This window comes from Dendrobates tinctorius, unplaced genomic scaffold (genome assembly GCF_039654945.1).
Source record: "Dendrobates tinctorius isolate UK_male_01 unplaced genomic scaffold, ASM3965494v1 ptg000060l, whole genome shotgun sequence".
NCBI classification, from domain to species: domain Eukaryota; kingdom Metazoa; phylum Chordata; class Amphibia; order Anura; family Dendrobatidae; genus Dendrobates; species Dendrobates tinctorius.
In genome coordinates this window covers 25,099,929-25,343,721 of record NW_027361728.1, presented here as the reverse complement: position 1 = coordinate 25,343,721, position 243,793 = coordinate 25,099,929, and the positions used below count along the sequence as shown (strand labels likewise).

General features: G+C 44.8%; 1 long non-coding RNA gene across 1 annotated transcript; it reads right to left on the bottom strand.

Annotated features, from left to right (window-relative positions):
* Nucleotides 1-18,598: 18,598 nt before the first annotated feature.
* On the bottom strand, nucleotides 18,599-220,387 carry LOC141092754 (uncharacterized). The gene is made up of 3 exons (XR_012232895.1): nucleotides 220,031-220,387; nucleotides 219,722-219,783; nucleotides 18,599-19,311 (listed from the first exon to the last, which is right to left on the bottom strand). It is a non-coding gene; the product is annotated as an uncharacterized lncRNA (long non-coding RNA).
* Nucleotides 220,388-243,793: the final 23,406 nt, after the last annotated feature.

Here is a 243,793-nt window from a genome sequence, read left to right as displayed (position 1 = left end):
TAAAGTCAGCATGGATTCGGGCACCACGGGTGGATTCCTCACTTCCTGTGCCCCTAGGACCCCTTCTGTTCACTTCTCTTTCTTCCCTAGTCCAGTCTAGGGACGAGCTCCTCACTGCTCTAGTCTACAGCACTAACTTCCTCACTCCTCTCACTGTCACTTCCTTCAGCTCTCCTGCTGCTTTCGCCACCCACACCCTCTACCCAGTCCCTCCCTGCACCTGAGCAATCTGGTGTTGGATGCAAGTGTCTGGGTTCTGGGTAGTGCTCCCTCCTTACCTGAGAGCGGAATACCACACCTCTGAATGAGGTGCAGTACCTCAGTGGCTTCTGAACCCTCAGGGGCGCCACATATTTCTCATACTGTTGAAGCATCATAGACTGGACTAAAGTCTTTTTGCATGTCCATGAGGGCCTCCATTCAATGTCTGGCAGTTATGACATGTTACATATTACCATACCTTGTAGTGTGATGGTCAGAACCTGGGCCATTGGAGATAAGTGGTTCATAGAAGAGCACAGCTTGTATTCCAGAGTCATTTTACATCTCCAGACTGGGTAAGTCTATCTCTACTTTAGAGTATAAGCTCTTATTGTTTTTAAGGTTCTCTCTCTCATCTGTAGAGTGTAAGCTCTTACAAACAGCAAGGTCCTCTCTCTTTTCTGTAGAGTGTACTGTGAACTCTTATAGTCAACTGGGTTTTCTTTATTTCATATATAACAAGTAAGCTCTTATGGTCAGCAAGGTCATCTCTTTATCTTTCTGTACTGTAAAGTGTAACCTTTTATGATCAGCAAGGACCTCATTCTCTCTCTTCCATAGATCTGTAAAGTGTAAGCTCTTATGGTCAATGGAGTCCTCTCTCTCTTGCCTGTACAGTGTAAGCTGATGGTCAGCAAGGTTCTCTTTCTCCTGTCCCCCTCATGTATTTTCCTAGTAATAACAAACTTGCTAGGATTGAAATTCGCCACAAATCAAATTTTGGGGGGGAATTTTGTAGAAGTCGGTGAAAATTGGAATTTCAAAAGATCCATCCATTTGATCTGAGTAATTTCTATTTTTTAGATTAGGTAAAAGGAGTATAATGGAAGAAAAATAATTCTGGAATTCTCATAATTTGTATTCCTAAATCAGATTCTAACACAAGTCTAAAAATTATAATTATTCGGCATATTAAACGGAGCACCTAAAAATCTTAAAAGGGTTTTTTCTTGTAGACATCTTATAGTCAGGATAGAAAACTCAAAGCAAAATGCCTGGAAAACAGGAAGTACACAATAAAATAAGTGAAAAGCAAATGGGGAAAAAACAGAAATAAATGTCTGCGACAGAACTTTTAGTGTATGTTTCCATGATCAGTGTTTGAGTTTTTGACGATGAAGGATCTCAGGAACCATTCCACACCTTAGTTTACTTATGTTTTTCCTTGAGTTTTTGTGTGCATTTTTTAAAAATTTAGACGTATGCATTTTTGTCTCAATAAAGTTGGTTAAAACACAGGCAGCAGAGCAAACAGGAAGATTCCCAAAGTGAAGAGTTCAACACAAACACATTGTAAGGTTTTACTCTCTTGGCTGCGGGTTAAGGTAAGCACAGGAAGCGATTTTCATAAAGATGTTCCGTCAGGTTTATTCGCTCCATAAACTTGCTTAAGTTTAAGTAATCAAATGATATCCTTCTGTGGCATAAAATGGAAACAAAAAGAAAAAGCAAACAGTTCATATAGCACTGCGGGTCAACTCCCTCAGGTCAGTGTCTTACAGTAGTATATACACAATGGAGACCTCCATGTATCCAGTCACAAACAACAGCCTCCATTATATAGGCTGTAACCACACCCAGATGTGAGGTATGTGGGTAGCCAGACCTTCCCATATCTCATAGCTACACGGAACCCGGACCCAGGTGCACCAAACGTCTCTTAGTGCTTATGTGCACTAAAGAAATACTCCGGGTTACATCACAGAGAGCAGCCATCTCTGTGACACATACCTCCCATCGACTATGTGGCCATTAACCTCCTTACATACCTCCCCTCTGCTTAAAGCAGTGGAACTTGGCACTTTCTATTACCAGACAAGGGATTCTTGAGAGAGCATTGGCATTACCATGTAGATTACCTGCTCTATGTTCTACTTGGAAGTTGAAATCTTGTAGGGCTAAGACCCAGTGGGTGACCCTTGCATTTTTACCCTTTGTTTCCCTCATCCACCTGAGTGGGGCATGGTCAGATACCAATCTAAAGTTACGTCCTACCAGATAGTACCTGTTATGAATGGGTCACCGAGGAGAAGAAAAGCAAAACAAGCTAAGTGACAGAAAACCAGAGAGGTTGGTAACTATGCAGATTGCAGATCCCTGATCCTGCCACACAACTAGCAGCAGCCGTGGAGCGTACCTGCGATGTTCCTAGACGCTTCGTCAAAGCCGGAGGACTAAATAAGCCTGAAGCATGAAAAGGGGAAAACTAACTGCCCCAGAGCAGACCGCAAAGGAATAGATAGCCCCCACACATGTATTGACGGTGAAACAAGATGAAGGCACAAACACAGGCAGGAAAATAGGCTGAGCAAATGATGGGGCCCACACTAACTAGAGAGGAAAGGAAAGACACTGTCTGCAACCTGCAAAAAACCCTACAAAAATAATGTCCAACACTTCTGATAGCAAAATTAACCCTGAAGTCACTAGACTTCTCCCACTATATCACCACTCTGAAATATTCTGAGACAGAGCAAAAAGAGACCAAACTAGTAAGGGACAAAAAGCAAATTGGCAAAATACTGATAAATAAGAGTGGAAATTCAGCACAGCCCCCAGCCAGGGCTGGCTGACCACACCAAAAAACTGAATAGACCAACAAAATCAAGTGTGAACATTAGCAGTAAAACTTAGCTTTAGATGACTGGAACAGAACTGAAAACCAAGAGCTGAACAGCCAGAAGGAATCACCAGCAACTGAATAGGGCGTCGGCTGTCTTAAATCCAATCTGAGACTCCTGAGATCCAATCGTCATCCTTATTCTCAGGTCGCAGATCTCCACCGATCAAATCAGCCTCACTACCTCCTGTTATCACCAGAGGGAGTCTGGAAGGAGAACTCACAACTGGTGAACCAGAGAATGAACTCACAACAAGTACCGTAATGTGTCCACCGCCCACTTGACAGCCAAGCACTCCTTTTCTATGACCGAATTATATGAGGAAAGCTTCCTACTCAAGTAGAGAACAGGGTGCTCCTCCCTGTGTATGCCCTGAGAAAGTACTGCTACTAAACTGACATTTGAGGCATCTGTTTGGAGTACAAACTCTTTCTTAACCCCTTCCTGACATCCGACGTACTATCCCGTCCAGGGGACCCGGGCCCCTATGCCCATGGACGGGATATTACGTCTACCGCGATCAGCGGCGCCCACGTGGTGAGCGCCGCTGATCGCGGCCGGGTGTCAGGTGATTATCACAGCTGACACCCTGCACAATGTGTCAGGGGCGGTCACGGACCGCCCCCGACACGTTAACCCCTTGCACACCGCGATCAAACATGATCGCGGTGTACCGGGAGTTAAAGGGAAGCATCGGCAGGGAGGGGGTTCGCTCCGTGCTTCCCTGAGCCCCCCACGGCAGCGCAATGTGCAGCGCTGCTGCGGGGGGCTCCTTTCCTCCAGGCCCCCGAATCCAAGATGGCGACGGGGGCCTTCGGGGGCCTGGAGGAAGCTGGCTTCCTCAGTGCCTGCAAAGCGCAGGCAAGAGGAAGTCTTCTTCAATGCCTGTGACAGATTGCTGATCTGTCACAGTGATCTGTGATGTGACAGATCAGCGATCTGTCACAGGACAGTGATGTCCCACCTGGGACTATGTAATAAAGTTAAAAAAAATAAAAAAAAAGTGTAAAAATAATTTTTAAAAAATCGCCAAATAAATTAATAAAAAAAAAAAAAATATTCCCCAATAAATTAATTTTTTGAAAATAAAAAAAAAACAAAACAATAAAAGTAAACATATTAGGTATCGCCGTGTCCGTAACGACCCGCCCTATAAAACTGTCCCATTAGTTAACCCCTTTAGCGAACCCCTTAAAAAATAAAAATAAAAAACTAAGCAAAAAATAATGATTTATTATCATACCGCCAAACAAAAAGTGTAATAACGCGCGATCAAAAAGACGCATATAAATATCCATGGTACCGCTGAAAACATCATCTTGTCCCGCAAAAAACGAGCCACCACACAGCATCATCAGCGAAAAAATAAAAAAGTTATAGCTCGCAGAATAAAGCGATGCAAAAATAATTATTTTTTATATAAAATAGTTTTCATTGCAAAAAACCGACAAAACATAAAAAAAGACCTAAATGAGGTATCGCTGTAACCGTACTGACCCGAAGAATAAAACCGCTTTATCAATTTTACCGCACGCCGAACGGTGTAAACGCACTCCCCCAAAAGAAATTCATGAAACGCTGGTTTTTGTTCATTCTGCGTCCCAAAAATCGGAATAAAAAGCGATCAAAAAATGTCACGTGCCCGAAAATGGTACCAATAAAAACGTCAACTCGACCCGCAAAAAATAAGACCTCACATGACTCGGTGGGTCAAAATACGGAAAAATTATAGCTCTTAATATGTGGTGATGCAAAAACTATTTTTACAATAAAAGCGTCTTTTAGCGTGCGACAGCTGCCAAAAATAAAAACCGCCATAAATAGTAAATCAAACCCCCCCGTTATCACCCCCCTAGTTAGGGAAAAATAATAAAATTAAAAAAATGTATTTATTTCCATTTTTCCGTTAGGGTTAGGGTTAGGGCTAGGGTTAGGGTTAGGGTTAGGGCTAGAGTTAGGGCTTGAGTTAGGGCTAGGGTTAGGGCTAGGGTTAGGGTTAGGGGTGTGTTGGGGTTCGGGTTGGAGTTAGAATTGGGGGTTTCCACTGTTTGGGCACATCAGGGGCTCTCCAAACGCAACATTGCGTCTGATCTCAATTCCAGCCAATTCTGAGTTGAAAAAGTCATATGGTGCTCCTTCTGTTGTGAGTTCATTTTCCCCTTCACTACTGAGGCCCGAGGAACTCCCTCTTCTGGTGAAGAAAGGTAGTGAGCCTGTTTGTCAAACACCTGGGGCTGATGATGATGACTGGCTGAGTGGAGTTAATGACTGGATATAAGGCTGCCGACGCCCTTCTGGCCTGCGGGTGATTTCTCTGTGGACTTCTAGGAAACCAGTCTGATTCCTGCTCATCTAAAGCTAAGATTTCTGCTTTGCCTTTTTGCATTAGTGTTTTGTTTTCCTTGCTTTTCTGGATTCTGCCATTCCCTACTGGGGTGAGCTGAATCTCCTTTTGCCTGTTGCTCTGTCTTCAGAATATTCCTGAGTACTGACATAGCTTTTTTGAAGCCTAGCGTCTTCAGGGCCTTTTTACTGTCAGTTTGTTGGCTCTTATTTTCATAGGGTTTTTCACGGATTGCAGACAGCAGCCTTCCTGTCCTTTCCTATCTAAGCTGGCGTGGGCCCCATCTTTGCTCAGTGTATCTTTCTGTCTGTGTTTTGTTCTTTCTTCTTGCTTCACCGTCATTATATGTGGGGGGCTGCCTTTTGCTTTGGGGTCTGCTCTGGGGCAGTTTAGATTTCCCTTTCTGTCTTTAGGCTATGTAGTCCTCCGGCTGTGATCGAGGGGCCTAGGGCATCGTAGGAGCCCCCTACGGCTACTGCTAGTTGTGTTGATAGGTTCAGGGGTCTGCAATCCGATAGCTGCCAACTTCTCTGGTTTTCTGGACTTAGCTAGCATTTCTATTTTTGCCTCGTACGGTGACTCAATCATAACAGAATCACCCGCCATACCGCAGATTCTAGGGTACTCAATAGCAGGAAAGAATTGTATAAAAAAAAAAAGGTGTGTATATTTTTTCCTCTATATCTCTGAGGCCGTAGGGGGAATTTTTTTTTCTCTCAATGGAGATAAAGCAATTGTCTGATCGTGTGGAGCAGCTCGCTGCGGAAGTGCGGGGAATTTCCGCCTACCTTGCTCATTCACATGCTGCTGAACCAAAGATTCCTACACCTGATGTATTTTTTGGGGTTCGGTCTAAATTTTTGAATTTCAAAAATAATTGTAAATTATTTTTTGCCTTGAAGCCTAACTCGTCAGGGAGCTCCACGCAGTAGGTTAAAATTGTCATCTCTTTGCTGCGTGGCGATCCCCAGGATTGGGCGTTTTCTTTGAAACTAGATGATCCTATTCTGACTAATGTGAACGCATTTTTTCAGGCCTTGGGGTTGTTGTATGACGAACCTAATGCCATTGATCAGGCTGAAAAGACCCTGCTGGCATTGAACCAGGGTCGTGATTCTGCAGAATTGTACTGTCAAAAATTCCGAAAGTGGGCAGTACTTACTACCTGGAATGATAATGCCTTGGCTGCTCTCTTTCGGAAGGGGTTGTCAGAAGCCATAAAAGATACTATGGTGGGATTTCCTGTTCCCTCTGGTCTTGACGATTCTATGTCTTTAGCCATTCAGGTTGATCGGCGTTTACGCGAACGCAGAGCTGCACGAGAGGTGTTGCCACCTGTTGAACAGATGCCTGAACCTATGCAATGTGATAGAGTTTTTTCCAGAGAGCAGCGTCAGGAGTTCAGAAGGCGTAATAAGTTGTGTTTTTTCTGTGGAGATGCCTCGCATATTATTTCTGTCTGTCCTAAACGCGAGAAACGCTTTGCACACACGTTTTCTGTTGTTGGTGTTCAACCTAAGTTTCTTCTGGCTATTACTCTGTTCTGCTCCCTGTCCACATTTTCCGCCAAGGCTTTTGTGGATTCGGGAGCAGCTCCAAACCTAATGGACTTGGATTTTGCTAAACGTTGTGGATTTCCGATGACACCTCTGCAGACACCTATCCCTTTGAGGGGGATTGATGCTACTCCTTTGGCTAAAAATAAACCTCAGTTTTGGACCCAGGTGGTAATGCGGTTCGCCCCAGACCATCAAGAAAATTGCAGGTTTTTGGTGTTACATAATCTGCATGATACTATTGTTCTGGGGTTTCCTGTTGTGAGTTCATTTTCCCCTTCATTACTGAGGCCCGAGGAACTCCCTCTTCTGGTAAAGAAAGGTAGTGAGCCTGATTATCAAACACCTGAGGCTGATGATGATGACTGGCTGAGTGGAGTTACGGACTGGATATAAGGCTGCCGATGCCCTTCTGCCCTGCGGGTGATTTCTCTGTGGGATCCTTGGAGACCAGTCTGAATTCCTGCTCCTCTAAAGCTAAGTTTGCTGCTCGGCCTTTTGCTTTTGTGCTTTGACTTTGTTTTTGCTTTGTTTTTCTGGATTTCTGCCATTCCCTGCTGGGGTGTGCTGAATTCATTTAGCTCTGTCTTCTGAAAATACCTGAGTGCTGATTTAGTTTTTGAAGCCTAGCTGCTTCAGGGCCTTTTTCATATCAGCTTGTTGGCTTATGTCTTTGATAGGGTTTTGGCAGATTGCAGACAGCAGCCTTCCTGTCCTTTCCTATCTAGATAGTTGCGGGCCCCGTCTTTGCTCAGTCTATCTTTCTGTCTGTGTTAGTATTTTCATCTTGCTTCACCGTCATTATATGTTGGGGGCTGCCTATTGCTTTGGGGTCTGCTCTGGGGCAGTTTAGATTTCCCCTTTCTTTCTTTAGGCCTATGTAAGTCTCCGGCTGTGATCGAGGGGTCTAGGGCTTCGTAGGAACCCCCCACGGCTACTGCTAGTTGTGTTGTTAGGTTCAGGGGTCTGCAATCTGATAGTTGCCAACTTCTCTGGTTTTCTGGACTTAGCTTGTATTTCTGCTTTTGCCTCCTACGGTGACTCATTCATAACAGTTTCCCTGGTTACAAATTCATAATCCAGTTTTGGATTGGAAATCTGTGTCTGTGGTGAGTTGGGGTTGTCGGTGTGCCTTTAGTGAGGCTCCGGTGTTTTCCACCTCTCCTCAGTCGCATGATGTTCCTGATTATTTGGCGGACTTTTATGATGTATTTAGTGAGAATGAGTCTGCGTCTCTGCCTCCTCATAGGAGTTATGACTGTGCAATTGAACTGAGCCCGGGGTGTAAATTTCCCAAGGGTCGGCTCTTCAATTTATCTGTACCCGAGCACGAGGCTATGCGATCCTATATTAAGGAGGCGTTGGAGAAGGGTCATATTAGACCATCCTTGTCACCCTTAGGTGCCGGTTTTTTTTTTGTGGCCAAAAAGGATGGATCATTAAGACCTTGTATTGATTATCGTGCCCTCAACAAAATTACTGTTAAATATCAGTATCCGTTACCCCTGATTTCTGATCTATTCTCCAGAGTTAAAGGTGCTTGCTGGTTTACCAAGCTTGACCTCAGAGGGGCGTATAATCTTATTCGCATTAAGCATGGAGATGAATGGAAGACGGTGTTTAATACTCCGGAGGGACATTTTGAGTACCTGGTGATGCCTTTTGGGCTCACTAATGTCCCTTCTGTCTTCCAGTGCTTCATGAACGATATTTTCCGAGATTTTGTCGATAAATTTTTGATTATCTATCTGGATGATATTTTGATCTTCTCCAAGGATTGGGATTCTCATGTGGAACATATTCGGACTGTGTTCCGGATCTTGAGGGAGAATTCCCTGTATGTCAAAGGATCTAAATGCCTTTTTGGAGTACAGAGGATTTCTTTTTTGGGATTTATTTTGTCCCCGTCAACTATTGAAATGGACCCGGCCAAGGTACAGGCCATTTACGATTGGGTTCAGCCCACTTCTTTGAAGGCCCTCCAGAAGTTTTTGGGTTTTGCTAATTTTTATCGGAAATTTATATCAAAATTTTCTAGTATTGCCAAGCCATTGACTGATTTGACTAAGAAGGGTGCTGATGTGTTAAATTGGTCTCCGGAGGCTGTTTCTTCCTTTCAGGAGCTGAAGCGAAGATTCACCTACGCCCCGGTTTTGCGGCAACCTGATGTCTCACTTCCATTCCAGGTAGAGGTGGATGCTTCTGAGATTGGTGCAGGAGCTGTTTTGTCCCAATAGGATCCTGTAACATCTAAAATGAATCCCTGTGCTTTCTTTTCCCGAAAGTTCTCTCCATCTGAACGTAACTATGATGTGGGGAATCGGGAACTGTTAGCCATGAAATGGGCATTTGAGGAGTGGAGACATTGGTTGGAGGGAGCTAAGCATCAAGTCGTGGTCCTTACTGACCACAAGAATTTGATTTACCTAGAGTCGGCTAAGCGCTTGAACCCTAGACAGGCTAGTTGGGCCTTGTTTTTACACGTTTTGATTTTGTGGTTTCTTTTCTTCCTGGAACTAAGAATGTCAAGGCTGACGCCCTCTCTAGGAGCTTCCGTGCTGATTCTCCTGTGGTGACCAAGCCTGCTACCATCTTAGGCGAAGGGGTAGTTCTTTCTGCCATCTCGCCCGATTTGAGACGTGCTCTGGAAGAGTTCCAGGAGGACAAACCTGAGCGTTGTCCCAGTGGAAAGTTGTATGTTCCTGACCAGTGGAAGAAGAGAGTGATGTCTGAAGTTCATTGCTCTGCTTTGGCTGGTCATCCAGGTATTTTTGGTACTAGAGATCTAGTGAGTCGGTCTTTTTGGTGGCCCTCCTGGTCTCGTGCTGTCAGGAATTTTGTGCAGTCCTGTGGGACGTGCTCCCGTTCTAAATCGTGTTCTCGCTCTAGTGGGTTGTTGACGCCTTTGCCTGTCCCCAAGAGGCCATGGACCCATATTTCAATGGATTTCATCTCTGATATGCCTGCCTCTCAAAGGATGACTGTTATTTGGGTGATTTGTGATAGGTTCTCTAAGATGGTTCATCTTGTACCACTCCCTAAGTTGCCGTCTTCCTCTGAATTGGTGCCCCTGTTTTTACAACAGGTGGTTCGCTTGCACGGGATTCCTGAGAACATTGTATCTGACAGAGGAGTCCAGTTTGTGTCTAGATTTTGGAGAACTTTCTGTTCCAAGCTGGGAATTCAGTTGTCCTTCTCCTCTGCTTTTCACCCTCAGACCAATGGGCAGACAGAGAGAACAAACCAGACCTTGGAGTCATATTTGAGATGTTTTATTTCTGCTGATCAGGATGATTGGGTTTCATTTTTGCCCTTGGCCGAATTTGCTTTAAATAATAGAGCTAGTTCTGCCACTTTGATGTCTCCTTTTTTTTGTAACTTTGGGTTTCATCCTCGATTTTCTTCAGGGCAGGTGGAGCCCTCTGCCTGCCCAGGGGTTGACACTGTGGTGGAGAGAATGCACCAGATCTGGGACCAAGTGGTGGATAAGTTATCTCTCTCCCAGGAAAAGGCCCAGCGGTTTTCCAACCGACATAGGACCATTGGTCCCCAATTTAAGGTTGGTGATATGGTGTGGTTATCATCAAAAAATATTGCTATGAAGGTGGCTTCTCCTAAGTTTAAGCCTAGATTTATTGGACCTTACAAGATTTTGGAGATTATTAATCCGGTCTCCTTTCGTCTGGCTCTTCCTGTCACATTTAAAATCCATAATGTGTTCCATAAATCTTTGTTGAAGAGGTTTGTTGAACCTGTTGTTCCAGGGGTTGCACCTCCAGACCCTGTATTGGTTGAAGGTAACATGGAATATGAGGTAGAGAAAGTACTGGATTCCCTTCTGGCTAGACGGAGACTCCAGTATTTGGTTAAGTGGAAGGGTTATGGTCAGGAGGATAATTCCTGGGTCTCTGCCTCTGATATTCATGCCAAAAGATTGGTGCGTGCCTTTCATCGGGCTCACCCTGATCGCCCTGGTGGCGTGGTTGAGGGTTCGGTGACCCCTCCTCAAGGGGGAGGTACTGTTGTGAGTTCATTTTCCCCTTCACTACTGAGGCCCGAGGAACTCCCTATTCTGGTGAAGAAAGGTAGTGAGCCTGATTGTCAAACACCTGGGGCTGATGATGATGACTGGCTGAGTGTAGTTAATGACTGGATAAAAGGCTGCCGACGCCCTTCTGGCCTGCGGGTGATTTCTCTGTGGACTTCTAGGAAACCAGTCTGATTCCTGCTCATCTAAAGCTAAGATTTCTGCTTTGCCTTTTTGCATTAGTGTTTTGTTTTCCTTGCTTTTCTGGATTCTGCCATTCCCTGCTGGGGTGAGCTGAATCTCCTTTTGCCTGTTGCTCTGTCTTCAGAATATTCCTGAGTACTGACATAGCTTTTTTGAAGCCTAGCGTCTTCAGGGCCTTTTTACTGTCAGTTTGTTGGCTCTTATTTTCATAGGGTTTTTCAGGATTGCAGACAGCAGCCTTCCTGTCCTTTCCTATCTAAGCTAGCGTGGGCCCCATCTTTGCTCAGTCTATCTTTCTGTCTGTGTTTTGTTCTTTCTTCTTGCTTCACCGTCATTATATGTGGGGGGCTGCCTTTTGCTTTGGGGTCTGCTCTGGGGCAGTTTAGATTTCCCTTTCTGTCTTTAGGCTATGTAGTCCTCCGGCTGTGATCGAGGGGCCTAGGGCATCGTAGGAGCCCCCCACGGCTACTGCTAGTTGTGTTGATAGGTTCAGGGGTCTGCAATCCGATAGCTGCGAACTTCTCTGGTTTTCTGGACTTAGCTAGCATTTCTATTTTTGCCTCCTACGGTGACTCAATCATAACATCCTTCCCTTCCAAGCTCTGCCATGCGCCCAAACAGTGTTTTACCCCCACATGTAGGGTATCAGCCTACTCAGGACAAATTGCAAAACAATTTTGGGGGTCCAATTTCTCCTGTTACCCTTAGGAAAATAAAAAATTGGGGGCAAAAATATCATTTTTGTGGAAAAAAATGATTTTTTTATTTTCACGTCCGAGCGTTATAAACTTCTGTGAAGCACTTGGGGGTTCAAAGTGCTCACCACACATCTAGATAAGTTCCGTGGGGGGGTCTAGAGTCCAAAATGGGGTCACTTGTGGGGAGTTTCAATAGTTTAGGTACATCAGGGGCTCTCCAAACGCACATGACACGCGCAGACCATGCCATCAAAGTCTGCATTCCAAAATGGCACTGCTTCCCTTCCGAGCCCCGACGTGTGTCCATACAGTAGTTTTCTCCCACATATGGGGTGTCAGCGTACTCATGACAAATTGGACAACAACTTTTGAGGTCCAATTTCTCCTGTTACCCTTGGGAAAATGAAAAAATTGGGGACTAATTGATCATGTTTGTGGAAAAAATACGATTTTTTTATTTTCATGCCCGGGCATTATAAACTTCTGTGAAGCCCTTGGGGGTTCAAAGTGCTCACCACACATCTAGATAAGTTCCTTAGGGGTTCTCGTTTCCAAAATGGGGTCATTTGTGGGTGTTTCCACTGTTTAGGTACATTAGGGGCTCTCCAAAGGCAACATGACACCCGCAGACCATTCCATCAAAGTCTGCATTCCAAAACGTCACTACTTCCCTTCCGAGCCCTGACGTGTGTCCATACAGTAGTTTTCTCCCACATATGGGTTGTCAGCGTACTCAGGACAAATTGGACAACAACTTTTGGGGTTCAATTTCTCCTGTTACCCTTGGGAAAATAAAAAAATTGGGGACTAATTGATCATGTTTGTGGAAAAAATACGATTTTTTTATTTTCATGCCCTGGCATTATAAACTTCTGTGAAGCCCTTGGGGGTTCAAAGTGCTCACCTCACATCTAGATAAGTTCCTTAGGGGGTCTAGTTTTCAAAATGGGGTCATTTGTGGGGGGTTTCCACTGTTTAGGTACTTTAGGGGCTCTCCAAAGGCAACATGACACCCGCAGACCATTCCATCAATGTCTGCATTCCAAAACGTCACTACTTCCCTTCCGAGCCCTGACGTGTGTCCATACAGTAGTTTTCTCCCACATATGGGGTGTCAGCTTACTCAGGACAAATTGGACAACAAATTTTGAGGTCCAATTTCTCCTGTTACCCTTGGGAAAATAAAAAAATTGGGGAATAATTGATCATGTTTGTGGAAAAAATACAATTTTTTTATTTTCATGCCCTGGCATTATAAACTTCTGTGAAGCCCTTGGGGGTTCAAAGTGCTCACCTCACATCTAGATAAGTTCCTTAGGGGGTCTAGTTTTCAAAATGGGGTCATTTGTGGGGGGTTTCCACTGTTTAGGTACATTAGGGGCTCTCCAAAGGCAACATGACACCCGCAGACCATTCCATCAATGTCTGCATTCCAAAACGTCACTACTTCCCTTCCGATCCCCGACGTGTGCCCATACAGTAGTTTTCTCCCACATATGGGGTATCAGCATACTCAGGACAAATTGGACAACAACTTTCGGGGTCCAATTTCTCCTGTTACCCTTGGGAAAATAAAAAAAATGGTGACTAAAAGATCATGTTTGTGGAAAAAATACGAATTTTTCATTTTCACGCCCGGGCGTTATAAACTTCTGTGAAGCACTGGGGGGTTCAAAGTGCTCACCACACATCTAGATAAGTTCCTTGGGGGGTCTAGTTTACAAAATGGTGTCATTTGTGGGGGGTTTCCACTGTTTAGGTACATCAGGGGTTTTCCAATCGCGACATGGTGTCCGATCTCAATTCCAGCCAAAAACGTCAAGTGGCGCTGCTTCCCTTCCGAGCTCTGCCATGCGCCCAAATAGTGGTTTACCCCCACATGTGGGGTATCAGCGTACTCAGGACAAATTGCACAATAACTTTTAGGGTGCTGTTACCCTTGGAAAAATAAGAATTGAGGGTGAAAAGATCATTTTTGTGGAAAAAATATGATTTTTTAATTTACGGCTTTATGTTATAAACTTCTGTGAAGCCCTTGGGGGTTCAAAGTTCTCACCACACATCTAGATAAGTTCGTTAGGGGGTCTTGTTTCCAAAATGGTGTCATTTGTGGGGGGATTCCACTGTTTTGGTACATCAGGGGTTTTCCAATCGCGACATGATGTCCGATCTCAATTCCAGCCAAAAAGTCAAATGGCGCTGCTTCCCTTCCGAGCTCTGCCATGCGCCCAAATAGTGGTTTACCCCCACATGTGGGGTATCAGCATACTCAGGACAAATTGCACAATAACTTTTAGGGTCCTGTTACCCTTGGGAAAATAAAAATTGGGGTGAAAAGATCATTTTTGTGGAAAAAATATGATTTTTTAATTGTACCGCTATACGTTATAAACTTCTGTAAAGCCCTTGTGGGTTCAAAGTTCTCACCACATATCTAGATAAGTTCCTTGGGGGGTCTAGTTTCCAAAATAGGGTCACTTGTAGGGGGTTTCCACTGTTTAGGTACATCATGGACCCTCCAAACGTGACATGGCGTCCGATCTGAATTCCAGCCAATTTTGCATTGAAAAAGTCAAACGGCGCTCCTTCCATTCTGAGCTCTGCCATGCACCGAAACAGTAGTTCAACCCACAAATCAGGTATCAGCGTACTCAGGACAAATTGCACAATAACTTTTGCGTCCAATTTCTCCTGTTACCCTTGGTAAAATAAAAAAAATTGAACCTGAAGTATTTTTTTTGTGAAAAAAAGTTAGATGTTCATTTTTTTTTAAATATTCAAAAAAATTCCTGTGACGCACCTAAAGGGTTAATAAACTTCTTGAATGTGGTTTTGAGCACCTTAAGGGGTGCAGTTTTTAGAATGGTGTCACTTTTGGGTATTTTCTATCATATAGACCCCTCAAAGTGGCTTCAAATGTGATGTGGTCCTAAAAATAAAATGGTGTTGTAAAAATGAGAAATTGCTGGTCAACTTTTAACCCTTATAACTTCCTAACAAAAAAAATTTTGGTTCCAAAATTGTGCTGATGTAAAGTAAACATGTGGGAAATGTTAGTTATCAAGTTTTTTGTGTGCCGTATCTCTGTGATTTAAGGGCATAAAAATTCAAAGTTGGAAAACTGCAAAATTTTCAAAATTTTTGCCAAATTTCCGTTTTTTTCACAAATAAACGCAAGTTATTTGAATGAAATTTTACCACTAACATGAAGTACAATATGTCACGAGAAAACAATGTCAGAATCACCGGGATCCATAGAAGCGTTCCAGAGTTATGACCTCATAAAGGTACAGTGGTCAGAATTGTAAAAATTGGCCCGGTCATGAACGTGCAAACCACCCTTGGGGGTGAAGGGGTTAAAGTTGGAGGCCACCAGAACAGCTGTTTACACAGAGCTTTTTTCATTTTTTGAAATGCCGTCTCTGCCTCTTCAGACCATTTGACCATAACTGATTTTGTCCCTTTAACTCCTTCCTTACATTGGACGTACTATTCCGTCCATGTTACCCGGGACTTATATCACATGGACGGAATAGTATGTCACACGCGATCAGCTGCGCTCACGGGGGGAGCGCAGCTGATCGCAGTTGGGTGTCAGCTGATTATCACAGCTGACACCTGGCACTATGAGCCAGGAGCAGTCACGGACCGCCACAGGCACATTATTCCTTGGCACACTGCGATCAAACATTATCGCATTGTACCGGGGGCATAGGGAAGCATCGCACAGGGAGGGGGCTCCCTGCCTGCTTCCCTGAGCCCCTCGGTACTCGCGTTGTTCCAAGGGCCTCATTCCTGCAGGTCCCCAGAACCAATATGGCCACGACGGCCTTCAGGTCCTGCAAGAAGGCGGCTGTCTCAGTGTCAAAGCAGGCGCTGAGAAAGCCTCCTGCAGTGCCTGTCAGATCGCTGATCTGACACAGTGCACTGCAAAGTGTCAGATCAGCGATCTGACACTATACAGTGATGACATCAACCTGGGACAAAGTAATAAAGTAAAAAAAAACAAGTGTAAAAATAATTTTTAAAACATTTCTAAATAAATTTTTAAAAAATCCCAATAAAATCTTTTATTTTTTAAATAAAAAAACAATAAAAGTACACATATTTAGTATTGCTGCTACCGTAATGACCCACCCTATAAAACTGTCCCACTAGCTAACCCCTTTAGTGAACCCTTTAAAAAAAACAAGACAAAAAACAATGCTTTATCATCATACTGCCGATAAAAAAAGTGCAATAACACGCGATCAAAAAGACGAATATAAATAAGCATTGTACTGCTGAAAACATCATCTTGTCCTGCAAAAAACGAGCTGCCATACAGCATCATCAGCAAAAAAAAATAAAAGTTGTAGCTCACAGAAAAAAGTGATACAATAATAATTATTTTTTATATAAAATTGATTTTATTGTATAAAAGCACCAAAACATAAAAAATATGATATAAATGAGGTATCGCTGTAATCATACTTACCCGAAGAATAAAACCGCTTTTTTTAGGGTTAGGGTTAGGGCTAGGATTAGGGCTAGAGCTAGGGTTAGGACTGAGATTAGAGTTAGGGGTGTGTTGGAGTTAGGGTTGGAGATAGAATTGGGGGGTTTCCACTGTTTAGGCAAAACAGGGGCTCTTCAAACGTAACATGGCATCTGATCTCGTAGAATGTAAGTCTGCAAGGACAGGGACCTCTCCCCTCTGTACCAATCTGTCATTGTAAATTTGTTGTGGAAACTTGTTTACTGTTAACAATATCTATTACTTTGTATGTAACCCCCCTTCTCATGTACAGCACCATGGAATTAATGGCGCTATATAAATAAATAATAATAATAATCTCAATTCTAGCCAATTCTGCGTTGAAAAAGTCAAACAATGCTCCTTCCCTTCCAAGCTCTGCCATGCGCCTAAACAGTGGTTTACCCCCACATATGGGGTATCAGTCTACTCAGGACAAATTGCACAACAACTTTTGCGGTCCAATTTCCCCTGTTACCCTTGGGAAAATAAAAAATTTGGGGCAAAAATATTATTTTTGGGGAAAAAAAATATTTTTTTATTCTTATGGCTCTACGTTATAAACTTCTGTGATGCACGTGGGGGTTCAAAGTGCTCACCACACATCTAGATAAGTTCCTTGGGGGGTCTAGTTTGCAAAATGGGGTCACTTGTAGGGGTTTCCACAGTTTAGGCACATCAGGGGCTCTCCAAACGCGATATGTCACCCGCAGACCATTCCATCAAAATCTGCATTCCAAAACATCACTACTACCCTTCAGAGCCCCGACGTGTCCTCATACAGTAGTTTTCTCACACATAGGGGGTATCAGCGTACTCAGGACAAATTGCACAATAACTTTTGGGGTCCTGTTTCCCTTGGGAAAATAAAAATTTGGCATGAAAAGATCATGTTTTTGGAAAAAATATGATTTTTTTTATTTTCACACCCCGGCGTTATAAACTTCTGTGAAGCACTTGGGGGTTCTAAATGGTCACCACATGTCTAGATAAGTTCCTTGGGAAGTCTAGTTTCCAAAATGGGGTCACTTGTAGGGAGTTTTCACTGTTTAGGCACATCAGGGGCTCTCCAAACGCAACATGGCGTCCGATCTCAATTCCAGCCAATTTTGCGTCAAACGGCACTCCTTCCCTTCCGAGCTCTGCCTTGCGCCCAAACAGTGGTTTACTCCCACATATGGGGTATTAGCGTACTCAGGACAAATTGCAAAATAACTTTTGGGGTCCGGTTTCCCTTGGTAAAATAAAAATTTGGGGTGAAAAGATCATTTTTGTGGAAAAAATATGATTTTTTAATTTTATGGCTGTACATTATACTTATGTGAAGCCCTTGGGGGTTCATAGTTCTCACCTCACATCTAGATAAGTTTCTTTGGGGGTCTAGTTTCCAAAATAGTGTCATTTGAGGGGGGTTCCACTGTTTAGGCACATCAGGTGCTCTCCAAACATGACATGGCGTTCGATCTCAATTCCAGCCAATTTTGCAGTGAAAAAGTCAAACGGCGCTCATTCCCTTCTGAGCTCTGCCATGCGCCTAAACAGTAGTTTACCCCCACATATGTGGTATCAGCGTACTTAGTATTGATTGCACAATAACTTTTGGGATCCTGTTTTCCTTGGGAAAATAAAAATTGGGGGTGAAATGATCATTTTTGTGGAAAAAATATGATTTTTTAATTTTAATTGTACGGCTGTACGTTAAACTTCTGTGAAGCCTTTGGGGGTTCAATGTTCTCACGACATATCTAGATAAGCTCCTTGGGAGGTCTAGTTTCCAAAATGGGGTCACTTGTGGGGGGTTTACACTGTTTAGGCACATCAGAGGCTCTCCAAACGTGACATGGCGTCCAATCTCAATTCCAGGCAATTTTGCAGTGAAAAAGTCAAACGGCACTCCTTCCCTTCTGAGCTCCGCCATGCGCCGAAACAGTGGATCCCCCCACATATCAGGTATCACTGTACTAGTCAGGACAAATTGCACAATAACTTTTGCAGTCTAATTTCTCCTGTTACCCTTAGTAAAATAAAAAAATTGGACCTGAAGTAATTTTTTTGTGAAAAAAAGTTAAATGTTAATTTTCTTTTAAACATTCAAAAAATTCCTGTGAAGTACCTGAAGCTTTAATAAACTTCTTGAATGTGGTTTTGAGTAGCGTCAGGGGTGCAGTTTTTAGAATGGTGTCACTTTTGGGTATTTTCTATCATATAGACCCCTCAAAGTGACTTCAAATGTGATGTGGTCCCTAAAAAAATGGCGTTGTAAAAATGAGAAATCGCTGGTCAATTTTTAACCCTTATAACTTCCTAAAAAAAAATGTTTCCAAAATTGTGCTGATGTAAAGTAGAAATATGGGAAATGTTATTTATTAAATATTTTGTGTCACATAACTCTCTGGTTTAACATAATAAAAATTCAAAACTTGAAAATTGCGAAATTTTCAAAATTTTCGCCAAATTTCCAATTTTTTCACAAATAAACACAAAAGTTATCGACCTATATTTACCACTATCATGAAGCCCAATATGTCATGAAAAAACAATCTCAGAATCGCAAGGATCCGTTGTAGCGTTACTGAGTTATTACCTCATAAATGGACACTGGTCAGAGTTGCAAAAAATGGCCAGGTCATTAAGGTCAAAATAGACTGGGTTGTGAAGGGGTTAAAAAAAAATGAAGTGGGGTCCTCTCTATTTTTGATAACCAGCAAAGGTAAAGCAGACAGCTGTGAGCTGATATTATCAGGCCGAGACCATCCATGTATATTATGTCCTTACTCAACTAAAAAACAAGCTCGCAGCTTCTCCAAATAGGTATATCTTCCCAATTGCCCTGTTGCAGTGGATTTTGGCATTCATAACAGCTGTGTAGTGTTAGCTGACATCAAGCCCCAGTGTTAGTAATGGAGCGGCATATATCAGACACTCCAATTTCTAGTCCAGTAAGTATAATGATAAAACACACACACAAATAGTTTATTTAAAAAAAACAACACTTGACTTTTTCCCTGGTTCACCATTTAAAAAAAAAAAGTCATGCAGGTCTGATGTAGTCCAAGGATTCTGACGTAGTCCACAAATAAAAACCTGAAAAACATAAAAATAGAGAAATAAAGAAATAAAAGGAAGCAAGGAGGGTTCCCTTAGCCAGGTAATACCAACATCCAGCACTTTTCCTACTTCAGACCAGAAGGGGGAGCTCTAAACCCAGTTTCAGAGGAGCTTTCCTATAAGTTCTGAGCTGGAGGTGGATTTGGTTAGTTGCAGTCTGTGAGAGTCTGTACAATGGACAGGAGCTGTGAGAAACTTGTCCCAAGAGCAGAGGAAAGAAGAAGTTTAGAGAACCCTGCGAATTGACCAAGCTCACCCCAGGGCATAGCACTTGAAACCGGATGCCAGAGTCCTTGGCTGCACAGGTGCAACAGTCCCAGCAGCCAAATCCGGAGGGCAGGAGACTGCAGGCCTCCGGTCCCCATCATACGCCTGAAGGCACAGCAGCAGATCAGAGCCTGGAGCCGCCATAGAGGAGCGACACCTGCAATAGGCTCAAACTGCCTGCCCAACAGGCAAGTACCACAGGACAGTAAGGAACAGAGGGCAAAGCATAGCTTTAGGCAGCAAGGACCTCATAGGACAGCGCAGAAAGGAGGCCTCCAACCCATCTGGCTTAGTGGATCCTAAGTTGCTTCCAGGCTACCGCATCTCTATTACCATCTGTACTCAGTGCCCTGGTTGGCAACTCAAACTGTGAGTAAAAGTGTGTAGACTGCACACCGATGTGTCCTCCTGTTTATTTGCTACATCACCTCAGCCCTGCACTACAACCATCATCACCATCATTTTACACGATTACTACCCTGGGGCTTAGGTCTACCTGTGGAGAGCTGTAACAACTCTGCTGTATCATCATCAGCCCCAGTGGTCTCTTCAAGCAGCGTTGGCTAACATCTATTTGCCGAATACCACAGGTGGCATCACAAACTATCTTTCATAAACTTTGTCATACCCTTATCATTTTCATTGGACGCCCAGGGCCACGGACCTGGTCACTGCTGCCGTGACACATCCCCTTAAGTAATGGCCCGGTACCGAGTATCCCCGCGGCGCTGGTGGGCACTCCACATAGTTTTGTATCATTTTATGTTTCGTGTATTTGCTATAAAATAAAAAGAAACTGGCTGAACAGGCTTTAATATTGGTGATTTTATCATTTGGCCAGGGGTTTTAAGCACCAAATTGTATAGACTGTAATCGCTAAGTGAATGTAAGCAAATGAGGAAACTGCAATGCAAAAGTCTTGTGCTGGTCAACCATGATCATAAAAATATCATAAAGTGTTAGCGTGGGTGGTCAGGAGCGGGAGCTCCGAGAGTGGACCCTCTGGACCGTGGCACCGAGGGACCCCGGGCGAGCTGCCAGGTGGAACCGACCCCTATACAGGGACCGTTAGGAGCAGGCCCAGGGGTTCGAGTACCACGGTAGCCGGTACCGAGAGGGGCGGCTCAGGATGGACCGGAGTAAGACTGAGACTGGAGTAGGACGGCAGGAGCACTGAAGACAGGACTGGAGTAGGACGGCAGGAACACTGAAGGCAGGACTGGAGTAGGACGGCAGGAACACAAGGCAGGACTGGAGTAGGACGGCAGGAACACTGAAGGCAGGACTGGAGTAGGACGGCAGGAACACAAGGCAGGACTGGAGTAGGACGACAGGAACACTGAAGGCAGGACTGGAGTAGGTAACCAGGAACACGGGTAGCAGGACTGAGAAGCTGCTGTGAGGAGCAGCCGAGACAGGAACTGCAGGAGCAGAGTGTGCACGATGGAGCGAGGCCAGAGTGTCAGGAAACACAACGATCAGGCGCCTCCCTCAGGGGGAAGCGGCCTGATATGGCCCCGTCTGGTCAGCCATTGGTCGAAAGGTGCTTCCGGGTCAGGGCACAGCCGGAGCATAAGAAGCAGGAAGGAGGCGCGGCCGCGGCCTATGGCGCATGCGCATAGCATGCAGGGAAGGCATCGGTCGCGGGCCTGTCTCAGGTGACCGCCGCGGCCGTCGGGTGGAGAGAGGCTGCGGCGTGGGAGCAGAGGGCGACTGCGACGTGGGAGCAGAGGCCGGGTGAGTATGGCGGAGCGGTGTAACAGTACCCCCTCCCCTAAGCCGCCCCCCCCGGAGATTAACAAGAAACCTCTTGAGGATACGGGGAGCATTAATATTCTCCCGAGGCTCCCAGGATCTCTCCTCAGGACCAAAGCCCTTCCAATCAACGAGAAAGAAAGTCCTACCTCTAACAGCGAGGATGTCCTGCACTTCAAAAACGTTGTCGGCACCCACCGACTGAGGACCAAGATCAAGCGAGGAATGGAAACGATTCAGCACCACAGGCTTCAGGAGAGAGACGTGAAAGGTGTTCGGGATCCGGAGCGAAGCAGGCAACCTCAATTTGTAAGCAACTTCGTTAATACGTCCCAGAATTTCAAACGGACCGATGTAGCGTGGACCCAACTTGTAGGAGGGCAGTTTTAGTCGGACGAATTTGGAGGAGAGCCAGACCTTGTCGCCAACACGATACGGAGGAGAATCCAACCTCTTTTTGTCTGCATAGTTCTTCATCTGATCAGCGGATCTCTTGAGTGATGTGTTGGTCTCAGCCCAAATCTTAGAAAATTCCGAGGACAAGGCATTGGCCGCGGGTACCTCAGAGGCAGGGGTTATCGGAAGAGGGACACCAGGATGTCTGCCAAAAACAATGAAAAACGGAGACTTGGCCGAAGACTCACCAGCATGGTTGTTATAAGCGAACTCTGCCCAGGGGAGTAAGTTGACCCAATCGTTCTGGTGGGCGTTAGAGAAGTGGCGTAAGTATCCCGTAAGCGTCTGGTTGGTACGCTCTACTTGTCCGTTGGACTGTGGATGGTAGGCCGAGGAGAAGTCGAGGGAAACGTTCATAAGCTTACAAAGCGAATGCCAGAACTTGGAGGTAAACTGAACCCCTCGGTCAGACACAATGCGTCGAGGTAGTCCATGAAGCCTGAAGACTTGATGAATGAAGATCTCGGCCAGCTCTGGCGCTGAGGGAAGACCGGGCAGAGGGATGAAGTGAGCCATCTTGGAAAAACGATCCACCACCACCAGAATGACTGAGCAGCCCGCAGAGCAGGGTAGGTCGGTGATGAAATCCATGGCGATGTTCTCCCAAGGAACCGTAGGGACAGGCAACGGAAGCAACAAGCCAGACGGAGATCTCCGTGGCACCTTGTTCTTTGCACAGGATGGACAAGAAGCCACAAAGTCGAGTACATCTTGGCGAAGTGAGGGCCACCAGTAGTGACGTTTGATAAGGTCAAGGGTCTTCTTAGTTCCGGCATGGCCGGCCAGTTTGGAGGAGTGCCCCCATAGAAGAACCTTTTGCTTGAGATTCTCTGGCACAAGCGTCTTGCCAGGCGGAGGAGTAAGCCAGTTCACTGGAGCCACGGTGATGATCCTAGTGGGATCAATGATATGTGACGGTTCCTCCGTGGATTCGTGTGGTTGGAAGACCCTGGACAGGGCGTCGGCTTTGGAATTCTTGTTGCCGGGACGGAATCGGAGCTCGAAATCAAATCGGGCAAAAAATAAAGACCATGTGGCCTGGCGAGGGTTTAGTCTCTGGGCAGACTGGAGATAGGCCAGATTCTTGTGGTCCGAGAAGATGACAAAAGGATGGACAGCTCCTTCCAGGATGTGGCGCCATTCCTCCAAGGCCAACTTGATGGCCAAAAGTTCCCGGTCACCGATCGAGTAGTTACACTCGGATGGAGAAAAGGCCTTCGAGAAGAAGCCACAAGGGTGCAGGCGACCGGAGGCGGTTCTCTGGGACAGCACCGCCCCGGCACCAGTCGAGGAAGCGTCCACCTCGAGTACAAAAGGTCGATCGCTCTCAGGGCGATGCAGGACCGGAGCCGTGGAGAATGCCCGTTTTAGGGACAGAAAGGCCTCCTCTGCCTCAGGAGACCAATCCTTGGAAGTAGACCCTTTATGGGTGAGCACAGAAATGGGTCTTGTGATCGCGGAGAAGTGGGAGACAAATTGCCGGTAATAGTTGGCGAACCCGAGGAATCGTTGTATCGCCTTTAATCCGACGGGGCGAGGCCATTTGAGGATGGCAGACAACTTCTCGGGATCCATCCTTAGACCAGCGTCGGAGATAATGTATCCCAGAAATGGCAGAGAGGTCTGTTCGAAGAGACATTTCTCGATCTTTGCATACAGACGGTTCTCCCGAAGACGCTGAAGCACCAGGCGGACACTCTTTCTGTGGGACGAGAGGTCCGGCGAGAAGACGAGGATGTCGTCTAAGTACACGACCACACAGGAGTACAAGAGATCCCGGAAGATCTCGTTGACGAACTCTTGAAAGACTGCAGGAGCATTGCAAAGACCGAAGGGCATGACCAGGTACTCGTAATGGCCATCTCGAGTGTTGAAAGCGGTCTTCCACTCGTCACCTGCACGGATACGGACCAGATTGTAGGCTCCTCTGAGGTCCAGCTTGGTGAAGACCCGAGCCCCTCTGAGACGGTCAAACAGTTCCGGAATGAGTGGAAGAGGGTACCTGTTCTTGATGGTAATCTCATTCAAGCCCCTATAGTCAATGCATGGTCGTAGAGTCCCGTCCTTCTTTTTGACGAAGAAGAACCCGGCTCCCGCGGGCGAAGAGGATTTCCGTATAAAGCCTTTGGCGAGGTTCTCTCGGACGTACTCGGACATGGCGGTGGTCTCCGCGGGAGACAGAGGGTAGATTCTGCCCCTTGGGGGGGTTGAACCAGAAACAAGTTCAATTGGGCCGGTGTGGAGGGAGGACCTCCGCTTCCTTCTTATCAAAAACATCGGCGTAGGAGCTGTAAGCTGGAGGAAGACCCGGGAGGTCTGGAGGTGACCGTGGAGCGGCCGCCAGGTGGACAGGAGTCAGACAGCGAGCTTGGCACGGGTGACCCCAGCGGAGTATCTCCCCAGAAGACCAGTCGAGAACAGGCTGATGAGTTCTTAACCATGGAAGACCGAGTAGAATGGCGTGAGAGAGCTTAGGTAAAACGTAAAAGGCTATCTTCTCTCGATGTAAGGCTCCGATTTGCAATTCCACCTCTTCAGTGACCAAGGTGACGGTCACCTGTAGCGGTTTGCCATCCACGGTGGCAATCTGAATTGGGTTAGATAGAGTGACTACAGGAATTTGGTATTTGTCTACCTCTTCCGGCCGAATGAAGTTACCCGCTGAGCCCGAATCCACGTAGGCCACCTCGGAACCACGCCTCCCTCCTGAAACCAAAAGCACAGAAATCGTAAGGGGTTGAGAGGAATCATCATCACCTAGGAAGGCCTCTCTTACCTGACCTAGGTGGAGTCGTTTCCCTGTCTCTTAGGACAGGTGCGGATATAGTGTGACGAATGACCGCAATAGAGGCAAAGACCTTGTGCCCGTCTCTCTCTCTGACGTAACTCGGCCAACCTGAGATGATCTATCTGCATGGGCTCACCCGAAGAGAGGGAAGAAGATCCGACTGAACGTGAGCTGGCCGACTGAGTGAAAGGAGAAACTGACCTGGAGGAGCGCCTGTCTCTCACTGACTCCCGAGCGCGCTCCAGGAAGCGCAGGTCAATGCGGGTAGCCAGCGAGATAAGGTCCTCTAAGGTGGACGGGGTATCTCGACCAGCGAGTTCATCCTTTATTTTACTAGAAAGACCGCGCCAGAATGCCCCCACCAAAGCTGCGTTATTCCAGCCGAGCTCAGAGGAAATAGTGCGAAAGCGAATAGCGTACTGTCCGACCGTGAGAGAGCCCTGGTGTAAGTTAAAGAGTGACTCAGTGAGAGAGGCTAACCGGCCCGGCTCATCGAAAACCTTACGAAAAGTATCCAGGAAAACCGGGAGACTCGAAACGACCGGGTCGTCACGTTCCCAGAGCGGGTTTACCCAAGAAAGGGCCTCTCCCTCCAGATGGGACATGATGAAGGCCACTTTGGCCTGGTCCGAGGGATATTGCTGCGGCAGCCATTCAAAGTGGAGACTACACTGATTTAAGAACCCCCTACAGAGCTTGGGATCCCCGGTGAAACGAGGCGGCTTGGCGAGGCGGGGCGTCGGAGGAGCAGCAGACGCAGGGGAAGGAGTCGGCACAGCAGCGGCAGCCTGGAGGGCCGACAAGCGACTATCAAAGGAGGCCATGTAGGACAAAATGTGGGTTTGAGTATCTTGCTGCTGACCCAGCTCCTGTTGGAGACTGGCCAGCTGAGTGGCATTTCCAGGATCGGCCACCTGTAAGGCCGACAAACGGGTGTCCATCGACTTCATGATTGACATAATGCGCCCCTGATTCTCCCGTAGGAATAGCAACTCTTTCTGGGTAGCAGCCGTAGTACCGGCGGAGTCCATGGCCTGATCGTACTGTTAGCGTGGGTGGTCAGGAGCGGGAGCTCCGAGAGTGGACCCTCTGGACCGTGGCACCGAGGGACCCCGGGCGAGCTGCCAGGTGGAACCGACCCCTATACAGGGACCGTTAGGAGCAGGCCCAGGGGTTCGAGTTCCACGGTAGCCGGTACCGAGAGGGGCGGCTCAGGATGGACCGGAGTAAGACTGAGACTGGAGTAGGACGGCAGGAGCACTGAAGACAGGACTGGAGTAGGACGGCAGGAACACTGAAGGCAGGACTGGAGTAGGATGGCAGGAACACAAGGCAGGACTGGAGTAGGACGGCAGGAACACTGAAGGCAGGACTGGAGTAGGACGGCAGGAACACAAGGCAGGACTGGAGTAGGATGACAGGAACACTGAAGGCAGGACTGGAGTAGGTAACCAGGAACACGGGTAGCAGGACTGAGAAGCTGCTGTGAGGAGCAGCCGAGACAGGAACTGCAGGAGCAGAGTGTGCACGATGGAGCGAGGCCAGAGTGTCAGGAAACACAACGATCAGGCGCCTCCCTCAGGGGGAAGCGGCCTGATATGGCCCCGTCTGGTCAGCCATTGGTCCAAAGGTGCTTCCGGGTCAGGGCACAGCCGGAGCATAAGAAGCAGGAAGGAGGCGCGGCCGCGGCCTATGGCGCATGCGCATAGCATGCAGGGAAGGCATCGGTCACGGGCCTGTCTCAGGTGACCGCCGCGGCCGTCGGGTGGAGAGAGGCTGCGGCGTGGGAGTGGAGGGCGACTGCGGCGTGGGAGCGGAGGCCGGGTGAGTATGGCGGAGCGGTGTAACATAAAGTAACTGGTCATTCAGATCTAAGTTATATCATCCAAAATTATTTAAAGTTAAAGAAATGGATTTGCTTTCATAGGTAACCAAATTTTGGACAGGTTGGATTTTTTGTTTCTCTTAGGCCACTGGAGTCGGCTATTTACAATTTATCCCCTCATCATATGTTAATAAATATGCCTGTGAGTCTGTAGATATACAAAGGAGTTGAAAAGAAAAGTCTTCAGTGAGGAAAAGAAGGGCTCAATTCTGGCTTTACTAGCAGAGGGATACAGTGAGTGTCATGTTGCCTCCATACTTAAAATTTCTAAGATGGCAGTCCATTGAGGACAACGAAGCTATAGACTGGCAGAGGGCGAAAACGACTCTCCACTGACCGGGATGACCATCATCTTATTCGAATGTCACTCAGCAACTGCAGGATGACATCAAGTGACCTACAAAAGAAATGGCAACTGGGGTGAAGTGCATGACAAGAACAGTTCGTAGCAGGCTTCTTGAGGCAGGGCTCAAGTTATGTAAAGCTAGAAAAAAGTCTTTCATCAATGAGAAGCATCGGCGAGCCAGGCTGAAGTTTGCCAAAGACCATAAGGATTGGACCATAGAGGACTAGAATAAGGTCATCTCTGATCAGTCTAATTCTCAGCTTTGCCCAACATCTGGTCATCTAATGGTTAGACAGAGACCTGTAGAGGGGTACAAGCCACAGTGTCTTGCACCCACTGTGAAATTTGGTGGAGGATTGGTAACGATCTGGAGATGCTTCAGTAAGGCTTGAATTGGGCAGGTTAATCTTTGCAAAGGACATATGAATCAAGCTGCATACAAGGTTATCCTGGAAAATCAGTTTATCACTTCTGCTCAGGCAATGTTCCGCAAATCTGAGGACTGTTTTTTCAAACAGGACAATGCGCCACAGCACACAGCTAGGTCAATCAATGTGTGGATGAAGGACCACCACATCTAATCCCTGTCATGGCCCGCCCAATCTTCAGACCTGAACCCCATTGAAAACCTCTGGAATGTAATCAAGAGGAAGATGGATAGTCACAAGCCATCAAAGAAGAACTGCTTAAATTTTCATACCAAGAGTGGCATAAGGTCACCCAAAAGCAGTGTGAAAGACTGGTGGAAAGCATGCCAAGAAGCATGAAAGCTGTGATTAAATGTTGATTTCTGAACTCTTCCTGAGTTAAAACATTAGTATTGTTGTTTCTAAATGATTGAGGTCTGCAAACCCTGCTTTTTTTTGTTATTTTGACCATTTCTCATTTTCTGAATATAAAAACAAACTTTAGTGCTTGTAAATTCGAGACATGTTGCCAGTAGTTTAAAGAATAAAAGAGCAATTTACTTTTTACTCAAAAATATACCTATAAAGAGAAAAATCATGCAAACTGAAAATTTTGCAGTGGTCTCTTAATTTTTGCCAGAGCTGGGTACTAGGTATACCTGGAGATATAGGTACACATCTACCATGGCTCTGTTCATAACAGTTTTGTGGTTTATGTTATAATGGAAACCGCAATGCAAATGACAGTTCTGTCACATGACAAATAGCGACCAGTATCTGCCATATGCTATTCATTTGCAGTAGGGTCTGCAGTAGAGTTGCATCAAGATATCCTTCATCTTGATAGGAAAAATTGGGTCTTCAAAGTACAGTAGTCTTTGATTTAAATTTGAAGAGAACCAAATGCTGGCAAATTTTATGCCACCGAGGAACAGGTAGTAAATGAGCTTAACACCTTAACAACCGGGGGAATTTTTTGTTTTGCATTTTCATTTTACCCTCCACTTCTTCCCAGAGCCATAACTTTTTTACGTTTCTGTCAATATGGCCATGTGGGGGCTTGTTTTTTGTGGGACGAGTTGTACTTTTGAACAACACCATTGGTTTTACCATGTCGTGTACTAGAAAACGGGAAAAAAAATTCCATGTGTCGTGAAATTGCAAAAAAAGTGCAATCCCACCCTTGTTTTTTGCTTGGCTTTTTTCCTAGGTTCACTAAATGCTAAAAGTGACCTCCGATTATGATTCTCCAAGTCATTACGAGTTCATAGACACCAAACATGTTTAGGTTCTCTTTTTTCTAAGTGGTGAAAAAAAATTCCAAAGTTTGTTAAAAAAAAAAATTGTGCCATCTTACGAGACCCGTAGCGTCTCCATTTTTCATGATCTTGGGTTGGGTGAGGACTTATTTTTTGCGCACCGAGCTGAAGTTTTTAATTATACCACTTTTGGGCAGATCTGTTCTTTTGATCGCCCGTTATTGCATTTTAATGCAATGTCACAGCGACCAAAAATACGTAATTTTGGCGTTTTGATTTTTTTTCTCGCTACGCCATTTAGTGATCGGGTTAATTCTTTTTTTATTGATAGATCGGACGATTCTTAATGCAGTGATACCTAATATGTATGTGTGATTTATTTTATTGTTTTATTTTGACTGGGGCGAGAGGGGGGTGATTTAAACTTTTAGGGTAAGTGCACACGTAGTTTTTAGGTTGTGCGGATTTTGTTGAAAAATCCACAGGTTTATCTGTGGATTAGCCTGCAGTTTCACACCTCATAATGGATAGGTGTAAAACCGCAGAGAAATCCACACAAAGAATTGACATGCTGCGGATTGTAACCCGCAGCAACACCGCGTGGAAAAATCCGCAGCATGTGCACTGCGTTTTTTTATTTCCATAGGAAATAAAGGTACTGTACAACGCAGCAGAATCTGCTGCGGACCCGCAGGGCCAAATCTGATGCGGATCCGCAGCAGAATCCGCAGCGTGTGCACATACCCTTAGTTTTTTTTATATTTTGTAAAACTTTTTTTTTTACTTTTGGCATACTTCAATAGCCTCCATGGGAGGCTAGAAGCTGCCATAGCATGATCAGCTATGCTACATATAGGCGATGCTCAGATCGCCTATATGTAGCAGAAATACAGCATTGAGCGCCGACCACCGGGTGGTGCTCATAGCAATCAGGCATCTACAACCATAGAGGTCTGCATGAGACTTCTGGTTGTTATGCCAATGCATCGCTGACCCCCGATCAAGTGATGGGGGTCCGCGATGCGCGTATTTCTGGCCACGCAGCCGGAAGCACTGGTTAAATGCCGCTGTCAGCGTTTGACAGCGGCGTTTAACTAGTTAATAGGTGCAGGTGGATCGCAAAACAGCTGACATGTTCAGGCTTTGAAGTGGGCTAACCGCCGGAGCCCTCATCTAAGCAGGGGACTGTTTCCGTCATTGGACATTAAGAGGTTAATGCCAAGTTTTTGAACTGTTGTTGATCAGTGGGATACCACGGGTTATAAACTGATCAAGTATCCTGTATATCATGATATAATACCTTAATTTTCTTTGTTCCTGCTTTTTATAATTTAGAGACTTTCCATAAAAACTTTTTAGCATAATATAGGCTGATAGCAAAGGCCTACTAGAGCATGGAAATGAGCAGAAAAAAAATAGGACACCTATATTTATAAAATATTTACTCATAGAAAAAATACCATTAACAATTCTTTTCATAAGAATTTAAAAATAAGTATTTTGAATTCCTATGACAATATAGATCTCTAGACAATAGGATTTACTAGCAAGAACATGACATTAGCAAACCTGGCAATATGATAGATTGGAATGGTATTTCTGAAAGACTTTATCCTGTTTAGATTTACCAGAAAGGTTATCATAAAATGACATTTGATTATGCCAACTGCAGACTTTGCATTGTGACCAAGAGTTTTAACAGTACTGTCCTGGATGAGTCATCAATATCAGATCAGTCAGATTGGTGGGAATCCAGCACCCAACACCCCAACCCATCAGCTGCTACAAGCTTGGGCAATGGCCAGATATAAACACATTAAATAGAAGTGCACTACGTAGCTCCATTCAATGTGTATCGACCACTGCCAGCGCCAGCAGCTCCTATTCAAGAAAGTAGGAGCTTTTCTGCACTAGCTGCAACTACCTGGCAAGAACACGCAGCAGTGCAGCTCTGTTCAATGTGTATACATTCGGCAGCCGGTGGAGCTTATAGCAGCTCATGGGTGAGGGTGGCAAGTGGTGGACCTACACCGATCTAAAATTGATGACGTATCCCTAGCATAGGTCACTAATATCTTCTGGCTGGATAACTACTTTAAGTAGTTGTCTGATGAAAACCAGCTATCACCTATCTTCAGGAAAAGGAACTTTTATCCTTAAGGGGCACATTTATGTTGCTTACAAAATAGACCTGATTGGGCAGCACAGTGACTCAGTGGTTAGGGCTGTTGTTTTGCAACAGTTGAGTCTTTTTCAACTTCTGCAAGGAGTTTGTATGTTCTCCCCGTGTTTGTGTGGGTTTCCTCCGGGTTCTCTGGTTTCCTCCCACACTCCAAAGACATAATATAGGGAACTTAGACATCATCATCTGAAAAGCACTGTGGAATAAATGGTGCTATATAAGTAATCATAATAAATAAGTTGCTTCTGCATTCATTATCTATGGGCCTGCCAGAAAGAGTGGCCTTTGAGCAAACTCGTTGCCGATTTATTCTAATGAAGATAAAAGTGCCCCATTCTGTGTGGGTACCAGTGTCTTGACTCCTATTGATCTATAAGTTAACACCTATTTTGTACGTAGGTGATTACTTGTTTTCACCTTGTAAAGTACAGGAAAAAAACATCGTAATTCCCTTAAGATAGTGTGACTGCTGAAGTATGCTACTTTAATACATTATCTATATGTGATGTTTCATGCAATTATTCACAGCATGATTATGTGCGGAGAATGTATGATCTTCTAGAAGGGAAACTAATGTTGCAGGCACACAAGCGGAGAGGGTTGATAATTAACCAGGCCCTGCAGCTGGGAGGAATTTATAGGTAAGAGAAATGGGAAGTAGTTAGTGAAGTGGGAGTAAGTAGAGAGTGGTGAGAGAAGAGTGAAGTTGTTACAGATAGAGTGACAGACTATACTGCCTTATGGGTGTGTGCAAGCTGGGAATGGAAGAAGTGGCAAGAGTGAGGATGAATGCAGAGTGAGAATGGAATCAAAAAGACTGGAGAGATCAGCTTCTGGAGTTCTGAAAGCCGGAGGTCCGAAGGTATAGTCAGGGGTTAGTAGGCCCCCTGATGTAGCACAGAGTTTGAAGGGTACAGAGGCTTTGTGTGGGCAATACCCGGGAATACTGACTTATCAGGCTGGTGCTTGAGTCCTGCACAGAAGAGAGCTGAGAAAGGAGCTAGGTGGAAATGAGGCGTGCTTTCTTATTGTAATGTTACCAACAAGATATGTCCTGCCACTTGCAACCACAAAGCACGAACCTATTGTTTACAGTATATGTTGTACTTGTTTCATCAGTTTATTTAGTATCCTGGAGTGTCCCTTTTCTTACTAAATTACTGGGACCTGGATCTGACAAAGGAATATTATCACACACATACACTCAGGGGCCCATCTTCAATGGTGTTAAGTGTTGGAAAAGAAGATGTTTGCCCGTTGTGAACCTTACAACCCTTGAGGTTGTTACTCAGCAACATTGGAGGATCTTAGTTAGTAAAGAATTAAAACATTATATGTATTTAATCTTAAAAAGAGGCATCTAAAGAGGATATGATCAACTTGTAGAAGTACATAAATGGTCTATACAAAGAATCTGGACTAAAGCTGTTTCATTTAAACCCTCTTAACCCCTTCACAACCTTCGCCATACTAGTACAGCTTTGCCGAAACTGCATTTCTGCCCCGAGCAGTATTAGTACGGCGGCACAATCGTGCAGCACTCACGCTGAGCGCTGCAGCTATCACGTGCGGGTGTCTGCTGCATCTGACAGGTGACAACCCGCCAGCAACACCCACAATTGGTGCCAACACAGATTGTGGGCATTTAGTCCCTCTGATGCTGCTGTCAGTAGTGACAACAGCATAGAGAAGCATCGCGCAGGGAGGCGGCTCCCTGCGCACTTCCATCACAACATCGTGATGTGATCGTGTTGTTCTGGTGGTCTCCATGATGGCCGTGGGGTCCTTTAAGGTCCTGCAGGGAGGGATGGCATGTCAGCGCTTGCTGAGAACATGCGCTGGCATGCCTCCTTACCTGCCTATCAGATCCTGATCTAATATTCTGAAGTGCAGTGTCAAATCAGCAATCTGATGTTATATAGTATTGTCCCATATCGGGACAATGTAAAAAGGTTAAAAAAAAAATTTGTGAAGTGTAAAAATATTTTTTTAAAAATCCATAAATAAAGAAAAAAAAAGAAATAAATATTTTTCCAATAAATGCATTTATTAACCCCTTACTGACCGCCGATACGCCTTTTAACGGCAGTAATTAAGGGAACTTAAACAACAGCGTCGTGAATTCACGGCGCTGTGGAGTAAGTAAATAGCGCCCCCCAGTTCGGATTTTCTCCGGGGTCTCGGCTGCATGGGGTAGCTGAGACCCCAGAGAATATGAATCAGGTCGGTTTTTGCCGACCCCGCTTTTGCGATCGCCATTATTAACCCTATAACGGCGACCGCAAAAAAGCCGCGATTTTGCATTTAATTTCTCTTTCCTCTGATGTGATCGCACATCAGAGGAGAGAGAAAGAGGGTCCCCAATCCCCCCCGATACCTCTCCATGTTCCAGGGTCCCCTCCCGGTGGTCCTGCGTCCCGCTGGCGTCCTCCGGTGAGCGCCGCCATCTTGGATCTGGAGAAAATGGCGGGCACATGCGCATCCGGGAATCTGCAGGCTCTGGCTGGCAGATTCCATTCATTCATTAATCTATCATAGTGATCAAAATAAAAAACAGTAAATAACCCCCGCATTTATCACCCCCTTAGTTAGGAAAACAATGAAATAAAGAACATTTTTTTCTTTTTCCATTAGGGTTAGGGCTAGGGTTAGGGCTAGGGTTAAGGCTAGGGTTAGAATTAGGGTTAGGGCGAATTAGGATTAGGAATTAGGGTTGGGATTAGCGTTAGGGTTGGAGCAAGAATTGAGGGGTTTCCACTATTTACCAACTTTGGGGGTCTAAAAATTGGGGGCTAAAAATCACTTTTGTGGAAATAAAAAAGACTTTTTATTTTCACGGCTCTGCGTTATAAACTTCTGTGAGCACTTGGGGGTTCAAAGTGCTCACCACACATCTAGATAAGTTCCTTAAGGGGTCTACTTTCCAAAATGGGGTCACTTGTGGGGGTTTCCACTGTTTAGGTACATCAGAGGCTCTGCAAATGCAACATGGCACCCGCAGACCATTCCATCAAAGTCTGCATTCCAAAATGGCACTTTTCCCTTCTGAGCTCTCCCATGCACCCAAACAGTGGTTCCCCCCACATATGGGGTATCAGCGTACTCAGGCCAAATTTCACAAAAACTTTTGTGGTCCAATTTCTCCTGTTACCCTTAGGAAAATAAAAAATAGCGGGCAAAAAAATCAATTTTAAGGAAAAAAAATGATTTTTCATTTTCACGGCTCTACGTTATAAACTTCTGTGAAGCGCTTGAAGGTTCAAAGTGCTCACCAAACATCTAGATAAGTTCCTTAAGGGGTCTAGTTTCCAAAATGGGGTCACTTGTTGGGGGTTTCCACTGTTTAGGAACATCAGGGGCTCTCCAAACGCAACATGGCAGCCGATCTGCGTTGAAAAAGTCAAACGGTGCTCCTTTCCTTGTGTGCTCTGCCGTGCCCTGAAAAAGTGGTCTACCCCCACATATGGGGTATCGGCGTATTCAGGGGAAATTGCCCAACAAATTTTGTGGTTCATTTTCTCTTTTAATACTTTTGAAAATAAAAAAAAATTGGTTCTGAAGTAAATTTTTTGCAAAAAAAAAGTTAAATGTTAATTTTTTCTTCCACATTGCTTTAGTTCCTATGAAGCACGTAAAGGGTTAATAAACTTCTTGAATGTGGTTTTGAGCACCTTGAGGGGTCTAGTTTTTAGAACGGTTCACTTTTGGGTATTTTCTGTCATGTACACCCCTCAAAATGACTTTAAATATGATGTGGTCCCTAAAAAAATGGTTTTGTAAATTTTGTTGTAAAAATGAGAAATCGCTGGTCAACTTTTAACCCTTATAACTTCCTAACAAAAAAAAAATTTTGCTTCCAAAATTGTGCTGATTTAAAGCAGACATGTGGGAAATGTTATTTATTAAGAAATTTGTGTGACACATCTCTCTGATTTAAGGGCATAAAAATTTAAAATTGCAACATTTTCAAAATTTTCACCATATTTCCGTTTTTTTCATAAATAAACACAAGACATATCGAAGAAATTTTACCACTAACATGAAGTACAATATGTCACGAAAAAACAGTCTCAGAATCAGCGGGATCCATTAAAGCGTTCCAGAGTTATAACCTCATAAAGTGACAGTGGTCAGAATTGTAAAAATTGGCCTGGTCATTAAGCTGCAAACTGGCTCTGTCACTAAGGGGTTAATGTAAATAAAAAAACAATAAAAGTACACATATTTGGTATCGCCACGTTCGTAAAGACAAGGTCTATAAAAACTGTCCCACTAGTTAACCCCTTCAGTGAACACCATAGACAAGATAAATAAAAAACTTGGTAAAAAAAACAATGCTTTATCATCCTACTGCCAAACAAAAAGTGCAATAAAGCGCGATAAAAAAGACAGATGTAAATAAAAATGGTACCTCTGAAAATGTCATCTTGTCCCACCCAAAAGAAGCCCTCACATGACTCTCTTGAACAAAATAAAAAAAAATTATAGCTCTCGAAATATGGTGATGCAAAAACTAGTTCTCAATAAAAAGTAAATTTAATATGTGACAGCAACCAAACATAAAAACCCTGAATAAATCTGTAATCGCACCAACCTGAAGAATAAAGTCACCTAATCACTTACAGTGGGGCAAAAAAGTATTTAGTCAGTCAGCAATAGTGCAAGTTCCACCACTTAAAAAGATGAGAGGCGTCTGTAATTTACATCATAGGTAGACCTCAACTATGGGAGACAAACTGAGAAAAAAAAATCCAGAAAATCACATTGTCTGTTTTTTTTTTCATTTTATTTGCATATTATGGTGGAAAATAAGTATTTGGTCAGAAACAAAATTTCATCTCAATACTTTGTGATATATCCTTTGTTGGCAATGACAGAGGTCAAACGTTTTCTGTAAGTCTTCACAAGGTTGCCACACACTGTTGTTGGTATGTTGGCTCATTCCTCCATGCAGATCTCCTCTAGAGCAGTGATGTTTTTGGCTTTTCGCTTGGCAACACGGACTTTCAACTCCCTCCAAAGGTTTTCTATAGGGTTGAGATCTGGAGACTGGCTAGGCCACTCCAGGACCTTGAAATGCTTCTTACGAAGCCACTCCTTCGTTGCCCTGGCGGTGTGCTTTGGATCATTGTCATGTTGAAAGTTTGTCTCCCATAGTTGAGGTCTACCTATGATGTAAATTACAGACGCCTCTCATCTTTTTAAGTGGTGGAACTTGCACTATTGCTGACTGACTAAATACTTTTTTGCCCCACTGTATACTGCACAAGGAAAGGCATAAAAAGTAAATAAAACCAATTCTTCACATGCTGTTGATTTTTTCATTCTGCTTCCCAAAGATCGCAGTAAGACTCGGTGCACATTTATCCTGCGCTCTGCACTGAGTGCTTACACAGGTTTCCGTGTAAATCTCTGAAATACGTGATTCAGACAGAACCTGTGGCTGAAGATTCCCTATAATGAGACAGATGGAGGCACTCCATCTTTTTAGGATTGCATAAAAGTGCCGTCAGCCACAGTTTTGTGCACTTCTGAAAAGGACACCGCTAAACCGAGGCCAGACGGCGTCCAGAGTAACTCTGCTGCCTCTCTATTGTGAATGGATCCATCGGTGGTTCCATCTGAATCACGTCACTCAGAGATTTAGATGAAAACCACAAAGTAAGTGGTCAGTGTAGAGCGCTGGATAACTGTGATCCCAAACATTATGTAAAATGTTCCTAATAAAAGCTTCCACTCAATCCACAAAAAGAGCAAGTCCCCACTCAGATCTGTCATCTGTTAATGGAAATATAGGGGGCTTCCACGTTACTGGTAGCACAAAGGCTCTAAAAAAGCTAAAAGGCTCATCGCCCCCCAAAAGAAATTCAGCAAATTCTCCACTCTCAAATCCAAATGCCCCCTCCTTTCTGAGCCCCAGTGTGCCTAAACCACATATAGCGCCCACATGTTTGGCATTTCTGTAGTAATGAGCGTATTGGTCACTATAGCGTACTGGTCACTACAATGGCAATTTTCAATTTTCACTCATCAGCATCCATTGCTGCTTGTTTCTGGAAAAAACTCATGGAGTCAAAACCATCACTACATTTGTAGATAAATTCCCAAAGGGTTATAATTTCCAAAATGGGGTCACTTGAGGGGGATTCTGCTTTTCTAGCACTTAGGGGCTCGCTATATGGAATCCACAAACTAATCTAGGAAAATCTGCACTCCAGGAGACAAATAGCAGTTCTTTTCCTCCATATATTGGGTATTGGCATACATAGGAGAAATTGTACAACAAATTGTATGGGCAATTTCTCCTTTTATTCTTATTTAAATGCAAAATTTAGAGCTAAAAAGATTTATTTGGGAAAAATGATTTTTTTTATTTCCTCGGCCCTTCGTTATAAAATTTTATGAAGCACCTGTGGGTTCAAGGTGCTCAATATACATCTAGATAAGTCCACTGAGGGGTCTAGTTTCCAAAATGGTGTCACTTGTTGGGGGTTTCCACTGTTTAGGCACGTCAGGGGCTCGCCAAACACAACATAGCAACCACTAATTTTTCCAGCATATTTTACATTAAAAAAGTCAAATGGCTCTCCTTCCCTTTCGAGCCCTGCCATGTGCCCAAACAGTAGATTTCCCCCACTTATGGGGAATCGGCATGTTCAGGAGAAATTGCAAAACAAAATGTATTGCCCATTTTCTCCTGTTACCCTTGCGAAAGTAAAAAAAATTGGTCTAAAGGAAAATTTTTGTGAAAGAAAAGTAAATGTTTATTTTTTCCATCCACATTCCAAAAATTCATGTGAAGCACCTGAAGGGTTAGTAAACTTTTGAATGTGGTTTTGAGTACCTTGAGGGGTGCAGTATAATGGTGTCACTTTTGGGTGTTTTCTTTGATATAGACCCCTTAAAGTGACTTCAAATGTGATGTGGTCCCTAAAAAAATGGTTTTGTAAAATTTGTTGAAAAAACGAAAAATCGCGGGTCAAATTTTAACCCTTATAGCTTCCTAACAAAAAAAAATTGGTTCCAAAATTGTGCTGATGTAAAGAAAACATGTGGTAAATCTTATTTATTAACTATTTTATGCAATATGACACTCTGATATAAGGGCATAACAATTAAAAGTTTGAAAATTGCAACATTTTCAAAATTTTCACCAAATTTCCATTTTTTCACAAATAAACACAAGTCATATTGAAGAAATGTTACCACTACCATAAAGTACAATATGTCATGAGATAACATTCTCAGAATCACCAGGATCAGTTGAAGCATTCCAAAGTTATTACCTCATAAAGTGACAGTGGTCAAAATTGTTAAAATTGGCCTGGTCATTAAGGAGAAAACAGGCTTCATCTCAAAGGGGTTAAAAGGCAAGAGAGCATTCCCTGTCTGAAGGGGAAAAGGTTCAATCTCCAGGGAACAATAAGAACTATTAACCTGTGCAGTAACCTACCTTAGTAGCTGATCACAACTAAAACCATCTGTGACGACTCTGGCTAATACGTCCAAGAGTGGACCCTCTGGGTCGTGGATCAGGAGCCCCTGGGCCGAGCGCACCTGGTGAAGACCGACCCCTGTACAGGGATCGTTAGGGGCAGGACCGCAGGGGGCAGAACCGCGACAGCAGGTGCCAGGAGGGACGACTCGATGGACAGGCAGGCAGAGCAAGGATAGCGGGATGGGATAGCGGAAAATACTGGCTAGGAGTCCACAGGGAAGGTTCAGAGGGGGAACAGGGCAGAGACAGACAGACGGGAGTGGAGCAGGCCACAGAGCACACAGGGAGAACAGCAAAGGATAGGCAGGGTACACTTAGAATAGGTATGGGCCGATGGGTGCAAGAAGTCACACACAATCACCAGGCGCCCTCAGAATAGAGCGGACGCCTGATATATCCAGAGGCCGGAAGTACGTCCTACAGACCCTCCCCTCAGCGACGCCCCCTACTAGCAGAAGAGAGCGGGGGAACGCGCGTGCGCGGCCTAAGGCCGGCGCGGTTACCCGCAGCAGAGCGGGGAGCAGAGCGGAAGTGCGCGTGGACAGGGGGACGCAGGTGAGGGGAAGCTGCGGCGGGCACCGCTGCTGAAGGGGCATCGGCGGGCACGGCCGCCGATGTCACAGTACCCCCCCCCATATGTCCTCCCCTTCTGAGGTTGGTCAGAAATCTTTTCATGATAAGGGGGGCATCGACATTCTCTCGGGGCTCCCAGGACCTCTCCTCTGGACCAAAACCCTTCCAGTCGATAAGAAAAAGAGTTTTACCCTTGACCCTTTTCATAGCCAAAATGTCCTTTACTTCAAAGACATCGTTAGAACAAATTGGCGAGGGAGGGGACATGGAGGTTGGTTGGAACCGATTCAAAACTACAGGTTTAAGGAGCGAGATATGGAAGGCGTTAGGGACCCGGAGCGATGCCGGCAACCTCAATTTGTAGGCTACTTCGTTAATGCGCCCAAGTACTTCAAAAGGCCCGATGTATCGAGGACTTAATTTGTAAGCAGGGACTTTCAGGCGGATATGTTTGGTAGAAAGCCAGACTTTGTCCCCGGGATGGTACGGGGGTAGATCCCTTCGTCTCTTGTCTGCGTGTTTCTTAATTCGGATGCTGGCTACCTCGAGCGCCTCCCTGGTCTCCTTCCAAATTTGCGAAAATTCCTTGGCGAGAGTATCTGCTGCAGGGACTCCAGACGATGCGGAAAAGGGCAACGGAACTCCAGGATTTAGCCCAGTTACCACAAAGAACGGCGTCTTGGACGTTGATTCGCTAGGATGATTATTATGAGCGAATTCCGCCCAAGGTAGGAGTGAGACCCAATTATCCTGATGGGCGTTAGAAAAGTGGCGTAAGTAGGTGGTCAGAATTTGGTTAATCCGTTCCACTTGGCCGTTGGTTTGAGGATGATACGCTGAGGAGAAGTCGAGAGACGTGCCCAGGAGCCGACAGAGGGCCCTCCAGAATCGGGAGGTAAACTGGACCCCTCGATCGGTCACGATTCGTAGAGGAAGACCATGCAGCCTGAAAACCTGGTGGATAAAGATCTCGGCCAACTTTGGAGCAGATGGCAGTCCGAACAAGGGAATAAAGTGGGCCATCTTGGAGAAGCGGTCTGCGACGACTAAGATGGTAGTACATCCAGCAGAGCGAGGCAGATCAGTCACGAAATCCATGGCGATTTGCTGCCAAGGGGCCTCTGGCACAGGCAACGGATGAAGGAGACCGGAGGGCAGAGTCCTTGGAACCTTGTTCTGAGCACAGGTCCTGCAGGAGGCTACAAAGTCCTTTGCATCCTGGTGGAGAGAGGGCCACCAGTAATACCAGGAGAGAAGCAAAAGGGTCTTCTTAATCCCAACGTGCCCAGCAACCTTGGAGGAATGTCCCCAGCGCAGCACTTCCAGACGTTTGTTTGAAGGAACGAAGGTCTTGCCAGGCGGAAGAGTAGAGAATCTCACAGGGGCCACGGAGATAACTTTAGCCGGCTCGATAATATATGATGGATCCTCCTCCTTTTCAGGTGGCTGCAAAGACCTGGAAAGCGCATCAGCTTTGATGTTCTTACTGCCGGGCCGGAAGTGGAGTTTAAACTCAAAACGGGAAAAATACAGGGCCCACCTGGCTTGTCTGGAGTTGAGTCTCTGGGCAGATTGCAGGTAGGCCAAGTTCTTGTGGTCCGTGAAGATAGTAAAGGGATGCACTGCCCCTTCGAGCAGATATCGCCATTCCTCCAGCGCCATCTTAATGGCCAGCAATTCCCGGTCCCCAATGGAGTAGTTGCACTCCGCAGGAGAAAAGGATTTGGAGAAGAACCCGCAGGGGACTAGACGTCCGGATGGAGCCTGTTGGGAAAGAACCGCCCCAGCTCCAGTGGAGGAGGCATCAACTTCCAGGATGAAGGGCCTACTAGCCACTGGACGGTGTAGTATCGGAGCAGAGGCAAACGAGCGTTTCAGGGCAAGAAAGGCGTCCTCGGCTTCGGAAGACCAGATGTTAGACTTCGTCCCCTTACGGGTCAAGACCGTGATGGGCTTGGTGACTGTAGAAAAGTGGGGTACAAACTGTCGGTAATAGTTAGCGAAGCCGAGGAAACGCTGGATGGCCTTTATGCCAACTGGACGAGGCCACTGGAGTACCGCGGACAGCTTCTCCGGATCCATCTTAAGGCCGGAATCCGTGATGATATATCCCAAGAAAGGTAACGCTGTTTGCTCGAAGAGGCACTTCTCAATCTTGGCGTAAAGACGATTTTCTCGAAGGCGCTGCAGGACCATGCGTACACTTCTCCGATGGGAGGAGAGATCGGCCGAGAAAACGAGGATATCATCCAAATACACCACCACGCAGGAATAGAGTAGGTCCCGGAACACCTCATTTACGAATTCCTGAAACACCGCCGGAGCATTGCAGAGACCGAACGGCATGACCAAGTATTCATAATGGCCGTCCCGAGTATTGAAGGCCGTCTTCCACTCGTCCCCCGCTCGGATTCGGATTAAGTTGTAAGCTCCCCGCAGATCCAACTTCGTGAAGATTCTGGCTCCCCTCAGCCGGTCGAAGAGTTCTGGAATCAGCGGGAGCGGGTACCGGTTTTTAACAGTGATGTTGTTCAGGCCCCGGTAATCAATACAGGGTCGCAGGGACCCATCTTTCTTCCGGACGAAGAAGAAACCTGCGCCCGCAGGGGACGAGGATTTCCGGATGAACCCCTTGGCCAGATTCTCCTGTATGTATTCCGTCATAGCCGTGGTCTCTGCTGGGGATAGAGGATAAGTTCTCCCTCTGGGAGGGGTGGCTCCGGGGACCAGGTCGATAGGGCAGTCATAGGAGCGATGAGGGGGTAAGGAGTCCGCCTCCTTTTTGCTGAACACATCAGCAAACATGTGATAGGGTGCGAGTAGGCCCGGAAGGTCGGCAGGCTTCGAGCATGGACGGGGACGAGTGAGAGCCCATAGGCAGTGCTCCTGGCAGGAGTGCCCCCAACGGAGAACTTCCCCAGAGCGCCAGTCAATCACCGGCTCGTGCCGTCTGAGCCAGGGTAGCCCTAGAAGAACAGCATGGGCTAGTTGTGGCAGGACATAAAAGGCTATCCTTTCGAGGTGGAGTGCTCCGATTTGAAGGTCTACTTCGACGGTAACCGTGGTGATGAGTCCGGGTAAAGGTTTACCATCAACGGAGGAAATAGCGCGAGGGTTCCTCAATACAATCACCGGAATCCGGAGTTTATCAACCTCCTCCTGGCGGATGAAATTACCGGCAGCACCCGAGTCCACATACGCCTCCACAGATCCACGCTCCCGACCGGTAATTATCAAAGCTGAAAGGGTAAGGGGGAGAGAGGAATTTTGATCACCTAGGGGGTCCTCTCTTACCTGACCTAGGTGGAGGCATTTCCCGACCTCTCTGGCTTCTCCGGACAAGAACGCACAAAATGGTTGGCACCTCCGCAGTACAGGCAGAGACCCTTGGTCATCCTCTCCCTGCGCCGTTGCTCGGACAGTCTGACACGATCAATCTGCATTGGCTCAGGAGCGGTACTAACAGGAGATGCAGGGAAACGAGGGACAGGAGCCTGGTACAGCCTAAAGGACCTTCTCTCTCCGACCGCCTCTCGAGCGCGCTCCTGAAAGCGTAGATCAATACGAGTGGCCAGCGAAATAAGGTCCTCCAGAGTGGTGGGGGTGTCTCGCCCGGCAAGCTCATCCTTGATCTTACTGGAGAGGCCTCTCCAAAAGGCTCCCACAAGAGCCTCATTGTTCCACCCCAACTCTGAAGAGAGGGTCCGGAAGCGGATGGCGTATTGCCCCACTGTGAGGGAAGCCTGGCGGAGGTTAAAAAGGGCCTCCGTGGAGGATGCTAAGCGACCCGGTTCATCGAATACCTTGCGAAAGGTTTCCAAGAAGGTCTGAATGCTTAACACTACGGGGTCATCCCTCTCCCACAAGGGGTTCACCCAGGACAGGGCCTCACCCTCGAGATGGGACACAATGAACGCCACCTTGGCGCGGTCAGTAGGATACTGAAGGGGGCAAGCTCAAAATGTAGCCTGCATTGATTCAGAAAACCCCGGCATAACTTAGGGTCTCCGCTGTACCTGGGGGGTTTACCCAGACGGGGAGCCGGGGCAGAGACTACGTCAGGGGGGAAGTTGCTGCGGCAGCAGAGGATTGCAGAGCAAGCAATCGATCATCCACGGATGCCATGTAACCTAAGATGTGGGATTGAGCGTCGCGCTGCTGCGCGAGCTCCTGCTGGAGGCTGACTAGGAGGGGAGCGTGCCCGGGGTTAGAGGTCTGCAGGGCGGATAGCCGGGTGTCCATAGACTTCATAAAGGACATTATCCGGGTCTGATTTTCACGAAGGAAAAGTAATTCCTTTTGTGTGGCGGCTGCGGCACCGGCGGGATCCATGGCCTGGTGATACTGTGACGACTCTGGCTAATACGTCCAAGAGTGGACCCTCTGGGTCGTGGATCAGGAGCCCCTGGGCCGAGCGCACCTGGTGAAGACCGACCCCTGTACAGGGATCGTTAGGGGCAGGACCGCAGGGGGCAGAACCGCGACAGCCGGTGCCAGGAGGGACGACTCGATGGACAGGCAGGCAGAGCAAGGATAGCGGGATGGGATAGCGGAAAATACTGGCTAGGAGTCCACAGGGAAGGTTCAGAGGGGGAACAGGGCAGAGACAGACAGACGGGAGTGGAGCAGGCCACAGAGCACACAGGGAGAACAGCAAAGGATAGGCAGGGTACACTTAGAATAGGTATGGGCCGATGGGTGCAAGAAGTCACACACAATCACCAGGCGCCCTCAGAATAGAGCGGACGCCTGATATATCCAGAGGCCGGAAGTACGTCCTACAGACCCTCCCCTCAGCGACGCCCCCTACTAGCAGAAGAGAGCGGGGGAACGCGCGTGCGCGGCCTAAGGCCGGCGCGGTTACCCGCAGCAGAGCGGGGAGCAGAGCGGAGGTGCGCGTGGACAGGGGGACGCAGGTGAGGGGAAGCTGCGGCGGGCACCGCCGCTGAAGGGGCATCGGCGGGCACGGCCGCCGATGTCACACCATCAATGATTTCGAAATCAGCTTAGATGCATTTTTTTATGTAACTAAGAGAGTGGCACCCTAAGGTGACCATTGACATGAAAATATTAACAATGTAATACAGTGCAATTAACAAATATTAAACGATGACTGTAGGTTACATGGAATGGTATTTTAATTTTGGGTTTAAGGTGTGATTTTGTTGCTTCTCCTGACTCCCTAAATAAATTTAGCATACTTATCAAAAAACTCAAGAGCAGAAAATATCACTGGGAAAGGTGATATTTTCTACAAGTGTAATCAGTAAGGTTGAATGAGTAATGAATTAATCATTAGGAGACTAAATGAAGTGTTGCACAGGTGACCAGGCTTCTCTCTAGAGGAAAATATAATGCTTACTGGAGTGGTTTAAGTAAGCCACTTCAAGTCTTTTTTTATCATTTGAAGGAAGGTAATAAAAACTTAACCTTACATGGTCTCCACAATTGAGAAATATTCCTAAATCTAATTGCATAGTTAGGTATAGTCCTAGGCAAAATAAGAACAAATTTATTTTACTTTAGGCAGCATTTGTAGAACTGAGCAGTAACGTTCAGTGTCCGTAATGAACAACTACAGTTCAGGCATGGACCCTGAATATGGATTTCTCCAGAAAGTCAGTGTTACTGTTCGGGTTCGGCCTGACAGTGCAAGAAACACCGGTCGCTCTAATTGGCAATAAGATTATTACCACCAGTCAGAGAGTCAGCAGCTATGACAAGGGGTAAAAAGTTTACCTCCAGTCTCAGAGACATCAGCTGATGAGAGAGTACTACTCCCATCAGCCTACATCTCCTGCCGCTAATAATATCGAGCGCAGTTTACAGTATATACGTCATGGCGATTGCCGACACGGCAATCACCGCTGGGTGTCCACTGATTCTGACAACAAACACCTGCGACTTACTGTCAGGAGCGGTGCCCACACTACTCCCAGCAGTTTATCCCCCTAAATGCTGCAATGATAGCATCTAGAAGGCAGGCAGAGGGAGAGAGAACCCTCGGCCCTCTGATCGGTGCCTCGATCGTTGCCATGGCCACCAGACTCTAGTGCATGATCTAACAAATTTGTGTGAGAGCAGACTGTCAATTCTAATGCATTGCAATGCTAGTGCATTGCAATGCATTACAACTGTGATCAGACTGCAGAAAGTGAAAGTCCCATACAGGGACTAAGTAAAAAAGTTAAAAAAAAAGTAAAACAGTAGTATGTAAGACTCGCAAAAAGCATTTAAAAACTTGTGTGTATTTAATTAGTCATCCATATAGTATTTGGTGCTTTCTGTGACATAAAAAAGCATTGAAAAATATGTCTGGATTCTATTAGTCATCCATGCAGTGTTAGGTGACTTCTGTTAATGTTTTCAGTATTCAGTTACTTGTCTGTAAAGTATTAAGTGTTTTGGGGTACAATTCAGTGGTATATAACATTCCAAAAAAACATTAAAAAATCTTTCAGTATTCAATTACTCATCCATAGAGTATTCCGTACTATGGAGTACATTACGGTGGTCTGTAAAGCTCAAAAAAAGGGATCAAAAATGTATCTGGATTTAATTTTCATCCTTTCATCAATATTACTTGCTTTCTGTTACATTTCAGTGATATATAACCCTCCAAAAATAGTTAAAACATTTTTCAGTATTTAATTACTCATCTTAAGTAAATTTCCATGGAATATAACACTCCTAAAAAAGGATTCAGTATTTTTTCTGGATTGAATTAGTAATCTATGCAGTGTAATGTGCTTAGTGAGTGACAAGGTGACAAAGATGACAGAATCCTGCGAGACACCCAAAGGAGTGACTGAAGAAATATCAAACCCAGACCAAGCTGGCATGACTGCCGAGGTAGCAATAGCCTGTGGTCCAGAACAGGCTGCTTTCTCAGAACTACCAAGGCCCGAACCCAGGCCACACCCTTCACAGTTTTGGTTCTTGTGGACTGCAGATGGGAGAGCCAGGATCCAGAAACTAGTGAGCGGATTGCAGGACCTAGGCTGTTTGGAAGAGAGATGGAGGCAAGCCCAGACAAGGACTAGATTAATGGTAGTGGGCCCGCTAGCCACAAGGTATCGACAGTTGGCATCCTAGAGGGAGGTTGTTACGTGCAACCAGCATTGGAGATGGGGGTTCAGAGAAGACTTTAGGACCCTTCATCACATCCCGTTCAACCAATGGGCAGTAGAGATGGATCACTTGCCTCAAAGGCTGCATAAGCTGATGGCTGGAACCAAGGTCACATTCCTCAAATTGGAGGGTCAACATCACTGGTATGCGGTGGGTGTGATCTGAGAAGGAAGGTAGCAGGATGAATCCTTCTTGAGAAATGAGCGGGCCTAGGAAAAGCTACTTGATGGTGGCTTGAAATGGGACTACCACCCCTGAGAGATCGTACTGTCTTTGTTAACCACCTCCTATGCAGGAGCAGGCAATGGTGCAGGTGACTGTCACCAATTTTTACATGTCAGGGTCTCCAGAACTTCAAGCATCTAAGTGCTCACTCATCTCTAGTAATAAGCAATAAAACATTTATTTCCTTTGTTAAAAAAGGTATTGTTGCCTTGTGCACAATACATGGACAATACAAGGCACTTGCTATAAGAAAGTACTCACTGCCCACATCCTACCAACTGTGTAAATATTTCTGAAGATTTCATGTGAAATAATTGTGTGTGCCAACAGCTCATCTGAGAAAAAATAAAGTTAAAATACAAGGACCATGACAATGATTTAAAGGCTCTGTTCGCAAGTAACTAAGGGATCATTAAACCTCAGTGATATGTGGGTGTTTTACTTATTTTACAAAAACCAGTCATGTGCGTACATTGTTATGTCATTATTCTTTTTATCTGGCCAGGAATTAACTAGTGTTTATGATGTGGTGTCAGCTAATGCAAAGGTTAGGTGGGCAAATTATATTGCCAGGGTGTTATTAAGCCTTGCTTTATACAATAATTGGACAGGGAAAGTATGTTTCATAGGAAGGTGTTAGACATAAAATCAACAACTGCTATTACAGAAGTGAAAATTACTGTTTCACAGAATTGGAAAGAAAATACCCTAAGGTAAAATATTTTATTAGTGTAGTCTATTGACGTTCAGATCCCATTTCTTGAAGCACAGTAGCATGGTTTCAGCATGGTAGGAGGTAGAGAAGTGTGCCAACAAGATCATATTCTGCATCATTAAAGACAATTGTGGCATTAGTGCAGATATGTGCAGATAGACAATATTTAATTTATAAAATAACACATTTCAGAAATGTTGGAAAACTTCCGATTGTAAGGTCAGGCACAGATGTTCCTATGAGAAGGATTGTCTTAAATTTAGCATTTTAATTCATCTCATGTTTGTTGAGACAGAGGTCAGGGCTCTGCACATGCCATACAAGTTGCAATACATTAAATTCCTTCAGCCATGTTTTTATGGATCCCACTATTTGTAGAATGGCACCCTCCACTCTCCCCCTATAAAAATACATACAATTGTCTAAATTTTTCTTTGTATACAGTAGGATAAACATTATTTTGTACTTGATAATAAAGATCGTGTCAAAGCCTTGTAAAGCCAGACCCTTATTTTCCAATCTCCTATAAATTTCACTTTACAATAGGCCCCATAGTCCAAAATTTTTGCGTTTTCACATCAGCTTCTCACAACTCCACCAAAATAGGCAGAACAGGGGCAGGATGAGTGGAAGCCAACAGCTCATCTAATTTATGACGAGTTATAATGTTCTCAACTCCAGAAATATTACTCCAGTTAATGACTGGAGTATGATTTCTGGCATGCAGCACAGAGGCACTCACAACTTGTAAGACCCTACTGAGTTATTGGAGGCATGTTCAACTTAATGAATTAGGAGCATCTGACTCATTCACACCTAAACCTTTGGTCTAAATTACTCATTGCCTATATATCCTAGATTTCTGCAAAGTCTAAATTTATCTAACAGATAGTAAAATGAGGTTGCTTTCTCAAGGGTACACCTACTTGTGAGAGCAGCAGGCAAAACACGCTTCGGAGTGCGGGCACCCGTCTTGCTTCTGGGCAACTGCACCTTATATATTATATAGGTTATCATGCCTTTACTATTTTTATTGCTATAGATAAAGAGGCACAGCATATGCACACTCTGATATTATGTATTAGCATTCCTCAATATTTACCTCATTTGTAATATTGGCACTTATCCATAGGTTTGCCATTTGATACCCATACCTACTCATTTCCGTTTATTTGTATTGTATTTCTTTGACTTTTTTTTAGGTTAGCATGTATGTTTTTATCCCCTTCAGCCCCAAGCCTGTTTGGCCATGGCCAGTGTAATTTTATGAGGTAAGAACTCTGGAATGCTTCAACGGATCCCACTGATTTGAAGACTGTTTTTTGTGACATATTGTACTTCATGATAATGGCAACATTTCTTTGCTATGACTTGCATTTATTTGTGAAGAAAAAGTGAAAATTTGGCAAAAAATTTAAAATTTTGCAATTTTAAAACTTTTAATTTTATGCCATTAAATTAGAGTCATGTCACACAAAATGGTTAATAAATAACATTTCCCACATGTCTACTTTACATCAGCACAATTTTTGAAACATAGCTTTTTTTGTTAGGAAGTTGTAAGAAATAAGAGTTGACCAGCGATTTCTCATTTTTTCAACGAAATTGAAAAATCAATTGGATTTATGGACCACATTACATTTCACAAGTGACTTTGAGGAGCCTATATGACAGAAAATACCCAAAAGTGACACCATTCTAAATACTGCACCCCTCAATGTGCTCAAAACCACATTCCAGAAGTTTATTAACCCTTCAGGAGCTTCACAGGAATTTTTAGAATGTGGAAGGAAAAAATTAACATTTTAACTTTTTTCACAGAAATTTAACTTTAGACCCCAATTTTTTTACTTTAACAAGGGTAACAGGAAAAACTGAACCCAAAAATCTGTTGTGCAATTTCTTTGGAGCATGGCGATTCCCTATATGTGAGGGAAAACCACTATTTGGACGCATGGCAGGACTTGGAAATGAAGGAGCGCCATTTGATTTTTTTAATGCAAACTTTGCTGGAATATCTAGCGAATGCCATGTCGCATTTTGAGAATATGTGCTTAAACAGTGGAAACACCCCACACGTTACCCCATTTTAGAAACTAGACCCCTCAGGGAACTTATCTAGATGTGTGTTGAGTACTTTAAACCCCCAGGTGCTTCACAGAAGTTCATAACATTGAGCTGTGAAAATAAAAAAAATCAATTTTTTCCCACAGAAATATTTTTTTTAGACCCAAATTTTTTATTTTCACAAGGTAACAGGAGAAAATGTAACTCAAAATTTTTCGTACAATTTCTCCTGAGTATGCAGATACTCCATATGTCATGAAATACCAGTGTTTGGGTGTACGATAGGGATCAGAATTGAAGGAGTGATCTTTTTGAATGCAGATTTTGATGGCATGGTCTGCAGGCATCATGTCTCATTTGGAGAGCCACTGATGTGCGTAAACAGTGGAAAACCCAACAATTGACCCCATTTTGTAAAGTAGACCCCTCATTGAATGTATCTAGGTATGTGGTGAGCACCTTGAACCCCCAGGTCCTTCACAGAGGTTTATAACGTAGAGCTGTAAAAATAAAAATCACATTTTTCCCACAAAAACTGCTGGTTGAAAACTACTTTTAAGGCACAGTGTAAATCTCAGAAGGGAAGAAGCGCCATATTGGAGTTCAGAATTTGCTGCACTAGTTTGATGGTGCCATGTCACATTGGCAGTGCCCCTGAGGTGCCAGAACAGCATAACCTCACATACGAGACACCATTTTACAAACTACACCTCTCAATAAATCCATCTAGTGGTGCAGTGATCATATTGAAACAGAATTTAATACCATTGGGCAGTAAAAAAAAATCATTTTATTTTTAGCTCTTTTAGCCCCAGATTTTAAATTTTCACTCTGGGAAATGGGTGAAAATTTCACTAAAATATGTCCCACAATTTCTGCTGAATGTAGAAATACCCTACATATGGCTGTACTGTACAGTACTGCCTAGCCACACAGCGAGACCCGGGAGCGACGGAGAGCTATTTGCCTCCTGGAGCACAGATTTTCCTACAATAGTTTGCGGACTTCATATACAGAGCCCCTAAGTGCTAGAAAAGCAGAATTGCCCCTCAAATGACCTCATTTGGGAATTTATCTACAGGTGTAGTGAAGATTTTGACTCCATGGCTATTTTCCAGAAACAAGTAGCAGTGGGTGTTGCTGAGTGAAAATTGCAAGCAGGCATTGTAGTGACCAGTACATTGTAGTAACCAGTATGTTATGTCCAGCTCATGCCTCTGGAAACATGCACCTGTAATTAGGCGGGCTCTCATCGCTACAGAAATGCCAAACATGTGGACGCTAAATATGGTTTAAGCACACTGTGCGGTTCAGAAGGGAGTGGACATTTAGATTTGGCAGTGCAGAATTTGCTGAATTTATTTTGGGGGGCCAGGAGCCATTTCACTTTCCAGAGCCTTTGAACAGTAATGTGGAAGCCCTCTATATTTCCATGGACAGATGACAGACCTGAGTGGGAACTGTTTTTGTGGACAGAGTTGAAGCTTTTTTTGGGAACATTTTACCAACAATTGAGATCATAATTGTCTGGTGCTCTACGCTGAGCACTTTGGGGTTTGCATCTAAATGTCGGAGTTACATGATTCAGATGAAGCCCTTGAAGGATTCATTCACTGTAATGAGGCAGCAGAGTTACTCCTTTTTTTCAGAAATGCACAAAACTGTGGCAGACCGCGCTTTTATTCATGTCTAAAAAGCCGGACACCGCTGGATCATAGGCCAGACTGAATCCACAATGTCTCCATCTGCCTCATTATAGGAAATCTTCTGCTAGGGGTTCTGTCTGAATCATGAATTTCAGAGACTTACACTGAAACCTCAGTGTAATCGCTCAGCATTGAGTGCAGGATAAATGTGAGCCGAGCCTTACTACTAAGTTTGAACAAAATACTAGCAAGTGAAGAATTGGTTTTATTTATTTTTAACACCGTTCCTCGTGCAGTATAAGTAATTAGACTTTTCAGGTAGGTGCGATTACAGCGATACCAGATTTATATTTTTTTTTATATCTGGCTGCTGTCACACACTAAAAGACACTTTTTTTTTTCAAAAACTTATTTTTACATCGCCACAGTTTGAGAGCTATAATTTTTCCATATTTCAGCCGACAAAGTCATGTGAGGTCTTGTTTTTTGAGTGACAAGTTGACATTTTTATTGGTACCATTTTCAGGCACATGACATTTTTTGATTGCTTTCTATTCTGATTTTTGGGAAGCAGAATGAACAAAAACCAGCAATTCAGGAATTGTTTTTTTTTGCTTTTTTTTAAATTGATTAGGCAGCTTTATTCTTTGGGTCAGTATGATTACACCAATATCACATTTATATAGTTTTTTTATGCTTTGGCTCCTTTACCCAATAAAACTATTTTAAAGAAAAAATAATTATTTTTAAATGGTTTATTCGGAGAGCTATAACTTTTATATTTTTCCGTTGATGGAGCTGTATTGTGGCTTTTTGTTTGCGGGGCAAGATGACATTTTTCAGCGATATCATTTTTATTTGCATTCATCTTTTTAATCGCATTTTTTCCACTTTTGTTTGGCAGTATAATGATAAAGCATAGTTTTTTGCCTTGTTTATTTATTTTTTTGCCGTGTTCACTAAAGGGGTTAACTAGTAGGACAGTTTTATAGGTCAGGTTGTTCCAGACACAACAATATCAGATATTTACTGGTTTACTTTGTCCCACTATGGGACTTTCAGTTTGATAGAGAGGAGAGATTGTGAGCTCACCATGCCATGTCATCCAATGTTGAGGGTTTTAATATATTCTATTAACATACAATTATTTTAATGTGTTTTATACCATTGCCTTGCTGATGTAGCTGTTACTTGTCCTGCCCCCTTTTTTTCTTTTTTTCTTTTTTTTCCACATTGGATTGTATATAAACTCCTGCATTTCATTTGCTTATATGATGCCCTGATGAAGTGAGCTGGGACAGCTCAGAAAACGCGTAGGCACCAATAAATTTCCTTGAATTATACCTACAGCAGCGCAGTGTATACTTGCACCTTAAAGCCATCTTCACTTACAATGTTGAGGGTTGAAATCTGTGTGTCGGGTGCCGGTCCTGCTGGTGAAGATCAGCCAAGGATTCAAGGATAAGAGGAAATGAGCTGCACATCTGTCCAACGATGGGTAAAAATTATTTGATGCTTTATTCAAAGCTCCAAAAAAGCATAAAATAATTGAATAAAGCATGAAATAATTTTTACCTGGGGCCCCCAATTTGAAAGCTCCCTCTGCTTGCTTGCTAAATACTGATATTGTAGTATTGAGGGGGTTAAAGTGCCGGTTGCTGTGACAAGTGCTGTGTGTCAGTTGTCAGAATCAGCTGATACCCAGCGGTGAACGCCTGCACACAGCCCCTTTACGCGGGAGATTGCCATGACATATCCATACGTCATAGGTCTGTACCAACCAACCATGATGTAAGGATATTTTCAATAAAGTTATTATATTTCATCTTACGATGGTGTTACTTAACTTTTCTGTATAGATATATAAAAAAGTAATACCCTTGGTATAGGGGATAGTTCTGCAGCACACAGCCTAGAGAGTATCCCACATAAAGTAAATTAAAACATAACCTTTAATGAACCAGTAAAAGGACATAACACACAAAAACATTACAAAAAAGTGCTCATGTGAACCAGTGCTCAATAAAAAATGGTTTGGTATCACCATTGGTATTAGATATAGCATTCCAGCATCAGGGTGTAGCCTGCTGTAGAGATGATCCACTCATGGGGAGCCGAGACATGGGAAAACCAGTGTTAGTGTAAGGTATTCCCCTACACTCCCTGTCGTGCCCCAGCATTACTCCTGTCCTAACAAGGACAGGCCCCAAGGGGATCCTGTAGTGGACACCCCCACTGATAAGGGGGAAGATAGACAAGCTCCCTACGTGTTTCTTCAAATAGATATAAAGCAGTAGGAAAGGATATATAGAATTAGTGTTATCCGTTAAGTCCACAGGCCCCGCAGTGGCGAGGTGCCTAACAAACTAGTGTAACTGTCCGTGTCACTACCAAGTGGAATGGTGGTCCCCGTGGGGAAGGTCCGGAGTGTGGAGGCTTCCCTGAATGCAGTTGCGGAGCCTCAATGGGTAGAGGAAATGAAGCAGGAGTTGAAGAACATCCAGGGTGAGTTGGCTGAAGTGAAAAGAAGGACTGAGTCTGGGACTGGACGGCCTAGTTTCAACCCTGGTCCCTGGCGACCCCGCCCCACCCAGGGCGGACAGACCTCACAGACCCGGTGCTATGAGTGCGGGGAGCCGGGCCACTTCGCCCGAGAGTGTCCGCGGCGTGGGAGATACCCACCCCGGCAGCCATTAAACTAGAGTGCTCCGGGCTGGGGGGATGCCACTCGGAGCCAGAAACCACAATTAGGGGTGGGGGAAGTCCCAAAGATTTGGTTGCAAAGTGTCCGGTGGTATGGGCAGAAGTCAAGGGCCGTGCCGTCCGGTGCCTGGTGGATACGGGGTCACAAGTAACAACTATGCCTGCAACTTATTTCTGGCAGAATTTCCCCGAGGCAGCGAGACCCCAGTGGGGGCCCATGATCAGACTGGTAGCCGCCAATCAACTACCAGTCCCTGTTGCCGGGGTGGTGTGGGTACAGGTGACGCTGTGCAGTAAATTCCTCGGCCGCAGGGAAGTGGTTCTGACCCACGGAGAAACTGATAAACAGCACCCAGTCATTCTGGGCATGAACATACTGTGGGAGTTCGGCAACCTACTCCTCAATGATCCCACGCATGAGACCTTGAAACAGTGGGGTTCCCGCACGGCCCAAGGACAGGTATTCCAGCAGTTGTGCGGGAAGCACGAGGCCTCCAGGATTGCCAGGAGGGTGAGGCCCTGGGCAAAGTCATCGCTCCAGCGGCTCCCCTGCTTGTACTACCCCATGGACAGACAGTGGTGGCCATGCCCATCCGAGCCCCGATACCATTGGAAGGCATGGAGATGCAGGTGGAGCCATGCTACTCGGAGTGCTTACCCCATGGCATACTGGTGGCTCACTCCCTGACCACAGTGCAGAAGGGGACTGTCCTGGTGTGCTGCGTCAACCTTGAAGACCAAGACATCACCCTGAAGCCCCAGACAGAATTGGCCAAGCTAGTAAGTCCTTTTGAAGAAGTACTACCGGCCCCTGCAGTTCAATTGAGAGTGCAATCCGAGGACCCCTGGGCAGTAACTATCCGTACTCTACAGGCTACCGAAATTTCAACTCAGGAAAAGGGTCAAATCATCCTGGAACAAATGCGGGCCGAACTTCTCTAACTAACTGCAGCCCAGCTCTCTCAGATAAAAACACTGCTCGGACAGTACCACGAGGTATTTGCTAGTCATGAGGAAGATTTTGGATGTACCACCGCCATCACCCATGGAATTCCCACGTCAGGAGCAGCCCCCATCCGTGAACGATATCAACAGATTCCTCCACAACTGTACCAAGAGGTGAAAACTTTGCTGGCACAAATGCTACGAAAGGGAGTGATTCGAAAAAGCCAAAGCCCCTGGGGAGCTCCTATTGTGTTGGTCCGCAAAATGGATGGCACCTTACGATTCTGCGTGAATTATCGAAAGCTGAATGCTTGCACTATCAAAGACTCATACCCACTACCCCGAATAGAAGAATCCTTGTCCGCCTTGGGGAAGGTGACGTAGTTTTCTACTTTGGACCTGGCCAGTGGGTACTGGCAGGTACCCATGTCAGAAGAAGACAGGGCAGAGATGGCGTTCATACTTCCTATGGGGCTATTTGAGTTTAATTGGATGCCGTTCGGACTGGCCAACACCACGGGGACCTTTCAGTTGTTGATGGAGCGGTGTCTGGGAGATCTCAATTTTGAGGCCACGTTGATATACCTGGATGATATCATCATCTATGCTGCCACTTTTGAGGACCACCTGAAGCGGTTGAGGCAGGTACTCGGATGGCTGCAAAAGTACGGGTTGAAAGTAAAACCCCAAAAATGCCATCTATTTCGCACCCAGATCGAATATCTGGGTCATGTCGTCTCAGCGGAGGGCGTAAGGCCGTCCCGGGAAAAGGATGCTGTCATTCAGGGATGGCCTACACACGAGACGATAAAAGACGTATGGGCCTTCCTGGGGTTGGCCAGATACTACCGTCGTTTCGTAAAGAATTTTGCATGCCGGGCTCGAGCCCTGCACGACCTGCTGAAGGGGGCTCCCGCTGGGGCAAATGGACGAAAAATCCAGTGGCGACAACCTCAAGAAGAGGCCTTCCAAGACCTTAAGGCTGTGCTCTCGGATACTCCGGTGTTAGCCTATGCGGATTTCTCGCAACCGTTCATCCTGCACACTGACAGGAGTCTTCACGGGCTGGGGGCTGTGTTGTCACAAGTTCAAGACGGCCGAGAGAGAGTGATCACGTATGGAAGCCGCTCACTCCATGATTCTGAGCGCAACCGTTGGCACCGTTGAAGCTCTAAAAAACTATAAGGAGAAAAATTCTTTATCTAAAAAAATAATTAAAGCTGCCTAAAAGGAAACAGAGAAGCACATTGCTAAGGAGAGTAAAACTAATCCCTAAAACTAATTCAACTATATCAATAGTAAAAGAATCAAAAGTGAAAGTGTAGGCCCATTAAAAAATTGTGAGGAAAGTATGGTTGTAGATGATGAGGAAAAAGCTAATATATTAAACACCTTCTTCTCCACGGTATTCACGGTGGAAAATGAAATGCTAGGTGAAATGCCGAGAGACAAAGAAAACCCTATATTAAGGGTCACCAACCTAACCCAAGCAGAGGTGCAAAACCGGCTAAATAAGATTAAAATAGATAAATCTCCGGGTCCAGATGGCATACACCCACGAGTAATAAGAGAACTAAGTAATGTAATAGACAAACCATTATTTCTTATATTTAGAAACTCTATAGCGACGGGGTCTGTTCCACAGGACTGGCACATAGCAAATGTGGTACCAATATTCATAAAGGGCTCTAAAAGTGAACCTGGAAATTATAGGCCAGTAAGTCTAACCTCTTTTGTTGGTAAAATATTTGAAGGGTTTCTGAGGGATGTTATTCTGGATTATCTCAATGAGAATAACTGTTTAACGCCATATCAGCATGGGTTTATGAGGAATCGCTCCTGTCAAACCAATCTAATCAGTTTTTATGAAGAGGTAAGCTATAGACTGGACCAAGGAGAGTCATTGGATGTGGTATATCTTGATCTTTCCAAAGCGTTTGATACCGTGCCACACAAGAGGTTGGTACACAAAATGAGAATGCTGGGTCTGGGGGAAAATGTATGTAAATTGGTAAGTAACTGGCTTAGTGATAGAAAGCAGAGGGTGGTTATAAATGGTATATTCTCTAACTGGGTGGCTGTGACCAGTGGGGTACCGCAGGGGTCGGTGTTGGGACCTATTCTCTTCAACATATTTATTAACGATCTGGTAGAAGGTTTGCACAGTAAAATATCGATATTTGCAGATGATACAAAACTATGTAAAGCAGTCAATACAAGAGAAGATAGTATTCTGCTACAGATGGATCTGGATAAGTTGAGAACTTGGACCGAAAGGTGGCAGATACAGTTTAACAATGATAAATGTAAGGTTATACACATTGTGAGAATCATGTGGGAATAGTGGATGAGAGCAGGTATATCTCGCCCAGATACCTTTCCTATGTGGCCTAGTCTGGTCAGTATCGCACCTGGTTACTAATGAATAATGGGAGGCGGATATAAAAGGATGCCAGGTGGTTGTGTGAGTGTCTCAGCCTGGGAACACAGAGAGCCTGTCTGTGTGAGAGACACACGTGAGTGAAAGCAGTGCCAACTGCAACTGTGGTTTGGCTGGACGGGAGAAGCCCGCCAGTTGGTAGTTAGGTTGTACCTTGTTTAGTTAGTGCCGGACAGGCAAGGATTTGTTTTATGTTTTATTTCCTTTATGCATTGCTTTCACCATTAATAAACCTGACCCAGCTGAATCCCAGCTCTGCGCCTGAGTTTCATGCTGAACGCACGTGACCTTTGACCCCAGCAAGGGCGATCCTGGAGTGTTTTATCACAACATGGAAAGAAGGAATCAATATCACCAGTACACACTGAATGGTAAACCACTGGGTAAATCTGACATGGAGAAGGACTTGGGGAATCCTAGTTAATGATAAACTTACCTGGAGCAGCCAGTGCCAGGTAGCGGCTGCCAAGGCAAACAGGATCATGGGGTTCATTAAAAGGGGTCTGGATACACATGATGAGAGCAGTATACTGCCTCTGTACAAATCTCTGGTTAGACCGCACATGGAGTACTGTGTACAGTGTTGGGCACCGGTGCTCAGGAAGGATATAATGGAACTAGAGCGGGTACAAAGGAGGGCAACAAAATTAATAAAGGCGATGGGGGAACTGCAATACCCAGAGAGATTAGCAAAATTAGGATTATTTAGTCTAGAAAAAAGACGACTGAGGGGCGATCTAATAGCCATGTATAAGTATATAAGGGGACAATACAAATATCTCTCCGAGGATCTGTTTATACCAAGGAAGGTGACGGTCACAAGGGGGCATTCTATGTGTCTGGAGGAGAAAAGGTTTTTCCACCAACATAGAAGAGGATTCTTTACTGTTAGGGCAGTCAGAATCTGGAATTCCCTGCCTGAGGAGGTGGTGATGGCGAACTCAGTCAAAGGGTTCAAGAGAGGCCTGGATGTCTTCCTGGAGCGTAACAATATTGTATCTTACAGTTATTGTTAGGTTCTTTAGAAGGACGTAGATCTGGGGATTTATTCTGACAGAATTTTATAGGCTGAACTGGATGGACTAATGTCTTTTTTCGGCCTTACTAACTAAGTTACTTACTAACTATGTAACCCTGACAATTACAGCTCCTTTAAGCTCGAGCTCCTCGCAGCAATGTGGGCTATGACGAGCGGTTCGCATTGTACCTGGTGGGCTCCGAAGTGGTGGAGTGGTCCGACAATAACCCGCTGGCCCATTTGGGAAACGCCAAACTGGGAGCTCTGGAACAAAGATGGGTGGCCCGGATGGCGAAATTCAACTATAAAATTATCTATAAAAGAGGGGCCGAGAATGTACATGCTGATGCTCTCTCCAGGATTCGACATACATCCCCAGGGAAGAGTCGAGACGACGAATTAGAAGGGGAAGAGATACCGTTCGTCCTCACCGCTGCCATGCTTACAGCTGCCACCCAGGTAGTACCTCCCACGGAGACCCTAAGGGTCATGCTGGAACAATCCCGGGATAAGTGCATCCAAAGGCAGCAAGAAGACGAAGAAATTGTGCTTCTCCGGAAATGGGTAACTGCTGGCAAACTGTCCACTGACTCACAAAGACAGACTTTGACTCAGGACATGTCGCTGATGTTACGACAATGGGAGAGACTGGTTATCCGAAAGGGACTATTGTATCGTAAAATGACATCACGAACAACATCTATGACTAGTTGGCAGGTAGCTGCGCCCGGAGCCCAACTTAACGAACTGGAGCGAGAAGCCCACGAAAAAGGAGCTCATTTCGGAGCTCAAAAGACCTTGCAATGGTTACAACAGAAAATTTACCATCCATGCTTGCATGCTGTTGTGGACGATATTTGCCAGACCTGTCGCCTATGCGAATTAGCTAAACCGCCCGCACAGCGAGCCCCAGTACAAACAATCGTGACCTCAGCGCCCCTCGAGCTTCTGACGGTGGATTACCTGACCATTGGTCCCGCATTCCAGGGGTATGAACACTGCCTCGTCATGGTAGACCATTTCACCAAGTTCGCTGTGGTCACCCCCACTCGAGACTGCAATTTGTAGAAACTTTATACAAGTTTACGGCTTCCCTCAACGGATAATTCTGATCAAGGAGCATGTTTTTTGGGAAAAATAATGAAGGAACTACACCGTCTCTACAGTATTGACAAATCCCGGACCACGCAATATCACCCACAGGGAAACAGGGGGGGAACGGGGCCTGCAATTGGCCCGAATATGTCCCTGAACTAGTATGGGTCTATAACAACCAAGTACTTACTCCCTGCTGTTCGGATGCGAGGGCAAGGGGATCACGGAGGTAGAGTTGGACCCAGAGGAACCTCAGCCCTGGACTGGGGTATCATCATGGGTCCGAAATCACCGGCACAGGCTGCAAACTCTTCATCGAGTCGTACATACCAAACTTCAAGACTTAGAACACCTAGGAAAGAGTTCATCTCTACCTCCTGACATCCTAAGTGGAGACCGAGTACTCGTACTCGTACTAGACCAAAGTCCCCAGAACAAATTAGAGCCACGCTGGGAAGAGGGTCCCTATCAGGTCCTACGCCGTATAAACCCTGAAGGACCTGTGTACGAAATACGACCCGAGAAAGATGAAGTGCTGCCTACCCGCATAGTGCATCGGAATATGCTACGCTCCTGTATTTCCACTGACCCGAAACAACCTGAACCTGCTCATTAGGTCTCTGAACCATTGCCCGTGTTCTGGGACTCGGACGATGAAGAAGACTTCCCCACAACAACCAGGGGCTCTCTACTCAATGACAAACCTACTGACACAATTAGCCCGCCCGAACCAGCTAGCCCACCACCAGCCACCACCCCAGAAGACTCCACTCTCGAACTAAGACGCTCCGAGCGGTCAACAGCCGGCAAACCCCCCGAACGATACGAACAGGACCAGTTCATATGGCAACGAAAACTGACACCTCCGCAGACCAGCCAAAGTACACTGAGGCCCTCGCCCAAGGACTGGCGAGCTTACAGGATGGAGGAGTGTAGGGAGGAGGACCCCACAGAGTGTCCGGGCCGGAACCAAGGGGACTGCCATCTGAGTTCCTAAGGAAACAGTACCCGAGGAACAGAGGAGGAGAGTGGATTGTTGAGAGTGACAGGACAGCAAGGGGAGGGGCGAGTATAAAAGGGACAGGGAGCGCGCAGAGGAGTCAGTTGGTGATACGTCAGACACGGAGCAGGAGACGGAGGGGGTGTGAGAGAACGAGAAGGACACTTACAGTTGAGATAAGAGACCAGCAGCAGAGGGTAGATACGCAGTGGCCCTCAGGAAAGAGGCACTGAGCTTACCAACAGGGGACTGCCTCTTCACCCCAATCCCGGGTTACGATCTGCCCCCGGTCATCCTCGGCCATTACCGCTGAGCTCAAGCCCTCCGCGGCCTGTCCGCTCCCTCTCCCGGCTGCTGCCATCCCCCTTCAGCCCACGGTTGCAGCCGGCCCGCTGCTACCCGCGGATGCTGCCGTTTCACTTCAGCCCGTGGTTTCCGTCTTGTCTATCACCGCTCACAGCCACCTTCACCCCGCTGCAGTCGGCAGTTGGGGCCTGTTCCTCATCAACAGAAACACTCTGCACACAGCCTCAGGCTGTGCGCGTGGCCACTCTTGAGCATTGCGACACAACCCTGCTTGGGGACAGGAGTCCCATTGAACTCCCTAACAAGCGCAACCCCGCTGTTAGAACAGGGGGTTACTTCATCTCAGGACTCCATCAGGGCCTGTTGTGCCCCAACTCCTCCTGGGCGCTGGAACGCCCGAAGACTACTCCAAATCTTCAGCAGCTGGACCCAGCGGCTGCGATGCCAAGGCAGCCTCATCAAAGATGTCAAAGTAGCTTCATCCGCAACGCAGCTCCAACAGAGACGCCGAGGGACGTCTGGACGGATAAGTGACATTATAGAGTATAAGGACCCGTAGCCGGCCATACCGTGGCCCCATAGTAACCGGCCTCGGCCGGGTTAGTCGTGGTCTTTTCAAATAGTGTTTGGTTGTACTGAGTCCCTGCGAGAACAACTGTTGTTACCCCTTTTTGGTTGCTTAGTATAGCCCTAGCGGCTTCAAATTATAAAAGTTTGCTTCTCAAAGTTCAACCAGTCTCATGTCTCGTCACTGCATCCTGCGAGCTTGCTGTTTCCTACACATTAAAGGTTATGTTTTAATTTACTTTATCTGGGATACTCTCTAGGCTGTGTACAACATTTAACCCCTGAGGGTTTTTTGGAATAGTGTTAAAAAGCTTACACTATAGCTGAGTGGATAATTATGCAACCCCATCCTTCATGGAGCGGTAGATTGCCATGACATATCCATACGTCATAGGTCTGTACCAGCCAACCATGATGTAAGGATATTTTCAATAAAGTTATTATATTTCATCTTATGGTGGTGTGACTTAACTTTTCTGTATAGCTATATAAAAAAGTAATACCCTTGGTATAGGGGATAATTCTGCAGACCATCCTTTATGGAGCAGAGGTGTGCATGATGAACCTCCACTCCATGCATTGTCTATAGGACTGCTAAATACAACACATTCCCCAGAAAAAGCAAAGATAGAGCATGTGCACCTCTGCGCCATCCAGGGTGGGGCTGCAGATTCCTGTTTTCACAATTAAAGTGCCCCGATTTTAAAATTGTTAGGTTTACCATCAGTTGGACCCACATCGATCAGCAAGTTATCCCCTATTTATGGATATGGGAAAGCTTGTGACTTTTTGTCATAATTTTTTGGCCTCTAGTTTAGCTTTGGTATTAACTCCAGCATTTTATGTGCATCATTGTTTATTATATTCACAAATGATGACATTTCATTTCTCTTTTATAAACTGGAGAATTCATCCTTGCTTGGTGGATTGCTGTGAATACACACAGACGATTCGAAACAAATCATAATGTACAGTTTTTTCATAGCTGAAACCTGCAATGAGAAAAGATTTGCACAAAAAAAAAAAATGATTTCACCTCACTGATGGTAACACTAATGACCGAAGAAATCCTGTGTCTTCCTTCCACAATTTAAGACTGACAAATGCTCCACCGCAATAATTGAGCCTAGTAATATTTTATTTGTGATTTGGTAACAAATCCATATAAAATATTCTGTAATTGTTGCTGTAGGTTTCCATTATGTCTCCTATATAGACAACTGACATGGAAACAGCTAAACCTCTGTCAGAAGTGTTTGAAATGACCTTATTCCTGTGTTATCCAGGGCTCCGGCGTTGCCTGGGATACATGTGGTGACCGCAGCGAGTTTGAAGAACCTGCTTCCTGACAATGTTCTGATACCGTGGGTGGAATAATTTGTGTAGCAGGCGCAGACATGGTGAAACAATTGGTTTAGTTCAAAAATAAAGAGAGATGGGCAATCAGAGACATGTTTATAACGGAAATAAGCAAGTGTGTTGCCTTTATAGAAACATTTTTCTAGTATCAGCCCTTCCATTCAGTGGAAACATGAAATGAGATCAACAATGAAAACATTTGCTTTGTACGGTAACTAGGTCCAGTATTATCATCTCAAACAAGAGAGGGCCAAAATTGTCAGTAGCTAAGCAAATGTACCGCTATGGTTTAAGAAGGGTTAATGGGGGCGTAGCTCAGCATTAGTCAGTAAGAGCAGGGCCATCTCTAGGTTTACGTGGGCCCCGGGTGAAAGAGTCTCAGTGGGCCCCTATAACACATAACATCAGCATCAGACTGAAGCACCTTGGGCGCACCAGAGAAAATCATTCTTCGGGCCCACTATGTAGCTGCACAGAAATAAATTCAAGACCGACAATTGTGCGGTAAAACATGCTAATATCAGGGTATGATATAATGTAGTACAAGCCTTAATGATATAGCAGGGGTTTGGGTAACTCCCCGACAGAAAAAAATGTAACACCTCATAGTATATAATGTAGCACACCACATAGAATATAATGTAGCCCCCTTCATAGAATATTATGTAGCCCCCCTCATAGAATATAATGCAGACCCTCATAGAGTATAATGCAGCCCCCTCATATAATATAATGCAGCCCCGTCATAGAATATAATGCAGTCATGCCATAGAGTATAATGCAGCCCCTTCATAGGGTATAATGCAGCCCCATCATAGGGCATAATGCAGTCCTCTAATAGGGTATAATGGAGCCCCCTCATAAAGTATAATGCAGCTTCCTCATAGGGTATAATACAGCGCCATCATAGGCTATAATGAAGCCCCCCATAGAAAATAATGCAGCCCCATCATAGCGTATAATGCAGCCCCCTCATATAATATAATGCATCCCCCTTAATATAGTATAAAGCAGCCCCCCCATAGAGTGTAATGCAGCCCCCTCATAGGGTGTAATGCAACCCCCTCCTCCATTTTTGCTTTCAACTGTTTCCACATCTATTGGCTGGGAGCCCCTGTTGGAGAGGGAGCCCTAGTCTGCCTACCCCTAACACCGACCCTGATAGTGGCAGCTGCTGCAGGAACCAGCGACTGCAGTTAACACTGCCCGCTATTAAAGTGAAATGAATATTCATTGCTCTCAACGCTCATGGGCATGGAATGCAGTGAATATTCATTTCTCTTTAGCAGTGGGCACAGGCTTTAGCCACAGCAGCTGGCTCCTGCCTCCTTTCACCCGCTACTCCACTGTTGCTGCTCTGCTGGGTAGGCTCCCATGACTCACGGGCCTCATAGCAGCTGTGAGGTGTGCCACTGGCTGGGGGCCCCAGAGGCAGCGGTGCCTTAGGCAGCTGTTGGCCCTGTATTCCAGCATATGTCAGTTCCTGGGCCCACCAGAGAATCCTCCAGTTCTCCAGTGGGCCAGTCCGACCCCACATACCATGATTAATGATGCACATAAATGGTGGAGAAATATAGGTATATAAAAACAGGGCCCAGCCTGCCCAATTATCTTTCATAAATGCAGACATGTGCACACACACAGTACACAGATATGCGCACACACACAGTGCACAGACATGCGCGCACACACAGTACGCAGACATGCGTGCACACAGTATGCAAACATGCACGCACACAGTACGCAGATATGCGCACACACAGTATGAAAACATGCTCACATACAGTACACAGACATGCACAAACACACAGTAAGCAAACATGCACACACTGTGGTGTAGTGACCACTGTGTCCGCTAGGGAGCGCTGTGTGGGTGTCCCAGGACTGGCATATAAGCATTTCCAGTGTCCTGATAGGAGTAGAATGCTGAATGATCGTAATGTATCTCAAGGTGGGTGGCCTCAGGATGAAGGCTTGATTATGTGCTGATCAGCAGAGCTGATCTTTCGTGTCAATGTGTTAGGGAGAGCTACCTACAAATCCACCCAGGGGTGTGTCTGAAAATGCTGGTAGTAAAAGACTATGTGAGTGTAATGGACCTGTGATTAGGTCATAGCCATGTGACCCAGTGGGCGTGACTACGGACCATATAAGGTGGCCAGGGTAGGTCACATGAGTGAATGCTTGGACCCGGTTGGTCCGTTGTGGAAGGTCCCGCTGGGAGATGGGGCTTCCTGCCTGACAGCACGTGAATGCTGTGAGTAATGGCTGCCAGTATCTGAGAGTTCCCAAGGGAGGGAATGAACGCCTGCAGTGAGCTGAAGCAGCTATGAGAAGGTAACCCTGACAGGGAATATAACTGTGAGGCTCAAGAGCCTGTGTGCTGGACATTGCACAACCTGTATGACTACAGGATAAACAGAGTAAAGCTCTGTCATGGACGCTATGCTGTTTATATGAACTTTATGTTGCTGGTCATGGTTTATGATGCCTGAATAAACCACATGGACTGTTATTGTTTTAAGGAAAACCCTTGCCAGATCTGATAATTTGGCTGCTGATATAGAAGGGTTAATGGTTTGCCTTTATATCCCTTTAACTCCCTTTAAATACTTCAATTGCCTTTTGCCTATTATTGCTAGAATTATTCTTATGACACTGCAGACTATTAGTCTCTGTTTCAAGGAGACTATACTTGTTATCATATATGTTCTCAATAGTCAGTAACAGCATGTTCTGGGTACATGGTAAGCAAGGTATGACCCTGAGGGGTGGGGGTTACATGAGCCACATAGTTACATTTGTTGTAAATGGTATAAAATATTGCCTTGTGTTTCATTACGTCAGATAAAGTGATTTGCCCACGGCCTGTGTGCAGTCTCTTTTGTCTCCAAGCGCTTGAAAATTAAGGGCATAAACTCCTAATTCGAACTCACCGGTGATCTGGCAGACCTGACTTTGGTCAGAACGAAAACAGCTGGGACACTGCCAAGCGAGTGTCCCCAAACTTGAATGACAGCGCTACCTTACAATACATACAGTATGCAGACTTGAATACATGGTATGCAGACGTGCACATACATACAGTATGCAGACATACACAATACGCACACATGTACACATGGTACCATGATTAATGATGCAGATACACAGTATGGTGGAGAAGTATAGGTATATAAAAACAGGGCCCAGCCTGCCATCTCATCCTTCACATATGCAGACATGTGCACACACACAGTACTCAGACACACACACATACAGTATGCAGACATACACACACATACAATATGCAGACGTACACACAATACAACGATATGTGCACATATACAGTACGCAGACATGTATACATTTTACGCAGACATGCACACACATGCAGACATGCATTCACAAGCAGTACGCAGATATGCATACACATACAGTATGAAGGCAGGTATACACAGTATGCAGACAGGTATACACAGTATGCAGACATACACACGCATAAAGTACGCAGATGTGTATACACAGTACTTAAACATGCTGTGGTGTAGTAACCACTATGTCCACTAGGGGGCACTGTGTGGAGGTTCCAAGAGAAAGGATGAGTGGCAGAATCCTGAAGGACGGTTGTGTATCTCAAAGTGGGTGGCTTTGAGATGGAGACTTAGTAATATGTATTGATCAGCAATGATATTGCTGAGGTGTTAGTTCAAGGTAAGGGAGAAGTCTCCAGGTAACTTGGGAGTTGGACAGGCTGGTTACCTACAAACCCACCCAGGGGTGCGTCTGAAAACACCCGTGTGCTAAAAGGCTATGTGAATGCCTGAAGGACCTGTGATGAGGTCAGAGTCATGTGACCCAGTGGGCGTGGCTATGAATGATATAATGTGGCCAGGGTGAGTCACAAGGGGTGAATGCTGGGACCTGGTTGGTCCAGTTTGGAAGGTCCCATGAAGAGAGTTGTTTCCTGGATCACAGCATGAGAGGTGGCTGTGAGCAATGGCGATGTGTGCCTGACAGTTCCCTGGAGGGAACTAACGTATGCGATGGTGAAGCCGCATGAGGAACCCTGACAGGTGAGATAACGCTGAGGCTGGCTAGCCTATACAATGGACGCTATGCTGATATGAACTGTATGTTGATTACGCTGGTTTATGCTGAACAATAAACCACATGGACTGTGATGATATATGGAAATCCTGGTGCCGGTTGTGTTTTTGTTCGCTGCAAGCGAGAATCCCCTAAGTAAATGACAGCACTACCTCACATTTGGTGGAGAATGCGGGCAATGTTGTAGCCTTGTTGCTGGGAGCAACGGAAGAGGACTGCAAAGTCGGTTGCTAAGGGCAACGGTTCCCAAAGGCGTATGTTGCAGTGCTGGCAACGCTGAGCCAGGAAGGCTGACGAGGAAGCCACTGCCCGGCTGTGGCTCTGGAACCGTAGGGCGGCCTAGTGAGTAAGGCACTGTCCGGATCGGTGAGCCCAGTGCGGCCGTTTCCTCAGGAGAAAGAGACTGGTGTTTACTAGGATACCTCTGCTGTAGAGGGGTCCAAGAACCTGCACTGCCAGCAGGTGACGGTCGTGAAAACCATGTTGTACTGACCGGGGTCAGTGAGCAAGAGACTGGTGATTGCAATAGGGTGCCTCTGCGGATAAGAGGTACCCGAGAACCTGTGTGGCTGACACAGGCAATGGACTGGTGTTCGTATGGTTCTGACCTGGGTCTGTGGGAAAGACTGTGTTCCTGGAGAGTTCAGTGAGCAAGGTCCTGGAGGGTCAGTGTTGGGAAGATCTCTGGAGCACGTGGTATGACCTTGGATCTGGTGAGGCGTAAGTGTTGGGCAGTCTCAGGCTGAGACGGATGTCCTGAATAGCACCCACTAAGCCCCTGGACCTGGTGAGGCCGGTGTGTTGGGAAACCCTGGAAAGAGGGTCAGCTCCCTGAATAGTACCCGGTGCGCCCTGTGTGTTGGACGGTCTCAGGCGGAGATGGTGCGTCCTGAATAGCACACAGACAGGACACGTGAGTTTGGTGTTGGTGAGGCCGGTGTTGGGAAACCCTGGGAGGAGGGTCGCTCCCTAAATAGCACCCGGTGCGCCCTGTGTGTTGGACGGTCTCAGGCGGAGACGGTACATCCTGAATAACACACAGAAAGGACACATGAGCTTGAGTTTTTTGTGTGGTGTTTTTCAAGAAGGTGACAAGCGGCTTCCGGTTACTCGGTGGGGTTACGAAGGTGACAAACGGCTTCCGGTGGATCGGCGGGTCCACGAAGATGGCGCAGCAGGAGCTGCAGTGACTCCAGCCGCTGTGTGTGTGAACAGCAGCCGGTGGTGTCGGTGATCGGTGACAGCAGGAGCTGTGGTGGTGCCAGCAAGGACTTGTGTGGTATCGTTAAGACATAAACTGTGTTTGTGAACTGTGGTCTGAGAAGACCGGTATAACGGACATGGGGAGATCCCGAAAGGGGGTGGAGTCCCAGAAGGGGGCGGTGACCCAAAGCGGGGTGGTAACCCAAAAAGGGGTGAAGTCCCGGGAGGGGGTGGCAACCCAAAGTGGGGTGGTGGTCCAGAAAGGGGCCGAGTTTGAAGAAATGACAGCACTGGGTGACTCAGTGGATATGTCTGGAGTACCGCAGTGTGTTTGCATATCATTTCCAGAATGTGGGATATTCTTTCCGAATGATGACGGGCCGCAAGTGTGTACTGTGATGCTACACTGGGAAGGGATAGCGGGACGGTTGGACTCAAAGAGTCGGGTGACTCTGGTAGGAACTCCTCTCACTCTTTGTCTGACCGAGAAAATGGTCCAGGTTCGCTGTGCACATGGGGTCGCAGTGAACTATGCAGTAGACAGAGTAATGTTTAAGGAGTTCGGAGGCAGTAAGTGCCAAGGTGGCAGTATACCACCAGACTTAGTTTATGCCTCGGAGTGGGGCCGGGACTTGGTCAGGTTTGATGACCTATGCCAGGAGGATAGAGACGTGTCTACTGTAGGGCTAGCAGACACTGAGACGCTGACGCCTCCTAACGTGGACAGGCCAGACGTAGGGGCGACCGGAGAAAGAATGACATCGGACAAACTTACAGACCGGACGTCACTTGAAGGGTACAACGGTGTGAGTGAGAAAGGTGTGAGAAACAAAAAGAGCGGAGCTGACACATGGACAGAGAGTGTCCTGGGGGCTTACCGTACGATGTGGTGTGACTGTGACGTGTTGTTGCCAGTAGCCACCACTAGGACAGAATCTAGTGCTGTGCTGATGGAAAATCGTGACAGGACTGATGGTAATCTGATCGAGAAGATAACGGAAGTAGAGACACGGTCAGAGGGTAACGGGGGCTCGACTGACAGGACTAACCCAGGGGTACCATTTGACGATATGATTAAAGAAGTAGTGGTGCAACACATACTGGTCAAAAGAGAACTAGAGCAGGAGATACAGTTAATAAAAGAGACAGTGAAGGAACATCTCGAACGAGAACGTGAGATGAAACAAACGGCCGAGCACAGAGTGAAGGAACTCGAGAAAGAAGTCTTGAACCTCAGGGGTCACCTGTCAACGTGGCACAGTGTGAACAACACCTTAAGAGAGGATGTGGTAGGGCTTGAGAAAGAAGTCTTGGAGCTCAGAAGTCACCTGTCAACATGGCAAAATGTGAACAAGACCCTTACAGAAGAAATGGAAGAACTCGGAGGAGTAGTTAAAAGTCTTCTGCGGGAGAAGTTGGATGAAGACTTACCACAGGTGAGCGCAAGTGATAACAGGACAGAACACCCAGTAGCCCTCGGGGCAAAGGGTCATGAAGGGACCAAGTCATGTGAAGTTAATGAGTTAAGATTGGAAGAAGAGAGTCACCCGGTCGGGTCAATGGCAGTGAGGGAAGTGTCCGTGGTAAAGCTAGAGCCTTCAGTCCAGGAAGAGAGCAAGACCACAACCTTCCAGTTTGTAATTGATGTACCAGAGGACATGCAAGAAACCTGTGCGGAGGAAGGCGTGCATGAGGCTTTCAAAGAAGCGGTCAAAGCGTGTAAGGTGTGCTGGGCACCTGAGACTCGGCAGTTGGTGATAGTATCGGACAGAGAAGATACATCAAGCCGAGTAGCTGTCCTGAAAGAGATGCATCTACAATGTCTCCACACCAAACAGCGGGTCAGGCAGATTAATGAGAAGGCTGCTCGACACCTAGAATTAGCAAGGGAGGCTATGGATCAGCTGGGTTTGCGGAAAGATGTGGTGCCGGTACCCAAAGCTCTGATTGGGAGAATCATTGGGAGATCCGGGAAGGTAATGCAAGACCTTGTGAATATCTCCGGTGTGGTGAGAGTGAGGATCCCTCCGGACGATGAAGACCAAGTATCTAGTGAAATGGGTAGGATTCCCATCCTGGTGGTTGGCTCCGTGGAGAGCCTGAGAGACTTTTGGATGCTCTTGGAGTATCGAGTGAGGTACCTGCAAGAGATCGAGCAGTTGAGGCAGGACCGCCGGCGAATTAATAAAGAAGTAAGGAATACTAGGTGGCGGCCGCCTGCAACCCAACCAGATGTATGAACTCGAAGAGTTCCGCCAAGAATGACAGGGCAGATGGCCGAAGAATGTCAGCAAGTGGTAGCTCGACTGGCAGCATGACGTTAAGAGACCGTAGTTCCGTTGAGATGCTGAATAGGTCAGACTCAGGCCAGACAGTAGATTCAAGTAAGACGGATGACCGTACCAACCGGGGGAGCTGGTCTGGGAACGGAACAAACAGAGAGAGGAAGGTGGTGACTGGACCGTGTCTGATGATGCAGACAGGCTGTAACTGGAGGGTCAAGGAGCAGGACTGATATTCTGACCTCTGGGGGCGGGGGAGGCCTAACGTAGAGAGGAGGCCGTATGATAGAGGGAGAAGGTTCTCTCGACCTGTGGGGCAAGGTGTGATGAGTGCCCGGTCTCGAGAGCCTGATGTAATGTTGTGTGTTCAACCCCACAAGTTTGAACAGAGGGGCGAGGTATGTGGTGTAGTAACCACTATGTCCACTAGGGGGAGCTGTGTGGAGGTTCCAAGAGAAAGGATGAGTGGCAGAATCCTGAAGGACGGTTGTGTATCTCATAGTGGGTGGCTTTGAGATGGAGACTTAGTAATATGTATTGATCAGCAATGATATTGCTGAGCTGTTAGTTCAAGGTAAGGGAGAAGTCTCCAGGCAACTTGGGAGTTGGGCGGGCCGGTTACCTACAAACCCACCCAGGGGTGCATCTGAAAACGCCTGTTGTAAAAGGCTATGTGAATGCCTGAAGGACCTGTGATGAGGTCAGAGTCATGTGACCCAGTGGGCGTGGCTACGAACGATATAATGTGGCCAGGGTGAGTCACAAGGGGTGAATGCTGGGACCTGGTTGGTCCAGTTTGGAAGGTCCCATGAAGAGAGTTGTTTCCTGGATCACAGCATGAGAGGTGGCTGTGAACAATGGCGATGTGTGCCTGACAGTTCCCTGGAGGGAACTAACGTATGCGATGGTGAAGCCGCATGAGGAACCCTGACAGGTGAGATAACGCTGAGGCTGGCTAGCCTATACAATGGACGCTATGCTGATATGAACTGTATGTTGATTACGCTGGTTTATGCTGAACAATAAACCACATGGACTGTGATGATATATGGAAATCCTGGTGCCGGATGTGTTTTTGTTCGCTGCAAGCTAGAATCCCCTAAGTAAATGACAGCGCTACCTCACAACGCATATACGGTATGCACACATGCGCAAATACACATGGTACTCAGATATGCACACATACAATATGCAGACATACACAAACATATACACAGATACATACACATACAGGCATATGTAGATATACATATTTGAAAACAAATTCACAAAAACACATGCAAACAGACATAAATATACTGTATATACTATGTAGTGCCATGGTAGTGGGTTGCCCCTCACACCCAGGGCAGCGGGGTACTCGGTACCGGGCCGTGTCAGGGGGGATGTGTCACAGCAGCGGTGACCCGGTCCGTGGCCCTGGGCGCCCAATATCAATGCCGGTGATGTCAATAGTGTTATAGCTTAGTTGAATAGTTTGTGACGCCACCCGAGGTGTTTGGCAAGTAAGATGTTGAGCCAACGCTGCATGCAGATCCACTGGGACTGATGGTGTGGTGCAGCAAAGATGGTGTAGCTCCCCACAGGTGGAGCTGTAGTCCCAGGGCAGTGTGGGTGCAATGGATGAGGAGAGGCGCAGAATGGAATAGATGCTGGTACCCAGATGTAGCGGTGCTGAAGGTGTTAGCGACGAATGAATGGAGGACACCAGGGCTTGTAGTTTCAAAGCTTTACTCACAGTTCGTGGTACCCACTGGTGCCCGCCTCCGTGCCGTGTCCTCCGGGGTAGAGACTCAATCAACCTCCCGGGCAAGTCAGGGTTCTCCTCTCCAACACTCCGCCAACATGTGCCTTTCCTGAACGACTCCTCTATTGCGCCTTTTAATGTGAAGAGCTCCAGTACCGTGGTTACTCTGAAGTTCCTCTTGTCAGATGTTCCAAACAACTCTACTTGTATGACAGACAGCTGTAGCCTCTATCGGGGACTCCTCTCAAAGTCCTGGCTCGCAAATCGGTTGCTGTTGTGTCCCAAGTCTTGGATGGAAGTAGTGCATTTACAGCCAACTACTCCACCAGTGTCTGCTGCAGAACCATAAGTGTCCATACAACCTCGGGGACCGGGCCCCGGCCTTGCGCTGAGAACCTATAGGCAGGGTTCCTCTTCCAACCCACAACTCCTCTCTGTTCTCCTAATCCTTCGTTCCGCGCTGTTCCTTCTCTCTCTTATGGAAGCTTAGGTTGCAGGTCTACGTCTTTCTCCTTCTCTTCTCTTTCCCGTGCCAGCTGGCTCAGATCACTGATGCAGCTGCAGCACTCCTTCTCTTCCTCTCCTAGGGAGCTCGTTCCACTAAGACCAGTCCTCAGCCTCTCCTGACTGACTGCCTTCCTCCGCCTTGAGCTCCCCTCAGGCTGACCTTCTGTCAGACTGACCTCCTTCTCTGGGACTCACCTACTATCCTCAACTTTCCCCTTCTTTTATACTAACTCCACCCACCTCCCAGCACATCTCGTGTTACGAAGCAGGGTTCCACGAAGGGTGCTCTGCTACCCCCAGCCTGAAGCTGCTAGGCGGACCTACTGAACTATCCTGTGTGTGGGATGCAGGTGTTAGAGTGTGGAAAGGAGTTCCCAACTTACCTAGGCTGGTGGGGCACTACACCTTAGGAGAAGGTGCAGTACCTCTGTGGCGACTGAGCCTCAGGGGCGCCACAGTAGCATGCTGTGCAGTAATGAGGCAGTGACCCACAAAATTCAAACACAAAACTCCTTTAATGTGTTTCTTCACAGCATTAAATGTCCAAATTCACACAAGTGCATATAATCTCAGTGCATAGTATTAGGGTCCATTTCACCGCACTACGTACTACACGACATCCTTCCCATTTACAGTCACTAAACACGCTGGGCTTCCCTTTGACCAGTAGCCGTGGGCGACTGCACAGCCGTGTCAATGTCTTTTACTCACAGCCATGCACAGTCCTTGATATCCTCTGGATTACAGCCGGGAACCATATCCACCTGTTTGCAGCCATTAAACATGCTAGTCCTCCTTTGGGCACAGGACAGTCTACCTCTTGTCCACCTCCGAGACCAGTCACTGTGGATGGCAGCACCACTGTGTACGCTGTGGGTACCAGGCCTATTGGCTCTGCTCTGTCCTGTGTCTCTTCACAAAGACAAAGCTCTGCAGAGCCTCTGCTCTGCACTCTCCCCTACACTAAACTGAAACTGGTCCTGACACACCCAAACTTTCCTGCAGGGCTTTTAACAAAGAATCCTGTGGCCTTCAGCCACGTGGAAAACCCTGGCCTGGAATGAAACGTACTGCACGACTACCATCCTGCAGTCTGTTTCACAACACAACATCCCAGAGCAGGTTTCCCTACATCTGCCTTGGACACTAGCATGTCCAAGACTACACTTATTTATATTATTTCTAGTCTGCATTTCAGTCATCGCTACTCCCTTGACTGCCATGCATTCCTATGGCAGTTATACGCCTCCATGCACATCCTGGGGAGAACACACAGTGACCCCTACCTGCGACATCGGTCACTGCTTCACCATTTCAATCACAGCTACATCTGCAGCTGCAATGCCCCCTCCCGACTTCAATACGCTTCTGTGTGCATCCTAGGGAACACAAATCATGACCCCTACCTGTGACACCAGTCACTGCCTCTCAACAGTCATACACAATGACATACATTGATATACACATCACACATGCATACACACAAACATACAGACACATTAGAAATAATTTTTAATATGGGGAAGCTGAAAATAAGCCTTGCTCACCTGCCTCCAGCTTGTCTCCCTTTTTTAGCTCCTCTGGCATGTGGTTGTGGAGGGCCAGCTGCTTGATTGTCGTCACTTAAATAGATATGGCCATGCACAGTGCACTGTGTGGCTGTGTTCTAATAATGACGTGTCCGGGACTGGCACTGCAACTTTAATTTTGCTTGTGGGTCACCCTGGCCAAGTCATTACCAGCAGACACAGCCGCACAGTGCACTGGCCGTCTCTGTTTAAGTGATGGCATTCAAGCAGCGCCAGAGGCCCTTCACAACTGCTGGGGGAGAGGTCCGGGCCCCGATGGTGAGTGGGCACCCCCCCTTTGTCCAGGTCCCCAGCACTTGCCCAGGTGCTGACGCCAGCCCTGAGTAGGAAAAGTAAAAAAAAAAAAGAGTAGAAAAGAATTGGAAGCCATCACAGGGATTAGCAAACAGCCTACTTTACTCATCTTATTTTTTGGATACAAGGATTCCCCTAAAGAGGAGTAATTGGTTATGAAGGAATTGTATTGCTCTCTACAAAGGTAGTCTTGGGGAACAAAACTGGGTAGTGAGATGGAGGTATACTACTTTTGACAAATCTGTTACTTCCAAGTTGGTGCAGTGCACTGAAGAATGGGTTGCAGGACAATGACTAGAAAACCATCATCAAGGCTTTGTTCTTGGGTTATTGAATACTGATTTGTTTATACGTTTTTGACAAATACTAACTAAATAGCACTGCATTATATGCAGCACAATTTTTCCTTAAAGGAAATCTGTCAGTAGGAACTACACTACTAAGCTGTGTATGTGGACTTTCAATTCATAGAAAGATGAATAAAATAATACCTTGACATCTGCCAGCCAATGTCTCACTCCAGAGAAATGTACATTTTTCTTAATATTAAAGCGAACCTGTCATCAGGTTTGGCAGATATAAGATACGGCCAATGTCTTTCAGAGCTGATATACAGCATTCTATAATTCTGTAGATAACCCCCGGTCTGACCTGAAAGATAAGAAAAATAAGTTTTCTTATACTCACCCAGGGGGGATCGGTCCGGTGCGGTCCGGTCTGATGGGTGTCCCAGGTCCGGGACCGGCGCCTCCCATCTTCTTATGATCGCCACCCTCCTGTTGCTTCATCGCTTCCCAGCATCGCACTCCTGAGCAGGCATACTTATCTGCCCTGTTGAGGGCAGAGTAAAGAACTGCATTGCGCAAGCGCTCGGCCTTTCTGACCTGCGCAGGTGCTGGGCCTCTATAACCTTTCCCGGCACCTGTGCACTGAAGTACTTTGGTCTGCTCTCAACAGGAGTGTGATGCCAGAGAGCAATGAAGCAACAGGAGGGCGGCTATCATAAGAAGCTGGGAGGCGCTGGACGCGGACCTGCAACACCAATTGGACCGGACTGCATTGGACCACTCCCCTGGGTGAGTATAATAAAACGTATTTTTCTTATCTTTCAGGTTGGATCGGGGGCTTATCTACAGCATTATATAATGCTGTAGATAAGCCCTGAAAGGCAGTGGCCATATCTTATATCGTAATCTCATATATATATATCCCCTAAAAATGATACTTTATTAGTTAAAAACCACAAGTGTGGTAAACACCAACGAAGTGACAAGAAATAAGGCGTTAACCATTTGATGGCTGGTGGCGATAAACACAGATGAGTATCGCTGTGGCAGCTCTGTGTTTATTTTGCTATTGGGATGTTAATTGATTTAATAATGGGACACTATCCTCTATCCTGTGCTACACTGGTTAAATTGCCAGCTTTGTATACACTTTTTCTCTCTATATGAAGAGATCGTATAGCTGTGAGATCGTGGCAACATGGAATGTATCTAAAGTGTCCGGTTTATGACTCCCATTAATGTGTATATGATACCTCACTGTTGATATTGGATGTGGGGCATCATTATGCAAATGAGTATCTAATTACACCACCTGATGCCATATGTGTTCTCTATTTTTAACCTCTTTCTTTGGGACACAGGGCCCTCTTTAGAGCAGATTGGTCTCTGTCTAGCAGTAGAGGCTCCCTTTATTATCGGGTAGAGGTGACCACTAGTGGCTGTAGGGTATACTAGGGCCCCTAGGGATAGTCATCGTTGAGCGGGGGCGCCACAACGTTCCCCCCTAGGGTGCCAACCTCCGCGGACAGGTAGACTCAAGCTCAGGATCACATCAGGGATTCCTAGGTGTCACCTTAGAGTGGTCTCTGCCTGAACACTTTTCTATTTTTGTTTATTTCTTGTCACTTCGTTGGTGTTTACCACACTTGTGGTTTTTAACTAATAAAGTATCATTTTTAGGGGATATATATATATGAGATTACATTTGACCCTTTCTATTATTGTATGAGAGATTGCATATCTTATATCGGCCAAAACTGCTGACAGGTTCCCTTTAAAATAAGCAGTTAAGTTCTATGGTCCAGATACAGGTTTCCTTGAGAATATGTCTACAGAGATAATTTTAGATTAGAGGGGCGCTACCAGTATGAATCATGTAATGACTGACAATTTGCTCTTATAATCACATCCAGCTCTGCAGTGAGATCAGAACTAACACAGTGCAGCAGAATTAAACTTTGTCTCATAGCAAACACATTTTCAGCTGTAGCTGTCTTCTCATAGTGCTTCAGGTTTCATCTCACAGGCAGCCAGTGTGGTGGGAAGGGCAGTACAGCAAATCTGACATTACGTTGGGTGTACACTGCAGAGATACAGTGGGGCAAAAAAGTATTTAGTAAGTCAGCAATAGTGCAAGTTCCACCACTTAAAAAGATGAGAGGCGTCTGTAATTTACATCATAGGTAGACCTCAACTATGGGAGACAAACTGAGAAAAAAAAATCCAGAAAATCACATTGTCTGTTTTTTTTTCATTTTATTTGCATATTATGGTGGAAAATAAGTATTTGGTCAGAAACAAAATTTCATCTCAATACTTTGTGATATATCCTTTGTTGGCAATGACAGAGGTCAAACGTTTTCTGTAAGTCTTCACAAGGTTGCCACACACTGTTGTTGGTATGTTGGCCCATTCCTCCATGCAGATCTCCTCTAGAGCAGTGATGTTTTTGGCTTTTCGCTTGGCAACACGGACTTTCAACTCCCTCCAAAGGTTTTCTATAGGGTTGAGATCTGGAGACTGGCTAGGCCACTCCAGGACCTTGAAATGCTTCTTACGAAGCCACTCCTTCGTTGCCCTGGCGGTGTGCTTTGGATCATTGTCATGTTGAAAGACCCAGCCACGTTTCATCTTCAATGCCCTTGCTGATGGAAGGAGGTTTGCACTCAAAATCTCACGATACATGGCCCCATTCATTCTTTCATGTACCCGGATCAGTCGTCCTGGCCCCTTTGCAGAGAAACAGCCCCAAAGCATGATGTTTCCACCACCATGCTTTACAGTAGGTATGGTGTTTGATGGATGCAACTCAGTATTCTTTTTCCTCCAAACACGACAAGTTGTGTTTCTACCAAACAGTTCCAGTTTGGTTTCAACAGACCATAGGACATTCTCCCAAAACTCCTCTGGATCATCCAAATGCTCTCTAGCAAACTTCAGACGGGCCCGGACATGTACAGGCTTAAGCAGTGGGACACGTCTGGCACTGCAGGATCTGAGTCCATGGTGGCGTAGTGTGTTACTTATGGTAGGCCTTGTTACATTGGTCCCAGCTCTCTGCAGTTCATTCACTAGGTCCCCCCGCATGGTTCTGGGATTTTTGCTCACCGTTCTTGTGATCATTCTGACCCCACGGGGTGGGATTTTGCGTGGAGCACCAGATTGAGGGAGATTATCAGTGGTCTTGTATGTCTTCCATTTTCTAATTATTGCTCCCACAGTTGATTTCTTCACTCCAAGCTGGTTGGCTATTGCAGATTCAGTCTTCCCAGCCTGGTGCAGGGCTACAATTTTGTTTCTGGTGTCCTTTGACAGCTCTTTGGTCTTCACCATAGTGGAGTTTGGAGTCAGACTGTTTGAGGGTGTGCACAGGTGTCTTTTTATACTGATAACAAGTTTAAACAGGTGCCATTACTACAGGTAATGAGTGGAGGAAAGAGGAGATTCTTAAAGAAGAAGTTACAGGTCTGTGAGAGCCAGAAATCTTGATTGCTTGTTTCTGACCAAATACTTATTTTCCACCATAATATGCAAATAAAATGAAAAAAAAACAGACAATGTGATTTTCTGGATTTTTTTTTCTCAGTTTGTCTCCCATAGTTGAGGTCTACCTATGATGTAAATTACAGACGCCTCTCATCTTTTTAAGTGGTGGAACTTGCACTATTGCTGACTGACTAAATACTTTTTTGCCCCACTGTAAGTGTGATTTTGAGAGCAAAGTATCTGTCATTACATGTCATTAAAATGGTAAAGCCCCCTTTCATTTAAAATAAGCTTTGGAGGCAGATTCTAAGGGAGATCTGTATATCTGGACCATTGATCTTAGCATGTTCATATTAAGAAATGTGAAATTTTAAGAAATATGAAAGATATTATCAAATATTTCCTCTCTGAAGAGACAATTTGCATATTTAAAAAAACATGGATTTTACTGGAATAAGACATCAAATTGCAGATATCAAGTTAAAGCTATATCATTTTGAAAAGAAGCCATATATCAACACAGTCCATAAACTCTTCTGTCTTCTCTGAGCCAAAGTTCATTTAAAACAAGCTGAAGCAAAATGGAAAACTGTTTTGAGGTCAGATGAAAAAAAATTTGAAATTCTTTGTGGAAACCGTGGCCCTGCAGACTTAAAAGGAGAGTGACCATCCAGCTTGTTAACAACACACAGTTCAAAAGCCTGCGTCTCTGATGGATGGTGGTTGGATTAGTGCCTTGGCCATAGGTAGTTTACACATATTGAAAGTCAGTTTCAATGCTGAGCATTATATAGATGTTTTAGAGCAACATATGCTAGCATCCACACAACAAGTCAGGGAAGGTTTTGCATATACGAGCAAGACAATGCTAACCCATTTTCTGCATCCATCACAACTGCATAACTTCACAAAAGAGGAGTTTGCATGATGAACTGGCTGCCTGTAGTGCAGTCCTTTTACCAATAGAAAACATTTGGCAAATTATGAAATTAAAAATCTGGCTAAGAAATCCCATGACTGTTGAGCAGCTAGGACCCTACATTGGACAAGCTCCAGCAATTGGTCTCCTCACTTCCCAGACGTTTACAGACTGCTCTAAGAAGAAGAGGGGATGCTAGACAATGGTAGACATGGCATTGTCCCAACTTTTTTGAGCTGTGCTGCTGCCATCAATTTCTAAAAAATGTGAATTTTTTTCAAATGAAATGGAAAAATATGTAAAATCTTCAACTTTTGATTTATGTTCTATGTTGTGATGTAAATAAAATATGGCTATAAGTAGAGATGAGCACATCACTTTGCGCAGCCCCAGTCCATAGTCCAAGTCAGTACCCTCTGGCCTTGGTCAGGAGCTGCACAAATTTAATTACCGTATATACTTGCATATAAGCCAAGATTTTCAGCCCATTTTTTAAGGCTGAAAGTCCCCCTATCAGCTTATACGTGAGTCATATACACCAGGGGGTCGGCGGGGGAGGGGGAGCGGGGGTGTCAGATCATACTTACCACCCTGGCGGTGTCTCTGCAGCCCCCATGCTTCTCCCATGGTATCAGGCACCTTACTTCAGCGGTCACGTGGTACCGCTCATTAAAGTCATGAATATATGCATATTCATGACTTTAATGAGCGGTGCCACGTGACCGCTGAAGGTAGAGCTGCCAGAGACCGTGGGAGAAGTGGGGCTGCAGGAGCGGGGGTAAATATATGCGATATTCACCTGTCCCCATTCCACCGCTGCGCGCCGCTCTGTCCTCCGCGTCCTCTGGCTGTATGTTCAGGTCAGAGGGCGTGATGACATAGTTAGTGTGCGCCGCGCCCTCTGCCTGAACAGTCACTGACAGAGGGACCCGGAAGACAGAGCGGTACACAGCGGTGGAATGGGGACAAGTGAATATCTCAGGTGCCGGGGCCCTGAGCCAACGGTGACACCAGCACCTGTCCCCCATAGCACGCCAGTGTCTCCGCCTGCTCAGGACACTGGCACCTGGCCCCCAGAGGCAAGAGGTGAGTATGTCATTTTTTTTATTTGCAGCAGCAGCATATGGGGCCTGTTCTATGGAGCATTTTATGGGGCAGCATATTGGGGATAATCTATCGAGCATCTTATGGGGGCATAATCTATGGGGTAGCATATGGGGCATAATCTATGGAGCATCATATGGAGCATAATCTATGCAGCATCATATGAGGAATAATCTATGGAGCATCTTATGGGGCATAACCTGTGAAGCATTTTATGGGGCATAATCTATGGAGCATCTTATGGGGCATATTCTATGGAACATCTTAAGGGACCATAACCTTTATGTAGCAGCATATGGGGCATATTATTCTATGGAGCATCTTATGGGGCCATTATTAACCTTTGTGCAGCATTATATGAGGTGTAATTTGTATGGAGCATCTTATGGGGCCATCATGCACTGTATGAAGCATTATATGGGGCTCCTGATTCAATATGGATATTCAAAAACATTTAACCTACTGATGTCTCAATTAATTTTACTTTTATTGTTATCTATTTTTATTTTTGAAATTTACCAGTAGCTGCTGCATTTTCCACCCTAGGCTTATACTCAAGTCAATAAGTTTTCCCAGTTTTTTGTGGCAAAATTAGGGGGGTCAGCTTATACTCGGGTCGGCTTATACACGAGTATATATGGTACTCTCCAGCATTCTAGACTTGGCTTATGATTAGCCAGACTGGCAAAATGTCACATATACGCCTCATGCCACACAGATGATGACATGCCACGCTGGTAAATCAATAGCTGCTCCAGGAATTCCAGAAGCTTAGGAAATTCACAAAGCTCCTGTCTAAGGTAAGTGAGCCCTGACTTGGGCCATGAACTGGGGTTGCGTGAAACAATTCACTCATTTCTAGCTATAAGAGATTTACTAATCATTGCAATCTTGTTTTCTTTACATTTGAAGCAGAGACCCAATTTTTGGGGAATTAGAGTGATATATTAGTAATTGCCATAAAATCATATCGTAAACATATTTGATAAAATAAAAATAAAGTGGACAACCACTTTAATTTCTACAAATGAGGTAAGTTCATATGCAAGAAAAATATGCTATAGATATCAGTGAGATTAATAATGAGCTCTAACCCCTAGGATTTTGCAGTCATACCAGAGGACACAACACTGCTGGTTATTTATTTATTCATATCACTCCGAATATGCTGGAGGAATTATCTATTCTTTATGTTTCAGAACATATATTCAGATTGTTCTCTAACCAACAGCGCATTCACATGAATACGGCACATATTGTTTAGGACTATGATAGTAGAACCACATCTTAATATTTTTATAATCCTATTCCTTCATTTCAGCATTCAGCTTTATACCAAAGCAAGGATAAGCACTTGGCTTGTAATAAAACTGTTTTCATATTTTCGATAGACTCTGCCAGTTCTCTTTTTATACAGTAGTTCATTCACATCATTGTGTATTCACTACTGAGATAATAAACCCATTTTATACATGAGAATCCATGCATTTACACTTATTGTCTGCATGTTGAGGCATACCCATGGGCAGGTATTTCTATTTTTTCATATATCAAAAGAATGGAAGTCTCAAGCTAGTGTGGGTTGTATGGTACGTAATAGTCACAGTTTTCGCAGTGGCAGATTTTCATACCACTTTGAATACAACATCTCATATTTAATATGCAAATACATTTGTTAACTTTGACTTATTTAATTTATCATTTCTTAATGTGTTCCACTTAAGTAGAATGCCACGATCCCTGAGAAAATTGTGATTAATTTTGTCCCATAATTAATTATGCCAATTATTACTGTTAACATTGCATAAGAATTACAAGGTTTTCCAGTGGGGCTAAAACATGCATCATAGTCATTCTATTTCCTTGATTGTCAAGGTAGTCAGTCTTTTAGTCAAATACTAATAGAGTTAGTGAAATGACTTAAATGAGCTTGGCAACAAAAGAAACATGCAAATTTTTGTTTTAGTACATTTTATGATAATAATCTTTATATAGCGCTAACATATTCCACAGCGCTTTACAATTATTTTATGTCATAAATATGCATTTTATGTTGTAGCATTACATCATTTTAGGTCTTAATCCAAATATTAAAAATAAGCATTTTATAGATCCATTGAGTCTTATAATTATGTACAAACATAGTTATTCTTTTGTGCCAATGTTGTTAAATCTGCAAAGTTTTGCACATATTGCTTCCTAAGGCTGCACCTCAAAGTTCTATTTATCCTCCAGTTACCATTGGATCTGTCCTGCTGTAGTTCCATTGTTTCTAGCATGTGCAGTGAGTATAGTCTTTCGCAGCTGCCTTCCAACATAGTTCTATTAGGGCATGTTTCCACATCCCTTAATCTCTGTGCTTTTGACGGAGCGTAAATCCAGCTCCGCCCAAAGCCCCACCCCCTTCTGTACACGCGGTAATTCCGGATGTGCTCATTGAACACATCTGGAATCGCCCCAGCGTATCCATAGAGTAGGCTGTTTACCTTGTGGAGACTCAGCGTCTCTGCAAGGTAAACAGACATGCTGTTGTCCAAAAAAAGTGCTGCATGTCCGGTTTATCGGGTGTGTCACCCGGGTATTAGGGCACATAGTGGAGATGGGATTTCGTAAAATCTCCTCCACTATGCTGGAACAGCTGGCCGCTGCGGATTAAACACTGCTGCAGGACACAGCGTTTAATCTGCAGCAAACACTGAATGTTTCCGCTACATGGAAACATGCCCTTATTCCTCCACTGCTCTAATGGAATGTATCCTTTGTTTTAACCCCTTAACCCCAAGGGTGGTTTGCACGTTCATGACGGGCCAATTTTTACAATTCTGACCACTGTCTCTTTATGAGGTAATAACTCTGAAACGCTTCCATGGATCCCGGTGATTTTGACATTGTTTTCTCAAGACATATTGTACTTCATGTTAGTGGTAAAATTTCATTAAAAAAACTTGCATTTATTTGTGAAAAAAATGGAAATTTGGCGAAAAGTTTGAAAATTTTGCAATTTTCCAACTTTGAATTTTTATGCCCTTAAATCACAGAGATATGGCACACAAAAAACTTAATAAATAGCAATTCACATATGTTTACTTTACATCAGCACAATTTTGGAGCCAAAATTTTTTTTTGTTAGGAAGTTATAAGGGTTAAAATTTGACCAGCCATTTCTCATTTTTGCAACACCATTTTATTTTTACGGACCACATCACATTTGAAGTCACTTTGAGGGGTCTATATGATAGAAAATACCCAAAAGTGACACGACTATTTGAGCGCATGGCAGAGCTCAGAAGGGAAGGAGCGCCATTTGACTTTTTTGGCTGGAATTCAGATCGGACGCCATGTCACGTTTGGAGAGCCCCTGATGTTTCTAAACAGTGGAAAACCCCCAAAGTAACCCCATTTTGGAAACTAGAACCCCCCAAGGAACTTATCTAGATATGTGGTGAGAACTTTGAACCCACAAGGGCTTCACAGAAGTTTATAACGTACAGCCGTACAATTAAAAAATCATATATTTTCCAAAAAAAGATCTTTCCACCCCCAATTTTTAACTTTCCAAGGGTAACAGGACCCTAAAAGTTATTATGCAATTTGTCCTGAGTATGCTGATACCCTATATGTGGGTGTAAACGACTATTTGAGCGCATGGCAGAACTCGGAAGGGAAGCAGCGCCATTTGACTTTTTTGGCTGGAATTGAGAACGGACACCATGTCGCGTTTGGAAAGCCCCTGATGTACCAAAACAGTGGAAAACCCCCACAAATGACACCATTTTGGAAACTAGACCCCCCCAAGGAACTTAACTAGATGTGTGGTGAGAACTTTGAACCCCCAAGGGCTTCACAGGAGTTTATAATGTACAGCCGTGCAATTAAAAAATCATATTTTTTCCCAAAAAAATTATCTTTTCACCTTCAATTTTTATTTTTCCAAGGATAACAGGACCCCAAAAGTTATTGTGCAATTTGTCCTGAGTACGCTGATACCCCATATGTGGAGGTAAACAACTATTTGGGCGCATGGCAGAGCTCGGAAGGGAAGCAGCGCCATTTGACTTTTTTGGCTGGAATTGTGATTGGACGCCATGACGCGTTTAGAAAGCCCCTGATGTGCCTAAACAGAGGAAACCCCCCACAAATTACACCATTTTGGAAACTAGACCCCCCAAGAAACTTATCTAGATGAGTGGTGAGCACTTTGAACCCCCAAGGGCTTCACAGAAGTTTATAATGCACGGGCGTGAAAATAAAAAAAATCATATTTTTTTCCACAAACATGATCTTTTAGTCCCCAAATTTTTTATTTTCCCAATGGTAACATGAGAAATTGGACCCCAAAAGTTGTCCTGAGTACGCTGATACCCCATATGTGGGAAAAAACTACTGTATGGGCACACGTCAGGGCTCGGAAGGGAAGTAGTGATGTTTTGGAATGCAGACTTTGATGGAATGGTCTGTGGGTGTCATATCGCGTTTGGAGAGTCTCTGATGTGCCTAAACTGTTGAAACTCCCCACAAGTGATCCCATTTTGGAAACTAGACCCCCCACAGAACTTATCTAGATGTGTGGTGAAGACTTTGAACTCCCCAGTGCTTCACAGAAGTTTATACCGCCCGGGGAATGAAAATAAAGAAATCATATTTTTTTCCGCAAAAATTATATTTTTGCCCCCAATTTTTTATTTTCCTAAGGGTAACAGGAGACATTGGACCCCAAAAGTTGTTTTGCAATTTTTCCTGAGTAGGCTGATACCCCATATGTGGGGGTAAAACACTGTTTGGGCGCATGGCAGAGCTTGGAAGGGAAGGAGCACCATTTGACTTTTTCAATGCAGAATGGGCTGGAATTGAGATCAGACGCCATGTTGCATTTAGAGAGCACCTGATGTGCCCAAACAGTGGAACCCCGCCAATTCTAACTCCAACCCTAACCCTAATCTCAGCCCTATCCTATCCCTAATGGGAAAATGGAAATAAATACATTTTTTTAATTTTATTATTTCTCCCTAACTAAGGGGGTGATAATGGGGGGTTTGATTTACTATTTGTGATGGGTTTTTATGTTTGGCAGCTGTCACACGCTAAATGACGCTTTTTATTGTAAAAATAGTTTTTGCATCACCACATTTTCAGAGCTATAATTTTTTCGTATTTTGACCCACTGAGACATGTGAGGTCTTATTTTTTGCGGGACGAGCTGCCGTTTTTATTGGTACCATTTTCGGGCATGTGACATTTTTTGGTCACTTTTTATTCCGATTTTTTTGGACGCAGAATGAACAAAAAACATCATTTCAAGAATTTATTTTGGGGGGTGCGTTTACACCGTCCCGCGTGTGGTTAAATTGATAAGGCGGTTTTATTCTTCGGGTGAGAACGGTTACAGCGATACCTCATTTATGTCTTTTTTTATGTTTTGGCGCTTTTATGCAATGAAAACAATTTTATATAAAAAATAATTATTTTTGCATCGCTTTATTCTGTGAGTAACTTTTTTATTTTTTTGCTGATGATGCTGTATGGCAGCTCGTTTTTTGCGGGACAAGATTACATTTTCAGCGGTACCATGGTTATTTATATTCGTCTTTTTGATCGCTCGTTATTGCACTTTTTGTTCGGCGGTATGATGATAAAGCATTATTTTTTGCTTCGTTTTTTATTTTTATTTTTTAAGGGATGCAATAAAGGGGTTAACTAATGGGACAGTTTTATAGGGCAGTCGTTACAGACGCGGCGATACTAAATATGTGTACTTTTATTGTTTTTTTATTTATTTCCAAAAAATGAATTTATTAGGGAATTTTTTTTTTTTTTTAATTTATTTAGCAATTTTTTATAAATTATTTTTACACTTTTTTTTAACTTTACTACAATGTGTCAGGGGGGACATAACTGTCATGTGACAGATCGCTGATCTGTCACATCACAGATCACTGTGACAGATCAGCGATCTGTCACAGGCAGTGCAGAAGGCTTCCTCATGCCTGCGCTTTGCAGGCACTGAGGAAGCCGACTCCCTGCAGGCCCCCGAAGGTCCCCGCTGCCATTTTGGATCTGGGGACCTGCAGGGAAGGAGACCCCCGCAGCAGCACTGCATATTGCGCTGCTGCGGGGGTCTCAGGGAAGCACGGAGGGAGCCCCCACCCTGCTGATGCTTCCCTAAACCCCCGGTACACTGCGATCGTGTTTGATCGCAGTGTGCCAGGGGTTAACGTGTAGGGGCGGTCCGTGACCGCCCCTGACACATAGTGCCGGGTGTCGTGTCAGCTGTGATAATCGCTATGACGTACTATCCCGTCCATGGGCATAGGGGCCCGGGTCCCATGGACGTTATAGTACGTCAGATGGCAGAAAGGGGTTAAAGTACATTCTATTTTTCAGTGCACTATATGGTCCAGGAAGATAGTCTGTCAGCCTGATATTATCTTTGGTTATATCCATCAACAGATCGACATTTGCAGTTTCACCTCACTGATTTGCCTGCAGTAGGCATCGCATACAGTTCAGCCTTGCTTTTGTTAGATCTACAGAGCTTTGTTGCAAAGACAAAGCAAAGTGCAGGAATGTTGATCTTTACTGAAAACCAGCAGTTGTACAAAAACACACACGAAACTGTGTTGATATAAATGGCAGAAGATAATATCAGGCTGACAGACTATCTTGATAGACTATATGCTTGACAGACTACTGGATATGCTTGACACCCTATGCCAGAAAACTGCCACCATTCCCATTTTATTTAGGTGTATCCATATAAATGGCCCACCCAAAAAAGTTTGTCTCATCACTGAACATAATGTTCTGTGTAATCTGAGGGTCCTGTTCCAATTTTTGTTTTGCCCATTCTGCAAATTCAGTGCGCCGATCTGGGTCACCAACCACTCCCATTTTATTTAGGCATATCCATATAAATGGCCCACCCTGTAGATTAGCTTGATGATGTGCCAGACATCTGAGGTGGAAGCAGCCAAGCTGAGCACAGTATTGCAGAGCTGTGTTGGATGTCTCTGCTATTTTACTCAGTCATTAGTCGGTCGGCTTCCAGCACAGCTGTGATTCATCAATTCATAGAGGTGGGGCTAATTAATAGCACACATGAGGTAAAGAAAGATGCTGCTGTGAAATATAGTTTCAGCAGTGTAAGAATAGGAACGCTCATTTAGATATGTGAAGCTGGAATTACAGAGAAGCAGATGGAGATTAAAAAAGACAAACTAACAAGAAATAATATTTTTGTTGGGCTTTGACTGTATATTAACAATAAGTATGCATTTACTGGGCTTTGTGAAAAACGTGGTTGTGGGAATAATACTTTAACCCCTTCACCCCCAAGGGTGGTTTGCACGTTCATGACCGGGCCAATTTTTACAATTCTGACCACTGTCCCTTTATGAGGTAATTGTCAGAGACACCGCACTACACTCGCTCATAGAGCCAGTGCGCGTGTCCTGAGTACAGAAGCAGTGCTAAAAGTTACCTGGGGAGCAGGGCCGCAGAGATGACCATGCGTGCTTCAAGCTAATAGTGTCAGGGTCCAGTCAGCGCTGGAAAGTAAAGAGCCACGGGACCTGCGGACACTGAAAATGAGCAAGCTTGCACAGGACCTATTTGTCATGTGACTGCAAGGGGGCGGGGCTTAGCGTCCTGCTTTCAGATATGACAGGACACCATACAACAACTCGGAGTCAGGCAAAACGGAGGTCACAACAGTACGGGCAAACGAGGTACAGGAGGGACAAACAGACGGGTAGTCAGACAAAGCCAAAGGTCATACACAAGAGGGCAACGTGGTACCAAGGGGACGAGCAGAGAGAAGTCGGGTCACAAGCAGAGAGTCATACACGAGAGGTAGCGCAGTACAAGAGGGTCAGGCAGAACTCGTAACAGGGACAGAACCAGATCACAACCAAGCAGGCAACAAGTTATCAGGCACAAGGCACACGTATACAAGAGGTCACTTAACTCAGCCGAGGGCAGGAGTATAACTGACACCGGACCCAGGTCCAGTGAGCAGTAAATAGCCTCCTTCTGCCAGAGAGAGGCAGCACAATTAACCCATAGTCTAACCAGGACGGGTCAAAGCGAAATCCCGTCCTGGATCATGACAGTACCCTCCTCTCAATGGGGGGGTCACGGGACCCCCTGGTCTCTCAGGGTACTTGGCGTGAAAGGCTCGGATCAACCGATCCGCATGAACTGATCGAGCAGGAACCCACAAGCGTTCCTCAGGACCGTAGCCCTTCCAATGTATCAGATACTGAAGGGCACGACGGACCAACCTGGAGTCAACAATTCGCTCCACCTCGTACTCAGCCTGCCCGTCTACCAAAACGGGTGGCGGGGAAGATGATGATCCCTCCCCACCGGACCTCACAGGTTTCAAAAGGGCCTTATGGAAAACATTAGGGATCCGTAGAGATGGCGGGAGACTCAACCGAAAAGCCACCGGGTTAACTGCTTCAGTAATTTCATAGGGACCAATAAACTTGGGTCCAAGCTTCGCAGAGGGGACCTTGAGCCTTATATTTTTGGTGGATATCCCCGACCTGAAACACTGGACCCACGGATCGTTTTTTGTCCGCAAAAAATTTAAATTTGTCCTGGGCCTTTGTAATGTTATTCTGGACCTCCCGCCATACCTCCCCCAACCGCTGGATCATCTCATCCGCCCCAGAACACCCAGAATTCAAACGGTAAAATTCTCCAAAATGAGGATGAAACCCATAATTGCAAAAAAATGGAGATGTACCCATAGACTGGTTAATACGGTTGTTAAATGCAAACTCAGCCAATGGTAACACAGAACACCAATCATCCTGTCGGGCTGAGGTCAAACAACGCAGAATTTGCTCCAGAGACTGATTGGTCCGCTCAGTCTGCCCATTTGTCTCTGGATGGTAGGTGGATGAAAAGGACAGACCAATACCCCACCTCCTACAAAAAGCTCTCCAAAATCTGGACACAAATTGCACTCCCCTATCAGACACCACATTCAAGGGTACCCCATGCAACCGCACCACATGCTCCACAAACAATCTGGACAATGTTTCCGCATTAGGTAGAGCTGCCAAAGGTACAAAATGTGCCTGCTTACTAAACCTGTCCACTACCACCCAGACCACGGCATTACCCTTGGAGGGGGGAAGGTTGGTGATGAAATCCATGGACAGATGAGTCCATGGTCTCTCAGGAATTGGCAGTGGTACCAATTCCCCGGCTGGCCGGTTATGGGGAGTTTTCGCACGGGCACAAACCTCACACGCAGACACATACTCCCCAACATCAGAGGCTAAAGAAGACCACCAGAATATTCTAGCAATGGCCTTCCGGGTGGCTGAGATCCCTGGGTGTCCACCCAGAACTGAGTCATGGAACTCCTGGAGCACCTTGAGATGAAACTGAGCTGGCATAAAAAGTTTATCCACCGGCTTAGCTGGAGGAGCAAGAGACTGGGCTTCTCGAATCTCCTGCTCCAACACATTAGAAACATCTGCCACCACCACCCCCCCCAGGCTGAAGAATGGAGTATGGAGGTTCCGGGGGGGGACACCGGATCTAGACTGCGTGACAATGCATCCGCTCTGATATTCTTGGATCCTGGCCGAAAAGTGATCGAGAAGTTGAATCGGGAAAAAAAAGTGACCATCTAGCCTCTCTGGGAGTCAACCTTTTAGCTGACTCAATGTAAGCTAGGTTTTTGTGGTCCATGATTACCGTTATAGGATGGACAGCCCCCTCCAAAAAAAATGCCTCCATTCTTCAAACGCCAATTTTACGGCCAGAAGTTCCCCATTTCCCACATCATACTTTCTCTCCGCAGGGGAGAACTTCTTTGAGAAAAAGGCGCAAGGTCTTAAATTGGTCAAAGTGGCGGGTCCCTGGGACAATACTGCCCCCACCCCCACCTCCGAGGCATCTTCCTCAACAATAAATGGTTCAGACCGGTCCGGTTGAATAAGAACCGGGGAAGACATGAAACATTTTTTCAAAAACTGAAATGCCGCTACCGCTGCGGTTGACCAATTCTTGATATCGGCCCCCTTTTGAGTCATGTCTGTGAGGGGTTTAACCACCTGTGAAAACCCCCTTATAAATTTACGATAATAATTAGCGAACCCTAGGAAACGCTGCAGAGCCTTCAAATCACAAGGTGGAAACCACTCGACAATGGCCTGCACCTTATTAGGATCCATGCGATACCCTTCAGCAGACACGATGAACCCCAGAAAGGACAGTTCCTGAACAAAAAATAAACATTTTTCAAGTTTAGCAAAAAGACAGTTCTCCCTGAGCCTTTGGAGAACTGCCCGAACATGACCAATGTGAGCCTGTTTATCAGGAGAGTAGATTAAAATGTCATCCAAATACACCACCATAAAACGTCCAATCAAATCAGAGAACACATGATTTATGAAATTTTGGAAGACCGCTGGAGCATTGGTCAGGCCGAAAGGCATGACCAAATTTTCAAACAACCCTTCAGTAGTGAGAAAAGCGGTTTTCCACTCATCTCCGTCCAGGACTCGGATAAGGTTATACGCTCCCCGTAGATCTAATTTCGAAAAACACTTAGCTCCGGACAACTGATTGTATAAATCAGGAATAAGTGGAAGGGGATACGTATTCCTCACAGTTATTTTATTTAACTCACGGAAATCGAGGCATGGGCGCAAACCACCGTCTTTTTTCTTTACAAAAAAGAAGCCCGCCGCCACAGGAGAAACAGAAGGACGAATATGTCCCTTGCGGAGACTCTCGGAAATATATTCCTTCATCGCAGCCCATTCCGGACCAGAGAGGTTATACAAGCGGGCTTTGGGCAATTTAGCACCTGGAACCAGGTCAATGGTACAATGAAATGGGCGGTGTGGTGGTAAAACCTCAGCCTCTTTTTCGGAGAAAACGTCCTTATACTCTATCAGGCACTCCGGAATACCTTCTAGACCCACGGACGACACAGACACAGAAACAAGACATTTCTCAGAGCAATAGGGACCCCATTTAACAATGTCCCAAGATTCCCAATTAATCACAGGATTATGCAGATGTAACCAGGGGAACCCCAACACCAGTCCCGCAGGCAGGTTGTTCATTACAAAACATGAAATACGTTCCTGGTGCAAGGAACTCACTTTAAGGAGAAACTCTTCAGTGTGAAACATAATGTCATTCTTAACCAGTGGTGTTTTGTCAATAGCAACAATGTGAATCGGAGTCTCCAACCTAACTGCCCCTAACTTACACCTGGCCACCAAGTCAGAGTCAATAAAGTTCAATGATGAACCGCAATCCACGAAGGCAGAAGTGGATGTGGAGACACTCCCACAACAAAGTTCCACTTGCAACAACATTTTAGAGAAGGCAGAAAAGGGTACCTGAGAGCCTGGGTGACCTCCACGATAATCACCCGGGCTCAGTCGCTTGTTGGTTAGTGGCCGGGAGGGGCAATCCTTTTTCCAATGTCCAGACTCGCCACTGTGAAAACAGCATTTTCTCACGTGCCGTTGTCTCCTTTCTTCCTCCTTAAGGTCGATGGTTTCATCTCCGTGATTTTCAATGTAGAATTGACTCCCCTTCCTTGGGAGAATAATGATGTCTCGGTTTGTATCACTCCCCTTGCCCGTAACCTGCGATCCATCCGGACGGCCTGTGTCATAGCTTCCTCCAGGGAATCAGGTGGGGGGTGGAGAGCCAAGGCGTCTTTCAGATGCTCAGACAGGCCTCTACGGAACAACCCCCGGAGGGCGGCGTCATTCCAGCAGACCTCAGCAGCCCAGCGTCTAAACTCTGAGCAAAACCACTCGGCTGAGTGCTTCCCCTGGCAAACATTCATCAACTTGTCCTCAGCCATACGCATCCGATCAGGCTCATCATAAATATGCCCCAGGGCCTCAAAAAATGCATCTACAGTCATACGCTCAGGGGCCGTGGTAGGAAGGGAGAAAGCCCAAGCTTGGGGGGCTCCCCTTAACAGGGATATAATGACCCCCACTCTCTGACTTTCATCCCCAGAAGAGTGTGGTCGTAAGGAAAAAAAAAGTTTACAGCCCTCCTTGAAAACTCTGAATTCATTTTTATCTCCAGAAAAGGTATCGGGTAATTTAACCGGAGATTCCGGGGAAATTAATGTAAAGTCCCGAGCCACCAATGAAAGAACTCCCTGCACAGTGTCAGCGATCAGCTGCTGAGACTGAGCCAGGACTCGTTCTCCAAGGAGTTTCTGAGACATCTGCGTCAGGTGCTTAACCTGTTCAGAAAGAGTGTGCATAGGATCCATCACATACACAGGAGAATGGGAGCAGAGAAAAAAAAATGGTATGGGTCAGTTATAATGTCAGAGACACCGCACTACACTCGCTCATAGAGCCAGTGCACCTGTCCTGAGTACAGAAACAGTGCTAAAAGTTACCTGGGGAGCAGGGCCGCAGAGGTGACCATGCGTGCTTCAAGCTAATAGTGTCAGAGTCCAGTCAGCGCTGGAAAGTAAAGAGGCACGGGATCTGCGGACACTGAAAATGAGCAAGCTGGCACAGGACCTATGGTCGTGTGACTGCAAGGGGCGGGGCTTAGCATCCTACTTTCAGATATGACAGGACACCATGCAACAACTCAGAGTCAGGCAAAACGGAGGTCACAACAGTACGGGCAAACGAGGTACAGGAGGGACAAACAGATGGGTAGTCAGACAAAGCCAAAGGTCATACACAGGAGGGCAACGTGGTACCAAGGGGACGAGCAAAGAGAAGTCGGGTCACAAGCAGAGAGTCATACACGAAGGTAGCGCAGTACAAGAGGGTCAGGCAGAACTCGTAACAGGGACAGAACCAGATCACAACCAAGCAGGCAACAAGTTATCAGGCACAAGGCACACGTATACAAGAGGTCACTCAACTCAGCCGAGGGCAGGAGTATAACTGACACCGGACCCAGGTCCAGTGAGCACTAAATAGCCTCCTTCTGCCAGAGAGAGGCAGCACAATTAACCCATAGTCTAACCAGGACGGGTCAAAGCGAAATCCCGTCCCGGATCATGACAGTAATAAGTCTGGAATGCTTCCATGAATCCCGGTGATTCTGACATTGTTTTCTCGTGACATATTGTACTTCATGTAAGTGGTAAAATTTCATTCATATAACTTGCTTTTATTTGTGAAAAAAACAGAAATTTGGCAATTTTCCAACTTTGAATTTTTATGCCCTTAAATCACAGAGATATGGCACACAAAAAACTTAATAAGTAACATTTCCCACATGTTTACTTTACATCAGCACAATTTTGGAACCAAAATTTTTTTTTGTTAGTAAGTTATAAGTGTTGAAAGTTGACCAGTGATTTCTCATTTTTACAACACCATTTTATTTTTGCGGACCACATCACATTTGAAGCCACTTTGAGGGGTCTATATGATAGAAAATACCCAAAAGTGACACCATTCTAAAAACTGCACCCCTTAAGGTGCTCAAAACCACATTCAAGAAGTTTATTAACCCTTCAAGTGCTTCACAGAAATTTTTTGAATATTTTAAAAAAAAATTAACATTTAATTTTTTTTCACAAAAAAAATATTTCAGGTTCAATTTTTTTTATTTTACCAAGGGTAACAGGAGAAATTGGACTGGGAAAGTTATTGTGCAATTTGTCCTGAGTATGCTGATACCTGAAATGTGGGGGGGAACCACTGTTTCAGCTCATTGCAGAGCTCAGAAAGGATGGAGCACCGTTTGACTTTTTCAATGCAAAATTGGCTGGAATTCTGATCGGACGCCATGTCACATTTGGAGAGCACCTGATGTACCTAAACAGTGGAAGCCCCCCACAAGTGACCCCATTTTGGAAACTAGACCCCCCAAGGAACTTATCTAGATATGTGGTGAGAACTTTGAACCAACAAGGGCTTCACAGACGTTTATAACGTACAGCGGTACAATTAAAAAATGATATTTTTTCCACATAAATGATCTTTTCACCCCTAATTTTTATTTTCCCAAGGGTAACAGGACCCTAAAAGTTATTGTGCAATTTGTCCTGAATACGCTGATACTCCATATGTGGGGGTAAACCACTATTTGGGCGCATGGCAGAGCTCGAAAGGGAAGCAGCGCCATTTCACTTTTTTGGCTGGAATTGAGATCGGACACCATGTCGCGTTTGGAAAGCCCCTGATGTACCAAAACAGTGGAAACCCCCCACAAATAGCACCATTTTGGAAACTAGACCCCCCCAAGGAACTTATCTAGATGTTTGGTGAGAATTTTGAACTCCCCCAGTGCTTCACAGAAGTTTATAACGCCCGGGCGTGAAAATAAAAAAATCATATTTTTTCCACAAACATGATCATTTAGTCCCCAATTTTTTTATTTTACCAAGGGTACCAGGAGAAAATGGACCCCAAAAGTTGTTGTCCAATTTGTCCTGAGTACACTGATACCCCATATCTGGGAGAAAACTACTGTATGGGCACAAGTCGGGGCTCGGAAGGAAGTAGTGACGTTTTGGAATGCAGACTTTGATGGAATGGTCTGCGGGTGTCATGTTGCCTTTGGAGAGCCCCTGATGTACCTAAACAGTGGAAACCCCCACAAATGGCACCATTTTGGAAACTAGACCCCCCCAAGGAACTTATGTAGGTGTGTGGTGAGCACTTTGAACCCCCAAGGGCTTCACAGAAGTTTATAATGCCCAGGCGTGAAAATAAAAAAATTGTATTTTTTCCACAAACATGATCATTTAGTTCCCAATTTTTTTATTTTCCCAAGGATACCAGGAGAAAATGGACCCCAAAAATTGTTGTCCAATTTGTCCTGAGTACACTGATACCCCATATGTGGGAGACAACTACTGTTTGGGCACACGTCAGGGCTCGGAAGGGAAGTAGTGATGTTTTGGAATGCAGACTTTGATGGAATGCTCTGCGGGTGTCATGTCAAGTTTATAATGCCCGGGCGTGAAAATAAAAAAAATCGTATTTTTTCCACAAACATGATCATTTAGTCCCCAATTTTTTTATTTTCCCAAGGATACCAGGAGAAAAAGGACCCCAAAAGTTGTTGTACAATTTGTCCTGAGTACATTGATACCCCATATGTGGGAGAAAACTACTGTATGGGCACACGTCGGGGCTCGGAAGGGAAGTAGTGACGTTTTGGAATGCAGACTTTGATGGAATGGTCTGCTGGTGTCATGTTGCCTTTGGAGAGCCCCTGATGTACCTAAATAGTGGAAACCCTCCACAAATGACACCATTTTGGAAACTAGACCCCCTAAGGAACTTATCTAGGTGTGTGGTGAGCACTTTGAACCCCCAAGGGCTTCACAGAAGTTTATAACGCCTGGGCGTGAAAATAAAAAAATCATATTTTTTTCCCACAAAAATGATATTTTTGCCCCCAATTTTTTACTTTACTAAGGGCAACAGGAGAAATAGGACCCAAAAATTTGTTTTACAATTTGTCCTGAGTAGGCTGATACCCCATATGTGGGGGTAAAACACTGTCTGGGCGCATGGCAGAGCTTGGAAGGGAAGGAGCACCATTTGACTTTTTCAACACAGAATTGGCTGGAATTGAGATCAGACGCCATGTTGCGTTTGGAGAGCACCTGATGTGCCCAAACAGTGGAAACCCCCCAATTCTAACTCCAACCCTAACCCCAACACACCCCTAATCCTAATCCTAGCCCTAACCCTAGCCCTAGCCCTAACCCTAGCCCTAGCCCTAATGGGAAAATGGAAATAAATACATTTTTTAAATTTTATTATTTTTCCCTAACTAAGGGGGTGATAACGGCGGGTTTGATTTACTATTCATGGCGGTTTTTATTTTTGGCAGCTGTCACACGCTAAAAGACGCTTTTTATTGTAAAAATAGTTTTTGCATCACCGCATACTGAGAGCTATAATTTTTCCGTATTTTGACCCACTGAGTCATGTGAGGTCTCATTTTTTGCGGGACGAGTTGACGTTTTTATTGGTATCATATTCGGGCACATGACATCTTTTGATCGCTTTTTATTACGATTTTTGGGACGTAGAATGAACAAAAACCAGCGTTTCATGAATTTCTTTTGGGGGGTGCGTTTACACCGTTCCGCATGTGGTAAAATTGATAAAGCGGTTTTATTCTTTGGGTCAGTACGGTTACAGCGATACCTCATTTATGTCTTTTTTTATGTTTTGGCGCTTTTATGCAATAAAAACAATTTTATATAAAAAATAATTATTTTTGCATCGCTTTATTCTGCGAGTTATGACTTTTTTATTTCTTCTCTGATGATGCTGTGTGGTGTCTCATTTTTTGTGGGACAAGATGACATTTTCAGTGGTACCATGGATATTTATATGCATCTTTTTGATCGCGCGTTATTGCACTTTTTGTTCGGCGGTATCATAATAAATCGTTATTTTTTGCTTAGTTTTTTATTTTTATTTTTTAAGGGGTTCGCTAAAGGGGTTAACTAATGGGACAGTTTTATAGGGCAGGTCGTTACGGACGCGGCGATACCAAATATGTGTACTTTTATTGTTTTGTTTTTTTTATTTCCAAAAAATGAATTTATTAGCGAATATTTTTTTTTTTAATTTATTTAGCGATTTTTTTTTTTTAAATTATTTTTACACTTTTTTTTATTTTTTTTTAACTTTATTAGGTTGTCCCAGGGGGGACATCACTTTCCTGTGACAGTTCGCTGATCTGTCACATCACAGATCACTGTGACAGATCAGCAATCTGTCACAGGCAGTGTGCAGGTTTCCTCTTGCCTGCGCTTTGCAGTCACTGAGGAAGCCAGCTCCCTGCAGGCCCCCGAAGGTCCCCGTCGCCATCTTGGATCCGGGGACCTGCAGAGAAAGAGACCCCCGCAACAGCGCTGCACATTGCGCTGCTGTGGGGGGCTCAGGGAAGCACGGAGGGAGCCCCCTCCCTGCCGATGCTTCCCTTTAACCCCCGGTACACCGCAATCGTGTTTGATCTCGGTGTGCAAGGGGTTAACGCGTCGGGGCGGTCCGTGACCACCCCTGACACATAGTGCCGGATGTCAGCTGTGATAATCAGCTGACACCCGGCCGCGATCAGCGGCGCTCACCATGTGGTCGCCGCTGATCACGCTAGACGTACTATCCCGTCCATGGGCATAGGGGCCCGGGTCCCATGGACGGGATAGTACATCTCATGGCAGAAAGGGGTTAAAGGGGGTAGTCCCACAATTACAACTGATCACATATCAACAGGATTGTAGAGATGACTGAATCAACTTGATATGAGTTAAATTCCAATGGAGTTTGCATCGACCTGCGAATTTCAGAAAATTCAAATAATTTGTTATTCAATTTGTATGAACTGGCCCAAAAATGACTGCTGCCATTGTACACATAACAGAAGATTGTGTCAGTCACATAAGACTGAAGGTGTGGTTTTCTCCATACTGGCTACGTATTCTCCATTGATTCTGAGCATACAAGACTTTTTCACAAAAGGGAATTCAATCCAGGTGGATCGGCACTGAAACATACACAGGTAGGTAGTTGAAACATGTCTTCCATCTCATCCAGCCCCATATCATCCAAGTACAAAGGCTGAATATCCATCTCTTCCAATAAATAAACTAGAGGAAGTTTCTCTGGTAAAGTATCTTCCTTAGACCCCAGGGGTCTGTGTGTTACGGACTAAGGGCCCCGTCACACACAGCGATCTCACTAGCGAGATCGCTGATTTTGTGACGCCACAGCGCCATGGTCGCTGTGTGTGACGGGGATCAGCGACCGCCCCCCCCGCCGGGTATCGCTGATCGTGCACTATCATCCTTGGCCATTTTTTGATTGCTGCTCTCCCGCTGGCCAGCGCACATCGCTGCGTGTGGCAGCGGGAGCCAACGATCAGCGAGGCTCCCAGCGCTCTAAGCAGGCGCTGGGAGCTGGTATCTAAGGTAAATATCGCAGGTTTCTAAGGTACACATCGGGTAACTAAGTGACGCGCGCCGCTTAGTAACCCGATATTTACCTTAGATACCAGCGTCCTCGCTGGTACTGATCGCTGGTGAAGCTTCCTGTTTGGCAGCTCACCAGCGATCATGTAGCGATGCAACAGCGATCCTGACAAGTGTTATGGTGCCCTAAGGGGCAAAATAAAAATAGATGTCATTAACAGAATTGAAATTCCAATATATAGAACATTTACTGTGCTGATTGGATTAACGTGGACTGACTCAACACTGACTCATGCTAATGGAGCCACATTCAGAGATAACATCATCCTGCTGTGACTGAGATAAGTGATAAGAGATATTTTATTGCACCCTCTGCTTGTCCTCACTAATATGCTTGCCAGAGGCAAAGGAAGGCTAGTGTGACAACGTTTAGTATGATTACTACTAGAGTTGAGCGAAACGGGTCGAAAAAATTCAAAAGTCGCCGACTTTTGGCAAAGTCGGGTTTCATGAAACGAAACCCGACCCTAGGATGAGGTCGGCCACGAGGTCGGCGACTTACGTGCCAAAGTCGCGTTTCAAAAGTTTGTTTTGCGCTCTTTTTCAGCCAATCAGGATCCACGGACACTGTGGGCAACGTGATGACATAGGCACGGGTCACCACCATCTTTCAGAAGGGCATGCAAGTGATTGGCTTGCTTTGGTGGGCGTCACAGGGGGTATAAAAGGGCGTGCACGCCGACCGCCATGTTACTTATGCTGATCTCAGAATAGAGAGAGCTGCTGCTGCTGCTGATTTTGTAGGGAGAGCGTTAGGCAGGGAAGAAGACACCAAAAACTGCTTCTGCTGCTAGCGATTTTGCCTGTACAACACACCAGTCACTGTGTGTGCAGTGCAAGGGGAGGCTATATTGTGGTGTATCAGTGGTGTTGGTTGTTGGGCTGCCTTCTAAGGCTTCCTGACATTCCTGCATTGCTGTTTACCCACTGCTCCGCAAACTGCTTTTTTAAAAGCAATCCCAATTTTTTTTTTTGTCCTGCTGAGAAGAAGAAAAAAAACTACTTCTGCTGCTAGCGATTTTGCCTGTACAACACACCAGTCACTGTGCAGTGCAAGGGGAGGCTATATAGTGGTGTATCAGTGGTGTTGGTTGTTGGGCTGCCTTCTAAGGCTTCCTGACATTCCTGCATTGCTGTTTACCCACTGCTCCGCAAACTGCTTTTTTAAAAGCAATCCCATTTTTTTTTTGTCCTGCTGAGAAGAAAAAAAAACTGCTTCTGCTGCTAGCGATTTTGCCTGTACAACACACCAGTCACTGTGCAGTGCAAGGGGAGGCTATATAGTGGTGTATCAGTGGTGTTGGTTGTTGGGCTGCCTTCTAAGGCTTCCTGACATTCCTGCATTGCTGTTTACCCACTGCTCCGCAAACTGCTTTTTTAAAAGCAATCCCAATTTTTTTTTTTGTCCTGCTGAGAAGAAAAAAAAACTGTTTCTGCTGCTAGCGATTTTGCCTGTACAACACACCAGTCACTGTGCAGTGCAAGGGGAGGCTATATAGTGGTGTATCAGTGGTGTTGGTTGTTGGGCTGCCTTCTAAGGCTTCCTGACATTCCTGCATTGCTGTTTACCCACTGCTCCGCAAACTGCTTTTTTAAAAGCAATCACAATTTTTTTTTTTTGTCCTGCTGAGGTACTGAGCGTGCATTTTTTCACACCATACAGCGGTGTACGCTCCTCACACAGTACCGTGTAACGGCTGTTATCACAGCCACAGTGAAGCTATCAGTGAGTCACTCTGTGAGAATAAGTTGAGGACATGTTCCGTTCTTACAGACCTGCACTCTAGGGAGATTCCAATTCTGCCCAATTCTACATACACCTTGTAGGTTGTGATACACTAGCCAATTTCTGCCTGTGACATAGCGCTCAGATATTCAGTGGGCCTCACACAATCCATAAGTGTCCAGTGTCCACAAGTGTGTGCAGAAATTAAAAATCTCCCTTATCCTCTAGTCACTTTGGTCACAGCTCTGCCATCGAGCCTGTGACAGAGCTCTCAGATACTCAGTGGGCCTCACACAATCCATAAGTGTCCAGTGTCCACAAGTGTGTGCAGAAATTAAAAATCTCCCTTATCCTCTAGTCACTTTGGTCACAGCTCTGCCATCGAGCCTGTGACAGAGCGCTCAGATACTCAGTGGGCCTCACACAATCCATAAGTGTCCAGTGTCCACAAGTGTGTGCAGAAATTAAAAATCTCCCTTATCCTCTAGTCACTTTGGTCACAGCTCTGCCATCGAGCCTGTGACAGAGCGCTCAGATACTCAGTGTGCCTCACACAATCCATAAGTGTCCAGTGTCCACAAGTGTGTGCAGAAATTAAAAATCTCCCTTATCCTCTAGTCACTTTGGTCACAGCTCTGCCATCGAGCCTGTGACAGAGCGCTCAGATACTCAGTGGGCCTCACACAATCCATAAGTGTCCAGTGTCCACAAGTGTGTGCAGAAATTAAAAATCTCCCTTATCCTCTAGTCACTTTGGTCACAGCTCTGCCATCGAGCCTGTGACAGAGCGCTCAGATACTCAGTGGGCCTCACACAATCCATAAGTGTCCAGTGTCCACAAGTGTGTGCAGAAATTAAAAATCTCCCTTATCCTCTAGTCACTTTGGTCACAGCTCTGCCATCGAGCCTGTGACAGAGCGCTCAGATACTCAGTGGGCCTCACACAATCCAAAAGTGTCCAGTGTCCACAAGTGTCTGCAGAAATTCAAAATCTCCCCTGTCCTATAGACACCTTGTACCTTGTTTTACATTACTATATAGTTTGTTGGATTTTGTCTACATTTCTACCAAAAATGAGGAAGGCTGGTGGAAGAGGCCGTGGAATTGGGCGGGGGTTGGCAGCTGGTAATGATGGTGTTGGTGGTGGATCTGATGGTAGTGGCAAGAGCAAAATAGGACCGAATGCAGGAGGTGTTGAGCCTGCGTCATCGTCTGGCTACATAAGGCCTCGAACGCTTAGTTTTCTAGGAGTTGGCAAACCGCTTTTAAAGCCAGAGCATCAGGAAAAAGTTTTGTCTTACATTGCTGACTCAGCCTCCAGCTCTATCGCCTCCTCTTCTTCAGTTGTAAAAAGTAAAAGCACTGAGTCGTCATTGGAGGCTCATGTTCATGAACCACACCTTTCCTTGTGTCCTTCACCCCAACCAAGATTGAAGGATGACGCAGGCCATACTACTGATTACTCCATGGAGCTGTTTTCACATACCATGCCTGGATTATCAAGTGAAATGGTGAATTACCCAGGCCAAGATGAATCTGACATGGAGTGCACTGATGCACAGCCGCTGATGGATGATTCTGCTGGTACATTCACTCAGAGCACTACATTGTCCTCGCAGTGTACAGAGCCAGATTCTGACCCTGATGAGACTCAGGTGCCCCTTCCCGCACACTATACCACCATACACGGTGACACAGAGGAAGGTGCACATGACATAGAAGAGGAGGTGATGGATGACCCAGTTGTTGACCCAGATTGGCATCCATTGGGGGAAGAGGGTGCTGCTTCCAATAGCTCAGATGAGGAGCATCCACAGCAGACATCGACATCGCAACAGCTGTTATCTGGCAGGCCCGGAGCACTCCAAAGACAGGTTCCAAACATCAAAAGAGTTGCTGGACAGCTTGTCCAGAGGGTCAAAAGATCACAGCGTGCTAGGCCGCAAAATGTCTGCCAAAGTAGGAAGAGTGCAGTGTGGCACTTTTTTGAACAAAATCCTCATGATCAGGCCAAGGTTATCTGTAAGAAGTGCGCAAAGACCTTTAGCCGAGGGAAAAATCTGAAAAATTTGAATACCAGTTGCATGCTTAGACATTTAACCAGCATGCACTTGCAAGCGTGGACACGACACCAAACCTCAAGTGCCACATGTGCAACTGATCACAACGAAGGTAGTCAGCAACGCTACATTGTTTCCCCCACTGTAAGCCCACCGGTTAGCACAGCAGCAAATGTTGAGGTGTCGTTGCAATGCCACAGCAGTCAGGGAATCCCACTGTTATATCAACGAAAGACTGATTCTAGGCCATCAGAAAGAACAACAACTCCATCACCATCATCAACCCTCTCTCAGTCCGCCCTGTCCACCGCTACTTCCACCATATGCAGCTCTCAAGTCCAGCTCACCCTCCCAGACATTATGAGTAGGTCAAGAAAGTACTCAGTCTCTCATCCGCGTACACTGGGTTTGAACGCCCACATTGCCAAACTAATCTCGTTTGAGATGATGCCCTTTCGGTTGGTGGAAAGCGCAGCTTTCCGCGAACTCATGGCCTATGCAGTACCACGCTATGACCTACCCAGTCGCCACTTCTTCTCTCGCAAAGCCATCCCAGCCCTCCACCATCATGTGAAAGACCGCATTGTCCATGCACTCAAGCAGTCAGTGAGCGGAAAGGTGCACCTCACAACTGATGCATGGTCCAGTCGGCATGGCCAGGGCCGTTACGTGTCCATCACTGCGCACTGAGTTAATGTGGTGGATGCAGGGTCCACAGGGGACAGCGGTGGTGGGACAGTGCTGCCTAGCCCACGGTATAGGAAACAGTTGGCTGTAGGCGTTCGACCCTCCTCCTCCTCCTCCAGAAGCGAAAGCTCGTCCACAGAGCGCAGTCGTACGAGCACTCCATCTGCAGCTGCCACTGTTGCACACGATGTGTCCCCCTATCGAGCAGCTAGTGGAAAGCGTCAGCAGGCTGTGTTGCAGATGATGTGTTTGGGCAACAGACACACCGCCGAGGTACTGGCCGAGTACTTGAAGCGACAAACTGAGTCATGGCTGGGCAGTGTACATCTTGAGGCAGGCAAGGTAGTTAGTGATAACGGCCGTAATTTTGTGGCAGCCATAGCCCTTTCAAAACTCAGCCACATACCTTGCTTGGCTCACACCTTGAACCTGGTGGTGCAGTGCTTCCTCAAAAATTATCCGGAGTTAACAGCCCTGCTCCAGAAGGTGCGAAGACTGTGCGCGCACATCCGCCGGTCGCCTGTACACTCCGTTCGTATGCAGAAGCTGCAGCGATTGCTCCACCTTCCCAACCACCACCTCATTATCGACATTGCAACAAGGTGGAACTCCACCCTGCACATGGTGGAGCGGCTGTGCGAGCAGAGGCAGGCCATAATGCATTTGTGGGAGGATACACGGCCAGGCACTTTGAGAGCAGACATGGAGTTGACAGGTGTGCTGTTGTCGAAGCTGAAAGACCTCTGTAAAGTCCTTCAGTGTTTTAAGGAATGCACACGGCTGGTAAGCGCAGACGACGCCATCCTAAGCATGAGCATCCCACTTATGCGTCTGCTCATGCAAACTTTGACGCACCTTAAGGAGCAGGCGTCTGCAGCCAATGTTGATGAGGAGGAAGAGGAGGAGGGAATCCTTGATGACATTCAGCCACTGTCTGCTCAGGGACCTCTCCTGGACAAGGTGGAGGAAGAAGAGGAGTAGGAGGATGATGATGGGGATGATTACTTAGGGGAGGAGGATGCATCTCGTGGGGCAAGTGAAAATGTTGGCGTGGCAAGGTCTGGTACAGGGTTTGTGCGTGACTGGAGGGATGTGGATTTGCCAGAAAGTGCTCCTCCAACCAGCACTCGCAGTGCATCATTGACATCGGGAACATTGGCCCACATGTCAGATTATGCCTTGCAGATCCTAAAAAGGGACCCCCGCATTGCCAAAATGATGAACGATGATGACTACTGGTTGGCCAGCATCCTGGATCCACGCTATAAAGGCAAATTACAAAACATCATGCCACAGGAGAACCTTGACCTAATAATGGCTAATAAACAAGCAACTCTGGTAAATCGGTTGCTTGAGGCATTCCCAGCACACAGCAGCGGTGATGGTTCTCACACGAGCCGTACGGGCCGGGGGCAGCTTGGCAGAGGTGTTCGTGGTGCACACAGCAGAAGTGGCGTTGGAGACAGGGGTTTCATGACAATGTTGTGGACTGATTTTTCAAATACCGCTCACACAACTGGTAATACTGCATCGATGGAAAGTGACAGGAGACAGCAGTTGTCAACTATGGTTACAAACTACTTTTCCTCCCATATCGATGTTCTCCCACACAGGTCATTCCCCTTTGACTATTGGGCCGCTAAACTGGACACCTGGCCTGAATTGGCCCAATATGCCTTACAGGAGCTCGCTTGCCCAGCTGCAAGTGTGCTATCGGAAAGAGTCTTCAGTGCAGCTGGATCAATCCTGACAGAAAAAAGGACCCGTCTGTCAACCCAAAATGTGGATGATCTAACCTTCATTAAAATGAACCATGCATGGGTTTCCAAGGATTTTGTCCCACCTTCCCCTGATGACACATAGGGTGACAGAAAAATGGCTTGCTTTGGTCCACCTCTTCCTGGGACTTCACCTATTTCGCCTTTTGCATCAGCTGAATGTCCAACATCAACATATGCCACTTTCTAAAACTCCCTAACTGTGCTGCCTCCCCCATGGCCGGGGTCACCACCTAGCGCATGACACTGTGCGAGTGCCGTTGCCCTGGACAGGTGGGTAGGCCGACTCTTGGGCGCGGGCACTGGCACAGGGTTCCTCATAGTGCAATCAAGTGTCTCTGACGGTGGTGGTGCACACCCGCCGTCAGACACACCGCTGTACTATGAGGGGCCCAGTGCCAGTACCGATGCCCACGAGTGGGCCCCCCTTGCTTGGGCAGGGCCCCAGCATTTGCAATCTTTACCTCTCCCTGCTCCACCGCTCTGTAATCTGGGCCGTCAAATCCATACTGTGCCTGACACCGTCTGAGCCTGCCTCCTGATGTATAGACATATATTTTGAATGTGTACGCTATCCATACATGTTATCTGGGGATACGGTACCCTTTCTAACCTTTGTGCAATCACGTGCAATCCATACTGGGCCTAACACCGTCTGAGCCTGCCTCCTGATGTATAGACATATATTTTGAATGTGTACGCTATCCATACATGTTATCTGGGGATACGGTACCCTTTCTAACCTTTGTGCAATCACGTGCAATCCATACTGGGCCTAACACCGTCTGAGCCTGCCTCCTGATGTATAGACATATATTTTGAATGTGTACACTATGCTATCCATACATGTTATCCGGGGATACGGTACCCTTTCTAACCTTTGTGCAATCACGTGCAATCCATACTGGGCCTAACACCGTCTGAGCCTGCCTCCTGATGTATAGACATATATTTTGAATGTGTACGCTATCCATACATGTTATCTGGGGATACGGTACCCTTTCTAACCTTTGTGCAATCACGTGCAATCCATACTGGGCCTAACACCGTCTGAGCCTGCCTCCTGATGTATAGACATATATTTTGAATGTGTATGCTATCCATACATGTTATCTGGGGATACGGTACCCTTTCTAACCTTTGTGCAATCACGTGCAATCCATACTGGGCCTAACACCGTCTGAGCCTGCCTCCTGATGTATAGACATATATTTTGAATGTGTACGCTATCCATACATGTTATCCGGGGATACGGTACCCTTTCTAACCTTTGTGCAATCACGTGCAATCCATACTGGGCCTAACACCGTCTGAGCCTGCCTCCTGATGTATAGACATATATTTTGAATGTGTACACTATGCTATCCATACATGTTATCCGGGGATACGGTACCCTTTCTAACCTTTGTGCAATCACGTGCAATCCATACTGGGCCTAACACCGTCTGAGCCTGCCTCCTGATGTATAGACATATATTTTGAATGTGTACGCTATCCATACATGTTATCTGGGGATACGGTACCCTTTCTCACCTTTGTGCAATCACGTGTAATCCATACTGGGCGTGAGAACGGCTGGCGAGCTGTTAAGCAAGCTACAGCACCTGTGGTTTGCACACGTAAGTTTTTCATTTTTTCAGGAATGACGGTTAGGCCTAATTCCGGAACTGCGGTTGACCTGCACTTACTGGGAAATCATCGTTCGCGGGTAACAATTGTAATCACAGATCCCCATCACTAACGTTGTTCAGCGGGTTATCTGCACCTGTAAGCGACAAACGCTGGCCTTTTCAGTGTAGCGCACATGCAGCCACGGACATGTAAGGGCATGACACACCAGTTATTGGCCAATCTCATGTGCCAGAGCCTCACGTGTCCCTCTAGTAAGCCGGACTCGGACCGCGGGGCATGACGGAGTCTCGTTCGTTAACAGAATTAAGCTTGCAATGTGTGCATCTGTTCTGTAGCTGGCATGGTTGAGGTTTCCCAGGTGGAGTCGAATTAAACCGTAGGCTCCACTCCTGGTGGTGCCCTTCTGGACATTCCTTTAAGGTTCAGCTTTGCAACCATACTGCCCACGTAAAACAAACACTTTGCCTTCATGGACGCTGTTTGGAGGGTCATGACTCGTGGGAATAACACCGCCCAATCAGTTAACCTGCTAGAGAGATCCTTCGTTGCTCCCAAGCATGACATCACACTCCCTAGGAGGAAGGTAATGCCACTGTGGCGACCGTACTCCTGGGGGCGACACAAGTGCACTGATGCCCAGCCACTGCTCGATGAATCTGCTGGTACATTGACCCAGACCACTACATTCCCCTCGCACGCTACACGGCCTGAATCTGACCCTGATGAAACTCAGGTTACCCTTCCCATATACAGTTCCATCTTACACGGTGACAAAGAGGAAGCTGCAGATGAAAGTGCAGGTTCGGCCCACCCGCCATCAGACACACCACCGTACTATCAGGGGCCCTGTGCCAGTGCCGTCGCCAACGAGTGAGCCCCCCTGCTTGCTCAGGATCACAGCACTTGCAAGGTTGAAATACTGTGCAGTGAGATGGAAGATGGGGACGACGAGGAGTCCAGACTAGTACAGGGATTCCCTAGCGAGGAGACTTATTTGATTGTTTTCAATGTTGGGACAGCAATTTTTGGGGAGCACTATACTCTGGAGAATGATAGATGGGGCCCACCATACACTGGAACATTCCAAAGGTGGACATCAGACACTGGAGCAGCATTTACAGGGCCTATTATACACTAGAGCATTAGAAATGGGGCCCATTATGTTTGGAGCATTATTTGGGCCCATAAGACAGTGGAGCTTCATCCATGGGGACCAACATATACTGTAGCATTATGTGAAGCTCATCATATACTGTTTCAAACATTATATGGGACCAATGATTCTGTATGGAGAAATAGATGGGCCTCGTCATGAGATGTAAAAAGTGAAGTATTTTTCATTGTACTATACCGCTATTTCTCTGCCGTATCGGAGCATGATGAGTTGTGGTATGTGCTCTTTCGCCCAGGGCACATGAAAACCTGGAGCCAGCCCTCCCCCCCACAACTGTAGCCAAATAACCCCCATTTTTCAGTGCGTAACTTGTATTATGAAGTTAATTAAGGTTGACAAGCTTAAGTAAGAAGAATTGATGCTTTTGGCATTCAAATGGGCACTGTTGGTGTGTTTCCTGTCCTCTTCTCACTGCCGACTTTTATTCCCCATTGACTTACATTGGGTTTCGTGTTTCGGGATGACCCCGACTTTTCCCTATAATCGGACGATCTTGCTCGACCCGACTTTTGGAAAAGTCGGGTTTCACGAAACGAAACTCGACCCTAAAAAACCAAAAGTCGCTCAACTCTAATTACTACTGACTTAATGTCTCATGCCAGCAGTACCAATAGTACATTACACCTCATCCATTGATAGTATCACTTTTCCATTTTTCTTACGTTTTGGACATGAGAATGTTTAAAACCTTTTTACCACACTTATTAAAGCTTGGAAAATATGAAATCAGATCGAAATGAAAAATAGGCTACACTTGATGGTCAAGAAAACTAATACAACACCAGTCTGCCCATAATATCGGTGTGGCGTGTTTATGTCTCTAATTTAACAATTTAAACAGATGTGCTAAAACAGTCCTGCACAGTTAAATGTCTCAATTTAGTGCAGGGGTGGGAACCCCTTTTTCTGCCAAGGGCCATTTGGATATTTATATCATCTTTCGGGGGCCATACAAAATTATCAACATGAAAATTACCCTGCCATGTGGTATCTATTAGGAAGCTGCATTAAAGCACCACTCCAGCGGGTTTTTTTATTTCAGTGCTGGAATGGTGCTACTAATATAAGATGGCTACTGTCTTAAGCTCTTCCCGGTGCGGCTCCAGTCCTGCATCAGCATCTTGTGACCATGTCTGACTGATCGTAAGTCAATGTAAGTCTATGAGAGCCTCGTTCTGGCCTTGTTCTGGCTCTCATAGACTTACATTGAGTTGTGACGTCCGACTTGCCCAGCAAAGACTGGAGTGATCTGACAGGTCACAAACTGCTGGAGACGGACCGTAACAGCTCTGATAACAGATGAAGACGGTGGCTGGTGGGAATAAGAGTACCATTACACCTAGCGATGCACCAGCGATCCCGACCAGCGATATGACGCGGTCAGGATTGCTGGTGCATCGCTAGGTGGTCGCTAGTGAGCTGCCACTCAGGCAGATCTCACCAGCGACATCGCTGTGGACGGGGGTCGCTACTTACCTGTCAGACGCGGCGATCCTGCGTCTTCCCGCCCAGCTCCACGCGTCGCTCGTCGGCGCCGCCACAGGAAGCGCCGCAGGAAGTGGCCGACGAGGAATGATCCAGGAGATCAGCGATAACCAGCGGGGGAGCCGGTCGCAGGTAAGTATCACATGCAGCGATATCGCTAGCAATATCGCTGTAACGTCACAAAATCGGTGACTTTACAGCGATATTGCTAGCGATATCGCAGTGTGTAACGGGGGCTTAAGACTAGGGTCGTTGATTTTAGATTTCTGTGATCACTCTAGTGGTAAAATAAAAAAAACAAAAACAACACTGAAGTGGTGCTTTAATTCCTTTTTTCCCTTGAGCTTTTGCATTTTCCTTTTTTGATCCCATTCTTCCCAGAGCCATAACTTTTTAATTTTTTCGCCAATTTGGCCATATGAGGGCTTGTCTCTTGTGGGACGAGTTGTTATACTTTTGAGCAACACCACTGGTTTTACCATTGTATTGTACTGGAAAACAGGAACAAAATTTCAGTGAAATTGTAAAAAAAAAAAAAAAAGTGCAATTCCGGAATTGTTTTTTTTTTTTTACCATATTCACTAAATACTAAAACCAGCAATTATGATCCTCTAAGTCAGTACGAGTTCACAGAAAGAAAACATGTATAGGTTCTATTTTGCATAAGTGCTGAAAAAAAAATCCAATGTTTGTAAAAAAAAAAATTGTCACCCATAGCGTCTCCGTTTTTCGTGATCTGGGGCTGGGGGAGGGCTTATGTTTTTGCACACCAAGATTACATTTTTATTGATACCATTTTGGTGTAAATTCAATTTTTTGATCATTATTGCATTTTAAGGCAGTGTTGCAGCAAGCAAAAAAAAGTAATTCTAGCGTTTAGATTTGTTTTCTTGTTACGATGTTTACCGATCAGATTAATTTTTTTTATACCTCGTATATTGATAGATCATGCAACTTTGAGCGTGGCAATATCAACTACGTGTATTTTTTATTGTTGTTTTATTTTGAAAGGGGTAAAGGGGTGATTTAAATTTTTATATCTTTTATATATTTAAAAACTTTTTTACTTTTTGCTGCCTTCAATAGTCTCCATGGGAGAGCAGAAGGTGCAGTCATCCAAATCGCTTATGCTACTCACAGCAAGGCTTCAACTGCTGTGTGTAGCAAAAATGCTTCTCTGTTATGAGCAACGTCCGCAGATCTCTTGCACACCCTGGGTTGTCATGTCAACCCATTGGCTACCCACAGTCATAGAATCATAGAATCGTAGAGTTGGAAGGGACCTCCTGGGCCATCTGGTCCAACCCCCTGCTCAAAGCAGGATTCGCTAAATCATCCCGGTCATGTGACAGAGGCACCGATGGGGGGGATTTATGATGCTCTTCCGGGGCCGGCACATTAAATTCCGCTGTTGGAACTTGACATGACAGCGGTATTTAACATGTTAACATGTGCTGGAATAGTCGCGGGCTCATCGCCGGAGCTGCATCAAAGGGAGGCCACCTTGGACGTACCTATACATCCAAGGTCATAAAAGGCTTAATTTTCATTGCATTAAACATCTGTAGTATAGGTCATCAATATTAGCTCAGTGGGTATCTGACTCTTTGCATCCCTGCCCATCAGCTACATGAAGAGACTGCAGCACTATGGAGAGCGCAGCATCCTCTTTATTATCTACAAGACCCAGCTCTGTATGTAAAATAGCGGCTTTGCCATCTTTTGCAACTAAGAGCAATAACTAGGACTGAGCACTAATAATGGACGCAGCTGTGACTATATGTCATATAGTCGCTCTACACTCACCTCACTTCTTGTAACATAAAAGTGTACAAAGATATTACACATTCACCACGTGACAAGTGGGCCTGTTAACCTGCAAATGCCAGGGCTAAATTTTCGTCCCTGTCAGTATGGCCCTGATTGCGACTACATTACGTCATGAGAGCATCTGTCAGATGTTAGTGGCATAAAGGTCAAAAATGTGACCCTTTAACACAATGTAAAATACATGAAAAAAAAAGAGATAAAGTAAAGAAAACAACTAATACAAAAATCATGGTTACAGTATATTGCCCTGTTTTCCTTATAGTGGCCTTAGAATTCCCTAGAAAGAGAACTTGACCTGTTTATTAAATCAGTATATATGACTCACATCACACTGTTTTAGGTTAAGTTTACACAATGAGTTTTCGGTGAGTTTTTGATGCTGCATATTTTCATTGCACACAACACGCAGCTTCTTATGGTTCCAGGAAATTGGATGTGATTTATAGAAATCTCATGCCCACTATGCATTTTTTTTTACATTTTACTAACCTGTTGTGTGTTTTTTAATCTGCATCATGTAATTTTCTCTTACGCTGAGTTTTATGTGTGGATTTTCCCCATAGAATTGCATTATATGGAGAAAATCCAGATGGTAAAAAATGCATAGAAGAAGAAATCCAAGAAATTATGTTTTTTAATACCATGAAGTATTAAAAACAGAGCAACATGAAAACATGACACACCAAAAAGAGACAAAATCCACAGCGTCAAAAAATGCAATAATAACACGTCAAAAAATACTAAAAATGCAAGAAAAAAAGCAATTAACCTAATTTAGCTAATAGGTGCAGATATGCTGCAGAAAATCTGCAACATTAAAAAGCACCATATACTCATGGTGAGAACTTAGCCTATAAAGCATCTCAGATATTGGTCTTTTCAACAGCACCCCATAATTGTCAATGATTTATTTCCACAAATAATACATTTTTATAAGTCATTTTCAAGCATGCCTTACAGTTCATAGATTCTCCAAGAAAAGGACATAAAAATGGTCATTTGAACTCTCGCAGCTGTTACAGAAGTGAATTATATTGAAATTCTCACAATTTTAAAAGTCAACCTGAGCACAGATTTGTAACTGTGACACACACCATGCAATTTACAATAATACATAGGAATCAGCAGGGTAATTTTCTCATAATTAACTGGGCAGCTGTGCCATCAATGTAATCAGAATAAAGACGATCAAGAATTATTGACTAGATTATGTGCATACATTATAGAACATTGTAAGCTTCAGCATCTAGCTGCTCATCTATATTCGGGAGAGAGGTTTGAGGTGTATGTCATCAACATTGCAAGGCTGAGACAAACCCATTTATGACCCTTCAATGAAAGTTTACTTTTTAATGAGAAGAATAAGGAAAATTCTAAGAGAGGTTGTCTGAAGTCAAATTAAATTTCATTCTAAATCCCTATTTATTTAGTACCTCAATCTAAACTATTTTCTAATATATGTGTATTAAAAATTCCCTACCGTTTCCTAACTACACTATCTAAGGCCGGTTTTACACGTCAGTGTCTCCCATACGTGTAGTGACAGTTTTCTCACGTACCGGAGACACTGACACACTAGACCCATTCAAATGAATGGGTCTATGCATATGTCAGCTTGTTTTCACAGACCGTGTGTCCATGTGCAAAACACGGAGACATGTCCGCTTTAATACGGACACACGGCCCGCAACATGTGCTGCACAAGTGCACACGGAGAACTGTTCACACAGTCCTCCGTGCTCACGGACAGCTGCTGGGAAGAAGCGCTACTGTAAGCGCTGTTCCCGGCGGCTGGTGCTGAATGCGGCTGCAATTCTGCTCTCCTACTCTGCCGGCAGGAGAGCAGAATGAATGAAAACCCGATGTGGGGTTTCCCTCATTTTCATAACCAATCAGACAAAACTTACAGCTGGGGGCTGCATCCCTCAGCTGTCAGCTTCAGCCAGGTTGGTTGTGAAGAATAGAGGGCTCCCCACACTGTTTTTTTAATTATTTAAATAAATAATTTTAAAAAAGCGGCGTGGAGTCCCCCTAATTTTGACAACCAACCTGACTAAAGCCGACAGCTGATGGCTGATATTCTCACGCTGGTAAGGAGCCATTGATCTTGCCCCACCAGCCTAAAAACAGCAGCCCCCAGCTGCCCAGAAAAGGCGCATCTATTAGATGTGCCTAATCTGGAGCTTTGCCCGGTTCTTCCCACTTGCCCTGTAGTGGTGGCAAGTGGGGTAATAAGGGGTTAATGGCACCTTTCTATTATAAGGTGACATTAAGCCCGGATTAGTAATGGAGAGGTGTCAATAAGACACCGATCCATTACTAATTCTACAGTAAATAAACAGAATCACACAATAAGAATAAATTATTTTAATGAAAAAATACACACATTTTTATTATCTTTATTAAAATGGTAATTTCTTAGCGAAGCCCTCGTTCTTCTGAAAAAAAGTTGTAAATAATAAAACAAATCTATACATTACCTGTCCGGCTCTCAGTCATGTCCCACGGCGTAAACCCATCTCGGGGATTAATATATTTACAGTGGGAGTGCTGCTAATACAGCCGCCCCTGACTGTAACTGACTGTAGAATGAATGGAGCAGAGTCAGACTCAGTGATGAGCGGTGACATCACCGCTAGTTACTGAGCAGGCGCCGGCTGCTTCATTCATTCCCTAGTCCGTTACAGTCGTGAGCGGATGTATTAGCAGCGTAGCACCATAGCTGTGTACAAATCTTAAATAAATGTACAACAAATCAATTTAATCAAATTCATTATATATAGAATAAATCATTTTTAAAAATCGTGGATATTTTGTATCAAGGGTTAATATCCAAAAGAAATCCAAATAGTTGAACCTAGTTAAATGGCACTTCTATGCAAAACAACATTCAACAAGACAGAGGAAGTTTAGCCATAAAATAAATAGCCTTTATTACTGCATAATAGTACAAATATAAAAACACTTTAAAAAGAGATACATGTCCAAAACAGACTTACAAGGTAAATATGTAAGTATACTGCCATAAGGCAGATAACTATCATAGAGAAGCATACAGTGTACAAATACAAACTAGTATAACAGTAAAGTAACCGTATATTCCTCAATGGAGTTATCTATGACTGCTCTGCATATATAACCTGCATAGCAAACATGTATGGTACAGACAAATATTCCCTCTTGGGGTAAAGGTAGCATATAATAGTCAATATAATAATCCAACTAACTAATACAGCCTAAGTAAACAATCATGTGATTAAATCAAAGCCACAACAATTGCCACTAATAGTAGAATGCACAGTGCATGTACTGTAGATGAAAAACATGCAGCCCATACTAATATGGAGCCAATGCCCATTCATATATAATACACATATTTACAATAGAAAATACATAATATGTAGAGACATACAGCCTGATAAAGTAAAGGTAAGTGTACAGTGACATTACAGGTATATATCTACATAAATCTATTGAAATATATACACTAATAATGTATGGTAAGGTGGCATGAGAGGCAGTGTACAGCTACAATGCGCTCCAGCTGAAGGGGTAAACAATGACCCTATAGAATAATCTCAACCACCGAGTTAAAAAGTGCAGAGTGCATATAAGAAACATACAACCTTGTAAGGCGCAGGTCCCCGACGCGCGTTTCGCTCTAGCTTCATCTCAGGGGGACAAAAAAATAGATCCTCATATTGTAGATTACAGGTTGGATGTACCGACCTCCCATATCATAACATAGCTTAGATTATGGCACTAAACAAAAAAATGAAGTCTAGTTTGACTTCGGACCACCCCTTTAAAGTCTTCTGCATCCAATATAATGTTTTAAGTAAGTAGAATAATGACTAAATGGAGCGATATCACGTAAAGAACCTAAGAGAATGCACTTGTGAATAATGGGATTCATGGATGAGACAACGGATATCACAACAACAGTACCGTAACCCAGATTCCATTTAATATCCTTTTCCAACACTGATCAGCCATTAGTTCTTTCTATTGGAACAAATGAGGATGAGAAAGACAGCAGAGGTCAAACAGATGTACTCTTAGGGTACCGTTACACCTAGCGATGCACCAGCGATCCCGACTAGCGATATGACGTGGTCAGGATCGCTGGTGCATCGCTAGGTGGTCTCTAGTGAGCTGCCACACAGGCAGATCTCACCAGCGACATCGCAGGGGTCGGGAGTCGCTACTTACCTGTCACACTAGGCGATCCTGCGTCCTCCCGCCCGCGTCCACGCGTCGCTCGTCGGCGCCACAGGAAGCCCAGCAGGAAGTGGCCGACGAGGAATGGTCCAGGAGCTTCTCGCGCGATCAGCGATAACCAGCGGGGGAGCCGGTCAGAGGTAAGTATCACATGCAGCGATATCGCTAGCAATATCGCTGCAACATCACAAAATCGGTGACTTTACAGCGATATTGCTAGCGATATCGTAGTGTGTAACGGGGGCTTTAGAGAGCGTTATCAATTCACATGAATAAACTGTACAAACCTTGTTCTGTCTATTCACTACACTGAAGTCACAGAGTTCAATGTGACCTTGAATCCGCTTGCCACTCTGCATAAAATGAGGCAAAATTGCTAACATTTTGTTATCATAAACAGTTCTTCATATTCTCAAGTGGAACTCAATATTTTCAGTCAAAAATGAACAGGGAATACTTCACTCAGTCTGCTGTACCTGCAAAATAAAATGCAGAACTATTATGGGATCTGGTTTATTATGTTATACCAACACTGTCTTTCAGTAGCCAGAAAATGTAACAACATTTAAGAGGCAGAATAACTAGCGTAAATAGGTTTCCAGGAACTTCTGGAAGCTCACTAAGAGCTATAAATCTCATGCCCCTCGATCATTATAGTCAGACTGGTTCTGCAATAATGACACCCCTTACATCATTCACATGACTTCACTGGTCATGTGCCATAGATGCAAACATCACCCCTGAAACCAGTAAGAAAAGCCCCTATAACCCTTTCATAAACTGGCAAATTTTCATTTTTTGTCTTAATTTTTGCCTCCACTTATTTTAAAGAAGCACAGACTCCCGTTAAAGTTTTTATCCTCTTAATATATTGTAGTCATCATATTGTATAGCACTGTGTACATACAATTGCTCCTATTGTCTTTCTACCCAGCTAAATCTTCTCTTATACTGTATCTGCTCTATGTAAAAACAGGAAGTCTCTTGTTCCTGCATTTATCATTCCCCTCTTCAACTTATGACCTAGATGCTCCCCCTCCCCCTTGCCAGAGACTTTTGCAGTGACACAAGAGTCATACATGGAAAATTGACCTCCTGTTTCTACAAAGAGCTTAGAAGGAATCAGCTAGTCAGTTTTTAATCATATGATACCATAGAGCTAAAGGAAAACTGAAGAATTAACAAAGTAGAAGAGCAAAATAAGCAATTGTAAGTACACAAAGGATAAAAACTTTGATGGGAGTGCTTCTTTACAAGCCATAAGGATTTTTTATTACCTGTATATACTCGAGTATAAGCCAACCCGAGTATAAGCCGAGGCACCTAATTTTGCCATGGAAAACTGGGTAAGCTTATTGGCTCGAGTATAAGCCATGTATGCATTGTCCCCTCATCCCTATCCTGGTATGCATGGCTCCCCCGTCCCTGTCCTGGTATGCATAGCTCCTCCGACTCTGTCCTGGTGTAGGGTCAGTGGGCCGGGCTGGGGAGTGGTCCCTCTCTTACCGCGCAGAGACGTAACAGAGACACGATGGAGGCAAGTGTCGGGTACAACAGGTCCAAGTTTATTCTCTTGCCGTCTGCCTGACAGCCTCCGAAGTACACCGCACTTCAATTCACTTCACTTCTCTTTACTTCACTTTACTTCACTTCACTTATCGGCCCTCCGTTTCCAGGGCCGCTTCACGCACACCATACTTTACACCGGGGACGTACATATACGCACCGTCCGCTCTTCACTCTTCGACGCTCCTGTCAGATCCATAACTGTGGCCGCCTTAGGCCCGTAAACCAACAGTACTTTTACTGATCAGTCGACTCTCCTAATACGGTATGCTTTACCTCGGTGCCTCGTCTATGCTGCGGTACTTTTGTGTCAGGACCACCCCCCTGACTTTCGCTCTCCTCAGTCCCCCTGGTTTAGTTTTCCTCACAGTGCACAAACTGTCATAGTCCTCCTGTCACTGGAGCTCCCCCTGGGGACTGGAACTTTCTGGAACCATCAGAGCACGGTAACCTACATGAGTTGATAATTTTACATAGTTATCTAATCTATTCTAGAGCTTTTGTTAAAGTAGTTTTTGAAACGTCAGAATATAATGCTCGGCATTTGCTTACAACTTGCAGGACATATTGCTTTTGTTCTTCATCTTTTGTCAGAAGGTCGTTAAAGTCGGCTACTTCCTACCTCTTTTAATTTTTCTTTCCTAACTTTTGGATTTACAACCCTAGCGTGCTCTGATGGTTCATCTGTGCTACTGAGCAATTTATTAGCCATTAACAACTTTTCATTGTGTGTAATGGTGGGATCAAAAAACGATAATCCCACCAACTCTGCATTCAAATACCACAAATGGTTCGAAAATTTGGTCAGGGCTATTTCTGCAATGTTGTTGTCACATTCTTTATAGTCTAACAGACTATGCAAAATACCTAAATCTTAAAATACCTCAATTTGGATTTTTTCAAACTTTGAGCGACGAGCGGCACGGGTTAACGTCATTTGATCGAGCTCAAATTTTGGCTATCTCAATATCTGGAAAGGGGAATCGTTTTGTGGGGTCCAGACGGACAAAATTCCGACATCGATTTTTTTGCGGTCACCCTACTGCGCACCCTCGTTGGATCTCGTTGTTTCTGGCGCCAGCAGCTCTTCCTGTGATCATGTAGCCCCACTCATTAACCCCTTCACGACCTTTGATGCCATATAGGCGTCATGAAAAGTCATGCCAAAACGACCCATGACGCCTATGAGGCGTCATGAAAAGATCTCCCCCCTACGGGTCGCGTGAGCGGGTTCAATGAAAGTTCACCTGACCCGCAGTTACAGGGGGACCTAGACTTGACCCCGGGGGGGTGGCTTCACCCCCCCATGGATACGATCACTCCCAGTGACCTTTTTGTCACCCCCTTGCATCTGATTGGAGCTAGCGTCCATGTGACGCTAGCCCTCCAATCAGATGTGGAGGGGCGGAGTAAAATCATGGCTGCCTCGTTCCTCAGCTTCATTCCATCCGTGGAAGCTGAGGAACGAGGTGCCTGACTTCCGCCCGGACTTGCGATCACCGCCGCCGCTTTTACCGCCGCCGCTGTCATTGCCGCTGCCGCTGTCACCACTGCCCTCCGGTAGTATATTTCTCTGCCCGCCACCTAATTCCAGCCTCTCCCACCTCCGCTCACTCTCCCCTGCCCCTGATCATCTCCTGCTCCCCTGATCCTCCCCCAGCACCCCCGATCTACCCCAGCACCCCCGATCATCCACCTGCTGTTTCCAGCTCTGCCAGCTTCTAAGCCGTCTCCTGTGCCTGAGAGCCCCCTCCTGTGCCCCCGTGATCACCACTCAGCCCCAGTGATCACCCTCATTAACCCCTGCCCCCCTTATTAACCCCTGCCCCCCTGATTAACCCCTGCTGCTGCAGGTTTTTATTTCCTTATTCATCTCACTGGCGTACCGTCAATAGTAGCAGACCAAGCAGCTGCTATGGGGCCCCGGAGAGGTGAGGGGGCCCGGATGGGTGAGGGGGCCCACGACAGCCGCTGCGGTTTGGCAGCTGTGCTGTGCTGACACAGTACTACCTCCTTTAATTAAATGTAAGCGACGGCTGCCGGCCACTGTATACCCCCTTGAAGCTTTCCTTGTTTCCTGGTCAGCAGTTGGCTGAAGTCTCTGGCTGGATTTGCATAAGAACTCCATGCCTCCTAGCAGCCAGAGAGGGAGCAGCACACGTGCATTGCAGGAAGCAGAAGGGTCTCTGGTGCTGATGGGCTACATGTACAAGGTGATGTGTTATAATGAAGGGTCCTGTCTACACGTGTAGGCTGTCTGTCAGTGGTGGGCTGTGCTTGGTCAGGATGTAGCAGAGCGCTGTTTGTTCCCCCTGCAGAACATGAGCTCTCAAGAAGGAGTTAAGATGTTGCTCCTTGTGAGGAGGGAGGAGACCCAGCCGTCTGTCAGGGGGTGGATGAGGTGTGTGAAGGACTTTGGCTTCCTCCCTGTGAATTGTGACATAACATTGCTTCTTCAGTAGTGATGTGTCGTTCATGAACGATCCTATTCAAAGAGCCGGCTCCCTGCTGTGAACGAAATGAGCCGGCTCTGCAGGGAGAACAGCCCAGTTTTCTGTTTTTTTTCTGGCGCCTGGCAGCTCCAGCTTAGGCCTGTTTCACACATCAGTTTTTTTCTTCAGTCAAAATCTGCTAAAATGGCGGATAGCGGATCCGTTCCTGTACTGATATCAATGTTTGTCACCGGACGGTTATTTTAACGGATCCGTCAAAGGAAGAATTTTAAAGGAACCGCTGCCTGGGGAAGAAGAAAGAGAGAAAGAAAGAGAGAGAGAGAAAGAGAAAGAGAGAGAGAGAAAGAGAGAGAGAGAGAATTTTTCAGCTGCCAGAACAGAGTTTAGGGTTAAATTTCCGGCTGAGTGAAGTCTTTCGGGCATGCGCAGTGAGTAGTGCGGATCCTGCCGCCCGAAAAAGCGTTGCATGCTCCGTTCGGGCATGTCGGCGGACGTCAAAACTTTGGCGGATCCGCAAAAAAACGGATCCAACGGATGGCCATCTGTCAAGATCCGCCGGTAAAGCAACTCAATGGGGAAAAAAACGGATCCGCCAAGAAAAATGGCGGATCCGTTTTTTTGGAGAATCGGCGGATCTTGACTGATTGTGAAAAACTGAAGTGTGAAACAGGCCTTAGTGAAGCCTGATTGTGACTCATCTGGGGGGAGGAGCGGTCAGGAGAGGAGGAGATGTGGAGTTGTGGGCTGTAAATAAATGCACGTGAGTTAACTCTTCAGTCCCAAATATATTCTGCCAGTTCCTCCATGGCATATATGGCATGTGACTATGTGTAGTAGGAGGAGGGACTCAGCACATTGTCATCATCATCATCTGCAATGACCTGTGCGTTATCTTTAGTCCCAAATAAAGATATACTTCACTGTCCCCTCATCCATGGCATATACATACAGTATATGGTATGTGTAGGAGGAGAGGCTCAGTACATTGTTTGGTATATCATCTTCTCATAGTATTAGGCCAGGTTCACATTGCGTTAATGGCCCTGCGTTCAACGGGATCGTTACATAGCGGCACTAATGCACCCATTGGCCGCAATGATACTAACGCATCCAAGCGCATGATGCGTTACTTCATGGCGCACCCCCAAAATGCTGCAGACCGCGTTCCAGGGTGCGTCATGAAGTAACGCATCATGCCGATTTTGGATGCGTTATAATCATTGCAGCCAAAGGGTGCGTTAGTGCTGCTATGTAATGGATCCCATTGAACACAGGGCCAGGAGGATTCAGGACAACACTACAGGGAGGATGATAGACAACGTCAGTTGTTGCTGCTAAGGGCTCATACTCACTTGCGAGAGAGCCGCGTGATTCTCGTGTGAGTCTCTCGCATGGAAACCTGGCACTGCCGCCAGCACTGGGACTGAAGCGTGCGGTTACATGTACTTCTATGCAGCCGCCCCCTCCGGTCCAAGTGCTGGCGGCAGTGCCAGGTTTCCATGCGAGAGACTCGCACGAGAATCACACGACTCTCTCGCAAGTGAGTATGAGCCCTTAGGGTAGGGGAAGTAATATAAAGTGATTTTAGGTAAAACCTGTGGAGAGATCAGGTCCAGCCCCAATCATTATATAGAGGTAAGCTGGTTTTACACTTGCAGATTTTGGCTGCACACGGATCCGTTTTCGTCACCACTGACTTTCAGTGGTGACGGATGGGACTTGCATGTACATCCAGTTGTCACCGTTTTCCCACAGATCCGTGTGTCTGCATATTTTTTCAGATGCACAAAAACGCAACTTGTTGCAGTTTTGTGTCATCTGAAAAACACGCAGGCACAGGGAGACGCACGGATCCGCGGCTACACGTCTGGAATTAACATGGAGCACGGATCCAGGAGAACACAGATCCGTGTGCTTCCGTGTGCAGGGATCCGTTTTGCGGCACTGAGCATGCTCGGAAGCGAGGGATGTGCTGTATGGGAAGGTGATGAAACTGTATGGGAACAGTATGCAGACATAATGTAGACTACGTCTGTATGCTGATCTGTCATACAGTGATCTTTCCCGCCTCACTAGAAGGGCTTGTAACCTGTGTTATAGTGTGGTAATGATAATAAAATGTATTGGGAGCATGTATATAACATGGGGGCACCTGGTTAGGGGCTGTACGAGTGGGGCTGCGTTCACACTAGTGTTTTGGTACGGTGCGTTGTGATGCGTAGCAATCCTGATGCATCCTGATCCAGATTACATGCTAACATAGATAAAGAATGCAATTAAGCATTAAATGATACAGTACGTCCAGCTGTACAAGAAATGGGACCAAATATGAAAAAATAAACATCAGGAAGGGAAAAAAAATGTGAAAATGAGCTGATTTTCCTGAGTAATGAGCGAAGAGCTGTAATCAGCAGACCGCAACGGCGATTAAACACTAATTGGATGGAGGACGAGCGATGCTGCCGGAGAGGAGATAGCACTGTGCTGCGCTATGATTCTGGGGCAGGATTACAGATGTTTGCAAGAAACTAAGGCATATAGAGGATTAATGTGTGGGCAAGAATGCTTTAACCCCTTCTCGCTGACAAAACGTATACTTGCATCCTATATATGATCATCATGCCTTTTGTCTGTTTAGAACACCCCTGGGAGGTGATGGGAAGACACAATGTGTAGTTCTTGCCATTCAAAATTCCTTTATGTATCACTCATCATAGTGACCTATTGTCATTCAATCTGATTCTGGGGGGGGGGAAACTTAAAGGGAGTCTGAACACAAAATGACTGAAAGTACAGGTGCTCAGTGCACCCTTGGTGAGGCCAGTCTAAGGCACCTTCTGTCTGCTTTCTATCTAGCTCTGCCAAGGGTGCACTGAGGACATATTTGGTATGAGCAGTCATTTTGTGCCGACAGATTCCATAATCGCTGGTCTTATTGTAGATAGCTTAACGAGGTTGTCCTGCTTAATCTTCCATTTTGACTTTTACAAGGAATATATCAAATTGGATGTAAGTGTTTTACTTTTTCTTTTACTCAAATGAGAAAAAAATCAAAGGCTAGCTATAAAATAATTGTTTGACCTATAACATGCATGCCTTGAGTTAAGAGCACCTGTTGATTTTTTCTTTTCTTCCTTTTTTTTTGGGGGGGGGCCCATTCAGACTTTTGCTATGGGGCCCCATGATCTCTATGTACGCCCCTGATTCATCTCCTCAGCCACCTCCTGCCCCCCCTGTGCCTGACAGCCCCCTTCTGCTCCTGGTGATCCCCCAGCACCCCTGATCATCCCCCAGCACCCCTGATCATCCCCCAACACCGCTGATCATTCCCCCTGCTGCTGGCTCCTCAGCTGCCTACTGTGCCTAACAGCCCCCTCCTGCCCCCGTGATCACCCCTCAGTCCTAGTGATCACCCCCATCAATCTCTGCCCCCCTGATCAACCCCTGCCCCCCTTATTAACCCCTGCTGCTGCTGTTTTTTATATCTACCTCCATCTCCACAGCCACCTCCTGCCCGCCCCGCACCTGACAGCCTCCTTCTGCCCCTTGTGATCATCCCTCATCACCCCCTGCCCCCTTGATCACCCCCTGATCACCCCCCCTGCTGCCGCTGGTTCCATCTCCACTTCCATCTCCTCAGTCCCCTCCTGCCCCCCGTGCGCCTGACAGTCCCCTCCTGCCCCCCGTGCGCCTGAGAGTCCCCTCCTGCCCCCCGCGCGCCTGACAGCCTCCTCCTAACAGCCCATTCCTCCAGTAAAAAGTTTCACCAAACACTCGCACATACACACGCACACTATAATAAAGGTTTTTTACACACGCACACACACCACACGAACATTGTCCCGCTCATCCCAGTCATCCCAGTCCCAAAGGGTCTACTCAGTTGAGGAGGCATATGAAATTATTGCCTCTGAAACTGATAGTGAGAGAGAAGACCCCACCTTTCTCTATTCCTCCCACTCTTCCTCTTCCAGCGACACAGACTTGCCATCACCGAGATGTCGCAGGATGAGAAATCGTCCGGAGCCCAGGAAGGAAGAGTCAGAGGCCTTAGAGGAAGAGTTGGAGACCTTGGAGGAAGTCCCACAGCCAAGTGTGAGTTTCCCCCAACCTAGTGCTAGTCACGTCCAACCTAGCACTAGGTCTCCCTCCTGGACCCCCGTCCCTGAAAATTTTGCTCCATGGATTCCTGATTTCGTTCCCCAATCAGGAATCCAGTTTGAGACTGCCAACTTCAGGGAAATAGACTTTTTCAAAGTCTTTTTCTCGGAGTCAATCGTCAGTCTCATGGTGGAGCAAACTAACTTGTACGCCCAGCAACTTTTGGCCGAACACCCAATTTCTACATTCTCTACTTGGAGTCCCATTAACTCTGTAGAAATTATTAAATATAGGGGACTGGTCCTTCACATGGGGATTGTGAAGAAACCAGAAATTCGCCAACATTGGAGTACCGATATTTTATATCAAACTCCAGTATTTGGCATGGTTATGACTCGGAAACATTTTGAGGCTATTCATAAATTTCTTCATTTCAGGGACAACACTGAAAGCCTTCCCCGTGATGACCCGAATTTTGATAGACTGTTCAAAATTCCGCCAGACGTCGAACACTTCAGCAACAAGTTTGCTGAAGTGTACATTTCCGAAAGGGAAATTTGTGTGGATGAATCCCTCATCCACTTCAAAGGGAGGCTTCAGTACCGTCAGTACCTGCCCAGCAAAAGGGCAAGGTACGGGATGAAACTCTACAAGCTGAGTGAGAGTACCTCAGGGTACACTCTCAGCTTTAGAGTTTACCAACGAAAGGACAGTAGGATCCAGCCCCCAGAATGTCATTCTGCTCTGGGGGTGAGTGGGAAAATAGTGTGGGATTTGGTCCACCCTCTGCTTGATAAAGGTTACCATCTGTACGTTGATAACTTTTATGCAAGCATCACACTATTTCAATCCCTCTCTGCCAGAGCTACTGTCGCTTGCGGTACCGTGTGCAGAAACCAGAGGGGTCTCCCTTTGCCGCTAATTGAGCAGCCTCTCCGAAAGGGTGAGACCCGAGCCCAATGTAGCGGCAACATGTTTGTGGTCAAGTTCAAAGACAAAGGAGACATCTTTGTCTTGACCACAATCCATGGTCCCGGCACCACGGCCACCACCGTCGAGGTACCCCAGCACCGGTCCACAAACCGGACTATGTCCTGGCGTACAACCATCACATGGGGGGAGTTGATCTTTCTGATCAAGTCCTCCAGCCCTATAGTGCCATGCGGAAGGCGAAGGTGTGGTACAAAAAACTGGCTGTGCACCTCATACAAATAGCACTGTATAACGCACGCGTGCTATCACGATGTGCAGGCCAGAACCACTCCTTCCTTGAGTTCCAGGAGGCGGTGATAAAGGCCATGATTTTTGGAGGGGAGGATGGAGCGCGCCCCAGCACCCCTGGAACTCAAGTTTCCCGTATGGTACCAGGGCAACATTTTCACCGTGAGGAGAGAAAAAAAAAGGTGCCGGGTATGCTATAAAAGGAGGACAAGAAGGGAAGCTCATTTCCAATGTGAAACGTGTCCAGACAAACCTGGACTGTGTTTGAATGAATGCTTCAGAATTCATCACACGTTCATGGACTAAGCACATCCTGACACTCCACTACAGAACTTACCCACACCAGCCTGACATACACAACACCACACACACCAACCTGACGTACACTACGCCACACACACACACACACACACACCAACCTGACGTTTACTATGCCACACATGCCAACCTGATACTACATCAGGTTGGTGTGTGTGGCGTAGTGTACGTCAGCGTGGTGTGTGGTGTAGTGTACGGCAGGTTGGTATGTGTGTGTGTGGCGCAGTGTACGTCAGGTTGGTGTGTGTGGTGTATACTACACCACACACACCAACCTGACGTACACTACACCACACACCAACCTGACGTACACTACGCCACACACACCAACCTGATGTAGTGTCAGGTTGGTATGTGTGGCGTAGTGTACGTCACATTGGTGTGTGTGTGTGGCGTAGTGTACGTCAGGTTGGTGTGTGTGTGGTGTATACTATACCACACACACCAACCTGACATACACTACACTACACCACACCACACACCAACCTGATGTACACTACACCACACACACCAACCTGATGTAGTGTCAGGTTGGTATGTGTGGCGTAGTGTACATCAGGTTGGTGTGTGGTTGGTGTGTGTGTGGTGTATACTACACCACACACACCAACCTGACGTACACTACACCTCACACCAACCTAACGTACACTACGCCACACACACCAACCTGATGTAGTGTCAGGTTGGTATGTGTGGCGTAGTGTACGTCACGTTGGTGTGTGTGTGTGGCGTAGTGTACGTCAGGTTGGTGTGTGTGTGGTGTATACTATACCACACACACCAACTTGAGGTACACTACACCACACCACACACCAACCTGACGCACACTATGCCACACACACCAACCTGATGTAGTGTCAGGTTGGTATGTGTGGCGTAGTGTACGTCACGTTGGTGTGTGTGTGTGGCATAGTGTACGTCAGGTTGGTGTGTGTGTGGTGTATACTATACCACACACACCAACCTGACGTACACTACACTACACCACACACACACCAACCTGTTGTGAGTTCATTTTCCCCTTCATTACTGAGGCCCGAGGAACTCCCTCTTCTGGTAAAGAAAGGTAGTGAGCCTGATTATCAAACACCTGAGGCTGATGATGATGACTGGCTGAGTGGAGTTACTGACTGGATATAAGGCTGCCGACGCCCTTCTGCCCTGCGGGTGATTTCTCTGTGGTATCCTTGGAGACCAGTCTGAATTCCTGCTCCTCTAAAGCTAAGTTTGCTGCTCGGCCTTTTGCATTTGTGCTTTGACTTTGTTTTGCTTTGTTTTTCTGGATTTCTGCCATTCCCTGCTGGGGTGTGCTGAATTCCTTTAGCTCTGGCTTCTGAAAATACCTGAGTGCTGATTTAGTTTTTGAAGCCTAGCTGCTTCAGGGCCTTTTTCATATCAGCTTGTTGGCTTATGTCTTTGATAGGGTTTTGGCAGATTGCAGACAGCAGCCTTCCTGTCCTTTCCTATCTAGGTAGTTTTGGGCCCCGTCTTTGCTCAGTCTATCTTTCTGTCTGTGTTAGTGTTTTCATCTTGCCTCACCGTCATTATATGTTGGGGGCTGCCTATTGCTTTGGGGTCTGCTCTGGGGCAGTTTAGATTTCCCCTTTCTTTCTTTAGGCCTATTTAATTCTCCGGCTGTGATCGAGGGGTCTAGGGCATCGTAGGAACCCCCCACGGCTACTGCTAGTTGTGTTGATAGGTTCAGGGGTCTGCAATCTGATAGTTGCCAACTTCTCTGGTTTTCTGGACTTAGCTTGTATTTCTGTTTTTGCCTCCTACGGTGACTCATTCATAACAGAATCACCCGCCATACCGCAGATCCTAGGGTACTCAATAGCAGGAAAGAATTGTAAAAAAAAAAAAAAAAAAAGTGTATATTTTTTCCTCTATATCTCTGAGGCCGTAGGGGGAATTTTTTTTTCTCTCAATGGAGATAAAGCAATTGTCTGATCGTGTGGAGCATCTCTCCGCGGAAGTGCGGGGAATTTCCGCCTACCTTGCTCATTCACATGCTGCTGAACCAAAGATTCTTACACCTGATGTATTTTTTGGGGATCGGTCTAAATTTTTGAATTTCAAAAATAATTGTAAATTATTTTTTGCCTTGAAGCCCAACTCGTCAGGGAGCTCCACGCAGCAGGTTAAAATTGTCATCTCTTTGCTGCGTGGCGATCCCCAGGATTGGGCGTTTTCTTTGAAACCAGATGATCCTATTCTGACTAATGTGAACGCATTTTTTCAGGCCTTGGGGTTGTTGTATGACGAACCTAATGCCATTGATCAGGCTGAAAAGACCCTGCTGGCATTGAACCAGGGTATTGATTCTGCAGAATTGTACTGTCAAAAATTCCGAAAGTGGGCAGTACTTACTACCTGGAATGATAATGCCTTGGCTGCTCTCTTTCGGAAGGGGTTGTCAGAAGCCGTAAAAGATACTATGGTGGGATTTCCTGTTCCCTCTGGTCTTGACGATTCTATGTCATTAGCCATTCAGGTTGATCGGCGTTTGCGCGAACGCAAAGCTGCACGAGAGGTGTTGCCACCTGTTGAACAAATGTCTGAACCTATGCAATGTGATAGAGTTTTTTCCAGAGAGCAGCGTCAGGAGTTCAGAAGGCGTAATAAGTTGTGTTTTTTCTGTGGAGATGCCTCGCATATTATTTCTGTCTGTCCTAAACGAGAGAAACGCTTTGCACACACGTTTTCTGTTGGGGGTGTTCAACCTAAGTTTCTTCTGGCTATTACTCTGATCTGCTCCCTGTCCACATTTTCCACCAAGGCTTTTGTGGATTCGGGAGCAGCCCTAAACCTAATGGACTTGGATTTTGCTAAACGTTGTGGATTTCCGATGACACCTCTGCAGACGCCTATCCCTTTTAGGGGGATTGATGCTACTCCTTTGGCTAAAAATAAACCTCAGTTTTGGACCCAGGTGGTAATGCGGGTCGCCCCAGACCATCAAGAAAATTGCAGATTTTTGGTGTTGCATAATCTGCATGATACTATTGTTCTGGGGTTTCCCTGGTTACAAATTCATAATCCAGTTTTGGATTGGAAATCTGTCTGTGGTGAGTTGGGGTTGTCGGTGTGCCTTTAGTGAGGCTTCAGTGTTTTCCACCTCTCCTCAGTCGCATGATGTTCCTGATTATTTGGCAGACTTTTATGATGTATTTAGTGAGAATGAGTCTGCGTCTCTGCCTCCTCATAGGAGTTATGACTGTGCAATTGAACTGAGCCCGGGGTGTAAATTTCCCAAGGGTCGGCTCTTCAATTTATCTGTACCCGAGCACGAGGCTATGCGATCCTATATTAAGGAGGCGTTGGAGAAGGGTCATATTAGACCATCCTCGTCATCCTTAGGTGCCGGTTTTTTTTTTGTAGCCAAAAAGGATGGATCATTAAGACCTTGTATTGATTATCGTGCCCTCAACAAAATTACTGTTAAATATCAGTATCCGTTACCCCTGATTTCTGATCTATTCTCCAGAGTTAAAGGTGCTTGCTGGTTTACCAAGCTTGACCTCAGGGGGGCTTATAATCTTATTCGCATTAAGCATGGGGATGAATGGAAGACGGCGTTTAATACTCCGGAGGGACATTTTGAGTACCTGGTGATGCCTTTTGGGCTCACTAATGCCCCTTCTGTCTTCCAGTGCTTCATAAACGATATTTTCCGAGATTTTGTCGATAAATTTTTGATTATCTATCTGGATGATATTTTGATCTTCTCCAAGGATTGGGATTCTCATGTGGAACATATTCGGACTGTGTTCCGGATCTTGAGGGAGAATTCCCTGTATGTCAAGGGATCTAAATGCCTTTTTGGAGTACAGAGGATTTCTTTTTTGGGATTTATTTTGTCCCCGTCAACTATTGAAATGGACCCGGCCAAGATACAGGCCATTTACGATTGGGTTCAGCCCACTTCTTTGAAGGCCCTCCAGAAGTTTTGGGGTTTTGCTAATTTTTATCGGAAATTTATAGCAAAATTTTCTAGTATTGCCAAGCCATTGACTGATCTGACTAAGAAGGGTGCTGATGTGTTAAATTGGTCTCCAGAGGCTGCTTCTTCCTTTCAGGAGCTGAAGCGAAGATTCACCTCCGCCCCGGTTTTGCGGCAACCTGATGTCTCACTTCCATTCCAGGTAGAGGTGGATGCTTCTGAGATTGGTGCAGAAGCTGTTTTGTCCCAAAAGGATCCTGTAACATCTAAAATGAATCCCTGTGCTTTCTTTTCCCGAAAGTTCTCTCCATCTGAACGTAACTATGATGTGGGGAATAGGGAACTGTTGGCCATGAAATGGGCATTTGAGGAGTGGAGACATTGGTTGGAGGTAGCTAAGCATCAAGTCGTGGTCCTCACTGACCACAAGAATTTGATTTACCTAGAGTCGGCTAAGCGCTTGAACCCTAGACAGGCTAGGTGGGCCTTGTTTTTTACACGTTTTGATTTTGTGGTTTCTTTTCTTCCTGGAACAAATAACGTCAAGGCAGACGCCCTCTCTAGGAGCTTCTTTGCTGATTCTCCTGTGGTGACCAAGCCTGCTACCATCTTAGGCGAAGGGGTAGTTCTTTCTGCCATCTCGCCCGATTTGAGACATGCTCTAGAAGAGTTCCAGGAGGACAAACCTGAGCGTTGTCCCAGTGGAAAGTTGTATGTTCCTGACCAGTGGAAGAAGAGAGTGATGTCTGAAGTTCATTGCTCTGCTTTGGCTGGTCATCCAGGTATTTTTGGTACTAGAGATCTGGTGAGTCGGTTTTTTTGGTGGCCCTCCTTGTCTCGTGATGTCAGGAATTTTGTGCAGTCCTGTGGGACGTGCTCCCGGTCTAAACCGTGTTCTCGCTCTAGTGGGTTGTTGATGCCTTTGCCTGTCCCCAGAGGCCATGGACCCATATTTCAATGGATTTCATCTCTGATATGCCTGTCTCTCAAAGGATGACTGTTGGGTGATTTGTGATAGGTTCTCTAAGATGGTTCATCTTGTACCACTCCCTAAGTTGCCGTCTTCCTCTGAGTTGGTGCCCCTGTTTTTACAACAGGTGGTTCGTTTGCACGGGATTCCTGAGAACATTGTATCTGACAGAGGAGTCCAGTTTGTGTCTAGATTTTGGAGAACTTTCTGTTCCAGGTTGGGAATTCAGTTGTCCTTTTCCTCTGCTTTTCACCCTCAGACCAATGGGCAGACAGAGAGAACAAACCAGACCTTGGAGTCATATTTGAGATGTTTTATTTCTGCTGATCAGGATGATTGGGTTTAATTTTTGCCCTTGGCCGAATTTGCTTTAAATAATAGAGCTAGTTCTGCCACTTTGATGTCACCTTTTTTTTGTAACTTTGGGTTTCATCCTCGATTTTCTTCAGGGCAGGTGGAGCCCTCTGCCTGCCCAGGTGTTGACACTGTGGTGGAGAGAATGCACCAGATCTGGGACCAAGTGGTGGATAAGTTATCTCTCTCCCAGGAAAAGGCCCAGCGGTTTTCCAACCGACATAGGACCATTGGTCCCCAGTTTAAGGTTGGTGATATGGTGTGGTTATTATCAAAAAATATTGCTATGAAGGTGGCTTCTCCTAAGTTTAAGCCTAGATTTATTGGACCTTACAAGATTGTGGAGATTATTAATCCGGTCTCTTTTCGTTTGGCTCTTCCTGCCACATTTAAAATCCATAATGTGTTCCATAAATCTTTGTTGAAGAGGTTTGTTGAACCTGTTGTTCCGGGGGTGGCACCTCCAGACCCTGTATTGGTTGAAGGTAACATGGAATATGAGGTAGAGAAAGTACTGGATTCCCGTCTGGCTAGACGGAGACTCCAGTATTTGGTTAAGTGGAAGGGTTATGGTCAGGAGGATAATTCCTGGGTCTCTGCCTCTGATATTCATGCCAAAAGATTGGTGCGTGCCTTTCATCGGGCTCACCCTGATCGCCCTGGTGGCGTAGTTGAGGGTTCGGTGACCCCTCCTCAAGGGGGAGGTACTGTTGTGAGTTCATTTTCCCCTTCATTACTGAGGCCCGAGGAACTCCCTCTTCTGGTAAAGAAAGGTAGTGAGCCTGATTATCAAACACCTGAGGCTGATGATGATGACTGGCTGAGTGGAGTTACTGACTGGATATAAGGCTGCCGACGCCCTTCTGCCCTGCGGGTGATTTCTCTGTGGTATCCTTGGAGACCAGTCTGAATTCCTGCTCCTCTAAAGCTAAGTTTGCTGCTCGGCCTTTTGCATTTGTGCTTTGACTTTGTTTTGCTTTGTTTTTCTGGATTTCTGCCATTCCCTGCTGGGGTGTGCTGAATTCCTTTAGCTCTGTCTTCTGAAAATACTTGAGTGCTGATTTAGTTTTTGAATCCTAGCTGCTTCAGGGCCTTTTTCATATCAGCTTGTTGGCTTATGTCTTTGATAGGGTTTTGGCAGATTGCAGACAGCAGCCTTCCTGTCCTTTCCTATCTAGGTAGTTTTGGGCCCCATCTTTGCTCAGTCTATCTTTCTGTCTGTGTTAGTGTTTTCATCTTGCCTCACCGTCATTATATGTTGGGGGCTGCCTATTGCTTTGGGGTCTGCTCTGGGGCAGTTTAGATTTCCCCTTTCTTTCTTTAGGCCTATTTAATTCTCCGGCTGTGATCGAGGGGTCTAGGGCATCGTAGGAACCCCCCATGGCTACTGCTAGTTGTGTTGATAGGTTCAGGGGTCTGCAATCTGATAGTTGCCAACTTCTCTGGTTTTCTGGACTTAGCTTGTATTTCTGTTTTTGCCTCCTATGGTGACTCATTCATAACACCAACCTGATGTAATGTCAGGTTGGTATTTGTGGCGTAGTGTACGTCAGGTTGGTGTTTGTGTGGCGTAGTGTACGTCAGGTTGGTGTGTGTGGTGTATACTACACCACACACAACAACCTGACGTACACTACACCACACACCAACCTGACGTACACTACGCTACACACACCAACCTGATGTAGTGTCAGGTTGGTATGTGTGGCGTAGTGTACGTCACATTGGTGTGTGTGTGGCGTAGTGTACGTCAGGTTGGTGTGTGTGTGGTGTATACTATACCACACACACCAACCTGACATACACTACACCACACCACACACCAACCTGGCATACACTACACCACACACACACACCAACCTGATGTAGTGTCAGGTTGGTATGTGTGGAGTGTACGTCAGGTTGGTGTGTGGTTGGTGTGTGTGTGGTGTATACTACACCACACACAACAACCTGACGTACACTACACCACACACCAACCTGACGTACACTACGCTACACACACCAACCTGATGTAGTGTCAGGTTGGTATGTGTGGCGTAGTGTACGTCACGTTGGTGTGTGTGTGTGTGTGGCGTAGTGTACGTCAGGTTGGTGTGTGTGTGGTGTATACTATACCACACACACCAACCCGACATACACTACACTACACCACACCACACACCAATCTGACGTACACCACACACACACCAACCTGATGTAGTGTCAGGTTGGTATGTGTGGCGTAGTGTACGTCACATTGGTGTGTGTGTGGCGTACTGTACATCAGGTTGGTGTGTGTGGTGTATACTATACCACACACGCCAACCTGACATACAATACACCACACCACACACCAACCTGGCGTACACTACACCACACACACCAACCTGATGTAGTGTCAGGTTGGTATGTGTGGAGTGTACGTCAGGTTGGTGTGTGGTTGGTGTGTGTGTGGTGTATACTACACCACACACACCAACCTGACGTACACTACACCACACACCAACCTGACGTACACTATACCACACACACCAACCTGATGTAGTGTCAGGTTGGTATGTGTGGAGTAGTGTACGTCACATTGGTGTGTGTGTGTGGCGTAGTGTACGTCAGGTTGGTGTGTGTGTGGTGTATACTATACCACACACACACCAACCTGACGTACAATACACTACACCACACCACACACCAATCTGATGTACACCACACACACACCAACCTGATGTAGTGTCAGGTTGGTATGTGTGGCGTAGTGTACATCACGTTGGTGTGTGTGGCGTAGTGTACGTCAGGTTGGTATGTGTGGTGTATACAATACCACACACACCAACCTGACAAACACTACACCACACACACCAACCTAATGTAGCGTGGCAGGTTGGTGTGTGTGGCGTAGTGTACGTCAGGTTGGTGTGTGTGTGGGTGTGTGGTGCATACTATACCACATACACCAACCTGACGTACACTACATACTTTCTATAAGCGACCTTGTGTCCGCTAATTATTCAAGCTAACTTTCCATTCAAAAAGTCAAACGGTGCTCCTTCCCTTCAGGGCCCTGCCGTGTGCCCAAACAGTGGTTTATGACCACATATGCAGTATTGTTGTACTCAGGAGAAATTGCCCAACAAATTTTAGGATCCATTTTATCCTGTTGACCATGTAAAAATGAAAAAATTTAGGCGAAAAAATTTTTTTGTGAAAAAAAAGTACTTTTTCATTTTTACAGTTCAATTTGTGAAGTACCTGGGAGTTCAAAGTGCTCACTATGCATCTAGATAAGTTCCTTGGGGTGTCTAGTTTCCAAAATGGGGGCACTTGTGGGGGAGCTCCAATGTTTCGGCACACAGGGGCTCTCCAAAAACGACAGGTGTCCGCTAACAATTGGAGCTAATTTTCCATTCAAAAAGTCAAATGGCGCTCCTTCCCTTCTGGGCCCTGCCGTGCGCGCAAACAGTGGTTTATGGCCACATATGAGGTATCGGTGTACTCAGGAGAAATTGTCCAATAAATTTTATGATCCATTTTATCCTGTTGCCCAGGGGAAAATGAAAAAATTGATGCTAAAATAAAAATTTTGTTGGAAAAATTAAAATGTCCATTTTTTCCTTCCACGTTGCTTTAGTTCCTGTGAAGTACCTGAAGGGTTAATAATCTTCTTGAATGTAGTTTTGAGTATCTTGAGGGGTGCAGTTTTCAGAATGGCATCACTTTTGGGTATTTACTCCCATATAGACCCCTCAAAGTGACTTCAAATGTGAGGTGGTCCCTAAAAAAAATGGTTTTGTAAATTTTGTTGTAAAAATGAGAAATCGCTGGTCAACTTTTAACCCTTATAACTTCCTAACAAAAAAATATTTTGCTTCCAAAATTGTGCTGATGTAAAGTAGACATGTGGGAAATGTTATTTAGTAACTATTTTGTGTCACATAACTCTCTAGTTTAACAGAATAAAAATTCAAAATTTGAAAATTGCGAAATTTTCAAAATTTTCGCCAAATTTCTATTTTTTTCACAAATAAACGCAAAAATTGTCGACCTAAATTTACCACTAACATGAAGCCCAATATGTCACAAAGAACAATCTCAGAATCTCTAGGATGCTTTGAACCGTTCCTGAGTTATTACCTCATAAAGGGACACTGGTCAGAAATGCAAAAAATGGCCAGGTCATTAAGGTCAAAATAGGCTGGGTCGTGAAGGGGTTAAGGTAATGAATATGCACTCCATGCCTGTGGGAGTGGAGAGGCGTGCATATTCATTACCTTAATGAGCAGGGCCACCTGATCACTTGCCCAGAAAAGATGCTGGCGCCAGAACGAACGAAATGCAGTGACGGGCGTGCATGAAGGTGAGTGTGATGTGTGCTGGAAGCCAGCGGCTGGCACTGTGTTTTATTACAGCAGCGCCACAAGCTTTAGCCACAGCCACCGGCTCCTGCCTCTGTGACCCGCTGTTCCACCGCTCCCCATCCCCTGCCATCTTTCTGGGACAATTGACTCATGTATAAGCTGAGAGGGGGCGTTTTCAGCACACAAAAATGTGCTGAAAATCTCGGCTTATACACAAGTATTTATGGTATTTTATTTTCCATCTACAGAGCTGTATCAGGATTTGTTTAATGTAGAACAAGCTTTGAATGACACCATTCATTTTAACATATATTGAATTAAAAAACTGGACAAAAATTCCAGATGGGGCAAAATGCAGATGGGGTGAAAAAAATGCAATTTTACCATTTTGGGGGGCGTTATGTTTTTACATGTCCGTTTGAGCCGGAAATATTACCTAGTTATATGATTCTCCAGGTCAGTACAATTGTGGCAACACTAAATGTATATGGTTTCTGTTCTATTTTGGTGGTTAAAAAAAAATTCAGAAGCTTAAGTAAAATTACTATTTTCTGAGACAGTTAAAGGGAATCTGTCACCCTTTTTTTTGGCTTGCAGCTGCCGGCATAGACATCGGGGGCTTATCTACAGCATTCTGTAATGCTGTAGATAAGCCTCTGATGTAACCTGAAAGATAAGAAAAGCACATTATACTCACCGGGGTGGGCGGTCCGGTCCAGTGGGCGTTGCGGTCCGGTCCGACGCTTCTCTTCTTCATGCGATGACGTCCTCTTCTCCCGTCCTGTAATGGCTGCGGCGCAAGCGCACTGCTCTACCCTGTTGAGGGCAGAACAGAGTCCAGCAGTGCGCAGGTGCTGGACCTCTCCTGACGCCTGTGCACTGCTGGACTCTGCTCTGCCCTCAACAGGGCAGAGCAGTGCGCTTGCGCCGCAGCCATTACAGGACGGGAGAAGAGGATGTCATCGCATGAAGAAGGGAGGTGTCGGACGGACCGCCCACCCCGGTAAGTATAATCTAACTCGCTTTTCTTATCTTTCAGGTTACATCGGAGGCTTATCTACAGCATTACAGAATGCTGTAGATAAGCCCCCGATGTCTATGCCGGCAGCTGCAAGCCAAAAAAAAGGGTGACAGATTCCCTTTAACCCCTTCATGACCCAGCCTATTTTGACCTTAATGACCTGGCCATTTTTTGCAATTCTGACCAGTGTCCCTTTATGAGGTAATAACTCTGGAACGCTTCAACGCATCCTAGCGATTCTGAGATTGTTTTTTCGTGACATATTGGGCTTCATGTTAGTGGTAAATTTAGGTCGATAATTTTTGCGTTTATTTGTGAAAAAATCAGAAATTTGGCGAAAATTTTGAAAATTTCGCAATTTTCAAATTTTGAATTTTTATTCTGTTAAACTAGAGAGTTATGTGACACAAAATAGTTACTAAATAACATTTCCCACATGTCTACTTTACATCAGCACAATTTTGGAAGCAAAATATTTTTTTGTTAGGAAGTTATAAGGGTTAAAAGTTGACCAGCGATTTCTCATTTTTACAACAAAATTTACAAAACCATTTTTTTAGGGACCACCTCACATTTGAAGTCACTTTGAGGGGTCTATATGGCAGAAAATACCCAAAAGTGACACCATTCTAAAAACTGCACCCCTCAAGCTACTCAAAACCACATTCAAGAAGATTATTAACCCTTCAGGTGTTTCACAACAGCTAAGGCAATGTGGAAGGAAAAAATGGACATTTTAATTTTTCCAACACAAATTTCCTTTCAGCATCAATTTTTTCATTTTCACATGGGCAACAGGATAAAATGGATCCTAAAATTTGTTGGGCAATTTCTCCTGAGTACACCGATACCTCATATGTGGTCATAAACCACTGTTTGGGCGTACGGCAGGGCTCAGAAGGGAAGGAGCACCATTTGACTTTTTGAATGGAAAATATGCTGGAATATTTAGCGGTTGCCATGTCGCGTTTGGAGAGTCGCTGTGTGCCTAAACACTGGAGCTCCCCCACAAGTGACCCCATTTTGGAAACTAGACCCCCCAAGGAACTTATCTAGATGCATAGTGATCACTTTGAACCCCCAGGTGCTTCTCAAATTGATCTGTAAAAAAAAAAAAGTACTTTTTTTTCACAAAAATTATCTTTTAGCCTCAGTTTTTTCATTTTCACATGGGCAACAGGATAAAATGGATCCTAAAATTTGTTGGGCAATTTCTCCTGAGCACACCAATACCTCATATGTGGTCATAAACCACTGTTTGGGTGCAGGGCAGGGCCCGGAAGGGAAGGAGCGCCATTTGACTTTTTGAATGGAAAATTAGCTCCAATCGTTATCGGACACCATGTCGCGTTTGGAGAGCCCCTGTGTGCCTAAACATTGGAGCTCCCCCACAAGTGACACCATTTTGGTAACTAGACCCCTTAAGGAACTTATCTAGATGTGTAGTGAGCACTTTGAACCCCCAAGTGCCTCACAAAAGTTTATAACATAGAGCAGTGAAAATAAAAAATCATTTTTTTTTCCTCAAAAATGATTTTTTAGCACGCTATTTTTTATTTTCACAAGGGTAACAGGAGAAATTGGACCACAAAAGTTGTTGTCCAGATTGTCCTGAGTACGCTGGTACCCCATATGTGGGGGGGGGCACTGTTTGGGTGCACGGCAGGGCGCAGAAGGGAATGAGCGCCATTTGACTTTTTGAAATGAAAATTGGCTCCAATCGTTAACGGACACCATGTCGTGTTTGGAGATCCCCTGTGTGCCTAAACTTTGGAGCTCCCCCACAAATGACCCCATTTTGGAAACTAGACCCCCTAAGGAACTTATCTAGATGCATAGTGAGCACTTTGAACCCCCAGGTGATTCACAGAAGTTTATAATGCAGAGCAGTGAAAATAAAAAATCTTTTTTTTTCCTAAAAAAAAATTTTTTAGTCTGCAATTTTTTATTTTCACAAGGGTACCAGGATAAATTGGACCCCAAAAGTTGTTTTCCAGTTTGTCCTGAGTACGCTGGTACCCCATATGTGGGGGGAGACCACTGTTTGGGCACACGTCGGGAATCGGAAGGGAAGTAGTGACATTTTGAAATGCTGACTTTGATGGAATAGTCTGCGGGCATCATGTTACATTTGCTGAGCCCCTGTGTGCCTAAACAGTAGAAACCCCCCACAAGGGACCCCATTTTGGAAACAAGACCCCCCAAGGAACTTATCTGATGCATAGTGAGCACTTTGAACCCCCAAGTGCTTCACAGAAGATTGTAACGCAGAGCCGTGAAAATAAAAAATCATTTTTTTCCCTAAAAAAAAATGATTTTTAGCCCGCAATTTTTTTTTTCACAAGGGTAACAGGAGAAATTGGACCCCAAAAGTTGTTGTCTAGTTTGTCCTGAGTACGCTGATACCCCATATGTGGGGGATGACCACTGTATGGGCACACGTCAGGGCTCGGAAGGGAAGTAGTGACGTTTTGGTATGCTGACTTTAATGGAATGGTCTGCGGGCATCATGTTACATTTGCAGAGCCCTTGATGTTCCTAAACTGTGGAAACCCCCCACAAGTGACCCCATTTTGGAAACTAGACCCCATAAGGAACTTGCCTAGATGTGTGGTGAGCACCTTGAACCCCGAAGTGCTTCACAGAAGATTGTAACGCAGAGCCATGAATATAAAAAATCTTTTTTTTTCCTCAAAAAATGAATTTTTAGCTCGCAATTTTTTATTTTCACAAGGGTCACAGGAGAAATTGGACCCCAAAAGTTGTTGTCCAGTTTGTCCTGAGTACGCTGGTACCCCATATGTGGGGGGAAACCACTGTTTGGGCACACGTTGGGTCTCAGCAGGGAAGTAGTGACATTTTGAAATGCTGACTTTGATGGAATGGTCTGCGGGCGTCATGTTACATTTGCTGAGCCCCTGTGTGCCTAAACAGTAGAAACCTCCCACAGTTGACCCCATTTTGGAAACTAGACCCCCAGGGAACTTATCTAGATGTATGGTGAGCACCTTGAACCCCCAAGTGCTTCACAGAAGTTTATAACGCAGAGTCGTGAAAATAAAAAATCATTTTTTTCCCTCAAAAAAAATGATTTTTAGCCCGCAATTTTTTTTTTCACAAGGGTAACAGGATAAATTGGACCCCAAAAGTTGTTGTCCAGTTTGTCCTGAGTACGCTGATACCCCATATGTGTGGGGGAACCATTGTTTGGGCACACGTCAGGGCTCGGAATGGAAGTAGTGACGTTTTGAAATGCAGACTTTGATGGAATAGTCTGCAGTCGTCATTACGTTTGCAGAGCCCCTGATGTGCCTAAACAGTGGAAACCCCCCACAAGTGACCCCATTTTGGAAACTAGACCTTCCAAGGAACTTATGTAGATGTATGGTGAGCACTTTCAACCCCCAAGTGCTGCACAGACGTTTATAATGCAGAGACATGAAAATGAAAAAAACATTTTTTTTCCACAAAAATAATTTTCTAGCCCCCAATTTTTTATTTTCCCAAGGGTAACAGGAGAAATTAGACCCCAAAAGTTGTTGTGCAATTTTTCCTGAGTACGCTGATACCCCATATGTGGGGGTAAACCACTGTTTGGGCACACGTCGGGGCTTGGAAGGGAGTGAGCACCATTTGACTTTTTGAACGCAAAATTGGCTGGAATCAAAGGTTGCACCATGTCGCGTTTGGAGACCCCCTGATGTGGCTAAACAGTGGAAACCCCTCAATTCTAACTCCAACCCTAACCCCAACACACCCCTAATCCCAACCCTAACCCTAACCCCAACACACCCCTAACCCCAACACTAACCATAACACTAACCACAAGCCTAACCCTAATTCTAACCCTAACCCTCTTTTCAACCCTATCCCTCTTTTCAACCCTAACCCTCTTTCCAACCCTAACCCTCTTTCCAACCCTAACCCTCTTTCCAACCCTAACCCTAATTCCAGCCCTAACCCTAATTCCAACCCTAACCCTCTTTCCAACCCTAACCCTCTTTCCAACCCTAACCCTCTTTCCAACCCTAACCCTAACCCTCTTTCCAACCCTAACCCTAACCCTCTTTCCAACCCTAACCCTAACCCTCTTTCCAACCCTAACCCTAACCCTCTTTCCAACCCTAACCCTAACCCTCTTTCCAACCCTAACCCTCTTTCCAACCCTAACCCTAACCCTCTTTCCAACCCTAACCCTAACCCTCTTTCCAACCCTAACCCTAACCCTGATAGAAAAATAAAAATAAAAATATTTTCTTTATTTTATTAGTTCTGCCTACCTATGGGGGTGATAATTGGGGGGTTCATTTACTTTTTATTTCATTTTGATCACTCTGAGAGTGATCAAAATGAAATAATGGAATCTGCAGCCGGCAGATTCGGGCGGGCGCACTGCGCATGCGCCCGCCATTTTCTAAGATGGCGGCGCCCATGAACCGGACCCGCCGGACACCGGGAGCGACGGGGGGACTTGGAAGGTGCCGGGGGCGGTGAGAGTGGGTGAGGGGGGGATCGGAAGCTGGCGGGGAGTGGAGGGAATGGGAGGGGGGGCAGATGATGACAGCGGCGGCAGATCGCCGCTGTCATTCAGTGGCAGGGGGGGCGATCGCCGGTGGGGGGGGTCAAATCGGTGTCTCCAGCCATGTCCGATGCTACTGCAGCATCGGCCATGGCTGGATTGTAATATTTCATCAATTTTCATTGATGAAATATTACTATCGCTCTGATTGGCTGTTTCACTTTTAACAGCCAATCAGAGCGATCGTAGCCACGTGGGGGCGAAGCCACGCCCCCAGTGGTGAATTACAAAGCCCCCTGTATCTGCGGGTCAGGTGACCTTTCATTGACCCCGGTCACCCGACCCGCAGGGGGGCTTTGAATTCATGACACAGGGTATGCGTCATAGGTCGGATTGGCACCGACTTTCATGACGCATACGCTGTGTCACAGGTCGGGAACCGGTTAAGTATTTTATTTTTCTTTCGAGGAAGCTATGTGACAGTTCGTTTATTGATTGATATGTACAGGGTGGGCCATTTATATGGATGCACCTAAATAAAATGGGAATGGATGGTGATATCAGCTTCCTGTTTGTGGCACATTAGTATATGGGAGGGGGGAAACATTTCAAGATGGGTGGTGACCATGGCGGCCACTTTGAAGTCGGCCATTTTGGATCCAACTTTATTTTTTTCAATGGGAAGAGGGTCATGTGACACATCAAACTTATTGAAAATTTACAAGAAAAACAATGGTGTGCTTGGTTTTAACAAATTTATTCTTTCATGAGTTATTTACAAGTTTATGACCACTTATAAAATGAGTTCAAAGTGCTGCCCATTGTGTTGGATTGTCAACATAATCCCCTTCTCCAACTCTTGAAACACTGATAGCAACACCGCAAAAGAAATGCTAGCACAGGCTTCCAGAAACCATTGTTTCAGATGCTGCACATTACCTTCAGATAACCCCCAAAAAAAAGTCTAAGGGGGTCAGATCGGAAAACCATGGTGGCCATTCAACTGGCCCACGACGACCAATCCACTTTCCAGGAAACTGTTCATGTAGGAATGCTCTCACCTGACACCGATAATTGATGTTATGGTGTGGTATATGGGTGCAAAGATAGTGGGGCCTTTCTTCATCAATTGAAACCTCAATGCCACTGGACATCTGAAATTGCAACATGATGAGGTGTTGCCCTCTTTATACACTGAAGATGGCATATTGTCTGAGTTTTTCCAGCAAGATGGTGCACTACTACATTATGGGTGTCAGGTCTGAGCATTCCTACAAGGAGTCTGACCCCCTTAGACTAGCATTTCTTCTGCGGTGCTGCTATCAGTGTGTCACAATCTAGACTCCCTATCCATATGTCTTTGGAGTGTGGGAGGAAACCTGAGAACCTGGAGGAAACCCAAGTATACACGGGGAGAACATACACGCCCTTTGCAGATGTTGTCCTTGGTGGGAATTCAACCCAGGACCCCAGCAGTGCAAGGCTTGCTGCTGTATCAGCATTCATCTGTGGGACAGGAGGATATTGCACACAAGCTCCGCCCACATACTTACTCCTGGCCCTGGGCAGCATCAGGATGTAATCCTTCAATGCATGCACCACAGCATTCAGTAGTTAAGAGCTCTATTAACCTGCAGATTAACCCAATACCAGCAAGTTAATAGCAGCCTTTCAAATGACAGGTTTCTTTTATAGTGAAAGGAGAAATTTAGCAAATCATGTAACTGCCATTATCCAAATAAACATATAACAAAATTGGCACCCTAATGTATGCATATTTTCCATAAACGTTAATGTTAAAAAGAAATACCTTTTGGCTTCCATTTTTGTAAAGGATAACAATGTTTGGCAGGATATGCCAAATTCTCACATTAATATAAATGTTGTTTCAGCAATGCCTGTTCAACAGTTACATTGTGTAACATCTTCAATCTTCCATAGAAACTGCTGCTAAAACAACAAGACATGAAGTAGAAAACAGGAACCATACATAATGTAGTGAAATTGAAAATATCTGGGAGTTTTGAAGTGCTACAGAAAGTGTTATTTCTATTAAGGCAATATGCATTTATCCAGAGGCAGGGTTTTGTAGTGTCCATGCATCACACTGACATGAATTGAATATGAGATGACCTTTGTGTTATTATATTGTCAAGAAAAATGATTTGGAGTGAATACAGTAAAGATGCATCTCTATTCCTTAATCATCTGCGGAAATTTCTGGTAAATCACCACAGGGTTCCACAAACAGATATGTTGATCTCACCTGTACTAATGGTACACAATATTAGGAACAAAAAAAGAAAAGTTGTATATATCGGATGAAAAAAATAGAGGGAACAGTAAAATACCACATCCTAGATATTATTGAATGAAATATTCCAGTTGCAAATCTTTCTTCATATTCATTATGTAGTAGAATGCGTTCAGAATAATAAAGCATAAAAATGATCAATGTAAATCAAAATTAATATCCCATGGAGGTCTGAATTTGAAATAATACTCAAAATCATACTGGAAAATCAAATTACAGGCTGATAAAACTTCAGAAGAAATGCCTCAAGACAAGGAAATGATGCTCAGTAGTGTATGTGGCCTCCATGTGCCTGTATGACCTTCAAACAATGACTGGGCATGCTCCTGATGAGGTGGCAGATGCTCTCCTGATGGATCACTTTCCAGACCTGGATTGAAGCATTAGTCAACTCCTGGACAGTCTGTGGTGCAATGTGCTGTTTGTGGATGGAACTAGATATGATGTCCCAGATGTGCATGAATGGATTCAGGTCTGGGGAACGGGCAGGCCAGGTCATAGCATCAAAACCTTCATCATGTAGGAACTGCTGACACAATTCAGCCACATGAGGCCCACCATTGTCATGCATCAGAAGGAAACCAAGGCCCAGTGCACCCGCATAAGGTCTCACAATAGGTCTGATGATGTCATCATGGCGCCTAAAGGCAGTCAGGGTACCTCTGGCTACCACATGGAGGGCTGTGCGGACCTCCAAAAGAAATGTCTCCCCACACAATTACTGACTCACTACCAAACCGATCATGCTGGAGTATGTTGCATGCAGCAGAATGTTCTCTAGACTCTATCACGTGTGTCACATGTGCTTAGTGTGAACCTGTTCTCATCCATGAAGAGCACAGGAAGCTAATGTTGAATCTGCTAATCTTGGTGTTCTCTAGCAACTGACAATCACCCTTCACAGTGTTGGGCTGTAAGCACAACACCCACTTGTGGATGTTGGGCCCTCATACCACCCTCATGGAGTCTGTTTCTGACTGTTTGAGCAGACACATGGATGTTAGAGCCCTGCTGGAGGTTATTTTGCAGGGCTATGGCACTGCTCCTCCTATTCCTACTTGCACAAAGGAGGAAGTAGGGGTTCTGCTGCTAGGTTGTTGCCCTCCTACAGCTCCCTCCACATCGCCTGGTTTATTGGCCTGTCCTGGTATCTGCTCCATCTGCTGACAGACACAGCTACCCTTCATGCCATAGCTCACATTGCTGTGCTAGCCTGGATGAGATGAGCAACGCCTTTGGGTTGTAGACAACTCCTCATGCTCATGTACCTAAAGGAGTGAAAGCAATGACAAAATGTAAATGTGACCAAAACAAAAGCTTAAAAGGATGAGAACAGAGAAATGGTCTGCGGTCACCTGTTGTGAACACTTTTGACCTGACTTTGGGTTTGGGATCCCTCTGGTGGTTGCTGCAGGTAATAGAGCTGGTCGAGTTGACAGAAGTCAATCACCTGAAAAGGATGAGTGGAAGTTAGGTGTTACAGACTGGGAAGATTTAAGTGAGCAGGCTTCCTTCAGTTGCTGCTGGTGATTTGGTTTTCTTCTTATGCATTTTGAAGTCTGCTTGCCCCTGCTTGGTCCTGCATCTTTCAGATAAGTTATTTGTTTGCCTGAATCTACACTCACTGGCCACTTTATTAGGTACACCTGTCCAACTGTGTGTTAAGACTTAATTTCTAATCAGCCAATCACATGGCGGCAACTCAGTGCATTTAGGCATGTAGACATGGTCAAGACAATCTCCTGCAGTTCAAACCGAGCATCAGTATGGGGAAGAAAGGTGATTTGAGTGCCTTTGAACGTGGCATGATTGTTGGTGCCAGAAGGGCTGGTCTGAGTATTTCAGAAACTGCTGATCTACTGGGATTTTCACGCACAACCATCTCTAGGGTTTACAGAGAATGGTCCGAAAAAGAAAAAAAATCCAGTGAGCGGCAGTTCTGTGGCCGGAAATGCCTTGTTGATGCCAGAGGTCAGAGGAGAATGGGCATACTGGTTCGAGCTGATAGAAAGGCAACAGTGACTCAAATTGCCACCCGTTACAACCAAGGTAGGCAGAAGAGCATCTCTGAACGCACAGTGCGTCGAACTTTGAGGCAGATGGGCTACAGCAGCAGAAGACCACACTGGGTACCACTCCTCTCAGCTAAGAACAGGCATCTGATGGCTACTTTCAGCAGGATAATGCGCCATGTCATAAAGCTCGAATCATCTCAGATTGGTTTCTTGAACATGACAATGAGTTCACTGTACTCAAATGGCCTTCTCAGTCACCAGATCTCAATCCAATAGAGCATCTTTGGGATGTGGTGGAACGGGAGATTCGCATCAGGGATGTGCAGCCGACAAATCTGCGCCAACTGTGTGATGCCATCATGTCAATATGGTCCAAAATCTCTGAGGAATGCTTCCAGCACCTTGTTGAATCTCTGCCACGAAGAATTGAGGCAGTTCTGAAGGCAAAAGGGGGTCCAACCCGTTACTAGCATGGTGTACCTAATAAAGTGGCCAGTGAGTGTATTTGCATTTGATCCAGTTTTGCTTTTCTCTGCTTTCTGCTTTGCTGTGTGAGTTCAGCATAGTTCCCTGCTGGGACCTTTGCTGAACCCCGTTCCATATGCCACAGCTTATGTCAGTCTGTTCAGTATTGCTAGTCCCCTGTTATATCAGTATCTTTTGTTTTGCTTTCAGTTCACACAGTAAGAGTTTTTGCAGAGTCGAACGTAAGAAAAGGTTGAATTCTAGAAATGTTTTTGAGGTGCAGATAACAAGAGCGAGCCAGTGAGCAGATGTGGGGGGTGTATGAACGCTCGGAGTCAAGTATGACCCCAAGACAGCGGCCATGTTGCTGGGGAGTGATAGTGGAACCACACACAGAAATGGCAATGTCGGGCATAGGTGCATTAGTGGAAGGAGGAAACACAAGGAGTTCAGTCTGACAGGTTCAGTTTCAGATATAGTGAGGACATGATGTTAGACACAGCGTTTAGACAATCGCTGGTGTTTTCTAAAAAGGCAGGCGTGATGTCAGGAGAAGAAGCATATAACTGGGTGTCATCAGCATAGAGATGGTAATGGAAACCAAATCTACTGATTGTTTGACCAATAGCGACAGTATACAAAGAGAAGAGGAGGGGTCTTAGAACAGATCCTTGAGGAAACCCAACAGTAAGTGGAAGATGTGGGGATGAGAAGTCAGCAAAAGATACAGTAAAGGAGCGGTCAGAAAGATAGGAGGAAAACCAGGAAAGAACGGTGTCCTTGATGCCGATGGAGCGGAGCATAGTGAGGAGGAGCTGGTGATCCACAGTGTCGAATGCTGCATAGAGATCCAAGAGAATTAGCATGGAGTAATGACCATTAGATTTAAGCCCCCGTTACACACTGCGATATCGCTAGCAATATCGCTGTAAAGTCACCGATTTTGTGACGTTGCAGCGATATTGCTAGTGATATCGCTGCATGTGATACTTACCTCCGACCGGCTCCCCCGCTGGTTATCGCTGATCGCGCGAGAAGCAGCTGGACCATTCCTCGTCGTCCACTTCCTGCGGCGCTTTCTGCTGTGACGACGAGCGACGCGTGGAGCTGGGCGGGAGGACGCAGGATCGCCTCGTCTGACAGGTAAGTATCGATCCCCATCCCCTGCGATGTCGCTGGTGAGATCTGCCTGAGTGGCAGCTCACTAGCGACCACCTAGCGATGCACCAGCGATCCTGACCGCGTCATATCGCTGGTCGGGATCGCTGGTGAGTCGCTAGGTGTAACGGTACCCTTAGCTGTTAGTAGATCATTAAAGACTTTAGTGAGGGCAGTTTCAGTAGAGTGTAAAGAGCGGAAGCCAGATTGGAGAGGGTCAAGAGGAGAATTATCTGAGAGATAGCGGATAAGACGGGAGTGGACCAGGCGTTCCAGGAGTTTAGAGATGAAGGGAAGATCTATAGTCTATAGTTAGCGGCAGTTTTGGTCGATGGATGGTTTTTTAAGTAATGGCTGTATGATGGCATGTTTAAATGAGGAAGGAAAGATACCAGAAGAGAGAGAGAGAGTTTAAATATTCTAGTTAGGTGAGTGGTGACAGCAGGGGAAAGGGACTGGAGTAGATGTGACGGAATTGGGTCACTGGTGCAAGTGGTTGGGCGAGAAGATGCAAGGAGCCTGCTTACTTCTTCTGTGACTGGTTCAAAATCAGAGAGTGAGCTAGATGTGCCGTCAAAAAAAAATTTTCAGCTGTTGAAAAAATGTAAAATGTTTTAAAAATATATATTTATTATCATTTGTTTTTAATGAAGTAAAATATGAAAAAAATATATTTTTTAAAGGTTTGGTATTTCCACTTTTAAACACAAGGGAAACAGCTGCTGAAATTTGCCATGAAAACCTAGTGAACAACCAGCTCATATTACGACTGTAGTAAATGTGGGCGGGATTTGCTCACATGTGTGACATCACATCTCTCCTCCTCTTCTGGGTGTTTTCATCAGGATAAGAAAAGATGAAGTTTCGGATCACATTGCAGAGCCGTTTTGTTGGTGACTGCAAAGTGATACTGACAATTAGACAGTGTCACCAAGGATGGCCGGCAGCACCGATTCTGTTAGTTTATGCTGCTCACTGTAACATAAGCTGGGTAATACAATGTGTATTCCATGCACCACTCTGTGTCCCATGCAGACTTGGCACAGACCCTCCACTAGGTTGTAAAAATTGTATGTACTCCAAGGCACCTTGTCTTTTCCTTCATTAAAAAATAATTTTATTGACACCAGTGTACACAAAAGAAAATTAGCAAGTTTCAACAACACAGGGCCTTTGTCAAGCCAAGAAAAAAAGTGCCTTATGGGTGCATAATCTATGGAGCATTTTATGGGAGCATAATCTATGGAGCATCTTATGGAGGCATAATGTATGGAGCATTTTATGGGGGCATAATCTATGGAGGATTTTATGGGGGCATAATGTATGGAGCATCTTATGGGGTCATAATGTATGGAGCATCTTATGGGGGCATAATGTATGGAGCATCTTATGGGGGCATAATGTATGGAGAATCTTATGGGGGCATAATGTATGGAGCATCTTGTGGGGGTGTAATGTACGGAGCATCTTATGGGGGCATAATGTATGGAGCATGTTATGGGGGCATAATGTATGGAGCATCTTATGGGGGCATAATCTATGAGGCAGCATATGGTGCATATTATTCTATGGAGCATCTTATGGGGCCATTATTAACCTTTGTGCAGCATTATATGGGGTGTATTTTGTATGGAGCATCTTAAGGGGCCCATCATGAACTATATGGAGCATTATATAGGGCCCCTGATTCAATATGGATATTTAACCTACTGATGTCTCAATTAATTTTACTTTTATTGATATCCATTTTTATTTTTGAAATTTACCAGTAGCTGCTGCATTTTCCAATGTAGGCTTATACGTGAGTCAATAAGTTTTCCCAGTTTTTTGTGGCAAAATTAGGGGGGTCTGCTTATACTCGAGTCGGCTTATACACGAGTATATATGGTATTTATATATTTTAAGGGGCTGCATGTGCTATCATCCTAATGATCTAATACCACCAAAATACAAATAATATGTCAGAGTTTCTATATTTTTTCCACTACTATACTCCTATGTTCACGGTATATGTATATTGCATGATAGTACAATAAAATCATATCTTATAGCACTGCCGGTTTCAGTAGTTGTGTCACAAGGAATCAACTTGTGCAATACATAGATCCACTCACACTGTATTTAAGGTAAGTGTCATCCAAAAGTTAACCACAAACATAAAATCATACTGGACACACATGCCAGCCAAACCATAAGTTCAGAAAAATACATACATATTACCCGTTAGTACAACTTTGGCTGGCAAAGGAAAGTGACTCATGCTGTCTCTCCTCAACCCGACGCATATTTCGCTTTGCTTCTTCCTGGGTATACACTGGTGTCATTAAAAATATTTTTTATGTAAGGAAGATATCTTGCATTAGGGAGAGCCTATTATACATCTACTCACAATAAAGCTTTCTGGCCCCAGTGTTGTTCAACATTTTTATAAATTATCTACATAAGGGAACTGAAAGTATATTTTCAGACGATGCAAAGCTATGAACACTAGAGAAGACATAAAGGATTCAGATGGATCTTGATAAGCTTGAACAATGGGCAGGGACTAATAGAATGGTATTTAACAGGGAGAAATGCAAGATTCTACATCTGGGCAAGAAAAACAAAAATTACATCTACAGAATGGGAGGAATAGAACTAAGCAACAACACATGTGAAAAATACTTGAGTATACTAATAGATCATATACTGCACATGAGTCAACAGTGTGATGTAGCAGCAAAAAAAGCAAACACAGTTCTAGGATGTATTATGAGAAGCATAGAGTTTTGATCATGTGAAGTAAATATCCCCCTCTACTCCTCATTGGTCAGGCCTCATCTGGAATACTGTGTCCAGTTCTGGGCATCACATTTAAAAAAAAACTTTGAAAAGCTGAAGCAAGTTCAGAGAAAAGTTACCAGGATAGTGAGTGGACTTCAAAGTATGTCCTACGAGGAATGATTAAAGGATCTGGGAATGTTTAGCTTTCAAAAAACAACTCTAAGAGGAGACTTAATAGCTATCTACAAATATCTGAAAGGATGTCACAGTGTAGAGGGATCATCCTTATTCTCATTTGCACATAGAAACATGAGAAGCAATGGAATGAAACTGAAAGGGAGATGATACAGATTAGATAGTAGAAAAAAACTTTGACAGTGAGGGTGATTAATGAGTGGAAAAGGCTACCAGGAGAGGTGGTGAGTTCTCCATCAATGGAAGTCTTTAAACAGAGGCTGGACAGACATCTGTCACAGATATTTTAGTGAATTCTGCACTGCATTGAGCAGTGGGTTGGATGCGATGACCCTGGAGGTCCCTTCCAACTCTAACATTCTATGATTTTTGGAGTATGTATCATAAGCTGGGGCTAGATATGGGAAGTGTATCATGTGGAGTGTATCACAACACAGGATGGGATAAAATACGCAGTTTCAAGAAGGAAACCCAGTAGTGTAAAAAAAAAAAAAAAAACAATACGGAAAGAAGAATAAATTTTATGTGAAAAAACACCCCCCACACTTTTCCTGGCTCACCAATTTATTTCTGAAAAAAAAAACATGCAGGTCTGCTGTGGTCCAGGGAATCCACTGTAGTTCAAAAATAGAAACCTGAAAAACATAAAAAGAAGTAAATAAAGAAAAGACACTGTCCCTAATTCACCAATTCATTAGAAATCAAAAAGTTCCCATGCAGGTCCACCACAGTCTAGTATTCCCACGACGATCCTCGAATCCAACTTCAAAAGGCTATGAAGCCTCATTCAGAGAACAAAGCTCCATAGGCTGTAGCAGCAGCCACTCTGGGTACTGCTGTGCTCCACGAGACCTGTCGGCTTTTAACAGAGGTGACATCAATAGCTAGACCACTTAGAGTATACGCTGCTCTTTGTATAGTGGGCACATAGTGCTCCACAATACAATGGCCCCATATAGTGCCCCACAGTATAATGGCTTCATATAGTGCTCCACAGTACAATGGCCTTATATAGTGCCTCACAGTACAATGGCCTCATATAGTGCCCCACAGTATACTGGCCCCATATAATTCACGACACTATAATATGCCCCACATAGTGCTCCATAGTATGGTCGCCCCATATAATTCTCCACAGTATAATAGCCCCATATAGTGCCCAACAGTATAATGGCCCGATATAGTGCCCCACAGTATAATGTGCCCCACAGTGTAATGGCCTCATATAGTGATCCACAGAATAATGCCCCCATAATGTGCCCCAAAGTATAATGGCCTCATATAGTGCCACACAGTATAATGCATCTCATAGTATATTGGCCTCATATAGTATCCCACAGTATAATGTACCCAGCAGTAGAATGGCCTCATATAGTATGCCACAGTATAATTGCCCCATATAGTGCCCCACAGTATAATGTGCTTCATAGTGCATCCTGGTATATGCCCTCCATCCTAGTATATGTCCCCATCCCTGTATATATTGAGTATGGAAAGTATTCAGACCCCTTTAAATTTTTCACTCTTTGTTTCATTGCAGCCATTTGGTAAATTCAAAATAGTTCATTCTTTTCTCATTAATGTACATTCTGCATCCCAAATTGACTGAAAAAAACAGAAATGTAGAAATGTTTGCAAATGTATTAGAAAGAAAAACTAAAATATCACATGGTCAACAAGTATTCAGACCCTTTGCTCAGACATTCATATTTGAGTCACATGCTGTCCATTTCCTTGTGATCCTCCATGAGATTATTCTACTCCTATATTGGAATCCAGCTGTGTTTAATTAAACTAATAGGACTTGATTTGTAAAGTCACACACCTGTCTATATAAGACCTCACAGCTCACAGTGCATTTCAGACCAAATTAGAATCATGAGGTCAAAGGAACTGGCCAAGGAGCTCAGAGACAGAGACAGAGCCTTGAAGACGATTTCCCGAGAAAAGTTGAAACAGCATCATCCAGCTCATCAATAGCGACCTCTTGGCCAAGAAAATTGCCAAACTGCATCATGTGAGTGCCATGACAATTGGAAGATTATGAAATTAAATCGTCCATCCATTCAGAAGCCAAAAGGTGGACATCCAAGCAAAATATAATAGTCAACAAGTGGGCTCATCCTAAGATCTATCAGTTCTGGCGCAACAAACATGACAGCGGAGGTGCCTCGTTTGCCTCATAATAGTGAGATCATAGACATCGATGCAGGCACCATACAACGCATGTTACACAAATCTGGAATGGTGACCCAAAAAAATGAACAAGCTTCAACTTCAATATTGTCATAAGAAGCGTTGTATCGAGTTTGCAATCAAATACAAAAAGTTTGAAGGTTTGAAATGGTTGATTTGGAGAGATGACACGAAAGTGAATAGACTAGGCTCTGATAGGTGCAAATGGGTCCTAAAGAAACAAGGGAAAAAAGGGCTAACGGATTGAGAAATTGAAGAAATGTCAAGTTCGGTGGAGGGAGCCTGGAAATTTGGGGTTGTTTCACTACAAAAGGCATTGCATATATGAGTATCCTACAAGATGAGTTACTTCGTACACTCAAGTACTATAAGTATGAAGAAGATGACAGTGTTCCAACAGTAAAGCAACATGAAGCATACATCGAAATTGTCGAAGAAATGGTTCAATGACAATGTTGAGGGCAGAGCAGAGTGCTGCAGTGCGCAGGAGCCATGACAGGAAGCAAAGAAGAGGACGTCACCATTAGAAGATGGACCACGACACCCATCGGACCGAAACCGGACCTGGACCGCCCCTGGATGAATATAATATAACTCATTTTTCTTATCTTTCAGGTTACATCGGGGGCTAATCAACAGCATTACAGAATGCTGTAGATAAGCCCCTGATGGCGGTGTTGGCAGCTGATACTCGAAAAAATAGATGATAGATTCCCTTTACGGGTCAAGGGATTTTTCATTTTTGTACTTCCCATCTTTTTATTTTTCCATTGACACAGCTGTATGAGGGCTTGCTTTTTGCAGGGTGAGATGTAGTTTTGAATGACATTTATTTTACCATATAAAAGTACTGTAAAACAGGAAAAAAAAATGGGGTGAAATCTTGAAAAAAATATATTTCACCTTTTTTTGGGGCTTTGTTCTTGATGTTCATGCTAGGGTCACAAGACTGTATGTTCTCCATCCAAGAACAATGGTCAGATTGCGCTAATCAGACTCTGATCAGAGTGGGATCCGTTTTTCTTGGATGTAGAAAATAAAAGAAAAATTTCTGCTGTGAGAATCATGGGGGAATAATGGATGAGGGCAGGTATATCTCGCCCAGATACCTTTCCTATGTAGCCTAGTCTGGTCAGTATCTCACCTGGTGACTAATGAGTAATGGGAAGCAGATATAAAAGGATGCCAGGTGGTGTGTTAGTTGCTCAGCCTGGGGAACACAGAGAGCATGTCTGTGTGAGCGACACTTGTGGGTGAAAGCTGTGCTAACGGTAACGCTGGTTTGGCTGGCTGGGAGAAGCCCTCCAGTTGGTAGTTAGTACGGACCCTGTTTAGTTAGCGCCGGACAGGCAAGGATTTGTTTTATGTTTTATTTCCTGTATGTTTTGCTTTCACCTGAAATAAACCTGACCCAGCGTCAGTTATAACCTAATCCCGGCTGTGCACCTAAGTTTCATGCTAAACCCATGTGGCCTTTGACCCCAGCAAAGGTGATCCCGGAGTGTTTTATCACAAATTGGTGGAGAACACGGGCATCACGTTGAGAGCATGAACATGGAGGATGTCGTGAAAGCACTGGTACAGTCCACCGCCGTCCAGCAAGAAGCTAATCGGGTGATGATGGCCCAGCTGAAGGAGTTGGTGGACATGACAGCTACAGATCGTTCACTTCTCCAGCAGGTGGCGCAGCATCTGGCGACCTTACCTGAGGTTAACCCGGAAGCCGAGTCGATAGTGATTCACGTGAGTCGGTACTGGCAGAAGAAGACGACCGAAGATGACATTGAGTTATCAGTCGGATAAACCACCGCGGTCACAGATGTTCGACCTGATTCACCTGACAAAAAAGTGGCTACAACCCGAGGTGCTGACAGCACCAGAGATCATCCAGAGAGTCCTCCTGGACAAGTACCTGAGAGCTCTACCGCCGGCCCTGAGGAAGTGGGTAAGCCATGGAAATCCTACGACGGCAGATCAACTGGTGGATATGGTTGAGCATTACTCTGTGGCGGAAGGACTCAGAGACGACGCTACCCCACCTCCATCTTCATCATCTTCACGTGGAACCGGTAAGACTGTTCCCGGGAGTAGGGGAGAAGGAAAAATCCCTAAGACAGTGGGGGAGGAAAACGGGACTGCTTGCACGGTGAGGCCAAGAATAACAAACTTTGGTCTAGGCAAGCGGCCCGTTAGGTGTTTTCGCTGCCAAGAGATGGGCACATCGCTGCGAACTGTCCAGTCACTACTGAACCCATGCAGTGCGACGTCACAGACTCTAAAAAACGCATGTCTATGGTTGCCCAGATAGTGAGTGTGAATGCCGGTCAAAGTAAGTTGGAAAAACACCTGTGTGATGTATCGGTGGATGGGGAAAAGGTGGTGGTATTGGTGGACTCGGGAAGTGTGGTGACTCTGGTGAAGGCCAGTCTGGTGTCAGCCCCGACTGGACCATTAGACAGATTTTCTGTAACATGTGTGCATGGAGACACCTGTTCGTACCTCACCACGGTCATATGCATTTCTACTTCCTACGGCGGGACGGTGCAACATAAAGTGGGACTCGTCCCCGCGTTGTTGCATGATGTGATCTTATGCCGGGATTTCCCCCACTTCTGGCAATTGTGGGAGAATCAATTGATGCCCAAGGGTAACAGTGTACGTGATTCCACTCCCATGGCGCAGGTGGGTCCCGAACCCCTGGAGGAGGTTCCCCAGGAAGACTCTAGTGACGAGTCTACTGGAAATGACCTTCAGTTCCCGTTTTTGGTCATGGCGGGGGATACGGAGGAGACCAGGGAGGAGGAGGGGGCAGGCAGCCGTCCACCTTCCAATTTGCCAGATTTGGAAGTCTAGAAAGATGACTTCCAAAGCGAGCAAATAAAGGATCCTACCCTTTCTCAGGCTAGGACAAATATAAAAGTGATAGATGGGGTACCCGTAGAACCTGGCACTAGGCTGGCATATCCTTACATGGTCCTGGAGAATGATTTGTTATATCAGATAGAGAAAAAGGGGAAGACACGGTGCAATGATTAGTCGTGCCAAAACCCTACCGGCAGAAAGTGCTGGACCTGGCACACGGACACGTGATGGGAGGTCACTTGGGAGTCCAGAAAACCACCGAAAGGATATTACACTGTTTTGTTTGGCCAGGCATGCATCATGATGTTCATGTATATTGTGAGTCTTGTCCTGACTGCCAAGTCTCTACGCCTAAACCCCGCTTCTGTAGCCCTATGGTATCCCTGCCTATTATTGAAGTCCCATTGGAGAGGATTGGGATGGATTTAATGGGGCCCCTTCCACGGTCTGCACGAGGACACCAACAAATCCTGGTAATCGTGGATTATGCCATTCGTTACCCGGAGGCTATCCCTTTGCGAAACACGGCCACCAAGACGATTGCCAAGGAACTGGTGCATGTGTTTAGTCGGGTCGGTATTCCAAAACAGGTACTTAGCAACCAGGGGACTCCCTTTATGTCAAGGGTAATGAGGGAGCTCTGCAGGTTGATACAAATTGAACTGTTACGCACGTCCGTATATCACCCTCAAACAGACGGTCTGGTAGAACCGTTCAATAAAACTTGGAAGCAGATGCTGAGAAAGGCGATAGACAAGGATGGAAAAACTGGGACTATTTACTTCCGTATTTGCTTTTTGCCATCAAGGAAGTGCCCCAGTCTTCCACCGGGTTCTCGCCTTTCGAGTTATTGTACGCCCGACGTCCCCGTGGACTGTTAGACGCCGCAAAAGAAACCTGGGAGGGTCAGGTCACTCCGTTTAAAACGGTGATAGATCATGTAACACAAATGCAGGACCGTATTGCGGCCATTATGCCTATTGTCAAAGAGGACATGATGCAGTCTCAAGAAGCCCAGAAAAGAATCTATGACGGGGGCGCCAAGATCCGTACGTTTGCACCCAGAGATAGGGTGTTAATCCTGGTCCCCACGGCCGACAGTAAGTTCCTGGCAAAGTGGCAGGGCCCCTTTGAGATTAAGGAAAGAGTTGGTGAAGTAAACTATAAAGTGTATCAGGCAGGTAAAAGGAAACCTGAACAGATTTATCATGTGAATCTGATAAAACCCTGGAAAGATTGGTCGGCCTTATCAGCGGATCTGGCCCGGCCCGTCTGCTCGCATACCCTACCGGCGGTACGGATTGCAGAGACTCTCTCGGAGCGGCAAAAGACTGAGGTCAGGCAGTTTTTACTTCACAACCAAAAGTTTTTCTCGGAAAAACCCAGGCAGACTATGCTAATGAAACATGACATCATAACGGAACCTGGTGTCACTGTCCATGTGAAACCCTACAGAATCCCGGAAGCGCATCGTGAGGCCGTCTCCCAAGAAGTCAAGACAATGTTAGAGTTAGGGGTCATTGAGGAGTCGCACAGTGCTTGGTCCAGCCCGATTGTGTTAATTCCTAAACTGGACGGCACCATCCGCTTCTGCAATGATCTCAGGAAACTGAATGCGGTCTCAAAATTTGATGCCTACCCTATGCCCCGGGTCGACGAGTTAATAGATCGGTTAGGGAAAGCCCGGTATATTACGACCCTAGATCTAACAAAGGGATATTGGCTGATCCCTCTGGCGGAGGCGGCCAGAGAGAAGACGGCATTTGCTATACCGGAAGGGTTATTTCAGTATGTGTATATGCCGTTTGGACTGCACGGCGCGCCGGCGACGTTACAGAGACTGATGGATGGAGTCCTGAGGCCACACAGGCAGTACGCTTCTGCCTATTTGGATAGCATTGTCATTTACAGCTTGGACTGGGAGACTCACCTTGGGAAAGTGCAAGCTGTAACTGAGGACCTGGGGAGGCAGGTCTAACTGCGAATCCCAAGAAATGTCACATCGGGCTAGAAGAAGCCCGGTATTTGGGTTATGTAATTGGGAGGGGTATGGTAAAACCCCAGGTCGATAAAGTTCAAGCGGTTCAGGACTGGCCGCAACCAGTTAACAAGAAGCAGGTGCAAGCCTTTCTGGGGATCGCCGGCTATTATCGTCGGTTCATTCCCAATTTTGCAGCCATTGCTACCCCCCGATGGATCTTACCAAAGGGAAAGATTCCGTCATGGTTATATGGAACTTAGAGGCTGAAGAAGCCTTCCATAGCCTAAAACGGGCACTTTGCTCTCAGCCCGTACTGGTGACTCTGGATTTCCGCAGCAAGTTTGAGGTACAAACTGAAGCCTCTGAGACCGGTATCGGGGCTGTACTGCACAAGAGAGGGACGGTGTGGAACACAAGGTCCTCTATCTCAGCAGGAAGCTGAATAAACATGAGCAAAAGTATGCGGTAGTAGAAAAAGAGTGCCTAGCCATTAAGGGGCTATAGAGTCCCTCAAATATTACCTGGTGGGCAGAAAGTTCAGGCTGATCACTGACCATGCCCCTCTCAAGTGGATGCACTTACACAAGGAACGGAATAGCCGAGTGACCCGGTGGTTCCTTGCCGTGCAGGCCTACACTTTTACGGTGGAGCACCGCCCAGGGGAACAGATGGGAAATGCGAATGCCCTGTCCCGAGTGCACTGTTTGGCGAATGTCATCGCTCGACCGGAGTGGTCTGAGCAGAGGGGGGGATATGTGAGAATCAAGGGGGAATAGTGGATGAGGGCAGGTATATCTCGCCCAGATACCTTTCCTATGTGGCCTAGTCTGGTCAGTATCTCAGTGACTAATGAGTAATGGGAAGCAGATATAAAAGGATGCCAGGTAGTGTGTTAGTTGCTCAGCCTGGGGAACACAGAGAGCATGTCTGTGTGAGCGACACTTGTGAGTGAAAGCTGTGCTTACGGTAACGCTGGTTTGGCTGGCTGGGAGAAGCCCTCTAGTTGGTAGTTAGTACGGACCCTGTTTAGTTAGTGCCAGACAGGCAAGGATTTGTTTTATGTTTTATTTCCTGTATGTTTTGCTTTCACCTGAAATAAACCTGACCCAGCGTCAGTTATGACCGAATCCCGACTGTGCACCTGAGTTTCATGCTAAACCCATGTGGCCTTTGACCCCAGCAAAGGTGATCCCGGAGTGTTTTATCACACTCCATTATGCCTGTCCGTGAAAACTGGACCACATTCTGATGTCATCTGATCGCAGTCCGACTTTTTTCACTGACCCATAGACTTGAATGGTCAAGTGGAGACCCAATTGGAGGCAAATCTTGGGATTCCTGTTTTCAGGATACAAAAGAAGTAGCAGGAGGTGAGCGGTGCTGGAGTTGTGATTTTCAGGGTAGGGCACACACTCGCTGCCTCCATTGCCCAACAACAGCCAGAGCACAGCTCAGACATCAGATTTGATACAGGAAGAAGAGCAAATAAGTATTTGATGGATCTCTGCAATATTCTTCACAGGACAGACAAGGAAGAAAAGCTGCTTGCCGGACTCTTCTGTATTTGGTTCCTTCTCACCTCTACTTCATGGGGTCCATAAAATGTAATAATGACTTTCCCACAAACCCTGTCCGACCATTCTTATCCACACTTAAAAAAGTAGCACCACATTGTCAGCATGATCTTAAATCTACTCCATCAGGGAATCTGACATCAGTAAATCAGCGATTAATCTCACATCATGTCCCAAAGGCTACTAAATGATAGTAACAATGGTGTTTATAGCAAAACTATGCGATTTGTCATTTTTTGCCATAGTTATAAATCAAAAAGGACCTGTCCGCTGCTATAGCCACCCTAAACTGCCTCCATGACTTTGTTGCATTCTATTTATACATTCCAACAAGCCTTTTTATGTAGCTTAATGATTGGTGAATAACTATAAAATCAACATTTTTAAAAAATAAAGTCTTGTTTCCTGAGGTTAGAACATATATACAAAAGGTAGCAGAAACAATGCTTGGCTTTTTCTTCTGTGTTACATGACACAGGTTTGCACATAACAGTTTTGAGACAACTGCACATCCAGTGGAGGAAAATACCGCATGCGCAGCCGGTGCTGCTGCCTCGGGGCACAGAGGCACCAAGAGGCCCCTGCAGGAAGCTAATAATGAGGGCAATCTAGCCTGTTTATCTAGCCCCGAGGCCCCGGGGGCCCCTGGCCAGATTTCCCTCATGTGCGGCGGGCAGAGAGAGATCCTTGCAGCTCCGCAATGATGGTGGTTGTGGGGGAGAAGGCAATGATGGTTGTGGTGGAAAGGACAATGATGTTGGTGGTCGAAAGGGCAATAATGGGGTGGTGGGGAGGAGGAAATGTTGGAGGTGGTGCAATGGCAATGATGGGGTGGTGGGGAGGAGGAAATGATGGAGGTGGTGGAATGGGAAAGGATGGGGTGGTGGGGAGAAATTAATGATCAAGGTTGTGGAAAGAACAATGATGGGGGTGCTGGGGGAGAAGGCAATGATGGGGTGGGGGAGAGGACAATGAGAGGTGTGGAGGGATTTGGAAATGAGGAAGGGGGATTTATAATGGATTTAGTAACAGGGGGAGATGGAGGAAAACGTTATTATCGCTTATTATGTTTAACACTAGCCTTTAGTATATAGCAGAGGTCTCAAACTGCATTCCTCAAGGGCCGCAAACAGGTCATGTTTTCAGGATTTCCTTAGCATTGCAGAAGAAGCTGGAATCATTATCTGTGCAGGTGATTCAATTATCATCTATGCATTACAAGGAAATCCTGAAAACATGACCTGTTTACGGCCCTTGAGGAATGCTGTTTGAGACCTCTGGTATATAGTATTCTCACTTATTATAAATAGCACAGCCCCTTAGTATATATTGTACTCACTTATTATGTATAGCGCCATCCCTCAGTATATAGTGTAGTCACTTTTTATGCATAGCACAGTCCCTTAGTATATACAGTCATATGTTAAAGTTTGGGCACCCCTATTAATGTTAACCTTTTTTCTTTATAACAATTTTGGTTTTTGCAACAGCTTTTTCAGTTTCATATATCTAATAACTGATGGACTCAGTTATATTTCTGGATTCAAATGAGGTTTATTGTACTAACAGAAAATGTGCAATCTGCATTTAAACAAAATTTGACCGGTGCAAAAGTATGGGCACCTCAACATTAATGTCAAAAGTGACATTAATATTTCGTAGATCCTCCTGAAACTGAAATAGCTGTTGCAAAAACCAAAATTGTTATAAAGAAAAAAGGTTAACATTAATAGAGGTGCCCAAACTTTAACATATGACTGTAGTGTACTCACTAATTATGTCTAACACAGTCCCTTAATATATAATGTGCTCACTTATTATGTTTAACACCATCCTTACTTACAGCAGGTATGATGTTCTCTGGATGCAACTCAGCATTCTGTCTCCTCCAAACGTGACAAGTTTTGTTTCTACCAAACAGATCTGCTTTGGCTTCATCAGACCATATGACATTCTCCCAATACTCTTCTTGATAATCCAAATTCTCTCTAACAAACATCAGAGGGGCCCCTACATGTACTGGCTTAAGCAGGGTAACATGTCAGGCACTGAAGGATCTGAGTCCCTGTCGGTGTAGTGTGTTACTGATGGTAGAATTTGTTACGGTGGTCCCAGCTCTATTCAGGTCATTCACTAGGTCCCCCACGTGTGGTTCTGGGATTTTTGCTCACCGTTGTTCTGATCATTTTGACCCCATGGGGTGAGGTCTTGCATGGAGCCCCAGATCAAGGGAGATTATCAGTGATCTTGTATGTCTTCCATTTTCTTATTATTGCTCCCACAGTTGATTTCATTACACCAAGTTGCTTGCCTATTGTAGATTCAGTCTTCCCAGCCTGGTACAGGACTACAATTTTGTTTCTGGTCTCCTTTGACAGCTCTTTGGTCTTCACCACAGTGGAGTTTGGAGTGTGACTGTTTGAGGTTCGACAAGTGTTTTTTAGACTGATAACGAGTTCAAACAGGTGCCATTACTACAGGTAATGAGTGGAGGACAGATGAGCCTCTTAAATAAGAAGTTATAGGCCTGCAAGAGCCAGAAATCTTGCATGTTTTTAGGTTTTCAAATACTTATTTTACACCATAATTTGCAATATAAATCTTGCCAAATCAGACAAGGTGATTTTCTGGATTTGTTTTCTCATTCTGACTCTCATAGTTGTGGTCTACCTGTGATGTCAATTACAGGCTTCACACATCTTTTTAAGTGGGAGAACTTGCACAATTGGTGACTGACTAAATGCTTTTTTTCCACTGTATATAGCCACACACTATTACATAGTCTCCTTTATTATGTGTATTGCCATCCCTTATACAGTACTCTCTCTTGCTATGTACAGCACCGTCCCTTACATATTGGATTATATAGAGCCCTGTGTTTTATTACATACCGTCCTCTCTTGTTAGATATATAATGCAATAATGGCTGATGGAGCATGGGAAAGCTTCTTTACTAATGGAGGAAATAATGGACTGGCAGTCAGCAGTCATTTTATATCTAACAAGAGAGTGGACTATGTAATAAAAGAGGGTGCTGTGAATAACAAAAATAACAAGAATACACTATGTAAGAGACAGCAATGTACATAGCAGCAAAGGAAGCTATATAATAAGGAACAGCACCATATATAACTAGAGAGGATGGTACGTAATAAGGGACCATGTTATACATAACAAAAGAGGAAACTATATAAGTAAGGATGGTGTTAAACATAATAAGTGAGCACATTATATATTAAGGGACTGTGTTAGACATAATTAGTGAGTACACTACTGTATATACCTTCATCGCCATAAAAGGAGGGGGGCCCAGACACATTTCTTGCACAGGGGGCCCAAGCTGTCAGTGTCTGCCCCCGGGCACATCACTTGTGAGGAACATTACATTTGCATAGCAGGTTATGCTGGAAGCCTCCATCTTCCCACTACAGGGAAACATGGGTTTATATGTTGCGTTTTGACCACTGTACCCTAGCTGCACTCTTGTGAGTAGTGTAAGGGAGCTCTCACTCTCTACCACCTTATGGACATGCTCCAGCCTGGCTGATCCGATATTCCTTCACTGTTGTTGTTCAGGTCTTGCTAACACTGAGACCTTCTTTACTTTTCCAATTTAAGTGCCAGTTTACCTGCCACCACTGTAGATTGCTTGCTGTATGGTTTGCTCTATTGCCTGTCTGACTCCCACGCACACTCCCAACTAACTATATAATCAGGAACTCACTCACCTGTCCCCATTACTCCTCCCCAACTATAGGCCAGCCCTACAGTTAATCCTGTCACCCCGAACTAACAGGAACTGCTGCCTCCAGTAGGATAAAACATGCAATAAAATGAAATTTGGCACAATAAAATAACTGGGGTCTTTCAGAGAGGGTTCTATGCTATTTTCACCTTTTTATCCCCTGTCGTCCAATTGCACATTTGTGGATGCGGTCAGTGGGACATTAAGAGGTAGAGAATAGCATGAACTCTAAATAGGCTGAGAATTGCCCTCACAGATGGCAAGCTAGAATTGTTGGCAAGTATTGTGTACAAACTCCAGCACACTCCAGAAAGACACAATAATGTAGACTGATTTATAATTGCCTTTTATCACAGGAGACAGGAAGCAGACAGAAATAAATTCATAACAACAGTTTGTAGAGGGCTTGTAAGATTTACAGTGCATGTAAAAAGTACAGTAGCCTTTTCGGGTGTACTTCAGACATACCCAACCTGGGATCATCAAAGGAAGTAATCGGAAGCCTTTAAACACATGTCAATAAAAATCTGTGCTACACCTTTGTGGAAGCATGCATACAAAGACATTATAAAGCCGCATATGTCCATTTATATGGGTTTTGTTTAGACATCTGTTTACAAAGGATCTGACAGGCTTTTGAAACAGCACATACGCAACAGATAGACAATTAGTAAAAGTTTTTTGTATACAATGCTCCAGGTGCAAGTATTAGTTAATCACTGAAGCCCTGGGCTTTCCTGAATGTCTAAAGATGAAATATGGATAGTTCAACATACTGAAAATGCTTCATTTGCATACACATCTGCTTCCCGGAGACTTTCTTAGCTGCATTTTTCATCTCATAAAATATACTTAACTGTCAAGAATAAATATTTCACTCTTTCAAAATATTATTAAAATCAGCAATAGGAAAAACACTGGAGGAAAAACAAAATATCTTGAATAGAGATGAACGACTTTGCCTTTTTTCGGGTCGAGTCGGGTTTCATGAAACCCGGCTATCGCAAAAGTTGGGTCGAACGAAATCGGCCGACTATAGCGAAAAGTCGGAGGCCGACTGAAACACGAAACCCAATGCAAGTCAATGGAGAAGCAAAGTCGGCAGGGAGTGGAGGACAGTAAACACACCTACAGTGCCCATTTCAATGCCAAAAACATCAATTCTTATTACTGAAGCTTGTCAACCTTAATTTACTTCATAATAATAGCTACGCATTGAAAACTGGGGGTTATTTGGCTAATGTTGTGGTGGTTAGGGCTGGCTCCAGGTTTTTGTGTGCCCTGGGCCAAAGAGTGTCAGTGCGCCCCTTTAACACATACCACAACTCATGATGCTCCGATACGGCACAGAAATATAGGTATAGTACAATGACAAATACTTCACTGCTTACATGACATGACTGATCTATTTTAAATTGTACAATAGCTCAAAAAAAGGACAGTATATTACTCCATTCAGTATGGCCACAACATTGTGCGCCATACAGAATAATGAGCCCCATATATTTCTCCATACAGAATAGTCACATATAATGTTCCTGTCACGTCTCCGTCAGACTCGGGGCCGGCTGTTCCGCCCTCAGCCACTAGGAGGCGACGGACTGTCACGCCGCCCTCGGGCTCGGGGCCTGCTGTCCAGGCCTCGGCCACCAGGAGACGCCGGACTGACATGTCGTCGATCTCGGCGCCTGCTGTTCCGCCCTCAACCACTAGGAGGCGCCGTGGCTTGCGCCCGAGTGAGGGCGGCAACAATGAAAGGGCTTCTGCGCAGGCGTCTACTGGACGCAGACTCCGCTCCTCTGTCAGTCATGAACGGGCTGGTGCATCATCATCAGGTCTGGTCCTGGGGGCGGTCCTGATGACATCACCAGCCCGGGAGCCTGTGAGGGATGACCTGATCCCTCAAATACCTTGGGACTGGGCTTGCAAGCCGCCGGATATATTCTTGGTTCCCCTACGTGTTACTTGTGATTGCCTATCGTTAACTCCGACCTCAGCCTGAACTTCTGACAACTCTGTTGCCTGCCGTTTTTGTACTTTGCATTTCTCCCGATTACTGACGCTGACCTTGGCCTGGATTCCTGACCCCCTCTACTGCCTGACGATTTTGTACCTCCGCTACTCTCCCGGTTTTTGACCTCTGCCTGGACTCTCGACTCTGCCTCTGCCTGCCGTTTCTGTACCTCTACTGCTCGCCTGGTTTCCGACTCCATTTTTGGCTCCCTTCCTGCCTTTCTATTGCGACCGTTCTGCTCTGGCACTCTGCTCCTGTTCAGACAGTGCTTCCTGGGCTCTGCAGTAAATCCAGATCCCTGTATAGGGGTAAAGGGTGTCGGTGCTACTCGGGGCGCTGTCTGTCTGCAGCCCAGACTTGCAGACGGACGCGACAGTTCCATACAGTATATGATGAGCTCCACATAATGCTCCAGTATATGATGGTCCCCATGGACGATGCTCCAGTGTGTTATGGGCCCAAATAATGCTCCATATATAATGGGCCCCATTTCTAATGCTCCAGTGTGTAATGTGCCCCATAGATGCTGCTCCAGTGTCTGATCTGACCCATTTACAATGATCCAGTATATGATGGGCCTCATGGATGATGCTCCAGTGTATGATGGGCCCAAATAATGCTCCATATATAATGGGCCCCATTTCTAATGCTCCAGTGTATAATGGGCCCCATAGATGCTGCTCCAGTGTCTGATCTGCCCATTTACAATGCTCCAGTATATGATGGGCTTCATGGATGATGCTCCAGTGTATGATGGGCCCAAATAATGCTCCATATATAATGGGCCCCATTTCTAATGCTCCAGTGTATAATGGGCCCCGTAAATGCTGCTCCAGTGTATGATGTCCATTTGGAATGCTCCAGTATATGATGGGCCCCATTTTTAATTAACCCAGGCATGGTATGTGAAAAGATCTCCATGGAGTAATCTAAAGTGTGTGCTGCTGCATCCTTCACTTTTGGTGTGGGTGAGGGACACAAGGAAAGGGGTTGCTCCTGACCAGAAGCCTGCACTTACGACTCCGTGGTTGCATTTTTTTTAAACTTCAGAAGAGGAGGCGATAGAGCTGGAGGCTGTTTGAGCAATGTAAGCCAAAAACAGTTACTGATGCTCAGGCTTTAAAAGCAGTCTACCTACTCACAGAAAACAGAGCCTTACAGGCCTTCCAGAGCTACACCATGATGCAGGCTCAACACCTCCTGAATTAGCTGCTATTGTGTTTTTGGCACTAACAGCAGATGCACCACCATCACCATCAGTACCAGGTGGCCCCCCACGCCCATGTCCGTGTCCTCTTCCACCATACTTCCTCATGTTTTGGAAAATGGACCCAAAATACCAGCAGATATATGGTGCTGTATCAGAAGCGCACAGCTCTATAAAGTCTAGGGATAACAGTAAATCTCCGTATATATTTCATGAGTCATACACAGACGCTCACAGGCTCATTATGGATTACCCAATAAAATAAAAAGTTGAAAAATGTTACAGTATCACCAGATACAAGGTATATATAGTATAGTGTAAACATTCTGAATCTCCGTATACATTTCAGGAGGCTTCAGGAGGCAGACACAAACGCTCTCAGGCCCAGTATGGATTACACAGGAATATGAAAAGCTGTAAATGGGTAATGTAACACAAGAGTACAGCTGTATACAGTGTTGGGGTAATCTTAAAGCTCCAAATATATTGCCGAAGTAACAGTCAGACGTTCACTGACTCATTATGGATTACACCAGAATCTAAATAGCTAAAAAGGTTACTGTATCAGAAGCGTACAGCTGTATACAGTGTTTGCCAAATTTGAAATCTCTGTATATATTTCCAGAGTCACCCTCAGACACTCACTCAGTCTGGGTTTGACCATAATAAAAAATGTTGTTAAAAAGGTACTGGATAACAAGATAGCAAGTATATATATTATAGGGTACAATTGAAATCTCCCTATACATAGTCCCGTAGTCACTCTCAGACGCTTACCCAGTATGGATTTGACCGTAATACTAAATGTCGAACAAAGGTACTGTATAACAAGATACAAGCTGTATCGAGTATAGGGTAAAAATTGGTATCTCCGATTCACCGTATATATAGAAGGCGTAAACCACACACGCTCACTCACTATGGATGATTACCGTAATACAAAATTTTGAACAAAGGTACTGTATCAGCACATAACAGGTGTATCCAGTCTAGTGAGGGAGAACATCGATATGGGAGGAGAAGTAGTTTGTAACCATAGTTGACAACTGCTGTCTCCTGTCACTTTTAATCGATGCAGTATTAGCAGTCGTGTGAGCGGTACTTGAGAAATCATTCCACAACATGGTCATTACACCCCAGTCTCCAACTCCACTTTGGCTGTGTGCACCACGAACACCTCTTCCATTGTGCCCACTACGGCTCGTGGGAGAACCAGCACCGCTGCTGTGTGCTGGGAAAGCCTCAAACAAACGGTTTACCAGAGTTGCTTGTTTGTTAGCCAATATTATCTCTAGGTTCTCCTGTGGCATGATGTTGTGTAATTTGCCTTTGTAGCATTGATCGAGGATGCTGGCCAGCCAGTAGTCGTCATCCCTCGCCATTTTGGCAATGCGGGGGTCCCTTTTTAGGATCCGCAAGGCATAATCGCACATGTGGGCCAATGTTCCAGGTGTCAATGATGCACTGCCCGTGGTGGGTGGGGGACCACTTTCTGGCAAATCCACATCTCTACAGTCACGCACAAACCCTGTACCTGACCTTGGAATGCCAACATTTTCTCTTGCCCCCTGAGAAGCATCCTCCTGCCCAAAATAATCATCACCCTCATCCTCCTCCTCCTCCTCTTCCTCTTCTTCCTCCACCTCGTCCAGTACAGTTCCCTGACCAGACAATGGCTGACTGTCATCAAGGCTTCCCTTCTCCTCCTCCTCCGCTGCAGACACCTGATCCTTAATGTGCGTCAAACTTTGCATGAGCAGACGCATAAGTGGGATGCTCATGCTTATGATGGCGTCATCTGTGCTTACCAGCCGTGTGCATTCCTCAAAACACTGAAGGACTTTACAGAGGTCTTTCAGCTTTGACCACTCCACACCCGATAATTCCATGTCTTCCCTCAAACTGCCTGCCCGTGTATCCTCCCACAAATGCATTACAGCCTGCCTCTATTCGCACAGCCTCTCAACCATGTGCAGGGTGGAGTTCCACCTTGTTGCAATGTCTATGATTAGGCGGTGCTTGGGGAGGTGGAGCAATCGCTGCAGCTTCTGCATATGAGTGGAGTGGACGTTTGAGCGACGGTTGTCAAGCACAGTCTTCGCACCTTATGGAGCAGGGATGTTAACTCTGGACAATTATTAAGGAAGCACTGCACCACCAGGTTCAAAGTGTGAGCCAGGCAAGGTATGTGTGTGAGTTTTGCACGGGCTATGGCTGCCACAAAATTACGGCTGTTATCACTGACTACCTTGCCTGGCTCAAGATGTAGACTGCCCAGCCATGACTCAGTTTGTCGCTGCAAGTAGTCGGCCAGTACCTCCACGGTGTGTCTGTTGTCGCTCAAAGACATCATCTTTAACACAGCCTGCTGACGCTTACCACTAGCTGTTTGATAGTGGGACACCTCATGTGCAACACTGCCAGCTTGCAGATGGAGTGCTCATTCGACTGCGCTCTGTGGATGAGATTTCGCTGATGGAGGAGGAGGAGGGTCGAAAGCCTACAGCCAACTGTTTCCTATACCGTGGGCTAGGCACCACCACTGTCCCCTGTGGAGCCTGCATCCACCACATTAACCCAGTGTGCAGTGATGGACACGTAATGGCCCTGGCCATGTCTACTGGTCCATGCATCTGTTGTGAGGTGCACCTTTCCACTCACTCACTGTTTTAGTGCATGGACAATGCGGTCTTTCACATGCCGGTGTAGGGCAGGGATGGCTTTTCGAGAAAAGAAGTGCTGACTGGGTAGGTCATAGCATGGGACAGCATAGGCCATGAGCTCGCGGAAAGCTTCGCTTTCAACCAAATGGGAGGGCATCATCTCTAATGAGATTAGTTTGGCAATGTAGGTGTTCAAACACAGTGTACGCGGATGAGAGTATGAGTACTTTCTTGTCCTACTCAGAGTGTCTGGTAGGGTGAGCTGGACTGGAGAGCTGCATATGGGGGAAGTAGCGGTGGACCGGATGGAGTGAGAGGGGGTTGGTGATGGTATTGGTGGTGATGGCCTAGATTCAGTGTTGTGTTGCAAAACCATTGTGATTCCCTGGGTGCTTTGGCCTTGCGACAACACCTCCACATTTAGTGCTGGTGGTGTGCTTAACGGTGGCAGTGGTCTTACAGTGGGGGAAGCGATGGATCGTTGCTGGCTACCTTCAGTCGGAGCAGGTGCACATGTGCTACCTGAGGTTTTGTAATCCGTCCACGCTTGCAAGTGCATGCTGATTAAATGTCTAAGCATGCAACTGGTATTAAAATTTCGGAGTTGTTTACCTCGGCTAAAGGTCCTTCCGCACTTCTTACAGGTAACCTTTGCCTCATCAGTAGGATTTTGGACAAAGAAGTGCCACACTGCACTCTTCCTACTATGGCACACATTTTCTGGCCTTGCACGCTGTGCTAAGTTGACGGTCTGGCCAAGCTGTCCTTCAACTCTTTTAGCTTTTGTTCCATGTTTTTGGACAGCTACAGGCCTGCCAGATAACCGCTGCTGCGATGTCAATGCCTGCTGCGGATCCTTCTCCTTATCTAAACTGTTGCCAGTGCCACCCTCCTCCCCCAATAGATGCCAATCCGGGTCAAGAACTGGGTCATCCATCACCTCCTCTTCAAAGTCATCTGCACCTTCCTCTTTACCTTCGTCTGTGTCACCGTGTAAGGTGGTATAGTATGCGGGAAGGGGCACCTGAGTTTCATCAGGGTCAATTCTGGCTCAGTAGACTGCGAGGGCAATGTAGTGCTCTGGGTGAATGTACTAGCAGAATCATCTAGCAGTGGCTGTGCATCAGTGCACTCCATGTCAGATTCATTTTGGACTGGGGAATTCAGAATTTGACTGGATAACCCAGGCATGGTATGTGAAAAGAGCTCCATAGAGTAATCTGAAGTGTGGACTGCCGCATCCTTAACTTTTGGTGTGGGTGAAGGACACAAGGAAAGGTGTTTTTCCTAACCAGAACCCTGCACTGACGACTCCATGCTTGCAGGTTTCGAACGTTCAGAAGAGGAGGCAATGGTGGCTGTTCCGGCATTGTACGCCAAAACCTGTTCCTGATGCTCCGGCTTTAAAAGCGGTTTTCCTACTCCAAGAAAAGGGAACCTTACAGGCCTTCTTGGGCCAGATGATGACGCAGGCTCCACACCTCCTGCCTTAGCTGCTATTGTGCTTTTGCCAGAACCAGCCGATGCACCACCACTATCAGTACCAGCTGCGCCCCCCTGCCCATGTCCGTGGCCTCTTCCACCATACTTCCTCATGTTTGGGAAAATGTACCAAAAATACTAGCAGAGAGATGGTACTGTATGAGGAGCGTCCAGCCGTTTAAGGTGTACTAAAAAAATAAAATCTACGTATATATTTTGTTAGTCACAGACGCTCTCACAGTATGTATTTGACCGTAATCCAACAAGCAGATATACGGAACTGTATCGGAAGTGTACAGCTGTATTCGCTATATGTATTTACGGAGTGTTACACACACGCTGACTCTGTATAGATGTGACTGTAATGCGAACGGCAGATATACAATACTGTTTGAGAATCGGACAGCTCTACGGTGTCTGTATGGAAAATTGTCAATCTCCGTCTATTTTTAAACGGACTGACACATGCTTTCTCTGTCTAGTTTTGACAGTGATCAAACAGCAGATATAGGAAACTGTTTGAAAAGCGGACAGCCCTCTAAGGTGTCGGTCTGGAAAAATGGAAAATCTCCTCGGCTTGTTTTTCCAGAGACACACACAGATAGCTTCTATTTGTCCATGATACAAGGCGATACACGGTAGTTTATGAGGAGCATACACCGCTATACGGTGTCTGTATGGAAAATTGTCAATCTCCGTCTATTTGTATACGGACTGACACACGCTGTCTCTGTCTAGTTTTGACCGTAATCAAACAGCAGGTATACGAAGCTGTTTGAAAAGTGGACAGCTCTCTAAGGTGTAGGTCTGGAAAAATGTAAAATCTTCTCGACTTGTTTTTCCAGAGTCACACACAGATAGCTTCTATTTGGCCGTGATACCAGCCGGTACATGGTAGTGTGTGAGGAGCGTACACCGCTATACGGAGTGTGAATAAATGAACGCTCGATAACTCACCAGAACAAACTAATAAAAGTTGGAGTGCTTTGAAAAAAGCAGTTTGAAAAGCAGTGTGCACACAGGAATGCAGCTAGCAGGTAGCCTTAAAAGGCAGCCTAATCATCACCAGCACTGCTGCACACAACAAAAATCCTCCCCTTTCACTGCACACTAACTGTACAGTGAAAAGCGCTATCAGCAGAAGCATTTTTTTTTCTTCTTCCCTGCCAGCGCTCTCCCTATTCAGCAGCAGCAGCACCTCTCCCTATTCTAAGATCGGCAGAAGTAAGTTGGCGGTCGGCAGTCACGGCCTTTTGTACCCACTGTGACGCCACACAAAGCCAGCCAATCACTTCAATGCATTTCTCTAAGATGGTGGTGGCCGCTGCCCATGTCATCGCGTTGCCCACAGTGTGCGTCTTCCATCATTGGCTGAGAAAAGGTGCTGGAAGCATTATTTGAAAAGCGACTTTGGCGCTCAGCTCGGCGACCTTATGGCCGACCTCACGCTATGGTTGGGATTCAATCGGCGAAACCCGACTTTAGCTAAAGTCGGTGTTTTTTTAATTTGACTGACCCGTTTCGCTCAACTCTAATCTTGAATAATAAAACCTGAACCAGGTACCTTGGGACAGATTATTTCCATCTTGGATGTGATACTGTTAAGAAGAATCAGAAATTACTGTATATGTCTTCTAGTCATGGTTTACAGGGAATGTTACCAGGCTTTTGATACCCCATCTGAGAGCAGCCTAAAGTAGAAAAAGAGACCCTGATTCCAGCGATGAGGCACTTAGTTTAATGGGTACAGCAGTAGTAACACAATCAGAGTTTTTAGATGTGGCATATAGCAGGGCTCACATAAAGCTAACCCAATGCACACCACAACTCTTATGTACATTATCTATGTTGGCATATGCAACAGAAATTGACTTATTGTTTATGTAAAGGAGGACTTTACACTAGCCTGACAGCAGATGGCGATAGTGTGAAGTTATATGTTTGCTGTATTATGGGGAGGGAAGCTCTCTTGTTGTTGTTTAGTTTTACTTTCACTTTTGACTGTATTATACCAGCAGCACGGGCTGTGTGCTTCTGAATTCTTATCTCATGTTTACCCATAAGAAGTAAATGCTGTTTACTCCAGATAACTTTCTCAGTGAAGTGCTCTTATGTGTACTGGTGGATTCTCAAAAGATACACTCTGCCACAGGTTATGGGCCCAGACACCCAGGACAGTAGATAGTCCCAGACACCCAGAACAGAGAGACCCAGAACACAGAATCCCAGAAGATAATTACAAGAAATAACCTCAGACACGGAGAAGCAGATAAGCTATGTTAAGAGGAGGAGATAAAACCCAGTGAACTGAGACTGAAAAGAAAAAATCCAGATACAGAGGGACAAAGGAATTTATGACCCAGGAATTGGATGATCGCATACTGGAGATAATTACAGAGAATCACCACACACAAGATATATAGGAACTCTCAAGAAAAAAGAAGAAAGAAGAATATCTTCATAAAACAAATAAGATTATATAAAAATGATGTGCAGCACTGAGCTGAAACTCACAGTAGCTAAGCTGAACAGTGAAAATTATCAGTTATGGAAATTCAAAGTAGAGATGTTGTTATCTGAAGACAATTTATGGGAAGTAATCATTACAGATAGACCTGATGAAGATAATCAGACATGGGATAGAAAGAATAGAAAATCTAGAGCCATCATTAGCTTATTAGTGGATGATGCTCAATTAATACACATAAGGAATGAAGAAACAGTGAAAGGAATGTGGGATGCATTGAAAAAGCTATATGAAAGATCTAGTTTAAATCACAAGTTATTTCTATTAAGAAAGCTTTACAGTATGAGATTGAGTGCAAATGACGATATGCAGAAGCACATATTCTCAATGATGGAAGTAATATCACAGCTAAGGTCTATTGGTGAAGACATTAAGGAAAGTCATGTAGCAGCAATATTATTGAGCAGTTTACCAGATTCATATATAGCCTTGCTAAATGCCCTAGAGACAAGACCAGAAAAAGACATCACATTAGATTTTGTGAAAACCAGACTCATAGATGAATATCAGAGAAGAAATGAACAAACAAATGATTCTTCTACTGAAAAGGACAGTGGAAACGCTCTTAAAGCTACAGAATTAGAAAAACCCTATTATAAAGAGACAAGAGAATGTTTCAGATGTAAGAAAAAAGGTCATTTAAAGAAAGAATGTACCATATGGAAAGCAGAACAACAAAAATTACAACATAGGGAGCATACACAGAAAGTTAAAAACACAATTTCTGATTCATGTGAGAATAATTGGAATGGCACATTTAACCCCTTCACCCCCAAGGGTGGTTTGCACGTTCATGACCGGGCCAATTTTTACAATTCTGACCACTGTACCTTTATGAGGTCATAACTCTGGAACGCTTCCATGGATCCCGGTGATTCTGACATTGTTTTCTCGTGACATATTGTACTTCATGTTAGTGGTAAAATTTCATTCAAATAACTTGCATTTATTTGTGAGAAAAACGGAAATTTGGCAAAAATTTTGAAAATTTCGCAATTTTCCAACTTTGAATTTTTATGCCCTTAAATCACAGAGATACGGCACACAAAAAACTTGATAACTAACATTTCCCACATGTTTACTTTACATCAGCACAATTTTGGAACCAACATTTTTTTTTGTTAGGAAGTTATAAGGGTTAAAAGTTGACCAGCGATTTCTCATTTTTACAACACCATTTTATTTTTAGGACCACATCACATTTGAAGCCACTTTGAGGGGTCTATATGATAGAAAATACCCAAAAGTGACACCATTCTAAAAACTGCACCCCTTAAGGTGCTCAAAACCACATTCAAGAAGTTTATTAACCCTTTAGGTGCGTCACAGGAATTTTTTTGAATATTTAAAAAAAAATGAACATCTAACTTTTTTTCATAAAAAAAATACTTCAGGTTCAATTTTTTTTATTTTACCAAGGGTAACAGGAGAAATTGAACTGCAAAAGTTATTGTGCAATTTGTCCTGAGTACGCAGATACCTGATATGTGGGGGGGGAACGACTGTTTCGGCGCATGGCAGAGCTCAGAATGGAAGGAGCGCCGTTTGACTTTTTCAATGCAAAATTGGCTAGAATTCAGATTGGACGCCATGTCACGTTTGGAGAGTCCCTGATGTACCTAAACAGTGGAAACCCCCTACAAGTGACCCCATTGTGGAAACTAGACCCCCCAAGGAACTTATCTAGATATGTGGTGAGAACTTTGAACCCACAAGGGCTTTACAGAAGTTTATAACGTACAGCGGTACAATTAAAAAATCATATTTTTTCCACAAAAATGATCTTTTCACCCCAATTTTTATTTTCCCAAGGGTAACAGGACCCTAAAAGTTATTGTGCAATTTGTCCTGAGTACGCTGATACCCCACATGTGGGGGTAAACCACTATTTGGGCGCATGGCAGAGCTCGGAAGGGAAGCAGCGCCATTTGACGTTTTTGGCTGGAATTGAGATCGGACACGATGTCGCGTTTGGAAAACCCCTGATGTACCAAAACAGTGGAAACCCCCCACAAATGACACCATTTTGGAAACTAGACCCCCTAAGGAACTTATCTAGATGTGTGGTGAGAACTTTGAACCCCCATGGGCTTCACAGAAGTTTATAACATAAAGCCATACAATTAAAAAATCATATTTTTTCCACAAAAATGATCTTTTCACCCTCAATTCTTATTTTTCCAAGGGTAACAGGACCCTAAAAGTTATTGTGCAATTTGTCCTGAGTACGCTGATACCCCACATGTGGGGGTAAACCACTATTTGGGCGCATGGCAGAGCTCGGAAGGGAAGCAGCGCCATTTGACGTTTTTGGCTGGAATTGAGATCGGACACGATGTCGCGTTTGGAAAACCCCTGATGTACCAAAACAGTGGAAACCCCCCACAAATGACACCATTTTGGAAACTAGACCCCCTAAGGAACTTATCTAGATGTGTGGTGAGAACTTTGAACCCCCATGGGCTTCACAGAAGTTTATAACATAAAGCCATACAATTAAAAAATCATATTTTTTCCACAAAAATGATCTTTTCACCCTCAATTCTTATTTTTCCAAGGGTAACAGGACCCTAAAAGTTATTGTGCAATTTGTCCTGAGTACGCTGATACCCCACATGTGGGGGTAAACCACTATTTGGGCGCATGGCAGAGCTCGGAAGGGAAGCAGCGCCATTTGACGTTTTTGGCTGGAATTGAGATCGGACACGATGTCGCGTTTGGAAAACCCCTGATGTACCAAAACAGTGGAAACCCCCCACAAATGACACCATTTTGGAAACTAGACCCCCTAAGGAACTTATCTAGATGTGTGGTGAGAACTTTGAACCCCCATGGGCTTCACAGAAGTTTATAACATAAAGCCATACAATTAAAAAATCATATTTTTTCCACAAAAATGATCTTTTCACCCTCAATTCTTATTTTTCCAAGGGTAACAGGACCCTAAAAGTTATTGTGCAATTTGTCTTGAGTACGCTGATACCCCACATGTGGGGGTTAACCACTATTTGGGTGCATGGCAGAGCTCGGAAGGGAAGCTGCGCCATTTGACGTTTTGGGCTGGAATTGAGATCGGACACCATGTCGCATTTGGAAAACTCCTGATGTACCAAAACAGTGGAACCCCCCCACAAATGACACCATTTTGGAAACTAGACCCCCTAAGGAACTTATCTAGATGTGTGGTGAGCACTTTGACCCCCCCCAGTGCTTCACAGAAGTTTATAACACCCGGGCGTGAAAATAAAAAATTCGTATTTTTTCCACAAACATGATCTTTTAATCACCATTTTTTTATTTTCCCAAGGGTACCAGGAGAAATTGGACCCCAAAAGTTGTTGTCCAATTTGTCCTTAGTATGCTGATACCCCATATGTGGGAGAAAACTACTGTATGGGCACACGTCGGGGTTCGGAAGGGAAGTAGTGACGTTTTGGAATGCAGACTTTGATGGAATGGTCTGCGGGTGTCATGTTGCCTTTGGAGAGCCCCTAATGTACCTAAACAGTGGAAACCCCCCACAAATGACCCCATTTTGAAAACTAGACCCACTAAGGAACGTATCTAGATGTGAGGTGAGCACTTTGAACCCCCAAGGGCTTCACAGAAGTTTATAATGCCAGGGCATGAAAATAAAAAAATCGTATTTTTTCCACAAACATGATCAATTAGTCCCCAATTTTTTCATTTTCCCAAGGGTAACAGGAGAAATTGGACCCCAAAAGTTGTTGTCCAATTTGTCCTGAGTACGCGGACACCCCATATGTGGGAGAAAACTACTGTATGGACACACGTCGGGGCTCGGAAGGGAAGCAGTGACGTTTTGGAATGCAGACTTTGATGGAATGGTCTGCGGGTGTCATGTGCGTTTGGAGAGCCCCTGATGTACCTAAACTATTGAAACTCCCCACAAGTGACCCCATTTTGGACACTAGACCCCCCACGGAACTTATCTAGATGTGTGGTGAGCACTTTGAACCCCCAAGTGCTTCACAGAAGTTTATAACACTCGGACGTGAAAATAAAAAAATCATTTTTTTCCACAAAAATGATATTTTTGCCCCCAATTTTTTATTTTCCTAAGGGTAACAGGAGAAATTGGACCCCAAAAATTGTTTTGCAATTTGTCCTGAGTAGGCTGATACCCTACATGTGGGGGTAAAACACTGTTTGGGCGCATAGCAGAGCTTGGAAGGGAAGGAGCACCATTTGACTTTTTCAACTCAGAATTGGCTGGAATTGAGATCAGACGCCATGTTGCATTTGGAGAGCCCCTGATGTGCCCAAACAGTGGAAACCCCCAATTCTAACTCCAACCCGAACCTCAACACGCCCCTAACCCTAACCCTAGCCCTAACCCTAGCCCTAACCCTAGCCCTAACCCTAACCCTAGCCCTAACCCTAGCCCTAGCCCTAACCCTAACCCTACCCTAACCCAACACACCCCTAGCCCTAACCCTAATGGAAAAATGGAAATAAATACATTTTTTTAATTTTATTATTTTTTCCTAACTAAGGGGGTGATAACGGGGGGTTTGATTTGCTATTTATGGCGGTTTTTATGTTTGGCGGCTGTCGCACGCTAAAAGACGCTTTTTATTGTAAAAATAGTTTTTGCATCACCACATATTGAGAGCTATAATTTTTCCGTATTTTGACCCACCGAGTCATGTGAGGTCTTATTTTTTGCGGGACAAGTTGACGTTTTTATTGGTACCATTTTCGGGCACGTGAAATTTTTTGATCGCTTTTTATTCCGATTTTTGGGACGCAGAATGAACAAAAACCAGCGTTTCATGAATTTCTTTTGGGGGGGGTGCGTTTACACCATTCCGCGTGCGGTAAAATTGATAAAGCGGTTTTATTCTTCGGGTCAGTACGGTTACAGCGATACCTCATTTAGGTCGTTTTTTATGTTTTTGTCGGTTTTATGCAATGAAAACTATTTTATATAAAAAATAATTATTTTTGCATCGCTTTATTCAGCGAGCTATAACTTTTTTATTTTTTCGCTGATGATGCTGTGTGGCGGCTCGTTTTTTGCGGGACAAGATGACGTTTTCAGCAGTACCATGGCTATTTATATGCGTCTTTTTGATCGCGCGTTATTACACTTTTTGTTTGGCGGTATGATAATAAATCATTATTTTTTGCTTCGTTTTTTATTTTTATTTTTTAAGGGGTTCGCTAAAGGCGTTAACTAATGGGACAGTTTTATAGGGCGGGTCGTTACGGATGCGGCGATACCTAATATGTGTACTTTTGTTTGTTCTTTTTATTATTTCCAAAAAATGGATTTATTGGGGGAATAATTTTTTTTTTTTTTTCTAATTTATTTGGCGATTTTTTTTAAATTATTTTTACACTTTTTTTTATTTTTTTTTTTACTTTATTAAATAGTCCCAGGTGGGACATCACTGTCCTGTGACAGATCGCTGATCTGTCACATCACAGATCACTGTGACAGATCAGCGATCTGACACAGGCACTGCAGAAGGCTTCCTCATGCCTGCGCTTTGCAGGCACTGAGGAAGCCAGCTTCCGCAGGCCCCCGAAGGCCCCCGTCGCCATCTTGGATTCGGGGGCCTGGAGGAAGGGAGTCCCCCCGCAGCAGCGCTGCACATTGCGCTGCCGTGGGGGGCTCAGGGAAGCACGGAGGGAGCCCCCTCCCTGCCGATGCTTCCCTTTAACCCCCGGTACACCGCGATCGTGTTTGATCGCGGTGTGCAAGGGGTTAACGTGTCGGGGGCGGTCCGTGACCACCCCTGACACATTGTGCCGGGTGTCAGCTGTGATAATCAGCTGACACCCGGCCGCGATCAGCGGCGCTCACCACGTGGGCGCCGCTGATCGCGCCGACGTACTATCCCGTCCCCGGTCATACGGGCCCGGGTACCGTGGATGGGATAGTACATCGGATGGCAGGAAGGGGTTAAAGTAACAGACAAGAAATCATCACTTGGTTGGTTTATTGATTCAGGAGCAATGAGTCATATGACAAGTGACAAGAATTTCTTCACTGATTTTGATTTAGATAAGAAAGAAGACATTTATCTTGCAGATGGAAGCAAAATAACCGCAGAAGGTATCGGACAAGGTATGCTAAACTGTTCAAACAAGTTCGGACAAGATTCAAAGATACTTGTACAGAATGTGTTGTATGTTCCAAAATTGGAAGGTGAATTGTTATCTGTGAAGCGTTTAACAGCCAATGGAATCACTGTAAAATTCAAAGACAATGAGTGTGCAATTCTAGCAGGAAACAAGGTGGTAACTAATGTCAAGGCAGATGAACAATTATATCATCTTGACACACCAAAGGAACAGATGAAGGTATGTACACATGATCACAAGTACTGTATTCACATGTGGCATAGACGTCTAGGACACAGACACCCTGACAGTATAAGAGAACTACAAAGAAAAGAATTGACAAAAGATCTAAAGATATCAGATTGCTCAATTACTGTAAGATGTGAATGTTGTATAAAATCTAAAGCCTCAAGAATATCTATTCCAAAAGAAAGTGAGATGAAAAGCAAAAGACCACTTGATTTGGTGCATACTGATGTATGTGGACCCATGAAAGTGACTACATCAGGAGGAAATAGATACACGGTGACTTTCATAGATGACTACCAAGATACACAGTCACATACTTAATTAAGAACAAAAGTGACGTTTTTGATAAACTTGTAGACTATGTAGCAAGGTCGAGTAACAAATTTCAAAGGAAGCCAATTGTCATCAGAAGTGATAATGGAGGTGAATTTACAGGTCACAAAATAGAAAACTACTTAAGACAAAATGGTATAGAACATCAAAAGACTGTTCCGTACACACCTGAACAAAATGGAGTAGCAGAAAGGAAAAACAGAACTCTGAGAGAAATGGTGAGATGTATGCTGACAGATTCCAAACTACCAGAGAAATATTGGGGTGAGGCAGCAATGACAGCTACATATCTACAGGACAGACTTTTTTCCAGAAAACTGAAGAAAACTCCATATGAACTGGGGCAAGGTATGAAACCAAGTGTCAATCATTTAAAAGTTTTTGGATGTAAAGTTTTTATATTCATTCCAACAGAAAAACGTTCCAAACTGCAAAACAGATCCATGGAGGGAATATTTGTTGGTTATAGTGAAAATTGCAAGGGATACAGAATCCTAGATCCCAAAACAGACAGAGTCACGGTGAGTAACAGTGTGACATTCATTGAGGAGCTAAATGAAGACACTATGATTTCAATTGACACAAAAAATGAGAAAACCAGCAGTGACATAACTGAAGAGTTATCTGATGAGAAAGTAGTTGAAATTGATGAAGAACAGAATGCTGAAAATGAAGAAATACTACTACAAGCAGACACAGAACCAAGATGTTTAATGATAGAGAGCAAAGGTAAACCACCAAAACGTCTCTCTTACAAGACAAGCACAAGTAAAATTTATGAACCTACTTCTTGGGAAGACATATCTTAACTCCCTAAAAAAGAAACTAATAAATGGATAGAAGCAACAGAAACAGAAATGAAATCCATGCATGGCTCAAATACATGGACACTGACAGATTTACCAGAAGGAAGAAAAGCCATAGGATGTAAATGGATTTTAAAGTAAAATACCAAACAGATGGCACACCTGAAAGATACCAAGCAAGACTCATAGCTAAAGGATATTCTCAAAAATATGGAGAAAACTATGAAGATACATTTGCTCCAGTTGTCAAACATACTACAATAAGAACTTTTCTTACAGTTGCAGCAATGAAACAGATGGAACTGATACATCTGGTTGTAAAGACAGCATTTTTGAATGGAGATTTAACAGAAGACATTTACATGGAACAACCTCCAGGATTCAAAGATGAAAGAAACCCAAACAAAGTTTGCAAACTACAGAAAAGATATATGGTTTAAAGCAAGCAGCAAAAGCATGGAATGACAAAATCACGGAAGTGCTTACAAATCAAAAATTTCAAAGAAGCAAAGCTGATCCTTGTTTGTACACAAAAAGGCTGATGAATAGATGGATTTATGTACTCATATACGTAGACGACATTTTGATTTGTTCTGAACAAGAAAGGGATAAAGAAAACATTCTAAAAGTCCTGAAGCTACATTTCGAAATCAAAGACTTGGGAAATGTGAAACAGTACCTAGGAATACAGATAGAAAGAGAAGAAGATGGAAGTTTCCTACTAAATCAAAATCACATGATTCAAGACATAACAGAAAAATTTGGATTGAAGGATACAAAAACAGTAAAGTCTCCAACGGAACTAATTATCTTAAAGAGATGAATAGTGAGAAAAATATGTTACCAAATAATGAAGAGTACAGAACAGCAATAGGAAAGCTACTGTATCTAGCGACTGTAACAAGGCCAGACGTCTCAGCAGCAGTAGGAATCCTGAGTAGAAAGGTGTCAAAACGAAATAAAGCTGACTGGAATGCTGTAAGGAGAGCAATGTGTTATTTGAAAGGAACCAGCAATGTTAAGCTCACACTACCCACAAGTGATAATTGCATTTTAACAGGATTCTTTGATGCAGATTGGGCTGGAGATCCAACTGACAGAACATCTACCAGTGGACATATTTTTTTCCTCTCAGGTGGACCAATAAGTTGGACAAGTAAGAAACAGTCAATTGTGACACTGTCTTCAACAGAAGCAGAGTATGTTGCCGCAGCACATGCAAGTCAAGAAGTTCTGTGGTTAAGACAATTGTTGACAGACTTAGGACAACCACAGTTGGAACCGACAAAATTGAAAGAGGACAATCAAGGATGTCTTGTTCTTGCTCAGATGGAAAGAGTCAATCCAAGAACCAAGCATACTGATGTGAAGTATCATTTTTTTGAGAGATCATCAGGAACAAGGAGTCTTGAAGTTAGAATATTGTCCTACTGAAGAAATGACAGCAAACATCTTCATGAAGGCGCTGAATGCTGATAAACACCAGAGACTAATAAAAAAGTTGGGTTTGATTGAATAAGTCCTTACTGTTGAGAAAGGATGTTGGCATATGCAACAGAAATGGACTTACTGTTTATGTAAAGGAGGTCTTTACACTAGCCTGACAGCAGATGGTGAGAGTGTGAAGTTATATGTTTGCTGTATTGTGGGGAGGGAAGCTCTCTTGTTGTTTAGTTTTACTTTTGATTTTGACTGTATTATACCAGGAGCACGGGCTGTGTGCTTCTGAATTCTTATTGTGACAACAGCGGCCGTGGACGCCCCCGTCCCACGGGCACCGGCTCCCCCACGGCTCTCACTTACCCGGCGGCGAGTGCGCTCCCTCCTGCTCATGCGCGTCTTCTCTTCCTGGCCTCCGGGCAGCTCCCCGCCTGCACATGCACGCTAGGGCACGGGCACGTCATGATGATTAACCCTACGGTGGGTGGCGGCCGATTAGCGGTTAGCCAATCGCCTGCCAGCAGGGGATATATCAGGCGTCTGCCTTAAGGGGAGGATGCCTGGTTATTGTGTGAAGTCCTTGCACTAATTTGGCCGCCTATAGGGTCCTATAGGTTCTCCCTCTGTTCTATACTTGTCCCAGCCTTTCTGTCTCTGCCTCTGCCTGTTCTCCCTGTCTGCCCTCCGTCCTGCCTGGTATGGGTTTCCTAATCTTCGGTTCTGATCCGCTCCATTTGTCTGGCACCTTCCCTGCCCAGTTCCCTTGCCTGCCATCTATCTGTCTCCCTCATATCCTCTGGTACTGGTTGCCTTGAATATCACCTCTTCCCGTACTTTGGTCCCGGTGCGGCCTCTCAGCCCTGCCTGTGGTCTCTCCGGTCCTTCGAGCCGCCCCTCTTGGTTCCAGCTGTCGCTGTGTCTGATCTCCCGCGGGCCTGCCCAAACGGTCCCTGTATAGGGGTCGGTTCCACCTGGGGCGCTCGTCCCGGGAGCCTCAGTTCCGCGACCCAGAGGGTCCACTCTCGGACACTGTTGAAACCCCTGAAGCGTCACAGTATAACCAGGCCATGGACCCCGCTGGAGCCACGGCCGCTACGCAAAAGGAGTTACTTTTCCTGCGGGAAAACCAGACCCGGATAATGTCCTTCATGAATTCCATGGACACCCGGCTATCCGCCCTTCAAACCACGGATCCAGGGCACGCTCCCATGTTAGCCGGCCTCCAGCAGGAGCTCGCGCAGCAGCGCGACGCCCAGTCCCACATCTTAAATTACATGGCGTCCGTCGATGACCGTCTACTTTCCTTACAGTCCTCGGCGGCCGCCTCTGTCCAACCCCGGGATCCAGCAACTCACCCGCCACCTCGCCTGGGAAAGCCCCCCAGGTATAGCAGGGATCCCAAGCTATGCCGGGGCTTCTTGAACCAGTGCAGACTGCACTTTGAGCTGTTACCCCAGCAATACCCCTCCGACTGTGCCAAGGTGGCGTTCATCGTGTCCCACCTTGAGGGAGAGGCTTTGGCCTGGGTGAATCCTTTGTGGGAGAGGGATGATCCTGTGGTCTCTAGTATTCATAATTTTCTTGACATGTTCCGCAAGGTATTTGACGAGCCCGGGCGGTTGGCTTCTACTACTGAGGCTTTGTTTAACCTCCGTCAGGGTTCGCTCACCGTGGGGCAGTATGCCATCCGCTTCCGGACACTGTCTTCGGAACTTGGGTGGAATAATGAGGCCCTGGTGGGAGCTTTTTGGAGGGGTCTTTCTGGCAAAATAAAAGACGAGCTTGCCGGACGGGATACTCCTACCACCCTGGAAGATCTCATATCCCTGGCAACTCGTATAGATCTCCGGTTTCTCGAACGTTATCGGGAGGCCGCCAGAGAGAGGAGACCCTTTAGGCTCTATCAAGCCCCCATTCCACATTCCTCCGCACCCTCTGCTAGTTCCGCCCCCGAGCCCATGCTAATAGACCGTGTTAGATTGTCTGAGCAATGGCGCAGGGAGAGAATGACGGAGGGCCTTTGTCTGTATTGCGGCGGTGCCAATCATTTTCTGCACACCTGTCCTGTGAGACCGGGAAACGCCTCCACCTTGGCCAGGAAAGAGAGGCCTCCCTAGGTGACTCTAATTCCTCTCTGCCCCTTACCATTTAATTATTCTAGGTCGGGAGCGTAGATCTGTGAAGGTGTATGTGGACTCGGGTGCGGCTGGTAATTTCATTCGGCTTGAGGAGGTTGACAAGTTCCAGATTCCAGTGGTTACCTTGGAAAACCCGCGTGCGATTGCCTCTGTGGATGGCAAACCACTTCCAGAGCTCATCACCATGGTTACTGCCGAAGTTGAGTTTCAAGTGGGAGCTCTTCATCTGGAAAATATAGCTTTCTACGTACTGCCCAATTTGTCCCACGCCGTCCTCCTTAGATTACCCTGGCTCAGATTGCATGAACCGGTTCTGGACTGGCGCTCTGGGGAGATTCTGCGCTGGGGCCATATTTGCCAGGAACGCTGTCTGTTGTCGGTGGTCTGTTCTCATCCGCCACAGGAACCAGCCGATCTTCCGGGACTCCCAGCATCATATCACGCGTATGCCGACGTCTTCAGTAAGAAGGAGGTGGATTCCTTGCCGCCACACCGGTTCTTTGACTGTCCCATTGAGTTGATTCCGGGAGCCACCCCCCCAGGGGGAGAACGCACCCTTTGTCTCCAGCAGAGACCTCGGCCATGACAGAGTATATACAAGAAAACTTGGCCAAGGGTTTCATTCGGAAATCTTCGTCCCCTGCAGGCACGGGTTTTTTCTTTGTACGGAAGAAAGACGGATCCCTCAGGCCATGCATTGACTATCAAGGCCTGAACAATATCACCGTTAAAAATCGGTATCCTCTTCCGCTGATCCCAGAGCTCTTCGACCGGCTGAGAGGGTCCCGGGTCTTTACCAAACTGGACCTACGAGGAGCCTATAATTTGATCCGAATCCGCGCTGGGGACGAGTGGAAGACGGCTTTCAATACTCGGGATGGCCATTATGAATATTTGGTCATGCCGTTCTGCAATGCCCCGGCAGTGTTCCAGGAATTCGTCATCGAGGTTTTTTGGGGTTTATTATACTCCTGCGTGTTGGTATACTTGGATGACATTCTCGTCTTTTCACCAGATCTTTCCTCGCATCGAAGAAGCGTTTGCCTGGTCCTGCAACGTCTTCGGGAGAATCGTCTCTATGCGAAATTGGAGAAATGCCTGTTTGAACAAACCTCGTTGCCTTTCCTGGGTTACATCATCACGGAATCTGGGCTGAAGATGGATCCCGAGAAACTCTCTGCTGTCCTCAAATGGCCTCGTCCTGTCGGTGTGAAGGCTATTCAGCGCTTCCTGGGATTTGCTAATTATTACCGACAGTTTGTTCCTCACTTTTCCTCAGTGACCAAGCCAATCACGCTCTTGACCCGAAAAGGAACTAAATTGAACACCTGGTCTCCGGAGGCTGAAGATGCCTTTCTTGCCCTGAAGCGCTCCTTTGCCTCAGCACCAATCTTGCATCGCCCTGTAGCCAGCAGGCCCTTCATCCTAGAGGTAGATGCCTCCTTCACTGGGGCTGGGGCAGTACTTTGCCAGCGGGCATCATCTGGACATCTGGTTCCTTGTGGGTTTTTTCCAAATCCTTTTCCTCTGCCGAGTGCAACTACTATATTGGAGACCGGGAGTTGCTCGCTATAAAGATTGCTCTGGAAGAATGGCGGTATCTGCTTGAGGGGGCAGTTCACCCCTTTAATATTTTCACAGACCACAAAAACTTAGCCTATCTTCAGTCCGCCCAAAGACTCAACGCCTGGCAAGCCCGATGGTCCTTATGCTTCTCGCGCTTTGATTTTAAGCTCCATTTTCGACCCGGGAATAAGAACACCAAGGCGGATGCGCTCTCTAGGTCGTTGCAGTCACCAGAAATGGAGGAGGTTCCATCTTATATCATCGAGCCTGCGAAAGTTATTACCGTGGTTCCCGTGAGCCTCTCTACCCTTCTGCCAGGCAGGACCTTCGTTCCACAGAGCAAAAGACTGGAGGTGCTACGCTGGGGGCACTCGTCAAAAATCGCAGGACACGTGGGGACCAAGAAGACCTGCTTGCTTCTCTCCCGCTCCTATTGATGGTCCTTTCTCCGCCAGGACGTGACAGAATTTGTAGCATCCTGTACTACCTGTGCACAGAACAAGGTGCCTAGGAATCTGCCCTCCAGTCTCCTTCATCAGTTACCTGTTCCAGAGGCCCCATGGCAGTAAATTGCCATGGATTTTGTGACAGACCTGCCTTTCTCTTCTGGGTCCACTACTATCCTTGTGGTAGTAGATCGCTTCTCAAAAATGGCCCATTTCATCCCATTACCCGGTTTGCCTTCGGCTCCTAAGTTGGCCGAGATCTTTATCCATCAGATCTTCAAGCTGCATGGACTCCCTCAACGGATCGTGTCGGGGAGTTCAATTTACCCCTCGTTTCTGGAGGGCCCTCTGTTGGCACATGGATATGTCTTTGGATTTCTTCTCCGCCTATCACCCTCAGACCGACGGACAAGTGGAACGGGTCAATCAAGTTCTGATGACCTTCCTGCGCCACTTTTCCAATGCCCACCAGGACAACTGGGTCTCACTTCTTCCTTGGGCGGAGTTTGCCCACAATAATCATCCTAATGAATCCACCTCCAAGTCACCGTTTTTTGTGGTCTCAGGCCAAAACCCTGGCATCCCGCTGCCCATGTCCACGTCTTTGGGGGTTCCCGCGGCAGATGCTCTCACCGCTGACTTCGCGCAAGTTTGGAAAGAAACCAGAGAAGCCCTCGTGAACTCCAGTGCCCGGATGAAAAAGCATGTGGACAAAAGATGAAGGGATCTTCCACCATACCATCCTGGTGACAAAGTCTGGCTTTCAACTAAACACATCTGTCTGAAAGTTCCCTCATACAAGTTGAGCCCCCGTTACATTGGGCCTTTTGAAGTACTTGGACGCATTAACAACGCTGCATACAAATTGAGGTTGCCGGCTTCACTTCGAGTTCCTAACGCCTTCCACGTCTTGCTCCTTAAACCTGTCATTCTTAACCGGTTCTGCCCTGCCCCTCTCTCTTCCCCTCAGTCAATTGGGGATGATAACGTCTTTGAAGTTAAAGACATTTGGGCCATGAAAATGGTCAGAGGAAGGACCTTCTTTCTTATTGATTGGAAGGGATTTGGTCCCGAGGAGAGAATGTGAATGCCCCGCATATTCTGAAAAAGTTTTTGGCCAATCTCAGAAGGGGGAGATGTAAGGACGGGGGTACTGTGACAACAGCGGCCGTGGCCGCCGCCGTCCCATGGGCACCGGCCCCCCCCGCGGCTCTCACTTCCCCGGCGGCGCGCGCGCTCCCTCCTCCATCCTGCTCACACGCGTCTCCTCTTCCTGGCCTCCGGGCAGCTCCCCGCCTGCACATGCACACTAGGGCGAGGGCGCGCGCCCGTATGATGTTTAACCCTGCGGTGGGTGGCGGCCGATTAGCGGTTAGCCAATCACCTGCCAGCAGGGGATATATCAGGTGTCTCCCTTAAGGGGAGGACGCCTGGTTATTGTGTGAAGTCCTTGCACAAATTTGGACGCCTAGAGGGTCCTATACAGTAGGTTCTCCCTCTGTTCTATACTTAATACAAAAAGGGTGGGGGAACAAGAGGCGCAATAGTGCCCTATCACTAGTGACACTACGATGTGAGTGGTGTAATGCAGTTCCACTCACCTATTCCGGTTGTGTGACCCACAACTGGCTTGAAGACATAACACAGTATCAGCTGCTGCAGGACCTCCACCGACCACTCCAAAGTGGAAAAACTGCCAGAGAATATGGGAAGCAAGATGTGCCACAGTCCGCGCTGCTGAATCCACAAAATCACCTGGGATGCAAGATGTAGTAACAAAGTACTGCTTTATTCCTTCCTACGCGTTTCGGCGCCCTTCCTGGCACCTTCCTCAGGGATATTACACCAGCCATAGGAGCAGGGAATTTATAGCCCCTTCCATTAGCAATTATGGATGTGTTCTGTTTACATATGATGTCATAATGGTCATCACTGGGGGAGGGGCCAGCATTTTTGGCACAATTTCACACAAATAACATAATAAAACAAGAAAATCCTTCAAAATACTTGCTAAAATGTACATAAAAATCCTACCAGTAAAATGATATAAAGACCTTCATAAAAATTGCAGCGGAAACATTGCCAAAGTATCCAGACTGTCAATGCAAAAACAAAAAAAATTTTTTTAAAAACATTATCTCCCGACTTTCAGGGTAGTAGAACCCATGTGTTTACTGGTTTCATTTTTTTTCTCTTGTGACTTATGTTGAGCGCCACCGTTCTGCTGATATCAGTGCCTTTGCAACATAGGTTCTATGAACTATTTTTTCACAAAACTATCCTGTTAAATATGTGGTACTATGGTTTGTTAAAAAATTATTATAAAAAATTGCAATGAACAATTTTCTTTATTTTTGTTTTGTAGGAGGGAATCAAGGAGCGATGCCACTATTAAATAAAATGGATTATTTCTAAAATTAACTGCTTTTAAAAAACTTTTATTTTTATTTTCATTTTTATTTTTATTATTTATTATCAATAAAGAATTATCTAAAAATTACTATTATATAATCGTATTATTAAAAATGGCCTGAAGAAAGTATCTATCATCTTCCGTATAGTTATGGTCACTATTTTATATATTAATTGTGGTGGTGTCACCCATGAAACGAGTGTCTTTTGGTCTAGCACACCTGGGTTCAAGTCACAGGTCTCCATGCAGGCATAAATGACATTGTCTTTTGTAATATCAGGAAAAATTATAAATTCTTATGAGCTTATGCATATTAAATTAGGGAATTGTGAAATTCTAGATAGGATACCAACTTTGATATATATTTAAACAAAATAAATGTGTCATTAGGTGTATGTGAGACATTAAGTGTTTAGATATACCCGTGCGATCAAAAAAGTAGTCAGATGAAAAAATAAATAAAATGAAAATTTTGTTTTCAGAGTAGGATCAGATGGTGCTTCACTTTTGTTATCTTTCGTGTCATCTGGCTTTAATAAGAAATGCCTTTTGAGAGTCAACCTCCTAATATACTGATGCACATCTATAAAAAGTTTAAAATCGGGCTAAACATAATTTCAGAACTAATATAAATTATAATCCCCCAACCACCCCCCCCCTCTCTTGGTCACATCCTGAGTGGGTAAGAAAGGCGCACCATAGTAGGAGGAATTCCTGCATCCTTATGTCACACACTTAAGCAAACCTCACTTTATTTTTTCATTCTATCTTTTTTCATTTTATTTATTTTTTCATCTGACTACTTTTTTGATCGCACGGGTATATCTAAACACTTAATGTCTCACATACACCTAATGACACATTTATTTTGTTTAAATATATATCAAAGTTGGTATCCTATCTAGAATTTCACAATTCCCTAATTTAATATGCATAAGCTCATAACAATTTATAATTTTTCCTGATATTACAAAAGACAATGTCATTTATGCCTGCATGGAGACCTGTGACTTGAACCCAGGTGTGCTAGACCAAAAGACACACGTTTCATGGGTGACACCACCACAATTAATATATAAAATAGTGACCATAACTATACGGAAGATGATAGATACTTTCTTCAGGCCATTTTTAATAATACGATTATATAATAGTAATTTTTAGATAATTCTTTATTGATAATAAATAATAAAAATAAAAATGAAAATAAAAATAAAAGTTTTTTAAAAGCAGTTAATTTTAGAAATAATCCATTTTATTTAATAGTGGCATCGCTCCTTGATTCCCTCCTACAAAACAAAAATAAAGAAAATTGTTCATTGCAATTTTTTATAATAATTTTTTAACAAACCATAGTACCACATATTTAACAGGATAGTTTTGTGAAAAAATAGTTCATAGAACCTATGTTGCAAAGGCACTGATACCAGCAGAATGGTGGCGCTCAACATAAGTCACAAGAGAAAAAAAATGAAACCAGTAAACACATGGTTTCTACTACCCTGAAAGTCGGGAGATAATGTTTTTAAAAAAAAATTTTTTGTTTTTGCATTGACAGTCTGGATACTTTGGCAATGTTTCCGCTGCAATTTTTATGAAGGTCTTTATATCATTTTACTGGTAGGATTTTTATGTACATTTTAGCAAGTATTTTGAAGGATTTTCTTGTTTTATTATGTTATTTGTGTGAAATTGTGCCAAAAATGCTGGCCCCTCCCCCAGTGATGACCATTATGACATCATATGTAAACAGAACACACCCATAATTGCTAATGGAAGGGGCTATAAATTCCCTGCTCCTATGGCTGGTGTAATATCCCTGAGGAAGGTGCCAGGAAGGGTGCCAAAACGCGTAGGAAGGAATAAAGCAGTACTTTGTTACTACATCTTGCATCCCAGGTGATTTTGTGGATTCAGCAGCGCGGACTGTGGCACATCTTGCTTCCCATATTCTCTGTTCTATACTTGTCCCAGCCTTTCTGTCTCTGCCTCTGCCTGTTCTCCCTGTCTGCCCTCCGTCCTGCCTAGTCCGTGTTTCCTAGTCTTCGGTTCTTATCTGCTCCTTGTGTCTGGCACCTTCCCTGCCCAGTTCCCTTGCCTGCCGTCTATCTGTCTCCCTCATATCCTCTGGTACTGGTTGCCATATATATCACCTCTTCCCATACTTTGGTCCCGGTGTGGCCTCTCAGCCCTGCCTGTGGTCTCTCCGGTCCTTCGAGCCGCCCCTCTTGGTTCCAGCTGTCGCGGTGTCTGATCTCCCGCGGGCCTGCCCCAAACAGTCCCTGTATAGGGGTCGGTTCCACCTGGTGCGCTCATCCCGGGGGCCTCAGTTCTGCAACCCAGAGGGTCCACTCTCGGACGCTGCCAAAACCCCTGAAGCGTCACACTTATCTCATGTTTACCCATAAGAAGTAAATGCTGTTTACTCAAGATAACTTGCTCAGTCAAGTTCTCTTATGTGTACCGGTGGATTCTCAAAAGATATACTCTGCTACAATCTGTTGACAGTGAGCTGATTATCACAGGAGGCGGCATGGTCAGACCAGGACTCACGGAAGTATAAGTCCTAGCACTGGTAATGTCAAGATGATAAAACCTTCACTGTTCTGACCAGTGTCACTTTATGTGGTAATAACTCTAGAAAACTTCAACAAATCCCACTGATTCTGAGACTGCTTTTTTCATAACATATTCTACGTCATGAACACTTGCATTTTTGTTGTGAAAAAAGTGGAATTTTGGGAAAAATGTAAAATTTTGCAATTTTCAAATTTAAATTTTTATGCTTTTAAATCAGATTGTTATATCACACAAACTAGTTAATAACTAAGATCTACCACACCTCTACTCTACATCAGCAGAATTTTTGAAGCATATTTTTTTTCTTAGAACGTTATTAGGGTTAAAAGTTGGCCAGCAATTTCACATTTTTCCAACAAAATTTACAAAGCATTTTTTAAGGACCACATTACATTTGAAGTGACTTTAAGACATTTTAAAAACTGCACCCGTCATCAAGGTGTTCAAAACCACATTCAAGAAGTTTATTAACCCTTCATGTGCTTCACAGAAATTTTTGGAATATAGAAGGAAAAAATGAACATTTAACTTTTTTCACAATAAGTTTCCTTTAGACCCAAATGTTTTTATTTTTGCAAGGGTAACAGGAAAAATGGACACCAAAAACTGTTGTGAAATTTGTCCTGAATATGCCGATATATAGAGTTTGGAGAGCCGTTGATGTGTCTAAACAGTGGAAACCACTCAAAAGGGAAACCATTTTGGAAACTATACCACTCAGGGAACTTATCTAGATGCGTGGTGAGCACCTTGAACCCCCAGGTGCTTCATAGAAGTCTATAACGTTAAGCCATGAAAATAAAGCAAATTACATTTTTTCCACAAAATATTTTTAGCCCCAAATTTTGCATTTTCTCAAGGGTTACAGGAGAATTTGCACCAACTAATTTCTTGAGCAATTTCTCCTGAGTACGCTGATACCCTATAAGTAGAGGAAAACTACTGTTTGGGCACACAACAGGGCTTGAAAGGAAAGGGGCGCCATTTGACTTTTTTAATGCATAATTTGATGGAATAATTAGTCGACCTCATGTAGCGATTGGAGTGCCCCTGATGTGCCTAAACTAAACCACTCAGGGAACTTATCTAGATGTGTGGTGAGCATCTTGAACCCCCAGGTGTTACACAGAAGTTTATAACATTGAGCCAAAAAAAAATTAAAAAAAAAAAAAAAAATCGCATTTTTCCCACAAAAATGTTTTTTAGCACCAAGTTTTGTATTTTCATTAGGGTAAAAGAAGTAATTGCACTATACAATTTGTTGTGCAATTTCTTCAGAGTATGCCGATAACCAATATGTGAAGGAAATCTACTATTGAGCCGTGAAAGAAAAAAATCTAATTTTTCCAAGAAAATGTTCTATTAGTCCCAGTTTTTTTATTTTCACCTGGTAACAGGAGAAAATGGACCCCAAAATGTATTTTCTCCTGAGTACGCAGATACCCCATATGTGGTGGAAAAATCCTGGTTGGGTGAACGGCAGGGTTCAGAAAAGAAGGAGTAACAATTTAGAAGGCAGATTTTGATGGAATGGTCTGCGGGTGTCATGTCACATATTGAGAGCCTTTGATGTGCCTAAAAAGTGGAACTCCCCACAAATGGTCCTATTTTCGAAACTAGACCCCTAAAAGAATGTATTTAGATGTGTTGTGAGCACTGTGAACCCCCAGGTGCTTCACAGAAGTTTAAAACGTAGAGCTGTAAAAAAAACTCATGGAGATCAACATCCAACACTGCGGAGACACCATCACATGTTTCTCAACGCAGTGATTCTAGGGCAATGCCCCCACCCTTATGGTATATATGTAAATATATGCAAAACACAAGCCGCAGAGACACCATCACGTTTCTCAACGCAAGCAATGGCTAGCCAGGTCTTTCCCCGGGAGGGAACAGCCACGGGAAGGGCAGTCTCCAATTAAGGAAACCACCTATGCCAAAACATGGTATCCATCCACAGACAGCTGTTTCAGAGTATTGCCCCTCATCAGTGTGGAGTAGGAAAGTGGCCAGTTGGAGCAATGCCTATTAGAAGACTGTGAAAAACGAGGATGAATGAACTCATGGAGATCAACATCCAACACTGCGGAGACACCATCACATGTTTCTCAATGCAGTGATTCAACGGAAGTGTATGGTTCTGTCAACTGATTTTGAGAAAGCGTTTGATAGGTTCTCGCATGTGATTTTGTTTAAAGTTCTGAAGAGAATGGGATTTCCTCAAAAATTTGTGAATGGGATAATGTCTTTGTATGATTGTGTGTCAAGTGAGTTTCTTGTTAATGGGTGGTTGAGTGAGAAAGTGAATATTAAGTCTGGTGTAAGGCAGGGGTGTCCCATGTCCCCTGTCTTGTTTGTATGTTTGTATGTATGATTGAACCTCTGTTGTGCTTGGTGAGACATGATAAAATGATGCGAGGTTTGTTGGTACCTGGGAGTGGTGGGAAGCATGTGAAAGTTCTTGGATATATGGATGATGTTGTGGCTGTGAGTGAAAGTGTTGTGTCTATGAGTAGGGTTAAGTTGCTTCTGGAGTTTTTCTGTGGTGCATCTGGCTTTAGAGTGAATTGGAATAAATGTAGTTTTAAATGTTTTGGGGATGACAGGGTTAAAATGGAGGGGGTAAAGTGTGAGGAGGGAGCTATGAAAGTGCTGGGAATATTATTTAATAAGGACTTGGAAGGTAAGGAGAGCTGGGAGGAGTGTGGATTGCACATAGAGCGCAAGTTAAATTTTTGGCGACTGAGAGACTTGACCTTGAGTGGTAAGATTTTGGTCATAAAAGCGGTGATTCTTCCGATTTTGCTTTTTATTGCAACAGTTTTTCCATCATCATGTAGGAAAATAAAGAGTGGAAAAGTTAGTTTTTACTTTTTTCTGGAGCAGTAAAATAGAGAAACTTCAGAGAGAGAGTCTTTTCAAGGCATGTCACCATAGTGGCATGGCCTTTCCAAACATTGAGATTTTTCCGGGGCTTCAGTATATCAAAACTGTTGTTATTTTGCTGAATAAAGGAAATAAGGGAGTGTATATGGCAAGTTATTCTGCTGGTTGGATGTTATATGGCTTATGTTGGAGAAAGAGGGATGCTAGAGTGCCTGTTGCTTTCAAGTGTCCGGTCTGGTATGAGGTGATTGAGAAGCTTGTGAGGAAGCATGATTTGCTGAGTGTACCGATGAATGGTTTTAGAATGGCTAAGAATGTGATGAAAATAATACGGAAGAATGATGTGGAATGTAATATTGTGGGGTTGAGAGGGAATGAAGTTTCGGTTGCATGGAAGAGTTTGGGAACGCACGGGGTGTCTAATAGACAAAGGGATATTGTATGGATGTCCTTGCACAATATTTTGCCTGTGCGACAGGTTCAGAAGAGATGAGGTCTGACCAGAACTGATGTGTGCCCAAGGGAAGGATGTGGTGGATGTGAGACTGTGTGGCATACTATGTGGGACTGTGATTACGCGTGCAGTGTGTGGAAGTGTGTAGGTGGGTTGTGTAAGGAGTTAGCAGGTGTGAGTTTTATTGACTGGCATGTTGCAATGTTTGGAATTGGTGCATGTGGTCGTGTGAAAAATAGAATCCTATGGTTAATTATGACTTGTGTGATGCAGAGTTTGTGGGATGTGAGGAATTTAGGAATTTTCAAAGAGAAGCATGTATCTGTGAATAAGTGTGTCGGGCTGATCCTTTCTAGATTATACTTGATTTATAAATTAGACAGCGAAGGCGGTGGTGGTTCTGATGCAGAGGGTGTCTGGAAATTTAAAAAATGGCAGCACCTGATCAAATATCAGTGAATTTTAGTGATGTTTATTGATGTTCAGGATGTCTTTTGTGTATACCCTTGGCTTGTTATACTAAAATAAATATGAACCATGATGATGAGAGTTGAAACAACGACGTTTAAGTTGATGAGCTTATATTGGGTTGTTTATAACTAACCTGAATGGTTTTTTAAAAAAAAAGAAACAGCTGTCTGTGGATGGATACCATGTTTTGGCATAGGTGGTTTCCTTCATTGGAGACTGCCCTTCCCGTGGTTGTTCCCTCCCAGGGAAAGACCTGGCTAGTCATTGCTTGCGTTGAGAAACATGTGATGGTGTCTCCGCGGCTTGTGTTTTGCATATATTTACATATTTCCCATAAGGGTGGGGGCATTGCCCTAGAATCACTGCATTGAGAAACATGTGTTGGATGTTGATCTCCATGAGTTCATTGATCCTCGTTTTTCACAGTCTTCTACTAGGCATTGTTCCTACTGGCCAGTTTCCTACTCCACACTGATGAGGGGCAATACCCCGAAACAGCTGTCTGTGGATGGATACCATGTTTTGGCATAGGTGGTTTTCCTTAATTGGAGACTGCCCTTCCCGTGGTTGTTCCCTCCCGGGGAAAGACCTGGCTAGTCATTGCTTGCGTTGAGAAACATGTGATGGTGTCTCTGCGGCTTGTGTTTTGTATATAATTGCACTATGTGAAAGACTGGGTAGTGCTGCCAAGCCTGTTAGAAGCATTATCTGCTATCCAACCGACCACCTGTATGCACTGTTCTTTCTACAGAAGTGGTGTATCTTGCCTCCCTGCAAAGTGGAACCCATGTGTCGTGGATGGGCATGTTTCTTGAGCTCCAGCTACAGGCGCACACCTGCCCCAAGTCCTCAGCATCTGCCTGCACCATCATCAGCACTTCCACTTCCAAGTCACTTACTGCACGCCTTACACATTTTGTAGTTGCTATGTCTCTGAAAATCAGGTTTAAGAATGGCTTGTAATGTAACAGAAAGAACAGAAAAAGTGCATGGATGACAATCAAATTTAATCCAGAAAAATGCTTCAAAACTTTCTGGGAGTGTTATATGCCACATAAATGTGCCACAAAACATGTAATACTGTATGGGTGAGAAGATTAACCCAGCAAAATTTTGTAATGCTTTTTTGGAGTGTTGTATATCACAGAAATATACCCCAGACCACATAAAACTGTATAGCTGAGAAATTTAAACCTGCAACATCTTTTAATACTTTTTTCCAGTTTTATAGATCACAGGAAATTTTCCCCATACCATGGAATAGTGTATGGATGAAAACTGTAATTCAGCCAATTATTTTAACACTTTTTTTATAGTCAAATCAACATATGTCCAAATATAGCTGGGGCACTTCACAAACTATACAACGATCAGTCCCATACATAATAATTAATAGGACAAAGAAGAGATCCCACCAAGTATGTTAAAACCAATAAATTTATATTAGGATGGAAAGAGAAGACCAAAGATGATATCCTTCATATAATCTCACACACATACATACAATTACATCACAAACACACAATCACTATAGTTAAAGAAGTTGTCCACTACTTGAACAACTTATTCTCATACCTCTCGCTTATCCCCAATAAAATAATAATGCTTATACTCACCTCCCGTGCAGGCATCATTCCTGCGGTGTTGGCACTCGCTTTTCCCGGTGCTGCCATGCTGCTATTGTGACATGTGACACTGGCGCACAATCACAAATTTTGTCAAATTGAGCATGAAGAGAAAGTCAGAGATGAGCTGTAGCCCAGAGTTCCTCTTCATGTTCGATTTTTCCGAAGGCAGGGACAGTGATACCCGAGCCGATTGGGCAACAGTGTCATGTGACACAACTACTGCACTGGAGCCTTGGGAGAGGGAGTGCCGACATCGCGGGAATAGTGCTGGCACGGGAGGTGAGTGTAAGCTTTATTATTTTATCAGTGCCAAACAATTTGATCAAGAAGGGGTTGTCCTACTAGTGGAAAAACCCTTTAAACACATGCAGTCGTTATACACACACCAGCACTGCACACACATTTATAGCGTTACCCTTCCTTAGATTGCCCAGAGAAAAGGCAGTATAGCGGCCATGTTTTCCCTACAGGTTTCCTCCACTGGGGTTTTTTTCCTGTCCTGAGTGTTGCTGTACGCTCCTCATGAGTGATGGGATCTAACAATCACTTACCTGTATATATAGCAAACACACATATAATAAACTTAATTTTATTTAACTCTACTTGCTTTGTCTTAATCATTTCTTGAATTTCTGTGTGTATGAGTAAAATGTCAATAGTACAATGATTGATTTAACAAGTAGAAAAATAAAGTAATATTGATGTGGAATGAAGATATATATAATACTGTGTTGAAGGTATAAAACAGCCAAGCATCTAAGCATTGGACAGCTCATCAATATCGCAGTCTTGACAACTTCTTTAAGAAATGTTACATGTAAATTTGGTAGCCGTGTGAAATATAAACATCTTAGAATGGCTTTCCTAGTATCAATATCAAATGGATGTCATCAAACGTCCACAATTTCCTTATTTTTGTGACCTGATAACAGGGATACCTGTATTTTCATATCCATTTACTACCAAAATAATAAAAAATAAAATATTTAGATTTGCTATTTATCTAATAAATAAATGGAAACTTTCTTTGTTAACACCTACCAACTGGGGACCAGAGGAAACATGTTTAGCAATTTCTTACTAATTTTTTTTATTGAAACTTAATTTACTATTTTAGGCTGTGTGCCCACGTAAGTGTTTTTTTTCGCGTTTTTGAAGCTTTTGTCCTGGTCAAAACACTTCAAAAATGCATACAAGAAGCATCCCATTCATTTTAAATAAATTCCGCACTTTTTGTGCACATCGATGCGTTTTTTTCCGCGAAAAAAACGCATTGCGGTAAAAAACGCAGCATGCTCATTAATTTTGCGGAAAAGACCACGTTTTAAGCTATTTTCTGAGTCAGAAGACGCTCGGAAAAAAACGCATCAAAAACGCGCATTTTTTGCACAAATAAAATGCGTGTTTTCTGGGAAGGAGTCCGGTTTTGAAGCAGAAATTTTCTGCATACGTGGGCACATAGCCTTAATGTTGTCTGAGTTTGTTTTTCTAATTCTAGGAGTTAAATCAGATAAATTATGAAATGATTAATGATTTTCTAAACTAAGTAAAATCTACAATTACTTTTATAAAGTAAGACAGTCACAATTTGCAACAGTCTCAGATCAATTGACTAAATAAACCTTTTAGGTGACCTTCCTAAATGTTACTCAATGAATAGGTATGTCTCAAGTTTTTGATATGCAGAACAAATTGATATAAGATTTTTTTCCACATATTAACTTGAAATTTTATATTTTCATAGTTGATTGTAATAACCAGAGAGTTATAGTTAAAAATTTCCATATGTAACTTGACTTATTTCACCCCCAGAGAACCTGGTTAGTTTTGACATTAAAAAAGTTGTATGCGATTATTAAGAATCTTGTCTTTTTTCTGCCATAAACAGCTAATGAATCTATGCGCTGGACAACCATGTGATAAGATGATAAATATCTCTTGCAACTATGGATCATACAATCTCATACAGAAAAAAATGTATAATATAATATGGATCACAAGGATAGAAACAAAAATGGGTCCAGCTCACCATAATAGACATCTTAGGATGTTCAGAGCACAGGAAACGCTGCGTCAAGGCGTGAAATGAGGATAGATCAGAATGATAACACTGGTCAACACAAAACAATTGTCAGCAAAGGTAATATGTCTATTTAATGGAGTTTGATGTGCTGATTCCAAAAATATGCTTAGATTTACTCTATCACATAAAGTTTCTGAAATAGAAGTATTTTTGTTATTATGTTATTTCTGCATTTTCAATTTTTGTGGCTTTATCTGTTATTCCCATTTCTTTGCTTGTCTGACTTAATTGCGAATTTTCTTACATGGACAACATCAGTAAAGGTTTTAGTGAGTTTTATGGGAAGGAGTATTGACAGTGCAGTCAACCAATGACTGCTTCTCGGAAAGTCACGTTATGGGAGGGAGCTAACTGTTATGAGGCGGTAAGATTCGAGTCAGTCAGAAGAGGATGGTGATAGCAGCAAGGACTGGTATTTGAGACGGTGACAGGAAACAGGCCTCTACAGGGATCTGAGCCCTGCCACAGAGAGGTAGAAGGGAAGGCAGCAGACAGCCACCATTGTGATAGAATTTTTGCTTCATTTCTGGTAGGGCAAGTCGCCTCAGAGGGAAGAAAACAGCTCAGCCACTGAGGTGTAACTGACTGAGGGTCTCCACAGAGAGAGAACCTGAAAGCAGCCAATATCACTCTGAGAAACTGCCTGTCTGTAAATGTTCAACTGTAAGGAATAGGCTGATCCGTTTACCTCACAACTGAATATAGTTATCTATCAGATTACCTCCAGGAAAATCAGCTCTAAATACAAGCTGCCTCTGTTATCTCTGGGCAAATATCTACATATAGTCAATCGGCTCATCACATTTCTTTTTGCGTTTGTCACCACCAATGAACTGAACTTACGCTACTGTTTGATCTGATTTATAGGAGAAAAATGCCCCGACAGTGTATCAATCATCCGAACAGATTCTGCTATGTGTGTGGTCCTTTTACACCAAAAGGCCAAGTATATTCAATCACTTATGATATTAAAAAGATGTACCAGATGTACTTTAAATGTCCACTTGGTGATCAAAACAAAAGCTGGGCCCCTCATGTGATATGCTCAAGTTGTTCAAATAGTCTTCATGACTGGTTAAATATGAGGAAAGTGGCTATGCCATTTGCTGTTCCCATGATTTGGAGAGAACCCAAAAATCATAGTGATGACTGCTACTTTTGTTTTGTCAAACTGAAGGATGTTTCTACAAAGAACAAACATAAGATTAATTACCCTGAACTTGAATCTGCTATTAGGCCACTTCCACATGATGGTACCTTGCCAGTTCCTGTACCACTGTTGTCTGGATTGAATGAAAATGAAGTAGAATATGAAGACTATGGAGCTGAAGCTACTGGTGAAGACATGAAGACCTCAAGTCAAGATGAGTATGTACCTGATGGAGCAGCCGAGCAGCCAGAATGCTTTACTCAACATGAATTAAATGATCTCATCAGAGACCTCTCATTGTCAAAAGATAAAGCTGAACTTCTTGCATCTAGGTTGAAACAGAAGAATCTTCTTTATGATGTCAAAGTGTGTTATTACCAAAACAGAAGTAACACTAACACAATTTATCACAGTTGATGGACAAATGGTGTACTGTAACAATGTGAATGGCCTCTTTGAAGAACTGAATCAAGAGTATTTTGTTGCAGATGGCTATTGTTTATTGACTCATCCCAGAGAAATTTGAAAGCAGTGTTGCTTCACAATGGAAATATGAAACCATCAATCCCTATTGCTCACTCATGTCATCTAAATAAAAGTTATGAAAATCTGTCAGCTGTTTAGATGCTATACAATATAAGCATCATCAATGGAATATCTGTGGAGATTTGAAAGTGATTGGCCTGCTAATGGAAATGCAAGGAGGTTTCACAAAATATCGTTGCTTCTTGTGTTTATGGGACAGTAGAAATACAGTAGAGCATTATGTTCGTCGTTATCCGGGACAAGGAAGCATCTTTGCTCAAGGTAGAGACAATTTTCAGCATAATCCTTTAGTTGCTCCAACAAAAATCTTTCTTTCTCCACTATATATAAAGTTGGGATTGAGTAAAAACTTTGTGAATGCCATGACAAAGACAAATTCACAAGGGTTCCAGTACATTTCACAGAAATTCTCCAGCATCTCACCAGCAAAACAGAAGGAAGTGGTATTTGTTGGTCCTCAGATCAGAGAGCATATGAGAGATGATGTGCTTGAAGGAGCTCTAAATGATAAGGAAATGAGATCTTGGAAAAGCTTCAAGTGGATATGTGAAAACTTCTTAGGAAAACAAAAATCTCCAGAATATGTTGAAGGTGTTGAGGAACTGCTAAATGCATACCAGTGTCTTGGATATCGTTTGTCTCTGAAAATGCAATTTTTGCATTCACATTTAGATGTCTCCCCTCAAAATCTTAGGGATGTAATCGATGAAAAAGGAGAGCGGTTTCACCAGGACATTAAAGTAATGGAACACCGCTACCAGGGTTTTTGGAATGACTCAATATGGGCAGATTACTGTTGGATGTTTTATAGGGACAACTGTTGTGAACACTTTTGACCTGGCTTCTGAGTTTGGGCTCCCTCTGGTGGTTGCTGCTGGTAATGGAGCTGGTCTGGCTGACATAAGTCAATCACCTGAGCAGGATGATTGGAGGTAAGGTGTTACAGAATGGAGTGATTTAAGTGAGCAACCTTCCCTCAGCTCTTGCCGGTGATTTGGTTTTCTTCCTGAGCATTTTGGAAGTCTGCTTGCCTCCTGCTTCGTCCTGCACCTTTCAGATAAGTTATTTGTCTGCTTGAATCTTTTTGCATTTGATCCATTTCTTGACTTTTCTCTGATTTGTGCCTTGCTGGTTCCCTGCTGGGACCTGTGCTGGACTCTGTTTCATTTGCCACAGCTTATGTCAGTCTTTGCAGTATTTGTAATCCCCTGTTATATCAGTATCTTTTGTTTGCGTCCAGTTACACAACAGTTCTGATTTAGTGGGGGAGAGGTCGTGTGGCCTCAGTATTTTTGCATATCAGACGTGTTGGAACCTTTCTTAGGGTTTTTTGCATGATTGCAGACAGTATCCTTTCCTGTCCTATTCTATCTAGACAGTTTGGGCCCCATGATTTTCTTACTCTATTTTCTGCCTGTTGTCACGCTTACCGCCTCCGCTGGCTCCACGCTCACCGCCCCCACCTCATGTTCGGCTCCTGCTGTCGCCTCCCTATCGGGCTCCGCATCGCCCGTGGCCTCCGGGAGCGCCCGCCACCTTCGACGCGCTCCTGCAGCAGGCGCGCGCTCGCCTGCACTCCTGCCCTCTGGCCTGCGCTCTGTCCCGGTGGTCTACCCGCGGCGCATGCGCGCCTTGCGCCTCAGATCCCAGTACAGGCCATGCCAGTCCTTCACTCCGCCTTCCTGACCCTGCTGACCTGACCCGGAACTCTTGTCCCCATAAGAGGCAGCCTCTTCCTCTGAATCACTGCCTGATCGTCACTTGTGTCTCTTACTGTGACTCTGGCTCTCAGTCTGCCTGTCGTTTCCCATGCTCCCTGTTTAACCTGGTCCTTGTGTTCCTCCCAGTGCCCGCCATCTCGTGTCCGCTTCCAGCCTGTGTCTTCGTCTGACCCGTGTTTCACCGTTCCTGCCTTGTCTGCCAGTATCCTCCAGCCTCCGTTCCTGAGTTCCAGTCCTACCGGTTCCGGTCCAGCTCTTCCATCTGCCTGCCTGTTACATCTCTTGTCGTGCCCTCCATCCTCTTTGGGTACCAGCTGCCGTGGTGAGTAGCTTCCCCTGGGCCTGTCCCTAACGCTCCCTGTAGCGTTACCGCGGTCCAGTGGGTTCACCCTTGGGAACCATCACACCTGTGTTTGTACCTCATCATGTTTCACTGGCAATATATGTTCGGGGGCTATCTATTCCTTTGGGGGTCTACTCCAGGGCAGTTTAGCTTTCCCCTTTCTCTCTTTAGGCTGTTAATTCTTTGGCTGTGCCGAGACGTCTAGGACATCGTAGGTATGTCCCACGGCTAATTCTAGTTGTGTTGTCAGTTTAGTGGTCTGCAATCCGCTAAGTTACCAACCTCTCTGGTTATCTGGTTGCCTCGCCTATTCCCCTGTTATCCTTCTCGGTTACCTAATCATAACAGACAACCCTGAAAAATCGTATAAATGACAGCACTTTTAATTTCTGATCATATTTTGGTTTCTATTTTGCATGTGAAATTATTTTGGTTCAATAAAAACTGTTTTGTAAGGTGAAACTTTTTTTCTGATATGTAGATTACTGTTTTCTTAATGTCGCCAGTATATTTCCTATACCTTATAATAATGATGCTGTTCCATGGAAACTATATGTGCTACAGAAAAACTATAGGTTTTTGAAATCAGGACAAAAAGATGATTCAGAAAAGTACAAAGTCACCTGCGATGATTACAAAAAATATTTTTTTTTGTAGACCTGTGTAATGGAAGCCAATTGTTTAAAAACACCAATGCCTAAAATTGGAAACTAAAAGTTATTGTTGCAGCGTGACCCAGAAGGGCATAGCAGTAGTAGAAGGCAATATGGATCCGATGATGATTGCAAATAAGTCAATCTAATTCAATGGAGCTACCAACCATGATCCTGCTTCTGAAAATGCCACACTCCAGACGGCAAAGTGGCTATCAAATACCATAGTAACAGAGTTTCCAACATGTGACATCACAGTCAATGCAGATAAAACAGAGATGCAACCATCATCGGATCCCTTCTTCTACTGTTCTCTCTCCCTGGGTTACGATCCTTAAAAAAAATGTGGCAACAGGAAGTTCTACTTTCCAATCTTAGACGTTGATTTATATTGTTTTTGATTAATGAGCTCCCATTATTATATGTCGGGGTAGCAACTAATTTAAAAGTGTATCAAAAAATGTTAAAGATGATTTTAAGTTCAGCTCTCATGCTGCACAGAAGTTGGCTGCACTAATGACCCAAATCACACAAGAAAATCAACTAAACAATGCTTGAGCAAGTAGGTGTTTTGAAATGGAGAAATACTGATGAGGGCTTTGCCTGTAAGGCAGGTCAGAATTATTGATGAATAGAAACACACTTAAATGAAGGAAATTTCCAAAATTCTTTCTCTATATTGTGAAAAACGTATTTGCAGCTACACAAAATGTTTGACGGAGATAAAAGAGAAAATCTACAATTTATTACACTTAAAGGGAAGGTGACATCCAAAAAAAAATTTTTCAGCATTTGAAAAAATGTAAAGAATTAATGTTTACATTTTCTTAAAAAATATTATCATTTGTTTTTAATTTTGTAAAATATGAAAAATAATTTTAAAAAGTTTGGCATTTCCACTTGTTAACACTAGGGGGAGCAGCTACTGAAGTTTGGCACAAAAACCTAGTGCAACTAGCTCACATTACTGCACTGGAGTAAATATGGGCGGAATCTGCTGACATGGGTGTGGTGTCACTCCTCTCCTCCCCTTCTGGGTGTTTGCTAAGGGAAAAGAGAGGATGACATCTAGGAACACAGTGAGCAGCCATTTTGATGGGGCCTGCAAAGTTACTGACTGTCTTTTCATGTAAAGTCTGGATCAGAACAGGTCACCAATCAGCAGAAATGTTTCCTGGATTTCTGTGGAGCAGACAAGCAGACGGTCCATCCATGTGTATAAAACACAGCGCTCTATGTACATTCTCTGGCACCGATCAGGGTGTCCCCCATAGACCAGCACACTGCTCTCCTGAAATACTCTGTGCTGCTGTCGCCCTGCTCCTTCCACCATACATCAGGCCCCTGTCGCCTCACTTTCACACATCGCCAGGACAGGATCTGAGGAGAGGAATGGGGTCTTCGGTCACTGAGGATGGCATGCAGCAAGGATTCTGGGAGCAGGGTGACAGCAGCACAGAGTATTTCAGGAGAGCAGTATCACACGGGATAGGATTAAGGGCCTGTCACACTAAGAGATATCGCTATAACTTGTGACATTATAGCGATATTGCTAGCGATATCGCTATGTCTGATACTTACCTACGACCCCCTCCCCCGCTGATTATCGCTGATCGCGCGAGAACGTTCAGGACTGTTTCTCGTCGTCAGCTTCCTGCGGCGCTTCCTGCTGTAATGACGAGCGAAGCGTGGAGCTGGGCGGGAGGACGCAGGATCGCCTGCTGTGACAGGTAAGTAGCGACCCCCGTCCCCAGCGATGTCGCTGGTGAGATCTGCCTGTGTGGCAGCTCACTAGCGACCACTTAGCGATGTACCAGCGATCCTGACTGGGTCATATCACTGGTCGGGATCGTTGGTACATCGCTAAGGCTAGTTTCACACTAGCGCTTTTGAGCGCAGCGACGGCCTGCGCACGGCCACCGCTAAGCCCCGCCCCTGCCACGCATCCGCCGGTAGCTCCGCCTACCGGCGCATGACGCTGCATTCGTCCTGCGTCCCCTATCTTTATCACTGGGGGCACAGGCCGTGCGCAGTATGCGTTTGGCGGCGCATGCGTCCTTTTGACGGTGCGCCGACCTGCGCCAAACGCAACCTGCTGCAGTTTGGTTGCGCCGGCGCACCGTCAAAAAGGCGCATGCGCCGCCAAACACATACTGCGCATGGCCTGCGCCCCCAGTGATAAAGATAGGAGATGCAGGACGCATACAGCGTCATGCACCTGTAGGCGGAGCTACCGACAGAGGCGTGGCAGGGGGCGGGGCTTAGCGGCGGCCGTGCACAGGCCGTCGCTGCGCTCAAAAGTGTGAAACTAGCTAGTGTGAAACTAGCCTAAGTGTGACAGTACCTTCAGATACACAGCTCAGCAGTCAGTATCACACAGGAGGATTAGATACACGGCTCAGCACACAGTATCACACAGGAGAGGATTAGATACACAGCTCAGCAGACAGTATCACACAGGAGAGGATTAGATACACGGCTCTGCAGTCAGTATCACACAGGATAGGATTAGATACACGGCTCAGCAGTCAGTATCACACAGGATAGGGTTAGATACACGGCTCAGCAGACAGTATCACAGGAGAGGATTAGATACACAGCTCAGCACACAGGAGAGGATTAGATACATAGCTCAGCAGTCAGTATCACACAGGAGAGGATTAGATACACGGCTCAGCAGTCAGTATCACACAGGAGAGGATTAGATGCACAGCTCACCAGACAGTATCACACAGGAGAGGTTTAGATACACGGCTCAGCAGTCAGTATCACACAGGAGAGGATAAGATACACAGCTCAGCAGTCAGTATCACACAGGAGAGGATTAGATACATGGCTCAGCAGACAGTATCACACAGGAGAGGATTAGATACACAGCTCAGCAGTCAGTATCACACAGGAGAGGATTAGATACACGGCTCAGCAGTCAGTATCACACAGGAGAGGATTAGATACACAGCTCAGCAGGCAGTATCACACAGGAGAGGATTAGATACACAGCTCAGCAGTCAGTATCACACAGGAGAGGATTAGATGTCCAGCAGATTGCCAAGTGTTTTGAAACAGCAGGGAGCAGCTCCTCCTATGTTTTGCAGGGGCAGCAGCTAGTCGGATGATTTGGAAAGAGCAGCTCGGTCTCCAGCAGCTCGTCCTGGTTCCTCTCTTACAGCTGGTATGTGCAGAGTGAACATCCAAGCCGTTATGCTGGAACAGTACAGCATCCAGGGCTTGCAATAGAGTTTAACTGGAGCTAACAGGAAAGCACTGGGCTCTAATAAGATGGCGCCTGGCCACACCTACAGCTGTGAATTGAGCTGCCCACAGAGGCGTGGCCAGTTCCCTCCTGATGCAGCTGCAATGATAGAGATAGGGGTCGGGAGCCGACCATTATGTCTTATGTCCAGGGACTGCCGTAAATGAGCATGGAAAGTGTCGTTCAGCAGCCAGAGAGGTAAGATGGCAGCCCCCAGTGGCTGCATTACTACAGAAAAAAAAAATCCATACACACCACTGAGTCAAGCTTAGGGGACAATATCTTTTTAAACTATTTTCTTTTTTACATTCAATTATGAAAAAACACGGCACCTTCCCTTTAAGGGTTCACTTCCTTTTTCTCCCCTTGTTCAATGTGCTTAATGAAACCCAGAAACAGTGCAGCTATCTATTTAGATGGTATTTCTCTATAAATTTGATTTAACCCCATTTTCATTTTTGCATTTCTATTTTTTGCTCCCCTTCTTCCCAGAGCCATAACTTTTTTATTTTTCTGTCAATATGACCATGTGAGAGCTTGTTTTATTGAGGGACAAGTTGTACTTTTGAATGACACCATTGGTTTTACCATATCATGTACTCAAAAGTGGGAAAAAAAAATTCCAAGTGCGGTGAAATTGCAAAAAAGTGCAATTCCACAACGATTTATTTTTATTTTTTTTACCATGTTCACCAAATGCTAAAACCAACATGCCATTATGATTCTCCAGGTCATAGACACAAAACATGTCTAGGTTCTTTTTCATTTAAGTTGTGAAAAAGATCCAAAGTTTGCTAAAAAAAAAATTGCTCCATTTTCCGAGACCATTTTTTGTGATCTCGGTTTGCTGAGGGCTTATCTTTTGCGTGCTGACCTGACGTTTTTATTGATACCATTTTGTTGTAGACAGGATCTTTTCATCGCCCGTTATTGCATTTTAATGTAATGTTGTGGCAACCAAAAAAACTAATTGTGGCGTTTTGACTTTTCGCTTTACGCCGTTTAGCAATCGGGTTAATTCTTTTTTATATTGATAGATTGGGAGATTCTGAAAGCGGTAATACCAAATATATGTATGTTTTTTTTATTGTTTTATTTTGAATGAGGCAAAAGTGGAGTGTTTTGAACTTTTATATTTTTTAATATTTTTAAAAACATTTTTTGTTTTACTTTTGCATGCTTCAATAGTCGAGAGACTAGAAGCTGCCATAATCCGATCGGCTCTGCTACATACAGATGATGATGAGATCGCCTGTATGTAGCAGAATTGCTCACTTGCTATGGCACCGACCACCAGGCGATGCTCATAGCAATCCTGCAGTGACTACCATAGAGGTCTGCTGGAGACCTCCGGTTGTTATGCCTATTGCCTACTCATCGGTGACACATGATGACATGATGGGTTCACCGATGGGCGGGATTTCTGGCTTGCTAGCCGGAAGCATGAGTTAAATGCTAGAGTTTGACAGCGGCATTTAACAGGTTAACAGCCACGGGTGGATTGCGAGTCCACTCACGGTCATTCAAAACACCTGACATGTACCGGGAAAGATGTGGGCTCAGCGCCGGAGCCCACATCAAAGTGAGGGATTCCAACATTGGCGTACTATTAAGATCGATGTCAGAAAGGGGTTAAAATGTGGAAATGCCAAGTTAGGTCTACATCGGGTGGGTTGCCTGTGTAAGTAGGGCTCCCAGACCGGTAGGCCTGCAATTAGTTTAAGTAAACTACCTGTGTTACTTTCCTTACATTTTGCTGCCAATAGTATTATATGAAACTGATGTTTGTGCCATCTGAGTGTGGATGGAATAAAAAAAAAATTGGAGCTGTTGCATGAGATATGTAGTCTTGCAGCTAAGAAGACTTAACCACCAGGTCCTCATTAAAACTTCAATTCTAAGCTCTAAATGATGGGCCAGAGCCTGGTACTTCATGCATGGGTCATGACTGACTGCTGCTGTGCAATTATAAAAGATTCTACTGTGGGTCAATTGATCAGTCAACGTGTGTTACTTTCCTTACATTTTACTAGCAATAGTACTGTATGAAGCTGATGTTTGTGCCATCTGAGTGTGGTTGGTGTAGTGCAGCGGTATCCACACTGTGCAGTGATGAGGCAGTGACTCAGGAAAGTTCAACAACAAAAGTCTCTTTAATGCTCAACTCACAAATGCACACAGCACACAATATCCTCCAGATTGCAGCTGGTAAACATATCCTCTAGATTGCAGCCAATAAACAAACCAGTCCACCTCCAGTTCACAGCCGGGCACAAGACAGTCCACCTCTGGATCGCAGCCGGGCACAGGACAATCTACCTCCAAGACCTGTTGCCATGGGCAATTGCACCGCCCTGTACCTTGTAGTTGCCAAGCCTTTCAGCTCCCTTGGCTGTTTGGCTCCGCTTGCCTATGTTGCCTCACACAAGTGGAGCTCTGCAGAGCCTTCTGCTCTGCACTCTTGCAAACACCAAACTGACACTGACCCTGACATACCCAAACCCTTTACTGCAGGATTTTTAACTGTAATCTGTGGCTATGGTCCACATAGAAAACCCGGGTCGGGGGAGTAAACGGACTGCCCCACTACCATCCTGTAGTCCATTTCAAAAATAAAATCCAAGCAGGCTTTCTGAAATCTGCCCTAGATAATTAGCATGTCCAAGACCTATGTTCACTTTTATTCTGCATTGCAATCACAGATATGTCTGTGACTGCAATGCACTCCCATGGCCTCAATACACCTCCGTGCGCATCCTGGGGGGAAGACACAGCGACCCTTACATGTGACACTGATCACTGCCTCACACTGGAATAAAAAAAAAATGGAGGTGTTGCATGAGGTATGAGGTCTCCCAGCTAACAAGGCTTACACTGCTCCCTTAACCATCAAGTCCTCATTGAAACTTCAATTCTAAGCTCTAAATGATGGGCCAGAGCCTGATACATCATGCATGGGCCATGACTGAATGCTCCTGTGCCATTTGCAAATTTCTACGGTGGGTCAATTGATGCCACTTTTCATCATGTCTGCCCCTAATTTAACTGTTTGGGAAGCTTTTTGTCACACCTTAAGGTATTGTCTATGCATTTGGTTTTGCCTCCCATTGAATCTAATGGGGTTCGGGTAGGATCAGCGAATGGCGGTCTGTTCAGCGACTCCAAACCAAACCTTGAAAGGTTCGCTCATCTCTACATATGATGTCTCATCAGTGATCATCACAGCACTGAACCGATCTCTTCATTAAGAAAAATCAACACTGGAAAGGACAGGATATAAATATTAAAAACATGAAAGGGAAAACATTACAAGGTCAACTAATAACACAAGAAGCCTCAGTAAAATGCGCAAACACCCTAAAAGAACACAAATTAAAGAGATAAAAATGAATACACTAAATGGTATTTTCATATAATAGCCTTATCTTAAATACATTGGTTCTTAATACAGTGCTCATTGATACATTAAAGAAAATAAATTGGTGAACATAGTGTGCCATTGTATTAGCATAGTATTATCTGAAGTGTGAGATAAAAGTGTACAGAGAATTCTCTCCCACAAGCTAGAAAAAGCAAGAAAGATTTTCTCACTTTCTAAAACACATAAAAGTTACATTTAGTTAATTTTTTTTCTGTGGAAAGTGAGTACCATATTTGTCCCTGGGAAGTTTTCGTTTTATAACCTCAAGTACATTTCACACTCATCTAAACTTCTTGTGTCTCTACTAGCTTCAGATGAGCTCATTCATTCTGTTTTTGTCTTCCAAGGCAAGCAGGATTTGAGAGAACCATCTGTTCTTTTATATCATGTTTTTGTTTGATCTAAAGGGAATAATTATAACTGTGTCTATTACAGTGCTAAGCCTGTTGTCATCTACTGCAACCACAACAGAATGCATGCATTTTAGGAATTATTTCTTGGAATTGGTTATTTTTTTAGGGACAAACATTATACTTGACGAAAATTTGACTGGATAACATTCTGTAGGGGGAATTAAAATTCTGATAATACAATATTTGTATTAACTTTTTCCTACTTTAATAACATTCCAAAGTTGTTTTTCCTCTAAGTAGAGTCGTCTGCGGGTCCCCCAGGATCGTAATCCCATGGGTCCCACTCTCACCCTGCTCTCTTTAACAGGAATAGTGGAACCACTGTGTCGTGGTCCGAGGAGAGCCTGGAGGGGCGCAACTAAGTGAGCACCTGACTCTTCACTAGAGATCCTGATGGTGGGGTTAGGATTGGCTCCCAGTGAACACCAGGTGCTACTCCAGGGCAGACCATGGACACATGGCAGCTGACCTTCAAGGGACTGGTAGGAGGAACGGCTCACAGGTAGGGACAGCAGATGCAGGAAGGCACTGAAGAAACACAGGGACCACGGATACAGACGGGACCAACTGGTGTACAGAAGAGCTGGCAGGTGCGGACTGGGACTGGCTGATGTACAAACGAGAGCTGGCAGATGCAGACTGGACTGGCTGATGTACAAATGAGCACTGGCAGGTGTGGATTGGACCAGCTGATGTACAGATGAGCACTGGCTGGTGCGGACTGGACCGGCTGATATACAAATGAGCACTGGCAGGTGTGGACTGGACCGGCTGAAACTGAGATAGACAAGCAAGTATCACAAAAGTCCCAAGTAGGAAAGTCCCAACGAACCCCTGATGAACCCCAATGTCCCTGGGAGGAAACACATCAGGACTTTGGTACTTGGAACTTTTTTGATATACAGTCATGGCCAAAAGTATTGACACCCCTGCTATTCTGTCAGATAATATTCAGTTTCTTCCTGAAAATGATTGCAAACACAAATTCTTTGGTATTATTATCTTCATTTAATTTGTCTTAAATGAAAAAACACAAAAGAGAATGAAGCAAAAAGCAAAACATTGATCATTTCACACAAAACTCCAAAAATGGGCCGGACAAAAGTATTGGCACCCTCAGCCTAATACTTCGTTGCACAACCTTTAGCCAAAATAACTGCAACCAACCGCTTCCGGTAACCATCAATAAGTTTCTTACAATGCTCTGCTGGAATTTTAGACCATTCTTCTTTGGCAAACTACTCCAGGTCCCTGATATTTGAAGGGTGCCTTCTCCAAACTGCCATTTTTAGATCTCTCCACAGGTGTTCTATGGGATTCAGGTCTGGACTCATTGCTGGCCACCTTAGAAGTCTCCAGTGCTTTCTCTCAAACCATTTTCTAGTGCTTTTTGAAGTGTGTTTTGGGTTATTGTTTTGGGAAGACCCATGACCTCTGAGGTAGACCCAGCTTTCTCACACTGGGCCCTAAATTATGCTGCAAAATTTGTTGGTAGTCTTCTGACTTCATAATGCCATGCACACGGTCAAGCAGTCCAGTGCCAGAGGCAGCAAAGAAACCCCAAAACATCAGGGAACCTCTGCCATGTTTGACTGTAGGGACCGTGTACTTTTCTTTGAATGCCGCTTTTTTCTCCTGTAAACTCTATGTTGATGCTTTTGCCCTAAAAGCTCTACTTTTGTCTCATCTGACCAGAGAACATTCTTCCAAAATGTTTTAGGCTTTTTCAGGTAAGTTTTGGCAAACTCCAGCCTGGCTTTTTTATGTCTCGGGGTAAGAAGTGGAGTCTTCCTGGGTCTCCTACCATACAGTCCCTTTTCATTCAGATGCCGACGGATAGTACGGGTTGACACCGTTGTACCCTCGGACTGCAGGGCAGCTTGAACTTGTTTGGATGTTAGTCGAGGTTCTTTATCCAACATCCGCACAATCTTGCGTTGAAATCTCTTGTCAATTTTTCTTTTCCAGCCACATCTAGGGAGGTTAGCCACAGTGCCATGGGCTTTAAACTTCTTGATGACACTGCGCACGGTAGACACAGGAACATTCAGATCTTTGGAGATGGACTTGTAGCCTTGAGATTGCTCATGCTTCCTCACAATTTGGTTTCTCAAGTCCTCAGACAGTTCTTTGGTCTTCTTTCTTTTCTCCGTGCTCAATGTGGTACACACAAGGACACAGGACAGAGGTTGAGTCAACTTTAATCCATGTCAACTGGCTGCAAGTGTGATTTAGTTATTGCCAACACCTGTTAGGTGCCACAGGTAAGTTACAGGTGCTGTTAATTACACAAATTAGAGAAGCATCACATGATTTTTCGAACAGTGCCAATACTTTTGTCCACCCTCTTTTTTTATGCTTGGTGTGGAATTATATCCAATTTGGCTTTAGGACAATTCTTTTTGTGTTTTTTCATTTAAGACAAATTAAATGAAGATAATAATACCAAAGAATTTGTGTTTGCAATCATTTTCAGGAAGAAACTGAATATTATCTGACAGAATTGCAGGGGTGTCAATACTTTTGGCCATGACTGTATGTAACCAGGATCATGTATTTGACCTTCACTGAGTCTGGCTGAGCATCTCAGATGAGTACATTGCCGGATGGTTATGTGTTTGATCTGGTTCCATGACAATTGTGTACAAGATAATTGTGTACGGACAATTGTGTACAGAAAATTGTGTACAGGCCAATTGTGTCCAAGGACAATTGTGTACAAGGACAATTGTGTACAGGGCAATTGTGTACAAGGACAATTGTGTACAGACAATTGTGTACAGGGCAATTGTGTACAAGGACAATTGTGTACAAGGACAATTGTGTACAGGGCAATTGTGTCCAAGGACAATTGTGTACGGACAATTGTGTACAGGGCAATTGTGTACAAGGACAATTGTGTACAGACAATTGTGTACGGACGATTATTTACAGACAAGTATAGGGAAAACAAAAAATTAAACGTCCAAAAAAAGAAAATACTATATTCATCATTGATTTTAACGTAAGATTGCTTATTGAATAACAGTTTCAAAGCTTCTTCTATTCTTATTCTACAAATATTGCTGGTCTTGTCTATCGTGCCTGCATGTTGCTGATCGCTCGTAGATACCGCAGCTTGTCTCCTTGATTGTGATAATCAGCCACTTTCACACGCAGTCGTTCAGCTAGCTGGACATACTTGCTTCGTGGATGCTCAACATTCAGTACCTCAGCATTCTGGGCTGTAAGTCTATGAATTGCCATGTCACTAATGAGTCCGTTGAACAGTTTCCACACGGTAGGATGAGCACAAAGAAAGAGTGCTTGTAAGGCGTTATGAAACCCCTCTCAGCAATTCGTGGTCTTGGGGGCAGAGGCCAAAGCGTCAGCATAATGATTCCAGACCTCTGGAGTAAACCTTGCGTTTCGAAAGCGTCCATCTACTCCTGGCCCCCTAACGTAGGTATGCTCAAAGTAGGAGAGGAGCTGATTGGTAGCATCATCATCAGGGAAGATTTGGGCTAGTTCGTCATACCTTGCACTTACTTCGGCTGGTGGGACAAACGCCAAGGAGGCCAAAGATTTTACCTTGAGATTGAACTCTCCATCCTCAGCCTCAAATTCAGCCTTTAGGCCCAGCTCATTGACCTTTCGAATAATGGACTGGCTCAGATGAAAGAAGCAGCCAGAAATCGCTGCAGCTGGAAACTCATCTTGGAAAGCTGACATTGCTGCCATCTCAAAGTCAAGAAGAATTTTCTGGGGATTTGCACCTGGCATCAACCCTTTGAGCGCCGTGATCATTCGACGATAGGTTGGACCAGTCTTGTTTGGCAGCAGGCAGTAGATCAGGGGAGGATAGGAGTTGCCGACTTTTGCATGGAGAGAATACAGCTGAAAGAACATGGTTGGCACCACCTTGAACGTTCCATCGCCAAACCATGTGTCTCCTCTTTCGAAATAAGGCAACAGTTCATTGCTACCAATGACAAGAATCCTTTGGGGGTCATCTCTTGCAGAGTCATATAAAATGATGTCGCTGTATTCCTGGGGGATAGCAAAATTGATGCTTTGAGGAGGAGCCAGCATGGTGTTTGCTCGCTGCCTGACCCGACGTGTATTTCGCTCAACGTCACTTCGCTTGGGCATTCGAGACAACACGTCATCAGACCTGTCTCGAAGAACCTGTCCAACAATGCTTCTAGTAGATGCTTGAGAGCTGATTGCTTCTTGCCTCAGAGCAGCCATTGTAGCTCTGGCTTCAGCTTGAACTGGATCTGCAGAGTGACTGTGCTCAGTCGGCTGTTTAACAATCGCGGCTCCAGATGTGTGCATGCGTGCGGGACACTTGAATTTGTTGACTTGCCTGCACCGCCATTCTTTGATGCTGTCATCACGTGTCCTGTGCAGGATATACTCGTGTCCCCCAAGCCTAAGGACATCTTTGTCTTTTTCAGACTTGCTCATAGTAAAAGTCATGGTGAAAGTTGCAAGGGGTGAGTAATGAAACCGAAAGTAAGCGTCAGTGTGAAAGTGGCCTGTACAATTATCTTTGTCTTTTTCAGACTTGCTCATAGTAAAAGTCATGGTGAAAGTTGCAAGGGGTGAGTAATGAAAGTGAAAGTAAGCGTCATTGTGAAAGTGGCCTGTACAAGTGGCCTGTACACAACAAGTAAAAGTCATGGTGAAAGTTGCAAGGGGTGAGCACTGAAACCGAAAGTAAGCATCAGTGTGAAAGTGGCCTGTACAAGTGGCCTGTACACAAATAATTGCCTTGTACACAATTGTCCGTACACAATTGCCTCTTGTACACGGTTCCATGACCTTGTACACAATTGCCCGTACACAATTGCCTTGTACACAATTGCCTTGTACACAATTGTCCGTACACAATTGCCTTGTACACAATTGTCCGTACACAATTGCCCGTACACAATTGCCCTGTACACAATTGTCCGTACACAATTGCCTTGTACACAATTGTCCGTACACAATTGCCTTGTACACAATTGTCCGTACACAATTGCCCGTACACAATTGCCCTGTACACAATTGTCCGTACACAATTGCCTTGTACACAATTGTCCGTACACAATTGCCTTGTACACAATTGCCCTGTACACAATTGCCCGTACACAATTGCCTTGTACACAATTGTCCGTACACAATTGCCTTGTACACAATTGCCTTGTACACAATCGCCTTGTACACAATTGCCTTGTACACAATTGTCATTGTACACAATTGGCCTGTACACAATTGTCTGTACACGATAGTCCGTACACAATTATCTTGTACACAATTGTCCTGTCACCGTTTGATCTATATCTTGCCTCTCTTTGGCACTGTTTGAGAGTTATGACAATAACTATTGTATTATATTTATATTATATTGCTTTATGATCTCTTTTTTTGTTGTCCCTGATATTGCTTCACTATGTTGTGCAGTGATTGACACACTCGACCTGTTATTGTTATTTTTCAATAGACAAGGGATTACATTGTTTGGCACCACTCTCTATTATAAAGCATGAGGTGGCACCATAACTTGTCTATATTGGTAAATAATATCCAACAGGTGCAGTATTAGGTCTATTTTGTTTTTTGTCCGTTGGTGATTTTTCTTTTCACGTTACCTGCACAATTTTTTACACATATCCACAATAACTATTGGGATTTTATGTGCTCTACACTTTATGATAAGGGTGTACTAAAGTGCCAAGAGTGGGGGTGACATACCATGGAAACATTAGGTGCCAACCTCCACTGGTAGGCAGGATATTGATAAGGGTATTTTATGGTGCACCAGTCCATATATTGAGTGATTAATTGTCCCTTCACTGTTGACCTTTTATGGAAATTTGTTTTTAGTACTGATATTGATACCACTTAACATGAACACACAAGTTCATTTGTTTATACTTTCAATTAAAAGTTATATTTTAGGGGTCCATTTTTGGGGGGGGGTTTTTAGTGGTGCCTCGACCTTACATAATTTTTCTGGTTCTGACCTGACAACTAGCAAGCTCGCTAAGGGTTAACTAACCACATTGCACAAGGACCTCCATGCTGGAGGAGGTGCCTTAAATAGAAGGTGTTACCCAGCTATTGGCTGCGAACACTTTGGGATAGCGTGTGTGGCCCCTTTAAGAAAGAGGGAGCACATGCCCTAAGCACAGTGCTCTGGGGATCTGTGCACTGTCTGCGCACCCCCGGGCAGCAGCAGGCATGGAGGAAGGAGAAAGTGTGGGATGGGGGCCGCAGCGGTGATAAAACTGACGTCCCTGCTAGGGAAGAGGTGAAGCATGCAGGGATGCCAGTGCTACAGTACCCCCCTTCTTTACGGCCCCCCTTCTTCAAGCCCGCAAGAAATCTCTAGAGGAGGAGAGGAACATGGACATTCTCCATGGACCTTTCCTCAGAACCAAACTCCTTCTAATCCACCAGAAAAAAAGTTTTTCCCTCTTACCCTCTTGGTGATCAGAATGCTCTCTACCTCGAAAACGTCTTCAATGCTGACTGGAGCAGGAGTGATACTAAAGCTTGAGGAGAGATACATGAAAGGAATTAGGGATCCGTTAAGGGGCAGGGAGTTTGATCTTGTAGACCACCAGATTAATCTGTTTTATAACCTTGAAGGGACCGATGAAGTGAAGACCCAGTTAATAAAAGGGAACCTTGAGAAGAAAATGCTTGAACGACAACCGGACCTTGTCCCCACGACGAAACAGAGGTGGATCCAGAGTTGAACGAATTTGTTTGGGTTCCCTCTTATTTGGCAAGCTATAGCGCTTACCGAATAAGCTGAAGAGGGAACCCCCCTTCCTGGATCGCGCTGGCCGATCAGCTGATAGCGCCACAGCTGCATGTATCGCGGCTGTATCACAGTTACAGCACATACATGGAGAGCCACATCATGAATACTCCCATCAGCCGCCGCCTGCTCTTGCTGTTATTAGGTAGGTAGTTTGACAGCGTGGGAACCGTGGCTCTCTGACCAATGGTAATGATTTTATCGCTGATTAGAGGCAGTGTTGCAGGACTGTCGTGCACATGACAGCATCGGAAACACTGGAAGCTCGGGCCCCACATTCGAGTGAATGGGCTCCAGGTACTGTTCTAGTACCCAAACTTTTTTTTAACTGTTTGGCCGAACCTGCCAGACCTGAACATCCAGGGGTCTGCCCATCTCTATACATAACCCCGTCCATCCCCCTTCAATACGGTGCAGTAGTTCTGTCCCCTTTTTCAGAAAAGCACCACCAAAGTATGATGTTTCCCCCACCATGCTTCATGGTTGGGACAATGCTCTTGGGGTTGTACTCATCCTTCTTCCTCGACACACAGCGAGTGGAGTTCACACCCAAAAGCTCTATTTTAGTCTTATCTGACCACATAACCTTCTGCCATGTCATTGGTGAACTTCAAATGGGCCTGGACATGTGCTAGCATGAGCAGGGGGGACTTGCGTGCCTTGCAGGATTTTAATCCATGACGGTGTAGTGTGTTACTGTCATGTTTGTGACTGTGGTCCCAGCTCTCTTCAGGTCATTGAACAGGTCCTCCTGTGTAGTTCTGGGCTGATTCATGACCTTACTCAGAATCATCCTTACTCCACGAGGCGAGATATTGCATAGAGCCCCAGACCAAGGAAGATTGACAATCATCATGTGTTTCTTCCATTTCTTAATAATTCTTCTAACAGTGTTTACCTTCAAACAAAACTGCTTTCCTATTGTCCTGTAGCCCATCCCAGCCTTGTTCAGGTAAACTTGAATGCTTATTTGATGAAGTAGATCACGTGATGTGTATTTGTGTAATGAGGAGAATGTGGCATAACGATATCAACACTCCTTAACTAGTTATGCAGAATTATTAGGAAACTTGCTTTCCTTAGGCAAAATGGACAAAAAAAAATAGATTTAACTGACTGAAAAGTCAAAAATTGTAAAGTCTTAGGCTAGTTTCACACTAGCGTTTTTTAGCGCTGCGCTTCATGCGCAATAGAATCGCATACAAAAACGCATCATGCGTTTTGTATGTGGTTGCTTTTTTTAGGTGCATGCGTTTTAACCAGTTTCTAGCCATGTTAACTCTTAAAACGCATGCGATTTTAAACGCAGGCGTGCGCATGTCTATGCGCACACCTGCATTCCCATAGACTGTAATGTGAGATTTTTTGTGCATTACGTGCGCAAGCGTGCGCATGTGTTTTTTGAGACAGGTCGGACGGACCAAAAATGCAACAGGTTGCGTCCGGCGCTCCTAGGCGCACATTACAAAAAACGCATGCTCGCAAAAACGTATACGAACGCGTGCATACTCTAAACCATGCGCCCCCGTGTTAAAGATAGGGGGGCAGGACGCATGCGCATGGATGCTCACGAAGCGCAGCGCTAAAAAACGCTAGTGTGAAACCAGCCTTAGAGATGGATGTAGCACTCTTGAAACTGCTAAGATACAGAGGATAAATACATAGCCTTGTGGCTCATTCAATAATGAGTGTTTCTGGAGATGCAAGTTTCAGAGCTGTGTTTTCATGATAATAAAAGCTGGACCTTTTGTTGTTTGTTCCTGAGTGGGCGGATCCACGCAGCAACAGGGATTGTACCATAAATTATGTTTTTGTTTTTTTCTTAGGCCAAAAAGGCTGTGTTTGTTTTGCTAATGCTGCACTGGATTATGCAGTACCTTTAATAAACCAGTGGAATATTTAAAGAGAGACAGCGTTCCTGTGTCTACATTAATGTGCAGCCAAGTTAGCCAATCTACAACAGTTGGTGTTAGAAGTGCGGCCAAGATCCCCAGAAAGGAAGTGTGATGGCTGTGGACAAATTGTACGTCATGAGTGAAGGCGGTTATACAGATGGAACAGCAGTCAGTCAAAATGAAGGAGCTGATCAAGCACCTGGTCCAAAGCTAGCAGCATCAGCAAACCCAGCAGGAGACAATTAAACTCCTAACATAGTAACATAGTTAGCAAGGCCGTAAAAAGACAATTGTCCATCCAGTTCAGCCTATATTCCGTCAGAATAAATACCCAGATCTACGTCCTATTAAAGAACCTAATCGCTGTAAAATATATCGTTATGCTACAGGAAGACATCCTTGCCTCTCTTGAACCCTTCGACTGAGTTCGCCATCACCACATCCTCAGGCAAGGAATTTCAGATTCTCACTGCCCTAACAGTAAAGAATCCTCTTCTATGTTGGTGGAAAAACCTTCTTTCCTCCAGATGCAGAGTATGCCCCCCCCATGTGACTGTCATCTTCCTGGGTATAAACAGATCCTCGGAGAAATATTTGTATTGTCCCCTTGTATACTTATACATGGTTATTAGATCGCCCCTCGGTTGTCTTTTTTCTAGACTAACTAATCCTAGTTTTTCTAGTCTCTCTGGGTATTGTAGTTCCCTCATCCCCTTTATTAATTTTGTTGCCCTCCTTTGTACTCGCTCTAGTTCCATTATATCCTTCCTGAACACCGGTGCCCAAAAACTGTACACAGTACTCCATGTGTGTCTAACCAGGAATTTGTACAGAGGTAGTATAATGGTCTCATCATGTGTATCCAAACCTCTTAATGCACCCCATGATCCTGTTTGCATTGGCAGCCACTGCCTTGCACTGGCTGCTCCAGGTAAGTTTATCATTAAATAATAATAATAATAATAACAAATTTTATTTCTATAGCGCCGACATATTCCGCAGCACTTTACATTACAGAGGGGATTTGTACAGACAATAGACATTACAGCATAACAATAATTACATAGATTATAACAAATACCAAGAGGAATGAGGGCCCTGCTCGCAAGCTTACAGTCTACGAGGAAAGAGGTAGACAGGAAAGGTGGGTGGTAACAGTTGCCCTGATTGTATGGACCAGCCATAATGTTAAGTGTGTAACAGTACAGACATAGAGGGCTAATGGATGCATAAAGCATGTGGGAACATGATGCGGGGAACCTGGTTATGGTAAAACTTTTGGCTGTGCCACACAGGGATAGATTAGGTTAATGTGTTGAGGCGATAGGCCAGTTTGAAAAAATGCGTTTTCAGGGCACTCTTAAAATTGTGGGGATTGGGGACTAATCGTATTGACCTGGGAAGTGCATTGCAAAGAATTGGCGCAGCATGTGTAAAGTCTTGGAGACGGGAGTGGGAGGTTCTGATTATTGAGGATGCTAACCTCAGGTCATCAGCAGAACGGAGAGCGCGGGTAGGGTGGAATACTGAAACAAGGGAGGAGATGTAGGGTGGTGCTGAGCCATGGAGGGCTTTGTGGGTGAGGGTAATAAGTTTATACTGAATTCTGGAGTGGATGGGTAGCCAGTGTAATGACTGGCACAAGGGAGAGGCATCGGTGTAACGATTGGTGAGGAATATGATCCTGGCTGCAGCATTCAAGACAGATTGGGGAGGGGAGAGTTTGGTAAGAGGGAGACCGATTAGAAGAGAGTTACAATAGTCGAGTCGAGAATGAATAAGAGAAATAGTAAGAGTTTTTGCAGAGTAAAAAGTAAGAAAAGGTCGAATTCTAGAAATGTTTTTGAGGTGCAGATGACAAGAGCGAGCCAGTGATGGATGTGGGGGGCAAAGGAAAGCTCGGAGTCAAGTATGACCCCAAGACAGCGGGCATGTTGCTGGGGAGTAATAGTGGAACCACACACAGAAATGGCAATGTCGGGTATAGGTACATTAGTAGAAGGAGGAAACACCAGGAGTTCAGTCTTTGACAGGTTCAGTTTCAGATATAGTGAGGACATGATGTTAGACACAGCGTTTAGACGATCGCCGGTGTTTTCTAGAAAGGCTGGCGTGATGTCAGGAGAAGAAGCGTATAATTGGGTGTCATCAGCATAGAGATGGTACTGGAAACGAAATCTACTGATTGTTTGACCAATAGGGGCAGTGTACAGGGAGAAGAGGAGGGGGCCTAGAACCGATCCTTGAGGAACCCCAACAGTAAGGGGAAGGTGAGAGGAGGAGGAACCGGCAAAAGATGCAGTGAAGGAGCGGTCAGAGAGATAGGAGGAGAACCAGGAGAGAACGGTGTCCTTGAGGCCAATGGAACGGAGCATAGTGATGAGGAGCTGATGATCCACAGTGTCGAATGCTGCAGAGAGATCCAAGAGAATTAGCATGGAGTAATGACCATTTGATTTAGCTGTTTGTAGATCATTAGAGACTTTAGTGAGGGCAGTTTCAGTAGAGTGTAAAGAGCGGAAACCGGATTGGAGAGGGTCGAGAAGAGAGTTATCAAAGAGATAGCAGATAAGACGGGAGTGGACCAGGCGTTCCAGGAGTTTAGAGATGAAGGGAAGATTAGAGACAGGTCTATAGTTAGCGGCACAGTTTTGGTCGAGAGATGGGATGGGATGAGATCCCCAAGTCCTTCTCCATGTCAGATTTACCCAGTGGTTTCCCGTTCTATGTGTAATTGTGATATTGATTCCTTCTTCCCATGTGTATAACCTTACATTTATCAATGTTAAACCGCATCTGCCACCTTTCGGCCCAAGTTTCCAACTTATCCAGATCCATGTGTAGCAGAATACTATCTTCTTTTGTATTGACTGCTTTGCATAGCTTTGTATCATCTGCAAATATTGATATTTTACTGTGTAAACCTTCTACCAGATTGTTAATAAACATGTTGAAGAGAATAGGTCCCAACACCGACCCCTGCGGTAACCCACTGGTCACAGTGACCCAGTTAGAGAATATACCATTTTTAACCACCCTCTGCTTTCTAACTCCTGATGCAACAGATCCAACAGCAGATAGAACTATTGGTGAGGGATATATGCAGCAGAGAAACCGCCCCTCCACCAAGTCCAGGTAATGTATTATGTGTCCGGGAAGGCAGTAAGATGAGCCATGCAAAATTTAACCCTAGGTGTTCATGTTGAGGCATTTTATACTGTGTTTGAAAGAGTAGCAGAGTGGGAGAAGCTGTTGCCGGAGCAGTAGGCTGAGGTGCTGGACCCCTATCAAACTGTCGAGCCCCAAGAGACTTATTATGACCTGACCTTACAGGATGCTCTGGAGTATGCCAAATTAAAAACTGATACACTGGCTCAGGAGTGACGCTGTCTGTTAGTGCTCAAAGGGTCCACCACTGGGCATATATTGCTGTTCCTAACTCTCTCGCTCCCAAATGTTCCACCTACTACATCTGGTACAGAAGTGGTTGGAGCCAGAGTCCTCTACCCGAGCTCAGATAGAAGAGTGAGTTGTTATGGAAAGATTTATCCACTTCCATCCTAGGCCAGTGCAGACATGGGTTGCTCAGAGAGACTAGCAGAATGCGGATGACCTGGTTTGACCTAGTGGAAAGGTACCAGATGGTTGAGAAGTCCCTATGGAAACCAGGTAGTGTTGCTTTCTCAAACTGGGGTACCCAGAAGGAGCTAGACTCTAAAAAGAAGGGTAGTGGAACCACAACAGGGGGAAATCCAAGGTCACAAGAGTTGTTGAGGGGTTGCCAAAGGCCGTTGGTAAGGACTTAATTTGTTGGAGATGTCACGATCCGGGGCACATAGCCGACCGTTGTCCTATGTCCAGCAAACAGATGGACTGCAGCATGTGGAGGCACTGATCATATTATGAAAAAAACAAACAATCACACAAGCGCTTACCCGACAATAAAGAGCTACGTCCTCAGCTGCTAAGGTCAAAAGAGGGTCGGTGCCAGCCCAAACTAAAATGAAATAATGAAAATGTACAAATTAACCTGCGCTATAGGACTCAGGAAAATAAACAATAATAAAATAATGAAAACAAGCCAAAATAGCAACCCACTCAGAAATAATTAACCAGATATTAGACCCTAGATAATTAAAAGGATTGATAATGAAAAATGTATGTTTGAATACATAAAGGATGCATAGATAAAAAATATATATATATAAAAATATATTAACATACATTTATAATGAGTCACTCACCAATAGGAGACAGATGAATAAATGTGTTACAAATTGGCTGCCGAGACTGCTGATCTTGGACGGTTATAAGAAGATACTCTGCAAGTGTCTCGCTGCAAGGAGTAAATGAGACAGACGTGCTCCTTATCAGTACAAATGACAGCTTGTAAAAGCTGAAGCGGGTGACAGCCGCTAGCAGTGGCCTGAAGCGCTCCAAGGCAATGAGGCCGCAATGAGACGCAGCACAGTGAGCGAACTGCCGAGTGACGCTGGCTATCACAGAGAAGAAGGGGGGCGGGAGATTAAAAAGTGCGAGGTAAGAACAGGGAAAACTCTGGCCGAAAGCGTCCCTGGATACCCGCTTAGAAACAGCCACCCAAAGAACCTGTGGCGCGTGACGCATTTCAAAGGTCCAATCTGCCTTCTTCATCAGGGTGCCTGTAATCCTGAAATGACGCCTATAAATACCCTTGGTGACTGCCACATTAACCCTTGCCCTGCCTCAGTGAAACTAACACCACAGAAATAGAGCAAACCAGCCATTTTCTAACATAACACTAAGATTGGAAGTGGCTGGGAATTTGCAAGTTATAGTAATATATTACTTAACTAGATAAAATACTTTATTATAAATACTCAATAAAAACAGTTAAAAACAAGGTGTAATTAAGAATACACAAGATGCATGAGAAACCTCCCTATAAACACATATATATGCATATATTTTTGTATACATGCAGGCACCCAAAAATTATAAGGGATAAACTCAAAATAGACAATAACAATTACAATAACACAGGGCGCATTGACCATCATGGATGTTTAACAGGTGCAAATAGTTTCAATAAAATAAATTAATATGCATACTTATAAATCTGTTAAAATTACAGATTCCTGCATTCCGATGAAAACCAATTAATTGTCTAAAATAGCCAAAAGCTATATGCAAATAAGTGCATAAACATCTAAAAATAACAATAGAAAATGTATTTAAAATATGTTTAAATATATAAGATATAAAATGTCTGTTATTTTTAACATTAGATCTTTTACTACTGATGCTGTATAGGCAGCCTCAATAGTAAAAAGTTGGTCACACTCGTCAAACACTGTTTGACGAGTGTGACCAACCTGTCAATCAGTTCTCCAAGCGATGCTATAGATCGCTTGGAAAATGCTAGCATTCTTCAAGCTAATTACGCTTGCAAATCGCTATTTTTTCCGCAGGAAGATGGAGGGAATTTAAAATGCGATTTTCCCGCAGAATGGAATTCCAGAATTCTCGCGGTAACTTCCGCGAGAGTTCTGCTACGTGTGCACATAGCCTAACTGTAAACTATTTCCTGCTTTGAAACCTAACTTATCGGGGAGCACAGTGCAGCAGGTTAAAATTGTCATCTCCCTGCTGTGTGGCGATCCCCAGGATTGGGCTTTTTCTCTGACACCTGGAGATCTTATTCTGGCTAATGTAGATGCGTTTTTTCAGTCCCTGGGGTTGTTGTATGATGAACCTAATGCTATTGATCAAGCTGAGAAAACCTTATTGGCATTGAACCAGGATCAGGATGCTGCAGAGTTATATTGCCAGAAGTTCCGAAAGTGGGCGGTCCTTACTAAATGGAATGATGATGCCCTAGCAGCTCTCTTTCGGAAAGGTCTGGCAGAAACCGTAAAAGATGTTATGGTGGGATTTCCTGTCCCCTCTGATCTTAACGACTCCATGTCAATAGCCATTCAAATTGATTGACGTTTACGTGAACGTAAATTTATGCGAGAGGCAGTGCTGCCTTTTGAACAAACTTCTGAACCCATGCAATGTGATAGGGTTTTGTCTAGGGCGCAACGTCAAGAGTTTAGAAGGCGTAATAAGTTATGCTTCTTTTGTGGGGACGCCGCTCATGTTAGTTCTGTCTGCCCTAAACGAGAGAAACGTTTTGCTCAAGCATTTGCGGTGGGCAGTGTACAGCCTAAGTTCCTGTTGGCGGTTACCTTGATCTGCTCCTTGTTTACATTTTCTGCTAAGGCCTTTGTTGATTCAGGAGCAGCTTTAAATCTGATGGATCTTGACTTTGCCAAACATTGTGGTTTTCCCATGGTGCCCCTGCGGACCCCTATTCCCTTGAGGGGGATTGATGCTACTCCTTTGGTGGAGAATAAACCCCTGTTTTGAACCTAGGTGATAATGCGGGTCGCCCCGGACCATCAAGAGAAATGTGAATTTTTGGTGTTGCACAATTTACATGATATTATTGTACTGGGTTTTCCTTGGTTGCAAGCCCATAATCCTGTTTTGGATTGGAAATCTGTGTCTGTGGTGAGTTGGGATTGTCAATGTGTTCTTAGTGACACTCCTGTTTTCTCCACCTCTCCCCAGTCTCATGATGTTCCTGACTATTTGGCTGATCTTTCTGATGTATTTAGTGAGAGTAAGTCCGCGTCTTTGCCTCCTCATAGGAGTTATGACTGCGCAATTGAGTTAATGCCCGGGTGTAAATTTCCCAAGGGTCGGCTTTTCAACTTATCGGTACCTGAACATGATGCTATGCGATCTTACATCAAAGAATCATTGGAGAAGGGTCATATCAGACCACCCTCTTCGCCTTTGGGTGCTGTTTTTTCTTGTGGCTAAAAAAATGGCTCATTAAGGCCATGTATTGACTATCGTTCCCTTAACAAAATCACTGTTAAATATCAGTGCCCATTACCCCTGATTTATTTTCCAGAGTTAAATGTGCTTGTTGGTTTACCAAACTTGACCTCAGGGGGCGTATAATCTTATTCGCATCAAGCACGGGAATGAATGGAAGATGGCGTTTAATACTCTGGAGGGACATTTTGAGTACCTGGTGATGCCTTTTGGGCTCACTAATGCCCCTTCCATCTTCCAATCTTTTATGCACAATATTTTCAGGGACCTTGTGGATAAGTTTTTGATCACTTATCTGGATGATATTTTGATTTTTTTCTAGTGATTGGGATTCTCATGTGGAACATGTCCGAACTGTGTTCCAGATTTTGAGGGAAAATACTCTGTATGTTAAGGGATCAAAATGTCTTTTTGGTGTACAGAGGATTTCGTTTTTGGGATTCATTTTGTCCCCATCTGCTATTGAAATGGACCCGGACAAGGTACAGGCCATTTATGATTGGGTTCAGCCCATTTCTCTGAAGGCTCTTCAGAAGTTTTTGGGTTTTGCTAATTTCTACCATAAATTTATAAGTAATTTTTCTGGTATTGTTAAACCTCTGACGGATTTGACCAAAAAGGGCGCTGATATGGTGAATTGGTCTCCAGAGGCAGTCTCGGCATTTCACGAGCTTTAGCAGAGATTAACTTCTGCTCCGGTTCTACGGCAACCTGATGTTTCACTCCCATTTCAGGTGGAGATAGATGCTTCTGAGATTGGTGCAGGAGCCATTTTGTCTCAAAGAGATCCAGTAACCTCTAAGATGAATCCCTGTGCCTTCTTTTCTCGAAAATTTTCTCCATCTGAATGTAACTATGACGTGGGGAATCTGGAATTGTTGGCCATGAAGTGGGCATTTGAAGAGTGGAGACATTGGTTGGAGGGAGCTAGACATCAAGTTGTGGTCCTCACCGATCACAAGAATTTGATTTATCTTGAATCAGCCAAGCGCTTGAATCCTAGGCAGGCTAGGTGGGCCTTGTTTTTCACGCATTTTAATTTTGTGGTCTCCTTTCTTCCGGGCACTAAGAATGTTAAGGCGGACGCCCTTTCTAGGAGTTTCTTTGCAGATTCTCTTGATGTGACCGAGCCTACTACCATTCTAAATGAGGGTGTAGTTCTTTCCGCCATCTCTCTCGATTTGAGACGTGCCCTGGAGGAATTTCAGGAGGATAAACCTGAACGATGCCCTATGGGGAAATTGTATGTCCCTGACCAGTGGAGGAAAAGAGTAATGTCTGAAATTCATTGCTCCGCGTTTACTGGTCATCCAGGTATCTTTGGTACCAGAGATTTGGTGAGTGGGTCTTTTTGGTGGCCCGCCTTATCTCGTGATGTCAGGAATTTTGTGCAGTCCTGTGGGACTTGTTCTCGGTCCAAGCCCTGTTCTCGTGCTAGTGGTTTGTTGATGCCCCTGCCAGTGCCCAGGAGGTCATGGACCCATATCTCAATGGATTTTATTTCTGATCTCCCTGTCTCTCAGAGAATGACTGTTATTTGGGTGATCTGTGATAGATTTTCTAAGATAGTCCATCTTGTACCACTCCCAAAGTTGCCATCTTCTTCTGAGTTGGTGCACTTGTTTTTACAACAAGTGGTTCATTTGCACGGGATTCCTGAGAACATTGCGTAGGACAGAGGAGTCCAGTTTGTTTCCAGATTTTGTAGAGATTTCTGTTCCAAACTGGGAATTCAGTTGTCTTTCTCCTCTGCATTTCATCCTCAGACCAATGGGCAGACTGAGAGAACAAACCAGCCTTTGGAGTCCTATTTGAGACGTTTTATATCTGCTGATCAGAATGATTGGGTCTCATTAGCGCTAAACAATAGGGCTAGTTCTGCCACTTTGATGACTTTTGGTCCCTTTAAAAACAGGGTGGCACATGTTAAGGAGCAGAAACTCCTAAACCCTTCATCCAATTTTAATGTGGATACCCTCAAATGAAAGCTGAAAGTCTGAACTTCAACTGCATCTGAATTATTTTGTTTAAAATTCATTGTTGTACTGTCTAGAACCAAAATTAGAAAAATGTTGTCTCTGTCCAAATATATATGGACCTAACTGTATCTGTTGCTTTGCTTCCAGTTCACACCAGAGTGCTGATCTAGCGGGGGTGAGGTTGTATGGCCTCAGGTTTTTTGTATATCGGATTTGTTGGATTTTTTAGGGTTTTTTGCATAATTGCAGACAGTATCTTTTCTGTCCTGTCCTATCCAGACAGTTTGGGCCCCATCATTTGCTCAGTCTATTTTCCGCCTATGTTTGTGTCTCATCTTGTCTCACCGACAATATATGTTTGGGGGCTGTCTATTCCTTTGGGGATCTGCTCTGGGGCAGTTTAGATTTCACCTTTCTGGCTTTAGGCTTAGTTAGTTCTTAGCTGTGCCGAGGCATCTAGGGCATCATAGGAAAGCTCCACGGCTACTGTTAGATGTGTTGTTAGGATCAGGGATCTGCAATCTGCTGAGTTACCAACCTCTCTAGTTTCCTGGTGGCTTAGCCTGTTCCTGCCATCCTCCTCCATGACCCATTCATAACACATACCCTGAGAGATTTCAAGGCGAGACTGTGTAGTTTGTTTGACGTGTAGCCCCTTTCTGAAAGCCAAAAAGTAAGCATTCTCATTGGACAGTTAACTGGTGTGGCTCAAAGAGAAGTAAAGTCCTGGCAGGACACTGATAAAGTGACTGTTAATCAAATTTGTGCTAAGCTGAGGGGCACCTTTGACACCAGCACTGCAGCAGAAGTAAAAATGAGGTTCTTTGGGTGCAAACAAAGGGTGCAGGACAGTATACGGGACTATGTCCTTAACCTTCAGGAGGCACTGAGGGCCATAAAGCAGATTGACCCAAACAGCGTGCAGGATGGAGACAGATTGTTAAAGGAGCAATTTATTGAGGGACTCCTGTCCAGCACCCACAGGACACAGCTGCGCCTCATGGCCCTACAAAACCCTGACCTGTACTTTATAGACTTTAAAGATAGGGCTATACCGGGTGCTGCATGAACCAAGTGTCAGCCGCCCAGCACCCCCTAGGCGCCCAGCAATTACATACCACCTGGAGGCAGCATCCTTCCCTCAGGCCCCCATTGAGGCTGACGCACAGACCCTGGATAATGATCTATCTGCAGAACTACGTCTTCAGGTCCAGGAGCTGACCAAAAGTGTGGCTGCTCTAGCCAAAATCGTGCAATCCATGCAAGTGCCCCTGAAGAAGAAGATCCAGTTGGCTTCCAGTCCAGATGATGTCCCGTGGTGATGGCGAAAGAGGATCCTACCGACCAGAGGGAGAGACAACGATCGATACGACCAGGACAGATGACCCATTTGCCGCCGCTGCAGCAGAGCGGGACACATCACATGATTATGCAATTTAAATGAGCAACCCCTGGGGCAGAGGGCCAACCCCCAGGAGTAGGATGACCAGACCCACAAAGCTGGTGAGCCAAGTACGTCGGAGACAACTGACAACTGGTCCTCCCAGTTGTCATTAATGGCATCCCAATGAATGCTTTACTGGACACCGGCTCTTAGGTGACGACTATGCCATATATTCTTTATAAACGGTACTGGGCTGACTCTGATATTACTCGCGGCCCAGATAATGAGCTGACAGTAGTCACCAGCAATGGTCAGCCTTTGCCACAAGTGGGGTATAAAGAGTTGACCATGAAGTTGGGCGAGTAGAATTAAAAGCCCAAGGCCTGATAATTGTAGACGTTGATTGACGAGAATGTAGCCCAATAATGACCTTAGGTATTAATGTTATAGAAAATTGTCTTGCCAAGGTTATTGTTTTGTTGCAACAGGTAGCCAAAACTGCTGGTTACAGTGAGCAATGGGTCCTGCAAAAGTAGATCAAGGCCCTGATGCAAAGACAACAGGTAGAGCTATCTGGCGGAGAAGTCGGCAGTGTCAGAGTGAATGATTCATTCCCCATTGCAATACCCCGAAGGAGTGAAATATTAATTTGGTGTCGAGCAGCCATAGGCCTCAGGGGAAGAGATTACCAGGCTCTGGTAGAACCAGTGTACTCTGATAGTAGGCTCACTGTCCTGACAGCCAGAGGGTAGTCAATGTCCGCAAGGGGAGGGTATCTGTACGCATCTTAAATTGTGGGGAGCAGGAGGTCAAACTACCCCGGTATGCCACCGTTACTAGGCTGTTCACTGTCAATAACAACGCAATCCTGACAGCAGAACCCTTGGTCTCGTCTGACCAGGTGGAGGACAATGGCTTTGCAGAACAGCTAGAGGATTGGTGTCAGAAGCTGCACTTAGGTACTGACTCCATCCCTTCACACCAAAGGAATGGGGTTTACCGGGTGGTTCAAAAGTATGAACTGGTATTCAGCAACCACCCTTTAGACTTTGGGCAGGTAAAAGGGGTCCAACATCATATCCCCACTGGAAATCATCCTCCCATTAAAGAGAGGTACCGGCTTGTACCCCCAGCTCACTATCAATGTACCAAGAGTATGTTACAGGAGATGAAGGAGGCTGGGGTGATCAGAGACAGTTGTAGCCCCTGGGCAGCTCTGTTAGTCCTCGTTAGAAAGAAAGATGGCTCAATGAGGATGTGTGTTGACTACAGGCAAATTAACAGCATTACCCACAAGGACGCCTATCTGTTACCTAGGATAGAGGAATCACTAGCTGCACTGAGAACCGCTAACTATTCCTCTACCCTGGATCTGACCAGTGAGTATTGGCAGGTGACTGTGGCAGAGGCAGACAAAGAGAAGACCGCCTTTGCGACACCAATAGGCTTCTCAGAATTCAAATATATGCCGTTTGGGCTTTGCAACGCGCCAGGAATGTTCCAGAGGTTGATGGAGTGTTGCCTCGGACACAAGAACTTCGAGACAACTCTGTTGTACCTAGATGACATCATTGTCTTATCCAAGACCCACGAAGACCATTTGGAGCACCTGGCCAATGTGTTCGAGGCCCTGTCCAACTTTGACCTGAAAGTGAAGCCATCCAAATGCCACCTCCTGAAGCTCAAGGTGCAGTACCTAGGCCACATAGTGAGCATGGAAGGCATGGCACAAGGCCCTGACAAAGTCACTGTTATCCGGGACTGGCAGAGGCCCAGCAACATTCATGAAATGCATCAGTTCCTCAGGTTGGTAGGCTACTACCGAGGGTTCATCAAGGGCTTCACTGAAATAGCCGCACCCCTGCAAAACCTTCTCGTGGGCCGGCCCGGAAAGGCCAGGAAGAAAAGTCCTAGTTTTGACTGGAATGACGAACTAGAAAGATCCTTCACCCAGCTGAAGTTGGCTCTTACGAGAGATGAAGTCCTGGCCTACCCAGACTATGACCAACCATTTATACTGTATACCAGTGCCAGTAATTTGGGATTAGGAGCAGTTCTGTCCCAAGTGTAGAAAGGCAGAGAAAGAGTAATCGCTTACGCAAGCAGGAAGCTTTATCCCACTGGAAGGAACCCTGACAACTACAGCTCTTTAAACTGGAGTTTCTTGCCATAGCCTGGGCTGTGACCAAGCGATTCAAACAGTACCAGACTTCGGCGAAGTTTACCATTTTCACAGACAACAATCCGCTGACTCACTTGGAAACCGCAAAGCTAAGTGCGCTGGAGCAGTGATTGTTGGCCCGGCTGTCCAACTACGAGTTTACCATCAAGTACAGGGCGGGGCATAAGAATGCCCAACTTACCAGATGGGGAAGAAGATCAGGAAGAGCTAGAAGAACTTGATTTACCAGCCATCCACCACCCCGGAGCGGCCCAGTGCTCCCACTGTGTGAGGGACAAGTGCTATGTTAAGCAGGAAGACACGTTGAATCGGTTGTCCCACCATGAGTGGGCGGAGAGGCAAGATAGCGACTCAGCAGTCCGCCTGGTAAAGGAGATATTGACGCAAGCTGACTCACGCCCTGGTCCAGATGCTCCACAAGAGACCCATCAGTTGTGAAAGGAAAAGGGTAGGCTGTTTATCTATGAGGGAAAGCTGTGTTGGAGGAGTGTCAACGCCTGAACTCACGAACTGGTCTGGCAGGTGGTAGTCCTGAAGCGAGAAGCGCCAATGGTCCTGGAAGCGTACCACGATGCAGTAGGACACTTCGGATGGAAGAAGGTGGAGGTCCTACTTCGCAAGAGATTCTACTGGGTTGGTATAAGAAAGGTAATTGAAGAGTGGTGTCAAGAGTGTGGACCATGGTAACCTGCGCAGGAAAAACCGTAACAGCCAGCGAGCCCCGTTACAGCCAATAATCAACAAACAGCCGCTTGAACTGGTAGCCTTGGACCACGTGAAGCTGACCCCAAGCCATTCAGGCTATGTCTACACCCTCACCATTGTTGTTGACCATTACTCAAGGTTCCTGGTAGTTGTGCCAGTGAAAGACCAAACAGCAAAGACAGTGGCCAAAGCATTTCAATGACATTTTTAACGACCACACGGTTACCCTGAATGATTGCTTACCAACCAAGGCCCAGCCTTTGAAGCAGGTGTTCCAGGAGTTCTGTATCCTGTACAGCTGCAAGAAAATCAGGATGACGCCATACCATCCACAGACAAATGGCATGTGTGAGAAAATGAACCAAGTGGTAATTGACCTATTGAAGATCTTGCTCATGGAAGAGAGAAACCTGTGGCCAGAGAAGTTGCCGGATTTGGTAGATCTCTACAATCATATCCCTGTAAACTCCACCAACTGTACTGCAGCCTACTTCATGAGAGCAAGACCTGGCAAGTTACCCATTGACTTTGACATGGGAGTCTTAACACCTGAAGTAACATCACCAGATGCAGATTGGGATACAGAGCAGCAGCAGCAGTACTGCAAAGTGCAACAATGCGTAGAGAAGAGTCTGGCCCAGGCAAGACAAAAGCAAGAAAGAAATTATAATCAGCACACCCCCGCAGTTCCCTTGTCCCCTGGAGAATGAGTACTCAAAAGGAAGAGACGAGTGCACAAACTAGACGACCAATGGGAGGCTGAGACCTACGTTCTTTTACCTTCAGACTTTAATAACACCAAGGTGTGCCTCATCAGCAAAGATGGAGGAGAAACCTCAGCAGCAGTGTCAAGAGATCATCTAAAGCTGTGCCCTGACCAACTGAAGGAACAGATTGAAGACCAAGACAATCTTCAGCCAATAGAAGTGGAGGAAAAGATCAGCACTGTACTCGGCATGTTCCCTTCAAACTGGACAAGAATGAACGAAGCCATAGTCGTGCCCGTCTTAACCTTTCCCTAGCTAGAAGTGCCAGAAAGAGAAGCGATTCAAGACCAGCATGAAGATCCACAAGCTCAAGTAACAGAAGCCACATCTGCAGTGGAACGTGAAAATCTGCCCCATGCTAGAGGTGTATAAATCGACAGATAGTACTAAAGGTCAGGTCCCAGCCCAGTATAAGGACTAAAATTTAAGTGTAATACTAATGTAAATAAGTTAAAAATGTTCATAGTTGCAACCCCTAAGTATATGTGCCTACAGAGACTTACTGTATGAATGTTTAGCCATTCTTGTTTTCTTGATTATATGAACGATTGAGTCACTTGACCAGGACAATGATTGTAAATAGTTAGCACCAGTGACTACAGAACAAAAACCATCTGGCATGACCAAAGATGTAGTGCAACCTGGTGACCATTAAAGCCCTGTAGTCACACCCAGGGCCTACGTTGGGTGTTTGAGACGGGTTCCCTCATATTGTACTTTGTAGAGTGAAAAGAACACCCCATTTCAGGACTTTGCTGAAGTTATGTATCTGTTGTTAAATTCCTGTAAAAAGTTATGTTTTATTTCTTTTATGTTTCCTCAGTCCGGGAGTACTGAATTGTACTAGGAGAGGAATGTGGCATCCCAGGAGTTCAGTTGCCACAATGACCTTGCCTCCTCCCTCCAGGGGGAGTAATGTCATGCCTATAGGCAAAGAAGGAATCCCCTTACCAGGTAGCTCTGGAATACAACACAGTTCCTGCTCCAGGCCAGCAGAGGGAGCTCTAAACCAGACTTCAGGGGAGCTGCTCTCTCTGGTCAGGAGGAGAAAGTTAGTGGAGAGATTTAGAGCCTGAACAAGGTTGAGAGAGGACGTGTGGAGAGGAGCTGAGGATAGGAGTTCCATCTGAGTTCACCCTAGGCTGGAGCGCCAGTGAGCGGGCACTGGAGCCCGAGGCTAAAGCCATGGCAGCAGAATCCGGATGGTAGAAGACCGCAGATCCTATGTCCCGTACTGATACTCGATGACACAGCAGCACGTCTGAGCCAGATATGCCAGCTGCCTGCCATGTGAGTGGAGTTCTACCTAAGCATCAGACAGAAAGAGGAACTTGAAAACAGTATACAGCAGCAAGTACCTCAGAGAATAGCGCTAGAAAGGAGGCCTCACAACCCACCTGACTAAGGAAATTCCCAAATTGCTTCCAGGCTGACCAGCTCCAGAACCATCTGTAACCTGAGTCACGGACTATACCTGCACTGCTCAGTAAAAGGTAAAGGAAACTGCACCCTGCTCTGTCTTCGTAATCATTCCTGCGTCACCTACCCTGCACCACACTCACCATCAACATCACCTTTATCATCCTAACTGCCCTGGACACAGCTCTACCAGTGAAAAGCTTAACCATCTTTGCTGCCCTATCATCACCCCAGAGGATCTGCATTGCAGCGTCGGTCCCCTGACCGAATACCACGGGTGGCGTCACAAACACTTTATTACAAACTTTATTATCCCTTTTTCACTATCCCTTTTTTTGGATGCCCAGGGCCATGGACCGGGTCACTGCTGCTGTGACACTTCCCCTTTAAGAAACGAGTATCACCACTGCCCTGGTGGGCAATCCAATAACATTGATCCGAATTCAATCCGATTTTTTTATCGGATTGCATTCATTCGATTTCATCACAAGTGAGAATGAGCCCTAGCAGTCACAGAAGCAGAAAGAAATTTGTTTCCCAGGAAAGGCTAGGTCCAAGGAAAATATTGGTCGTGTGCACAGCCTCCTAGAATAACATTGTTTCAAGTGAGATCTGATGTTTTGTCGGATTGCACTCAGAATATGATTGTCTGCACAAGCCCATACAAGAATGCTACTGATGATCTGTGATACGTACTATAGGTTGAGAACTTTTGTCTCCATATTTGCTTCCTGTTTGTACTCTTGATTAAAATATATACAGCATTTTACGGGGTTAAAATTTGAAATCCATTGTATGAAGATCTTTGGCCAGAAAACTAGTATTTAATATCTTTGTAGAGATATTTGCACAGTGATATTACAGCTAATTACAGGAATAATCGCTTTTCATTTTAATTTCCACTGGTAAATCTGCTATTTAACTTATTTAACCCAAGCATTGGTTTTAGACCCAGCCTTGTGATGCAATTTGAATTTTACATGTTTGGAATTGATTATGTATGAATTCCTTTTCGAAGACAAAGTACAATCTGCATCCATTTTTCTATTGCTCCGGTGTTTATAAAATAAAAACTATTAAGCTGCAAATATTCTTGAAGAAAAAATACCTGTTATTGTCTGTTAACATCTCCTATGTAGATTTATGTGCATCCATGGTTATAGACTATAAACAAATCAACTGTGCTTCAACCCCTTAAGGTCCAAGCCACTTTGTAGGCTAATGACCAGACCTTAATTTTGAAATCTAACCATTGTCACTTTATGTGGTAATAACTCTGCAAGGCTTTAACCTCTTACCCCAAGGGTGGTTTGCACGTTAATGACCAAGCCAATTTTTACAATTCTGACACTGTCCCTTTATGAGGTAATATCTCTGGAACACTTCCATGGATCCCGGTGATTCCACAAAAATTATCTTTTCACCCCCAATTTTTATCCTCCCAAGGGAAACAGGACACCAAAAGTTATTGTGCAATTTGTCCTGGGTACACTGATACCCCATATGTGGGGGTAAACCATTGCTTGGGAGCATAGCAGAGCTCGGAAGGGAAGGACGCCGTTTGACTTTTTCAACGCAAAATTGGCTGTAACTGTAATTGAGATCAGACGCCATGTCGCTTTTGGAGAGCCCCTGATGTGCCTGAACAGTGGAAACCTCCACAAGGGACCCCATTTGGGAAACTAGACCCCCCCCAAGGAACTTATCTAGATGTGTGGTGAGCACATTGAACCCCCAGGTGCTTCACAGAAGTTTATAACGTACAGCCGTACAATTAAAAAAATCATATTTTTTCCACAAAAATGATCTTTTCACCCCCAATTTTTATTTTCCCAAGAGTAACAGGAGAAATTGGGCCCCAAAAGTTATTGTGCAATTTGTCCTGAGTATGCTGATACCCCATATATGGGGGTAAACCACTATTTGGGCACATGGCAGAGCTCGGAAGGGAAGCAGCGCCATTTATCTTTTTTGGCTGGAATTGAGATCGAACACCATGTCGCGTTTGGAAAGCCCCTGATGTGCCAAAACAGTGGAAACCCCCCAATTCTAACGCCAACCCTAACCCTAGCCCTAACCCCCAAGTGCTTCACAGAAGTTTATAACTCCCGGGCGTGAAAATAAAAAAAATCATATTTTTCCCCAAGCATGAAACACAATTAGTCCACAATTTTTTTATTTTCCCAAGGGTAACAGGAGAAATTGGGCCCCAAAAGCTGTTGTCCAATTTGTCCTAAGTACGCTGATACCCCATACGTGGGAGTAAGCTACTGTATGTGCACACGTTGGGGCTCGGAAGGGAAGTAGTGACGTTTTGGAATGCAGACTTTGATGGAATGGTCTGCGGGTGTCATATCGCGTTTGGAGAGTCCCTAATGTGCCTAAGCAATAGAAAACCCACACAAGTGACCCATTTTGGAAGTTAGACCCCCAAGGAACTTATCTAGATGTGTGGTGAGCACTTTTAACCCCCAAGTGCTTCACAGAAGTTTATAACTCCCGTGCGTGAAAATAAAAAAAATCATATTTTTTCCCCAATCATGAGCTTTTAGTCCCCAATTTTTTATTTTCCCAAGGGTAACAGGAGAAATTGGACCCCAAACGTTGTTGTCCAATTTATCCTGAGTACGCTGATACCACATACATGAGAGTAAACTACTGTATGGGCACACGTTGGTGCTCAGAAGGGAAGTAGTGACGTTTTGGAATGCAGACTTTGATGGAATGGTCTGCGGGTGTCATGTCGCGTTGGGTCCCTGATGTGCATAAACAGTGGAAACCCCCCAATAGACACCATTTTGGAAACTAGACTCCCAACGGAACTTATCTAGATGTGTGGTGAGCACTTTTAACCCCCAAGTGCTTCACAGAAGTTTATAACGTAGAGCCATAAAGATAAAAAAATCATATTTTTTTCCACAAAAATGATCTTTTTGCTCCCAATTTTTTATTTTTCCAAGGGTAACAGGAGAAATTGGACCCCAAATGTTGTTGTGCAATTCGTCCTGAGTAGGCTGATACCCCATATGTGGGGGTAAACCACTGTTTGGGTGCATGGCAGAGCTTGGAAGGGAAGAAGCACCGTTTGACTTTTTCCAACGTAGAATTGGCTGGAATTGAGATCAGATGCCATGGCGCATTTGGAGAGCCCCTGATGTGCCTGAACAGTAGAAATCCCCCAATTCTAACTCCAACCCTAACCCCAACACACCCCTAACCCTAATCCCAACCCTAACCCTAATGGGGAAAACGGAAATAAATGCATTTTTTTAATTTTGTTATTTTTCCCTAACTAAAGGGGTGATAAAGGGGGGTTTGATTTACTATTTATGGCGGGTTTTTATGTTTGGCAGCTGTCACACGCTCAGGCTATGTACCCACATTGCAGAGATGCTGCGGAAACTTCCTCAGCATTTCCGCAACACCCGCCGCGGGGAAAATGCATGCATTTTTCCCGTGGAAAACAAGCATTTTTCATGCGATTTTCACGTGCTGAATTCAACCGCATTCCAAGCAATTTGAAGCATTGCTTGGAATGTGATTGACAGGTTGGTTACACTTGTCAAACACAGTGTTTGACTAGTGTGACCAACTTTTAGTATTGAGGCTGCCTATGCAACATCAATAGTAAAAGACAGATTGTTAAAAATAATAATAAAAAAAAAAAATCGTGATATTCTCACCTTCCGGCGTCCCGCGCAGCATCCCCAGGCCTCAGCAATGCTCCCGTTCCCAGCGATGCCTTGCGACTAAGACCTTTGATGACGTAGCGGTCTCGCGATACTGTAGCAGTCTTGCGAGACCGCTACGTCATCACAGGTCCTTGCCGCAAGGCATTACTGGGAGCGGGAATTGACTGGACCATCGGTAAGGCTGCGCGGGTTGCCGGAAGGTGAGTATAACCCGATTATTTTATTTTAATTCTTTTTTTTTTACAGGTATATGGTACCCAAGGCCTGGAGGATAGTCTCCTCTCCTCCAGACCGTGGGTACCATCCGCACATGATCCGCTCACTTTGCGCATGGTGGGCATAGCCACTTGCGGAAAGCAAGCTGATAAATGCATTCCTATGGGTGCGGAAGCAATGCGATTCCGCAAAAATAATGAGCCTGCTGCGTTTTTTTCCGCTATGCGATTCCGCTGTGGAAAAAAACGCAGCATTAGCACACCATGTGCAGAATGCCATAGGAATGCATGGGGTGCGCTCTGTATGTGTTTTCACAGCGTTTTCGTGGCGAAAAACGCAGCAAAAACGCATACAATCCGCAACGTGGGTACACAGCCTAAAAGACGCTTTTTATTGCAAAAAATAATTTTGAGAGCTATAATTTTCCATATTTTAGCCCACAGTGTCATGTGAGGTCTTATTTTTTGTGGGACAAGTTGACATTTTTATTGGTACCATTTTCAGGCACATGACTTTTTTATAGCTTTTTATTCCAATTTTTGGTGCGCAGAATGAACAAAAAACAGCAATTCATGAATTTCTCTTGGGGGAGGGCATTTACACCGTTCCGCGTGTAGTAAAATTGGTAAAGCAGTTTTATTCTTCAGGTTAATACAATTACAGCAATATCTTATTTATTTTTTTTATGTTTTGGCGCTTTTATACAATAAAAACAATTTTATATAAAAAATAATTATTTTCGCCTCGCTTTATTCTGTGAGCTATAACTTTTTTATTTTTTCGCTGATGATGCTGTATGGCAGCTTGATTTTTGCCAGACAAAATGACGTTTTCAGCGGTACCATGTTTATTTATATCCGTCTTTTTGATCGCGTTTTATTGCACTTTTTGTTCGGCAGTATGATGATAAAGCATTGTTTCTTGCCTTGGTTTTTTTTTTGAAGGGGTTCATTAAAAGGGTTAACTAGTCAGACAGTTTTATAGGGTGGGTTGCTACGGATGCGACGATACTAAATGTGTACTTTTATTGTGTTTTATTTATTTACAAAAAATAATTCATTAGGGAATTTTTTTGCTATTTATTTATTTAGGAATTTTTTTAAAATTATTTTTACACGTTGTTTTTTTTTTACTTTATTACATTGTCCCGGGGGGACATTACTATTTAGTGTCAGATCGGTGATCTGACACTTTGCAATGCACTGTGTCAGATCAGCGATCTGACAGGCAGTGCAGGAGGCTTCTCAGTGCCTGCTCTCAGCAGGCACTGAAAAGCCATCTCCCTGCAGGACCCGGAAGGCCCCCGCAGCCATCTTGGATCCGCACATCGCGCTGTTCCAAGGGTCTCAGGGAAGCCCCTCCCTGCTCTATTCTTACCTATGCCCCCAGAACACTGCGATCGTGTTTGACTGCAGTGTGCTGGGGGTTAATGTGCTGGGAGCGCTCCGTGACCGCTCCTGGCACAAAGTGCCGAGTGTCAGCTGTGATATAGAATACCATGTAAAGTGTGCTGTGCTGAAGTATTGGATGCCACAATTTAATAAGACTATAAGCCCTGAGATATAGATAAAGGTAAAGTGCCAAAATGTCAAAAAGTGCTGCAGAGAGCAAACAGGGGCCAGTATTAGTAGGCTAAACAAGAGGCTGCCAAAATGTAAAGAAATATACCTGGTGATAGTGGCGAGGAGAAAGGAACCCCAACTCGCGTTTCGCTGATGCCGCTTCTTCCAAGGGGGCGTCAGTCAAAATTTGAGTCAAGCCTTACTGCAATCTATGAGAGGCAGAATAAACAAATTAACAGCAGGTGAAGAATTAGTTTTATTTATTTTTTATGCATTTCCTCGTGCGGTATAAGTGATTAGATGACTTTATTCTTCAGCGATATCAGATATTTTTTTTATGTTTGGCTACTGTCCCATACTAAAAGACACATTTTATTGCATCATCCCCATATTTTGAGAGCTACAGGTGATTCTCACAAAATCAGAATATCATCAAAAAGTTAATTTATTTTAGTTGTTCAATACAAAAAGTGAAACTCATATATTATACAGGGTCATCAAAAACAAAATGACGTATTTCAAGTGTTTATATCTGTTAATGTTGATTATGGCTTACAGCCAATGAAAACCCAAAAGTTGTTATGTCAGTAAATTAGAATACTTTATAACACCAGCTTGAAAAATGATTTTAATATCTGAAATGTTGGCTTACTGAAAAGTAAATTCAGTAAATGCACTCAATACTTGGTCGGGGCTTCTTTTGCATCAAATACTGCATCAATGCGGCGTGGCATGGAGGCGATCAGCCTGTGGCACTGCTAAGGTTTTATGGAAGCCCAGGTTGCTCTGATAGCAGCCTTCAACTCATCCTAATTGTTGGAAACCCACAAAATATTGTTTAAAAAATTAGGCAAGAACAATCAAAATGATTTAAAATACAGGGTGGTCCAAAAGTAGGTGGACAGAAAATAATAACATTTATTTTGATTTATATATAAAATTATATTTACTAACACAAGCATAACATTGACAATTAAATTTTATTCTGAACAATAATACAAAAGCCCTTAAATTTTATCTGTATTTTTATTTATTTAATTTTATTTTTATCAACGCAGGTGCTCAAACTGGTTTCCATCACAATTTGCCCAGCTTTGAAGTCTGCCTCTTACACTTTGTCAAACATTTTTGCACAAGTCTCTTTGGGTACTAATTTCTTATGCATCTCTTATGTAATTTTTCAAATCACTGACACTTTTTGGTTTTAGACTATAAACTTTGGCCTTGAGTACTCCCCAAAAGAAAAAATCCATTGGGGTCAAGTCTGGTGAACGTGCCGGCCAATCAAGTGGGCCTCTTCGGCCAATCTATGTAACCCCCCTTCCCATGTACAGCACCATGGAATTAATGGCACTGTATAAATAAATAATAATAATAATAATCATAATAATAATCCATTTATTAGGAAATCTTTTATCAAGATACTCACGGACTACTCTTGAATAATGTGGAGGAGCCCCGTCTTGTTGGAAATAAAGGTCATTTGAATTAGGCTGTTTCTGTAACTGGGGAACAACTTGATTCATCAGAATTTCGAGATACTTATCTGTGACGGTTCCATAAAAAAAATAGTCCACAAACACCAAAACTTGAAATACCACCCCAAACATTGACACCAGGCTCATTTAGTTGTTGCTCTATTGTTAAATGAATGTTCTTATTATACCAGTAAATACAATTATGTCTGTTAATTTGGCCAGATAATTAGAAGCTTCATCACTCCACATAATGTTACCTAAAATTACTGGATTTTCTTCAGTTTCATTAAGCATGATCTCACTAAATTGCAGCCGCCTGTCTGGATCATCCTCCAATAAACCATGAATTAGACGTGGACGATAAGCTTTCCACCCAATTGATTTCAGGATTCGCATGATGGAAGCTCATGAAATTCCCAATTCTAAAGAGACTCTTCTGGTGGACTTTTTTGGACTCTGAACAAATGTTTATTAAGTTGTTTATTATTTTCTGTACTGGCTGTTTTGGATCGACCAGTTTTTGGAGCATTAAGGATTGAGCCAGTGGCATCGAATTTGTCACGAATGCGGTAAATGGTTTGCCTCTTTGGGGCTTGAGTACCAAATATTTCTACCCAATTTGCTCTAACTGTTTCAGCATTTTGAGATTTCCAATACTCTTTAAACCCCTTCATGACCAAGCCTATTTTGACCTTAATGACCAGGCCATTTTTTGCAATTCTGACCAGTGTCCCTTTATGAGGTAATAACTCAGGAACGCTTCAACGGATCCTAGCGATTCTGAGAATGTTGTTTTGTGACATATTGGGCTTCAGGTTAGTGGTAAATTTAGGTCGATAATTTTTGTGTTTATTTGTGAAAAAATCAGAAATTTGGCAAAAATTTAGAAATGTTCACAATTTTCAAATTTTGAATTTTTATTCTGTTAAACCAGAGAGCTATGTGACACAAAATAGTTACTAAATAACATTTTATGCCCTTAAATCAGTGTCATACAAATTTCTTAATAAATAACATTTCCCACATGTCTACTTTACATCAGCACAATTTCGGAAACAAAATATTTTTATGTTAGGAAGTTATAAGGGTTAAAAGTTGACCAGCGATTTCTCATTTTTACAATAAAATTTACAAAACCATTTTTTTAGGGACCACATTACACATCACATTAGAAGTCACTTTGAGGGGTCTATATGGCAGAAAATACCCAAAAGTGACACCATTCTAAAAACTGCACCCCTCAAGCTACTCAAAACTACATTCAAGAAGATTATTAACCCTTCAGTTGTTTCACAGGAACTAAAGCAACGTGGAAAGAAAAAATGGACATTTTAATTTTTCCAACAAAAATTTTCTTTTAGCATCAATTTTTTCATTTTCACATGGGCAACAGGATAAAATGGATCCTAAAATTTGTTGGGCAATTTCTCCTGAGTACACCGATACCTCATATGTGGTCATAAACCACTGTTTGGGCGCACGGCAGGGCTCAGAAGGGAAGGAGCGCCATTTGACTTTTTGAATGGAAAATTTGCTGGAATATTTAGCGGTTGCCATGTCACGTTTGGAGAGCCCCTGTGTGCATAAACATTGGAGCTCCTCCACAAGTGACCCCATTTTGGAAACTAGACCCCCCAAGGAACTCATCTAGATGCATAGTGATCTGTTGTGAGTTCATTTTCCCCTTCGTCACTGGGGTCTGGTGAACTCCCTATTCTGGTAAAGGAAGGTAATGAGCCTGATTATCAGGCACCTGAGTCTAATGAGGATGACTTGCTGAGTGGAGTCACGGACTGGATATAAGGCTGCCGACGCCCTTCTGCCCTGCGGGTGATTTCTCTGTGGACTTCTAGGACACCAGTCTGATTCCTGCTTTCTAAAGCTAAGTTTTCTGTTTTGCCTGTTAGCTTTCTTGTTTTGTTTTTTGTTTTCCTTGCTTTTCAGTATTTTGCCATTCCCTGCTGGGGTGAGCTGAATCTCCTTTTGCCTGTAGCTCTGTCTTCAGTATATTCCTGAGTACTGACATAGCTTTTTTGAAGCCTAGCGTCTTCAGGGCATTTTTCACTGTCAGTCTGTTGGCTCTTATTTTCATAGGGTTTTTCACGGATTGCAGACAGCAGCCTTCCTGTCCTTTTCTATCAAGTTAGCTTGGGCCCCTCTTTGCTCAGTCTATCTTTCTGTCTGTGTTAGTATTTTCATCTTGCTTCACCGTCATTATATGTTGGGGCCTGCCTATTGCTTTGGGGTCTGCTCTGGGGCAGTTTAGATTTCACCTTTCTTTCTTTAGGCCTATTTAATTCTCCGGCTGTGATCGAGGGGTCTAGGGCATCGTAGGAACCCCCCACGGCTACTGCTAGTTGTGTTGATAGGTTGAGGGGTCTGCAATCCGATAGCTGCCAACTTCTCTGGTTTTCTGGGCTTAGCTAGCATTTCTGTTTTTGCCTCCTACGGTGACTCAATCATAACAGAATCACCCGCCATACCGCAGATCCTAGGGTACTCAATAGCAGGAAAGAATTGTGTTTAAAAAAAAAAGTGTGTATATTCTTTCCTCTATATCTCTGAGGCCGTAGGGGGAATTTTTTTTCTCTCAATGGAGATAAAGCAATTGTCTGATCATGTGGAGCAGCTCGCTGCGGAAGTGCGGGGAATTTCCGCCTACCTTGCTCGTTCGCATGCTGTTGAACCAAAGATCCCTACACCTGATGTATTTTTTGGGGATCGAGTTTCAAAAATAATTGTAAATTATTTTTTGCCTTGAAGCCTAACTCGTCAGGAAGCTCCGCGCAGCAGGTTAAAATTGTCATCTCTTTGCTGCGTGGCGATCCCCAGGATTGGGCTTTTTCTTTGAAACCAGATGATCCTATTCTGACTAATGTGAACGCATTCTTTCAAGCTTTGGGGTTGTTATATGACGAACCTAATGCTATTGATCAGGCTGAAAAGACCCTGTTGGCATTGAACCAGGGTCGAGATTCTGCAGAGTTGTACTGTCAAAAGTTCCGAAAGTGGGCGGTCCTTACTACCTGGAATGATAATGCCTTGGCTGCTCTCTTTCGGAAGTTTGTCAGAAGCCGTAAAAGATACTATGGTGGGATTTCCTGTTCCCTCTGGTCTGGACGATTCTATGTCATTAGCCATTCAGGTTGATCAGCGTTTACGTGAACGCAGGATTGCACGAGAGGTGTTGCCACCGGTTGAACAGACGTCCGAACCTATGCAATGTGATAGAGTTTTGTCTAAGGCGCAACGTCAGGAGTTCAGAAGGCGTAATAAGCTGTGTTTTTTCTGTGGAGATGCCTCGCATATTATTTCTGTTTGTCCTAAACGAGAGAAACGCTTTGCACACACGTTTTCTGTTGGTGGTGTTCAACCTAAGTTTCTTCTGGCAATTACTCTGATCTGCTCCCTGTCCACATTTTCCGCCAAGGCTTTTGTGGATTCGGGAGCAGCGCTAAACCTAATGGACTTGGATTTTGCTAAACGTTGTGGATTTCCGATGACACCTCTGCAGACGCCTATCCCTTTGAGGGGGATTGATGCTACTCCTTTGGCTAAAAATAAACCTCAGTTTTGGACCCAGGTGGTCATGCGGGTCACCCCAGACCATCAAGAAAATTGCAGATTTTTGGTATTGCATGGTCTGCATGATGCCGTTGTTCTGGGGTTTCCCTGGTTGCAAATTCATAATCCAGTTTTGAATTGGAAATCTGTGTCTGTGGTGAGTTGGGGTTGTCGGTGTGCCTTTAGTGAGGCTCCGGTTTTTTCCACCTCTCCTCAGTCGCATGATGTTCCTGACTATTTGGCGAACTTTTATGATGTATTTAGTGAGAATGAGTCTGCTTCCTTGCCTCCTCATAGGAGTTATGACTGTGCAATTGAACTAAGCCCGGGGTGTAAATTTCCCAAGGGTCGGCTCTTCAATTTATCTGTACCCGAGCACGAGGCTATGCGGTCCTATATTAAGGAGGCGTTGGAGAAGGGTCATATTAGACCATCCTCTTCACCCTTAGGTGCCAGTTTTTTTTTTGAGGCCAAAAAGGATGGTTCTTTAAGGCCTTGTATTGATTATCGTGCCCTCAATAAAATTACTATTAAATATCAGTATCCATTACCCCTGATTTCGGATCTATTCTCTAGAGTTAGAGGTGCTTGCTGGTTTACCAAGCTTGACCTCAGGGGGCGTATAATCTTATCCGCATTAAGCAGGGGGATGAATGGAAGACGGCGTTTAATACTCCGGAGGGACATTTTGAGTACCTGGTGATGCCTTTTGGGCTCACTAATGCCCCTTCTGTCTTCCAGTGCTTCATGAACGATATTTTCCGAGACTTTGTCGATAAATTTTTGATTATCTATCTGGATGATATTTTGATCTTCTCCAAGGATTGGGATTCTCATGTGGAACATATTCGGACTGTGTTCCGGATCTTGAGGGAGAATTCCCTGTATGTCAAAGGATCGAAATGCCTTTTTGGAGTACAGAGGATATCATTTTTGGGATTTATTTTGTCTCCGTCAACTATTGAAATGGACCCGGCCAAGGTACAGGCCATTTATGATTGGGTTCAGCCCACTTCTTTGAAGGCCCTCCAGAAGTTTTTGGGTTTTGCTAATTTTTATCGGAAATTTATAGCAAAATTTTCTAGTATTGCCAAGCCATTGACTGATCTGACTAAGAAGGGTGCTGATGTGTTGAATTGGTCTCCTGAGGCTGTTGCTTCCTTTCAGGAGCTGAAGCGAAGATTTACCTCCGCCCCGGTTTTGCGGCAACCTGATGTCTCACTCCCGTTCCAGGTAGAGGTGGATGCTTCTGAGATTGGTGCAGGAGCTGTTTTGTCCCAAAAGGATCCTGTAACATCTAAAATGAATCCCTGTGCTTTTTTTTCCCGAAAGTTCTCTCCATCTGAACGTAACTATGATGTGGGGAATCGGGAACTGTTGGCCATGAAATGGGCATTTGAGGAGTGGAGACATTGGTTGGAGGGAGCTAAACATCAAGTTGTGGTCCTCACTGACCACAAGAATTTGATTTACCTAGAGTCGGCTAAACGCTTGAACCCTAGACAGGCTAGGTGGGCCTTGTTTTGATTTCGTGGTCTCTTTTCTTCCTGGAACTAAGAATGTCAAGGCAGACACCCTCTCTAGGAGTTTCTTTGCTGATTCTCCTGTGGTGACCAAGCCTGCTACCATCTTAGGCGAAGGGGTAGTTCTTTCTGCCATCTCGCCCGATTTGAGACTTGCTCTGCAAGAGTTCCAGGAGGACAAACCTGAGCATTGTCCCAGTGGAAAGTTGTATGTTCCTGACCAGTGGAAGAAGAGAGTGATGTCTGAAGTTCATTGCTCTGCATTGACTGGTCATCCAGGTATTTTTGGTACTAGAGATCTGGTGAATCGCTCTTTTTGGTGGCCCACCTTGTCTCATGATGTCAGGAATTTTGTGCAATCCTGTGGGACTTGCTCCCGGTCTAAATCTTGTTCTCGCTCTAGTGGGTTGTTGATGCCTTTGCCGGTCCCCAGGAGGCCATGGACCCATATTTCAATGGATTTCATCTCTGATATGCCGATGTGACGTCCGCCTGCGGGTCTGGGCTGCAGCCAGGCAACACCCCGAGAAACACTGATACCCTTTACCCCTATACAGGGATCTGGATTTATAGCAGAGCCCAGGAGGCGCTGTCTGAATAGGAGCAGTGACCAGAGCAGGACGGTCGCCAGAAAGGTGTTCCAATACAGGACACAAACGTGGAGAT